This window comes from Manacus vitellinus, unplaced genomic scaffold (genome assembly GCF_001715985.3).
Source record: "Manacus vitellinus isolate BGI_N305 unplaced genomic scaffold, ASM171598v3 scaffold_14_pilon, whole genome shotgun sequence".
Lineage (NCBI taxonomy): Eukaryota > Metazoa > Chordata > Aves > Passeriformes > Pipridae > Manacus > Manacus vitellinus.
This window is the reverse complement of record NW_021939063.1, coordinates 9,875,676-10,164,033: the sequence shown is the minus strand read 5'-3', so window position 1 is coordinate 10,164,033 and position 288,358 is coordinate 9,875,676. Positions and strand designations below refer to the sequence as shown.

The 288,358-nt window shown below is 44.0% G+C and overlaps 3 protein-coding genes and 1 long non-coding RNA gene across 10 annotated transcripts; 1 reads left to right on the top strand and 3 right to left on the bottom strand.

The window, feature by feature from the left end:
• Positions 1 to 13,554: 13,554 nt before the first annotated feature.
• LOC108638885 lies at positions 13,555 to 16,076 on the bottom strand. The gene is made up of 3 exons (XR_001920123.2): positions 15,932 to 16,076; positions 14,483 to 14,582; positions 13,555 to 13,646 (listed from the first exon to the last, which is right to left on the bottom strand). It is a non-coding gene; the product is annotated as an uncharacterized LOC108638885 (long non-coding RNA).
• A 45,731-nt stretch (positions 16,077 to 61,807) lies between these two features.
• Positions 61,808 to 64,883, bottom strand: LOC115307205. Its single transcript, XM_029958212.1, has 3 exons — positions 64,444 to 64,883; positions 63,003 to 63,308; positions 61,808 to 62,161 (listed from the first exon to the last, which is right to left on the bottom strand). The coding sequence occupies exons 1-3, from the start codon at positions 64,667 to 64,669 to the stop codon at positions 62,064 to 62,066; spliced, it is 630 nt and encodes a 209-aa protein (XP_029814072.1). The 5' UTR covers positions 64,670 to 64,883; the 3' UTR covers positions 61,808 to 62,063.
• SLC6A6 (solute carrier family 6 member 6) lies at positions 64,301 to 121,317 on the top strand. Of its 3 annotated transcripts, XM_018068446.2 has the most exons (18): positions 64,301 to 64,446; positions 68,218 to 68,253; positions 70,796 to 70,861; positions 75,224 to 75,280; positions 87,596 to 87,835; positions 88,419 to 88,553; positions 90,419 to 90,653; positions 96,483 to 96,615; positions 99,985 to 100,119; positions 102,042 to 102,145; positions 102,260 to 102,384; positions 106,848 to 106,960; positions 109,580 to 109,717; positions 110,780 to 110,882; positions 111,780 to 111,880; positions 112,561 to 112,731; positions 114,190 to 114,326; positions 118,039 to 121,317. In XM_018068446.2, the coding sequence occupies exons 1-18, from the start codon at positions 64,416 to 64,418 to the stop codon at positions 118,061 to 118,063; spliced, it is 2,085 nt and encodes a 694-aa protein (XP_017923935.1). In that variant the 5' UTR covers positions 64,301 to 64,415; the 3' UTR covers positions 118,064 to 121,317. The 3 variants fall into 3 exon arrangements, with proteins under 3 accessions (XP_017923935.1, XP_017923936.1, XP_017923937.1); XM_018068447.2 differs by lacking the exon at positions 75,224 to 75,280; XM_018068448.2 differs by lacking the exons at positions 64,301 to 64,446; positions 70,796 to 70,861; positions 75,224 to 75,280 and adding an exon at positions 65,973 to 65,987.
• Positions 121,318 to 123,472: 2,155 nt separating this feature from the next.
• GRIP2 (glutamate receptor interacting protein 2) lies at positions 123,473 to 247,470 on the bottom strand. 5 transcript variants are annotated; one of them, XM_018068443.3, is made up of 24 exons: positions 247,371 to 247,470; positions 183,162 to 183,242; positions 179,896 to 180,031; positions 178,968 to 179,113; positions 176,086 to 176,172; positions 175,723 to 175,798; positions 175,071 to 175,216; positions 169,107 to 169,254; positions 167,792 to 167,961; positions 163,757 to 163,882; positions 162,967 to 163,119; positions 162,560 to 162,746; positions 156,726 to 156,871; positions 155,980 to 156,060; positions 147,966 to 148,032; positions 147,007 to 147,152; positions 146,573 to 146,717; positions 142,123 to 142,262; positions 139,796 to 139,972; positions 136,598 to 136,751; positions 133,550 to 133,670; positions 129,931 to 130,167; positions 128,059 to 128,205; positions 123,473 to 125,612 (listed from the first exon to the last, which is right to left on the bottom strand). In XM_018068443.3, the coding sequence occupies exons 1-24, from the start codon at positions 247,423 to 247,425 to the stop codon at positions 125,415 to 125,417; spliced, it is 3,270 nt and encodes a 1,089-aa protein (XP_017923932.1). In that variant the 5' UTR covers positions 247,426 to 247,470; the 3' UTR covers positions 123,473 to 125,414. The 5 variants fall into 5 exon arrangements, 4 of the variants coding, with proteins under 4 accessions (XP_017923932.1, XP_017923931.1, XP_008923526.2 ...); XM_018068442.3 differs by lacking the exon at positions 247,371 to 247,470 and adding an exon at positions 230,712 to 230,797; XM_008925278.4 differs by lacking the exon at positions 247,371 to 247,470 and adding an exon at positions 206,002 to 206,093.
• Between the last annotated feature and the right edge of the window lie 40,888 nt (positions 247,471 to 288,358).

Genomic DNA, 288,358 nt, shown 5'->3' with positions numbered 1-288,358 from the left:
GGTTTCCCTTTCACTCGAGATTTATCTTTTGTGTTTTCCCAAGGCAGGTATGAAGGCTGGCTGCTCCCAGGTGCTGCTGCTACTGCTAAGCTTCCACTTTACATTCCCCAAATTCCAGCCCGGTGTGTCTAGGCAGATATCTCTTGGCTATTTAAATTGAAAAACAGTAACAGGGAAATGCACTGAGGTCAAAGAGAAAGTCAAACAACTCTAAGCTTTAGGCCTAGAGTAAATTGTACCAGGTGAGAGAGATTCTGTGGGCAGGAAAGCTACAGGAACTGGTCTTTTGATGCCAGAGACACATGATGCCAGGCTGAGTAGGGATATAGGGTGAAAACAGGAGAAACAGGTAGTTGAAAAATTTTCAATTTTAATTCTAGGGAAATTCCAAAGCAGGACTAGCTGTAGCACATTCAAACTGCAAATGTTCTGACAGTTTTAGCATTTCAGTGGTGTTTTCATGATCTCTTCAAACCACTTCACTGTTGCTTTTTTACCCTCCCACTGCCCTTTTACCAGTAAGCAAAGTCAACAAAGTAGAGTTAGAAATCTGAATATTAAAATGTTCACTAACCAGAGTCTCAATGGCCACTATGAGAAAGACAAACTGACGTGCAGAAAAACAGCTGTGAGAGTTCAGCCAACTGCAGGCGTGTGTGCAGCAATGAGGATGCACAATGTGGGGCACGAAATCATGTCACTGCATAAGGAGTGATCTGGGCATGGTAACTGTAATATGTGAATGACTGTGACATGCACGCAGAGGAAACAATGATTTTCCAGACTCTGCAGAGAAGCAAAACCCTCCCTTCTACCAGGCACAGCTGAACTTGGCAACCAAGTGCTTGATGCCATACCAGGTCAGTTGGAATATAATTGTCTCTAACCAGAACAGTCAAAAGTTAGAGTTTGCTATCTGCTGGCTGAGTGACACCCAGAAATTCTTTCCAGACTTACAAACAAGCAAAGAGACAAGTTTGAACCTGAACTGCAGGGTAATCACACCACTCAGGAGTCTAAACAAGCATGGCACCGGCTGGAAAATTATTCTTGAGGCGTCACTTTTGACTGATCCAGACGAGAAGTTTCCAAAGTCAGGGTTGCAACCCCGAGGAGCATTGATGGAAGAGAGGTCACGAGCCTGGAAATGAGGCTGTGAGCCGACAAGCTTGGGAACTGCTGGCGTGGGCAGATGAATGGTCATGTCAAGGGGGTCCCCTTGGAATACCCTTTTTCCCTTCTCCTGCCTCGGAAACTGTAACTAGTGAGTTTTAAAGCTGACAAGACGAGCCTGTTTATAGCACACTGCTGTATTTTTAAAAGTAGATCTCTGGAAATGGGCCCAAGAAGATTAGGGAGATGGGAGCAAGGAAAGCTCTGGAGAGAAGGATGTGGGACAAGGAGAAGGGGAGGAGAGGCAGGTCTGTGGGAAACAGGATCTGCCAAGCAAAAATAAGATTCATCAGGTTCAGTGGGAAGAGAATGGAGGCTTTCTAAAGTTGTAGTGAAGTTTTATAGTCTAGCTTGGAAGGTCAAATTCTCATCCCTGAAGATTTTTGAGGGACATGCTCGTGCTCCTCGACTGTGAGAGGACCCTGGTGCTGAACTGGATACCTTGGTGTGGAAGCTAAACCAGGTTTTGGCAGAATTAATGTGTGGCTAGAGTAAGGTCTGTATAGCTAACATATACACACAGAATAAGGTAATTTTCTTGAGGTAATTGAGTCTCCAAATGTCCTCCTTTAGTCTCCTTGTATTTCAAAAGCTACCAAAGCTAGACCCTGAATTTACGTGTGTTAAGAGTCAATCACTGTTATTTGGAACTTGGGTGGTTTACTTTATAATACTCATACTATGGAAGGAAGTGGAACAGACCAGCAAATTCACATTGCTTACATTACTAATTTTGTGTCTTGTCATTATTAAGAAAAACGTTTTAAGTGTTAGTAATGTCATTTTTTGTAAGATCAAACTAGCTTCAATATAAGAGGAGCATCAGCACCATGAAATGGATACCTTGAACAATCCCAGGGCACAGAGGAGACAAGAATAGATTTTTGGCAAGTAGGAGGGAGTATAGGAATAGCACAAGTTCAATTCAGGGATGGGAAAGGGGCCTGAAGTGGATAAGCCAGCACAGACCATCGTTGAAAAGCAAACATTAGGTCTGTGTGGTGCAATACTTAGCTGTGGCTACGTGCTAGGTACAACGTAGAGGTAAAGTCAATACCACTGTGTGATGTTTATTTAATAGTGTTGTGTGGAGAGGTATTCACTGACAGGGAGGTTTTTGGAACCAGCTGCAGCTTCTGGGTTTCCTGGGTGCTGTCTCTTAGGCTCAAAGATGGAAGGGCTGGTCCTGTTCAGGGCTGAACAAGGTGCTGTGAGCCCATGCTGGCCACAAGGCAGAACCAAGTTGCCTGTCTACCCCAACTATTATTGCATGGAGTGAAATATTGACCCTGAGCCGTATATGCTGGGGAGGGAGGAGGTCAGGAGATGGTGTGAGTGAGACCCTGAGAGCAAGGTCTGCCACTGGCGAGGCAGACCCAGGGACTTCTGCACAAGAGAACTCTCTGCTGACAATTGTTTCTAGCAAGATAAAGACTTTGTGAACGTTTTTATGACTAAATGAATTTATGCTGAACATGTACAATATCAAATAGCAGCTAATTGTTCAAGCAAGTGATGCCTCATCTTAAGGTCTCTGTCTCAAGGGCCCTGGGAGCTTTGCTCTTGAAGGTACCTAATTTAGCAGGATGGTCCAGACTGAATTTGTAGGTAAGACTCAGTTAAGGCTTTTACATTGCATATCTCTTAAGTGCCAGCCACAGAGGTTGTTCTCAGACATGCTTCAGATGTGACCAGATTGGTGTGGAACAAGTCCATATATCCCGTTCTGGCGATCCAGCATTGCCCATTCTCCACAAGTTTCTTTTCAGAGTTTAAATCAAACCTTTGGTTTGTTTGAGAAATTTGGGGGTTTATTTTCATAATTACCTTTAGTTTTGGAGCTGCCCTTAAGGCAGTTTGGAATCTATTGAAACATGCTGAGCTCTAAATCAAAGGTTTTTGTATTTCATGTCAAATGCACAGAAATCAAGTGTGAGGTTTCTACTCCAGTCATGTGGAAGTTTGTTTAATTTCCAAAGCATACTGTGTTTTCTTTTAAGAAACTGTAGGTTATGTTTAATGCTGAGCTCAGAATCTATAATTCCAGGCAGGCTGTTTTTTCAAGTCAAAGCATGTGACTTCAGTTTCCAAAACATTTGCCCCCAAATATTTTTTTCCAGTCTGCAAAATAACCCATGGGAAAAAAAAAATTTAAATCCCATCATGATGCTCAGAATTGTCATGGTTTTCACATGTGACTAGTGACCATGCAAGGCAAAGAAAGGGTCTAGGGGCATGTTACAGGATCTTCATGGCCAGTTTGTGTTATGGCTCAAGGGATTGGTGCCTTTAGTACAGTGATATTATAGCCCTGTGGCTGACCCAGTCCATCTCCAACATACTTCTGTTAGGTTTGTTTGGGTCTCTTTCCTTGATAATACCTGTAACCATCTTTTTGCAAGGAAGTTTTTCTCGAGGACTGGCAGGAATTTTTGATTCTCACTTGCAGTCTGACTATTCCCATTCTTAATTCTTCCTGTTACTGCTGATCATAGAGCTCATCTCTGTGATGGCACCCTTAAAATAGACTGTTACCAGGTTCATAAGTCAGTTGTTGGTACATAATGTAAGGGCTCATTACTGCCTCCTAATAGAGCTCCTAGATACCAAGGAGAACTCTTCCTGGACCAAATAAAACCCCAAACATAACTGTTTTCGGCATATTAGAAATCTGTAGGTCTTCAGAATAAGTACTTTATCCAAATTGTAATGCTCTATGTTGAAAGCCAGGCATGATAAAAATGCCAGATTAAAAAAAAAAACCAACCCACACGAAAACAAATAAACAAATAATAGGCTCTTCTTGCCACAGGCTATTACAGAGCAGAGCTGTAGAAACAGATCAATTCACTTAATGAAGTGCCTTTGGATTATAAGTTTTCTGTTTGTAGACAGCGGAGTCTCTTTGTATTTCAGTATTAACAGGGTTTCTCCTAAGGAGCTATGGCCTTTAATCTCATTATGTATGGATTTGTGTATGTGAGTGTGACACACAAATTTGTTACCAAGATACTATGTGAAGCAAACATCCTTGGGCCTTTCAAGTTGGCAAGTTGATGCTGATTTCTGAGTCATCCCAGCCTAAAGTATTATTTTGTATTTTTGCAACATTTTAGACTTTGGAGGGAACATCAGCTATCTTATCTGGCTGATGCTATCAGGTACTTTCAATTAGTTTCCTAATATCTATCCTAGTGACAGCCAGACATGCACATAAGCCTGGGTACAAATGGCACTGAAAATAAACGGGATTCAGTTTATCAGAAAGATGGATCAGCTCAGTTAACTACAGCAACTTATCTAGAGCAGGATAAGGACTTGACAAGTTCTTTCAAGCTTGATGTAGTTTGCGTCATCTCATTTGTTGCTTTCCTCATCTCCCTTCTCCTTTCTTCTTCCTTGGATATTGCCATCTTTCCTTGGTTTATGCAAACACATACTGCTACTTAAAGAGTTTTCTGCTGTGGCTGGTTCAGTGAACTGGGCAGATTTGTGGCAGATCTGGGCATGGGCAGTGTTCTCTACACAGAGACCATTTGTGAAATGGTCTGGCTGGGCTCTAATGTGTGCTGGGGTTTCTAGTGCATTGTTATTCCCTTGATTCTAATTTATATAATAGTGACTACTAATTAACAACCTGTTAGCTAGTTCTGAGAGCAGCCTTTAGTAATAGGGGATTGATAAATGACAGGGGAGTCACTTCCAGACCTCCATTCCTTCTAAGAATCCTTTAACAATGCACAATATCTCTAGGTGCTGCATAATATCTATTTCTGAATTCCAGCTGCAGCTGAGGCTTTCTTTTTTTGTCCTTCTGGAATTGCTGAGATGGTTTTCATTTTTTAGGGGGAGTATGTTCAAAGAAGAAATACCAAAATTTGTTGAATAAAATTATATTTAAAGTATTTCTACCCATTCTGAAATACGATTTCTCAAGCTCTTGCAGAATGTCTGTAGCTTAGCCAGCTGCAATATTAATGGCACTTTACTGAAAAAGTGCCAGAGCCCTATAACTTCCATATAATAAATGAATTCTAGATACCACTCTCAGCACAAATAATTAGCAGGATTTATACTGTGTTCTCCTCACAAAGAATGAGTCACTTCTCCCACACTCAAAACATCCAGAAATTCTTAGAGAAAATGCAGCTGAGTGCACTTAATTATTATCATTTCATTTAGCTATTTTTTGGTTTTGACAACAATGTCATAATAAATAATGAAATTTAGGACATTTCATACCTTCATGCCAGAAAGGTGTCCTAGTAAAGGAAGGACATGGCTGAATATTGCAGTTGTAAATTAGCATAAGTTAAGAAAATTGTTTCCGTGGACACAAATTTTTTGTAGAGCCAAATTTTGCTGAGAAGTACCTTGTTTTTAGTTTCCAGCAATCAGAAAGTGAAACTCTTGCACATGTTTACAAGCAGAGGAGCTGACCTTCAGGAACTCACATGATTTCCAGTAACATCCCATATATAGATATTGAGATAATGAAAGCAATGAAAAAACTTGCCATTGCAAGTCTCCTGAAGCTGACATGTATTATCTCTGTGTAGCCATGCTCTCATATGTATGGCATAAGGCTCCCTTCACCTTGTTCCAAGAATTTATATCACTAGATATTTCAGAGAAGTCACAGTCCCAAACTGAATGTGTGGTGGCTGATACAGGGAGTATTTGGAAGCTCACAGTGACTGGATCCAGTAGAATGACAAGTACAACCTCTTGTATATCTGACTGTTAATAATGAAGTTAATAGGCAAATATGGGGTAAATAACAGTGTAACAGAGGGAACAACTTTACTAGAATCAGAAAAGTAGAATCTAGGAAAGGAAGGGTCTGCTGTAAGCTAAGAATTCTTAGATGTACATTTTCTACCAACTCTTCACCTCATGTTATTCCCAAATGCCTACAAACCTTGCTTCTTCCATATAGAGGAGACAGTATAGCTAAGAAGAGATATCCTGAAATAATGTGATACGTGTTTATGTTGTTGGATAAATAATGCAAAAATGTGCTGGCTCTTGTTGTTAATCTAGCCTACATGGGCTGAGATCCTTGAGATCCTTGTTCAGTTCCAGTGAAATAGTCCAGTTCTTCTGGTCTGAGATGTTCCTGATGCCTCATACTTTTTCTAGTTATCTCTGAGTTGGATTCTGTGTCCTGAGCTGTGTGTGCTCATTCTCTCTGGGTACCTATGAATGCTCTGTGGAGGAGTTCGTGCAGCTCAGTTTGATTTATCTCTTTTGCTGACACCCTTGACTATGGATAAAGGAGAGTTTGGAAACTATGAATAGAATCATTATTTCAAATGTGGTCCAAAAGTTTGTGTTTTCACAACCATGTATTTTCAGAGGAGAGAGCTGAGCTAAGTCGCAATAAAAGCAATTGTGGGATTTTTGGAAGGAGTAGATGGCACAGGAAAAGCAATGTGTTGCAAGTGGGTAGATCCAGCCCATGGGTACCATATGTTTTGAAATCCTTGCGGTCTGGATAGTGACCAGACAGATTTTTCAGCCTGAGGCTCCCAGCTCCACCCCACTGAGCAAGGAGTTCTTGCTGCTATGGAGGCCAAAAAGTGTCAGAGCGCCCTGGAGCCTCTCTGTTGCTTATCAATATAAATACAAATAGAACACCTTTGCAACAGAATGCCTTTGCAAAGAGAATTGGAGGTCACTGCTACCCATACCCTGCTTTTCTGCAGGCTGCTGCTTTGATACACTTTTGTATCATCAAACTTCACCAAAACCCATATTTGATGTGCAGATTTTCTCCAGACAAACCGTGGGCTGATGAGCTCTTCAGAGCAGGGAGTCTGGCCTGTGCAGATGTGTTAGCATTGACTACTGGATGCAAAATGAGATCTGAAATACAGGGGTCTGGAAGGCAGACACTTTGTGTTATGTGGCCTTTCTGTTCTTAAGATATTAGTATGGTTGAATTCCTTCTTTCATAATACACCCCTGCGATGACTACCAAATCCACTCCTACAGAGACGGTCTGCAGCCAGTTATCCAGATAATGAAGAAGGTCAGGGGGAGGGAGGGGGAAGATTACCCACAGCTAATGGAAAACATGTGCCAGTGAGACAGTGACTAGTCAGTGTGTTCATCCCCTAACATGCAGGAAGTGCATCTCCTTATAGCCAGGAGTAACCTTAGGCACCAGGAAACTGAAGGCAAGTGAGAGTCTGTCCTGGCTGTGACACAGCCAAAGCTGTAGAGGAAAGACAGAATGGGTCACTCCATGCCCCAGGTAGTTTATCTATGGATAATTGAACACTATGTCTGGGGTGTGATTTGACTGTTTTCCTTGTTAAAGTATCCATTGCCAGTCTGATATAATCAAAAATCTTGCCACTTACACTGATGCCCTTCCCTATTCTAATTAATAACTAGACTTGGAAGGGACCTTAAAATAGGCCGAACTGTATAATGTAATATAAAATGTAGAGGTTTTACATAAAATACAAGGGTAATATTGCCAAGGAGGTGGAGAGACTATACAAAACTCTGCAGAGTGCATGGCAGTGCAGCTCATAGTCATCTTTTGAAGATTACTTGACATCAATAGAAAAGGCTTATCATCCTATGAGTAGAGACATTCCTCTGCTGTGACATAATCTCACTTTTTATCTTCCGTCTCCTTTATTGTTTCTGGAGAAAAGAGAGAGAAAGATAAAATACCTTCTGGTGACCCCTACATCTCCAGACTCTTTAATGCCTTGCATCTTTCATGACAGGTAACTTTCTAATGAGTGTTGCTGGAGGAGTTTCACAGATCTCTTTAAAATGATTTGTTGGCTTTAGGACTTAAATCTGCAAGAGGGAATCCCTCACCACAGGGAAGATACGGACTTTTCAACTGGCACTTAGCATTGCCCTTAGGATCAGCCCCTTCCTGCTTCATCTGGCACTGGTGGTGTCACTGGAAGTTTTACCCTTGATTTCAAACCTCATTAGGCCTGAGGACCGTGGTCCTTTCCTTCATCCCTTTGGGCTGTTAAGATGACTATGACCTTAAGTAAGAGTGTGCAGAGACTGTGATGGAGGGTGGGCTTCATGCCACACTTTGCCCTGAAGTGCTGACAGTCTAAGTTTAGATTTGGTGCAACGAGCGGAAATAATAAGCAAAATTTGGGAATAGGCACAGTGAAGGTCACGGCAGAGAAATCAAGGGTTGCTCTGATTTGGTAGGTGAATGTCCTGATGGCTGCACTGATTAAATAGTGAGTCACCAGCTGGAGGCTGGAAGGAAGAAGCGAGGCATTAGAAGGATGTGGCTGTGGGGAGAGCTGGAGAGCAAAGATTAGGACAGTTCATTCACAGAGAATAGCTAGTCCACTCGTTTAATTGTTTTAGACATTTAAAACACCCTGCATTAATCACTGACAAGGATGCCCAAGACAACAATGTTGTAACAATTATCTTCTTGAGCATTTTATTGGTTTGATTTTATTTATTCTAGACAAAATAGCTTATTTGTGGTGTTTCATCTTTAGTCTGAATGTCTCTAATTTGGACAACCATTTAATTTGGAAATTTTCCAGGAAATGCCAGTGAGACTCTCAGATTGAAGTCATGACTTATAACCAAACGTCTCTCTCGCTCCATGTTGCTGACCGCAGCTTTGGTTATGAATTGTGAAAGAATGTTAAAATCCAGTGTATTTTGTTCTGTGGGCTCTGTTTATTTTTATTTTTAACATTTTGATTGGACAATGAAAAATGTCAGTGATGCCAGTTGCAAGTCTTTAGGTACAAGTTTGCCTTTCAGCCATTGCGTGGGAGTGATTATTTGCTTTTAAAAACTGACAGCCGTGGATTTTAGTTCCTTTTTCTTCATAATCTCTGGGAAAGTATGGCTTTACATAAAAGCCTGCTGTATGAAAGGTAAAACCAGGGCCAAGTTGGGATGACGACATCTTTTTCATGTGTTGCTAACTTCTTCAGAGAGCAGTAGCAACAAAAGCTGAGCAGAGATTGGAAGCAGAAGTTTTGCTTCTGTTTCCCTTGAATTCCTTTCATCAGTCCAGTGACTACATGTGTCCTGATGACACATTTCTGGGTCACATGTGCCAGAAAGATGGGCTATATGGAGACACACGGCATGGAAACTATTCTAGCTTGAGACTAGTTAACGTGTACAGGTTTCACACGTGGTGTAAATTTGTGTATTCCTCACATGGACTTTATTAATAGCATAAGACTGAGACAGGGAGAGACAGTTACATTGCTCCTTATGTAAGTAAAGCAACAGAAATATAATCTTTCTTGTTCCTTATTGTATTAAAACTGTAAATAGCGTAATAGAATCATAGGATCCAATCCCTGGATTGGAAGGAACTTTAAAGATCATCCAGTTCCACGCTCCTGCCATGGGCAGGAATATCTTCCACTAGACCAGGTTGCTTTAAGCCCCATCCAACCTGGCCTTGAACACTTCCAGGGATGGGGCAGCCACAGCTTCTCTGGGCAGCCTGTGCCAGGGCCTCACCACCTTCACAGTAAAGAATTTCTTCCTAATACCTGATCTAAATCTACTCTCTTTCAGTTTATCACCCTATAAGGCAGCTTAGACAGGCATGTGAGCCCTTTAGGAAATGCAGAGCAGCACGACTCAGAGCACAGATTCTCCAAGCCCAGCTGTGTGGCCACAGGAGGGGAGTGAAGGCACGAGGGCACAGCACTCAGAACTGGAGAAAGAACAGGAGGCCCAGATGAGTATTTAAAAAGCCAGTCTCATGTGTGACCAAACGATGCTTGTTTTGTTTTTGGTCCAGTGGCAACTTTGTAACAGAACAGTTAGATAGTTTTCTTCCTTGGCTCTGCCATCAAAGGAATTCAGCTGCCTTTCCCAGTCAACTTTCTCCCATTCAATGGGATCTAGACTTCTCTCTGCAGGATATTACTCTGGTTAGGAGGTCAGAGGGAAAAAGCTGGAACTGTAGGTTGTCTATATTTGGATTCTTCTCAGGTTCATCAGTCACTTCCACTGCAACTCCCTCAGTTAGTACTAGTAGCAAGCTGTTGTCCTAGAACATGGCTCCAAACCATCTTAGGAAGAAGAGTTGTCTTCCATTCAACACCTTTTATTTGAGTGGGACATCCAGATAATCTGTTCCTAAACACAGGCAAGGAAAGGAATACCAGTGAACTGGTAGAGCAGACAACTAGGACTCTGGATCAGGATTTCTCCCCCCAACTCTGTACCTGACATGCATTTTGACCTTGGTAACTTTCTTTTTTTCAAGCCTTAGTTTAGACAGCTTTAAAACAGATACACCAAAATGTTTCCTGTGAGGATACTTTAAAAATTATAGGGTTTGGAGGTGAAAGATGCTAAGTGCATTATTAATTGGGCTGCATTTTTACAGGTTCGCTCTCAGAAGAAAATACATATCTTATGTAAAATTCAAAACATTCCTCTGTGTCCTTAGGTTCAAAAGATGGAAATAAATTAGAAAAATGGTATTTAAGTGCTAAGCAGGATACAGCAATAGGACTATTGCATTTCCATTTGCACTGCAAGCAAAGAATTCATCATAAATGTGCTAGGCCAGTGTGGTTTTCTATCATGTTTATGAGGATGATCTACCCCTGTACAATCAAAGTTAACCACATTAGTGGCTAAGGATGTTTACTGAGCTGTAAGGAAAAAATCAGTTTTAAATTCTAATGATTTCTTTTCATCTGTGTCTCAATTGAACACTCCACATTAAATTCTTGAAATTTTTATGCTGATACTTGTAATGGGTCAGAAATGTCAGGGTATCCTTGAAGTGGAGCACTCTTCTCCAAGGCACTTTGCATAGCTTAATTAGCACAGTTATTTCTCTCCCTGTGCCTTCTCTAAGGGCTTTCATTATGTCAGATGCTTCTAGTTATTAGAAATCAGAGCCAGAATTCAGCTGATGAGCTACTGATCACTCAAGCTAAATGTAATTTAATGCAACAGTTATATGAGCAGTTTGCAAAGCCCCTCTGGGGACTGTATGTGCAGGGATGCTCCAGGATGCACATAACTATAGGTTCTGTGGAGAGCAGCACAAGACACATGTTAAAGGACCTGGTGTGGCTGAAGGCCATTACTATGGCACTTTCTTTTATTCTACTGTAGCAAGAAATCAAGCAGAGAAACTTTAAAACTGTCAAAAATTAGATATTTCTTTTGTTGGTGTGTAGTGGTTTTGGGGGTTTTTTCCCAACAGGCAGTGAGGGACATCTTCAAGTAGCTTTCTTGTCTCGAACCCCCAGCCTCAGCTGTGTAATTGCTATTGTTGGGCAGTGTGGCAAATGGTTCTCATTTCAAGACCTGGAGCCAGATCATGTCTGAGAGTCACTGACTGAATGTATTTCTGTCCATAGTAACTGATTAAGCAGAACTAGTTCTGATTCTGGCTAGTGAGGTGTCATTGATAAATAAGTCCTCTATGAAAAGTGAGACTTTGACCCTGAGATATCAGAAATCATTCCAATTAGACTGAACACACATAATTCACATAGTTCAGTGTGTGGTGAGGTCTCTTGCCAACCCTTTTCTATCATAGCCGTTATGTGAATGACAGCCACAGGAGTGCATGTCCTACCGGGACTTTCCACCTGGCCTTTATTCAGTGTCAGTCTGATAACGGGATGAAAAGTGGACTTGAGGAATGCAGTTCAAAGGACTTGCACTATTGAACCTGTGTACTAAGCCCGGCTATATAGTCCATAGTAATGACTTGTGAAGATATTGTAAAGTGCGGAGAGCTCACGCAGGGCCATGAAACATAAGATAAATGGCTCACAGGTGGAAGTGTGGGGAGGAGGAGCCAGGCAAGGGGCACTTAGGGAGTGGAAGGCAGCCAAAGGATGCCGTAGGAAACAACAGTCATGGCAATACTGTTCTGACAACAGCTTTCCTCCTCCGTCTCCTTGTAGTGGTCTTGCTAAGTTACAGTTCTTAATTTGGTTATCTCTGCTCCTGAAAAGACTGGATACATTTTTAGAGACATGATGCCAAAATTACCCCCAAATTCTGAAGCACTAAAAGAGTAAGGAATAATTCACGTAAAAAATCTATCCAGATTGCTGGATTTTATCCTATGAGAAAAGATAGAAACTATAGATAGTACGAGAGTGCTGATGCAATGTAACATACACTGAAATTTGTCCAGGTTTATTGCCATATTTAATGCAGACACTGAAATACAGAGGCTCTCTGTAGAACAGTCTCATGTATTAAGTGCTGTTAGTCAGTATATGTTACCCTGCATGGTAACAATGCAGTAAAACACGGTTGCTGGCAGACATCCTATTCAAAAAAATGCCTACCTTCTTCAAAAAAACTTGTTTCTTATCTGTGGTGCTGTAGACTAACCCTTTTTGTTACGGCAAACTAACAGCCACATTTATTAATTCAGACTCAAAGACACTTGACCACCTCTGTGCCTGTATTGTCTGCTCATAGCAGCTTTCACTTTATCAGATCCCACTATAGATGCTGCAGGACCCCCAGAGGTTACAGTGGTTTTAAATGCTCAGCTTTTGATTGAGAAGATCAGTGCAGGTAAATGAACAGTGTGTGCAGAGTGGCAGCCAACAAGGCTGGGGAGTACTGCAGTATCTCAGGAAGGAGCAGCCAGCTCTGGGATTCAGCACAGTGGGTGGAAGAGTCTCTTTGTTCCTATAATGCTTCTTCGGACTTCAGATATTGTGATTTGTAAGGATATTCCTACTGTAGCAGGAAGGCTGATCAAGGAAAAACAATTACAGATTATGTACTTTTTTTCTTTTCCTTTTAGGGACAAAAAGCTGCCCAAAAAGCTGCTGAGCACATCTTTCTTAATCCATCCAGTTGTCCATATTTCACACATGCTCCTCTTTAACTGCTTATAGCAATATGCAACAGTTCATGGCTTGTCTGAATTTGGGGATTTCAGAGGTTTTCTGGCTCTAATGAAGGAGAGGGGCATTGTACGGACTTTTCATAAGGTTGAAGTCCATGCAGAAAAAGCAGGGAACAACTTGTCCCATCGCCTTTATTTTATATATTGACAAACTGAGGTTTAGGCAAGGCAAGTGTTTTGACCTAGTTTACCCAGAGAGCAATAAGGAAGTAACCTAGAAAATACCCAGAAAATTACCCAGGGAGTTCTCCAATAAGGCAGTAAAATCCAAACATGAGCTTTATCCTATGAGCTGTCAGCAGTGCCCTCCACCTCTGCTGGCTTTGCACAGAGCTGGCTTTGTCACTTACTGCTTTTCAGAAAGAACAGTTTCAAAATGTCCCTCTTGGTGAGTCTAAGCAGAGGAAAGGTAATTGGTCATGTCCTGTGTGTGCTTCAGATGGGCTCTGGGTGCTGTCTCACGCAGCACATGACGTGACATGCTGAGTGGGTGAAGGGCGGGTGTGGCTGCTGCCAGGGGTGCCTGGGCTTGTTGGGAGGATTGTTGCCATTCCTACCCACTTGTCTCTCTGTGGTCCTTCTGAAAAAAACACAAACTGTTAGTAATGGTTGTGTGATGTAATTCATTTAGGGGGAAAACTCCCTAGTAAAGTTTATGGTCCTATTTTCTCTGAGACAAGGCTAAGGGAGGAGATGAGCAGCTGAGCTGAGAATGCACTGGGACAGCATCATCCATTCTGCAGTTGAAGCTTCAACCAAATCCTCCACTGCAGGGTCCTGGGACTAATCTATCTGCAAGAACATAGACCCTGTAGCAGCCTGCAGTGCCCTGGGCTGCCTGTGCACAGGCTGCAGGTTGGCATGGCAACACCAGCTTCCAGCGGGTGTAGGAGCATCCCTGAATCACAGCTCTACCTGCCATCCCATTGCACCTCCCAAGTGCTGGAGGGGAGTGTTATGGGAGTCAGTGAAAGGCTTTCCCTCCCAAAAATAAATACTGAGAATAGGGAATACTTATCTGCCAGGGCCTGCTATTGAAAAACGGATCTTGGTTCACATAAGCAGGAAAAAGACATTGAGGCTTATTTGTATTTCTGCCCCTGAGCACAAAGGGGCTGGAAAGCAGGCGGATCCCACCGATTGTGTGCTCCTCCTGTTTGAAGATGTAATCGGCATCCACATACAGTGCCACAGCCTTTCCTCATCTCTGGAGGTTGGGTTGGGGCTGGGAATGATGTGTAGGGATAGACCACCTCCAGTGGAAAGGTGAAGACCTTCAGCACTGGGGCAGGGGAGGGCTGATCCTTGACGCAGTCTCTCCCCATCTTCTGACGTGTAGCACATGCTGCAAGGAGCAGCTTTCATGGGGGATGGAAGAAAATGCAGGGTCATGCTGTTCACTCAATCCTGACTTACCAACCAGAAAAAAAGCCTCTGCATAAACAGTACAAATGAAACGGATGTTTCACTCTGCTGCTGATAAGTTTATCAGCAAAGCCAATGTGCACTGTGGACCCTGAGGAAAATACAAATAAAATGTGTTAAAGAAAGAGAAGTGGAGGGTCCTCAGCTAACCTCCAGCTTGTTGGATAAGGTTACCCCTGGGTGTCAGTGTTCTTGCTTTGGCACATGTTAGTCATTGCTCAGCCAACGTGACACCAAGTTGGGGCACTGTCATTTGTAACCACAAGGTCCAACCTCTCCTGGGCTCCAGCTGTTGTAAGTGCTATCGAGTTGAATGAAACAGGCCTTATGCAGAAGTGCTACAGAAGATGGAAGCATAGCAAGGGCAGGCAAGGAACATGGTTGATGCTGGAAGGCCCTGCCGGACCTTGGGTGGGAGGTGCGGCAGTGGCCTTTCCAGCTGGTGTTGCCTGTGAATAGACCATTGTCCTCTGCAAGGAAGCAGAGAAAACTATCTTTTCTGCTTCCTTGCCTGTGGCACTGAGCCAGTATTGCCTCACTGAGGGCTCAGCAACAGCTCGGAGGTCTCACAGCTCCAAAATGCCTCGCCTGCATTGCCTCAAATGCCTGCTCTGGTGTCCTGTTACACATGGACCATTTTGGCTGACTGGATTTTGTTCCCTGCAGTTGAGTGGCTGGCAAGGAGATGTGTTTCACAGAGCTTATAATAGAAATCTTGCTTTGACCTCCACGACCGAGAGATTAACACCATTCCGGAGTGATATAGTGCGTGTTTTTTAAGGGTCCAAAGGCAATTCCTGTTTACAGAGAAGGTCTGGAAGAGCCTCATAGCATTCAGGCTAGGGTAGCTGCTGGGCAATTCCTTCCCCATCACTACTTTTTCAGGTGGATTTATGCCCTGCTGAGGGAGAACTGAAACACCCTGTGCATGGCTGAGCCAGCTGTGCAAAATCTCTCTGCCTGTCTCTGAGAGAAGAGAATGAGGAGATTCTTGCACCTACCCCCTATCCTTTGTCATTAAAGGAAACCACATTGGAGCTTCGGTGTGGTGATTCTTTCTGCTTTAGGATTTTCAAAGTTTTTTTAGAAATTATTTTGATGAGGTCCAGAAGAAGCTTGCCAGTCCTTATGAAAACTTTGACAGTAAAGATCCATTTGCAATAGCCTTGGACTTCAGTTACTGAGCTCTCAGATACAATCCTAAATGCTTTGATCCATAGAGGTCCAAATTGCTAATCCTAATCATAGGCTCATCCCCAGCAACTTAACCTCTAATGGGCACTGAGAGCTGGACCTGTGGTTCTGCTCCCATCGTGCCCACTTTTCCAGTAAATATGAAAGGCTGAAAGCACTCTGAACAGGAAAAGTATCCATCTGCTAATAGCATCAGCCCTTGTGTTTTTAGTTACAATACCAGAAACCAGAGTGTACAAGACCTACTTTCTGGGTAAATGTATTCCCATGTCTGTGAGGAGCTTGATGCAAGTCAACCATCTGAGCCTTGGTGGGCCAGTGGGGAGTCAGAAGTGGCATGAGCCTGGAGTTCTCTGTCCCATGTATTCCCTGGCACTGTCCTAAAGAGAAAACACAGAAAGGTCATACACCTAATGGAGTATATTCTTCATTTCACTGATGGTTGGATTTGCCTGATTCTGCTGTATTGTTACTTAACTTCTTAAATTGCAAAACATATCTTCTGAAGTTTGTCAGTTTTTGCATGAGACTGAGCTCAAAACATTTGAGTTTCTCCAAATTGAGGCACCTAATCTGAGTTACAGGTCTTTAGTCAAAAAGGAGTTATGCACTGGTGCATTGTCAGGGTCCAGAATTTAAGGTCCTTTTTGGAAAAAGTAGCCTTTAATAAGCTTTCACGTTTTCTTATATGATTGTAGACTGACACTATGACCTATGGATGCTCCTCTAGGTGGGACATATTTAGCTTGTTATTAACTCTGACCTCATGGAAGGACAGTCATGTTCGTACACTGGCAGGGAACAGCTAAGACTAGAGTCAGAGGCAAGGATTTTAGTTGGTTTTGGAAACTTTAAATTCAGATTTCTAGGTACCACCAGCACTGAAATGAAAAGATATATATGAACGTAGAAATCCACTATCTAGGATATTAGCAGCCTCCTTGAAGGGAAGTGCAAGGCACACTCAGTACATACAAAACTGTATTATTTATTCCAAAAAGATCATGCTGCGAGGTGATGACGTGCCTTCCTCCCCCTGTCTACTTCTCATTTTCTGTCTGTATCAAGGCTCTTTGACTTGGAAATTATTTTACTTCTCCTCTGCAAACCATGACTCCCTTCTCTCCTATGCTCTCCTTTTGCTCAAAGCTTCTGGTGTATTTTAGCCAGTTGACTTCAACCCTCCCATGGAATGATGGATAGGGTTAAAAATTAGGAGACTAAGAATTACAGGGTAAAATGCAGCTGCTGCTCCCCTCTCTGAGGGTCAGGCAAACCTCCCCCCTTTCTCATGACACCTCTCCAACCAACACACACAACCAGTGACTGTGCAAATCCCTGCTGCCTTTTTTGGCACCAGCCATAGCCCGGTACAGCTGGTGTCTGCTGGGCTGGGATTTTCCGAGGGCTCCTGCGGCGGAGCAGGTTGCAGACTGATTGAGACATGTTTGGTGGCTCAGCCAGGTTTGCCACAAGGGGGGGCGAAGAACAGAAACCGACTGTGGAAATTTACTGAAGACCTCATGACTTCTTACTAAATCTGAAATTTCCCAGTACAACAAGAATAGTTGTTTCTAAACTGCCTGTGAGGCCTTTCATCATTTACCTGACTATTACATGGTCAGTGGTATTTTTTTTGTCAGTGATAGCAGTCCTTCATTTTCCAAGGGGGTGAAAGATAAGGAATTCATTAGCCAAGACACCAGTATCTAGTGCAAAGAACTTCCCTAGAGATGGTGAGTTTAAAATATATATAAATATATATATATATACATATTCAACAAACTAACACATAGTGTGCCAGCTCTTGTAAAATATGTGTACATTAGGAGTATGAGTGGGAGCAAATAAGGTTGTGAGGAATCTTTCTGCAGCTTCTGTTTTCAAACAGTGATTTGCAAAGAAGTCGTTTTCTTGTCTTTTTTATTTTAAAGGTTAATATGTGTGAAGCTCTTTAAATCATTTGAAGTGGATCAGGGTTATGACTAAGAGATAAGGAGGGATTTGTCTGTCTGACAAACTTCCCCTCTGTTTATAGGGAAGGTTGGTATGTTCAGAAGTGGTAAAATACTGCTGAGTGCAAAATGCAGGGCGTAGTGTAAACTGGAGTTCTGCCAGTTCATGGGCTGAGCAAAACCTGTTTAAATGCAAGATTTTTCAAGGCCCAGTGCTGTGTCCCACACAAGAAAAGCCTCCAGTGATGTCTCTAAGTAAAGCATTCAGTTTCCAACCCACAAGAGATCAATGTAATGTCTACTATAAAGCCAATAGGAATTTTGCTGTTAAGACAATTAATGTTCTTAGTCATCTTTATACTGGACCATATCTTCTACCCATCAGAATTAATGCAGTCTATTTAAAAAGTTGAGGGAGGGAAAGAGGAATAAGACATGAGAAGCCAGAGAAAAATGCCCTGAGTCCGTGTTTGTGCCTCTAGGTAGGGCACAAAGTGAATCTGTAATAATGTAACTTCTGAGCAAGCCATGGCTAGAAGTAAAAACTGCAATGATGATCAGAGATGACCAGTGCAGTCAACTTAAACACCATCAGGCAATGGCCTTAGAGCCTGCAAGGCTCATTTAGTACACAGTGAAAAACCCTGATAGTGCCAGCAGTGCTGTGCAGGCTGGTTTTGCCTCAATATTTTAGATAAGGCTCTGTAAAGACAAGGGACTGGCTTAAGTGCAGCTGAAGTCATGTGGATGGAGATCTGTCTACTTAGCATGGCTGGTAGGGCTGGGGATGAAGGGGCAAGGTAAGAAGCTGCATATGTTCCATACGTTGTTCCCTATAGTGGGGTCCAGTTTCTACATTTTTGCTGGGACTCCAGTGTGTTGAAATACTAATTCAAATACTAACAGAACTGTAGCAATTTAGGGCAGGAATAAGATATTTGCAGGTGGATAATTAGCTAACTAGATAATGATGATCTCCTGTTATACACAGCCAAAACCTTGGTTTGCTACAACATTTAATGCAAGACACAATGTTCTCAGATTAGACATATTGAAAATTCTCGGCATCTGTCCAGGGAGGAGGTAAGGAAGATAATCCCAAAGACTCCAAGAAAATTTATAAAACACTTGAGATCAGAAAATGAAGCCCACGGAATAAAGCAGATGCATTAAAGGCAGCAGGATTGCAGACTGCACGTGACGTAAAATGAATGCAGTTCATCTCGCCGAATTGTTCATGCTCAGACCATATATGTTCAGTTCTTGACAAAGTAATCTCTTCACAAAGCTACATAATGCAGCGGAGTCAGCTGAGAACGAGTTATAAACAAAGAAGCTATTCAGCCGTCAAAGCAATTTTCAGCTATATTAAAATGGAATAGGATGGAGAGGGGTTCTGCCGAGCCCTGTGCTGTCCCGGGAAGCGGGTGGCACCACATGTGTGTCAATCGTGTGGCGGGATGGAGCGCACACGGCGGCCGCCCCCACGAGCACGTGCACGCACACGTGCGCGGGATCATCGCCCGTCGCCGTCCCCAGCTCACCCTGCAAACTGCAAAGTGCTCACCTAAACTGCATTTTCTGTCTGCGCTCGGGGATGTCACCAAGTTCTGTCCATTCCGATGACGTGTTTTGTTTCTGTGGAAACCGATGTACTTTGGAGAGGGGAAAAGCGGGAGAAACAGAAACATGAGGTGGAACAAGAGAAGTGTGCGGTGTGAACAGATCATTTGGGTGGTTGGGCTGTTAGGAAAGTGACTTAAGCCTGAAGGCAGTGAGCTGCCTTATTTGATTGTGGGTATGTCACTCCAGAATAGTTCCAATCCATTCAAATGCATGTCAATTAAATAAATGTACTGTTCTATTTCTTCATATACACTCCCCCCCATCAGATAGGTTGTGTCTGGATTGGAGAGGCCAGGCTTCCAGTGTGCCTTCTGCTGACATGTGACTTTTGCTGTTTGCTGGGTCTCTGGTGTCATTAGCAGGTGTTTCCTATCTTCATCTCCAAACTTGGGAAGGAGGCAGGGCCTGGGAAACTACCAATTTCAACTAAGGTTCAATGAAATACCTGCCAGGTCTCCCATAAAAAAAAGCCGTGTATGATCTGTACCTCCCAAGGGGTAGGCAGGGCAGGGAGAGGCATGCTGGAGCTATTCTATGATTTTTTTGTGCCTTGAACCAGCCAACTTGCCATTGAATCATTTAATAACTAATTAAAAGTCCGGGATAAAACATGCTGTCTACAGCTTTCTGGCAAACATCCCACTGACTTCAGCAGAGCCAAGATTTTACCCTTTCCTTGACTGCAGAGCTTGTTTGTTGTCACATCTTTTACTTTAGCTGTTCTGCGTGGGTTATGCTAGATTTTTTTCTCTTAGATATGTGTTTTCTTTTCCTTTTGTCAAATATTCTCACTTCAGCTCCAGGACATAGGGTCAACATGATGGACCCCAAGTGGTAGTTCATGACCAGGCTAGCTGTGTTTTGCCCTTGTCCTTTCCTGCTGTGATCTAGGAGACGACAAGGAGTAGATGAGAGGGTAGTAGGATTTTCAGCAGGTAAAGGTCACCTCAAGCATCACTGTTCAGGCATGAACTGGACTTGCATGTCTTTGTTGCCAGAGCTGAGTGGTGCTTACAGAGGTCCCTCTGACCAGCTGGAAAAAGGACAGACAACTGCAGCCTAGAGCATCAGCTCTTTCACCACCCAGGGCTGAATGCCAGGAGGAGAAACAGAATCCTATATGTGTATATCCTATATGTGTAAATGCTGCTGGTAACAGAAAGATGTTCCCATTCTGTCTGTGCATATTCTTTGGTATGTATTTCTCTGTCTTCCCCTTTTGTACTTACCAGTTGTACCCTCTGTAATTTTGTTTTCACAGTCCATCTTAGAAGAGACTTTTGCCATTTTTGTCTGGAACTGAATAACTCCAAGATGCACTCCCACTGCCTGCTTGAAGGTAGGAATGTGCCAACAGATCCTGCTTCCCAGGGACTTTTGGCAGAACATGCTCAAATTTCTGCTGTGTTCTTCATGAGAAGCTACTCTTGGTCACATATGGCCCATGTATGAGGGACCTGAGCCAACAAAAATTGCTAGGACCTACTGCATTCTTCAAAGCTTAGGGCACCAGAGTATGACTTGACAGCAAATATCCTAATCCCTTACCAACACATTGGGTGGCAAAACCCACAGCAGTTGCCTGTGGTGTTGGTATGATTCAGGCCCATTCTGTTTAATTTATTTGTTCACCTAAAGCCACGATACCTAACAGTACTACTATTTAAGAGTTGGTTTATTGAAAAATTATAAGAATAAAAAGATAATATGTGAAGGGAGATATGATTTTGTTGAATGGCTCTAATCGTGATTGTTTTCCTAGGCTTTAAACTTTGAATTTTACGAGTTATATGTTAAATGCTTCATTTCTTTGTGTCCAGTCAGAGAGAAACGATCTATAAAAAATGTGCTTTGTGGGTGATGTAGAATTCTTCTCCTCTGGGGAATCCATCAGTGAGAATTTTTGCTATATATTTATGAGATCCCTTGCAGATCTTCAGCCTAGGCTCTCTCAGATGTTCATTCTCTTGGCCTTTTTATTGCTAACATTTATTCTTCTTTTAATGGTGAGCTCTCAAAACAATGTGGAGGGCTCAGTTCAAACTCCAGGCAAATCTTACATCACTCTTGGCTTGCAACTGGGCTCCACACAGAACCCAGCAAGATTTCATTCAGACTTCTCTATAGTGTTGGTTACAGTTCTTTAGATGGGTACAGGGAAAATTACTTTTAGCTTTAATGTTCTGTATTAGTCTGTGTTTTGTTTGTTCCAGAGTTGTTCACTGATACTGTGTCATTCTGTAAGGCAACAGTGAAGTACATGAGAGAATGACAGGGAATCTCTCGTGCTACTGCTGATTCATTGCATGTACTTCTGAGGAGTGATGAAATAATTTGATCACATCAAAACTGCTCATTTCTAGATAGCAGCTTATATCTAAATACTGCATGTTATGTGACAAGTTTGAAGGTCAGAAAGTAATGTTAAGGGTGATGTCTGTGCTCAAAAAAAGTAATCTTCTGCAAACCAATTAGCTTCATGTGTGAGTGTGGACAATATGCATGACTGTAAACTCAGGAATAGGCTGTTATTCAGTACAAGAATGAATGAGAAAGGTTAAAAAAACTTTTTTTTTTTTAAGAAACATCAGTGAAATCCAAGTGTATTGTTTATCATCTCGTTGTACCAAAACAAAATTTGTGATGTACTTTGACTTGGAATTTTCCAGTCATTGATGTGGTGCTGGTTTTCATCTTTTCTTGTCTTGCTGTTTCCTGACTTCCCTTTCCAGGCTTTGAAATTTTTATCCTAATTTTCCTCTTTTGCTTTTAATGAAATAACAGCATTAGTGTTTTGTTCTCAGAGTCTTCTCCCACACTAGAGAATTTAAAATTCCCAGGTGAGAGTCAGCAGGACATTATGATAGTCAGTTTAATTTCCTTAGAAATGTTATAGCTGAAGTATTTATAATAATAAGACTTTGTCTCTGAAACCACTGAATGCCAAGACTCTGAAAGAGGTAACCAAACTAGCAAGTTCTGGAAATACTTCCTAGATAGAAATGCAGGAGGAAGAAGAGGAGCAGGAGAGCACAGCAATGTAATCATATAACCGAGCGTGTAACTTTCAGTAAAAGAATTTCCCTGTCAAGTTTAGTGTTTTTTCCTTTTGACAAGTTGCTTGTGTAGAAACTGAAGTTTTTCAGTCCCTGCGCTGTTCCACATTTTAAGCTTTTGGTTTTCTTGATGTGGTTATTTTTTTGACATCACTTAGTGGTGATGAGTCGGTGTTCACGTGGCACGATTGGTCATCTCAGTCGTGCTTAATGACTTTAAGCCTTGCAAACTGCATTCGACTCAGAAAAATATCATTTGGTTGTTGGAAGGAGTGGCTACCACATTGCTCAGGGAAATATACTCCTAATCAAGAGGTTTTGCCATGGTAGGAGTCAACAAGACTCAAACGGTGCATGATAGTCCTGCTCGTTTGCTTTCTAGGCTGAACCTTGCACATAGAATGTAGTGAGAGTGACAGCCATAAAAAGTAACTGAAATTGGATGCAAGGGAAGATCCATCTGATAATAATCTAACATGTTCACAATATTTTCTCACTATTTCTCTACCACTTCTCAGCTCTCCCTTCTTTTTTTCCATTCCCTTCTACATTTTCTTAGGTTTGTGTTTTGATGAAACCTGTTTTGTTCCCAGAACTCATCTTTGAATTTATAGTAGATGGTTTTGAACGTTGGTGAATCTACATATACAAATGTAGATATATAAAGTGGTTGCTTTTTTATGGAGGTTGATTTCTTTTACAAAGCCAGAGAACAGAGCTGGATACAGAAGCTGCAGGCAACCTGATAATACAACTCATGCTGTGATACACTGCTTGAGTTTTGGCCCAAATTCTTACTGGGTGATAGTTGCCTTACATTACACTGGTGAGATGTTTCCCTTCTCCTAAGAGAATTTGGGGTATATTCATTGATTGGTTTTGTTAAATAGTTCTGGTCTTCCTTAAGATCTTTATAACTGAGTTGCCCTATCTTCAAAAACCTGGTGCTATTTCCCAATATGTTAGCTCTGTAGTATCTGGCAGTTAGATTAAAAGGTTACAGTACAGCTTGTTCTGTGTGAACACTGTAAATCAGCTGTTGAGAGAAGTTTCCCTGAACAGACAAAACCTGTGAGTTACACCTTGCATTTCATAAGGAGGTGTTTTTGTTAAAGAATTACCAGAGACAATCCAAAAATTAATCTTGGTCATAATGTAATCCTGATACAAAATGCATCATTTCTTCTTGGCAACTGAAGTGTTTGGCATCAGCAAGTATTTACATTTGAATTGTTTTCAAACTTCATTGTGTCCTGGAAGGTAGGGTGAAGTATTTCCTAGATGGCTAGACTATTCTGAAGAAAAGATACATCAAGGACCAGAATTTCAGGAACATTCTGATTTAAATGATGCTACATGATCAGTAAAATTACACCGGAGTTTTACTGGATATCCAGAGCACATATTTCATTAGCTTTACAGAGGTTACACCTCAATTTTGTTTATTTTATTTCAGAACTTTCCCGTTTTCTATTGTATCAGTAGTTGCATGAGCTACCTTTCCTTGTGCTCCTGCTTTAGCATATTCCTATCCATCCATGTTCCTAGGAGATTTTTTTTTTCTCTGTGCACAAGGTGCCAGAAGTCCTGTTGGTTAACTCATTATACTGTGATTACATATCTATATTAGCTCAAATGACTAAGTAAATATAAATGATATTTGTGTCACACTTCTTCGTAACCGTATACGCTTGTTACTTACACTTTTCCTGGTATTTGAGCAAGGAGAAATCACAAAACACTGAGAGAATATTGCTCTATGTGAAGTAAATTGCATGGACCTTGATTCCAGGAAGAACATACACGTGTGCTGATAAACAGTTCCTTATCTAAGAAATACTGAAGAGAGTGTTTCTTAGATGAGAGTGCTTCTCTGAAACTGAGCATTTGGTTGCTGAGTTGTTGGTTTGTTTTTTTGGTTTGTTTTTTTTTTTAATATTTCAACACCCTGCTGATAGTGTTGTGAAATCCTTGTTGGGCCTTAGCCAATTAACTGAATAAACTTCTACTTGCTTAATGATTTTATAACTCTCTATGTGAGATAAACTTGCCATTTGTTCATTTAACTTCTCTCCTGCATTTTTGTGTGCAAATACTTTCTAATCTCACAGAGATTCCAAGTCTTTGAGACTTAAGTTCTTGCAAAATTATCAAATACAGCAATCAGAACATGTTTGGACCCTTAACAAAGGTCTCTTAATGTTTTTCACTTATATTTTTAGTATTATTTAAGATAATTACTGTTGTATTATTAACTACATTGAGCTCTCTATTCTGTGATTTGCCACTTTAATATTTACATTTATTAGTACACATTCCATTTAAAGTCATCTTTCATTGCTCAGGGTGTGACATACTTCATAGAAGAACTGAGATCTTCCAAATCTGCATCCCATAACCTGTCTGTAAAATAGTCCTTCTTTCTAATGACCAACCAGCCCCTAAACTTCAACTGGAAGGTTAAGATCAGAAATATGATAATGTCAGTGAAGACATCAAATTACTAAGTAGGATTACTTTAATTACAAAAGGATTGAAAATGAAAAAAATATTCCCTATACACTGCAGACTTTCTTGCTCTGTGACTGTTATTATATTTTAAAGGACAAGAAATTGGAAGCAGGAGGAAAGGTATAGACATTGTTACCTGGAGGCAGTGAGAGAATGGGAGATTTCTCATCCAGTATTGGTGAAATAAATTCAAGTCCATGGGGCATAGGCATTGAGAGGAAAATAACTTATATGAAACCAAGGGCTGTAACAGCCTAATTTTGTTCTCTGGACCCAGGTAAATCTCATCCTAACACTATAAATAAATGCATAATATGAAGTGCAGTGCTATTTCCTGATTGATGATCTTGTTAGACTCCAAATAAACATATATCGTGCTGGAATTGTAATAACACAGGCTTAGTACATATAGAGAGGATTGCATCCAGCTACTAAATATGAAGAAAATGGACCAAAAGGCAATGATTTAGAGGAGAATGAAATTTTCCTTTAGACTCAGGGATGATTTTGCTGAGCTTTCCCCTGGAAGATGGTCCTTGTCATGTACAGACATTTTTATATACTTTTTCTCAAGCCAATTAGAAAAAAAAAAAAAGGAAAAACTCTTACTAGTATATAAAAAATTTTCAGACATTTAGCTATATATTGTCATTATGCTGTAAGTTAAAAAGCAACTTTAAAAACTAGAAATTTCAGCAAAATAATTTAATATAAAATCACTGTATACTAATATGTAACAATATCAGCTATATTTGTGTTTGTAACAATATAAAACTGTTTTCTGTTTTCTTTGCACTCTGAGTCACCTGAAAATATTTTTTCAGTCCAAGGAAATCTTTGGAGAGCCCATAGTTGTCAAATATTGTAGGAATAGGAGAAAGAATAATAACAGCAACAAATTATTTAATCACTACAATTAATATTGCTGTTCTTATTATGAATATCATTTGCTGTAACACCTGTGATGTAGCTGGTAATCTTCAGACACTTCAGTGCTTTAACTTGGTTCTGCAGAATTCATAATCCAAGGACCAAAGTCAGGGAAGAAAACATCAATAAGCAATTTATGGATAACACTTCCATAAATCAGCAAGCTGTCTTATAGCAACAGAATCACACTCTTAGGGGGGTTTATATGGAAGGGACTAAATAGATGAGCCCTGGATGGCTGGACAGGGCTTAGGGTTTGGACCATGATGCAATGGCCTGGAGCACAGATGGAGTGTGGTGCCGCAGAGCACAGGGCTCAGAGCAGGCGTCTGGAAGCCTCTCATGGTGTGGGACCATGACAGCAAGTGCTTGGAGGGGGCACCAGAGTTTTGAAAGCTAAAATGTGCTCCATGCAGAATGGGAGACTGGTTAAGGAGTTCAAATCCTCAGTAAGGAAAGTTCATGAGCCTTTTTCAGTGAACCTGACATGAGCCTGGCTGTGTGAATTTCAGCACCACCCGGCTGAGAATTTGATTACCTTCCCATGCCGGAGTTCCAAACAACTGCTCTTTCAGACTCTTGTGTAATTGTGAGTCATTAGCCTCTCCTTGAGGATCATCCAGCTACCTTGTCAAGGGATTGCCAAAAAATTGTGAACCTCAGGTGACTTGGTTATACAACACAGAAAACAAATTCCCTCTGCCCTTCAATCTCCCTAGGGTAATGTTTGGTGCTACGGCCTAAGTTTCTCCCCATAGAAAGGCCAGATCTATAAAGTTGCTTCTCACCCCATCTTAAATCCCATTCAAGACCTCAGAATAGGTTCAGGAGGATTGTGCTGAAAGGGTGATTTTCACCCTTCATGGCTGAATCACTGCAACATTTCTGTTGAGCTGAGACACAGCTCGAACACTGAGGGGCAAGGATGAAAATAAGAAATAAGTGGCCAATACCTCTTTAAGAATCCACGAGAGTGAAGTAATAAAAAAGAAATACAATAACTCAGATAATAAAAACATTACCTTACAGATTTCGTAGAAACTTTGCCTTAGGGAGGCCACCTGGATGTGTTTTACTGACACAGCTGTTCAGACATTTTTTCATTTTACTACATAAAAAATAGAGGCATGTGAACAGCTGTTTGGGTTAATTTTTTAATGCCTTCAGTAAGTAAAAGTAAAGGCAAGTGATATCAATGAGCAATTTGAAATTGCATCCAAAGATGATTTAAAAACTTTCGAGAATAATTCCTGGACCTCACTCATAGCAAATAAAGATCTGTTGTCCATGGAAGGAGCTCAGTCAGAAGGGCAAGTGGTGCACTACCACTTGTTGACCAGTTGTAGCATTTAGCTGTCCAGCATCTCTTCTCTTTACAAAGGAAAGACTCCTTCTGATCAGGACAAAATGGCAAACTTGGTTATTATATTGGAATCAGTCCACAGTCACCCCTTTGACTTCAATGAAGTCACTAAACATGTCAATAAACTAAAAAAATAATTTTACTTAAAACCATCAACCTATCCATTCTGGAACTGTCCATTGCTCGCCAGGGAACTACTCCCTAAGAAGGTAGTTGAAGGGAGAAAGGGAACAGAGCTTATAAATGTGTCTGGATAGGCATCATTTCCCAATGAAAAATGTCAATTTTTGTTATTTTCAGAATCACAGCGCTGGGGGGAAGGGGGAGGCAGAGGAGTCCATGCTGATTTGTGCTGCCCCTTCTGACACACAGCACTCTGATAGCATCCCAGCAGGCTGAAAAAGAGTCTGGTTTAACAGGGTGATGGAATGAAACAAGTGGGAGTTGTGATGTTTTTTGTTGCCCAGTGTTTCACACACCTCTAGCGGCAAACCCTCTTCGTTGCCAAGACAACCCCGAAGAAATACGAAATCCAGAACAATACCCTGTGTACGAGGAGCCTCGTATTCTCTGGTGCACGCGTTCGTTTTGAATGTCAAGAGAAACGCTGCCCTACCCTCCACATCGACCCAGGTAAGCCCAGGTAAAGTTATAGGTGATGTCTGTGAGATTGTAGTGACTTAATTTAGAGACTGTCTTTTGTCCTGGCAGCTGCCAAAGCTTGAGGGCCGGCTCTGAGAGCCTGAGCACTGTATTCCTGCAGTGCAGCATTACCTAAGGCTGGACAGGCAGCACCAGGAGGATTCCTGAGGGCTGTCATGCAAGTAAGTCAGGGTTGGGGCTCTGACTGCTCTCCCCAGCCAGTGCTGCATGTAAAGTTGTCTGCAGTGAGCAGGGAATGCCACGTTGTGATGATCTGCCTTTGCAGTGGTTTCTAAAGATTTCTCAGGCAGCTGAATGCAAGGTTGTGCAGCCATAAAGGTCTTTTCGCTCCATAACTGGGATTTACTGAGCTGTGCTCTGTCTTTAGGTCAAAGGAAATATAAATGTGACTTAAGCCTCTTTGCTTAAGGTCTTGGCTCAATGCAGGACAGTGGAAGGTCTGGAGCTTTGGGTTTGTTAATGCTTATTTATTTAACCCCAGTGAATGAACCTTGGACAAAGGTCCGGGAGGTCAGAATAAATATCTTCAGAGACTCTTAGGACATCCTCTTGCAGGCAGTAGCCTCAGGAACTTTCCTGTTTCTCAGAGAAATGTTATGTGTAGTTTGAAAAGTATAAGTTTTGCTTTTCCAAATTGTCTCCAGGTCATCTTTAAGCTTCCCATTATATTCCTAGTGGCAGGTAATAAGTGATAATTTTCTGAAGAATGCTGGGAATACTCTTTTTACCACACTTGAAGTTGGTGTTGACCTCCTCTTTGGGAATGGCTGCAACCTTAGGAAGTAATGTCAGATCTCCACTTGGTTAAAGCTCTTTGATAAATAGGGGAGTAGCACTTGGAACAGGGAACACTAGATTCTGCATAGCAATGCATCCATTTTCCTGTGTATCCAGTGTGGAGACAAATCCATTCTAGTCTGCATTGAATCATAGCAGCATCCCAAAATTAAGCAGGAGAAATGCCGTCATCATCTACATCCTTTCATTCTTTGGCTCTCTCCCTTGGTTCTGTCCCTTTGTATCAGCTGCCTGTCAGGATGTTCCCAGCAGGAAACTTGGCAGCATTACGGGTGTATCCTGATGAACATGGTCTTTACATGGGCAGGGAACCCTGGGGGACTGCAGCTTCCTCTCTTCTGCTGCACCTCTAGAACCACATCATGTTCTTCCTTTTGCAGTTGTGTGCTGAGATCTGACAACTCCAGGACTTTGGGCTCTCAAAGGCAGGTAGCAAGCAGTGGTATCAGGTAGTTTGGTGTGACAGGAGCACTGAGCCAGCAGAACAGGCCAGTTGGTGCTGAGGACTCTGTTTCTATACTGTTGACACTTGGGGATTTTAACCTGAGACTAGCATGAGCTTAGTCCTGTAGACTGAGCTCTGAAACTGTGCCACAGTATGAACTGAAACACAGTCAGTCAGGGATTCACTTCTGAAGCACTTACCTGTTCCAGACTATGACACAGATGTAGATTAGCATTTGGGGAGCAGAGGATCAAACCTAGCCAGTGCTGAGAAGCAAGTGTTGCATATTTGAGCATCACAGCAAGACACTCTGAAGCAGAGCTGGTTCTTCTTTGATGGCTCCATCAGCAGGTCCAGAGCTTCACCTTCCATGAAGAGACATGACAGTCTCTCCCTGGCTGTAGGAAAAGAAGCCTTGTGAATGAGACAGAGAGCTGTACTTCAAGCAGAAGCCCCAAAATCAACAGGTCTGCTCTGTGCCTCCTTTGTCTTTCTGGAGAGCAGACTCTACAGCACACTGAGAACCATCACACCTCCATCCTGTTAAAAGATACATCCTGTTAGAGCTTTGGGTGAGGCATCCCGAGCTCAGGCCACTCTGCTCCTCTTTTAGCACCTTAGAAACGAACTGAAAACTCCTCACTGCTCAGGAACAAAGGAGGTATGTGAAAGAACTGCAATTTCATCAACTGTCGAGTGGGAGTTGGAGCTATTATAGAACATCCCGTTCCAAAAGGAAACAAATGACAGCCTGACGCTGCCGGGTAGTAGTGACGCTCACGGCCGCAGCGTGAGTCAGTCTGTGTGAGATTCAGATATGGACCTAGAGGGAAAACATTTGTGGCAGCAGGACTGATCACATGCTCATAGATGGAATTACCTCAGCTCATTTTTCATGCGGGTGTTAATGTATTTGCTGTGCTTCTCCAGCAAAAGCCAAATAGCAACACAGAGGAAAAAGTAGCGTGTAGGAGCTATTCTATCTGTCTCTTCTTGCAGCCTCCTGCTTCCCACCCACACCCCTGCACAGCCTGTGATAAAGTAGAATGAGCTGTATTTTGGTATATCACTGTTTTGTTCAGTATGATGGACTGTGCTGTTGTTATTTTTGTTACTATTTCTGTCACTTGGAATCTCAAAGCATGTCCAATTCTGAAGGCATAGGTCCATGAATGGGACAATTAAGTGAATTATTTTGAAATTATTTAGTTTATCACTGAAGTGATGTCTTGCTTTAACAGCTTACAGCTCGGTTAAATGCTTGTATTCATTTAAAAATGAAAACTGAAGCTTAAGGATCCTTTTAAGGCCTGAAAGGAGTCTGTAGAGCTAATTCTCTGTAGAGCTAATTCTCTGGTATGTGGAGGATACGTAATGATGTATAAATTGTGAAATGAATTGGCTGTTTACTGGAAAGTTATGGTGATCTCATGGTTGTGGTCCAAGATAAGAAACCTTGGCCATGGTTTGAGGACAAGGAAGCTTTAGTAGTAATTCTACCTTGAGATGTTCCCATCTCAGCCTTTTTTTCCTACCATTTTACTCCAGCTCAGCCCCCTCCCAGCTGTATCTAAATAACTCTTCATGTGACTCTGCAGCAAGCCACATCAGGAACTGATGGGGGTTAAGACCGTAAACAAAATGCTCTGTAAAATAGGAAGGATTTTGTTTTCTCCCTTTTTTGTGTGTGTGGTTTGCTTTGCTTTTTGTTTTTGCAATTTGCTTCAACTAGATCAGTGCCTGATCACCATGGCCCAGGAACAACTGCACCAGCCTAGCTGAAAGGCCCAAGTGTTGTGTGGTGGGAAGGGGATGCTGGCAGGGGCTGATGGTGGGAACTCTGTGACAGCGTTGCCACCAAAATCTGCAAATCAGTAACCGTAGCCAGTAAAACATTGCCTCATTCAGCAGCAAAACAGAACAGCTGCTGTGTCTCCAGAAGGAAAAAAAAAAAAAGCAGGGGGATGTTATTTGGCTACAGCATGTGTAGCCAGGGTTGGAGGACAAACTGGGGGAAGGATTTAGGTTCAGGGTACTGAAGTCTCATGGACAAAAAAGGCCTCAGAAAGAAATATCAGCCATCAGGTGTTTCCCATCTCTTGTGCTGGAATCTCATAACTGTAGCTGACATTTCATGGAGGTTCAGCCAAATCTAAAGCAGAAGTGCAGGTGGGAGTTGTAGTCTAAGCCTCAAACAGCACCAAAGTAGTGAGCTCAGAGCAAAAGCAGAACTCTCCTTGCACTGGAACTGAAAAGTTTCATTTGTTTCTCTCTGTGTGTAAGCGCCTTATTGATGTTTCAAAAGCAATTGGAGGAGCTCACCTGGCACCCTTTCCCACTAGACATGGAGAGGGCTTTGCTGGTGTAGCTGAAGTCAATGGGTGAGCAAGCCACTCTGGGATGGTTCTAATTTCCAACAGCACTAGCAGAAGCAAATGGGTAGAAAAATACTTCATTACACATTTTTTTAATAGCAAAGCCTTGGCAAACTGCACTGGCTGCTCCTGCCACAGAGAGAAGGGTACTGGCTTGAAGTAGGTGGGGTGCCTATCTCCCCAAAACAGCAAGCTCAGAGTTGGCATCGTCTCCCTGAGTCACTGTTATCTGCTGCATCCTTACATGTCCCCCCCCCCTGCCCTGGTATGGGCACTCTCCCCTGTTATCAATGAGGTGGCAGCATTTCGTTTGCACAGCTGATCACTCTTGAACTGACTCTTTGCATCCATCAAGGTCATGAAGTCATTCAATCCCTTGACGTAGTGGCCTCTGGTCAGAGCGACAGGACTGCACTGCTGCTGGTGCAGCTGACAACACCGGAGGGATAACTTTCCTGCGGTACAGCTTTCCTGGAAGAGAGAATGGTTTGCCAGAGTTGCAGAATGGTAATTTTAAGCCCATAAAGAGCTCTTATTGTAGTCTCAAAGCAGTCTTGAAAACCGGCCGCACCCTCTCTGTCCCGGTCTCAGATGAAACGCCAACGCCGTCAAAGAAAAAGGTGTTTGCAGCATGTGCCGTGTCCCGGGGTGGCTGGCACAGGTAGTGACAGCCGGCAGGGCTTTAGCACCACGCCGGGGATGCCAGGAGAGGGTTTGCCTGCTGGCAGGCGTGAAAAACAGGGCTGCTGCAGCTGCTCCTCCTGCGGCTCACGGGATGGCATCCCCCACAGCAGATCGCTCGATGCGGCCATCGCCTGTGCTGCGCTCTCAGCTCCTCGCCCTCCCCACGAGCATTCCCCGCCGTTATCCTCGGCACAAAGCCCTGCTCCGAGCGAATGCCAAGGGCAGCCGGCGTGCTCGGCCCCGGTGAGGGCTGCGGAGGGGCTGATGTCACTGCCCGCGGGCTGCGGGCGTGACTCATGCGGGAACAGAGAACTCTTCATGGGCCGCGGAAAACACGAGCCGCGTGGGAGGCGGCGGCGCGGGAGGGCGTCGCTCCAGGAGGGAATGAGACAAAGGTGCTGGAATGACCCAGGGAGCTTGAGAGGGGCCACACCTCGGCCCCGAGCACTGAGGGTTGGAAGGAGGTCACCTCCTATTTTGAATGTCTTCCCTTGGGTTGTTTTGAACAATTCTGCCCTTGCCTTCAGAAAGGATCAGGGCGGGGAAGGATGGTTTTACTGCAGAGGAATTCCCTGTGACTTGAGCTGCCTGAATTAGTCAGGAGCAGGGAAGATGGAGCAGAGGAGGACGGTACATGTCCTGAAACGCGCGTAGGCAGGGAGCTCAGGCTCCCCCGACAGCATGAGCAGTCGCGGCTGAGGCACGTCCATCATTAAGGTGCCTCTGTAGGGCTGTCTCGCTGCCCCTAATCCGCAGTTGGCGATTCTGTGTCAGCAAACAGAGCTGCAGCACTGACAGCAGTGCACAGCTCCAGGGCAGTGTTCTTAGCAAGGCCAAGGTGAAGCAAATTCCACGAATAAGCACAGGTACAACCAAACCTCTGCCACCAGAGAAGGTAGGCATTTCCCGGTGCCTGCCAGAGATGTTATGATGGAGGGGAAAGGGAGTCTGCTGCCTCTCAGGGAGGGGGCTCACGCCACCGCTTCTCCATCTGTAAAGTCAAATTCCTAAAAGTGACAGCACTTGTGATCGTGCTGACGTGAGCAGTGGCTTCTGAGCATTTCCGAAAGTCTTCAATATTGCCTAAAGAAAAGCTTCAAGTGCTGATGATGATAGAATGTGTTATATCTAATTACATGAAATCAACTATTTCCGCTTTCTTCCATCATTCTGATATAATTGGAAGCAGGAAGACATTCACAAAAGAAATACTGTTTCTGTGAGCCATCCAGTGCAACCCATTTTTGCAGATTTTCATTGAGGGTTCAGAACAAGCGAGTTGAAATAATCCTACAAACTTACATAGAGTCTAAACTGGCCACTGTGTCTGATTCTTCCAAGTGGTTCCTTTATGTCTGCAAGGAACCAAATGAAATCTTCAGATTTAAATACCACTGAATTGTAGGACTTTGGAAATCCAGATTCTGCTGTACATCAGCTTCTGAGCCTGAAGTTAAGATTTGTTATTGTGAGTGCACATGCTGGGAATCAGGATGAATAGCAAACATGCAAATTCAGTCTTTAATTACGAGTCACATGGAATCAAAAATAGACAGCCAGTTCCATTAATGGAGAGGCAGGCAGAAGCACTGAGCGTGATTTTCTATGGACGTGAGGTCACACTCGAATAAGTTGATATGGTTGTCAGGATTTTATAAAAATGCTCACAAACTGCAAGGTTTCATGAATTTTCTCGTGAACGGAGATTCTCTCCGTGTTTACTGTTTGCTATTCACTGCTATCACTTTTCACTAATAGAGTCAGGAAAACAATGTCAGGTGACTGGTACGATCGATCAACATATCTATGAATAGCCAGGACTGAATAGTCGGGGCAAAGGGATGGTGAATGCATTAAAGGGAGAAAGAGATGGCCCATGATTTTTTGTGGGTAACAAATTTTGAAGAATATCAGCTCTAGTTTTCGACTGATTTGCTAAGTAAGGGTCATATGCTAAATTTGCAATTAATATTATTTTAAAGAATAGATCAAACAGCTCAAGCAGATTTCCTCTAACTGACAAGTTCCATTAAACAAGAAAGCTCATTCTTAGTAGGAGATTTTAATATAACACTGAGAACAGAGAACAAAACAATGAATGGAAACATATCAGCAGTCAATTTCCTGAGTATTCAAGCCTGCATTATACTTTGTTCTTTGCTACAGCCACGGCTCTGTAATTATCAAGCGTATTCATGAGACTTTTTCCTATTGACACTCAGCGTGAGTGTGGCTGGAAAGAGATTAAGCTTTTGTGGCAGCCATTTGAATTTGTCGAACTAAAAACAACCTGGCAGGCTGTGGGGAGCTGTATGTCTCAGGGGATTTGTGATGGTCTGCAGAACCTGTGGGTCACAGGTTCAGACCCATGTGTTGGTGGCGTGCAGGACCTGTCACTCTGTACCGCCGGCTGGGCTGCAGTCACTGCTCAGCACAGTCACAAAGCAGTGACTGGTGATGGGGCAGATGCTTGAAGTTGTTCCTCTGTTGTATGACTAAGACATGCTTGTTGGACCATGAATGAGGATCGTTGGGTAAGCCATTGCCTATTGGGCTTTTCCTTGGAAAAGCAGCTTTGTTCCTCCAGGGCTTCATCCAGTCTTTCCTGTAGACACTATTGCTGCTTCTCAACTGATACTTCCAAATGACTCCTAGGTTACACCAGGCCAGTTTATCCCCCACCCATGCTACCAGTGGAGCCTCATTTTGCTATTAGCTGTTGTCTTCATGCTTCTTGTGCAGCTCCTGCTTGGGAATCCACTGCAGTGTGGGATTTCTGGGAACTGGTCTCTGGACAGCTTTCTGTGTGGGTTTGCCTCTGCAGGCAACATGTAGAGGATGTGGTGGAGAGTGAGGAGCAAGGCCCAGGGGCTGCTGGTGACGCCTACAAGGAAGGAATAGGGGTCAGCATGTGGCAGGTGGACTGCAGGGAGAGGGAACTGTGAGCTGGTAGCATCTCCAGCCTCAGGAAATCCAGAACATTCATGTTAACACTCCTGGAAACTGAGCCTTTATTTCATTTGCAGTAACCTGGTGTTTCCTTTCCACAGCTGATCAAAGTTGTGCCCAGCCACTATCCAGGCAGGAAACCCAGGGAGCACCACATCTCTTTGTTGTTTGGTGCAAGTGTGGGTAGAAATTCAGCTCCTCAGCTTGTGGCCCCTCTTCAATCCTCAGACTTGAGCAGGCACCATGTCATTTTACACAGTTCTCTGTTTCTGTGTAAACAACCATTTTAGCCAAAGATGGAAAACCAAAATCCTGTTTACTTAGGCTCCTTCACAGTCCCATAGAGCAGGAGCAGAAGTGCTGGTGTTGTGGCTCACCTCCAAATCAGGTAATTGCTGTGCATTCTGCCCTACTTACACACCCCCCGTAGTTTCAATTAGAACAATTGTTTTCATTTTTCTTTCCTGCCCTGTCAAGTATTAATACAGTTGTTGTTAAGCTGCTCATGTGGTCCCTCACCTAGGTGTTGTGTTTCCATGGTAAAGACAGACATCCTTGTGTGCATACTTGGACCGAATCCCCATTGGCACAGGCTGATGTAATTCCATAATGGAACTGTGTTGATCTGCACCACGTAAAGATATGGCTTTCCTATGCAGAGAGCCATGTTATTCTCTCTAATTAAAGGCTCTATTTGTTTTTCTGCTCATTCTTCAGCTATATTTGCAAATACCCTGAAGTTTGGGTAGTCATTCACACTATGGTCACAGTGATGGTCTCTAGAGAATACAACATACCTCCTTGTCGTGTGCTTCCCCCCAGCTATTCAAGAGTGGTTCTATAGGGATATATGAGCTCTTTCACTCTTGGCTGTAGTGGGGTAGATAGATTTCATAATGTGTGATGGTTTATGTTATGAATTGCTGGAAAGTGTGTTCTTTGGAAACAAATTTATCAGGAGAATTGAGAATGTGGAAGGATGCCTGAAAGCTACACAGCAACAGGAGATTACATGCTTGCAGTTTAAGCCACCTGGCACCTTGAGCATTCATGTTCACAGCTGAGGGCTGCAACACTTACTATGCTGTTCATCTGATCAGGAGGGCCTTCCTTTCATCTGGTAAAGAACTTGGCTTGAAATGGCATGTGTTTGGGCTAGTGGACTGTGTGACACACAGTGGGGTGAGGTTTGCTGTCTGATTTTCTAGTCTGTCATGTGGTCCCTCAGATGGTTATCACTGTCATGTGCATGTGCTGAATGGATTGATATTTGGGTGCATGAAGACTTGAGCAGATCATGCCTCTGCTCAGCTGCTTAAGGCCATGGTAGCTGGTGTCATGGAGACCTTTCTAGTGACTTTCTGCTAAAATAAGGCCCATCTGCAGGGATACAAGTAAGCTGGTTTTTTGTACATAAAATAAGCAAGCATTGCCTTTCCCAGCATTCCATTGGGACAGTTTTCTGAAATGCACAGGATGCATTCATGGCTCAGTTCTCAACACTGAGTGGTTTCCTGTTTTGGAGAAACCTGGAAATGGAATGAATGGGTACCTGCAACTGGCTGGTGTCTGTCAGACTCTCTCATAGGCAGCATCATGCTCAAGGCAGTACTGAGGCAGGGCTGTATCAAAGTGTTGGGTTTAGATTGTGGTAACTCCTGCCCTTGAAGCTGCTCTCAGGGTGGTGCAGGCTGCAGTAATCCCAAAGCTATTCCTATGAGTTCCCTTGTGGTAAAACGGCCAGACATCTGGTCCAGCAGGACACAGTTTATAAAAGTGGTACAAAAACTTAGTTTATACTTCCCAGTCCCATGGCAAGTGCAGATCAGCTAAGCTCAAAGCGCAGAGACCAACCTCTATCTCCTTTTTTCTCAACTCCTAATTCTCATGATTTCAGGTGAACCATCCTGACTTGGCCTGTTCTCTCACATGCTGTTTTTTTCTTTAAAAACATATTGTTATCCATGTGGGGAAATATTTTTTTGTCTTCAACAGCTTCCTGAGGCTTCTGAATTTCTAAAATGACAGTGGCACCATAGGTCTAAAATGACAGTCATTATGCACCAAAGCTGACTGTCACTAGCTCTTCCTTATGCAGCAGCTGTTTGCAGACTCAGGGCAATTCTATATATACAGGTTCTTTTACCCCCTTCATGCAAAACAAAAGGGTTTGGTTGTTTTCCCAAAGCAAACAGTCTGTGTCAGCTGTCTTGCACTAACAGAAAAAACAACCAACCAAAACAGCTTTTATATCCACGTCCATGAGTGGCAGGTCACAGGTTCCCTGTAGAAGGGACGGGGAAGGTAAACAGCTCAGGGCACGCCGTGTTTGCCATGCCATTCCACTGCACAGCAAAAGCTGTCCCCAGCCTTTCTCGCTCTTATGCAGCAAATCACATCCTGCTATGTCAATAGCAGTTAATAAAAAGAAGCCAAATGATCATTCTTTACTAGATTCTAATTACAGCCTGCCTAAGACTCTTCCCTTGCATGAAAGGCCTGTAGGAGTTTAGCCACTGTCAGCTAAATCAGGGAAGGTTTTAACTCTCGGACTCAATACAAAAACAAATGAAATATGAAGGAATACACCTTTCATATCATGCTCTTCTAGAAAGGGAAAGTTCTGAGAAGACAAAAGCCCAAAACACCGGAAGGTTTTATTTGTGCTGGTCTGTATGAAGCCAGTTATTATCCTATCAATTGTTTTTGTAGCCCCTGTTTACACAAAGTGAAAGATGGCACATAGGAACACGTACCAGCAGTCTATGCTTTCTGCTGAGGCCCTGCAGTCCTAGAGCAGGAGCAGGATGCCCAGCTGCTGTCCAGGTGTCCCCTTGGCAGCTAACACTGAGGTTAGAAGGGATGAGATTACCCACCTGCAGTTCAGAAGAACTTTAAGGATGTGCTGCATTTAGGTGGCTGCCTCTGTGGGATAAGGTTGGCATTGCCATTTGTCCCCAGCTGTGCCAGAGGAGAGCTATGATTTGCTGCCTTATGCCTGGAGGCAGTTGCCCAGAAGGGGGCAGGGGGTGGTCTTTAGGCTGAAGTTTTGGTGAAGTAAGAGCAGGAGAGCCCACTGCTCCCTGACACTGCCTAATGTTTGCAAAGGGTGTAAGTGCAGTATCCCACCCAGCTTTTGCACAGGCTTTAGAGCAGAATGAGCAGATGGAAATCAGGTTTATACTACCCTCACCTTCTTGAAATCACTCCTCAGAGAATTATTTACCAGATAGTGTGAACCTGGGTAACATACTCCAGACTGTAACAAATCATAATATTGCTCACAGAGACCTGACTTCAGCTGGGCACAGAGGGAAAAAAGGACAAGTTTGAAATCAGCTTGCTGTCTAACCAGTTGCCAAGGTAGAGTTTTTAACAGAATGGATGATACTGTCCCTTCTTAACTCAGATCCTGCCGGCCACATTTCACACCATCTGCAGTTTGTGCAGAGCCCCCCTTGGGAAGGTGGCCAATAAAGAATTACAATAATCTAATCTTGCCACGATAAAAGTGTGAATAACCATTTCAGAGTCTGGCTGGAAAACTACCCCAACCTGTCAGTGTGCCTTAGATGGTGGCCAAGAGGGCACCCGATGACATGCTGGAAAGTGTGGCTCAGGAGATAAACAGGAGTTGGCTTGTACCAGACACTGAGCTGAAAACAGTCGGGTTTTCATCAACTGAAACAAAAGACAGAAGGAGAATGTAATTGCTGGACTTGGGAGAGGTGACACCCCCTTATCCATGCTGATCTCCATGGACACCAAGGCACTCAGCACTTTTTGGGACGGCTGGGGCTATGTTTTCCAGCAGTTGCTCCAGAGCTACTCTTTTAAGCCTCTGCAGCAGTCTCTGCTGGAAAACTTTGGTTTCACGCTTTTAATTTTTTCTCAGATGGAATGAGAGTTGGTCCAGTCTTTGGTTTCCCTTGTTGTGGAGTTCCTACTAGTGACTTTTTTCCTTCCACCCTGAAAAAGAATTTCCACATAGCTTTTCCCTCATTGTTTGCAATGGATGATTTCTCTGTAAAAATTTTAGATGGCAGCTTATGGGACTCACTGGTGCCTGGGAGACAAAGCATGTGCTTTAATGTTCATGGCTTGACACAAGTTTGCTTCTTAGCAGCACCTTAGAAAGAATCCCAGGATTCACCAACACGAGCATGCTCTTTGCCACCATTTAATTCTCTTTGCACTGCACTTTATCTTTGCTTAGTCTGGTGCATTACAGATGCTTCTGATTTCCATCATGTCTCCTCTTTCAGGCTGGCTGCTACCAGCAGTAAGGATAACTACAGAAAACTGTGTCAAACTGTCTGAATAAAACCTGAACGCCACACTGCTCACAGAAAAATTCTGCTTCTTTTTTCAAGGGATGTTCCCAGAATACACACAATTTGAGGCAAAACAGAATGACTCTCCTTAGCAAACAGATGCCTTTATGCTGCTCCACAGCACTGAAGAACGATGTTCTGTGGCTGTTTTGCACATATTTACAGGTAAAACATTGGAAGTAACTTGCCCAAAAATCCCACAAGCAAAAGCTGTCCAAGCCTGGCTCTATCTTTAAGCAACTGTTTAATTTTCTTTAAAATTCTCCAGCAGCCCATATAGCAGGTGTTGCTGCTGGAAAACATGTTGTGAAAGGGTCCCAAGGCAGGGCTTGCTGTTCCTCTCTGTTTAGGTGAAGGGTTTTTGCCTGTTGTTACTGGCATTGAGCTGTGTGGTCCCTTCCAAGGCAGGCTGCTTGGTACACAAGAAGTGATGCAAGTTGTGGAATCGTGTGAGAGGCTTGTTGTCACTCCATAAGTGCAGGAAAGGGACTGTTGTTGGGGGCAAATCCCTCAGTTTCAGCCCACCTAGCCAGCAGCCTGGTTTCTGTGCCTGGAATTGGTGTTTTGGCTACCTGGAAACTGCTCTGGGGTGAGGTACAAGACCATTGATAGGATTAAATAACTGACTTCAGTGATGTCAGCATTATTTTACACCTCTCCCATTTTTATTTCTAGCCCCACGGCCTATTGGAGCCACCTTTTAGGCGGCAAGTTTACTAGAGCAGGGATCTCACTTTTAGAAATCTCCTAATTTGTTTCAAACCAGAACTAACTTCACTTTTGCAAGTTCGGGTCAGTGGAGTTATATCCCTAAATCACAGGGAATTAGGACAAGAATAGCCCCTGTAGCACGTTCTCTCTGCAGTACCTTGCACAAAGACAAGAGTTATAAAATAATTCAGGTGAAGTTTCTGGAGTGGTTATCATCAAGTACTTATGGGCTAATAGTTTAAATTCATTGCAAAGCATGGGCTTTAGAGCAAACAGCCCCAGCATCACTGGCTGGGGCTTTTAAAGGATACTCAAGGATTGGGCTTTTTGCTTGATACCCAAAAGCCCAATGCCAAACTCTTCAATCCCTTTAGTCAAGAGTGTGCAGGGCAACCACCATCATTTAAATCACCGTCTTGGGTTGCTTAGTGCTTCAGAAAAGGGCAGTTTGCATGCATTGCCAAGGAAAAGAAGATGAGCCCTGATGTGCCATTCAAACCCACGTGCCTGTCCTTTATGGATCCAGCTGTAGGCAAGGGCTGGGGTGAAGCATGTCGTGGGAAGGCAGATAACACAAACATGAAAGCAGCACAAAACATGAGAGCCTATAAATAGCAGGAAATAAAGAACAATACTGTGATAAAATCCATAAGACAATAAAGACCAATGTGGGAGAGACCATTTCCCCCCCACCCTTCTCCAGAGTTTCTCCTATTTCCCAAAGCTGCAGAGATCATCTGACTGCTGTGTGGTACACACCAGTCAAATAAGTACCAACTCAAGTGCTTGAAGCCTTACACAAAATATTTCAAAACTCTGTTCCTTTTTCTTTCTTGATGTGCTGCCATGACTATTGTGGTATTTAAACCCATTCCCAACTCACCAGCTCGTCAGAGCAAGGAGAAAAGAGGGAAGAAGAAGGGGGGGAAAAGCCCTATGGAGATTTAGAGTCATTAACAGCCTTTATAGGGTTTCAGACATTTTTGTGGTAATTCTTTGGAAAGGACATATCCATGATGAGCTGGGGTTTATTTTGCCACTGGCATAAGAAATTAGACTGATTCCAAGAAAATATTTGCTGTTTACCAAGAAGAGGGCAAATGTAACTAGAAAATGGCAGTGGATGTGACCTAGGAACCTTCCTTAAATTTTGGGTCCTTAACAACTCCTGACCTGGCCCCTTTGAACTGGATCCTGCACCAAGCAAGTCTCTGGCAGCTTCTCCACAGAGTAAATCTATGGCTGTGCAGTGGGCACTGCGAGGCTCCCTCCCTTCATTGGCAGCAGCAACTGAAGATGGTTAATTATCCCAAGAGATATCCATCACTCGTAAACCTGCATCTCACAGGAACGTGTCCTGTCAGGAGGTAGCTGCTCCGTGGGCCTAAAATGTCACGAGGACAGCTCACAAGTACAAATATTTCTGTTTTGGCATGTAAACTTGTCTGGGGACCAGATTTTCTTGGATATTTCTGCACCATCCTGTCTCGTGGTGCCCTAATTTCTGAACCAAATCTTCAAATGGAGTAACACTAACTTAGGTGAATGGTGTTAGGCTGGTTTATAGCAGGGGAGGATTGAGGCCTTATTGTAAGGAACAAGAGGATTATATTGGCTTCAGAGTTCATGTCAGAACTGGGACTGGAACTCTGGAATTACTGGGCAATTTTCTCAATTGCTTCTGTTAGCTTTAAAGAGGCAGTTGTGCTGAGGAAAACCTCCAGGAATATCCGATTTAATGTCAAATCCACTCTCTTTTTCCACGACTGGTTCTAAGATGCCTGCCTACTAATGAACGTGGCCTTTTGTGCTTAAACAATGGAGTTGCTCCCTCCTGGCCTATTTGATCCTCTTACAGGATCCCACCAGGGAGATCCAAGGACAAGTTTGGAGGTGACGCAAAGAGAGGTGCATTATGCTTTGATTCAGAGGTTCAGAGGGGACAGCGAGGTCTGAGGAGGTCTAACTAAAAGGTTGACTGGCTACCACTAGTGCTACGTCACACTCCATCGTGAGCCATGGCTACCACATGAGGGATTTATATCCCTCCTCAGCCAGGGGCTGGATTTCTGTGTACATGAAGCATTGTCCCATGTTATGCTCTTCAGCTTTAGGTCCCTTCATGCTGTGTTCTGGAGTTTTCTACTCTGTTCTGTGGAGGCAGAAAGCCTCAGATGATGTCCCTTCAACCCCATGGGCTGCTTCTTCCTTCTGAGGCCATGTTTTGATCTTAACTAATGTTCACAGTTTTCTCCCGTAGGGTAGTGGGGCAAATGTTTCCGTTCCACCTTCTTTTCTTTTCTTTTTTTTTTTTTTTTGACAGGTATGAACATTTTGAACAGGGAGATGAAGCAAATCAGCCAATTCATAACTTCTGACTTCTCAGTGATTTAGCCCCTGCTCACCATCATTTCTGGAGTAGTGCAGTGTTTATAAGGGGTCCTGGTGGCTTGACATTTGACTTCACATGGTTTATGAAATTCTGCTTGTTCTGCCTTTCTTGTTCTTAGTCCACGAGGCAGCTTGCATGCTTTTCTGTATCCAACACTTCTTTCTGCCTTTTTTTTTTTCATTTCCAGAAGGACTTGTTCCTTAGAACAGATGAACCACATACTGAGAAATGAACAGACCAGATTGTATAGTGCTCAGCACCCACCGTTGAGGACAGATTTTCCGGAGAACTCAGTTTCCAAGGAGGCATCTAAATAAGTGACAGATACTCAAAGATGGAAATGTGCCCACTTATTTTGGTGCTCAATTAGTGCTAGAGCTGCTCTGAAAAACTTGCTCTGATATGGCTGTTCTCCTTCACTTATGCCACAAGACTTCCAAATCTCCCTCTTTTGTACCCTATTTATGTCTCTCTGCCATGTTTACCCTCGTGCTGTGCTTCATCCCACAGGTCTCAGCTGACCTCTCCCTGCTTGTTGCCATGTTCTTCTGTATCATTAAAAGGTCAGCATGTACATACACTCACATTTCTGTCAAGGGGCCCATCAGGGCTAATGCCCCCAAATGCAGAACATATGTGCAACATAAATTAATTGTTAAGGCTAATGCTGATTGAAGTTTGGTAATTCAGCCTGCAGGATATACCATATGTTTGAAGTGTATTGTCCAAGTTTAGATTTTAAACTCCCAAGGGCAGGGACCACTCCTTCCTCTGTGTTTACATAGCATCAATGAGACCAACAGTGCTTGGGTCTGAAATACATTAACCTTAGCCAATGCATTGTTAAGTTTAATAATGACTAGTTAGCATTAAAGCACAATGGATAAAATATATAGACAAAGACATATTTTGGCAGAGATTTTTGTCATATTTTTGATGCCAAATTCCTACCCAAGTAAATGGTCACTGGTCATCTGAATCATTGAAGTTTTCTTGGAAAACTTACCCTTCATATTGCACTGTCCTGGTTTTCCCTTGTTCAGCAATTGACATTAGGCCATGAATCACTATTTATGGTAACTTACTTAGAGCCCTCCAAAGTGAAAAGTCTGGAACAGGAAGGCACCTAAATGAGATGTCAGACAGTGAACTCTGGGAATCACAGAGCCAGGGTGTAAATGGGCAAAGGAAAATAAAGGTTTTAAATGCAAGAACTTAATGTCATTTTTTGTTATTTATCTCATTAATTTGTAGTCTTCAGAAACCACACTCAAAGGTTACTGTACACAGGCCCTCCAGCGGGAGGATAAGAGAACTATAGGAATGAATCCAAACCCCATCTGAACTGACAGGCTGTTTTTCAGTGCGAGTTATGCAACATGTTAGTACCTCTAGGTATAGGACCAGTGGGATTTAAACTTGTACAGCAGATGGTCCGTGCATCATTGCTGGAATGCGCCTGCTGACCCTAGGGCAGAGCCTGAATGGACTTCAAAAGAGGGACTGAGCATGCTTCAAAGTGTTATTGTTTAAATGTTCCACTAAATGGGGACTCCGGAACAAAATATCTAGCTGAGGTCAGTCTGAAAAATGTCAACACACATAATGAGAAAACAGTATGTTGTGTGAGAAAGAATATTTCATAGGGGTATTCTGGCTATTTTGAGTTGAAAAAAAAACCACTTTTATCATGTGTGTCAGCAGGTTGTCATAATCTAAGTGTCTTTCTTCATGAACTGGGAGCTTCATTTGCTTTTGTTGGAAAGAACAAGCTCTGTATGTGAAGGTCATAAATACCTTGTGTGTGGTTTGTCCACAGACAGGTACGCTGGGAGAACCATCAACCAAGTTATGGCAAAGGTGTGTTACAATACAGCATTGACTTAGCCTTGAAAGCCTCCCTCCCACTCATTTCAGAGGAAAGCTTGTAAGGACATGCATTTGGTTTGGGAGCATGACCCTGTGATTTCTAATCATGTACTCTGTCCTGTTCTGTTCCTCCCAAAGCCCATAATGCCTGCTCATGGCGTATTCTTTCACTGGTGTAATCCACAAGTTTTGGCTTCTCTTACCTCTATTCAGGGGGAATTTCAGTAGGAAGAGGATTGGTTTCATGTTCAAATCAATAGGTTTAATATCACAAAGGAAGATTTCTTAGGCAAGTCAATCTTAACAAGATCAAGCCTTCAGAAGAAAATTCAGGATTCAGCCTTTGACTTGCTGGTCCCTGAGCTGCATCTTAGGTGTTGTAAATATCTGTGGTCTGGTAGCTTTTGGTCTGCAAAAGGTTTCCATGTTGGCCACTGGCAATTCAACATGGGTGGCTGAAAAATAATTTCCTTTGCTGGAAGCAACAGCAGCAACCTGAACTTTCACAGCACCTTGTCCTGCTGGGGCATGCCTCTATCTTGATGGAGACACGTTGCAATAACACACAGATTAAAAGCTAACCCTCCCTGCAGACGTAATAAAGATCCAATGCCAGGAAGAGCAAACAAGCCCCATGTTAAATAAAGGGAAGGCTTGTTCCTTTCACATATCAATATTCAGTAGAATCAGCCAACTTGGCATGCTGGAGTGAAAACAAAGTCACCAGGCAGGGTAAAAAACTGAAGGGCTCTGGAGAGCTATAAAAAAGTGGTGTCATTAAACCAAGCAGGTAACTTGGGTTTGTTTGTAGATTCTCTGTATCTTTGTAACATGTTGTAAGTGACACAAAACTTGAATAGCAATCAATTTAGGAGGGTCAAAAATAGCATCCACACCCTCCCCAGAGTCCTGGTTGTTACACTCAGTATCACTACTCAGCTGTTAGCTGTGGCCCAGATTAAGCAAAAACTGTATAACCTTACCTAACTGAGTATGAATTCAGCAAAGCTTTCAGGCTTTTGCTTATCTTCAGTGTATGCTTAACTTTAGTAAGTATAGAAACTCTTTGTTAAATAAGACTTTTAGACCTGCAGAGAGCTGATAAAAAATCAGTTTCACCTATTTTATCCTGTTTGCCAAGTGCTACAAATAGCTGATACTCTATGTGTATGTAGACTGTTGCAATTATGCAGTAGTCACAACTCAAAGTGTGTCATTAAGTTAAAGGTGATCTGTTATCTCAGTGTTCCCAAAGCAGAGGAGTTACAACACATTTCTGATTAACATAATCAGTTTTAGGAATCCTGGTTCCCTGGAAATATTGTCACTCCAAAAGAGACACATTCTGCAAATTCTCCAAACTTCAGCTTGTTAAACCCTTCATGGAGAACAAAAAGCATGAGTCAGGACAAAGTGAATTTGTCTAAAAAATCTGGACAAAACTTTGCACAACAGGGTAATAAACTCCAGTAAACTGAAGGAAAAGATATTACATCCATTACTCAGTTTGCATTTTTACTGGAGTATAATAGGACTGTAAACATTTTCTGTCAACAGCTTACAAAGAAATTTGTTCTGAAAGCAATGCATGGTGAGAACTTGCATCTAAATTGGGTATGTCTAAATTAGACTGAATGCAGAACACTCCCAAAGGTGGCTTTTGGTTATAGCTAGTCAAGTAATACAGAAAAAAGTTCACAAATATTGAAAGAAACATCACCCCCAAACCTCACAGGGTCCTCCCTCCGTATGTTCACTGTACAGAGTATTTTGGGGGGTAGTGTGTTTATTTGGGTTTGTACTTTGCAGGTAAGCAGTCCCCAGTCCGTGCTATTTGGTATTCTCCTGTTAGAGTGCAAAATGTGGCCAAGTGTTTTGCTGAACAAGGAAGGACTTATAAATGCACTGGGTGAGGCCTACAACACTGCAGCTCTGGCTTCAGTAGGTGGCAGAGATTCTTTAAGTTTTCTTGCTCATTTACATTAAGCAAATAAACAGAATTCCCAAACCATGAAGCCCACAAATTATGTATGTAGCTACTCTGTGTAATCACAAGTTCCCTATATCATTACTTTTATCTTCCCTCTCCCTCAAGATTTCCTCTGCCTGTATTGCTGCTGATCTTTATTAAGCCCCACATTCTACAGACATTCATGCACATGATTTACTTCATGCTTCTAGGCAGTTGCAGAGGGTTCAATAGGTGTTAAATAGATAATGAACTAGAACACAGTAGAACTGCATATCTGCACAGATCAGACTGAACACAGGGAAGTTACAGCTGTACAGAAAGTTTAGCACATGGATAAGAGTTTGCAAGGTCTTAGCTTGTAGGATCTACCAGAACTGGCACTTGTGTTTGTGCAGCACCTGGCACAAAGGATCTCTGAATCTGACCAGGATCCCTAGATCCCAATATGCTGTAAGTAATGACCTGCTACAGGGACTATAATTAGGCACCAAAGAGCAAGTACTCAAAGTTCACAAAGACTCTAGGACGGGGTGTTGCCAGTATGTCTGCTGACGTTCACATCTGCAGATTGTTCATTCAAACACTGCCTGTTTTGGAATACTAAAAGATTCCCACCACCCATCAGCTGCTACCTGACCTCTTTAAAATAAACTTGTCTTAATGGGCATGTGCCTGGATCACCGAAGAGACTATCAAATTTGGCACTATGCTGCAGTGGGAAAGCCAAGCCTGGGTGGTAGCAGTGGCTCTGCATTCTTACTGTCAGATATTCTGTCATGAGGTCAAGGTTGTGGCACAGTGATGTGGGGCATGAGCCCCCTGCCTGCAGGCTGCCTGACCATTACTTGGATAACCATTATTCCAGGCTTTTGTCACACATCATTATACAGGGATACACTTAATATCAACTAAATGAAAGGCGAATGACTGTAAGCACTTTGTCACAGCTTCAGTGGATTTTCAGCAGCGACAGCAGCGTGCCAGGCTGAGGGGCCCAGCCTACAGCTGGCAAAGCATGTTTTATGTAGCTTTGTGAACACAGATTATGCAAATGTATTCAAAGGATGTTCTCCAGGCAAATTGGTTGGAGCTAAATTTGCCCAGATGCTCTTGAATCTGCTTATTAGAGTCCTTGGCTTAAAAATTAGCTGGAACTGATGAGTTGAACCAGAGCTGACTTTAGGATCCTTGCATATTAAGAAAACCACAACCAGATTAAATGTGTGCATATCTACGTAGCATGGAAATTCAGCTCTCAATGCCTGCTCCCACTCCTCCCAAGATGAGGGCTTTACAACACTTAACATGTGGAGATCCAGAGAGGGTTGGGCAACTATTTTACCTTGAGTTTTTAAGTTAAGATAAAATGAAAAAACAAACAGTTTTTTATTTCATCATGGCTTTTGATTTTTGTAACTCCATTTCATTTTGCCTGTGGAGGCACTCCCTGGCAGTGAACTCATGCCTTCCCACTCCAGTTATACATTCCATTACCAAAGGTGAATAATCAAGACAATCATGAAGAATGAGAGAAGTATGTACTTGCTTATGCAGATAATGACCATGAAGGATGAAATCACTTCAATCCTGAATTAAAAACAACTACTTCAGGATCCTGTTACAGTGGCAAAAGATACTGAAAGAAGGTGGAATTGTGTTCTCTCAATGACAGCGGTACTTTTGATTCCTTGGACTTCTTTCTCTTGTAAGGGGACTATTAAGGGAAACTATTGAAACCTTTCTTTCACCTGAGTATTGACTTTAAGAAAGAAAACTGTGTCCTGAACAGTGGTTTAACCCAGTTTCTACAAGAAAACTGATAGAATGTATCTGCTCAGCCATGGGGCATTTTCACAGACTGACCATACGTTGGCCCCATTTGTGGCCACCTCTGCAATCACTTGCAGAGCCCCAGGGCAGCAGCTCTGCCATCCCCCTGCCTCAGTCACCCTATGCCAGACACTGACTCGGATCAGCCTTGCCCTTGTGGCAGCTACACTGTGTCTGACCCCTGCCTGGGTGTACAAAGGTGGGAAAAGGGTGGGCCATTTCCTGCGCTTAAACAACTGAGCACTGTTAGCTCAGGGACAATTGAGTCTCTGGTGTTTATACTGTCTTTGTCTGGATAAACTGTATGGATGCAGTTCCAATGCAGTCACCAGGAGATTTTCTTGCTGATATTCATGGTGCCAGCATTTCACCCTTAAACTGTATTTTGGGCATCCACATCTTGAATCAGTATCTCAAACCTCTTAAAACTGCATGGTGCTTACGTTTGGATTTATCCTTTAGTATTTTCTTTTGCTGAGGAAACCAAAACTGAACATGGTTTTATAACATACGGTCTTCTTCATGCCCTATAGAAGGTAAATGTCACCTCCCTGTGATGCACTAAGTGATCCCTTTGCGTAGCCTACTCAAGTATCCTCAAAGAATTTGACACCAAGGATGTCCCAAGGGATTGGCTTCCCAATGCCACCTTCTGGGATTTGAGCACTCAGCTTAATGTAAAGCTCCAAATATTGCTGAGGTAGACAGAGATATTCAGTATCTCACACTTCACAGAACCCAGATGCATTTTGCACACACCAGCTGTAATGTAAGGAACTCAGGTTAAATCAGAGAATTTCTCTTCTTTCAGCCTCCAGCTTTTCTAACTGTGTTGCAATGACTGGTCTCCAGCTGTGAGGAAATACAGAAAGCTTCTTGTTTAGTAAGTTTTCAGTAATCCTGAAGAACCCAATTCCTCCTTCCCCAAAATGACACAGTCTGTGTTCCTTCAGAAACATCTTCCTAAATTACACCAGACACCAAAAATACCTCTCCAGTCCCATAGGCTGTGATAGGACTTATAGTATAGTTGCACTGACATTCAGTCCCTAAATACTTACCATTTCCTTCTGAATTCTTCCCTGCCTTATTCTTGATGATGTGTTAGATCTGATAACAAGTGAGAAGAGGTCTGTAGACCTCTCACCTGTAGAGGTGAGACCATCTTGTACTCAAGAGATATCAGGAGTTAGACCTATCTGGATTTTTTGCTTGCCTTTGTATTCAATTTGTACATCATCCTGGGACTGCATGCAATTTTTCAGCATAAAAAACATCTGAAAAAAATTCTTAGGAAAAACTGCATATTTAAAATAAAAACAAAAATAAGCCCTACCAAACAAAACAATCTTTTTATTTGTCCATGGGACTTAGTGATTAAAAGATGATGGTATAGAAGGTTTCTGGATTTATGGATCCTCAAAAATCCTTTTCTTCCTCAATGGCAATTATACTCCTGAGAAAACGTCAGATGCCAGATCTAGCCCTGGCATCTTTCAGTGGATTATTCCTAAAATAAAGAGGCTTTTCCAAGCCTGGTGGTTTCAGATGTTATGATCGATGTTTATTCATTTGTCCTCTCTTTCCATGGAACTGGCAATGGCTGTTATTTCTGTATCCAATAGCACTGTTATGTCTGTTGCTCTAATCTAGCTACTTATATGGTCTCCACCATTGCGAAGTTTGAGCATATCCCAAGAATTAATAAAAAACACCTAAATAAAACCCCTAGAACAATAACAAACTCTCTCCTTCTTCCTTCCCAGCCTGATCTTAGCAAGAGTTGGGTTTTTGTGCTTGTATGTGTGTGAGGAACTTACTGAGGCAAAGCTGAATTGAAGAAATGTGTCCCACCTTCAGCTGTGAAAACAGAGCGTGAAATTCTGACATGGGAGAGACCACAATGGTGACCTGGGATGCTACAAGAGTTTGTGTCAACTAGATGTGCTTCCCCTAGTTTTTCTGCTCCTTGGTCCTGGCTCAGTTGTATTTTCTATGATTCCTTGAATCTGAAAAGTTATAACAGTTATGAGGGGCAGAGGGTAGAGGGGCAGAGGTTAGATGTGAATTTTTATTTTGATAAGGAGAACTATTATTTCTGCTTGGAGTTGAGCTGCCCTAATCAGCTGTTACTGGAGGTGTTGCTTCTATTTATTCTGACCACATTTGGATCAAAATCAGCATTTCTGTGTGTCTCTTCTCCATCTTTGGGGACTGTTGTCTACTACTCCTGCAGACATTGTAGTCCCACAAGACAAAATTTACCCTGCAAATTCAGTCTCTGTTTTAGATAGCTGTCTCTCCAGAAGGCTGTGACTAGTTTTTAAAGGCTTGTTGGCAGTCTGGTCTTACCTTCTCACCTTTTACCCGGTTTCTTCTTGGTACCTGCAGCCTAGGGGAAGTCTGTGGGTCTACCAGATTTGTGGGTCCACCAGCTTTGGCAAAGAAACCAAATCCTGTGTGCTTGAGATTGGCAAGATGTTGGTGAAGATTTAAGTGCATTAAATCCTACCTATATAAGAACAAGCTGAAGCTCTTGTCATGTGCTCTGAATCCAAGAGCAGCAAATGGAAGAACTACCAGTGTATGAAAATATAAATAAACACATGCCAACATTAATTGGAGGAACGTGTCCTTCTCACTGACCTCAGCCCATGTGACTGTACCTCTGCTGAAAGGGACATGAGCCCTTGATTTCTCTGTAACCAGTAGACAGAAACCTCATTTCCAGCTGACGGATTAAACTGCATGTGAGGAAATGATTCAGTGCTGGATTGCACACACCTTTTTTTAGACCTGGATCAATGAAAAGAAGTATCACTATGTCTCATATTTGGGCTAGAAATTAAGCAATTTGCGTACTTGCAGGAATGAGATACAGTTGTCTCAGAAGTTTTTGTTGGCAATAGAACAGGCAGCTGTCAACGCTTCAACCTAGAAGTAGATACAGCTCATTAGGACAGTTGGATATCATCAGATTAGCTGGGCTCGGAGATAGGGTGAGACAGGAAAACATATGACAAGAACTGGCATCGCAAACCCTCCCCCTTCAGAAATGCTACCTCAAAACCAAGGAATGTTGTGGTTGATCATAGCCAATATCAATACAATATATCCTAATTTGAGGGCAGACTTGCCAAGTATTTCAGCATGGGTTTCAGTGCCCCTGGTACACATAAAAGTTATGGCATCAGTTCTGGATTAGTTACTGGGACTCTGGTAATGATGTTCCTGGCATAGCACTCCTTGCAAACACGTACTTTGGAGGAGTTCCCGTACATTTTTTTTATTGTCCTCTAGAGCTGTGGTGGCAAGCTGTGTGAAATCTATCCAGAAAACTGGAAGAAATCAAAACTAAAGGGAAAAAAACAACTAAACCTGATTAAAGATGGCAAAAGCTTTCTTGTGTAGACCTAAAAGTAGGTCTGAAATCAAAAGGATACGGGTCGACTATGTACAAGTCATGGGAGAGGGAGTTTTAGACTTTCTTTCAGTTCTGTTCTAAGGCTGTCTGAAATATTTTGCTCAGTTCTGGGACCAGAAAGATGCTTGCAGACTAGAAACAATTCAAAGATAAATGGCAAACAAAAGCAGCAGCAAAAAATACCTGAGTGGCAGCAGGGACCAATTTTGAAGAAAGCGTAAACAGACTTGGGTCAGTGACAGACTAAGGTAAGCAAGGCCCTCGACAGTACTCCATGTGTACTTAAAAAATGTAAATGCAGCAGGCAGATAAAATGTTTGTCAGCATGCATTGCCATGATTTGTTTTTGTGTTCAAAACCTCTTTGTTCTAAGCACACTTCCCTTTTCAGAGCACGAGCCTTAGCTTTGCAACCCAAGCAGCAGGGATGCCTTGTGTTTCTTTAGGACTTTTCATCAGATGATCCCCAAAAGCTTTAAAAGGGTGAATTAAAGGGGCTTCACATTAAGGGGAAAAAAAAAAGGATTAATTTCTTTCTTCCAAAATGCAGTCAGCTGTGGTGTAAAGTAAAAGAGGATCTGGATTCTCCAGAGGGTGAGATCCTTCTCCCTTTACATAACTGCAGAGTTACAAAGGATTCGTTATCCAGCCTTAGTTCCTATCTGGGGACACTGTGAGCAAAGGAAAGAACAGCTCCCCAGTTATCAAGTGTGAACTGCAGCAAGCAGCACCAGGAATAGAAATTGTATCAATTAAAACGTTGGGGATGAATAAAAGAGAAAATTGCAATTTCCTTGAAGGGGATGAGGCTTGATCATTGTAACTGCTGCCTCCCTTTTTAATAATGGTGAGGATGTGCAGACATTTGTGTAATTTCTCTGCTGAGCAGCACCTCTGCTTACTCAGTAGATTACTTACTGATTTAGGCTTGCTATAGCAACACCAAAACCACTTCCTGTAGAGCGTGGATGTGCTCTGCAGGCCTCCCAGGCCTACACAGTTAGCAGAAGTTATGAAACTTCATGGAGAAAACACAACACAAAGTACTAAGACGTGTGGAAGCCTTAAACAGGGGTGTAACTTCAACCACTATTTAGTCAATGCTAAGGGAAAATAGTATTGTGATGGCCTTAGAACCTCATTATTTTTGAGATAGCTTTTAGTTTGTTAATAATCAAGAGGAGATTGCTTTATAAAGAAAATAAACAATTTTGATTTAATTTGAACAATTCCCTTAAAATACTATTTCTGTGCACACTGAGCCCACATGATATAATTTTAAGCCTTATACTTGTATTCAGCATTCATTTAGCTTTCATTACTGACAAAATTTCAAATGCCAGAGGATGTACAAAACCTGCTGGGTGATTTGCAAAATCTTCCGGTGCTGGAAAATTTTCTAATGATGAAATACTTTATTAATTGCTTCTATTTTATCTGATTTCTGGCTATTGCCACAGGAATCCTGAGGGCTTTGCAACAAGGAAGATCTGCACTCCTTAAATCATAATTTCTGGGATTATGCTAAAGCACCATGTAAAAACAAGTATTCATTATTATTCAGATAATTCTCCATTTCAAACATATCTAAGTGAGAAAAAACAAGGAATTCACCTCTAGGCTGTTTACTAATAAAATCCCCAAATATTTATGTAGAATTTGATTAGCTACTCAGTTGGTGTGATCCTGGGAAAGAAAGTTCAAGGTCTGCTTAACCTGGAGCTTTTCCTCCAATACACTTCCAACTGAATTGGGAATGGCTTTAGTAGTGTTTCTGCTAAAAGTATTCCCAATGCTTTTGATGTTGAGCTTTTGCTCACTGGCTGTTGGGTGTCCTTGGCTGTAGCAATAATGCAGCAACTTTTGCTCATTTCCCTCATATTCTCAGAACAATTCAGATTTTGGTCCATGCCCAGAGAATCATAAAACCATGGACCATAACTTTGGGGACATGTTTCTACAAGCACTGGTGATGAAATTACTCCTGGAATATTGCAGTTAGTTAAAATATCACCTTGCTGGAAAGTATTGGTTGACTGAAAGGAAGAGAAAACATCAGAAGACTTGAGAGGCTCACACATAACAAAAGATTAGAAGAATAGCTTTCGAACCAAAAGACAAGTGGTGATTTTTATGAGCACAAACAAGAAGGTCAGTGTGGATGTTTATACAGAAACATGAGAAAAATCTCATTTACCTTACAGCTGAGTCAAGGGGTGTAGTTCCCATATATTTATTCTCTGATTGCAAAGAAAATGCCCAGCCTGGACTTAAGGATACCCCTGCTGTAAGCACTGGGTCTGTTGTGGGTACCTGCCTCACAGCCAGTCACACTGCTGGAATCAGTTTTCTGATATTCAAAGGGCAAAATATTAGAGACTGTGCAGTCTGCAGGGGCCCAGCACAGGCAGGGAGACAGCTGTCTTGTGGGATGCTGGAGGTCTGCAGAGATCTCCATGGGCTTCTCTTCCATCTCTGATTTCTGCCCTGCCAGCCTTGGAGTGCATCACTGTTTATTACCCAGAGGGGACAGCTGAATTCCTTCTGCAGCAACAGTATTTTTTTCTGATGCCAATGCCATGACCTTTATTCATGAAAAACAAAGTACAAATGGGGAAAGCAGGGTGGAACACTGTCAGAAATGTGATGTAAACAGCTACGAAGACATGGCTGTGCTCCTCCAAAGCCATTTCCCATCAGGTAAGAATCAGAGCAACAGGCATTGCAAACACAGCAGAGATCCTATCTGATATTTTGTTAAGCTAATTGCCTATACCTAACAGCAAGGTCCAATAAAATTTGCCAAATCGAACTTTTGTCAGATTAGACAACAACATCACCAATAATAGCTTCCAAAGGATTTATGGGAACAAATTCCCATTCCAGGTACCTGCTGACATTTTAAAAAAGTCAACCTTTTTTTCTAGCATTCATGAAAGTAACATGAACAATTCACAAGAGAAGAGCTCCCATTTTGTTATGGAAACAGTCTCCGCAGTGCCCTTGAAAATTTATCCCGAGGCAAGTTTGAAATAATTCATGCTTTTGCTCTTACAAAAATATCTTCATGTTTGGAGCAAACAGCTGTTTTGCTGGTGGAGGACAGTAGAAATATGACCTGGATTTAAATCTGTATCTTACTGGGAGAACTGGGAGCTTAGCCTCCCAGTAGGGAAGTGAAAGTCAGGCAGCGACAATTGCAAAGTGCGGAGAGCTCTGGAGTGGCATGAATTCAGCTTGAGGGGAAACCTGAGTTAAAGCCAGGTGGAGTGGACATGTGGCAGTGTCTGCTGCTCCAGCTAGAGATGGTGCCTATGCCCTGAGCTCCAGCAGGCCAGTGGATGTGCCTGCATAGATGCCATACCCCTCTCCACATGGCTTCACGGGACCTCTGGAGGATATGGATGGAAAAGCTCTCAGGAGTCCACCGCACCCTGCACTGTGTGCCTCTGCTCTAGGATTTATTTGACTCTGCCATCAAGCAATCCCAGGCCCTTTTTCTGGCTGTTGCTACAGCCCAGCCTGGCCATGCAGCTCCTCTGACAGCTCCCCCAGCCACGATGGCCCCCTGCCACACTCCCTATGGGGCAACACGGACCAAGACTCTTTGTCAGTGCCGTGGGCATCCCAAATCCACTTTGGCTGCACCACAGGTTGGTGGGATGTGCTTCCCAAGGAAATGTGGTAGTCTGTGAGCAACTTTTCACACTTCTCTCCATGAACTTAATGAGCCTGACAGGCAAACTTGCAGGAGTAAAAATAAGGAAACTTGAGGACTTTGGCTGACACAGACAGTAAGAGAAAATGGCTTAGTGCTACAGGCAGCCTGTGGCCAACCATTCACAAAATATTAACCATTTGTGGCCCATTTAATAATCACCAGGTGTTAAGATTGGGCTTTGAGACAAATCAGAGCTGACTAGCATTCAGCAAACAGATTTAGAGGCACAAATCTGGATTTCTTGTGCTTTGTGCTGAGCCTGTTCTATAGGGAATTGGGGAATGCCACCTGCCCACATGTGGTTCACTGTCTTAACTCATGGGACCAGTAGTGGGTACCTGGCAGGGAAAACACGCCCATTACAGGGGCAGTCCCAGCTGAATGTGTAGCTGCCAGGCTGGAAGGATCCTGGTGTGATCCACTGTGTTGGTGGAGCTCAGCAAGGCAAACACCCCCATCATTACTGCTTTGTGTTTTGTTTGACATAATAACTGCAGGGCTACTGTGCACCCCACAGCACTGAGCCCGAGGTAGCTGAGAGAGCTCCAGGTAGCTTGGGGAAGACCTTACAAGCTCACACTGTGTATTGCTTTATATTAATGCAACTTAGTGTTTACATGCTATTTTTCTTAGGTGGGCATTTTAAATTAACTGTTAGCAGATTTTATTAATTGCATGTGAAGGGAAGATCAGACATCATTTTTTTTTAAGGAACAGTAAATAGCTCACAACTTTCAGAAGGCAAGATACTTCTAAAACCAGTTGGGACCCAAACACGAAGTGGTGGCTACTCCTGAGTCCTGGGCTGTGTTCATCAGTCCTGTCAACTCTCCTTAATTCTGGTTGCACTTATACAGAGGAGAGACTCTACGGAGGGATGCTGGGCCTTCCAGGTGAAAGTGGGGGATGCAATGTGTACGTGTGTGCATTGGCCAGGCAGAGAGAGGTTGCCAGTGCGTGGGGTTTGGGGTATTTCTGTCTCCTTAGTATTTCTGTTTGCTTGCTCCAGAGCCATGTAGCTCTGGAGGGGCACCGCCTTGCAGCTCTGTCCCTCACTGCCATCCCCTGCAGCCACAGGCACCACACCAAAGGCTTGGAAAAGGTCAGAGAAGAAATTCTCCTCCCTCCAGCTTCTCTTCTTCCTCAATGGGTTCGTCTTTCAGGAGGTGGGAGGAAACACCTTGTAAAAATACCATTGCCAAGGATGCCTCTAAACAACACATCAGATTTGCACACTGTTAGCACATAGAGACAGGCAAGAAAACCCCCTAAAATTCTGTCTTTCCTCATAACACCACCAAGTGAGTCACCCTGGCCTCAGGCCAGGCCAGGAGCTCCTTGCCCAGGAAGCAGCCGGGTAAACTTTCCCAAACCTGCGTCTGCCTAGGTTGGGAGATGAGCGTCAGGTATCCCGAAAGAGAAGCGCAGGGATGCCATAGTGAATATTGCTGAATTTATTTTAGGCGGTGGAGATTCCGGCTGAAATATCACTTGAGAGCATGCCAAAGGCCCAGAAAAGGTAACTGCTCAGGAGGCTCAAGGTCATCCAAGCCTGGCCTCTCCTCGGTGGCACTGCTGCCTTAGGGAACAACGGTGCTGCCGCTGAGGTGGAAGCCAAGGCATCTCCTCGGGGCACGCGGGCAATGCTTTGGTGTTTGTGCCCAGGCTGTGCCGGAGGACGGCGGGCTCGGACGTGCCGGGAGAGGTCGGAGCCGCCACACGTGGGTAGCACAGCAGATGCTGCTGCGTCACTCGGCAGGGTGAAAGTGCTGCTCCCGGTGCCGGCTCTGCCTCCCCACCACCAGATGCAAGCGATTTGTTTTGCATTTGGACTGGCAGTCTGGAAAACCGAAGCGCTGTGTTTTTAAGTTTATATTATATGTTTGCTTTTCAGTTCTGTTAATTAAAGTCAGATAACTGGATGAGCAGTTACTGGATAGCTTGCAGGGTTCTTTTGAAATTTCTTTTTTTTTCTATGCGCTCATTTGAAGCCCTTTCTCTGCTTGCAGTGCATTAATTCACCTAGCTAGAAATTCTATCTGTCTGAACTCGTACAAACATGCATTTGGGAGTGGTTTTGTTTCTTACAATATTTTCTCTTACTTTTTGCCTACACCTACCGATGTAATTTGTCAGAATAAACCAGGTAATTTAAAATCATTTTTTATACACTCTTCATAACTGTTTCACCATCACTTTGAGAAGGAAGGCAGCAGAGGGACCCATAAGCAAATAGAAAGAAATATGAGCATGTATGAATTCACTCAAGTGATCACTCTTCTTCCTCTCTGGCGAGTTTAATCCATCGGCTTTTCTGGATCCATCACGTAAGTCGAGAGGGTTCGCCTGCCTCAGTAAACTCACCACCATATATTTTTGGACTATTTTCCACTGTGATGCCCACTGTCACCTGGGATGTGGTCAGGCGAAGCCTGCCCAGGTCGATGACTAGCTCCAAATGGAAATAGAAGTGGTTCTACATGGCAGCCTCAGACTCTGAGGACCCTTTACTGCTTTCAGAGTGAGTCTGACACAACTTCTTCCCCATCTCCCAGCCTACATCTCCTATGGCTTCCCAGCTTTCATGCAGGACCTGTGTAACCATTTTTACTTTGCAGGAGATGTTCTGCTCATGAGGCCAAAGAAATCTCTGCAGCATGGTGGGTATGTAATTAGCAGGGAAAGAGGCATATTCAACATGTGCATCATCTCCAAGCACACTTTATGATACTGGAATAGTGCTAACAGAGGACTTGGTCCACTGAGGGAACATCACTTAAACTGCCCAGACCTGAAGCTTTGCTTTCAGGACTGAAAACATCACGTGTGGACATGTGCAAGGATGTGCCAACATAAAGCAGCATTTCCTCTGGTCCACAGACAAAGCTCTGAGTAGCTCAGCAAAGCACATACCTGCTTCTTTCATGCACGAGTGAACATCACCTGAACTCAGCAGTGCCTTTCTAAATAAATCCCAACTCTTATGCATTGTGTAAATAATGACTCCATAATTGGATACAAGAGGACTTTTTCTTTTTTTTTTTTTTTTTTTGCAGCAAGTACATTTAGAGTCTTAGCCTTTTAGGGGCTTATATCTTGGTTATTAAAACTATCATTTGCCTTTTTTTGGAAAATTGAACTCGTGATAAAGAGGAACTTTATGTGTCAAATTCTGATGCAGAAGTTCTGGTATGCTTTTGTAAAATACAGAAGTGGAAAAATGCAGGTTCTATGGTAGAAAATTGTTTTCTTCTGTGTTTTTTTAACATATTTTGTATGACTGGGCCAGCAAAGAACAATGCCAACATAAAAAAAAATCCATTACCTGTTGATCTTGTCACATTTTGGCAAATTTAGACAGGCACTGCAAGATTTTATAAGACATGTTATGTAATAGTTCAGGCAAAAAATGATTTAAAAAGATGAGGTAGCATACATCTAGTCCTAGATACTTAGATTAAAAATAAAAAAACAATTGAGAAGTGCAATAACTGGATTTGCTAATGCCACATGAAATAAAAAGATGAGCACACATTTGGATTTCTGCACAGCGCAAGTGCCGCAGAATTTTCCTTAGGGAACAACCCTCTATTGGCAAAGTGTGGTCAAACAGAACAAACAAATCTTTTCTGCCTTTAATTGTTGTGATTCTGTTTAAAAGTTAGAAGACGTCAATTTTAGTGTGTGGAATGCAATTGTGAAAGAAAATGGGTTTCCTGAATTTTCAGTGATTGACTAAAATCCACACACATACTGGTTATTTTAATTTAAGGGAAAAGGATTTGGTTTCTTTATCCTGTTACATAACACTGGATCTATTCTCCCTTGAACACACAAGTATGTTTATCATTAATCTTAAAGAGAAACAGTTGTCCTTCAAAATCCTTTCTGAATTTTTGTCTATTTTTTTTAAAGTTAGATCCCAAATGACTGGATATGAATTGATGATGAAAGCACATTGTTTATTTTTTTAATTAGATTACTTTAACCTCATTTATGCATAGTTCTTTTACTGTTCTTCCCAATAGCAACAGTGAAGAAAAAACATTGCTTTAGAACGACTTCCAAAATGCAAAACATACGGTTCATACAGTATCCAGCAGGAGACAGAGTACCTGTTATTGCTTTTTTAGCTCACTTTTATGAAACTGGCTGGCTTTCAGTTTGGAGACATTCTTTAATAATACATACATTTTTCATTCTATAGTGCATTCCTTCCAAGAATTTTAAATTGCTCAAGAGCTCTTGAAAATCGCGGTGAAAACCTTTGGATATATGAGAGGTTTTTATTTCCAGGTAGCTGACTGTCAATTAACTTGAGACACTCGCTTTTTTCAAAAGCCAGCAGGACCACTTTGGTTCCAGGCTGTTTGGTTCCTCTGTGTTTGCCTCTCACTTTGGGAATCCACCCCTGTAAAACATCAGGCATTTCCAAACTCAACTGGTGTTCAGAAAGGACCATCTCCAGCCTCTCAGACTTGCTGAGTGCCTCAAGTTAATATGTAATTAGCTTGATGTAAGGGAAGGACCAGTGCAGGCAATCCCATAATGGCTAGGCAGTCTCAAATATAAGCAAAATAGGCCACCCAGAGCATTAAAATGAGAGAATTTAATGCCAGTTGGCTACTTTTCAAGAAGACCTGTGGGTTTTAGTTGTCTTTGTGTTTGACTTGTAAACTGGGTGCATCACTGGGCTCCATCACTGGCAGGTTCACATGATGGGGAGTGTACCAAAAACACAGGTCATGTTTTGATTTCTCTTTGATATTTTATTTATATATGATTTATATGGATAAATTAAGAAAAATTAACTGTCCAGGCCATAATTTCATGTAAAATAAACACAGACTAAAACTACAATTTAGTGGATTGGGTGGATTAGTGAGATATCCTGGTATGTAACAACAACAGCAACAATTTATTCCCCAATTTAGTAATGCTTAAAATCTGCAATCCACAGTCACTCCATGATATGCAAATCCCTTACAAAATCTGCCTTCCTTTTTCGAGTTCAGGATCCTCTGCTAAAAAGGTTGACTCCATAGAGCTTTATATAGGAAATTCATGTCTAGAGAATCATTAATGCAAGGGACTTATTCGGACCATCTTTTCGCCATTTTTGCTTACACAGTCCTTTGCAGACAATGCTGTCCATTTGTCTCCTAGCTTTCTGCTGGACTTCATGCCTGGATGAATTTTGCCTTTTTAACTTGAATGTTTATATGTAAAATCTCCCCAGTCCCTGCAAAACCTCCTCCTTGTCCTTGCCCTGTCTTGGTCCTGACTCCATGAAACATCATGTTCGCTTTAGCAGCCGCACAGTGAAAACAAGCTGTTCTCCTGAAAAGTGACGAAATATTAAATCTGTTTCAATTTAAAAATGAATGAGAATTTGCTGACGAGCATATTTTAGATCCTGGTGTGATATCCCTCCCTCTGCCTTACCTGATAGAAACCTGACCTGGCTCTGCCATACTCCTGTGCTAATAGGCATCCATCTGCGAAATCTGGCACTCACATCCCTGCCTCTCCAGACCTCTTTAACCGGGTGCAAATACAGCGAATCTCTCCTGACTTTCGTGCCATCTCAGTAGATTTCCACACGTTGTAGCCAAGCTGGGGATTTGGCCCAGTGTCTTTTTTAAACCCTGTGACCCAGACGTGGAGATTAAAAAAGAGTTATGTTATCGGATTAAACAGATACAAGAGGCACTCGCTGTATCAGCACCCGACACCTTAAAACTCTAGAAAGTAGATCAGCATGGTAATGGCAAAAATAGTCTCTGAGAAAGAGGGAAAATGCAAAGGAAGGTGATGACTAACTTGTGCCTTGGGCTGGGGTGCAAAAAACCTGCCGCTCTGGCTGGTCACCAAAGCAGCCACATGGATAGGGTATTCTGCTTCTTAATACTGGATACACTTGAGGTCTGGTACACAGGTCATTTGAAGTACACCTACCTGTAACCAGAGTGATTTTGGACTGTCTTAGTTTAGGTTTGGGTTAATGTCTTCAGAGTGGGCTTTTTAAGGGGTTAGGCTTGATTGCACTATGAATGGCATCAGCACACGCCGAAGTCAATAGATACGCAGAAGCAAAAATTCTAACAGATTAAAGCCAGACCTACATGAAAAGGACAGTAATTTCAGGCACTATTTGTACGCTTAATATTATACACATGCTTATGCTTTGTAATTCGGGCTCCAACTTGTGATTTCAGTTACATAAGAGAGTGGAGGAGCCAAAGGCATTAGTGCTGCCATACACTGCTGCAGCTGAAGGCAGAGTTCCCCCAAATATTCATCAGGCACATTCTCAGAAGTTGTGCTGTCTCATAATGAAATAGCAAACAGCCATGTGCATATCTATGACACAAAAGGACTAATTATTATTATTATTATTCCACTTAGTTCCAGGTACTGTGTACACGCCTCTGACTTCAAAACAGCTTTGGCTGCTGGTTTTTTACCCCGAACATAATTTTTTTTAAACACAGAGAGCAACCATGTGCTTTGTGTGTCTGACTTTTAATGAGTGAGGAGCAACAGAACAGAGAAAGCCAGAGACAAAATACAGGCTTTGATTCCCCTAGAGAACTTGAGCAAAATATTCCACTGCTGTCACTGGTACAGCTGTGCTGGCAGGATCCTTCATACAGACGAGGCTCCAGCCGCTACTTACATTTCACTGATGTGACTGCTTGTTCCTAATCTGCATCAAGGCATCCTCACTGCAACCAAACAAGTGGCTGCACCAGTGAGAAACGTTTTGCTTCATTCCCTAGTGTAGCCAGAGCTCGCCTGTGTTTGTAGTCCCTCGTGGAGTCTCACAAAATGTGAGCTGCCTTCTGAAGGATGCCTACGAATCGAAGCTGCAGTACACAAGAAAGCTGAATCAGAAGACGTAGGTGGCAGCATGGACTACATCGTTACAAGTTTAAACCAGGCTGTTCAGTGGAGATATGACATCAATTAGCTGCATATATCTCTTTTTCAGCTAAAAACCTACTCACTTTGGAAATCTGCTCAGATACTGGAAAATCACATGGGCACTGCAGTCAGGGCAAATTGGATGTGTGACTGTGGCACAGTGTGTTTGGCATCCTGTACTGCCAGCAAGGAGTGTGCAGAAGGGGTGCAGCTTTTGCAAGAACCAACTAAGGAAATCAGCCTTTTCTAGAGACCTCCCTGGAGGCTGCTGTGGTGGAATTTGTTCCCCCAGAAGCCTGTGCATAGGCAACGGGCTCCAGAGGTGGGCTCCCAATGACTGCTGTCCTAGTTTGTGGTGTAGGAAGGTAGCATCATGTATCCAGGAAAGCCTGGAGAGCAGAGCTGTGGGGACTGTTCACTCTTCTTTGGTGCATCTCTGCTGTTCCCAGTGTCTTTAGCGCCACGGGACTTCTGCGAAACACAGATGGCCCAAAATATCCTCTCACCACTACTCTGCTCCCACAATGCAAACGGTATTTTGCAGTACAGAGGATCTTACTAAGTCTTCAGCAGGGGTTATATGAAAATTCCTCACGACTCTGTGTGCTGCTGTACCCTTTCATTAAGAGAACCAGAGGGGATGCAGGTAGGAGGGCGAGGACATATTTGAGTCATATACCCGTTCGCCTGCAGGGGAAAAGCACCAGCTTTCGGTTCTGTGAAACCCAGCGCAAGACAAAACGTTGCCCTGCTCATTTTCCCTGCCGATCGCCCCGGCCGTACTTTGTTCTCCAGCTGCGACTGGGACTGCCCGGTGTCGGGGACTGCGCTTTTGGGAAGCGGCAGAGCAGAGCAAGGAGATCCCGGCCGCCCAGGCACCTGCCAGGCCACGCTCCCGTGCTGCCTTCTCCAGCAGCACACGGCTGCCGAGACCAAACGCCTCCAAAGCCTGGCAGGGCGGCACCGGGTCCAGAGTACAGTTTCCCGGGAAGAAAAGTGGCCGCGGAAGATCAGAGCCAGAGCCCGGGCGCAGCGACGGGCAGAGCTGGTGACAGCGCCGTGGGATGCTTTGACTGCGAGAAGGGCGCTCTTTGTGTGAAGATAAAAAAATAACGATTAAAAAGAACGCACGAAAATAAAAAAATAGCGAGAGGAGAGCGACGGCTGGGAGCCTCGTTCCGCTCCTTCCCCGCCGCGGACGCGGGCCGGCCCCGGCTCAGCCCCGCTCCCCTGGCCGCGGCAGGCCGCGGGGGAGGCGGGCGGCCCGGGGCGGCCCCCCGGGTGGCGGCGGCCGCTGCCCGCACCCGCCCACCCCTCCCCGCCGCCCGCGGCCGCCTGCCAAAGCCCGGGCTCCGGCCGCCCGTGTCTGCGGCATGGCCCCTGCCTCCCCCCACACCCCTTCCTTAGCTCCCCCCTCCCCAGCAAAGAAGAGGCCGTGCCGGTGTTTTTCCCACTCAGCAGGATGGTGATGCTCAAAGCTCCCTCATTAGACAACAGACACGAAGGTCAGGAAGAAAGCGCTTATAAATTACCGTTTCTCCAGCTCGGCGCTGCTTAGTCGCGCCGCACCGCTCCGCCGGACGCGCCGCCACCGCCGCAGGGCGCAGCGGCGCGCAGGCACCGCGGCCAGCGACGCAGGTTACCGGCGCCTCCCGGCAGGGAGGGGGGCGGGCGGCGCGGGGCTGCGCTGCTGCCGCTGCCGCTGCTGCCGCTGCGGTGGTGGCGCGCGGGCCGGCGCGGATCGCCCCGGATCCCCCCTCTCTGCGAACAAAGGGGCGGCCGCTCCGCGCCCAGCGGAGCGAACCGAGCCGGGCCGGTGGCGGCGGCATCGTCGTCCCTTTGTCCGCCCCGGCTCGGGGTGCCCCGCGGGCGCGCTTTCCCTTCCCCCTCTTACGTTTATTTGTTAATTCATCCTTCTCCTTCCAGCCCCCTCCTCCCCAGCTTTCCCATTACCCCGGCGGGGTTTTTGCTTCCCGGCGATTATTTACCCCACACCTCCCCCCACCTTGCGTTAACTTTTTTTGGCGATAACAGTTCTCGGCAATTCCCCGTTGCTGGCGGCCCTCCAGCACATCTAGGGCGCACGCTTCTCTCCCCGGCTATTTTTGTCCATTTTCTCTCTCCTTCCCACCCCTCCCCGCCGTGTTTTCTCTGGCTGCCGTGCGCTAACCTCGAGTGGAGAGGCTGGTACGGGCAATGCTACATCTGATGCTAATGGGCCTACCTGGTGGGTAATAACGCTGCTGCTGCTTTCTTACTGTTTCCCTCGTTTTCCTTTTTATTCCCTTCGTTTTCCATTTATTTCGTTGGTTTGATGCTGAAATCAAAGTTGTGATTGGGGCTTGGAAATAAAATGCAGGGACTGCACAGAGCAGGTTACTGAGCTCAGCGTGGTGTGAAGGGTTGATCATTTTGGGTTCGTCTGGGGGTAACTTGTATCCGAAATTCATCCGCTGGCTTTAAGATAATGAATGCCCATCGCTGCCTGAATATTGTACCAGGCGCTACGTGGGAGGACTCACAAGGTTTCCATATAAGAACATGGGAGAATTTATTTCACCCAGGCGAAGAAATGTGCAGAGTATGTGTTATTTATGAAGCTGAAGGCAAGCTGTGTTATCCTTAGGCAGCTCCGAGAGTGACAAAATTTGGTATTTAGAAATTGTGAAAGCTGATTTCTGCTGTTTAGTAAGAGCTGCGTTTAAAGGGAAGCATAGATGAAGCAAAAAAAAAAAAAAAGGAAAAAAGTAGTGGGAGAGAATCCAGATAAGCACAACTAAATACAACCCCACACGTATTTCAGCACAGTTTGTGCCAAGGTGTAAAGATGGATTTTTTTTTTGTTAGTTCCCATTTTTTTAACCGTATTGGGAAAGGCATTAAGAAAATGTGCCGAGAGGAGCTGGTTACGTTGATAGTGCTATTTTGGTAACTGCATTTTTTTTTTATTGCTTGCATGTGAAAATGTTTTCAGTTTTGGACTAGGAAAACAGTGAGGCAGCCCTGACAGGGGCATATGTCATCAGCTGTGTAATTTGGGGCTCAGATGACAGTTGCTACCAGTTTAGATTTTATGAGTTTAGGTTTGAGGGTAAATCAACCCGTTAAAACCTGCTGCGGTGGAATTTGGAGGGGAGAGGCTTTGGTGAAAACTCTGATGGTTGTTGACAGCGGGCTCTTTACCTCTGGGTCCACATTCAGGAGAGCTGACTGCTGTGTTACGGAAAGGTTTTCCCGAAGGTTATTGGGGGTTTTTTTTTAAAGCAAAATGTGTGAGCAGCTGAGGCAGCCAGCAGCATGACAGTGTCCCTTGCCTGGACTAAGTCAAGGCTGAAGCACGAGTGTGAAGAGAGAATGGCTGTGTTGCCTGGTTAAACTGACACTGGAAACTTTATTTTTGGCACTATCAGAGACAGTATCTTCGTGCTGCTTCTTAAACTGACTCTTATCTGCTTTGCATGTTCTTTTTTTTTTTTTCTTCCCCCCTGTATTTGCCTTTCACCTCTGTCCCTCCCTGTTCCCACCTCTCACGCTTTGGGCTGTGCTAAGGAAGCTCCCACTGGAGGGCGACAGACACCTTCACCGCTCCCTAGGTGCTGCCCGGGTGGGGAGGGACCCCGACCCCGGGCCGGGAGAGGAAAGGCCGCTTCTTGCTGTCATTTATTAACCTGCTTCTTTCACCGTGCGCTGCGAGGGTTATTTTCTGTCATACTTCGCAAAAGACAGGAGATTACAGGTGGCACCGTGATACCTGGAGGCCCCAAGAAGGTGGTTGCGTGCTCGGGGATGCTAAATCAAAATCCTAGGGCATTTGGCTTGTTTGCTTAGGAATCTTGTTCTGGAGTCCAGTAGAAACTGGGAATCTTTCAAATGCTACTGACTTTTGTTTTATTTTGCTGTAACCAGGAGCTAAATTTGGCGTTCAGCTCTTTGTTGGTAGTCCCTAATGTGTAGGTTTTGGGTTCCCTGGTGCTTTCATGTCAGAGGTGAAATGTTGGGGCTGTAGCAGGAGGCTTCAGTCAGTGTGAAATGCTGTCAGAGAAGAGGTGTTATATTGCCTGGGAAAACTAGGAAGACACTTTAGATTGGCTTGCTCTTGCTACAGAGTGCTTGGGAAACCTCCTGTGCCTGAGCAGAATCCTGTTTGTAAAGCCTCAGTGAGGATCTTGTCTTACAGCTAATCATTGCTAGTATTTCAGTGAGGGTTTTTTTAATCAATACTCTTAGTGTATCTTAGTGGCTTCCAGCCAGGTCTTATGGGCTGAATGTTTCCAAAAAGACTCTCAGGCACTTTCAACAGGCTGCCATGTTTCCCAGGCAGTGATACTCCCAGGATTTTCATCAGTGCACCTCAAGACTTAGTGGCAACCCTCTATTATTTTAATTTTGCCCTTTCTAGGTTTTCCAGTGCCCCATAGTTTTGCCTCAGTGGGTAACAGGGCAACATTGCCCCGATGCCCCAATGGCAGTGTTGCCAGTTCCACCAGTAAGGGGAGTCAGCAGTGGTGCCCTGCCTGGGGTTTTAACCATGCTGGCAAACAACTCTGAAAAGATAGTGCTGATTAGTTTCTTTTAAATTTAACCGTATTGCAACACGTAAAAATGGATGGGAAAGCACTGGTAGTTAAAGCCTTTTGTAAGTAATGCTTATTTGATTGTCATATGAATAAATTGTAGATCATTTAAGAAGTGAAGCTTTGAATAGATTACTCAGTAGGATTAGTGCCTTCGACTTCTTTCATCACTAACTTAATTTACATGACCAGAATGGATCAGGGTTATGTTTTTTAAAGTAATCCTGAGTCTACTTCAGTAAGAGCTCTATACACAGAACTCAAGTTTATTCTAGTGCTACTCTGAGCATGCAGCTTGCAGGATTGGGTCCTTGGTATTTGGAAGAAAAAGATGAGAATGCAGTGAATTAATATTTGTTGAATTTGTTCCATACATGCGTATTTACTTGAATCCTCAGCTGTTGCAGTGCCATGGATTTAATTGATTTGTGCAAGCTGAGTATCATCCCAAGGCACTACCCTTTAAGTTGGTTACATAGTAGCTAATATTGATATAAGGTAATGAAGTAGAAATTAAGTGAAACTGCTGCTCTTCATTATCCTTTTTCCCCAAAAACCTAGTGTTGGAAGGGCTGCTGTGCTGCCAGTCTGTGACACCATGTGAAACCATGGCTGGTGTCCTGCAGCGTCTTCTGTATTTCTATCAGTCTCTTCAGTGTGTCTGGATTTACAGCAGCCCTAAACCCTGCTCCAGGAGCATCCACCAAACCCACGAGCTATGCTGGTGGAAGGGGAACATGAATCAAATGCCACCAAGCTTTGGGTGGGAGGCAGCGGGGTGGGAAGCCCGTGGCTGTTAAGGGCCATCAGCTGTTGGGAAGGTTTGTGCATTTCAGCAGTTACTGGGTTTCCTGTTGTGGTTCTCTGTCGCTCGGCATTGTCGCAGCCTCGAAGGATGCCTTCGCTGCTGTGGTTGCCCAACCTGAGCTTGAATACAGCCAGTGCATGGAAAAACCACGGTGCCATGCCGTGCCCTAACACAGCAGGAGTGCCCTGCTCCAGGGTGTTGGTGCAGGTCAGCTGTCCACGGGTAGGAGAGCAACCCGTACGCTGAGCCATGGGCTTATCAGTGAGCTGGAATGTAGTTAAAAGTTCATTTTTTTGTTTCATTTTTTTTCTTCAGATCACGTGGCATTTGCATTTTATTTCACTGCTCTACTGTAATTTTCCTGCTTTTTAGATAGTGTAGGCAAATCTTCTGCAATGTTTTACATGGGATGAAGCACATGAGAAATGATATCCTGTTTTGGCATTGGTACTATGTTCAGTGTCTTGATGTTCTTCAAGTGTAAGATCATACTGATGAAATTAAGAAACATGATGCATGATAACGTTGAAACATGTCTGACTTATCTTGCTAGACCTATTTTTTTCCTTTAAAATATTTTTCCCTTTTGTTTTTCTCTTTTTTTTTCCCCAAACAGGAAGAGAAAATACATTCAGGAGAGACTCTACTTCATGTAAGTGTTATTTATACTTGTTTATGAAATTACAAAAGGCTTATAAAGCTCATTAAAACGTTCAAATACTGAACACTTACCATCTGTTTATAGAAACCAAGTATAGAGCATGTAAAAATAGACTGTAGTTATACAGCAATAATGCTCAGCAACTGTTATCTTAAACCTATCTGTGCAGTTCTTCTGTGCATATCACTGCAGAATTTAGAAACCATTGCAAAGCACTTTGCAGACATTTAAGCAGCATGTCCATAAAGCTGGTGTGTAAATCCCAGAGGGATAATGTTAAATTGGTTTGCCTGAAGCAGAGGAGACCCAGAAGTGAGAACTTGATTTTAGCACCCCAGAGCCCTTGATTCCCAAACCCTGTGACAAAAATCAGCTTTTCTGCCTTGGATCCTACAGAATCCAAGTTCTGCCCATAGAGCCATTTGTTTGCGTGCACGTGTACTAGTGTGTGCCTGTATACGTGTGGGTAAGAGAGAGTGTGTATACGTGTATTTGGCCTCAAATAGCCTACAGTTATTTCAGGTCTTTTCTACAACCTATGGTGATACCCATTAAAGTAAGAGTAGATGCCAGCAGCCATTGGTGAATACTCTTGCAAATGTTTTGTGAAAGCATTTGGTTCCAGCCTGGCTGCTCTGTCAGGGGGAGCCTGGTAAAGTGTTCATCATGGGACCGAGAAAGCTGTTATGTCTTAAAAATACAACAGGCTTTTTTTTGCCACACCATCTAGTGACCTGGTTTTTTTGCAGATCTCAGATTTGAAAGCTGTTGAGTAGTATAGGAAGCTCTGCTCTGGTATTTCTTCCTAGTAAATAAATCTGATTAAATGTTTTAAGGGGCTGCATAGATGAAGACTCTCGTTGCCTTTATGCAAAATTAGGTTAGCAAGGAAAAAGACTGCATTGTTCCCAATGCAGGGCCCGCTTTGCATAACTTCCAAGCATGTACTGTGTCCAGTGGCATGGCAAGCCCACGAGCACTCCCCTCAGGCTGATTTTCCATAAGTCAACATTTATTTTTTTTATTATTATTTTATAAATAACATGTATCTCGGAACTGCAGCACTCCATTATGCTTGCGTAGCAACTGCTGGTTAATATGTAGCAAAACGCCGTGTGGTAACAAATGTTTTTTTGCTATTGTTGAGCTGGAATGTTAGTTCAGCTTCTAGATAAACGTGGCTTGCGCAAGGCGTCCCGGTAGACCATGACTTCTGTGGCTTGTACAGTAGTTCTGTAGGCAACCGTGTTCTGCTCTTCCTCTCCCCTGTGCTTCCCTTCATCTTCCACGTGAGCGAGGGGTGGGCTTAGGTAAAGGCAGGGAACTGGCAGCCCTTTGCATCCCACAAAGCACCAGCGTGGGGTTTATATTACACCCATTGCTAGTCAAGCATCTGTTAAAAAAAATCTTTATTCTGGTTGTGTTGCTAGCAGAAACACTGTAAGATGCTTTATTTAATAGCTTTAAACCATAAGTGTTCTTTGGCTGGTTTTATGGATATGATAAGATACTCTTTCAAAAAAAAACCCCCTAAAAACCCAGTAGTAAGTGAAGAATACCCTACAAAGGATTAAAGAATCCTCCTTCCCTGCTCCTGGGAATCCTAGCTGAGACTAGGTTAAGCATTTGTATCTTTGAGAAGGTACATCATCATTTTTAAAAGGTAACAGAGAAGGAAAAAATCCAAAAGCTTTTTGTGTGTGACCATTTTCAACATTTGTAGCTCATTATTATTTCATTCTAGTGTAGGAAGTTCAAATCTCTTGAAAATCCTGTGAAGCATAGCTTCCCAGAGATTATAAATGGGAAACAGTGCAACAAAAACACCTTTAAGAGAAGAAGCTCGCAAATAGAGAAGAACCCAAACAGACAAACCCTGCAGCAGTGACTGTGTGGTGTCTGGAAACTGCAGAATAAGCCTGCAGTGCAGATCTGAAGAGTTTTGCCTGGAGACTGCAGTATCACAAAGAAGGAATCGAGAATTCTTAACTCCAATAGATACACTCCAAAATGAGTGATGAACAGTCAGTGGTCCAGAGGCCATTTGCGGTGCAGCCTTCCATCACCTGCTGTGGCTTTTCAACAGCTAACGGCAAGCTTTGAGCATCAGAGCCTCTCTCTTCTGGTTCTGTGCATGAAATATTATGACTTTGACTCGATAACTCTATTTGTGCCTGTCTGTGCATTGGCTCCCCTTGGCTTCTTCAACTGTGTGAGTTTCCAAAGGAGAGTTAAACTCCAGGGAAAGGAGTAGTGAGGCTATAACGAAATGGCAGGATGGTGAAGCATCCAGGGCAGGGATCTCTCCCAGGCCCTATTCAGAGGGGGTTGACTCCTGCGGCAGTGAATGCTCGGTGGGGCTTAACCCCTCAGACTCTGACTTGGACCGATCACTGTGACAGGAGGTGACCACTTTGAGAAGGGGTTCTTTGTGATAGTAACCAGCCATATGTAGTTGTAATGATAAGAAAGGGACCATCTTATTGTAGTCACTTTGCGACAAATACTACCACAATTCATTACTTTCCATCAGTGCCTCATCCTATGGAGGAATCACCACTGCCCATCTACATTGAGGAGGGGACAGAAGTCCCGATTGGTGAGTGCAGTTGGGATGGGATTTGTTTAAGGGAGGGTATAACGGTACTCGGGGTTTATATTCCTCACGTTTGTGTGTACCCATTTGTCATTGAAAACTGTAAGGTCTGTTGCAAATGTGTGGGGGTTTTTATTTTATTTTCTTCTTTATTTTCTATTAAGAGCTCCTGAGGGTTATTAAAATACTGCTGGAGTTGGTTTTCAGCTAATCATAAATCAAAGTACATAATTTATGCAGTGACACTGAAAGCTTCTGTGCAGGATGTCTTAATACAAGGCTGAGGAAGACCACGAGTATCACAAGAGGTAGTTCCCACTTTGGCCTTTGATCTCGATGTTCAGATACTTGGAATAATCTGAGCTCTGGGTCAGCATTTTTTTTCTTGCTGACACTCTCATGCCCAGCACCCAACAGACTCAAATTGCACACACCACTGAATAGCCAGAAGAGAGTCAGAGAGGTTTGCCATTACCTGACATACACATTGGAGCGCTGCACACCCCCATTTTCTGGGCTCTGGTGTAGATGTATTGTCACTACATGGATATATAGGTTGAGTGTTTTCTTGGGGTTTTTTAAATAGAAAAGCAGTCTTTAAGATAACTCATAAAGAACAAGACAAAAAGATAAGTAGGTTGGACTGTGGTGATCTCCTTGGAGAGTAGAAAGCTATGATGGCAAAATTTCCCAGAGCTCCTTCCTCATACAACCTGTTCTGGATTGCATACAGTAAGTGTGCCTTAGCTATCACCTTGGGAGTCTACCTTGTTGAGCAGATGTGTCTCTTCAAACAACTTTTTCTTATTATATATCCTGAATTTTTCCATTCCTAAATTCAAGCAGTTGCTTCTTGTCCTACTATCTTTTGAGCTAGATTAATTACCTTCCTCTACACACAGTACCTTGAAGGTATTTATAGCTGGATCTCAGCCCAGGAGTCTTCTCATTTATAGAACATATTAATTTTAGCACTGCTACTCTTTCCTTAGATCACTTTTATTGTCCTTATTTGTATTTCCTTTAATTTCTCTATCTCCTTTCTAATCTGTGGAGACTTGAACAGGTCATAATTTGTTCACTGTGGTTGTTTTGATGCAGCATTATGCTTTAGATTTCCATGTCATCCCTTCCCATGTACACATACAGAAATAGCTTGGCCTTTGACCCTTCTGCATCAATCAGTAGCACCACACAGAGAAACTCTATTACTTGGCTAATCTTACCTGCAATCACCTTTAGGTCTTTCTTGGATTCACAGCTTTGCTAGCCGCTCCTCAGGCAATGTCACTGCTCTCCTGAGATGTAGGGCTTTATCCTTCCTAGCACTAAATCCCCATCCCATAAAATAAGTGATAAAATAATCACTTATTTTATCCATTAATTACTTAAGACAGCATGCCTTTGTTTATTTTAATGCCCTGGGGTTTTATCGTTAACATAGAAGTTGTTACTGTTTTAGCATATATAGAGCAAATAAGTACTTATGATTTTATATTTTGATACCTATTACTGCTGTCTTCTGCATGTTAGTATGGACTCCTTTCTCAGCTTCATCATTCTTGTTTATATACCTTCCCTAACCTTTCCTTCCTCTAGTTAAAAAAGTTCATTATGTAAAAACTGACAGGTTTAGCCTTCTCCTTGTCTTCATTTGTACCTTTCCTCATTATAGAATTAGTATCTTGCTTCTATATGTCTTACATGCATGGCATGATGTGGTCTTTCCCACAGCAGATCATCTTTTCCTCATCTCCTCTGGGGTTGTAGTGCTCGACATCAGTCCCTTCTTGTAGAACTGTTAAGGCCAAGTTCTGTCGTGGCCCCTGGTATTTCATCTTGTCTTTCCCACTGCACTGAGGAAACCTGGACTGCCAAGATCGTGGCACCTGCACCAAGAAAAACACTGTAAGGCTGATGAGTCACAGAACTATCGACCAACCAACCAAAAAAAACCTCAACTATGAGTGGAAAGCTTTTTAGAGGTTGTTTGTTTGGTGCTGTCTTGAAGCAGGTTTGTTGGATTAGGCTCTGAAATGCAGCACTGGCTGTGAAATGGCCAAATTGGGTTGGAGAGGGCAAAATGTTTACTTATTCTAAATAAGTATCTGGACTGTCAATACAGCAAGCTGTGGTTGAGGGGCAATGAGTGGAAAAAGTAAATGATGCAGAGATGAGGGCAAACCACAAGCTCCGAGTTTGGTATTTGAATGTCTGGCGTGGGTCAGAGCTTTAGATGCAGTATAAATAATCAGTATAAACCATCAAGCTAGGAAGTCAGCTGCAAAATTCTGATCTGGGTCTGGGTCTCAGTATTGGCCCTGCTTTCCATTGAGCTTATCAACATGGTCCAGGTCCAGCATGCCCGTTTGCACCTGTACAGACACTAATAGGAATGAAACAAAGTCCTGTCTGCATTTAGACTTGAGAAGAATAACACAAAGTGCAACTGTTAAAACATTTAATTCAGCACAGCCATCATTTACTTTTAAAAGGTTGTTTAGAGAACTTAGATTATTTCATAATAACATTTTGGTTGTTATATGGTGTGCGTACTTTTCTGGCCCAGGCCTGATTGGTGGTGATAGATTGCTTTGTAGCTTCTGTATTGAAAAAATAGAGAAATCAGTAGGCTTTTCAGAGTCTAAATTTAACAGTGCTAATTATTTCAAGCAATTTAAAAAAAGAACATAAATCTCACTTGTTTATTACAGCTCCTTCATGAAAACAGCAGCTACAAATAATACTCAATAATGAAAATCTAGCTAACACTGTCATGAATTAGCCAACAAGAGAATGAATATTTGGGATCTGGACAAGGGCAGCATTTCCTTCTCTTTGCATTGAGGAAAAGGTGTTATTATCTAAACACTGGTTTTATCTCCTTGGGTGAAATGAAGACTTTGGCATTTCTGCATAGATGAATATGACTTTTGATTGGAAAAAGGCCTGGACTCTACTTAGTTTTTATGTACTTTTGCCCTTTTTATGTCCTTCTCCCCAGAGGAATGTAGGTGAGGGAGATGCAACCAATGTTTGAATAAACCAAAGAAATTTCTGAGGAGACAGAGAATATCTTGTGACCACTAGTAAAGAACCTACAGAGTAGCAGTGAAAGAAAGGTCATATGCTGGCAGTCTGGGTTCAGGCACAGTTTCAGCTGTCTCCCATACAAGTAAACGGTTCGGGAGATTCCAAGTGAGGAAATAAGCAGAGCAGATCCTTGTTCACCATCACTCTTCATGCTAAGGGTCCTGTTGTGTTAAACACCGAAGAGAACACCTGAGGCCACCCAGTCCAAATTCACATTTTGTAAAGCATAAACACAGGAACAAAATATTTGTATTGGCAGTCATTGCATTTGGGCTATACAGGACACCACCGAGGGAATAATTGCCTCCTCAGGGATCAGGGAGCAATAGAGCTGTAGGCTGAGATGTTTGTTTATATTCTCCTTCCAAGTCACATTTTGAGATGTTAATGTTGTTTGATACCTGTGAAATTAGCTCAAAGACATACAAATTCAGGATCTAATTCTGAACTGATTTATTCCAGCGTAGCTTTGTTGATTCCAGTAGCATTGCTATTGCTTTATCGTTGTGTAAATAATGTCAGAAGTGAGATCTCCTTGTTCAGGAATCAGTCCTGCTGACTTTGAAACCCGTGGCATTTCTGCTGTAGCTCTGAGTCCCTATGTGGGTGAAATCCCAATGGTCCACTTCCATCTTACTGATCCACTTTTGCTAATGAATAGCACTGCTTTCAGTGGACTTGTGTCATATGTGTACAAGTGTTACATACACCTTGCCTATAAAGGGTTTTTACCCCCATTAAATCATCTCAATATGGTAGAAAGCTCCATTAGCCCTCTGGAGTCATGTTCTCTTGGTCATATTCACAAGTCATGGTGCAACCTGGGCTCATTTGAGTAATCTTGATTACAAGAGAAGAATTTTCTTGTAATCGCACCCAGTTTCTTTTGCTACTACTCAGTCCCTGATTTTAAGTATCTCTGGTGCCTTCTCCGTGATAAAAACTGGATTTTTTTTGCTCTTGGGCAAACTCACCGAAAGACAGATGCTCTGTTACTTATGTCTCTTTCAATAAGAGAGTTAAAGCTCTTTTTTAAGCCGTGTGACCATAGAAAGTGCCCCTTTTCCAGACAGGAAGAGTATTTGTCACCCTACAGAGAGCTGGCTCTGTGTCTCTCTTGGAGGTTGCCTTCCCTTGCAAGAGAAGAAAACCAATTCTGTTGCACATGCTAAGGTTTGCTCTTTCATGGGGTGCTGGCACACAGAAAGCTTGATTTTTGCCAGGTACTGAGTGCCTTCTGCAAGGTGTTGAGTGCCCTCCTATCCTTTGCAGCCAAAAAGGATTTGATTGCTCTTGGCATCAGGCAAATCTGGACCCAGAAGACCACAGGTAGTATTTACCAATTATTTATGTGCTTTCGCATGCCAGAGTTTGTCTGAATTAATTTTCATAGCATACAAGAAATTTCAGGCGTTAATGACACTTGCCTACCACTAAAAACATTTTTTTTTAAATAATAATAATACAATTATAAGCATGACATTTATTGCATGGCCGTGGGGAAATTAAAAACCCCCAAAATTAACTACAGTCCAAGTAACTATTAGCTCTTCAGAGCTAATGTGTGAGTTATATACCCTGAATGAGCACCATATGCCAATTCATTGTGGCACAGTGAGTCACAGGACACATTGTGGAAAACAATAATTGCTTGGCATGCATTGGAGCACTCAGTAGGGTTTTTTGGTTGGTTTTTTAAAGGAATATGTTTTAATCTGACAATAAAATGAGTATTGTCTGATATGCTGCCACCAGAGACTGTTGATTATTTTGTACTTACCTGGAGCTTAACCATTTGTCACTTACCTCACACCCCCTCAGTACCTTTTGCATTCCAACTGCTTGTATTGTATGTGTGCAGCACCAGAATATGAAGATTGAGCCTTCCATTTGGTACTGTCTTGCTGTTTTGTGTTAATCCTCTTCTCCCTTTTCCTCGTCATCTTCTTTCTATGTCAGATAGAGCAATTGAGATTGTTTATGTGAAAAAAAAGTTCTCCCTGAGAGGAGTGAAGCAATGGGATGGGTTTGCACAGAGGCTGTATGGTCTCCACACTGAGATTTTCAGAGGTTGACCAGATAAGGCCGTCAGCAAACCAGTCTGATTTTGATGTTGGCCCTTCTTTGAGCAAGAAGCTGGGCTTACATGACCTCCAGAAGTCCCTTCTGACCTGAATTACTTTATGGTTCTGTTTATTATGCAGTTCCTGTTCCGGTTCAGCCATGATGCTGTGAATGTCATTAACTCCTCACTCCTTATCACTGTCAGTCATTCATACCAGCATAGAACAGGAGTGAACTCCTGAAGGTCAGTGAGGTGACAGTGGTTTTACTCACATGGGTACAAAATCAAGATTTGAAAAAAGGTGAAAATAGTAGGTGAAATTTGGGTATCTCTGAAATTATTTGAAATTTTTACCAGGATTTCACTCCACTTCTCTTCCAATCCTCAGTAAGTGCCAATTGAAGTTATCAGTTGAAGAGTCTGATGCATAATTATGTCAGGACAATAGATATTTAAAGAGTAAAAATCATCTTTTCCCCCTTTCAATTACAAATCCCATTCTCTAGCAGCCTTGGAGAGAGCTTTGGGGTGTTTAGGATTTAGTGAGTCACCAACTGCCCTCGCTGTGCCATTACGTGCTGGTTTCCTCATGTGGCTGTAACCACGTGAGGGAGTTAATGCTGCACAGAGCATCTGCTCCTCAGCTAAACACCTTCCCAGCCCTGCAGCTGTCTGCCAGAGAGCTCTGGACGTGCAGAGGGGCATCTGTGAGCTTGATTGGGTAGCAAATTTTCATGGGTTGCCCCATAAGCTGGCCAAAAAACACCCTTTGTCAGAATAGTGTTATTTTAATTGTGATGAAAGCAAGCAAAATTGCACTCAGATTCACCATGTGAGCTTAGGGAATTTTCAATAATTATCTAGCTATTCTGGGGCGACAAAAAACCCCCAAAACTCCCTTGCTAGGAAAGAGAAATATGAGAATAATTTCATAGGGTTGCTCTTCCAAGTCTGACAAGATAAGGTGTTTTTTCTTGGTATTTCTCCTTTATCAGCAAGAAGTATATTGCTTATGCAAACACCTTATTTCCCATCAGGCTCTATCAAAAGTAAAGTTTACAAATGGGGCTACCATAGTGGATTGTGGAAAGACTTAAACATGACCAACCAAAAGCCTTTGTTATCCCTTTTTATACAAGGCAGGATTCTAAAACTGAGATTTAACAGGACAGACTTGCTTTCATTGCTGCCCTCCCCTTTCTGTAACCAAATCAATACTCTCTCCTCATACAGATCCTCCTTAGGTGATGTGGAGGACTGCTCTTTCAAATGTGAAAAAGGTGTTGTGCCATGTAGAGGAAATGTAGAATGGAAGATGCTATTGCTTAATAGGGTTGAAGGTCCCCTCTTCTCCACTCTGTGCAGTATACAAGCTATAGATTACAAGTCAAATTTAATAGGAAGATAGTAATCACATGAGAATTGAAAGCGATACATTGGACTTTGAATCCCCGAGGTTTCTCCTGCAAAACTACCACAAGTTCATGTAGCCTTTGTAGTCACTTAGAAAAATTCAGCCAAGTAAACGAAAGGAAGTCTCTCACTTTCTACCTTTAGTTTACATATGAATTGTTTTTGTTGCTATCTCAGCTGTTTGTCAGGTGCCCATCGGTTACAGTGGAACTGCAAACAGTTAACCACCTGTCCCTAATTAGCAAATAATGAAAGACAATTGTATTCATGATGAAAACAGCTTTAGATATTAAAGGTTAATGTGCCACGTTGGTATCTAATGTAAGCATGTTCACTGATGTGAAATTGCACTAAGAGAAATCCTCAACTGTTCAGCTTTGAGCTGGTAACAGAGTAAGGTGAGTTTACAGTAATCAAGCTAGGGCTATAAAAGCAACCTGCAGTGAAACCATCAGCTGGCATTTGTTTTAAAAGATAAGAGATGGAGAAAAGTACTCAGGCTGTTCCTATATTGTCATGCTGTATTTGGGGAAGCTTACCTGCAAAAGCCAACAGAGAAAACAAGTGCCTGTAGCCAGTGGGATTGACCTTGGTATAAAGGTGGGACTGAAATACTTGTTTCTTGTATTGGAGTCAGCCTTTGCTCTTACAGAATTCCCTTTGGAGGCAGCAATTCCAGGGTGAATTCTGTGGGGCTTTTGTCCAAGTAGAGTGTGGGCTCAGGGCTTTGTTCATGCTTGGTGTGTGCTCTGCACTTTGCAGACTGTGGTATGCAGAAGTGGTTTGTATGTTAGTTTCCTTGGAAAAGTGAAGTATTTGTTCTGGCACTCTTTGGTTTTCATATCTCTTGACATAAAAACGAGCACAGCTCTTGGTCTGTGAAAGCTGATGTTGGAGGCCCTGGCAAAAGTGAACTGAAAATACACCTCTGGTTGGGAACCAGTGTGAGTCACATGATGTTTAAAAGCATATTGGTTTAGCGGTCAATGCCAGAGGTTTTACTTCCAACTCAGAACTTCAAAGCAGATGGGTAGTGATCAAAAATCTGTGATTTTGATCAAATAATGCCCATTGAGAGGCCTGTAGATCATAGCAGTATTCCTTCTCAAATGCCCTCCAGGAGCATGGTGAGTGGCTCTGGAAGGCCATGGAAGCTGAGAGGACAGAACTGCAGCTGGAGACTGAGCCAAGGCTGTTCTGGGATTAAACAAAACATGCCATTGTCCAGCCGTGCAAGCCAGCACCTGGCACCAGCTGCATGAAAGCAAATAAATATCATAGTGTCTACAGAGCTTCGCTTTTTTTGTGTGTGTGAAAGTCTACAGTTCACCAACCTGTTTTGCAAAGTTGGGCTCTCAGTGAGCTTGTTCACCAGCGTTGCCACTTCTTCTTTTAGCATATCCTCTGCAGAACCCCCCCCTGCGCTGTTCTGCGCTGCTGTATCAGTGGTTTTGATTTCATTTCCTGTGTGAAACTTCATATGCTGAAAGTTTCTGTTCCTTTTTTTTTTTTTTTTTTTTACTTGAAGGAAAGAAAACAACAACAGTAAATTAAACCTCAGGGTGCTTAGGAAATCTCTGATGACTGAAGGCCTCTGAGCATCGGTGCCCTGGCCAAGCACCCCAGTCACCTGAGTACCCCTGGTTCAGCAGCAAGGGTTGTGTCTCCACATCTTAAAAGATTACAGCTCATTTCCGTCACTGAATCATATTTTTGCTGGTATTTACTGCCAGAGTGGAGGAGAAGTCAAGGCTAAAATGAAAAGTAGCTCACTCTTGCCATTAAGTTTTAGTGCTCCTGATCCAGCCCTCGGGGCTTTGTAACCGGCTCAGGTTTTATAACCCTGTAATGGGACTAACGCTGTGGATCGCGTGCGTGTAATAGCTGTTTTCCTGGTACAGGTTGGCTGGCTGTTTTCCACCCACGGTGCCGTGTTGCACAACTCTTCCTTCCATTACTCTATTCTAGAAAAAAATAAAAATCAGGTGTTCTGCACATGGGGCATGGGAACAAAGAAGAAGAAAGGATTGTTCTCTTGCACCGATGGTGCGGGGATCTAGATTTGTAGGAATAAGTTACTGGGTGACATGTTTAAACAGCTGCCACAGGTGGGATAGAAGTCTATCCTCAGTTATTAAGTTAAGATGAATGGATAGAGGCAATAAAAACACAACTCCAGCTTTGTGTGGACATGGTCTAGGCAGATACAGCAACAGCTGATCAAAGCCCTTACTAGCTATGGAAGACTCTACTTGTTTTTCCAAAAACATATTATCCTATACATATATCTGTTTTTTACTTAGAAAACATACTGAAAAAGTACAGTAATCTTCAATTACGAGAAAGCCCTGAACATTAACATTGGTAAACTCAGTAAATTTAAGGCTGAATTTGGAATTAGCTGAAAAAAAAAACCCCATGCGAGGGTGAAATCATTTATTCCCCCAGAAAAAATTACTATGAAATAGTGAATTCATACATCTTATTGCACATTTGCTTTACTAAATGGCTACTTTATTGTTTCTCTTTCCTGCACTGAGGCACAGCTCGGTTATCGTAGCTTGCAGAGGTTGCTGTCTGACATTATCGTGTGTTGTAAATGCCTTGCAGAAGTGTCACACAGGATCAATACACCATTAATCACATGCAAAAAATTCAATAGGCGCAGTGCACACCACTGACTGGTCAAGTTCATAAGCTTTGTGAGCTTTAAGGTTTTTGCCTTTTTTATAGCAGGATGAAGGACGTCCCTTATTGATTTTGGTGTGGTTTATTTGTGGCAATAGAACTAATTTAATTGACACCAAGACTTGCTGGAGAATTGCAATCCACTCAAGAGCAGACCTTCAGAATTGAAAACAAAATATGACAGTGCTTGTTCCTTTGGTCAAAAGGTGTAACTTCAGGGTATAAGGTGGTTGAAGAATCAAGGATATGCACAGCTCGTTGAATCTTCTTCGACAATGCCCATCTTGCTTGGAAAGCCACACCACGTGGATATACTCTTGCATTTTGTTAAGGGCCCTGTCATAAGGACAAAGGCCTCAAGAGGTGGTGTCACCCAGTAAATTAATGTTTTTCCACTTCCACACCATGAGAGCTGGTGGAGCAGAGGGAGCAGGCAGGGACGGCAGTGGGGGGCTGGTGTTTCTTTCCAGCCTATTGACAGTCAGGAGGCTGTGAGCTGGCACACCCAGAGGCATTAAATTAGGTCAGCAGTTGGCTTCACGTGAATAAAACCAAGTTTTAACTGGTTGTTCTCCTCCACATAATTACCAATACAGTGTACAAAGGACGAGCAGTTTCCCTTCATTCTCTCTGCCTCTGCCAACCCTTGCTTTTATGCTCTCCTTCCCCGTGGTTGTCTTGCAAGAGTCGCCCCTGGGCATTCTTCTTTGAGGAGGGGACAGAGCAGGAGGATCATGACTCTCCAGGGCAGGTCACTTGGTTTCTCACTAGGATACAGGAGATGCTGTGCCCACAAAGATTTCAGGAGGACAGTTGCAACCGGTGTGACTCAGTGTGCCAGTCCCCTACTTCACTGCCTCTCATGCTCTTCCTCACTGACCACTGTGGGGGCCAGGGCTGCCCTGAACCATCTCCCTGGGAATCAGGCTCAATCCCTAAGGCTGGGAAGCATTATTTTTGCTCCAGCCTCTGTTTAGGGACAGGGTCATGTTCCCTCTGAAATGCATTGGAGTTTGTGGGTATTAATTTTCCTCCTTTCCACTCCACACAACAGGAAAGGAGTTTTTAATTTCCTCCTGTTCTGGGTTTAGTTCTAACTGCTTTGTTCTTTGACATAAATAAGTAGAACAAAATGAGCATCTAGAGTATTACGTGACTGCAGATTTTCTGCTGCTGAAATCTGAGCAAAGATGCAGGATTTTATAACAGCTCAGTGCTGTGACATGGTGCCTGTTTGAAGAGAATGGAAACACCAGCAAGAAAAAAGCATGTAGGGAAAAAAGATATCTTTTGTCCAGACCACAACTGATGAAAAAGAAATTGCATTAAGCCCTGGGCTTTCCTTTCAGAGTAGACTCCAGCGTTATAAAGAAGTGCATTTTGCTCTTAGAAAATTTTCAATAGCAGATTTTCCAGTCAATCTTAGAAGACTAAAAAAAGCGTCATAGTGAAAGAAAAGGGAATGATGAAGGAGTGAGAAGGAGAGATGAAGAAAGTTGAAGGGAAAACTGAGAAAGAAGAAAGCAAAAATGGATAGGTGTTTAAATAACCACCTATACCCAGGGAAACGTAATCAGAAAAAGAGGAGTCCATTAAAAACAGAACAGTGAGCTGTAATTCAGGGAAATTTTAGAGGCACTTTCAAGAAGAAGAGAGGCAGTGTGTGCAGTAAAGGGAGCCGTATTATTTTCAGAAAATGTAGGTATCTTGTTCAATGAAGCAGAACGAACTTGGATATGAGTTAAGGACAATAAGTGAAGTCAGGTGCTCTTTGGGTATTGGTGTGGCCTTGAGGGCGGCCAAACATAAAGGCTTTTTCTCCTGCAGAGCAGAAAGACTTGCACTAAAGCCGTAAGTTTGATCAAGGGGCTGTTTATTTTAATCATGTATCGATTGGCTTAACCACACTGCTCCGGGAGGGAGGGAGAGCTGTCAGCATCAAGAATTACAGCTTTCAAAGTTCCAAGTAATCCCAGGAAATGAGCCAAACATAATAAATGCAGTTTTATTTGGGACCTGATCCTACTACTGTTGAAATCAATAGCAGCTTTTCCATTGCTCTCAATGAGAGTGAAAGCTGTTTATTTGAAGAGCAGCTCTGATCCAGCAATCAGGGCAGCTAATTTTGAAATATTCATGAATATGAATGTAAAATAATAATAATTTGAAAAAGAACCAATCCATGGGTAGATTGGCAGATCTAGGAAAGTTCAGTTTTTAAAGGGAGGTTGACTTCACTTTGCAAGATACAAAACAAAAAATGACAGAAAAATAAGAGAGATGATAATATCTAAAGAGGCAGTGAACTTGAGCAGGGTTAGCAAAATTAATTATAATGTGGTAAACTGATGTCTCTCAAAAGTCATTGAGGCAGAAGAGTAGGAAAGAGCACTGAGAAGTTCAAGACATACAGTCTGCACAGGCTGAACTCTAGTAGAGAAGGTTCCTTGCAAGCAAAAGTAGTGGTGGTACGTATCACACTGCAAAAATAGTCCATACAGGACAGCCATAGGGACATTCCTCAGGCAGCATTCCCATCAAGGTCAGAGGTACTCTGGATATGTATTGTGCTTTTAGTTTTCTAACAGAAGAAGCTAGAAAAAAAAAATGTTCAGTTAGCATGCTAGTCACCACTTCAGTATGTTGAATCTTTGGACAAAGTTTATATGAACTGACCAAAAGAGAAGTGTCTGCTTTGCTGTGGTTTCTGATGTTCAGATGCAAGATAGGGCATGCATTTTAGCATGCCTAAATATTTACACACGTATATCTGTGTGTACAGGCACACTTTGACTTTCCCATTTCCATCAACATTTGGAAAACCACTGTTTGGAAGACTCAGTTTTTAAAGAGTATTAAATGAGGTAGTATCCATGATGGATTTATCCTCAAGGCTCTTCCTGGAAGGTTTTGACGTGCGTTGGTCGCTTGTCTCCGGCTGTAAGAAGCTTGGAGCTGATCATTACTGTAATCCCAAAGCAGAAACTGATCACAGTGTATTTTCAGATGTGTAATCTGTGAGTTGTCTCTCAAAAAAAATCAGTGGTTCAGTAGTAATGTGAGTTGTGTCTGTTCTGACAACCAGCAGGTCCTGGCCATGCTGGTGCCTTTCCCCACCTGCATCACTCACCGTCTGACCCCTCTGTCCAGTGCCTCCCCCTTCCCCTACCCCTCATTTTTTTGCATGTTATGAAGGATTACATTTCAATGCCAATATTTTTCTAAAGGGTATGGGTTATTTGAGATGTAGGCTGTACGTGTGAAGATCTGATTTCTGCAGCCCAGGGGATGCCCCAAGCCGACTTGGCCGTGAAAGCTCTCCACTTATGGCTGGTCTTTTGGTATTTTCAGCTGTGCACCAAGGACTGGTCAGTCATAGGGGGTGGCAGAAGGGCTTGGGTTAGTGCAGGGTATTTCATCTAAGGAAATTTGAGCAAGGGGCACTCGCAGATTCTGCTGTGGAAGGAGAGGCACCCCTGAGGTGCTCCTGGCAGCACAGGTGAGCAGATGCTTGAGAAGCACAGTGCACCCATGCAGACTCCCTTGTTGTGTTTTTTCCATATTTTACCAGCATCAGTTTGACAATCGGTAACTCCATCCTCTGCTAGCGTGGGTTTGTACCAGTGTACGTGAGAGCAGATTCTGGGCCTGGCCCAGTCTGTATCCTTTCTCCCCTTGCTTTCAGATCAGGCTCTTGCAGTGTGATTGTGCTCAGCCTGGCACACTGTAAATAGCAGGCTTGACTGCTGCTTTCTGTTTATCCATATTAAGTTCATCAGATGAAGCCAGAGCTTCCTGGGGCCGTCTGAAGCTTCCTGGAGGGGGTACTCTCACAGGCAGATGTGGCTCCTGGAAGGCAGACGTGTGTCTCTGGGAGGCAAACATATGCCTCAGACTTGCATCACTCCTTTTGGACTCTCTGGTTGTAAGAGCATTTTTTTACAATATATTTCCTTGGGGTAATCTGATGGACTTAGATCTCGGATACCATCCACACTAAGTGATACAGTAAAAATAACCTATTATTCTCTGGTTCTGACCTGGGCGGTGACAACATATTGTTTCAGCATCTCTGTCAGACTATTTCCTTCAAGAGCCATTTTAACCTCACCCAGTGGGACATAACTAAAGGAAATGAAACTCCAACCCCATTAAGGAAAAAGACAATGCCTTTCACTAAACAAACTTGATTTTCTTGGCTTTTCTTCACCAAGGAGAATCGCCTGTACCCCCCACCCTTGCAGCCTTTGTAGACAGTTCCTGTAATTGGGAATGGCTGGGTGGACACCAATGGTTGGCAGCAAAGGGGGATAAATCCGACATCCCTTGAACGTGACATGGGCTGGGACCACAGTCCCAGGTGGCCGCTTAGCGACGGTCCCTGTGGTACTGGTGGACGGTACGTGCCTGCCAGCCACAGCTGCCGGCCCTCGAAACACAATTGGGATTTTAGCAAGTCTAAACACAGTAAACTGGGCTGTTACTAATTTTGTGCAGGCATTGGATATTGTGCTGTGCCCCGCTATTGAGAGCTGGTGACTTCCACCATAGTTGTGGTGGTCCATCTCCTGGCACCCGTAAGGTGAAACAGCCACCCCAGAAAGCAACTGTAACCGTGAGGGTTTGTGCTCTTGGGCTAAGGGAAAGATCATGATCCATCTTCACACTCCAGCTAAGGTAAACTAATTGCTCACTAATGAGGTTTTTCAAGCACAGCCATTAATTTGGGGTATCTTGAGACAAATTACAAATCCCTTTTTTAAAATGCAGTTCCACTCGGTTACTAAGAAGGAGTCTGGAAAGGCAGCATTTCACTCTGTGTGTGCAAGTAATTGGGACAAACCACAGGGCAATCACCTTGTCCCAGGGAGAGTCAGGGTTTACAGAATGCAATCGACTGGTCAGCCTTGCAGACTCTGGGTAGAACTAACACCTGGGTCAAAGTAAATCCGCAGGCAAGAGGATTAGAGCTGGCAGAAAAATAAAGAACTCTGTCACAAGATAAAAGTAGATTGCAAAAAATTGCAATCCTGAAGAGTTTTTAATCTTTGAGGTGGCTAATGCTGTAGGTCCCCTTAGGTTTTTTTGACATAAGGGGAGCCTGTGTTCCCAGTGTTCTCTTTCGGAGTATTTCCAGTATCAGTCCCCATGGGGAGCAGTTAAGCTCTTATTTCAAACCTAATCCCACAGAGATCTATGAATCTATATGTCTCTGTGCCCTGTTAAGCAGGTTTAGGGCTGTCCCAGCAGTTCACCAAGAAGTTGTGTGTAAAACAAGAGTATACACTAAACACTAGGTGAGACACTCTCTCTTTTACACACTTTCTTCTCCTGTTGATGAGTGTTTCAACAACCCCCATGAAGAACAGCTTCCATGAGATGGTCCGAATGCCCTCCATTCTTCAGCTCAGAATAGCCTGTTGCCTGATGGTTATGACATCCAAGATGAAAGATAGGGATTCAAATAGCAAAAGGAAGTGGAATTGTGCTTTCTCCATGCCTGGTAGCTGTTGCAGTGAGAGCAGGACATCAGCCACCTTGTAGGTACCTCTTTGAAGAAAAGCAGTTGCATACGCTTTTTTTTTCCTCCCTCAAGAGATGACTCCAGGGGATTATGCAGGGTAGTGCCTGTGTGGGGCTTGGAGTGAGATGCAGATGTCTTGGGGAGGTTAAGGCTGCTGTGAATTCCTCTCAGAGCCACCTTCATTACTCTCCATTCGTGATACTACAACTCAAGTTAGCTATTGTGAATTAAGTCCCAACTAAAGGCTGTTATAGAGCTGGCCCTACCATTTTTATTCAGTTACTGCACTACTTTATCTCATACCATGTCTCTAACAGTGACCAACAGGAGATATTTTAGAGGAATATGTGTCCTGCCCTCATCCCCCTGCAGTGGGTGGCGATGGTCCATCTCCCTGGGATTCACTTTCTCCTCCTGTGAGCTCTCTCTGCTGTTGACCACGAGGTATTGCAATGCTCGTGTCACCTCTGTGCACTCACCAGTGGCCTTGTTTAAAAACCAGTAGAAAGTCATAATGATTAACACTGTGGAGATTAAAGTCCCTTTATAGATCATGGCCTGATAGGCAATTTGCCTGCTTTGCAGAGGCCACCAATATGCCAGTGGGGCGAGTATCGAGCTGCCGTGGGATGTGACAGTGTAGCCTTCTGAAACTTTCCGTGGTGGATGGAAAGATTTACGAGCACCATGATGCATATCTATCTCAGAATCATGTCTGGATTAAAAACTTCCTGCAGAGCTAATGTCAACTCAAGCTTCAGGTCACTGCCACAAGATAAATCAGGTTAGAGATCAAAACCAGCACGCAGGTACGAGGGACCTTGCAGCTATCAAACAGGATAATCTGTAGCACAATTTTTTTATGACTGTACACTCCTAATGACATGTACAAGCAGGGAATGGTTGTGGTCTGGAATAAACTTGCTGGTTTGCCTGGTTCAGGTGAAAATTTCAGTATAAAACACTATGCAAAAGTAACTGGTCAGATCCAGATAATGTCACTTGAGTTATGTGGGGAATGAATTGGCCTCGTATGTCTGAGATCTGAGTTAACATAAAAGCTACAAGTTATTCCTAAATTGTTTTCATTAGAAAATCCTGCATAAAAAGGCACTTGTTAGAATAATTCTTTCTGTTATTTTGATCATAAATTACATATATAAATTATAAATCCAGCTATGATTTGGTATGACTCATGCCACTGACTTTTCAATTAACTAAGGAGTCATCATCCTTGGCAAACTATTCAGTTGCATAGGTGTGTGTAACACAATAATTGAATATAAAGGCTTGTTTTTGTCCCTTTATTGATGTCAAGGGAAAACAGTGCAGTTATGAAAGTGGAATAAACTGCAAAGATTCCTTCAGTTCCTGCAGGATTATTGGAACAAATGGCTTTCCATTCCAGTTTTTATGAATGTATAGTTTTCTGAAAGCTTTATAGTACTTCAGGGAATGGAAATGGCAGGCAGTAAATGATACAGGACCGCTTGGGTTATTGGGAAATAGAAGAATGGGTTTTATCTGGAAAGGTGAGATTTACTGTTCTGCTTTATTTCATGTAAATGTTTGAGAAGGAATCAGATGCAGTGATTTGTACCTTACTTTGGTCATGGAAGTAGCATGAGACACTTGCTCAGTAATTCTTTGTACTGATGCTTCTGCAGTGGGCAGTGTTGGAACACCTTTTCCCTGCAGCAGCAAGTGGTGTCAAAGCTTTGCTGTCCTCTGCACTTCATTGGCAGCAAAGAGGTGACCCCAGAATTCAGGGGTGGTTTGTCTCTCCTGGTCAGTGAAGGCATCAGATGTATTTTCCTACATCAGCTTGATAAACAACACTGTTTTTTTTTGAATGAGTTTGTCTAAACAGTTCTCACAGTGTTAAGAGAGCTCTGCTGGAAAAGACTGTTTAATAAACACACCCCTCCTTTTTTTTTCTTCTTTTTCTGTGTAGAAAGCAGAAATATGGCAACAAAGGAAAAGCTTCAGTGCTTGAAAGATTTCCACAAGGACATCCTCAAACCTTCCCCCGGCAAGAGCCCGGGAACACGGCCTGAGGATGAGGCAGAAGGGAAACCGCCCCAGCGGGAGAAGTGGGCGAGCAAGATTGACTTTCTGCTGTCCGTGGCAGGTGGATTTATTGGTTTAGGCAATGTCTGGCGGTTTCCGTATCTCTGCTACAAAAATGGCGGAGGTGAGTATTTATTTTGGTCTCAGGAATCAATCTGTCTGCCTTGTGCTTGCTGTTTTTCTGTGCCTTCATCCAGTTTTTAGTAAGAATACTTGTACACCTGGTTTCTGCCTTCCTTACCGGTCTTCAGGAGAGATTGTTTTATTACTTGATAGTTTTTATTAAAACTTCATAAGGGAAAAACAACAGCAATTTAAAATATTGTACTAATGAACCTTTTCTGCTGCAACTGAGTCTGAGTTTTAACCAAAAGATAGGCTATCAATATAGACCAGTAGGATTTCAGACCAGGGGATTTCAGAGTAAGAACATTCTGAGCCACGTGAAACCGTTTGGTGCCTAACAATCTGCCATTGTTATTGCAGATTTTCACTTTAAAGAGGTAAGAAAATGCCCTTTCCAACAAATACCCATTCTTTTTGCAGAGAATATGAGCAAAAATACCCCAGAATAAAATTATTGTATAATGGTAATAAAGTATCAAGTATGTTTCTTTGTTTATATATGCCTGTTCCCACTTTTTAGATGACCTTCTGTAAGTTCACTCACTTCATCTCAACTTTGTGCTATTGTATTTTCTCAACAGGTGCATTTCTTATACCTTATTTCATTTTCCTGTTTGGGGGAGGTCTTCCTGTGTTTTTCCTGGAGGTGGTGCTAGGACAGTATACCTCTGAAGGTGGAATTACATGCTGGGAAAAGATCTGCCCTATTTTCACTGGTTAGTACATCTTATCGTGCTTTGCTGCTTAAAGAACCTATGTAGACCATATGTAACTACACCATTCCCCTCATGTCCATTAATTCAGTTATTTGCTCTTGTAATTTAGGGTATGATATTGGTTCCTGGAAAGGTAGAAGTCAGAGAGTCTGAAGGACAAAGTGAGATATTGATTTTGATGCTATCATGTTGTTAACTGGCAGAACTGCCGGTAAGCAAGAAAGAAATTGCATATTATGCCTTTTAAAGGCAATTGCACATTTTGTTTACAGGTGTCAGAGAAAGTGTTGCCTTGGAAAGCTGGATGGCATTAATGAAACCGTCTTTGAAATGTTATTTTGGTCTGGAAATCAAAATCCCCCTGCCATATGAAAGCTGATCATTGACATCATCCCTCTGCTACTGATGCAGCCAAAACCTGGACTGCATTTTTGGAAAAGGACTTTAGTCATAACTGAGCAGCTCCTGGCAAACAGGAGTGTTGTTACCAAAGGACCTTTGCCTGACTCACCACTCACGGGAGCAATACAGAGGCTACTCTGGAAGTAAACTAGAATGAAAAATGAAAGACAGATTAGAAGAATGAGCAAGGATGCCTATCTTATGTGTAGATTGCCCTTTGCAGTCGGACAGCACAGGCAGAATCCTTTGGAGTGACTACACTAAACATGTGGCACCGTTCAAATCCCGTTTGGAAAGAGTGGGCACTGGTGTATCTTTAGTTCTGCCACTGTTGCTGTTCCAGGCATCTCTCTCCCCTTATTTCACCCCAGGCAGAAGTGGAGGTTTTCTCTGGGGCTCACACTCCCACCTAGTAGTCAGAACACTGCTGAAGCTGATGTAATTGTGCTTCTTTAGCTTAATTTTATTCCTCCTCCTCCCACTGTTATGAAGCCTTTTTTTTTTTTTAAGAGGAGGGAATGTTCCTTATTTAAATAGCAATCTCCCAGGCATCCATAAAGAGAAAGTGTAGCTAATGTGACTAGCTGTATATCCTGAAGGAAATGCAAATGTGCAGAATAAATAGCACTTGCTTTGCTTGTTTCCACCTGGCATAAAAATAATCTCTGGTGGTAAAGACTCCTGCTACCACAAGGTTTTAAACTGTAAACTAGGAGGCAGGTATCCCAAGTGCTGGAATAGCTGTCAGAGTGATGTGAAAAGGAACCTCATAGGTTCTTGTAAGAGACTGCTCTAAGTTTTTTAAGGAAATCCTTTTTTTTTTGCCTGTAAGTGGCGAACTTTGTAAGCAGAGATTGATCCAGTTAAGAGCCACAAATACAATGCTTCCCTTTACACAAGTGAAATTGGGGCAGAAACAATGGCTTTCCCATTGATTCCTTCAAAATTTTCCTTGTTAACTCATTCAAGGACTGTCTTTGTTTTTGGGGGGTTTTTTTGCACACAGACTGAGCCCAGCCAGTACATAACTGAGTAGTGCAGGGGCTGCCCAGCTGAGCTGCTGCCAAGGAAGCTGTTTGGGGGACAGTGTGACAAGAATAAGGTTGCCCACGTAGGCACCTAAGTGAGATGGCGTAAATCCCAGATGAGCAAAGCATGATGCCTTGAATTCCTTCTACTAGAACTTGAAATAGCTGGTTTAGTGTTACATTGGGTAGACATCCTGCAGACCTCCCTTCAATGTCAGCAAAACATGGCCAGAAACTCATCCTTGAGTAACAGAGATGGTGCTGGGTCAGTGCTTACGTGTGATTGAGTTGAGTTTCCATCAGGAGTATGGTAGAGCAGGATACAAGTCCATGATGCAGTGGGAATAGCAGCAGCTCCACGAGATCACAAGGTGCCCTAGGAAGAAGCAGCTGTCCACGTCTGCATGTTTTTCTTTTCTCTCTCCTTCTCGCCAGGAATTGGTTATGCTTCCATAGTGATTGTGTCCCTTCTGAATGTGTACTACATTGTGATCCTGGCCTGGGGACTCTACTACCTGTTCCAGTCGTTCCAGAGCGTCCTGCCATGGGCCCACTGCCACCAGAAGTGGAACACGCCAACCTGCGTGGAAGACACTCTCAGGAAGAACAAAACACTTTGGATATCACTGAATGCCACTAACTTCACCTCTCCTGTCACAGAGTTCTGGGAGTAAGTACCCCCCTCTTTGTGGTGTCTTTGGCGAGCTTTGGTGGCATGCCAGGGCCTGAGATTTTATGGAAGCCTAGCGGGGAGTGTTAGATAGGAAAATTGCTCTGGATTTAAGTCTGGGAGTGGTGGAGGGAGGTGTTAGATGTGTAACTGTCTTCATCCTAGAGCATACAGGGAGCCCTAAAAGCTCAGTGCAGCTTCTGGTTTGGAAGAAAACTTGTTTCCTTCTTGGCTGGGATTCTCTGAGTGCAGCAGAAGAACAGAAATAAGTCACTGCAGATGCCCTGATAGCAGAAGTTACTATGGAAACAGTGACAAATCATCACCTTTGTGGTTGCCTCTTCCCCAACTGTTAACATTTGCAGTACACTTTGTGAAACTATAACACTTCTCAGTCTGATAATACAGCAAGGCTTTGAGCTCAGTAATAAATCTGACAGAGGTGGTGAACCTTGTTTGTCCTGTACTGTAGGTTTCTCAAGTCATCTTCATTACATCATTTTTCTCTGCAGTCTCTGAGGAGACTGGTTTGCCAGATGCCTGAATTTCATCAGTCCTAAGCTTCTTATTCTCATTTCTCTTTTATTTTTCAAGTTTTAAATCATATTGCATAACGTGATCTCTGAACAGGCATGACCTCAAATGTCTATGTGTTTACATAAGTGTCAAAACATAGCAGCAGAGGAAGACACCTGTAGGGAAACTTAAATCCAAATGATCTACAAATACCTTAGCAATAATTTATTTTTTTTTGGGGGGGGGGCTTGCTCATATAGTTACTTAAGAGTAGAATTAGTTTCTGGCCCAGCTTGGCTTTTTCAGCATGTTTAAAGTCCAGTTTTGTCCCTGATCAACTTGTACCTACTTCTCTATTTTTAAAAATAAGCATTAGCCAAAGCCCCAGCAGGAATGGTGTTCATGCTGAAGATATTTGGCATGCGTTAGGTTTAGAAAAAATAGTCTTATGAACTGTGCTAAAATTTGTAACACAAGAGTCAAAATACAAAGGGCAGATTGGATCTTGGATCAGCAGTTTGTCAAAAGGCACTGGTGGCTGGTATGAGGGATGGGGTTCAGGCTGTAAGAGCAGTCATTTTTATTGTGAGAACTGTGTTTCCATGTTAAGGGACAGGTTTTTTCCCGGGTGACTTCCTCCCTTGTAAATATGGAGAAAGTCAGAAAATGTTTAGTAAATGGTACCTGTGGGTATTTTAGGGGAACTTGAGGCAAATTGCAGTAGAAGAGGAAGCAACTCTTACTCTGTTGGACACTCCCACAATGTCTTTGGGGGACTGAAGACCTTGAATCCAAATGACTGGATGGCTTGGTAGGATGTTCAAAGGTCTCCTCAAGGCCTCCAGGGGAAGCAGAGGTCCACAGCATTGCTCCTGAAATAATTACTTCCCCAGGATGTCCAGAGCACTGCGTTCATCATCAGTTTTGTGCAGTAATTTTACCAACAGGTTCTCTTGCACCTGGGGGCAGCCACGAGCTTGGCAGCCTCCTGAAGTGGCCACAGGATTGTCCTGCTACTCTGAAAAGTTTCTTTTCATGGAATGCACAGATTTGCAGGCTGAGTTGTCTCCCTGGGGCCCCATGTTCACTTCTGGAGACTGAAGATACCATAGCAGAAAGGAATAGGGCTGGGAGTGGGGAAGGGGATTGTAAAAGAAAGAGTGAGGGCTCCAGAGGAACACCAGAACTCTCCATGGGTAACAACATGGCAGGTATGCAATGAAGGGTGTTATGGCAAGGCAGCCTCTCCATGGGCTGGGGAAACAATGTCCCCACAGGGGAGCATGTAAGAGGTGGAGCTTTTAGTTAACTTTCCTCTAAGAGAAAGTCTCATTAGAAAGGTTGTTTTTGGAAAACTCCTCTGCAAACTGAACAAAATCCTCCTGTACCCACAACCTGATATAGTCAGGTGCCTGACTTTGATTTGGATGATGAATCCTTGATCCTCACAGCACTTCCCTTTCCTCCATCATGCCCTCACTGTGTCTGTAGCACAGTTGGAGCAAAGGTTGCTCAGTGATTCGTGCTCTCTTTGCACTTTGCAGCCACTTTAACTTGTGTCCTCAAATAACAATTTTAAACATTGTGAGCTGAACTCTTCCCTGGAGTCACACTAGGGAGGAGTTTGACTCCATAATCCTACTAGTACAGACATACTGCCCATAACTCACTGTTTCATCATGGGCAAAACTGTCCTTAACAGAGTGAGCTGCCTTCAGCAGTCATGGCACTTGGAGAAGTATTAAAAATAGCTGTTCTCTCTTCATAAATAACTATTGGTGTCTTAAAGTAAGGCCAGAGATCACACAGCACTGTTGTAATCGAAGTAGCATAACTTTTACATGGTGTAAGCATTTAATATCCCCATTTTTTTTCCAGCCATGCTACTATTCTTTATAGTTCTGAAATTAAAAATAATTTTAAGAACTTTCAGGTCGCTTGCCATCATAGACAATGCTGGCTGCCAGCCAGCTACCCACATCGAAAGGACAGGTAAATAATTAGTCTTTAACTGAAGATATCCATCTGCTTTGTGGCACGATTAATTTCAGTTTAATTCAGGGGTTTGTGAGTATTTGGTTTCTGAAACCCAATGCCATTTTTATTGTGGGACATTTATATAGTGTCCTCATCAGTATTGCTTTGTAAAACTAATGCTGCCAGGATATAATTGACCACATTGATGCATTAACCTCTTCATGTTGAACTTCTCAGCCTGGCTGGATGTATAGTACAGCCTGACATTTCAGTTCGTTTAAATTAATGTTCTGTGCAAATCACATGCTTACTTGAGCAGCAATAAAAGGGGGTTAAGCAAATCAGGCTTTATATTAGGAGACTTACCTCTTGGTATCACATGCTTCAGGTTTATTTCTGAAGATTTTATTTTAAAGTCCAGAACCTTAAGGGCTTACACACATATTAATACATAAGGGATAAGTGTAATGGGGTAATTATAGTTGAACAAAACCTCTGATTGTCTGGTGCTGGCCAAGTGTTTATAAATATTTGGTAATCAGCAGACTTTATTCGTCCAAATCCCAAGAAAGCCCATCACATGCTAACAGCATGTAATCTTAAAAGGAGCAACACAAAAAACTAAACAAAATCTAGAGCAGCTGTCTCTGCCTTTGAGGGCAAACTTGAGAGTTTTAAAAATTGTTTCATATTCTCCTTTTAATAGTCTTCTCTACAACTACTTCAGGGTTAATTATTCTTGTCCATCCAATGTGAAAGAGTGCTTCACCTTTCCTGGTTCGAAAGGTCCTGTCTGCATTCACTTGATTAATGAGCCGGAATATCCTTCAAGGGTTGCATAACTCTCTTCATTTTGTTTTTGTTTATATTCTAGAGACAGTTACAGCTCCTATTACGTTTCCATATTGCACACCAGTAGAGCATATTAGTGTATGTACAAGGGTCAAGAGCTCATGTTTACAACAAACTCAGCCCCAGCCTGTTGTCCCATTGATTATATATGAGTGACAGTTAATGACAGCATCAGGACTATAAATTAGAATTAATAACAACTCTATGCGTAAATGGTGTGAAGGTAGTTGAGTGGGCTTGGCTGAATCTCAGCAGCAGTGGGTTATATAACAAAACTAAAGAGGTATCAGCACAGCCCAGCTCGTGCTCCTTCCTGAGCTTGAATTTACAGGGTGTCACAAAACCGGGTTGAGTTCTCCTTCTGTGAAAATATGTTGGTTTAGAACTCATGGAACAGATTTAATGCTGAGGCTCCCCTGGTAATTTTGAGCGGATTCCTTGGGGTATTTGGTCTTTGTGAGATAGGATTACCCTGGACAGAGAAAGCCAGCACATCACTTAGGGTGCTTGCTGCCTCACCATAGAAAAGTAAGATATCTGGCTCTCAGTAACCCACTGGGGTGCCCTCCAAAAAATCTTGAAAGAATTCCTGGAGCAAACTCTAGGAGAGAATGACCACTTGCTTTTAGTTCCCTAATAAAAAGCAAAGAAGTCTTAACTGAATGCATTAGTAGGGCTCCCTATTCCAAAAGGCATTTGCAGTTAATTATTCGCAGTTTCCTGAGACCCAGCTCTATAGGTTGCCTTTTTAATATGAACTGCCACTTCGATTGGAAAATTGCCATTTATTTTTAAAAAAGCCACAGAAGATTGCAGCTGAACTTTGTCATCTTATAAATGTATTTTCTTCTTTTGTATTCGCACAGCAGGTTTTTACTTTGTTTCTTTAGGTTCAGGTGAAGCAGGACTGCAACTTTATGCCAAATATTCATTACCAAGGGGTTTCTCATAACTGTTGAATAGCTGTGCTGATTAGGGCAGACTTACCCTGTCTGGTGCCATTAGTCCTTTTCCATAACAAAATACACATACGTTCAGAGAGAATAATGCATTTGGTGTGAGAACACAGTCACAGGTAATCCAAGTGAATTTGGCAAACAGAGATGCAAAAACAGATGGGTGAGGGTTTGAGTCCCATTAAACTGGTCGATCCAGGGCTTTTCCAAAAACTAATTGCAAATTTTCCATTGGTGACTTCATTTACTATTATTTCCATGGTAATAGCAAAAAAAAAAAAATAAAATTTAATTCAGAGGAAAACCAAACCACAGTGGTTTGTCTTGTACTGGATCCACACGCAAAGCTGTGCACACCACACGTGGGCCTGACCCTGGTGCAGCAGCTGGACTGTTCTGGGCTCTACTCTCCATGACTATGGTGAAGGAAAGTGCCTGATTTTTTTAGCTACCTGAAAATAAAACTACATTAACAATTTCTTAGGTAGCAAATTCACTTCTGTAGTCTTGGGGCAAAGCATTTTTCTTGTAATTGAGGTCAAACTACTCCTTGACTGAAAAACACCTTGCAGAAATTCTTCAGAGTTTAGAAGGTTCATTTGCAAAGGAGTTTTGCTCAATGAACAGTAAGAAACAGTTTGTTCTTTCTTATGTATTTGACAAATGAAGCAAGTGTTAGTACAACAATGTCTGTCCAGTGTGTGAGAACAAGTTTAAAAAAACAGTTTTAAATCACTATTTAATGAAAAGCCATGGCAATTTCCAGAAGAGAGAAGCCTAACTGGGTATTCCCCCTCAGGACCAGAGTATTTTGATGGTCGGATGTTGTTCCCTTAAGACACAACTTAGGAATTTCTTTTTATTTATTAAGCTAAGTGACAGAATAAAGTTTCCCAAATATTTAGTGGTAGCTAAACAAGACCCCGTGTCGGGGGTGCTGCGGGCAGGTGGTGGCACCCAGGCAGTGTTTGTGTGGGGGGCCCCCAAGGGGAGAATAGATAATAGCTCCAGCCTTCACCCTGCAAAGCTGCGGGGCGTGAGTGTTCCCTGCGCTGCTTCTTCCTGTCCTCCTTGTGGCAGCCTTGCTAATGAACTGAAAAGGAGGAGAAACATGAGGCTACAGGCCAGCTGCAAGTGTGCATGATGGAGACATGGTGTGCTCTGCTGCTGGGTGGCTTCAGGGCCGGGGTGAGTTGCGACACTGGGCTGAGGTGGTCTTGGACCGTCAAGGAAGCAAATACTTTCTTATCTCATGTTGAGGTGGTCAAAGGCTGCTAAAAAGAGCTTAAATTTTAAAACGTTGTGGAATATATTGAACAAAGGAGTCCCACAGGCATAGGGGAGATGTAGGGTTGCAAAGCACAGCTTTTCTCACATAAGCCACACTGACTTAGCAAGCAGTGTTCCAAGGTCAGAGATCTGCCTGTGCATCAGCTACCCTGCACACCCTCCTGTGCTCTCAGCCAGCACAACCAGAGTCTGCATAAGCTGAGCCCCTGCATCTCTCTCTTGTTTTGTTTCCTTTCAGGCGCAATGTACTGAGCTTGTCCTCGGGAATTGAAGATATTGGTATTATCAAGTGGGATCTAGCACTGTGTCTCCTCCTAGTCTGGGTGATATGTTTCTTCTGCATTTGGAAAGGAGTCAAATCCACTGGGAAAGTAAGTCCTCTTTTACCCTTTCTATAATCATTGCAGTTAGCAGATGTTAGGAATACTAAGTAATGCTGTTCTTGAAGATATTCACCATTTCCTGGAAAAATATGTATTTTTGTACTGAATAAGAGGGAAATTCAGATTCAACTTTCAATCTGAAAGTCGTCACTAGTGCCCAAAATGCCTGTGAGTCAAGTAGCCATTACTGGAATGGCATCAAGAGGCAGATACAAATGTGATTTGAGTACCACTTTGCCTCTCACAGGACAAGTGTCCCACTGATGCATGCCATGAACCTGGAAGGTCTTAGGCTTGTGGTGGAGGCTGCTTGGCCTGTCTGTGTCCTCACACCAGTCAAGTTCATTCTCAGTGCAGCGGGAGGGATGTTAACATAGCTGTGGTAGGGGTGTTCTAAGTCAGTGGAAGCTGTTGGATGCATGGCATTTTTGAAATGCTGCTCGCTTATGGAAGAGCTGTGTGTAGACGCAGAAGACTAAACTTAGGTACTGCTTTAGAAGCACCGTCATTAACAGAGATCCTCGATAGCCTGTGGCTTTAGTCCCATCGCGTGCTCTTCAGAATCATGTTTTCCTTAAAGGATAACAGTTACATCATTCCTGAACCTCATCCCGCTCCAGTTGAAGAAACAAATTGCAGACCTTGGCCAGTCACTTAGCATGAAGCATGATGTTATTGCCCTTGCATGATGTTATTGCCCCTTGGTTTTATACCTATTTTCGTGAGAAAAGGCTTTTGAAGCCATTGTGTTTGTGTGATTCATAGCTTTCAAACCTGTTGCTTGAGGCAGTGTTAGATAAGTCTGACAGAGGGAGAGGGATCTCAAGATACCAAGTTCCCCCATGTTTCTTCTTAGCTAGGTGGAAGGGAGTTGACCCCATTAGTGCCCTTCCTGAGAAAAAGGACACAGTGTGAATTTATCTTTTACTGGTCCCTAGAGAAGTCAGGAGGATAAATTGCAAGTGCCCCAACTGCAAAAAGAGCCTCATTTAAGAGTTTTAGCTTGTTGCATACTGCAAAATCAACCAGGAGACAAAACTCCATCGGAAACCAGATCTTATCAGTTCCACTGTTAATTAAACTTCTTGCTTTACTGTAGTATGTCTTGCTTTCTGTGATTTTTATCCTGAAGCCTTCTTAAAAGGCTAGTGCCTTACCCTGGATTCCTGCCACCTTTGCCCCAAAAAACAGCTTCCACGCCTCTAAAGCACACGTTGGAAAAAATGTTTGCTTCTCTGTTCCCTCTGATTGATGTGACCCCATGAGGTGATTGTGTAAGTTTTATAGTAAAGGTGAATGCAGTAAACGTCCCACAGCAGCCAAGTGGAAGCACACATTTCTTTAGCACCTTTGGCAAGCCTGGTGTCTGCTCAGTAAAGGTTATGGTAGCACAGAGAGACATCCCACGCTCCCTATGGTACACTACTTCCAGTCCCTGTGAGGATAACAGGTTGAAAAAAGGTCTGTTAAAATCAGTTATATAAAAATCTGTGTTCTCTGGAAATCCTGCAAAATGGTCTCTTTTCTAAAACAAGGCAGTTGGTAGGAATTCACTCCCCGCTCTCTGTGGCGTCTGAGCTCGTGCGAGTGTGGAGCCAAAGCCCAACAAAACCATTGGAAAGTCTCTGGTTGACTCCATTAACTTTGGGGTCAAACAAAAGTAAACTGTAAATTCTAATGGAGGACTTGAATTATTTGAGAAGTCAAGTTTACTTTAGTAGATGGTTGTTTATAGCACTTCCCTGCTTTCCAGTGTGTTAATGGCTCTTTGGAGAGCAGGGCAGGGGGAAAGATGTAGATTTTAAATCTTGTAGTAGAGGATTGGACAAGTAAACATGAAATCATGGTGAAAAATAATAGTTGTGCTTATGCTTTGGATAAAATGCTTGATCTTAAAAATTCCTGCGGCATTGCAAGAGAATCTCTACCCACAATGCAAAGGCCTCTCTGTGAGTGTTGTTTACTCCATTCCTGAAAATATGTCAAGGCATATATTTTTGGAAGAAAACTTTGACTTTTCATAGGCCTGATTTATGTTAGAAAAAATCAGAAAGTGCAGAAATCCCCCTTTTTATCTTCTGGTTTCGGTGAAACTAGGCTAATGTGTAATGCATATTCTTTGTCAGTGGAAAATATACAGAAAATTCAGGGATAGAATTAAAAAGGACATGTATGAAAAGATTTCCTTTCATTCTATGAAATCAGTCCAGCTCTGTGAATTATTATGGCAATGCAGGCTTTGAGTTCTCCTTGTTATTCTCAGAGGACACACTTAAGAAGAAAAATGGAGCATCTCGGGAGCTTTGCAGTAGTTAAGCAAATTCTGGAAAACAAAAATGCATTCTAACTCGTGGCAGCAAACTGTAATTACCTGGGGGAATCATCTTGACTCCAAGAAAAATGTCCTTTCTTGGACAGTAGTGATTCTTGACTGTAACACAGTGGTTATATAAAAAATGAGAGAAAGCACTGATGAGCAAAGAAAGCAAAATGTTAGAGGTCAAAAAGTGTGGGTCTAAAGATAGAACTGTCCAAATGCAAGCTCAATTAACCCTCGTGCTGGAGATGAAAGCAAAGGACTCTTTCATCAAATGAATGAGGAGATAACAAGAAGAGAAGAAGTAGGCTGTTATTCAAAGAGAGTGGGAATAGAGGTTAAAGATAATGAAGACATATTCTCAAACTGGATGAATAGAGCCTTAGTTTCCAATAATGATGTTGCTGAATAGGCAGCAAGGGCAAGATGAAGTTATGGGACTGGAAATTACTGCTGTTGAGGCTGATGCCAACCTGAAGGGCCTCTTGTGTTCAAGATGATGGGAAGGGAGACATGGGAGCATGGACTAAATTGCCTTAATCTCTGGTGAAGTTGCCTGTAGGAGCAGTAGTGGGGCCACACAGCAAGGTCAGAGGTAGCAGCAGAGCTTGCGAAACAGGTTGCGGTTTGTAAGTTTTAAAGTTCCAATAAAGAATGAGGTAATGTTTCAGGCACCCTCAGTGAGGAAACCTCTTCACTTCCCTGGCAGAGGTGCACTTGTCATGTGAGGAGGACAAACAGGGCAAAGGCAGAATGTGAACAAAAGTCATGAGTTGTATAAAATTGTGCTTGTCCTCTACCTGAGTGACATGACCACTGACTGGGGGGCTCTGGAGGTGTTCGTGTGTTGCCTTTAGGCCTAAGGCAGTAAAGTGGTAAAAAACATTAAAAGTACATGCAGAAACTCAGGTTGGGTCCTTTTTAGATATGAGGGGGCTTTGAATTTTCCTCATTAGAGCTCTCTTGGTTTTGGAGGTGTAGCTTTGGCTGCCCCAGGCTAACCATACTTTCGGGGTTTTTTTCTTTTTCTTTATTTCCAGGTAGTGTACATCACTGCCACCTTCCCATTCATCATGCTCCTTGTTCTACTCATCCGTGGCGTGACCCTGCCTGGAGCTGCAGAAGGCATCAAGTTTTATCTTTACCCTGATATCTCACGGTTAGCTGACCCACAGGTACAGAACCAGGAGCAGGGAGCGGGACAATTTCCTACGCAAAGGGGGATGGTGGAGGGTGACGGTGGTGATGTAATGGCAGTAGACTTTTTTCCATGGTCTTTAGAGGTCCAAATATAGCATGAACACTAATGCTGGGTTATATTTTCCAGAGATCTGCTTGAGAAGGTCACTGTTAAATGTGTTAATGCATCTTTCCATGTGTATGTATGTGTGTGTATGCGTGTGTATTTTTTTTGTGTCAAAGGACTCTGAGGCTGTAGACTCTGTCCCGTTATACAATCTCAGCTTTCTTGTTGGTAAGGTAAGGGAGATGCATTTTTTTAATGAGGATAGTCTTTAGTTTCAAAGGAGAGACACATGAACTTCACAGATGGAACAACAAGCGACAACTGTGAGTACCAGTGTCACTTACCTCCCACTGCTCAATAGGAGGAGATTGGGAGAGAGGTGGATGGAATTATAGAAGAATGAAAACCCATGGAAAGGTGAAGAAAATGCTTTCTGAGGCACAGGAACTACCATTTGCTTACCCCTTGCTAGTGGGAGCCAGGCTTACTCTTACTGTATAGATAGAAATTCCTGTCTGTGCTGACTGAGTGCAAGTGTGGGACACTCGAGCAGACCAGCATCATTTCAGCCAATAGTGTTCACATGAGAAATGAAAAAAAAAAGCAATACCCTCCTCCAAAAAACCAAAAACAAGGGATCTTTGAAAATAACAAAATGTTGGTCGCAGTGATAGGAAATAACATCTGTCTTTGCTATTTCTTTCTATTGAGTAATTGGTAAAAATAGAACTCCAGTGATAGTTAAATAACCGAAATAGAAAAAGGGTAATGAAAAGAAACACTGTGAAGATTAGGTGCATTCTCTAGTCTTGCCCTCTTTTACAAGACACCTTTTTCACAGGAGATGTTGTATTTTACGAATTAATCTTCTTTTATGGGACTCTCTCACTTTTATGATCTACTGTTAGCCCTAACCAGAGTATCAGCTGATAATGGAGAAGAGATTGATGTGAGCTGACAGGCCCCCTCCCACAGTCTAGCAAAAACATCACTCCAAGGAGACACTAGTCAGCAAGGTCCTGGAAAGCAGAGGTGGGAGGGAGAAGGTAATGGTCCTCAGTCTTCACTCTCACTTACTCAGACTCCTGGGTGGTTTTTACTGGTGTTTGCAGATTTGCATTAACAGAAAGAGGAGAACAGATGGGATTCAGAGGATACATTTTGATAGTTCTCTAAGTATTTACTAGCCAAGAAGTTCATAGTGTATGGTTATTTCACTCTGTATATGTTTTTTTTTTAATGTAATCGGGACAAAGAATCATGAGACCAAGATCAGATATGTATCTTATAAAGTGCATTGTGTTTTGCTTGTTTTCCCCCCACCCCTATGGCTTTTTATCTTGCATTTGAACAGGTACAAAAACAACCAGAAAGCTAGAAAAATAAACAAACCAAATACACAAACCTGTTTCTCAAGCTTTTCACATCCTCAGTTTAAGGAATCTGCCAGCCTACTCTTAACTGAAATGAGTTACAACAGAAATGAGCAATGTTATAAATACTTCTGCATTTCCTATTGCACTGAAACACGTTTATTGTTGCGCCAACAGGAAGGATCAGCTGAATGACTAAGAAACTAGAAATACTGAGCATCTCTGGGGAGGGGAAACAGGAACTGTTGTAGAGATTGATTATGTTCCTTTGGGCTCTGATGCTAACAATTTTCTTTTCCCTGTGAAAGCCAAACTTGCAAATGTGATGTTCTCTTTCCCTGTCTCCCCGATCCTGTAGCTTTCACCCTCAATGGAAGCAATTATTTTGTTGATATTGCTTAGTTTGAACTGTGTATTTGCATGGAGTGTTGCAGTGCAATGATGCTGGTAATAACAGTATTTCCATCTTTCCCTTTAGGTCTGGATAGATGCAGGGACACAAATCTTCTTCTCATATGCAATCTGCTTAGGAGCAATGACTTCCCTGGGGAGCTACAACAAGTACAAATACAACTGCTATAGGCAAGTTTCCATCTAAGGGGGTTTAGTGTTTTAGCTAAATGATGTAAATAAAGTAGGGACAATGGGTTAATTTTTTTTTTAATTAACTTGCTCCATGACATATGTGTGACTTAGGGACTGTTTGCTGCTGGGATGCCTGAACAGTGGTACCAGTTTTGTGTCTGGCTTCGCAATTTTTTCCGTCCTGGGCTTCATGGCACAAGAGCAAGGGGTGAACATTGCTGATGTGGCAGAGTCAGGTACGATGGTGTTGGTGGCAGTGGTGGTGGGCACTGCCGCCTAGCGTGTGAGCAAAGTTCTGCAGACTCAATCAGCTAACATCTAAGCAATAAAATAGAACAAGATTTCCCATAATCTCCAGAAAAAATAAGCACGTTGTTGATTTGGGCTTCCATCTAGAGCAGTGAGGGTTAGCCGGGGTTATACTGTTTACTCTGTCTTGATTAACAGGGCAGCGAACACATTTCCTAGAGTGTGCTAACCCATGGGAGTTGAGATCAGAGTTAACTACACCATTATCTAGGGTCCAGAATGTCACTGACTCGAGAGTTTGTTCCATCCTTCTTTTCAGACTACCTTTATTTTCATTCCAATGCAAATTGCCAGTGCTTATATATTTTTCATAGCTTAGTTTTGCTTACTTGCAGCACTAGAGTAGAATTAGTACCTTGGCCTTTTGAAGGGTCATACAGGCATGTATTCCCAAGTCTCACTGAAAGGCAAGAGAAATTGGAGAACTCCATCTCTAGGGTTTTGTGGACCATTTCATCCACAGGAACTTCAGCTGTTGCAATCCTGCATTTGTCCTCTGTAGTTTCAGGGTGAGGTTGACAGAACTGTCAGAAGTCCATTTTGAAACTGGATGTACACTTAGGTTCCTCCCTTATTTCAGAAGGGTTCTTCCCATTAACATTCAGCCATGCACTGCAGATGAAGAAGGCCAAATCCTCATAGCATGTGACTGTATTTCAAACAAAACAGATGATATTTTTTCCTCTGTGCATTTCTTGTCCATGAAGGCAGGTGTAACCATGTGTCTTCATGTAGAACAGACAGATTAGATGGGAATTACCATGGAAAAATAATGAATCAGGCCTTGGCAGCCGTGAGGCTTAAACCTAATCAGATTCAAGTAATAACAATGTCACCTGAGTGCACTTTTGACATTTCTTTCTGATTTTTTTTTGAGCACTTTTAATTCACATGCATAGTATTTGAAAGCTTTCCTCTGCAAACATGCTATTAAAATGAAAAAGTCAATATATCTTCTAATCACATGGCTCTGGGAGTTAAGTCTTTTAGAAAAATACTTCACAAGGGCTAATGAAAAACTAATGACATTGATGGCACCGCTGGATTCTTGGGTGGCTGCAATTGGCAGACCTCTTGCAAGTGCAATTAGTTAACAGTCTTGGCCTTAATGCTTATTTTGATCGGAGGTTGATTGCTTTGTTTGGAAACAGGAAGCAAGGGAATAATCCTATTGAATGAATCATAAATAGCCCCATTATTTTTTTTTTTGTATGTAGGTGGATCAATTCCAAGAGTAGTATTTTAAGTATTTGCACATTAGGTTTTTATCTGGTCAATATTTATTCTAGTTTTTATTATTAAATCTCTGATAGTGGCAGCACTTGACATTTTTAAAATTAAATAATTCTATAGTAACACTGGATTGCTAAAAAAACATTTAAACACAAATTAACTAACAAAATGTTTACATAGCATTTTTTCAACAGCTCAAAAAGCATTTTTTTAAAGGAGGAATTTTATACAACAGGGGCACTGATTAGCTTCCAGATTTGGCTTCTGATTTCTTGCAGAGCTACTGAAGACACTTGGTCCCCCTGGGATGAGTGTCCCTGGACCCACATGGGGCTGTGAGGGAAGCTCTTGTTGCTGCTGCTACCTCAGTGCTGCTTCTTAGCTCAGAAGCATCCAGCAGGCACTTGAGCCTGTCTTTTCTGGCCTTGCCTTTTTTTGGTTTCTTATGATGCAAGGTCAGAACTGCTCCCCTGGGTCAGGAAAAAGGCGAGCAGAGGCACTGCCACTTGGCTGTAGCACTCGGGGGAGGATGGTGTCCACAGACCTCCTTCTCCCCCCAGGGAGTTAAATCCCTCCTGCCCTATCCATGGCACCACTTGTTTCCTTGTTTGCCCTCCTGCAAGCCACGGGAACATCAACAAATTTGCTGACAGCAGAATCTCATGGCCACATTTTTTACTGCTGCCAAGTTCAGCCTTGGTGCCGTGTCCCAGGGACACACTTGTCAGCCAGGTCTGGCTCCTGCTGAAAGCACTGGTCACTGCTGGCCTTCACTGCCTTTAGTGGGTTTACACAACAGTTAACTTAGACTCCTCTGGCTTCTCCGTGAAAAAAGATTTTTAATGAATAGCTTTTTTCTTTTTTTTTCTGAAATTATTTTAAGGTGAGAAAGGAAAGCAGTGGAGGCTCAACAAAATCATAGTGAGTCCTGTCTAATCTGTGCAGCCTCTCTTTGGCTGGAAGAAATACTCTACCACCCATGCTATTTGTAGCAGGGTTAAACCAGCAAAAAAATTTGCTTTTTTTTTTCTTTTTTTAAATTCCATTTGCAAACAAATTCAGATTAAACAGGTCTGACTATAGTGCCTTGGCTTTCCTGATGCCTGCCTGGTCTCTGCCTCTGCAGCTCTCCAGCCATGCCACAGCACTCCATGGCAAAGGGCCAGGGTGTGGGCTGGGATCGTGGCAGTCCTCACCAGCTTTTAATAGCAGCCACAAGTGCTTCACTTTTGCAAAACACCCTTCCAAAGAACAGAGTTTCAAATTAAATACAATTTTTAGATTATTTATGTTTCAGTTGAAGGGTTGCCAGGAACATTTTCTTTCACATGGACTTTTCTTTTTATACTTCAACACTTAGTTTCAAAGGAAAATCAAAACTAGACAGGGCTTAGGGCACTTTGTATTAGTTGGTATCACAGTGCAAGAACAGTTTCACTGGCCAAAGCATACAGAATTGAGCAAGTTTTGAGGAGAGCAGTTTTACATCTGTCTCATCAATTGCACAGATCAGCTGCAAATGCCATCTGGTAGCAGTTCTCCCTCAGGGAAGATCTGCTGTATCCACTGAGTTAAGGGGGAAAAAAGCAAAGCCCCCCAAAATTTGAGACATTCACCAATTTTTTGGTATCTTCTGTCGTATAAAATCTTAGTTGCGTTTCATTTTAAATAAAATTAGTTGCTTGATTGTTGGCTAATTTGTATTTATTTCTGTTCAAATATTTTCAGTGACTTAAAGTTTTCTTTAGTTTGAAAAAAAAGTCATCTTTTTTTACCTCTTTCTCTTGCTTCTTTTTCTGTCTTTCTTGTTGGAAAGGAAAAGTGGGAGTTAGGAAGAGCAGCGTTAGCAATTTTTTTTTTTTTTTTACAGATCAGAGATAAGATTTTTTTGGCCCTGCAATGCAGCAGTTCAAAAAAAAAAAATCCCTTTTCCATTGAAAATGACATGAGTACACTTGATAACTGGCATTTTCCAGGATTTTGAAGGCTCCTTAAAGTAAACAAGCAGACAAGCCAGGCATTCCTGGGTTTAATCTGAATTTAAATCTGCCCTCAGAATTTTTTGTCAGCCTCACCAAATTTCTCCGTCCCCTCTGAGAGCCTGCTGTAAATGCCAGGCTGCCAGTGTTCCTGTCTCCCACTTGTGGAGGGCCTTCTCCCTCTTCACAAAAGCTCCCATAAGCAACAGCACCTGGCTCCAGGTGGGAGTGCCTCTGGAGATGAGCGTGCGAGAGCTCCGTGTGTGGGTGTGAGTGAGATCCCGTCTGGTGCAGAGCACAGACCAGACCCAGCCTAGAGAGGAGCCCTGGCACACAATGCTTTGTTTTCCAGAGCAGAGAAGCCCAGCACTTAGTCCCAGCCCCACTGGTGCTCCAAGACTGCTAGAATCCATCCTGCAGCTGGGGCTGGTGTTGGTCATACTCAGTGTCACCGTGGCAGGACCGTGTAGGCTGGCTGGATAGGGGCAGATGATGTGACAACATGGGGAAGCAATTTTATACAGAGTGATTTTACACCCCAGCAGTTCCCAACAGCAGGAAGCATTTTTTCAGGAGCCCCAGTTGATATAATTAGGAGTAGCCTAATCAGTGCAGCAGTGAGGGTTTGCAGAAGCAAAGGAGCAAACTCCTGGAGTGCAAACCCTGCTTTAGAAAACCATGCTGGGTTTGGAGGTTGCATACAGAGAGTAGGCAGCGGTTGCATTAGTGAAGATCCCGGGGAATGTTTGCAGCAGAGTCCCCTTCCCTGCATGCAAAAGAGTTTCATCACCATCATCTTCATCATGACCATGTGGGCTAGCAGTGGGATTCTGCCATTCCCTTGGGTCACCCCTTCTCTCCCCTGCCCCCAACACTGTCCTGTGCAGGGCAGATGTAGACCACCTCCATTATTGGCATGTTTGAGACAGATGTTAAAACTGGTGATCTGTTAGCAATGGCCTCGGGGGTTTGCCTGTGGTTTCTGCTGTAGTCATGCGTGCTTCGATTTCAGATAAAACAGCCAAACTGTTTCACTTCTGGTATTTCCAGCTGCGTTTGGATTTATCTGAACGGAACCAGGCATTCCTGAATGTGAGGGTGGCTACCTTTGCCAAAGAGCTGGTACTTACTATTTCTCTTCCCTTCCCTTTCCCCTTCCCTATTTTCTCTTTCTCTAGGTCCAGGCCTGGCCTTCATTGCCTATCCAAAAGCTGTGTCCATGATGCCACTGCCCACCTTTTGGGCAATCCTTTTTTTTATTATGCTTCTGTTGCTTGGACTGGATAGCCAGGTTAGTATGATGGGTAAGGGATATGTGGCTTATTGTATTGTCACTGCTGACTGAGAAAAGCTGAGTTAAGGCATTAATTAAGAGGAATTTGTCTGTACTGGTTTTTAGTGAGGGGCTGCACTTGATGAATCTGTGGATGTTGATTCATAAGATGGTGTTGCTCAGTAAGTCTTTCTCATCAGGAGTTAGCGGAGTCCACAAGACTAGGCCAGTACTCCCTAAACCTAAATTTCAGTCCCCATCTGGCCACAAAATACCACTATTTTAGTTGCAGTGCAGTATTTTCTTCTTTTGAAGAAAAGCTTAATCATTTTAAAACGTGCAAGTCTACAGCAGTCAGTTCCACAGAGTACTTTGTGCTGTTGTGATTACCTGCAGTGTGTATACACCATCAGTAAAGCACCTTAAGAATTAATAACCACTAGAAAGACAGGATTTGATAGTTGCCAAGTGCCAAAAAAGTGAAGCTGTCATGAGATACAGAAAGCACAAAATGTTTTGTACAGGGTGACTTCATGAGCAGTCAGAGAAAAAGCCACAGCCTTTTTCGGTGGCCTTGGGCTTGGAGGTGCTGAGGAATGTGGGATCCTGCTGACTTTCACGTCACCAGTGTGTATTTAGTACCTCCAAACAGGCCAGAAAGCATCTCATATTCCATTTGTACTAATTTGAAAGCACACACTGCTATTAATCAGTGAGCATGAAAAAATCAAAATGTTCAGTCCAAGAAGTTAGGTTATTTTTCCCAGTGGTTGCTTGTAGGAATGTTGGACTAAGTGCTGCCAAGGAACCTGTAAATCATCTCTAGATAGTCCACTTACAAGGAAACATGGGTGACCAGGGATTATGCAGTAACTGCATATTGAAAATTCAAACTTTTCTGCACTGAAATGGAAAGTCATTAACATTTTTTTAAAAAAAGGGATTTGTAAGGATGAAATGTTTATGTAGCCTAAATGCTCTCTCATATGAGGAGAGCTCTGTAAATGGATTTTTACCGGTTGTCGTGTACTTAATCTCTTACATTTTTTTTATATTTCATTTGCCCTAAATTGCTCTTTATGGCTTAATCTTTGAACTCTGTCGCTCCAAAGTAAATGTGAAAGTGCCCAATGCCGTGGTTCAGCAACCCTATGCTTATGCAAATTGGAAGCTGTCTAGTAATTTTAAAAAGCTCCTCACTGCGTGGAATGATTAAAACTAATTGGAGCGCTTAATTTCTCTCCTCCACCCCTCTGGTTTTTTGGAGTGCAGTCAAGCAGGTTTCTGGAATGCCAGAGCAGTTTTAGATCAAATCAGCCCAAAGGAAAGGGTTACATTAGAAAAGAAAACTAGTTTTACAAAAGTCAAAGTAACAAGACAGGAGGCAACAAAATCTGGTGTAGGACAAAATCTGTTTGCAGGACAGTCTGTATTTCCAAAATAGAGCTTCAGTTTGTGATCAAAGAGGGTAGAGTTGTTAAAGGGCTCTTTTGGGCACTGTAAGAGTGATAGAGGTACCAGGCAGGAAAAGGCAGCTTTTCCTGAAATAATCTATGTCATAGATTAATCTATTAATAATAATGTGATAAGTTATTAGTTATAAGAAGATATATCTACTTAAAGTGAAGATCATTTCTACAGAGGCAGAGGTGTCTTCAGTGAGCTTTGTGTTTCTTCAGCCTTCCCAGATTGAAAGTATGGATCAGTTTAAAGATCCCGTCTTTGGTTTTATTTGGGGGAAATTCAGTAGTTGCTTTCTGCCATGGGCAAAATGCATCTGCTTTTTGATTAATTTAAACTTTTATTTAAATCCAGTTTGGGTTATTTGGCTAACTGAAGTTACACATCTTAAATGTATAGTTTTCCAAAGGCAAACAAGTACAAATACAGATATTGTGAAGCTAGATAAAGATTTTTAGTTCATCTACTCAGAACTTCATTTTTGGTTTACATGTGCAAATACTTTGCCAAATCATTTTATGGGGACTGTATGAACAGCTCCATTATTTTTGCAAAAGTGACCAGAGCCTCACTCAGAGATACTCTGCTCACAGATCCAGAAAAGACACGTTCAGCCAAGAAGAGCTGCTATTTCACGTCAAAGTCTGCCTTTCCTTGGCTGGATTTTCACTAACAAACCCAAGAGTAGAATTATATCAAATTGTGGAATTAACCTAACTAGTGTCTGTGAGGTTTTCTGGCGCATCAAAAAAAGGCTGGGAGGTACTCTTCTAGCTTGGACTTTCTTAAGTGTTTTCTCTCTGCATCTTTTCTAGCATACATCTTATATTCATCTGGAACAGTGACAACATGAAAGCCACATAAGTGCCTTCCTGTCATCAAATTAACCTCCTTTATCCTTGTGGCTCGCATTTACAAAGCCCCTTTGGTAGCTTATAAGGCTGCTGGGAAATAAACAGCAATTCTGAAAGCTTGTTCCAGCCTGAAAACTACCCCCACGCTTCAGTCTCTGGGTTACAAAGGAATGGCTTCTGATTTATTTATCCAGAGCAGCATTTTGCCACAGAGTGCAGTTGGGGTGTTGCTGAGGAGGGTTTGTTCAAGTAGGAGCCTGGATGAAATGTACAGTGGGTATTCTTCAAGTCACATTTCTCTGTTGCTGTTTTCCCCCTTCAGTTTGTTGAAGTTGAAGGACAGATCACGTCATTAGTTGATCTGCACCCATCCTTCCTAAGGAAGGGTTACCGACGGGAAATCTTCATCGCTATAGTGTGTTTCCTTAGCTATCTTCTGGGACTAACTATGGTGACTGAGGTAAGTACCACCAGTGCTGGAAATTGCCTTCTTTGCTAGCCATTTTTCAGGCCAGTTTTAGCTATTTAACCACTCAGAGGAGCAGTGCTTTTTAGATCTACAGAGCATCTTTCATCCCTAGATCTGAAAGCATTTTGAAAGGGAGCTGTATATACACCTGCTTTTTAGTCAGAGGAACAGAGACATGAAATCTCATTAAATTCAATCTGATCTCAGGTACCAATCAACATGAGCACGAATATTAACATCTAGCTCTAAATGATGAAACATGTTGGAAACCTTCAGCAGAGTAGATTAAGAATCTATCCAATGTATGCAGGGAAAGAGATTTTTGTCTTTGTTACACAGATTTGAATTAATTAAATACCACTGTGTTTATTCTAGTATAAACTAGACAGGAATATGTTCCAGTGCCTGCACTGTTGTGATATTTATCTCCAAAATAAAATCCAAGCCAGATTTTAAAAACAACTGGAAGAGCACAAATGTGAGAGGTAAAATAGCACCTGTAACAGAGGTGCCTAACAAACATGGGTTTTGATGTGGAAGTGCAGGTATATATAGTTCAGTGTAGTGAGAGCAAAGAGTCTAGCAGCACAGTATAAATAAAGAGAGAGTTAGAAAGCAGAAAATGAATTATTCTCATGAAAAAAGTCCTTTCACTCAATTAGTAAATGAAAGCCCTCCTGATGAACTGGCTTCCATTTTCAGTCTTTTGGAGGTGTTAGTATTAGGAGACGACCTATTATTTCTTTGTATCTTTGGTTTCTTTAAATGCCCATCCTAAAATGCTTTTGAGAAGGAAAGATTTAAGTGTGTCAGTAGATTATACTAAGTGGTTTAATTTTGTTTATCGTTGTCTTGTTTGGAATTCTTCCTGTAGTAAACATGCATATTCCCTGGGGAAGGCAATGCCAAATATTTACCTTACATACTTGCTTGATACTGCTTCTTGTTAGACAGCAGTCATTGAGATAGGTTGATAGATGTTGCTGGGAGCTGGGTCTGAAATATGTGGGTTTTTCCTGTTGCATCCCAATCAGTTGTGTCTCTCTTTTACAGGGTGGCATGTATGTTTTTCAACTCTTTGACTACTATGCAGCTAGTGGTGTATGCCTTTTGTGGGTTGCATTCTTTGAATGTATTGCTGTAGCCTGGGTTTATGGTAAGTGAGACTCCTTTCTTCTGATACCTTTTGATGAGTCAGTGACAATTTTGCTTGCCAAATATTTAATCATCAGCCACCCCAGAATCTTCTTCCCAGCAACAGACACTTGCCATTAAAATAAATTTGCCCTGACCTCTTGGAGACAAATTTGCATCTGGGATGAAGCCAACCTCCAGTGTTTTTCCACAAAAAAATTAGTATTTTTCCATTGCTAATTAATAAAGGCACAATTAAGCATTTACGTGTTAAGTTTAGAGGTGAGAGTTGAAAGTTTGGCCAGCCATGAAAATTCCTCTTTGTCTCTCAGAGAATTTCCTTTCAGGGCTGCAGCGTCCACAGGGCCAAGCCAACTTAACAGAAAGTACAAAAAGGGAGCTGACAGAAGAGTGTATTCTGCCCCATTATTTTTAGGCAGTGCCAAGTACCAAGGTCTGACAGTAGCCTCTGTAGCTGCCTGAGCTGGGGAGGGATCAGATGTTTGCTGGTCAGGACTAGTCATTTCTCTGATTCTTTATGTGCTCCATCTCCTTAGAAAAGCAAAACAAACAAAGCCATAATTTCACACCAGTCAGACTCCTGTGGAAGCAGGGTGTGCTGTTTGCTGTCATCTCCTTCCCAGGTGATCTGTCTGGCAAGTCCAGTGAGAGTCTGGAGAGAGGAGAGGGTGTGTGAAGGGGGCACTCCTGCATCCGAGTAGTGACAGGAGGGGTGGGATGAGAGAGTCCCTCAACCCTTGGCTTCTCTAGAAAATCATGTAGGACTTCACAGCTGTGGGAAGCATTTGAAGAATACATCTGACACCCTCATCTTCCCTTTAAATGCCCCTTTGAGGCCTAGGAAAGCAGCTTTAATCCTACAGTTCTTAGAGGGCTTTTATATGTTCGATTCTTACAGGCGCTGATAATATTTATGATGCCATTGAGGATATGATTGGATACAGACCTGGTCCCTGGATGAAATGGAGCTGGATTGTGATCACACCAGTTCTTTGCGTGGTGAGTACTGACCTGTGCTCTTTCAAGTTTTACACATGGCAGTGCTGAGCTGCCTCTTACTGCTACTCTTCAAGAGAAAGCTGTTGCATTCAGAGGCCAATTTGCGAAGAGAATCTGGAGGCTTGAACATTCCCCTCTAAGTCATTATGTTCTCAGACGTCAGCAGCTAACGTGACAGCTCTCTGCTGTGCCTGTGCAGATTGCAGTTGGTTACATTTCAGTGTATTTTTGCACTAGGATTGGCAAAATGCTACGATCATGAAGAGAAAACTCACTTTCCAAAGAGCAGACACAGAACTGCTGAGCTGTTGTAACAGAAAGACTTGAGCAGTCTGAGGCAGATCTCAGCATGAAGTATTTCACTGGGTGGGAAGAACATCCTGGTAATCTCCTTGCAATGTACAGCAAATAGTTGAGCCCTGAATAAAAACAGGCAGCCTACTGCAGCTGTTCAGCACCATCTCTTAACACTGTTTCAAGCAGCAGATGCTATAAGCAGATGCAGATGCTCTTTTAATTATTTAAATGGAAGAATAATTCCCACATTGGTTTAAAATACATAGGATATCCATCAGCTCTGCCTTTCACTGTCTGTCTTCCTCAGGGCCAGTGGTAGCACCAGAGCCCCACTACTTTTGTTATTATTTGAGCCTCACTTTGTTTTCCCTTCTCATCCACAGGGGTGCTTTATCTTTTCTTTGGCCAAGTACAAACCACTGACCTACAACAAGGTCTACACATACCCAGACTGGGCAATTGGCCTGGGCTGGGTTCTTGCCCTTTCCTCCATGATCTGCATCCCTATGGTGATGGTCATCCGCATCATTCAGTCAGATGGGTCGCTCATTGAGGTAAGAGCAACCAGTTGTTTGTGTAGAGGAGAAAGGGAGCTTTAACTTGCTGTGTTTTATACAAAATAATGTTTGGAAAACTGCCACCTTGTCCAGGTAGGACTGTTAAAGATCACCTGTCCTTTCAGCAAACAGTAAAAACAGAACAGACACAAAGCCTTCTGTCCTCAGACAAACATCAAGTGATTTTACTCGTGTCCCACTTGTGCAGTTGCCAGCTTGGCAAATTATTACCTCCATGTGCAGACAAACACTCAAGGACTGGGGTGTTTCTGAGTATCAGGTCTCTCTTCTCCAGCCCACAGGGACGTGGAAGCACCATGCTGAAAATCACAGAGAAAGCAAGAGAAAGAGAGAGAGAGACCTGGGTCAAACCTGGTTGTGTAAAAGCTCAGTGAATTTCAGGGAAATTTGGGTACACCTGGGGATAGCGTGGCTCTCAGGCGTGGCCTTCCCTGTGGGGGACTAAATAGAAGTCAAAGCCTCCTGCCAGTGGACTTCACTTTTTAGCTTTTTTAATTTGTCGTTGTTTTATTTCAAATTGAAACACTGGATCCAGATTGCCCTGATCTTTGGAAAACTGAGTCTGATTCAGACTTAACAGTGCAGATTCCCTTGGGTTTGGATTTGCAGGTGGCCTCTTGCCCTTTGCAGTTCAGTGCAGGTTCCCCTAATTTGCTTTTATTCCAGTTTAAAGTTTTTAGAGACTGTGCAACTTAGCAATTCTCTTCTAAATTTTGAGATTAGTTTTGTTTTTGCCTAATGAGATGATCTTAAATGCAGCCCAGGGTATTCTTGGAGGAGAAAGTGGAACACTTTGGGTTATTTAAAAAGAGATAATAGAATAAAAAAAAATGCCAAAACCAAACATTTCCCAGAGCACAAACACTTGCATTTGTTTTCATCCTAGTGTTAATGGTCTTTTTCAGCTGTGGCCAGGGCATAAGTGTTAATTTTCTTGCCTACATTGTCACCATTGTCACCGTGAGAGACAAGTGTAAAAGTAGCCAAAACACTGCTCAAAGACTATGTTAGGAAAGGAAAGAAGAGTAAACATTGGTCAGATGCCATTTAGTTCTTCCTTTGTGAACTGAGATGTAGGAGAGAAGTTGCCACTTGGCAGTGAAGGCTGGGCTGAGGGGCAGAGCTGTTTCTAAATGAGGAAGGAGATCACACGTCATTTGAGCAGCAGCAGCGGCACTGAAAGCCCAGTGTGCAGGATGCTGGATAACATATCCATAGGAATATCCTCTCCTGTCTGTCTTCCCTGTGTCAAGTCAGGCTCTGCAGCTGAGCAGAAGTTGAAGGCAGGGCTCCACAGATCCCCGTGTCCTTGCAGAGCCGTGGGGTGCACGCACGGCTCCAGCAGTGCCCTTGGGTCGCCGCATCCTCCGTCCTGCACGTGGAGACTCAGAGGCCTGCTGGTCGTCTCACCTCTGCTTTCCTTCTTTCTTTCAGAGGATAAAGGCGGTGGCTGCCCCCAAGGAAGTGAATCGGTGGTCCAAAGAAACGGAGAGTGGCACCCCCTTCTGCCCCAATGGAACTTCGAATGGCGGATTGATCAAGCCAACTCATATCATTGTGGAAACCATGATGTGAGCTCTCTCTGTGAGAGGATAAACCTGCTTTAACTGCCGTTTACTAACCATAGATTCTCATAGGACCAGGTTTACAGAGCTTTATATTTGCACTAGGATTTATTTTTATTTCTCACAGAGAAAGTTATTTTTTGTGTGTGTTTTTTTTTTTTTTTTTAATATTTTGTAAGGTAATCACAGCAGACGTCTCTCTGTAGAGGGAGAGCTTTCATATCAGACTAGACATATTACAGGAATTTACTATTATTGGGTTTTTTTAAATATATATATCTTTATCTCTGAATATTATACACCTTACCACTTGAATTGATTGTCTTACCAGCAATACATTCAAGTCTCAGAAAGCAATTTTAGGTGCTGGTATGGTTGGGAGCAGGGTAACCTACAGAACACACAAAAGGAGCTCTGTTGAGAGATACAATTTGTAAAAAAAATGCTGTTTCAAGAGAATTTTCAAAGGTGTAGTATTTCCACCCTCTGGTTCAATTGTGGTAAATGACAGGCATCAGGGTCACTTTAGGGAGCGGGTTTTGTTTAGCACAGTCCCTGAATAAGGGTATGGCCAAACAGCTGGAGCAGAGAGTTTGCAAGAGAATCTGGGTGTGAAAAGCCTTGTGGCCATCCCTCCCAAGGATGGCATTGGGAGCCTGTCACGCTGATGGAGGAGGACTTGAGGAAGGCATTTGCAGGATTTGGCATGGTTTTCAGGGGTTTTTTTATTATTTTTTAGAATTATTTTTTTTTTTATCTGAGTGAAATGCCTGCTGTTTGTGCATGGGCAGGGAGGTTGAGTACTTGCTCCTGAGTTTTCCAGAAAAGCATATTTTGATGCAGTGACACTGGTGTAAACTTGAATTCTGCAAACTGGGATGGCAGCCTGCCCCCATGGCAGTGGGATGAGCACTAAGGAACCGAGAGAGGAAAAGCAGCACCTGCCCTCTGGGTGCTTCAGGTGTTCACTTCCTCGTTTGGATTTTGGTTTGGGGCAGAAAAATAAAAGAATAATTTCTGGACTCTGACCATTCAGGAGTGAACACAAACCAGGTCATCTATGACAGGAGAAACAAAACCACTCACCTGGTGAACCGGTATTGATAACAGACACATTATACATAATATACACAATAATAATAGTAATGATGATAATAATATCACACAGGAAACAGGTGCTTTTCATCCGTGTATCTCAAAAATGCTTTTCCAAGTTTGGTAACCAGGATTTGCTTTACCTATGTATTTTTGGGGGGACAGGGGGGTGTCAGTCATTGCTGTTGGAGGAACAGACAAGAGGACTCTGTCCCTTGTCCCATGTTACTTAATAGCAGTAGTGGACCTAGAGCCCCTGGTCTCCTTGCTCATCATTGGGTTAAACCGTGGTTTGATTTGATTTGAGTTGAGTTTTAGGGGGGAAGGAGGATGGAAGACATATTTATGGATCTTCTATGCTGAAGAAACAGGGCTTTTTGGAATTTAAATTAAAGGGAACATGTAACACTGAAATATTTTATATTGATAGTAGGAATTGGGTACCATTCCAGGTGAGACAGGGGAGTGAAGAGAAACCACTACAAAGAGTGTAGGAATGGGGAGTCTACTTCGTGTGGTCCAGGTGAATGTTTCCATGGGGAATTGGATCCCTGAAGACTGTCCAAAACATGGACAAAAGCCTTTTCTTTTTTTTTAAAACTTGAGCAGGTTGTGCTGGGAACAAGTTCTCTGGCGAAACTTGGCCTTTTCTTGTGGGCATTGTATTAGAGGAAGAGAGTTTTTTCTTATGTACCACAGTTAGGCTATCCAAAGGTATTTAGAAGAAATGCTTGATAAAAGCAGAGTTTGTATCTGCTTATTCTGCTGTCAGCTTAGTCTGTCAGGGCAGAGTTCGTAATTTATCTAAACAGGAACATAACCAGTTCTTAACATTCCTACACAGTAGTTTTATTTTATTTTTTCTTGTCCCATGGGCTAACTGGCCACAGCAGCACAAACACTTGTTAACTTGTTGGTTTTCCTGTAAGAGAAAAGGGGTGATTTAAAACTAAGAGATGGACCAAAATAATTATTAAAGAAAGAAAAAAGTGACTGCATCTATAACTTTCAAAATCTTTCTAGTTGGAATTTGTATATATTTTTACATCAGATAGCTGAGTGGCAGCAACAAAAACAGCCACCGCAGAGTTACTTTTGTTTTCTTTTTCTGGTTGCTGTATTATGAGAGCTCTAAATGAAACTTTTCCACAGCTGGAGATGGCAAACATCTAATGACACTTCCTGAGCAAGTGGCAACAGCCATCGAAGGTCACAGGAGGAATTCTCAGAGCCACAGGGTGTCATCAAATGTGCCCAAAATAAAGAAACATGCATACAGCTTTTTTTTTTTTTTTTAATAGCCTTTAACAATCAAAGGCAAGGAAGTGTAATCAAAGATAATTGTCTTAGTGGGCTTCAGCTTGGACTCTCATTTTTGAGTTACAATTAGTGTCTGCAGCAAACAGGCACGGGTGAAGAGGGAGTAGCAGGTTAGGGGGATCTAAATTAATGGTTTTTGTGAGCGCAGACGAAACACTGATGTTTATTTCTTTTTATATATATATATATATATATATATATATATATATATAATTATATATATATATATATACATTGTCATGCAACTGTGTTTGAGATTATATAGTTTGCACATCACTGTTGTGCTGTAGAGGTGAGACAAGCTTTAGTTAGGGGGAAAAATGGTTTGGCTACATCAAAGATATCTCCAGCAAGTCAGCTGGGTATTTAAACATCTCCCATGTTGGGAAGAGTGTGTTTGTGTGAAGAACCAGAGGGCTAATACTACACCTTTAAATATACAACTACTAGAGAACTAGAACCCAGCCCCATTTCGATACAAACTGTGCCATTCAAATCAGTCGCTTCCATGTTCCAAGTGAAAATGTCTCGCACATATGCAACAACCTCATTGAAGTGTTCTCTGTGTCAGCTTCTCTGGCCCTGCTGTGCTCCTCAGCACAACTGCAAGGGAGGTCTGGGACTCACCAAGAGCCAAGAAATTATTGTTTCTGGAAAACAGTTTTTCTTTCCTCTCTCTCTTCCCTGAAAAAAAAAAATATATATATACTTAATTCCTCTTGTTTTATCTGAGGTTTGAGTTCCAGTGAGAACATTTGCATTTTTATAGTTTGGGGGTTTTTCCTAACAATTTTATCAGGTTTCTAAACTTTTCTTGGTGATAAATTTGCATTTCAACATGATCCTCTGCCAAATTTATTAAAAAATAATTTTTTTAAAAAAGTTTGTGTTTTCTACCTATTTTGACTGCAAAGACAACTGATTTTTTTCATATATTTACTTGTTTAAACTCCTGTGACCTATTTTACCTGTTTTGTGTAAATGAGGAACTCTATATTATAAAGTATCATGACTAGTCATAGATGAACTGGTTTGGATCCAGGGAAAACTTAGTGTAGTTTTGGCGTGAGATCTTTAGAACCAGCTCCCTGAGATTAAAGCCAGAATAAACCAAGACAAAACGCACACCTTTTCATATTTCATGTACCTTTGTATTCATGGGTTCTTCTGGGCTTGAAAACAGCAGAATTTCAGCAGTATTTATTTCGAGCTGAACTGTAATCAAGAAATAGTAGAAATGTAAAGGGGAACATTTTCCCCATGAGATTTTCTGATCTGTTTCTTATTTTTTCCAATTTTCCAGACCTTTTCAGTTCACCTGTCACTAGTGATGATCTCACTGAATGAGCATCTATTGTAAGGGACTTTACCAGTAGTCTGTATCTCAGTATTTAAACAGTATGATTTCATAAATAGAACTGGGTTTTATTGTTGTTGTTGTTGTTATTATTCTAATTTTCCTTCTCATCCATAGCTTTCCTTTTCATCTGGTCCAAACAGATCCGCACACTTAGAAAAGTCCTCTTTTAAAGTTTGAGACAGTAGGTCCACAATGGATTTTTTCCTGTGTTGTAAATGAAAATACAAAAGTCTGTCAGCTGTATTTGCCATCTAGAACAGCGCTGGTGGTCACCCTACAGCAGCACCACAGCTCCTGGAATTAGGGGCTGGAGGGGAGTTAGGAATAGTCTGCTGGAACAGCTCAGCAAAACTGATTTTCGCTGCTATTCTTGGGGAGAGGAGGAAATGAGGAAAATAAAAAAAAAGTGCAGCCTTACAGTTGTTGTAACACCAAAAAAACCCCAAAAAACCAACCCAGCAACCATCAGCAGAGCCTTTAATGTCACCGTCAGGACCGCACCTTCTGCAGCTGTTTTCAGTCCTGTGTGCATCCTCCTTCCTCAGCTGCAGATGCTCCTGGTTCCTCTTCTTTGTCTCAGCGTTAGATAAGTCAAGTACATCTGAAGACACATGGACATCTCCATTCGATAGATCTTTTCCAAGTCTCCTCCTGGTCTGTTTTTATTTGCTAAGGAGACTTACAGTTTCGTTGAGGTTGTGCTTGTCACACTTGGGTTCAAAGCTCCCACTTTTTGCATCAATGGCAAACTTCCATCCATGGGAGAAGGATTTGAACATTTTTGAATAACTGATTATTAGCTTCCACGTCTTGTGGTCACTGCAAGATCACTCGTGGAGGCATAATGTATATAAAATGTTAAATAAGCTGTGCATTGAATGGAGTGGAAAAGTTAGTTCAGCAGCTCAAGTACACTTGGAAGAAAGATGACCCTGACATCATTTCCAAGGAAGTTCAATGGAAGTTGCTCACTTTCAGTAAAAAGAATAAAAATAAATCTGTGTTTAAGTAGACTAGTAGATGAAATCTTCCACCCTCATATGCACGCACACAGTGGGGACATTGCTTCTATTCCTAGGCTGCAAATCATGTGTGTAAGTCTTGCCAAGCTGTTCAGGATGAGGATTGAGGAGGTTTAGGCACCACTTGCCTGTAACGAGCCAACCTACCAGCATGTCCAAATGGTCTCTCCTAAACGAGGGTGGTGGAAGAAGGAAAGTAATGACAAAATCCTGGACCATGGCCCCTCCAAGGAAGCCTTAAGGTTGGACTTGAAAGCTCTTCTGGCTCCTTGTAGGCATTACATGGCTCCTGGCATAGTAGGTTGGGTGTGGTGTGGGTTCAAGCAGCTGCCTTGGACTTGTTTTCTCCAAAATCAGCATCCAAAGCCTTGTGGTTAGGATTGACATGTAGTTGTGTATTTGTATATTTGCATGAGCAAAGGTCAGGAACTGTCAGACCCTGGTAGCTTGTTTTATTTCTTATAATCAAAGGTAAGCTTAAGAAACAAAGTATTCAGTCGATTCAGTGACACTTGACACTTAAGAAACCCATGAACTAATGCAAAAGAGGCTCCCTGAGCTCCCTATTTTGGTCACAAAAATTTTAGTATGGTATTAATGGTCAATTTGAGTCTATGGGAAAGATTGCTCAAGAAAGACTTGAGTATAACCAGCACCAGCCACTGCTGGAAAACTGCCCTCTCCAGCCCTGCACCCTCCACTGGATTGTGGCTTTTTTCTGCCAGCAAAAAATAAATGTTTATATGGACAATGCTTCTTTGTTAAAAAAAGAAAAATCTCAATTTGTTTGTTTCTATTAAAAAAATAAATAGAAAAAGTCACATTTTTGTGTGGGTTTTTTTTTCCAATTGTCAGTGGGAATTGGTGATTTCAATTTACCCATGTCCTAAAACAGGAGCAGAAGTAGCTTCAGACACCATTTCACCAAAAAAAAGAGGCAGGCTCAAAATTTTGCTGTTTGAAACCATTAAGAAAACAAAGCACCCCACTCATCCCCATCAAAGGTGGAAAACTTTAGTGACAGGGTTTGTGACTGGAAAAGAGCCTGACCCCGCTGGTATTGCTGGACTGTTGAATGTCAGAGCAGACACAGCTGTTGTGTCTTAATTTGAAATAATCAGTAAAAGTGTCAGAATTTAATTACCTCAAGCTTTAGGAGTAAAGTAAATTAAAGAGCATGTGGAAAGGGGCAAGTTTTTGCAGGCTTGTTCCCCGTGGCGCTGCAGTGCACAGCGGGATGGTGCTGCTCACTTTCCCATTGGCAGCACAGGGAAAATGTGGCCTGACTTGAGAAATCAGAAGAAATAATGGGGAAAAATCTAAAAAAAAAAAAAAAAAGTGAAACTTGATTTCTGCTAAGGAGCTGTGCAGGTGCTCTGTGTGTGTGCATATGTGGGGGGAGGCTTCAGCCCTGTATCAGAGTCCCTGTGAGCACGATACACGCTGTTTCTAACTCTGCCTGCTTCTGCAGTTGAGATGTTAAAAAGATTTGAAATTTTTTTTCAATATATAAAGGAAAAAATAAAAAAACAGTGGCAAAATTATGTTGAGAGGCTGATAAAAAAAAAATCCTGAGGGGGCAAGTTGAGTTAGTTTGTCACCTGCTCCTGTCCTGGAAGCCAGCACCAGTCTCTCAGCATCACAGCATCCCAGTACTGTTCTGAAGTGCTTGTTGTTCAATAGGATGTTGTTTTTCTCCAGTGTAATGTTGTGATTGTTACCTGATAATGTTGCCAGGGACTTCACATTGTAAGAGGTGGTCCATCTTGTTTGATGTATTTGGCTAAAAAAAAGTGGTGTTTTTTTTTTTGTTATTTAAACTCCTAGCAACTGTGACTACAGTAATGTGATGAGTAGCACATACAGCAAGGAGGTAAGGACAACAATAGCCTCCTTAAAAATGTCATCTGAACTTTTTTTAAAAAAAAAAACGTTAAAAATATTTTTAAAACATTTTACAACATTTTTTGTGTGTTCCAAAATGGAATATTTGTATTTGAAAAAAAAAAAAATCCTGGAGTGTAATTTAATCCTAAAACCCTCTAACCTTTGTGTATATGGTAAATGTTTGTATTTTGCAGTTTCTGTTTTGCTTTTTAGATAAATAAAATGTATATGGATATTTTTAAGTCATCTTTGCTTTTTTAGATGAGTTTGTAATCACCTTATAACTGAAAATAAAATTTTCCTTTATAAACCAGCCATGCTCTTGGATGGTTTTTTTGGTGTTTGAGTAGCTCAGTTCTTCATTTAAACTTATTACTTGTTTTGGGGTGGTTGGTTTGTTTTTGGCAGCTCAGCCCCACGCAGCCACTCATTCCCTCAGCCAGTGGGGATGGGGAGAGAATCAGAAGGGTAAAAGTGCAAAAATTCGTGGGTTGGGATACGGACAGGTTAATAATTTAAAAAAAAAGGGTTATAAGAACCCACAACAAAGAACATCAAAGAGGTAAAAAACAAAGCCAAGAAAAACAAGTGATGCAAAAGCCATTTCTCACCTCTAACCAACCAGTGCCCAGCCCATGCATGACACCACTACCACAAGGGTTCAAATACATCAGGAAAGCACAATAGGAAGAAAAAAAAAACCTAACATTTACTTTCCTGGTGTATGGGACTGCTGATTTCAAGCTCGCTGATGACCTCTTCAGTCAAACAGATGGAGGTTAAACCGGACAGGCCATTCCTTAAGTCCTGATTTGAGGTAGGGAAAGAAAAAAACCCCAACATGTAGGTGGTTACTATTTGTGAAAAGCAAAGCATTTGAATATCCCTGCTGAGCCTCCAGCACCCCATGCCCATGATCAGCCCCACACCTGTCTTTAGTTAGTGATTTTTGGCTTGGTTGGTTATTTTGCTGGGTGTGATTGAAGACTTTGTCAGGGATTTCTCCTCTCATTGGCACCACCTGCAATGCCTGGGCTGAGCAGCCTGATAGCAGCACAGACAGCAACTGCAATGTGCCTCAGGTTAAAATAAATAAACAAGGAACTAAAAAAAGCCACTGAGTGCCACGAGGTGCTCCTGAAGGGTTTCAACTACCTGCCATGGGCAGCCGTCACCTGCCCAAGGCTGCAGCTGCTTCCATCAGCTGAGGTCCACGGGATAAAAGGTGACATCAGCAGGAGGAGATGTTGCCCACCAAGGCACATAGCAGGGGAGCAGCACCGTGTTAACCTTTTACCGGGTACACACCAAAACCCTGTGGGTCACGTTGCACGGGCACTGGTTCAACCTGACATCGCTCCAGTGCCTTGGTTGGCCAGGCCCTGGTGCCAAATGTGTGAAGGGCCTTGTTCTGAAGTCTTTGCCCCAGGAGGGCAGCCAGAGATGGCAGATAATCTGTCAGATAAGGCTTGTTTACGTGGCAATGATTCCCCAGGTCTAACCAGGAGCATTTCCGTACCCTGCTCAGTCTCCGAAAATTCCTGCATTACCCACTTGGCCATGAAGGGTTGCCAAACCCAGCTCACCCTTTCCTTGCCAGTGAGCAGAGATTCCCTATGGCCTTATCCAGGGAGTATTCCAGCCTGTACTGCCCACACTGGGAGCACAGGGGCACCCCAAACCCCTTTGCAATAGCATAGGAAAGAAATTCTCAACATAGGGACACAAGTAACTATGTTCTGGATTCATGGCAGTCACAAAATCACAGAATATTCTGAGTTGGAAGGGACCCACAAGGATCATAGAGTCCAGTTCTTAAATGAATGGCCCATGCAGGGATCAAACCCATGACTTTGGTGTTATTAGCACCATGCCCTAGTCATCTCTTTGGATGTCTAGTTTCAGGGGTGGCGTAATTTGACTACCACAGTACAGCTCCCCAAGGCACCCCACTGGAGCTGCAGGGTGCTGAGCATCAGATGGGACATCTCCTGCCAGCACATTGTCCTCTAGCAGTTTTCTAACCCATCCCCAAAGATTACCACAGCTTTGCAAACACCACCACATCACAGCAACCATGTGCTTTGCTGCATCAGTGTTTTGTCATGAAGTAGCTCAGCTTCAACCCAACAATATTTCCAGTGTGGAAAAGCTGCAAAGCAGTGCTGTAAGCACGTGCATGTGCATCTCCAGCTCTTACTGCTACCAGCTACAGCAAAATTGCCTCCATGTGCACAGGGAGGGAAGCAACCCAAGTCCCATAGCTGTGTGGTGACATGGGACAACCCCAGCCCTACGCTGATAGCCCTACAAACAGTGGCCTCCCAGAAAAACCCTCTGCATGTCCTCCCCTTGTCCTTCAAGGTCTCTCATAAGTGGGGGTCCTCTGGCAAGTTAAAATGCTGTTGGGAAGCAGAGTGTTGCCTCACTATTGTCCTACAGCAGAAAGAGACACGAACCAAAACAAATGCATTTCATTTGCTTTTATTTAATTAAAAAAAAAAAAAGTCAAAGTCATTGCAATCCCATTTAAATACAGAGATTTACAAATAGGTCCAAAACAGGACTAAAATATTCTTTGAAATGCTGTACTTTTAAATATTGTGCTTTCATAGATACATAAGAAAATTAGCATATAAAAATACTTTACAAGGAATACACTCTAATATATGGATAAAAATACACATTTAAGTAATGCATTTCATCTTCATATCATTCAAAATGCATAGGAAGGGATACAAGGACCAAGTTTTTCTTCCTCCTTTTTTTTTTTTTTTAAAGCCTTTAATAAAAGTCTTCATTAAAAACCTATGAGAAGCCCCTGTGAGCTTCCACTGCTCAGAATATTGCATATAAAAACACTTTCGGCTGCACTGTCAATGCTCCACAGTATCAATTATGGCACATTATCTAGGTGTGGCAGCAATGGTATGGGATATTGCATACTCAAAGAGAAAATGGCTACGACGACAAATAGCTGGATGGGGCCGGGCACGTGTCTGGAAGAAACACCCTGATACGTTGTGCTATCACAGAGGGATGTCAGGGACAGACAGTGGGGGGAGAAGTCCTGGCTCAGCAAAGCGACACACATGTGCTGTACACCCACCCAACAACCTATGGGCACCCCTTGAGGTGGGGATGGAGGAGCCAAAAGGGTGATCAGGGAACGGGCGCAGTGGGCTCGGGGCTGCAGTGTCCGACTGACAGGCTCCTCCACTCCACTGTGCCCCAGCCTTCCCGGGGAAAGCGATGCCAGGATCACGCCACCACCAGGACACAAACATCATCATAAAGTGCTAATAGGTGGAACATGGCAGGCAGATGAGGGCACCAATGCAAACATCACAGCCCCTCTTCCAGGCGGGGCTCTGGGGAGGGAGGGGAGCATCACACTTGCAAAGCTACATGAGGCCAGCAACAGGCAAACACACACTGCCCAGCTCCCATGGGACACAGGGACACAACCTCCACCTAACAAAGGGCTTGTCATGCCACTGCCTGATGGGAGACAACAAGGTTTCATTAATTCAAAACATCAGGGGCAGCTCTGGGAATTTCGCTATTCTGCTATTTACTTGCAGGCACAGGCCAGGTTTGCAAGCAAGAGATCTCCATAAAGCTCAGACAAACAATGTGGCTGGGGATTTGAGCAGGTACTCAAGGCTTTTACCCTTGGGTACAGCCTCTAGTCTGTATTAAGTACTGCAGTACAGGTGACCGCATTGTTCATGGGAATCCATGCCAAGACAAAGTGCCTCATCCCACAGTGGGGCGAGCCAGGCCTGGGGGAGTGTGGACAGGGCTGTCAGGAGGCAGCTGCAAATACCAATTTTTGAACAAGAATTGAATCTAGCCACTCTCCAGCACATTTTGAAATGTCTTTTAGCCAGCGCTCTCCACTGCCCTGCACCGGGAGTGCAAGGGGCTGCAGGACTTGGTTTGTCAGGAGTGTTGGAAGGATGGAGATGGGCACAACATAAAAGGAAAGGCATTTCAGTCCTGCTGTATGCAATTAAGTGAGCAAACAAGGAACATAATAGCACCATGTGTGTTTATAGGATGGCCAAGGCCTTCAGGGCGAGGAGGATGTCAGAGGCAGGACCCTGCACACGCAATGGCCGGGGCACAGGGGGATGATCTGCCATGGGAGATGGCTGTGGATGCTCCTTCCTCCCGTCGGCAGCTCGTCCCATTGCCATCGCTGCCACAGCCCCCAGATGCACATCCAGCTCTGACCTTCCCAGCAATATTTGGCGGTCCACAGGCTCACTGAAGACCCACCTCCCCACTTGCAGGTTATGGTACACACAGCATTTACAAATACCAGTGCAAAAAACAGGAGAAACACCCCAAATACCACAATGGCTCAGCAGAGGCCCTGGGCATCGTCTGCTCTGCTCCCACTGCTCAGAGCGTCTGGACACTCGCCTTGACCTCGGCTCCGAGGGACACCTGCACCGGCAGCTCTCTGTTCCCCTCCGAGGGAGCGTTGGCAGCCAGTGCCAAGGGGTTTCGGCTAATCACCAGGTCCAGCTTATCTCCAGCCTCCGAAATCAAGGGAACGGCCAGACAGCAGTCAAAGTCTCTTGTTCGGATGCGATTTACCTGCGGGGATTTAGGATGTGCCATGGGGAGGAACAAGAGAAAGATCACGTTTGTTAGTCAGAAAATGTAAAGATTAGTGCTAAACCCACACCCGGGAAAACACACAGCGCTTGGGGGTCCCCGATTCCAGGTTCAGAATGGAGCAGAGCGGAGGTACCCCTTCAGACTGAGCATCCTTGCTTAGCTGAGGAATGATGCAGAGGAAGGGGGATAAAAAGTCTGGATCAGACACGACCCCTGAACCCCAGTGCCTGGGGCAGTAGTACAAGTATTAAACACTGTAGGGCTCAAAACCAGTTCTCCAGTTCAAGCCTGTAGAAAAAAGGTTGCCATTTTCCATGCTTATTTTTGCCATCATGGCTTTTACTGGCCCTAAATTTGTGGTGCTGAGTATTCAGCACCTAGAAAACAAATAAAGCCATGAGGCTTCTGGCAACCATTTGCTAGCTCAACCAGCAATAAACTGAGACTATACCGAAGAGTTTCTGCTTTTCCTCTCCCCATTTACATTCTTCATTTCACAGGAATCTGGATGCGTTTCATGTGGGCTCAAGAGGCAGCTGCAAATTCTCCCCATAGGATTCAACGGTGAAAGCAGGTACTGCTGGCTCTTGCAGGCCTTCAAGTACAGTTCTGGGCTGGGTCATCTGCAGAAACCACCCCTGCTCTCTTGCCTACAGCTCACAGAACACCTGGGCTTGGTGGTACGAGAGCTCTGGGATGGAGCAGGCTGGCAAACAGCAGGGGAAGGGAAGCAGAGAAGGGGGAAAGGGATTTCCCACCCACCTTTGGAGTGAACATAACCCCTTGGGCCAGGTGTTGCTTCCTTCTCTGGATAAGGGCTTGATGAGTCCATACAACCCTTCCATTCCAAACCCTTTCCCAGAATTAATGCATGCCCACATAGCTGGGCTCTCTGATGGTAGTGGTGTCCTTCTGTGTCCACACATTTGACCCCAATACTACCCCTTACAGTGTAGTAACAAGGGACAATTTCTAGCCAACTCATGGACAAGGAGAGATAAACGATGAGCTTGCTCTGCCCTTGCTCTATGCCAGCCAGGCAGTCCCAGTGCAGAAGTGCCGTTACTACAATGCCACGCTCCGGTTAATCCATCCAGCCGAGCGGCAGAGGGTGTGTGACAGCAGTGACAAGGTGTCCCGCTGGCCTTCAGGCACATCACCGTGCCCACGATCAGCAGCACTGTGAAGCATCCTCAGCAATGCACCTCTGTACTTCTGGAGGGGAGCCGCCTGTACCGGGTCTGCAATCCCTCACTCACAGCTCCACACGTCAGCGCCACGGCAATCACCTCATCTGCTCGTAGGTGTGAGCTGTGCGGCACAGCATGTGCGAGAAGGGTGTCGAAAGTTTCCATGCCGTTCTGTTTAGGATTTTGGGCACACCTCCCAGAGCCCTTGGCACTCGCAAAAAAGCATCACATCCAACATGGAACAGAAAGGCAGCCCAGAGCCTAATTAGCTTCTTGTTCATTCTTGCACCATGTTTTATTTGAAGCTGAGAAGGAGTAATTGTATAGCAGCCAACTGGCTAGAGACCATAACAAGCTTAAACAAGGTTCCCCACAGTGCTGCCAGTCCTCCAGTTACCTGATGTACATAATATACTGGCTCTACTCCGACTGCTAAGAACCCCCGCCTAGAAATCAGTAAAACTAAACATCTTTCTGAGTGTTTCCAAATATGGTCACAATATCTACATTTCCAAATGGTGGCAATTTTTCCATTGAGGTTGCACTTCCTTCAGTTGCTGAGTTGCCCCAAAGCTAAAATAGTTGGTTTTCATCCATATAAAGCTCCTCTCCAATCTCCAAAACTCACCACGCTCTTTCTGTCCCTCTGGTAGTCTGATATGTCCAGGACACACATCACAGACTGTGCTTTTGGCCAGTGTTTATTCTGTTTCTGCATCACCTACTTCAGATCAAGTCTCTTTCAAAGAAAAATATCCATATAAAACACTTTGCTTGAAGGATATGTTTCCTAGAAAACTCTTTAGTTGTCAAAGGCATGCACAGAACTTCATGAATATTACCTAACTCTGCAAGGGGCTTCACAGGAACATGTATCAGTCAACATGATCTGGTTCATCTAAAAACCAGGAAAAGGATTCCGGGTGAGGAGAGGAAGCAACACAGTTTTTTGCTTGTTTTGAGCAGTCCAAGCTCAAAAAGGGCAGTGCTGGGACAGACTGTGTCCTGGATAGGAGTACTGCCTGGGGTACCACCTGAAGGTACTACCTAGTGATTTCTTATTATAAAACACAGGTCTCATTGAGTGCTTGGTGGCTAAGAGCTCACCTAGTTGGCTAACTATTACCTTTCATTAAAGTTAGTGCTGTCATGGATGGGTCTCACTTCTCTCTTCCTCTCAGCCACTCATTCACTCCGTCCCAGTCTCCAGAACTGCATTTTGCATTTATTACCTGAAGCACTCTGTCATATGGCTTGAGGCCACACTGATCTGCTGGCCCATCCGGACGGACCATATTTACATAGACACCTTTTTCTAGCAGGCCATCTGACAAACTGAATCCGAAATCTTCCCTCTCCGGGTCTTTGTGGAGTGTCATCTGGAGAGGCAGAAACAGACAAAGCATGTTTTAATGCAGCAGAGTAAGGAGGTGATGTGCAGGGTTGGCAGGTTGGCAGTAGAACAGGTAATGCATGCAGACCTACAGAAATTCTGCTCTGTGTCTCCTGGGCAGATTTTTCTTAGCCTGTGCAGTTAACACAGATTGAGCCTTATTTGCCTGACACCATCACCTCGGGTAGATCACATGGCAAATTGCTTTGGTGACTGGCATAAAACCAACCCCACGACAGTCCCTCACCCTTGGTTGTGGAAGGAAACACAAGCAGGGTAATACAGACATCTGCTGTTTCACCCAAAGAGCAACAAACAAGTGTTATTAATGGAGCATCTCCTTCCCTGGCCAGGTTACACCATGTACCCTCTGTGTGTGCCAGACCACCACATGAAAAATTAACATGTTCTCAGGGAAATTTCAATGTAGTGAGTGAAATGTGAAAGCAGCTCATTTTTAATACATCACTCAGCAGGAGCATCTAAAATTCTGCATATTATTCACAAGTTCTTTTCAGAAAACTCATATCAATAAGTGCTGACGTACTGAGGACAAGAAATGCGTAATCTCATCACCCTTCCCTTGAGCACATCACACTTTGGTCTTGTCTAGAGGAGGAGAGCACTGCTTGAACTGTGCCTTGCCATGAGGTAACACTGGGAACCAGGGACAACTGATTCTCCAACACTACCAAAATCTCCCTTTGTCTCTCATTAACTGGGAGTGCATCTCTACTGTGGCTCTAACTCCATAACTGTGCTCTTGGTTGGGTAAGCCTCATGGATGTGCAGTCCTTGGGAAGGACAATGCTCAGGATGACACACAGGAGCAGCCCACCTGGCCTCAACCTCGTTTCCGAACAGCCAACACCAGATGCTCCAGCAGAATGAAGAGTCACCCTATAACATGCCTAGTTACACAGCTCTCCTCCTTCAGGTACGAAGGAATTTTATTTAAATAGACATTTGCCATGCCCTGAAGGGCAAAAGCAGATCAAACATGAAAAGGTTGTTTTTTCCATCTACCATAACTGCAGGTTTTATTCTAAAGTCACACTAGGAAAGAAAAAGACAATCAAATTCTTGAAAACTCTCCAGCTCCCTTCCCTGCTTGCATTCTGCATCAGCAGGTTCAACAGTTAATTACCTCTTCTAATTACTGCTGCCTTACACCATGCTTAAATTGGCTACATTCATCCGGATGCTGAATTCAAACCAGTATCCATTGAAGTCCTACCACTGTCACCCCTACAGGAAACACTGGAGGTGGAGTGGAAGGGGAGGGAAAATAAGTTATTTTTTATATGGGAAGTGGCCCACTGAATGGAGTGTGCCTCAGGAAAAGGGCTGATGTATCTCCACAGGGACACACTTTGAGCTCTTTCATTTTTATCTGTAGTACCAATTAATGAATTCCAGAACACAAGGATCTGGAAATCTTATATATTAAGAGAAACAGCAAAGCACAGGTTTGAACCCTGTTGAATGATGGCAGCTAAATCCTGTTACTCTTCTGAAGAGTCCCTTTCATCTTAATCTGACCCTCTGAAAACCTTTGCTCTGACCTTGGTGAGGGCCAGCTTTAACAAGGAACATTTTCTGGGGATCCCTCTGAACAGAGAAGATTTTTTACAGGGTTGTAAAGCTTCTACAGCCTTAACCATCAAGGTACTGCAGTGCTAGAGCTAGACTGACCCCTGGCAACACAAACCTTGTGAAACTCAAGGGGAGTCGGGGACATGATTTCCTGCATCTCCTTCTCGATCTTCTTCATGTCCAGGTTCCTCTCGTTCTTCTTGGCAGGGGAGCTGCTGCCCTCAGTCTGTCCGTCGCTACAGCTGGAGTTCGCCTTCCTCAATGGGCTCATTACCGATGGGTTGACAGAGTCCAGGAGCAGCTTGCTGCCCTCCAAGCCCAGGTTGTGCACACTCCCTGTCATGATGGATGCCTGTAGGGAGAGGGCATCATGCCACTCTGCTGAGCCAGCAGCAGGAGGGACCACGCGGCAACTAAAGCGGCACAGACAACAACAGCGCGGTACCATTGCTCTCATTAATCAGAAAATAACTACCAAAAATCTCTTCCTATTAGCTGTAAGAGCCATTCCCAGACCTCACGAGCCTGCTTCCAGGTCTATGGCTGACCCACTCTGTGCTCTCCATCCCCACCCCAACAGGGAGCTTTGTCTCAGAAGGAAGCACTTGTGAAGCATCTCATTATTTTTTAATGAACAGGACCAGACGGGCCTCATATTGTGCAGGAACCATCTCGACAGTCAAGAAGGATGAATATCCCAGTCTCAGGGAGTTCCCAGAGGAACCACAGTCTGCCTGGCTCTCCAGTCTACCCCTGCAGGCTGTAGGTCCCCACCAGTATCACACAGTGCTGGCAATGGCCCAGGGAAGTCAATACCTCGGACTCCACTGAGGCCAATTCAGCAGAGAAATGAGGATTTTATCTGTCAGTAAATGGGAGCTGTCACTGAGCAAAACTGAGTTAAAAATATGAAATTAAGTAGTATTTAAGCTTGGTCATCCTTGATAGAATCCATTAAAAGATGCCCCTAAGTAGCTTCGATTCCATTTGGCAATGCTTTTCACTAATGAGATTACATTGATCAAAGCTAACGAAGGAGTCAAGAATCCAGTCTGTGGAACCTCAGCTGGCTCCAGGTCACAGAGTCCATTTAAACAGCGTAATGAAAACTGTAATTTCAAAGTTCAGTCTTCAAGGGTCTGCAGTCCCATTAAATGTCAAAAGGTAGAAGAAAGGAAATGAAAGGTAGGGAGCAGATAGCAAAATTCTCCAACACTGACCATGGCAAGTCAAAGAGCAATTTCTCCTGTGCACAGGGGAAATATCACACAACTGAGTCTCTAATCAAGACCCTCCAGCTCTTTGCTTCAAGCTGGAGCAAAAGCGAATAAAGTGACTTATGGTGGCAGTAGGAAAATGCCAGCACTACCCACGTTATCCCAAAATGGGATGGATAAAACACAGAAAATCTTTCAGCTTTGCACTTTTCAGGTTTGGGCAAAACTCAAACACCTGTTATGTGCTGGAAGGACACTGACTTACCACACACTTGAAAGGCAGATTAACAAACAGCAGTACAGCCAACTGTACGTTGGGTACGTTTGTTCACTGACCTCAGGCAGCCTCAACACTCCCAGGGTGTTGTGCTGTGCTGTACCAGCACCAGCATTGCAGAGCCAGGGAGAGCAGAAAGGTCTGTGCATGCTGTGTTGCTGCCCTCCCTCATCGCTGCAAATACCGTAACCAACCAGCACCCAACAGCGTTTGACTCCTTCTCTATCTTCGAGGTACTTAAATCCTTTCTGCAGCATCATAAGCAATGTCCCAGGTGCTTTAGGTTTAATGCAAGCAGCAGAAAGGGCAATTTCAAATTTCTCCAGGCTTGGCTGCCCCACATTGTTTTTCCCATGTCTTGGCTGCCCTCAAAGCAAAGCAGGGACACACGCTCCACTAGACATACCAGAAAAAGCCTGTTTCTACCCATACCCATACTCTGGAAGTGGATTGCTACTATGTGTGAACCTGTTTCCAGGCTACCTTGGGTCACCTTGCAGGACTCTTTTTTTCTTTTCAAATGTGAAGCATGAAGGGTCAAAATAAAATAAAATTTAAAAAAAAGAATGAAATAAAATCAAATCTGTGACTGTCTAAAATCACAGGAGGGTGAGAGCTGGGGCTGAGAAACCTGCAATACAGTAAAAACCCCAATGAGCACTGCACATCCCACAGCATGCCTTGGGAAGGTTGGGCACATGGAAAGGGAGAAATGGATCAGTGGCAATTTGGATTTGATAAAAGGGGAGTAGAACCCATCAGACTTCCACTAAAAACACAGCACTTCCCTTCTGTCCCCAGAACTTTCAAAATACTCTAGAAATGTGCTAAATACACCAAAACCCTGGAGGTGCTCAGCTTTCAGTAAAATTCCTTTATATGTTTAAAAGCATTGCTATAACTGTCAAAGCTCCAAAGCCTTAAAACAGCTAACTGCATCACAGATGCCTGGAAAAGGAAAGGGAGTCCACAAAATCCCTTCTTTTGCATCACAGAAAGGAGTACTTCCTCTTAAGCAGTCAATAACTGTTCAGAAAATTTGTTAGTGGTTGCCTAAACTCATTTCTAAATACATTCAGGTCCAGGAAATAAGTGATCAAGGGGAAAAGTTATAGTTTGGGGAGGCTGGGGATTTGGGATTTTGTGTGATTTGCTTTCTTTTTAAGTCAGCATTTTCTTAAGTGTCTACGATAATAAAAACAGCATTTCATGCTTCAGCACAATAAATTTAATTGAGATTTCCTCATCCACTTACAGTTGCTAAGGATCAAGGAGGAAAGGACAATTAGTAAGTCCCTTGTCACCATACAGGCCAAAACAGGACTTTCCTTTTCGACCTTCAATTAGTCAGAAATTGCCTTTTTTTCACTGAAGTCTCAGCAATATGCAACTGTGCATAAAACCAGTCCCACTGGGAATGATGGAGAGCATGACCCACGGAGCTCTTCTGAGTCCTCTGCACCCGGAAGACAGGGGGAGGAATGGGCTCGTGGGGTCCTGCTCCTCCTGAGGAGGGGAGCAGCACGGGCTCCATCCTGCTGGGCAGGTCTCACAGTCTCAAGGGAGGCCTTTATTTGCATCCCATGACTTAGAAATCCAGGCTCCTCATCCTATAACCGGACACAATAACATGACCTCCAAAGCATTTTGGATAAAGAAAAGAGAAAGTGGTTTGTGAAGAGAGGAAACACCTTTATTTCTGCAGGAAGCAATTACTTTCTCAGATTTTTCCATGGGGAAAGCTGGCTGAAAAGCTTCCAATTACCTATTTCACTAAAACAGTTTCCGGCAGAGTGACAGCTGAATGCAAGATATATGTTGTGCCTGTCTGTACTTGAAGCAAGCCAAGGCTTCAGTCCCAATGGGGGCTTGGGGGACTCCTTTCGCTTGGCCTTCAAGTGCTTTGGACAGGCAGTATCCTTCCAAGCAGAGAGTTTACTGTTGGATAGGAAAGACTTGCCAACAGTCATGTGAATATTATTGGCCAGCAACAGTTCGTGAAAAGAGCATGGAATTCCTGGTGGGTAAGACATCGGCTCAGGGGAAGAGTGCACGCAAGCAACTGTCTAATGAGACACAGTTATCCATTAGCATACTGACATGAATTAAACCCAAACCCCTCTTCACACCACTGGCAGCACAGGGATGCTACAGGCAATTAACAGATCTGGGGAAACGGTCTAACATTCATGGAAAGAGCAACACAGTCAGATCAGCAGCAAATTCAGAAAGTGATTTACCTCAATCTCCCTCAAAAGTTCAGACTGGCCGCATGTTTCCAAATCCTCCAAAGCTTCTCCAAAAACACGCCAAAAATTATCCTCGTGAGTGGTCTCAAGGCCATTTTGGCGGTTGGGGTATCTGTTGTAACGTAGGAACCAAACATTGTCAGCACTCTTCTGCAGCGGGATGAAAGCCGCAAGGCTACAGCAAGTGTCTCACCAGTAAAAGCAGACTTGAAGAGTCTTCATATACAAAAGCAAACAATATGAACTTTTCAAACAAGAGTCCGCATACGAGACCTTCATGCATTTACTAACGGGGCAAGTGTCCTTCAAAGGAAGAATTAAGTTGGTGTAGTAATGTCAGAGTTCAAAGGGTAAATTAAAAAGTGCCTGTAGGAAGATTGTAGGTTTAGGAAGACGTTTTGGTGAAATAGAGAAGTGAAAGAAAAAAGGATGCATTATGGGTAAACCAGGAGCCTCAGAGACTGTTAGTACAAAGGCTGATGGGATAGAGCTCAGATCTGAGACACAGAACACCTGAGAAGAGAGAGAAAAACACAGAGGGTAACAGACATGGTGAGAAAATGATAAATACATTAGGTCTCTATGAGAGTAAATAATGCAAAGATGTATATAAAAATGACTGCCCTGGGCTGAACAAGCGAACGCACACTACAGCCAGCAGTATCAACAGTGTCATGTATAACCCATACAAACCCAGTTTCATTTGCTTTGGGATGGCCAGGGAACTGAGCTGGTACTTTCAGGAGGTCTGTTTTTTTTTGCTGTATAGCAGTCTTGGCACTTAAAGCTCTGTAAAGTTTGCCACCAGTTCTGTCTACAACAGAGAGTAAGGTTAGAGAGAACCTCTCTCAGGCTGGTACAAACACACATTAATGTGAACACCGTGTGCTGGGTGTTCTGCAATTTTCCCCTTTGGCAGTTTCAGCATCTCTTATCTCTGACCACAGGCCAGGGTCAATTCTCAGACCTCTAAATCAAACAGCAATTAAACATGCTGAAGTCCTCTGAACAAGCTAGAATAGTAGGTGATGCTGGACACTGCTTACTGAACACCAGACTGCAAAATTCACCCCAGCAGTGCTCAGTTTAACAGAAGCCTCTTGAAGGAAACTGTGGTGTTAAATCCAGGTCATGATAAACCCACTAATGTGTCATGGGGAGAGGTCCCAAAGGTACAGTGACATCAGAGCAGCCCTAATGCATCTTCCTACAAGGAGCTGCATGGACTAGGCTACACCTCTGCAACATCTGGCAGCATCTTGCATGGCTTATTCAGCTCTGCAGATGGGAAGGGATGCTCATCCACCACAGCCACTTAGCAAAATCAAAACATTTTACTTGGGTACAAGTCACAGAGAGGTTGTCCTTCATTAAATATATAATGACCCCTTGGGCTATTAATAGAGCTTTTTCCAGATCTCCAAAAACTGGAAAGTCTTTAGCACATGCTTTGCCTTTTCATCCACTGGTTTAAATGGGAATCTGTAGCAGGCAGAAACTCACACACACACACTTTTGGTCCTTGTGGGTGGTCTTCCTGGAGATAGCAGTATCTGACATGGCTTATTGCATTTTAAATTCACCCCCTACCTTTCATCAGCTTTTAAAGGACAGTAGCCTTTACACTAGGCAGAAAGGTCAAATAAACACCCAGCAAGACTTTATAAAAACAAACTGAAATTTCCCCCCAAAAGGAATTTTTGATTCTTTCCCCTTACTCATTTCCTTCCTCTGCTCTCAGGTTCCCAAAGAGTCAAACGTCTCTTCTAATTACCCATTTCTTGCCTCTCAGAGCAGCAACATACAAACACATCCAGGACGCGGATGAATCAGAACCGGCTCCCACACCACTGGGTCAGCAGGTTTTTCCCGGCTAGAGGCAGTCAGGGTTAGAGACATTTTGTTTTTCTCCCTAATAAAACGGGCTCAGTGGCATGAACCATTTCACTTGCACTTTGACATCAGGGCTCAGAGTCCTCATTAGGGACACGGGGGCTCCGAGCGCTCAGATTTGCAAACTTCAGCTGTCGGCGGCCTCGCTGGGGGGGCCACGAGGGATCAATGACCTGTGCGAGCTGGCTCTTGCTGAGAGGCAAAACAAGAACAAAGTCTCTGCCGCTGCCAGCCTTCCTGCCAGTTTGATCATCTTTAAATAGGTGGAAATGGCCATGAGATGTTCTAAGGGTTTCGTTTGGACAAACAAAAGTCAAGGAAAAAAATAAGAAAGAAAAAAAGAACCGACAGTAACAACACAACACACACAACTATGGGGACTCTGGAGGATGTCAAGGGGAGGGGTAGTTTTGAAGCAGTGGGGCTTTTCCACTGTGTATGGCTCAGCAAGGGACAGCCTCTGGCCAAGGCAGATCCATCACGATTTTCACCTAAAGTAAGGGGCAGCTGCAGCCTCCTCACTGGCCTCAGGAGATGTTACAGGATTTTCCCCACCTGGTTCAGCTGGGAGATTAACTCGACCATGTTCATTCAGCATAGCTTTGTTTGTGGTGTTGGAAGGGCCAAAGTGTGATGGAGAGAGACTCCAGCCACTGCTTTGGTAGATTTTAACTTGGACATGCAACCTCACACTGGTCCTCTGAGTACTTTGGTTGGCCTTTTTTGCTTCATAGCATTGAGCTGTTGCAAAGCTACATCCTCACTCAAAAAAGTGTGGCCAACACATGCAGGGACAGCCCTGACCATATCTATTTATTACACCTAAACTATGAAAGTACCGCAGCCTTGACACAGTAGGAGTAAGAGACATGGTAGGAACCTGTGGTCCATGCAGCTGAGACCACCTAACTCCAGACACAAATGTACACCTGGACATGGCAGAGGTGCCACAGAGCTACACTCCAGGTAACTTGAGGTGGCTCAATAGAGCAGGTTCACCACCCCACCATCCTTCCCCATGGTTGCCCAGTGCCAACACTGGGACACCCCTGGCTGCTCCCATCACATTCCCATGCCCTTTTTTCCCTGTGCAGTGACACCCACATTTCCAAACACACCTCCCTACCTCCTCCCACCCCTCCGTACCTGCTGGGCTTGTCCCAGTCATCTTCATTGAAGCTTCCATCCATGTAGGGGTAGTTTTTTCTGGGGTCCCCTGGAGGGGTGCTGCTCTTTTGCCTGCTGTGTCTCCATTCATGTGGATGGAGGGCTATGCCCGCAGCCTGAGGTATGTAGGTACCTAGGGAAGGCAAGAGGGAGTGGAGAAAGAGAAAGGGTAACACCTGATAAGAAACCCCAGATGGAGTAAGTCACACTGAGCCAGGAGAGGCTCCTTCCCTAGGTCCCAAACCTGAGGCCACATGGATTGCATACTGCTTTCATCTCAGTCATCAAAAAGTGGTTCTTCTTCCCATCTCTTCTGGCTTTAACCAAAGCAGATTCTCAGGATCTTGACATGGGGTGCCCCATTTCTCCTTTGCTCCCTTGCTTCTCAATAGTTTTATGGTGTGAGTTTGGGATCCACAGACCTGGGAGTACACATGCCCACAGATGCAGTGGATCTTACCCAGTAAGATCCAGCCTTGGCTAACGACTCTTTTTTCTACATTGAACCCAGCAGAAATTATGATGTTGAATCAGTCACTTTTAAATACAACAAATCCTTCAAGGGTCAGAGAAGATCCTGCCAAGTTTCCTTCAGCAGGTCCAATCCCATTCTTTTTGAAGGATTTGGAGGCCTGAATTCTATTAGGAAAAAAAAGTCTTCATTTATATTCTCAACTATGTTTGGGACCTAATGGACAGCATGAGAAAGGTAACAGAATGGAAAAGGGCAGCAGCAAAGAAACTCCATCCAGAGCAGCCAGAAACAAGAGTCTCCCTTAACAAGTGTAATGGTGCTGAGGGTACCTGGTGGTGGTCACGGGTCCAGTGTGCTCAGCAGTGGTAATGGGGAACAGTCAGCTCTGATCCTGAGAGCTGCCAGTCAGTTCCCTCAGCCCTTCCATGCCTTTGGGATCAGCTGGTGTAGGTACAGGAAGCTGCTTTGGGGACACGTGTGTGAAAGGCAAGGAATAGGGTGAAAATCTCTGCTGGTTCATGTGTATCACATTTGATAGGAGATCAATATGGACCATTAGGATGAAACCAGGCAAGTTTTGCTACGTCTGCCCCCATGGACTTTTCCATACTGCAGTGGTTTACTCCAGAGATGTAAATCCATCACTACCAAGTCACAAGATCCCCAGGTCTTGTGAGGAGCTTCCTGAACAGAAAACTTTCAAAACAGACCATTCCTCAGCAGTGTCAGTGCCATTTGCAGTGGAAATAAATCTCCCAAGTCTCCTGCTCACCTCCTGCTGCCCATTCAGTGTTTCAGAGAAATCCTCACAGCCTTTCCAAGAAACACCGTACGCTCCCATCACACGCTGTGCCAAGTGAACAGGAAGAAGTAACGGAGAAACACATAATTAAGGGAGATTTGACCTCCTAAACAGCTAAGAACCCTGGAAATACCCAAAGACAATGCCAACACTTTCTTTGAAAATGCCAAGGTCTGTTATTTCACGTAGCTGAGTGTTTCCTCTGTGTGTTTTTAAAGGTTAGACTGCTCTGGAAAGAGCCCCAGGAAAATTGCTTTCCAACATCTCACAGCAGTCAGGAGCACTCACTGCCTGCCAGAGCAGGACAAGGGCCCTGGATGCAGGTCCTTGCAGCGAGTGGGTAGCAGGTTTGGGCTGGGTGCAGGGGTTGGGTGCAGAATGGTCACTTAGTGCCATTGTAGATTCACCTCCTCCTTCTAGGGAGAAGAGCTGGATCCTTGGGATTCAGAGCCACCTGGTGGCATGTTCCCACCAGGCCCAGCACAACTCCCCCACCCAAATCCTTCCTTGAGCTGTTTCCTAATGCTATGGATGAACCTAAAACCTACAGGGCTGCAGAGCCTGATCTGTAATTCTCCATTTGGGGCTTGAACCCTAATCTCCAGGCTCTGCACATCCCAGGTTTCTCTGCATCGTGCCTTCCCTGCCCATCCCATGGACAACCCTGTATGCCCTTCTCCCTGTCTTCCAGCATCCCTCTTCCCAGCCAGCACCAGCACAGCACCATGCAGCCCAATGCAGTTACCAGGGAAGACAAGAGAGCCCCTGAAGCAAAGCTGCAGTGTGTGGATGTTGGGCAACTTGGCATCAGCCCCACACCCCAGGGCTCTGTGCTCAATTATCTGTTCTGAATTTACCAGAAAAGTAATCACTTTCCAGTGTCCAACTTGTGTTAACATTCAATTAGATGGAGAAGGATTGCAGCATTATGAAGGCCAGGGGATTCCTCCTTAATGAAGCCTCCAGTCCCAAATTAAGACTTCAGACCAATGGAGGCTGAAGGAAGACACAGGAATGGGGAGACACCTGGGCAGTGCCGTCCTTTGAACTTCTCTAAGCCAGAGTGCAGCGAGCACAGCACACACCTCACTCAGCACAGGGAAGGTGCTTTGCAGCAGCATCCTGCAGCATCCCTCCCTGTTTTCACATTCTGTTCTGGACAGGAGTCTTTCCACAATTTCCTCTTGCAGTGTCAATTCAGAATTTTGGTTTGTTTCAATATGGGCTAATACTAGCTTATGTCACTAAATCTGAACTGGAATAACTATTTTCCAGTGCTTTTCTCCATGTAAAAATCTATCCCCATGACTAGAGCATCATCCATCCCAATTCCATATGTTTGCCAGAAGCTACAGCTGAATAAACCTGGCCTCGAAGCCATGTGTCCAACTGATCACTCACTTGAGAGTTAGAGATACTTTCTTGTAGTATTACCTTAATTATTTTGTTAAGTGAGTGCTTCTCACTTGTGGATTTTAAAACATCCTGAAGAGGATTAATATGTCCTACAAGGCCTCTCTGGAGAGTTAAAAGTGAGCTATGGACCAAATACTCTGTAAAACATATCATCAGTGAATATTGCCTCTGATTATGCGGATTATGCAAATTATAAAGTGCTGTAATGGTTTTGAAAATTATGAAAACAGTATGATGCCATATAAGCCAGAAGAAATGTGCCAATAAAAGCCTAAACCAGACACATCAACTCAGAGCACCACAGGAATGCATTTTAAAATACATTTTGTTCCTTGCTGGAAGCGAGAGACCATGAAAATGTGGTCAGGCCACAGGCTTCGGCTCACGTTCAGAGACAAGAGTCAGACAGACCACACAGGTTTGGAGGCTCTGTCTGTCTTCACCTTGGCCCAGAGATCCCTAAGAAAAGATGACTCTGGCTTACCTTGGCTTCCATACCCAGCATCAATGGCAGAGCCATCCCAGGACTCCATAGTATTGTCCACACTAGGAATTGTGGTGGAGTATATCTCAGACAGCTTGCTAGTTTTCTGGGAGTCTGTCAGTTCATCTTCTGGGTCACTCACTTCGTTTATACTCCCCGATTTCTTGGGATAGGATTCTGAAAGCAGAACATCCTGCTTTAGCAGGCACGAAGAGCAAGCCTCAGGGAAAAGCTCATGCTGACACGGGAGCAATCCCAGGTACTGTAAGTCTTTAAAGTACCTCTTTAGCTCTTCAAAAGTAGCTGAGAAAGGCATGTGCAATGAAGCTAAAAGGATTTAATGCATTACTCTTATCTCAAGCTGAATCAAGAAAAAAATGCCTTTCTGGGTTTTTAGCACACGGAATACAAGGAGCAGCCATGGGCATTTGAGGATTACCACATATGAGAGAGCTGGGACCTGATCTCAATTCACAAGCACATCTTCTTGTGCCTTCAGAAGCTTCCTCCAAAACAGCCCTGCCCAGAGAAGTGTTGGCCCTTGCAACCACCACCACTGAAGCCCCCTCCCAAGATTGTACAACCTCGTAACAATTCAAGGCTAATCACCTCTCCAGTCTCCCATGCAGTCTCACGACAATAGCGGAATTCCTGGGCCTGGTATTTTGAGGCTAAATTTCCCCTGATCAGTGATTGGAAAATGGAAGCTGAATGTGAATGATGAAGCTCAGACCTTCCCTTTCATTATTTTAGTACTAACAGGCCCTTATTATCATTGTATCAAATTCCCTTTCAGGCAAAAGCTATGCTAGGAATGGTTTCTCAGAACAAGCATTTCTCTGCACTGAATATTTTAAAGTCCTTGTTGATTAGATATCCTGTTAGCCATCCACATCCTATACCTCAGACTGGAGGGATAAAAAGCCCTATGAAAGTCTGCATTTGTCAATGAGAACAGATTATTTTACAAAACAAAGCCCGGTGTCCTGAAAGTCCCTGTTTTCCAAGCATTCAGAAGATTGCTCACCACGATTTACTCAAGATTACCTTGAAATTTCAATTACACCTGCTTCATTCTCAGAATGATTAACGAGTCTCCAACTGGCACTTGCATGTCAATTATTTCACTAAGTGGCTGTGACAATGTCAAGTGTCAGCAGGGGGAAAAAAAGAGCATTTCAGACTAAGGATCAAGAACACTTAGCTAGGAGGGAAGAGAGTGAGGTTTCTTGAAGATCAGTTCTCCAATTCTACCTCTGTTTGCCAAGTCCCCACTCCCTGCCTGGACTTCCACCATTTGTAAAATAGGTCCATTGCCACACATTTCCAAACTGCTTTGAGGTCTACAAAAGTTCTATGTTTAAGAGTGATGTCACTTTTTCAGATGCAGGACAGGCATCCCATGGGACACTCTTGCTTGGAAGAGCTTTATCATTTGATTTCTTGTAATTCCCACAGCACTCTGGGCCACTGGCTGGGTAGGTCCAACCAAATCTACAAACTGCAGAAGCATGGTACCCCAAAAAAAAAAAAAAAGAAAACACTTGGTGTGAGGGAGACAGGAATGAAGCCAGAATGCACCCATTGCTTTCTGAACTTGATGAAGAAGACTCTGTTTGGTCATGATTACGCAGTTGGGGAGAAAAGTTTTTTCATGATCCCTGGTTTTGCCAATCACCCCTCCATCCCCAAAAAACAGCAGCCTGCCAGTAAGTATGCTTCTGCTCTTTGATACCATGCTAAGAACAGTTTCAAACCCACAGGGAGATTGGCAAGGGAATGAGAAGGGGATCTCTAAGTGAAGTTTGGTTTGAAAGATGACCTTGGGACTCCAAGCCAGGAAAGAGACGTACAGGATTTATTGCCAATTGTTTTCAAAAAGCTGAATTAAAGGTGGGGGTTTTTTTTCATGGATTCCACCAGCTCAGAGTCCCTTTGCTAATTCTGGAGGGTTATATTTTTTTAAAATCCCATATTCTTCTACTTTTAAAAGCAAATTCTGCTTCACTTCTGTGTGAAGCACCCACACAGACAGGGAATGGCAACAACAGTACAAGCTGTCAATCAGAAATAAAAATTAATATCATCAATAAACCTGCTGTTTCACCTCTTCCCAGCATCACAGAGAGCCCCTGGGTATCCTTTTCTTTCATCTGTGAGTCAGAAGGTCAAGAAACACACACCCTTTCCCTCTGTGCCTGGCCACGCCCATGACCACGTTGCCTCATGTCACCTCTCACAGCACATGCACTGCTTACTCCACTGCCTGGGGTCCCTGCTGGGGTGTGCCTTTGCCCTCCCACCCCAAACCAGGCTCCCCAGCTCACTCTCTGTCTGCTTCTTGATCTTCAGGGTGACTGTCTCTCCCGCCATCTGCAGCAGGTGAATGGCCTCGCTCAGTGGTTTGCCCTTGAGGCTCACGTTATTGATCGCTAATATCCGGTCGCCGATGTGGATGGCTCCAGTCCTGGAGAGAAAAGGCACTGTCAGAAACTCCAGAGAAGTAATTTGCCTCTGCAAGACAGGACATTCGAGGCATGTTAACTCTCAGCACTTTCAAATATGTCTTTGTTTTCTCTTGGTACACTGTTTACACCTACAGATGTACACATCACCACCAGGAATCTGGGTCCTCCCCATCTTCCATGTGTATATACACATACAAATACACATGGGAACATAAGAATTCCACAAAATCCCAGGCCCCTCAGAGACTGGAACTGCAGACCAGTTTACACTCAAATCTCTTCAAAACCATGTGGTTAAAAGCACAAGCATTTCCAGTGTGTGGTGTGGTGTCCACCCATCATCACACGTGGAACTGAAGGACGTGTTCACACTGACAGAAAGAAACTATGAGACAAACCTAGAAACCTATTGAAAAAAAACCCAATACCAAAATGGCTCGACACACACATTACAGGTGCAAGCTTAAGCTGAACCAGTTGCAGTTTGTGACACATGTAGAGTTCACCCTTACACAGTTACACTCCTGTGACTTTCTCTATCAGCTCTGGAAGAGGTTGTTGTGCTTCATTGCACAACCACACTCTAGCATTGGCTATTGCTCTCAGATAGGTAAATCCTTGGGTTTCAGCAACAGCCAGGAGCAAGCTAACAAGTCACAGCAACTCTCTCCCTTCTCCTCCATCCTTCCCCTTTGTGTCTGCTCGCAGACAGGGACTCAATTTACCTCTCGTGGTGTTGCTGCAGCTCCAGGAAGAGCAGGTAGGGCAGGATGTGTTCATCACTAGAGCAGGTTGCCAAGGCAGGAGCTCAGGCTCACCACTGGCTGGACCAAGCTCACCACACTCACACTGCAGCTCCCCAACACCAGCACATGAGAGCAGCAACTACCTCCTACAGCAGAGTGTGAGGTTCTGCTATCAGGAACCTGTGTGATGGAGCCAGGAGGAGATGCAAATCTGGACTGCAATATCTTTTTGTCCATGGCAATGTGCCTCCCTCGGGTTACATCTCCAAACTGGACTGCTTCTCCTGCAGAACTGGAATTTGATACGTTGTCACAGGCAAAACAGCTGCTTGGCTTTCCCCAAAATAGCAAACTTTTGTAGACATACTGCTGTGGAACATCCACTGTGAGTACATCAACTCAGCAAATGCAGCCAAACAGCGGGCAGGACTGCTCAGGCTCTGCTGCTGCTCCTGGGGTATTCGAGCAGTGCCATTACGGTCCTATCAGCCACTAGATGTCCGTCTTGTCCCACCCAAATAAGCCTGGAAGAGCCATCAGGGAAAACTTGTGCATTCAAATAAATTACAGATCAAACTGTATATCTCTTAAAAGTTTCATCTACATAATCAAAAAACATCAAGCTAAACTGTTGGCAGTTTATCCAGCAGTCGATCCTTCGCTCACTGAAGTGCTTCAGCATTTGAGGAACTCCTGCTGTATTCCTGAACCCGGCACGGGGACACACCTCCTACCCAAGACATCAGCCCAATCACCCGCCTCCGAACAACATGACTGCTCTGCAGTAACTGTGAAAGTCCCTCAGCAGGGAAAAATACAGAAACAATTAAAGAGAAAGGTCATGTTCTGATCTTGTTTTTCTTCAAGGGGGAGAAAGCAAATCAAAGTCCAGTTCCCTCAGCTCCCCAAGCAAGGACAAGCAGACAGAAGCTGAGCAGGAGTGACAGAGAAAGCAGTTTCTAGCTTATGACCCTCGTGCTTCTCCATCACTACCAACAGTCCTTATTTCACCTCAAACACAAAGCAGCCCAAGGAGGTGTGTGCTATACATTCCTTTTTGCTCAGAGGGCACATGCAAGAGTAGGATCAAGCAACAGGTAAGTGGAAAGGTGTAAAAGGGGTTGCAAGCACTTCCCAGCAAGCACTGGAGAAGAGGTAGCTGCATGCATGTGCTAGGAATTTACTTGGCACATGGGCACACAGGCAGGGCCACCATCCCTTTTCCTCCCTGCCAACATGAGTTAGTGCTGGATACTCCTGGACCAAACTCTCCTGCAGCCACCCCCACCTACTTGAGTAGGAGGCACTTAAGGAGGCTGGTCAGGCACTTTAAAGTGTCAGTGATAGCCCAAAATTGCTCTTAGACAACCATTACACCTCGACCAGAGTCGAACAACATTGTTCAGGCACCCTCCTTTCCTCAAGAAGGTACACAAGTCTCATAGCACAGGCTTAAGGCACCTGCAGGCACTGAAGGAGGGGAAACAGAGAACAATACAGGAGAGAGCCACAGCTCAACACCAATCCAACAGCCTGAGCTGCCTTTGTAGGTTTCTATAAGATCAGACACTTATAAGGAGAAAAATGTCCAAGGTCAAGATAAAACCTAAGTCATCTGAATCTGAAGGCTTGGGCAGCCTGTCACCCACTGTGACATGCATGTGACAGATCCTAGAGGACACCTTGCCTTCCCCATTGCCAGCAGCCTGAGCCACAGCACCGACGTTCACTTGTGCCTCTACAAGAATGATCAGTGCATTCCTGCTATCAGATGCTGGGATCTGGCCCACCCTGTGTCAGTGCTGCCGAAACATGTCCTGCACTCCAGCTCTCTGTCCTTCAGAAACCTCTCCCACATTCAGAGCCTGGCTAAGGGCGCCTGTGACACAGAGGAAGGTAGTGATGTCAGGAAAGGGACAATTTAGGGTAAAACGAGGAGCACCCCTCTTCCCTTGACGAGGTCAAGTCACTCCCTTCTGTTACTCGCAGGAGAAAACAATGCACCTTTCCCGCAGTCAGCCTTCATCCCAGCGCTCCTCGCCCTCCCTGCAGGGAGCCAAGGTTACCCAGAGACATCCCTGTGCTGCTCCCAGCCCAGGCTGCTCCTGTGCACAGGCACTGCTGTTTGCTAGTCAGTCACGGTGAACATGCTGAACAGCTCCATCGCTCTTCTCACAAGGCTTTTCCTTCCCCACTGCCTGCCCACTCCTGATCAAAATTCAGTAGTACTGCAGCACCTGCCTGCACTACGTTTCTCCACGGAGCAGTCATCGATGTGTATCTGAGTCTGAAGGAGGAACAGCCACGGCATTGCAAAGGGAAACGAGATCAGCAAGGGTAAGAGACTGTCTTCTGACATCTGACAGTGTTTGAGCTGGCTGTCCTTAACCTCTCCCACGCTGGGCTGCAGGTACAGTGCAGAACTGCTTTGCAGAAAAGCCTCGGATACTCTGTGGCTATTATTTCATAGGGAAAAAGACTGAGTCCTACAGTGCTGGCAGTAATATAAAATCCTCAAAGAAAAGAATCCCTAATGACTAAGTCCATCCCTCTTCTTTCCCAGGAGACACAGACATTCCGCATTCTGCACCAAAGGGAAGCAACGCAAAGGCACAGCAGTGTGTTGAGAGCTCTGAGAACCCAACACAGAAAGAGGCACTGAGCTGTTTCACAGCTAAGAGAGAGTGAGGGCTTGAAACAGCAAGAACCAAAAGGCCAGATCTGCAGTCAAACCTCCCCAAGGTCTTGCACTTTACACCTGTTTGTTCTGGGATTTTTTGCTGCTGTTCTGCCTGTCAGGCAGTAAAGAGACCCTTAGAGAAGCGTGAGTCAGGACTGCTGAAATGATCCATTTACAAGTCACAGCTACCATACAGACAGATTAATTAAGATACAGTGTATGACTCAGTTCCACCTTATACTCTCAGGAATGTCCTGATCCTTTAAATCCCACGCATGCACATATATTCAGACACAGGCACACACACAGTCCTCCCCAGTGGCTGAAGGTAAATCTGCTCCTACGTTCATGCAGTATAAATGCCTGATGCTTGGGCACACCAACCCTGCACTGAGATACCTCACATGTAACAGACTAAGCAACCAGCAAGGACAGGTCAGAAGACACCCAAGATCTCTGGTTTCAGCAGGACACACCACTGCAATGGCCATAAACCACAGTTTAGCAACAGGGGAGTCCTGGACAGAGTCTATGGTGATTTCATGGGCAGGCTGGGCACGCTCCTGACATAAGGTGTGCATGGAAAATCCCAGACCAGGAAGCAACTCTGTGAAATAGGGGCAGATAAATATGTATTCCTGGCTGCAGAATTCAACTGACTCACTGGATCTGACTTTTCCTGAAGTGCCTTGTTTTGAGCCTCTCCCATTGCCCCAACAGCACAGTCCCAACCACCCTGCTTCATATCACATGGTACCTTCAGAGCATCTTTCGTTCTCAGCAGGCTAAAACACCAAAGAGAAGTTTATGACAGCATGGGAAATTTGGCACGGTTCAAGACCCGTTCTCAAACCAATTCAACCACTCTGCCCCCAAACCTCACCTCTCTGCCAGACCTCGTTTAGTCAAGCCCGAAATGACAATGGGATCAAAAGGTTCCTCCGTCCCAGAGATGGTTATTCCCAAGGGGCCACCGTACCGCTTCAGCTCCACTGTGTAGATAATGGCACCAGTTGTCTCCTGCTCATCTGAAAGAGAAAACAGGAATGCTGAACTTTTTTAGTCTCCCATATGAAAGCAGTCATAGCAAAGACTTGCAGCATCTAGAAGCAAAAGCTGGAAGTCTTCAGCCATGCTCATACCAAATAGGATTTTAACCTTCCAGACACCATTTAAGGGCAGAATAACAAAAATAGACTATAATCAATTGGAAAGCGGTGACCGGGCAGCAGCAGTCCTTATCTTTGTTAGTTTGCGCTACCTATTGGGAATGTCATTACAGTGGACTGGCACCATTTTGCATCAGGATTTCTGTACCAGAGTTATCTTCATCCTTCCTAATCTTCAATTTGACCAGGTCTTCACACTGCCTTAAAATCTGCACAGCATCCTCCATTGAGCAATTGTCGAGTCGGATGTTATCAATGGCTAACAGCTTGTCTCCCGGCTCCAAGGTGCCAGTTCTACATGGAGAGGAAAAGAAAACTAAAAGTACATTTGTATTTGCCTTTCAGATCCCACAACACATTCAGTTCTGCAGTGGAAATTACAATATTAACTTTTTACTGTCCTTGATCTTTTCTGGGAAACAACCATGAACTGAGTCTGGGACAACTGTAATTTAAAGAGAGGAAGTTTGTGTAAACCATGTATCAACACAGAACCAGGCAGGAAGATTAGACATACATTTTGGGTAACCTACAGCACTGAAAATGCCTGTTGTTTAACTGACAGATATTCTACCTCTTATGGAAACTCCTGTGTGAGCACTCAGAAATGAGCCCTGCACTGCACTAAATCCCCCTGAAAGCCTTGCTATGAGGTGTTGGGATCAGAGGTGAAGTCAATAAATGCTGAGTTATTTGCACAGTTCTCCACCAGTGCCCATAATTCACTCACTCTGTTCACCCGAGCAGGAGCTGAGACATGGCAAACTACCTGATGAGCCATAGCACCTCATGGGATATATGAAGCCCTTTACCACATGCTCTTAAATGCTAAAAATCCATCTCCTAGAGAATCAGCAGACATCTGAACCAGTGCCCTGGCCACCTTCTCTATTAGCTCAACTCCACTTGCTTCAGTACAGACAGTTTTACTGCAAACCCTATTGTGGTCTAAAACAAACCTCTAGGGTTGAGATTTCCTTGGATGCTGGCAAAATCCAGACCCAAATGCTACTGCTTGGGCTTCATTCTACTTCTCTGGTAGACATTCTACCTATCATGGATGGACATTTTGCAGTGGGTTTGACAGACGGGAAATTCTGCACTCACCTGTGTGCGACGCTCCCCTTCTTGATGTCAGAGATGATCAGAGGATCCCCAGGCTTTCTGCTTGCAGCTGCAAGAGAGAAACATGGCCACAAAGCTTGGCATAGAGTCTGCTGTCCAAGACGAGGATGGTTAAGGGGGACAAAGAGACGTAAGGAGAGGGGATTTATATCCCCTTCACAAAACAATGCTTCACACTTAAACTCTGGAAATCACACACACAAAAAAAAAGTATTAAATCCCTGCAAAAGTTGTTTGGTTGCCCTTTGCCCATGTTATTTTTCTTTGCACTCCTCCTGAAGGGAGGACATGGGGTGTCCAGCAGCAAGAGGTGGCACTGCCCAATTCCAGCACTGTCAAACAGTTAGTCACCTACACCTCGGACACAAGGCAAGTGAGCCAGTGGCTGTGGCAGCAGTCAGACATTAGCACTGCTGCCTAGAGAGCATCCAGTACAGCCTTGTGCTTAATTACAAGCATTTCTGTGTTCTTGAAGTGGGCTGGGACATTCCAGGTTGAAAATAAACCAGGAAAAATTAGACAAAGCACTGTTTTCCAGCTGGTTCAGCTCCCCAAGCCACTTTATCATACAACCGGATGAATCAGGGCTGGTCTGTGCTGGAGCTGGAGGGGGTGGTTTCCAACTCTTCTCTCCTACCCGACCCTGATAACTTTTTCAGCCCACGAGAGATGTGAGTATGCATCTCTGGGAGCATTTGCATTTTCAAATTTGCCTGCAAGACCTGCTGCTCTCCCGAGAAACCCAAGAGAGATTTATGACTCGAACCCCTCCTGACCTCTGTCATCCACACACCAAACATATGCCAAGAGCATCCTTTCCACCCCGCATCACTCCCTCCTGCCTTGCTATGGGAATTGCATTGCCTCATTTAAAGCTGACAGAGCTTCTCAGCTTCTCACAAAAACTGTGTGGGAAGGAAGAAACTCACAGCATCTGAACATATCAGGTGCAGGTCAGAGATTAAAATATCTGTGAGGCACGTGGCACCAACTACACGGAGATCCACCTGCCTGAACAGCAGTTAGAGAGCACCCAGAAAGTCAGACATAATACGTACTTACCATCCTCTCTGCTCTAGATTTTTCTGTTGTTTACATTCACTTATGAGATTTAAAAACACGTGCGCTAACCCAACACCTTTAAGGATACCCTGTCCCAGAAATAGCTAAACCTTCTGTACTGAACAGAGCAAAAAGACAGCCAGTCTTAGATGTGGCAGGGCTGAGTATCAAAGTGAGGTCAGACAGCAAAGAGCAGACCGTGACTGATTTTATAATAGTCCCAGCAATGCGACTGCTGAATGGTACAGAGCCTGGAGGAATTGTCTTCCTCATGTCTTACTGGATGTGGTGCCAGACAATTTTGGACAGGACACTCACGTTCAGCTTCCGGATGTGGATCAAAAAGAAGGGAATGAGTTGTGGAGATTCACTGAGGGCTTGTGCCTGTATTCAACCTGTCCACAGCATGGACCAGACTGCAGATAGAACCACACACGCTGGGCAGAGCTGAACAGTGGGAAGGAAGGACAGGGTGCAGAAATCCACTGGGAATGCTGACTGGGAAGACCACACACCATGGACTAACAGCACAGGAGATAGAGATGTGGCACCCTGATAATTACTGTTGCAATAACTACTGCTGTTCTCTTTTTCAGTATAGGAAATGTATTTGCTGCTGACAGAGGCGTACAGTGTGGTGGTCTGAGCAATGGTGAGGGGAGGCCCTGTGAGTACACCTTGAGACCTGGGTCAGGATGGCATTGCTGCATGTTTAATCACTCCCTAGCCTGGTTCTGTCAAAACCATCCAGGTTAGTAAAAATACTTTTCCCTGCAAGGTTTGTTTACTCATTTCAAAGCAGAGGCAGTGTGACAGAAAGGGGTTAGGGAGGATCTCCACAGTTCTGGTGGTAGACTGGGGATGGTCATCTCTAACCTGGCACAGCCACAGCTGGAACAACATGTCCAGACCATGAACACTCAAAAAGAGGGAGAAAAAGAATTAAAAAAAAAAAAAGACAGCAAGCAAGTATAGACAACAACATGACTCAAGCTCTGCAGAAACTGGAAGGCAGGAACACCTTCCACTAGACCAGGTTACTCAGAGCCCCATCAAAACTGTCCTTGAACACTTCCAGGCATGGGGCATCATCACATTGCATAATCTCCTACTGTAAAACGCAAAGACCATCAAAAGTGAAGGGTAAGTTAAAGAGACTTAATGAATAACCATTCTCTCAAAAGGTGTAAGATACAAAATTAAGATAATGAAATCTCACAGCACAAAACAGTCATTTCCTGTTCATTCTAAAAATTAGTAGCCATTAACTCCATTAATTCACCTTTAGCACTCCCAAGCCCTTCCTGGCACTCCAGCAGAGAACCCAGATGGGCTCTCTGTCCATCTGCTGGGATCAGGTTGCCCTGACCACTCCTGGGACCCACATTTTTAACCATCCTGGGCCACTCACACAGGTGACAATGTCCCTCTGTCTAAAGGTGAGAAAGCTGCAATTTCACTGAAGTGGTGGCTCAGTCCAGGCCAGAGCCATTACATACACATATCCTTGGTGAGATTTTGGATAAACCATTTTCAATTTGCCTGCAATTAAAAAAACACCACTTAATCTACATTACAATTTTATTAGGGCTATGGTCTTTGGCATTAAGACACTTGCACAGAAGAGTAAAGCCTCTTTATCCATTCATTTCTGCTGTTAATGTGGTTATTTCCCTTCAAAGGACATTGCCTTGGTAACTCTGCTGCAGGAAGACATGGTTTGGACACCCAACCTTGCCTCTGGGTCTTGCTTTCCAGTATGTGAAATGGACACGGCAGCAAAGAAAGTCAAGGGAAGAGATGGATCGAGGCACAAATGCAGGAGCTGATGTGCAGAAACCCATGCATGCTCTCAGCAGGCATTTTGGTTGTGGCCTCCACTCGCCAGGGCAAACCACTTCAGGTGGAAACAGCCTCTTTTTCAGATACATTTGTATTTTTGGTGGGTTTACCAGTACAAAAGATAAGTTTAAAACTGCTCTGGTGGCCCAGAGAAAGCTCCATAAATCAACAGCTGTTGAAGGTAGAAGCATGCATTGGGGGAGAAACTCAAAACGAAAACACTGCTTGGCAGTGGTGACAGGACAGTGATAAAAAGGTGAACTGATCAATACTGTTATTTACTTTTTATAAATTGCTTTCAGTCTCTCGCCACCTCTGCTGGGATTCTGGCTCGCTCGGTGTTTACGCTGTGATGGATGATGAGGCCAGGAACACATGTCCGGTTTGTGTTTTTAATAGAATGCATAATGACTTGTATTGGTAAATTATTCCCTACAAGGAGCTTGAGCACATATTTCACAGGCATCAACCCGTTATAAATGCCCTTCGTTATTGACTAAGCCAAAGCAACACTCTGCCAGTGTGTAATTAAAGAAATTGCAATACTGCTGTAAGAAGCTTTCAAATGAGAAAGTGTTCTTAAATTGGAAATAACAAACAAAATCAGAAACCAAATAATCTCAGGATAGCTAAGGAACGAAAAGAGGAAAAAAAACAAATCAGAATTGATTACAAAAAGCAGCAGTGAAAATCAAATTCTCAGTACCAAACTTTTTCCTCTACCATTCATTAAGTTTAGCAGCAGGTGTATAAATTATCAGTGCCTCCAGCAGGATATCTGCACCATCACAGATCTACTTCCTTTCCCAATCTCCAGGTGGCAAAACCAGATCAGAATACCCCACTTGGATAAAAGCACCAGAGTGAATCACCTGCAAATCTCAGCTGAAGCTGCTGTGTGAGCGAGGGGTAGGACAGGAGGTGCCAGGCTCACTGCCTCTTGCAGACACGCTCTGCCAGGTTGGTGGCAGGGCACAGGCTAATCCAGCACCAGCAAAACTAGATTTGCTCAGCTCACAAATCCATCTTCTCACTAGGACAGTGATTACACTGCTTAAGCGACTTAATCGAAGTTATCTATCTACCCAAATTCCAGTTTTATCACCTGCAAGCGGATATACTGCCTCCTCCTTATCTGCAGTACTTCACACCAAGGGCACAGGAATTGATTTGTTAAGATATAGAAAGGCAATTTGATAAACATGCTATATAAAGCATTAATGCATATCTAAAACGAATAGTAATTTCAGTATCTCTTTAAACAGCAACATCAACACACCTGTACCCTATGGTGAATGTCACAACTAGCCCTTGGAGAAGATATTTGAGACAGGAAAAAAAAAATACCCTCTCAACACAAAAAGCAATCAACTATCATTTTCCAGCAGCTAATAACAAATCCATATCTTATTTTAAGAGGTTAGGTATTGAACGAAAAAGAATACATGACTATTAGCTTCTCGCTGTTGGAGATTTTAATTTGTAAGAGATTTACAGAAAACCTACAAAGGCATAACAGCATCATTAGAACTAAATTCAGCCAGCAAGATGAGAGCATTTGAAGCATGCATTCTGCAAATGGAGATGGTAGTTCAGGCTAACAGGAGTCAAATCTTCACATCCCTGTGTCAAACTCTCAGTTTGCACATCTTTGCAACCTCACCATTCCGAGCCTCAGAGGTCCCTGCAAACAAGTGAGTTTCAGAGTCTGCACAGCTCCCAAAGCAAAAAGGAGCACACTTTGCTCTTCAGTCAGAGCAGCTGTTTTATAGAAAATTGCCCTTCTCCCTGGGACAGAGGCCGAGACACTGGAGTTTGGAGAAAACGAGAGCAGTTTAGCTGAACTCGTGTCCCTTCACCCCTGGACGAAGCACTTGGAGCAGTGCACACGGAGCAATTTCAGTGTTTTCATTTAGCACATGTAGGAGACTGAAATGAGGCTTGAGGGCACTGAGGTCCCACAGAAATACAGAGCAGAGTCAGTGAGAGACTCACCCTTTGGATTTTCTATTCATCCTTTGGGGAATGGAAGGGGAAACAGTGCTATTTGTATGTATTTCCATCACACACCTTGACTTGCTGCATTCCTTTGCCACACTGTGAGCAGGAGGAAGAAAACCATTTGTGCTCACAGACCACAACTGGGGACTCACCCAGCCTGAGCCTTCTCTTTCTGGAAAACCCTGAGACCTCTGAGAAGATTAAATGCCCTCAGCAAACATCTGCCCCTACCAGGAGCAAGAGCAGCCCCTCTTTGTATATTCATCCCAGAACCAGCAGTCTGCCCTCCTCATACACAAACCTCCTGGGTTTTCAGCCCTTTTATGAGCATTTCCAGCAGATTTATGGTTTCTCCTGCAGTCAGCTCCATTACATGAATTCTTCCAACACATCCATCACGAATCCTGCTCTCTCCCCCTTTACTTAGTCCATCTCTGAATTAGCTCTGAGAGCCACAGCACAGCAAGAATTTGATCACATTTATTTCTGTAGTGCTCCTCTGATGAGGTCGTAACACTTTCTGCCCGTGTAAGAAGGCAGAGGCAAACCTTCCCAGGCAGAGGAATTAACTACAGATGAGCCAGCCGAAGCCCAGAGGTAAAACTCAAGGAAAGCAACTCATCTTACAGCTGCAGCACAGCCAGACCACAAAGGTTATGAATAAACCCAATTCCGTGGCCACAACAGTGCAGAAGGTCTTTTACTGACCCCTCCACCTTGTCATCTACCTCAGCTGCCCCAGTTTTATCGAGTAGGGAACAGGAATCCAATGTAAGAGGCCAGTAAACCAAGTCCCCTACTTTAAAGCAGTTGTAATATACTTTTCCATACCAGAAGGAAAGATGTAAAAACTGTTTCTAGATCTATACAAGCATTCAAATCAGCAGAACCGGGAGGAAAGGAACTGAGCAAAACAGAGAAGAGTTATTTTTACCTCTTTTCTTTTGCTGCTTGCATCACACTCCTGTATGCACCCCATGTCTCTGCAGGAGGTACTTAGCATAAGGCTGCTTGCTTTGGTTCTAATATTTGAAATCAGTATATTTATCTGCCTGGTCAGAGGCAGAGTGACAAAATGATGATCTGATTTGCTAAGAGTCATGTGGACATAGGTTTATACAGACTAATGTATGAAAACAGAATTAGGATTCAGCTAGCATTTCATCCTTGCCACTGCATTTTCTGGGTGCCTGTCTTTTGCTCCATTTGTAAATATAATTTTGGCTTTGACTCAGCAAAGGACTGAAATGTATTTTAAGTTTCTGTGTATGCATTACTTGAACAATGTCCTGCAAACATGTTCAAAAATCAGAAAGATCAAATCTTTTATAGTGTCAAAAAACTGCTTTGTAGTTGGATAATGAGCATCTATTTAAAACCCAGGGGTCAGTTTCTTGTTATTACTGGTGATTTCAAAAAAATATGTGAAATCAATTTTTTAAACAAATTTCAAATGAAAACCTTTCCAACATAAAAATATGTTTGAAGTGTAAATGCACATCTGAAGCAGATCCCATTAAAGTGAGACTTCACAAATAAAATCTAATTCTTCCGAGCAACTCCCAGATGAATTTAGTTCTCCAGCCCCAGACACAAACTAAATTTTGACACTTGAAAGGAGTAAAATCCTGGCCTTGCACAAGCCAGAAGTTTTTTGCTACCAGACCCATTGTCCTAGGTTGCTACCCAAGATCAGAATGCCAAGGCAGTGGGCAGGGCAGCAGGTTGGAACCCAGCACAGGCTGCACTGTTCCCTGCTCCCCTGCCAGTGAAATGCCACTATGGACACCCTACTGCCTTCAGAAAGCACTTTGATGTCTTCAGACAGTAATTGCTACCAAGCCAAATGTTAAATACTGTGCTGTTATTTCTCAGGACTGTCCTCACGGTACAAATAGGGGAAGCAGAGAAGAGGGAGAAGAAATATTACAGGCTGCAAAGCCATCATCTTGTTGATGTTCAAGTCACTCCTGAGAATCGTCCCACTTAGACCAGAACACCTCCAATTAACTTGGTAACTAATACTGTAAATGTCAAGAGGTAATTACAAATAGCTTATCTATTTTAATGAAATCTAGTTTTAAAGTGTCCCTTGTAACTCCATTCTCCAGACACAGCTGGGTCCATGCTCCTGAGGGTTTAGACACAAGATCCCATTACTGCAGTCTCACAAGCTGCTCTGTTTCAGATGGGAGGTGGTGGCAGTCCTGGTCATGGCAAATTTGAGATTATTCAACTTTGTTTACCCTGAACAGTGAAAGAGGGATGAAAGACTTGAGACCTGCTTGGATTTGCCATGAAGCAAAAATTCACTGATGCCAGGCATAATAAGACCCTAAGATGGCTAGAAATTTGGGATGGATATGCCTATATCATCCCCCTACAGCATCCTCTCCAAAGAGGCCAAAATGTCTTTAAATGAAAAACTCAGAGGAGAAACAAAGATAATTAATCAAGAGTGAGAAGAGAGAAAAGAAAGAAAAATGTTTGTCACGTTCTCTCAGTGCACACCAAATCCTGGCACACGGATCCCCTCCTCTGTGGCTGGAGTTACTCAGTGCAACAATTCCTGGCAAACTCTGCCCAGCTCCCTCCTGTCCTTAAAGTGCCTTCCTCCCCCCTGTAAGGCACATCATCCTCTTCATGCTCCTTTTCCCCCTCCTCTTGGTAGTTTCCCCTCTCCACCCTTCAAGCTGTGGGTTCACCTCTCACTTGCTCTCCTCCTCCACCTCTCCCTGTAAAGGTCCCACCATATCTAGGCAATTCTTTTTTTAAAAGAATGTAATACAACTGTGAGCAAGGAAATAAAAATAATATTACTAATAATATAGTATTAGTCTGCAACACAGATCAGTTGATCCATTGAAAAACATCCTTTGCCCCAACCCTTCAGGCAGCTACTTTTCTGTGCAGCCACCAGCTCATGGAGGCAGGAACCACACATCTGATTCAGTTTGGGATAAACCACGAGCACTGAGAGGGCTATGGAAACCCCACATAATCTTCTCTCTCTCCATTGGGGCCCTCTGATGTACCAGGGTGGAAAGCAGCAGCTCTTGCAGCTGCTAGTGCAAGACTGAGCAATACTTACAGCTGATTGTAATTCCAAGCTCTACACCTCTTTTCTTGGGCAATTTAACATGGAAAGTACCGCTGCTGGGTATGACAGACTCTATAAAACCAAAAACAGACAAGAAAAGAAAAAAGGAGAAAAAAGAGAGTTTTCAGTTGCATGGATGGCTTCTTCAGAACCAAGAAAACACACCCACAAAGCTCTGCTCTGTTGGTTCAAATAAGGTTATCTGAGGCCCTGTGGACTTAAGGTTGAAATTTGGATTCTCATGAAAAATACATGCTCTGAACATCAAGTGAAGTGCTCACATCATGATGTATTTCGAGATTGAAGCATCTCTGTCAACATAAAAGGAAAAAAATTTATAACTTTTTTTTTTTAAATACAAAGCTGCACTTTGCCCCCAGCCATTAGCTTTGGCTCCCCTCTGGCTTCAAGGCCATAAATTAATATAAATATTACTCATATTAATGGGCTAATATTTGAAGTGCAGGTGTCCTCTTCATTTGCTCCTTAGGTTTATCTCAGCCAAGTGGTGAGGACAAAACATTTATGAAAGGATCAGAAAAAAAAACCCTCCATCCTGGTGCACATCAGAGAACAAGAAGAAATGGAAAAGGTCATCACAGGGCTTCTCACTCTTCCCTCTGAGCTCTAGCAGAAACCTCACATATTTGTGTGAATACAGTCCCTCCTACAGGTCAGCAAAGGCACTGGAAGAGTCCTGCTGGTAGTGATGAGCAGCAATTCCTTTGGCAACACACCTGCAACGTCGAACTCGATCTCGAGCACCACTTTGTTCGTGAGCGCGGCGTCGCGCAGGAGCTGGTTGGCCTCCTCCATGGTCCCGTCCTCAGTCGCGATGCCGTTGATAGAAAGGACTCTGTCTCCTACCTGTAGCAGCCCACACCTGCAGTTCACAGCAGGAAAAGAGGGAATGGGAACAAGGAGGCAAGGAAAAAGAGGAAAGGAGGAGAAAAACAACCCCACAACCAGCCATGAGTTACTTTTGCCAGGCCAATCTGTTATGAGACACACAAAGTAGTGACAAATCCTGCAGAAGTGGTCCCAAAGAGAAAATAACTCATTTTGCAAAGCCCATCCCAGCATCCCTGGAAGGGCACAAGGAAGCAAACCCTTGTGGTTTTCTAAAGTTCAGACACACTTTGGTCCTAAATAACCATTTCTGGTCACATTTCCTGCAACATCCAGGGGGGAAAAAGAAGTAACCCTCGTCTTCCTAAAAGTCAACACCACGGCTGAGAGATGAGAGTGATAAATGTAAAGGCATGTGCTCTCCTTCCCCATCCAATCGTACATGACTCTTCCCATGCCCCTGCACCCTCTGGAACACAAACAGCACTGAAAATTGTACAGATTCCTCTGCCTAATACATGGTGAATACTGAAGCTACAATCCAATAAACTCACCAAAATGTCTCAGCGAATTGGATAAGCATTTATCCCTTCTAATTGCATTTCTGGAAGCCAAATGTACATTGATACTGTTTAACTGCCTCCAAAGGCCAATATTATTCCAATGTGACGGCCTGACAATATAAGCACAACCAATCCTTTGAGGCTTTTGGTTTAGACCCACTTTCTCCAGAAACAGAGATCAGCAGGTTTTTTGCTTTGGAAGAAGAACGTGATGGCAAGGCTATGTTAGAGATGTACTGCTACAGCACGGTTTATCTCTCGGGACCCATCTTTATAAGCAATGGTTTTTTCACACATGAACCACTACATTCCTACGTTCACTATCCATACACACTCCTCTTTTTTTTTTTTAAATATACTGCAACACCAGCACAACAATCCTCGAGGTTATCTCCCACAGCTCACCTGAGCTGGCCTGTGGCTCTGCAAAATCAAGACTGCCATGTTCCCTGTGACTGGCCATGGGAAATTGCTCATCTTCTCATCTTCCTTCTCCTCTATCAGTTGTTTGCTACAACCACATCTTTTCAGACTTTCCAATCATCACCTATCTATAAGGCTGTTCACTCGAGCAGAGCTTGGGAAACCAAATCCACCATTAATGGAAACTACAGAGTGGTCTCCAAAATAGGTTGAGGTTTATGGCACCAAGTCTAAGGTTCACCTCAACATCTGGAGTTATTTTACCACAAAGGTTTTCCAGAAGATATCAATCGTCTTGTTTTGAGCCTTCTCCAGAGAACCTTTATTCCCCTCCTGTATAGTGATCAAACACATTCTTTGCCTTCCCCTTCCCTCCACCGATACCTCACAGAAGACAGCTTGTTTTTCACCAAACCTTCCAGTCACTCTTCGTCACTCACACCCAATTCAATTGTAAGAAAACACAGTACCACAGCTCCCAGGCACACAAAGAGAACATCAAAGGCAACGGACACTGACTGTATTATTCACCTCCAAACAACAGGATGTGTATGAAAGGCTGGGTTATCAAGAAAAAGTACGTACATCTGAATTCAAGAAAAATGAACAAGCACAACAGTTTGTGCCGGTGGCTCATCAAAAGTTGAGATATGAACAAGTTTGGAGAGAGCCTAGGGAGGTTATTTTACTGGTAGGAAGGTATTAAACTTGCAGTATATTTACGCTGCTGCCTGAGTTCATGGCATCCATGTAAAAATGACAGCTATTTTATGAGATGTAAATTCAGAATTGTTTGTTGAAGGAGACTCGGATTAGAACAGACAACTCAACGATGTATAAATGAATCCACCCTTGTGAATAAATTACATCAAGTTTAATTACAGTCCTTTACTGGACCTGTGGCTATGCAGCCATATAGATGCACTTAGAAATATCAGCTTATAAATATAAAGATGGCACAGAGTATAACAGAGATGACTCCTCTGCCACCCAGAGCTCTCTCACTATGGTCCAAATGTACCTTTTGCAAAGGAGGGATCAACAGCTGCATCACTCGGACATCACTGTCATCTCAAGGTCACACAAGGACACAATCCATTTTGGCACCACTGTTTCAGCCACAAGGGCTGGGAGCTCACAGGATACTTTTATACTGCATAAAAGCAAACCTTTGCCACTTTTCCCACCAGAGCTGCCTTCTCACAAAACAACCGTTTCTTGTGTTTCTTCACTCAAGGTAGATTTGCCTGGGTGTTTTACAGCCAACAGCTCTGTTAGGTCAGAAGCATTTTATTTCTTTTACTATTAGTCTCAGTCAATCACAGTTGATTAAGCCCTGGTCTTGCAGGTTTATAAAAGTTTGTGGAGTGAAGCCACAACCTTCTGGCTTCTTCTACAAGTGCAAGGAGTCCTGGCGTGCCTTATTAACCCTTCAGAATCATACTGGAGACACAGGTTTCCAGCTGTCATGTGCCCTTGCACTGGGAGCAGAGCCTGGGGAACCAAGGGTCGTGCAGAGCTCTCCTTAGCTCTACAAGAATCTTCGGACAATTTTCCCAAAGAGAAGGCATCTGTCTCAGAGGTGCTCAGTCTGACATCAGAGCTTACAAAGCGCTTTGAGATTATGGGAGCAGAAGTGTTTTAAAATCAGAAAGAACAAGACTACAGGCATCTCCTGAAGTGAAAGGCAGCCCTATGGACGTGTTGGAGTCCATGATGGGAACGTCCCCCTGGAGTTGCAGAGATTTGCATTTGCCATGACTCATTTCTTGGGCTTAAAGACAGCAACAGAGCAGCGGAGGTGTCTCACTAGATACAGAGCAGCACATATTCAAGCCTTGGGCAGGATATGCACTGAAGAGCTCACTCAGCATCATCAGATTCTGCGTGATCACTCCAGCTGTGGGGGAGCAGCTGTGACCGTGGCCACAGTGCCGGCTGCAGAAACCGATCCATCGTGCCCTTACAATGCCCCGAGTTGGCCTGCACAGGTCAGATGTGCACATCTGTGTGTGTATCCACATCTGTGTCTGCACACTGGTGAGTGGATCTCCACCCCCACTGGATCAAAGCTTTGCTGACAGCTTCAGCCAGCTGCTAAACTTTGCTTTTGCAAACTACTCATACTCAAAAGCCAGAAACACAATGATCAAACAACTGTGTCTGAGCAGAGCTAGAAAACATGTAACTCAGCAGGAAGCATTGATTTTGGATACTAGGATGGAGAAGTCGGATACTCTCCCTCTGTTGCCAATGACAGCTGGGGGAGGAAGGACACAAAAGCTGTGTGCTTCAAGGCAGCCAAGAGGGATTGTCAGGCTTCTTCCCCTTCTACCTTCCTTGCTGATAACAGGGGCTGAATCACTGTCTCACTTGGAATCCAAAGGCTTCATCTTGCACCCAGAAAACAAAACAACAGGTGGGGAGGAAGGTCCATTAGAAGCTATTTGCAGGAAAACAAATCACAAGTCAGGCGGGTGAGAGCTTTTGCTTCAAATCGCCTGCCACAAGCTAACACAAAGCAGACAACAAACGAGGGCAGCCCAACCTCCCTGAAAAGAGGATGATGCCATGATCCTCTCTGGTAGTACTCACACTTGCTGGACACCCCAGAGGCAGCTCCTCCACGGCAAGCCAGATGGACAAAGTGAGTGTGGGTCACGTGTTTGTACAACAGCACATTCAGATCCACAGGTTTTGCAGACTGTTTGTGAACAGCTAGGTCAGACCCAGGCTGCTAAGCCTGATCCCTGTATCCCCACAGCTCACCTTTTTGGCAAAGAGCAACAACTGCAGCACAAGAAAGAGCACAGCCCAGCCTCAGCCAGGAGCCATGCTTGGCAAAAGGGAGGAAAATAGCTCTAATGTCTTGTGCTGCAGCTGCGGCAGAACCTCTCAGGAACAGGTATCCTGAATGATGGAGCAAAGAGCTCTGTGGAATACCAAGACACAAAAAGTGAAATGAAAACATAAAACTGCCTTTTTCTCTTCAATGCAAATCCAGTGCACTCATCACTTCAAGATGGGGAGGAAAGACAGTGTTTTCCTGCCAATGAGAAGGAGCAGTATGGTTTAGGAAAGAACAAAATATACAGCAGAGATTTAATCCCCAAATCAAATCCAGGCTGCAAATGCAGAGAGGATTGCTCCCGGTCACCAGAAAGCGGCAGACAGGAGAGCATGAATGCTGCTGGGTGGGCAGCCTGTGTGACACACTGGAGCCAAGCAGGACTGCACCACCAGTCTGTGCTTTCACTCCAGGCTTGGCAAGAGGATAAAGCAAAGCCAGGAGTATTTCAGCAAAACTCCTTCATCCCCCAGGACAGCAGGTTTTGTTCCTGTCTGACTTATAAAAGGAGTTTGGTACTCTGCAATGTGAGCCAAACTCTCCCTGGCAATCAAGGATTAAAAAAAAAAACCAGGCAAACCACCATCACCTTTATTTTTGAACCGTCTGGAAACAAACAAATAAGCAAAAGCTATATCAGGCTTAGAAATCTCTCTTAACCTGCATCAGGACAGCTCCTTTTGCTGAGCCAGATGCTTGTCCCTGTCCTCCCGTAGACACAAGCACCAGGCACCCATGCTCCACCTTGCCTCTGCATTGGCCACCTGGAGAAGCTACAACACAGAGACTGGTCTGCACAGCAAGGACTTGCATTTCCTTTTGCAAACACTTTCCTTACCACAGAACTCTACAACTCCCCCATATGCTGTTTTTCTGGGCAGGTCTGGGGACATTGAACCATCAGTACATGCTGATAGGGCCATCAGAGAATTCTTCTTCCAAGGAGGGGTCTGCAGCAGGTGCTGAGCACTGCCACATCACTGCACCTCCAGCATTCCTAGGCAGGACAGACCACAGTGGAAATCACAGGTGGGAAGAGAAACCAGCACCAGGGCATTAAGTGCCAGCTCACTCAGCTCTCACTATTTCATCTGCCTAATGAAACCAGCTCTCCTTTCCATCCCACAAGAGCTTAAGCCCTCTTGATCTGCTTAGTAACAAAAGCCTTGCTAGAAAACACCTACATTGTAGTGCACAGGCACTCAAGCAGGCCCTAAATCCAGCCAGCAAGGAAGAACTTTAGCCAAAGCAGCTGGAACTCTGGGGCTGAGGCTCTGCAACTGGAAGAGTCACTGCTCCCCAATATCCTCATGGGTGACACACAGCAGCTAATGCTGCTCCTCTCTTCTGCTCTTTTCCCAGCATTAGAGAGCCAAAAGCAAGAGTGCTTACTGCAGCACCTACCTGCAGAGCAGTTAGAGCACCCTCTCTACAGTTCAAAGCCTTGGCTTTAAGGCCAATTTATATAGCTGGGCTCTACTACAATGAAACCAGTCAGAGACAGAAAACGTTTCGCAGGGGACTCTTATTCAGACCTTTCCTCTTTCTGCACCAATCTAAAAGATTTATCTTTCAAAGAGAAATTAAAAAAAAAACAACAAAGAAAAAGTAATGGGAATGGCACTCTCACACAGACACACACTCCCTTCCTCCTCCTCCCAGACCAGCCGCAGCCTGGTGCCAAGACGTTCACCTGGGATGCGAGGGAGGCCACGGTCAGCCGACGAGTGCAGAAATGGCAGTGACAGTAAACCATGCCCAGTGAAGAATGGGAGATATTACAAGGATGATAGTAAATATCTAAATGAGCCTCTGAGGAGAGAAAACAAACCAAACCATGAAATGTTCAGCAGCAGCACCATCAGCATCCAAGGGCAAGGTCTCTAACCTCTCTGCCGGGCTGTCAGGCTCAATAAAGCGGACGAGAGGTGGGGAAGACAGAGTTTCAGTAGCAAAGATGCCTCCCTGGAGTTGAAGTCCGAAGCCATTCAAAGGGTCTCCCCTGAGCACCACCTCTGTTGTCTCTGTGTGGACTATCTGCCCGCCAGGACCCACTGTGCTGGAGGCCAGCGACACTAAGAGGAGGAGAGAGACAGAAGATCAGGGCAGCCACAGTCAACATAAGAGACTGGGTCGCAAACCTTGGTCCGGCGGTGGTGGGGACAGTGACCAAGGATGAGGGAGGCACTGACAGTGCTGAGACAAGCAGTTCTATCCCAGCTAACAGTTGACAAGGACAGCAAGGACAGCATGCACACCCCATCCAACCCAGCCCCAGCCCAATGCCACTCTTACACGAGCTCTTGTGCTCCTTCTTCTTTTGCCTCCTCCTCAGCATGGTGGTGCGGGGGCTCATGGGATGGGAGCTGCGAGGTAGCGTGTTCGAGTTCTGGCAAGGGAAGCCCTGCGCATTCATGGTGGGAGACGAGAAGTTGGCAGCCACCAGAGCTGGGGAAAAACAGAGCATGTTAGGGATGTGCACAGGGAAGTGCAGCAGTGGGTTCACCTAACAGTGTCATCAAACACCTAATGGGTTCAGACTAGCTCCTTCTTTCCAGCTTCAGGACTCAAGACCAGGTGTTTGCTTCACAGTTTGGACACAATGCAATGTCTCCTCTTTCCCATCTTACTTTCTTAAGACAAAAAATCTGGGGCTGCACAGAGTCTGCTTCCTGCTAGAGATGGGTTTGCAGATTTTGAGGTAGCCACAATCCTGCTGCCAACAAGTGTGTGGTACCAGGGCTGAGCTGGTTGCCATATCATAATCCTACACACCACCGGAGATGCCCTCCCTGCCTCACAGAGACTCATGTTTGCCATATGAAACCAGGCACTTGAGCATGGGGTTAAAGGATGGGCACATGAGTCTGCCAAACACACTGTTCTTGTTCCAGTTACCAGATCAGTGTGTGCTGGGCTGCAGATACTGATTCTGTACTCAGCACTGGACCCACGGAAATGGACCCAGTGACCGAGGAGGGAACAAGTGACAAGTCAGGCTACAGAGCTGGGTATTGCAGCAATGGAGGGGCACAACATGAATGTACACATGCAGGACTGGGACAACACCATGTGGGGAGGTTACATTTGCAGTAGTCCTGTCCAGATGTCTGGTTCCAAGTGGGTGTCTTGCAGTGTCCAGGGTGGTGAGTGTGACAGTAGTTGACACAGGGGTCCCAGCAGTGGTGGTGGTCACTCTTCTGCACCTTGACTGATGACATCCAGGGGAGCAGAAATCACCACAGGCAGGAAGGAGAAGTGAGAGAAAGAAAAGGTAAGAAGCATAAGCCAGGAGATGGTAGAAAAGAGCCTCGTCCTGGCTCTGAACAAGTCAGGACCCAACCACAGTATGTCAAACACCAGAAGCAAAAATGCAAGCCCACTAACCTCATGACACTTGATGCAAAGGGGCACAAATATACCCCTTTCCCATAAAAAACTCCGCATCCTGTGCCAACGGCCTGACTAAGCCACACTGGCAGTGCACACATGTCATTACCATTTGCAGTCTGTTGTGAGACGTGCAGAAGCTCCATCCAGAAACAAGTTTCCCACAGAGGCCGTCAGCATTATCCAACAGCACCGGGGAAGCTCCTTGTGCTGATTCCCACCTTGTTGCTGGAGCTGCCCCCTCTGTGACAAGGCTCAACACCTTCTACATGTGCCAAGGGCTGCTTTGAGCACTTGACTTCAGCATTTGGTTGTTTAGCAGCTGCTCTTGGCTGAGCATGCACAAAGAGATGAAAGAGAGGAGTAGCAGAGGGCTGCCTCCAGCTCACCAGAACAAAAGGGGTTTTATAAACCACTGCTTAAAGGCACTAAGGAGGGACACCAGCACAGGAAAAGATGCCAATGCTGTGGCAAACAGTAAATGAAAGCATGGCACCAACATGGCAGACTCTGTTCAAGGACACACAACTTTGTTGCTTTAACTTCAACCCTAACCCCAGCACATGCTGGCAGAAATCTATTGCAGTGTGACATCCAGTATCTGGAAATCCCTTGCCCCCGAACTGTGACTTTGTGACACCAAGTCACGATGCCACAAATCTCTTCTGAAGTGACTCCAACACTTCCCAGGCACAGGTCTCTTGTCTGTTCTCACTGATGCCCCTGGGAAGCACAGGGTCAGTTTGGTTTTCCTTGCCCAACAGCACCAGGTGTTCTCTCCCGAATCTCTGCACCACACTGTCTGGATCTATTTTCTTCTGAGAGGAATTTCTGGCTAACGAGCAAGATTTCAAGCATCTGTTTTATTCAGCTAAGCATGAAGAGCATCCCACAGCGGAGCATCACTGCAGCCACAGTTCATCCCAGAATTCTTAACCTCACAACCACTTGCACTGACTGGCAAGCACTTTCCCAGGATGAGATCTCCTCCAGGCTCTGGGTTCTCTGAGCAGCCTTGGCACTATCAGAACCTTCTGAGGTTGCAAACCTGGGACAGGAACTTAGTTTATTTAATGAGTCCACACAGAGATCTCCTCTAAAGGTCATCTCTTAGTGCCTTGAACAGTGGAAATCCATTTTCTTTGTGTGCATCACAGGCATTAAATCATTTAGGTCAGGTTTTCCTGCCAATTACAGTGATTATATTTAGACTTTGCTAAACACTTACTGAGTTTAGCACTTAGTCTATCAAGCTTTTAAAAAATACACTTCCAGCTCTCGGGTTTCTATTTTGTGGATTCAAAAGTAAATTCAGAGACAGCTTTAAAAACAAAAATAAAATTAATAAATGCAGCTATATCTAGACAAAAAGCAAAGTTCTTAATAAAATTAAACATTTGGAACACGAGGGTCAGAGCTTATGGGCATATATACAAAATAATTTAATCCACTTAGAGTAACTAAAACTCTTCCATTTGTCTATAAATTCTTAGCTTACATCTGACAAAAGAAAGCTCAGCTGCCAGTGCATTGGAGAAGAGATTTTGGACAATTCTGTGATAAAAACCTACAACAGCTTTCCCCAATCTTTCACACATCATCCCTGCCTGAGGATACCCATCCATCCCAGTACTGCTCCTGGGCACCATCTGCTCCCATTGATCTTGTGAGCAGGGCATAATCCTCCCACAAACTCTCCAAATGCCCCCAGAGCCACAGAGAAAGCAAACTCAGTTTGACAAATCTCATGCTTCAGCATTAGGTCACATTTTTGCATGGCCACTGCAGTTTCAGATCCTTCTCCACCTCCTCAAGAAACAGATGTTGATTGCACAAGAAGCCGCTCTTAAAAAAATATGATGACAAACCCCATGCAGGCACAGGCTGGAAGGACTCAGTAATGCAAGTGCTGAACAGGAATATATCTGCATGATCTCCTCTCTCAGCTTCTTTCCCTGGGTTTGCTTGCTACCCACAACATTTTGCTCTTGCATGGCCCATTTTGCCTTACTGCCCCTATTTGTTTCCCTAAACTCAGAAAAAGCAGCCTGTGGAGCTGGTACTCAGTGCCTGGAGCAGAAGGCAGGATCTCTCCCAGGTCCAGGCATAGTTTCTCAACTGGGTCCTCAGCTACTCACCATGAGCTGCATGGTGCCATAGCTGGTTACACCACTGAGGAACAGGGGCTTCCTGAGCTGCTTCTCCTGCCCAAAGTGCTCTCCTTTCTGTCCCCACCACCCCCCATCAGCACTGGAGAAGGTTCTAGCCCAAGCACTGGTCTCCAGTCACACACCTCTGCCTCCTAACAGGCACATGGAAGAACAGAATCCTCACATGTTAAAGAGTTTAATCAAAAAAGTGGGAACAATTGTTATATCTCTTCTTTTTCATATCTGTGTGTTGCAATTATTCTCCCAAATTTTCGTTCTGTATTTCTGCCACACTGATCTGATCTATGGGGGGTTGGGTAAAAAGGCTCTGATCACACTGAGCTGTCCTTCCACAGAGCCTCCTTCTCCTGAGCTGCTGCTGAATGCATATATTTTGCAAGAAGATTAGGACCAGGGCACTAATGGAAGGAGGAGAATAGTTCATTTTAACAGCCATTGAAAAAGGATTATAGCTTTCCATTTTTTCTTGGGCACAAAGGTCAAGTCATCCATTCCCTTTGTTAAACTGCTTTAATTCTGCACAAATTGGACTGGACATGTACAAGATTTATTTCTAGACATGGAGATGGTATTGGGTTTTATGTTTTACTGTATCAGTTTAAAGAAGACAACACAGATATTTTCCTCCTTTCCCCAAACCACCCTAGAAGAGAATGGAAAGAGCAGCTGTGCCCAGGGCTACTGTGCACCAATATTATTAAAATGCATGTCCCTGAGAGATGGGTGATTGAAAATGGTTGAAAAAAGGACTGGTACTGAACAGTCACACCCAAAACACCTGAATTTTAAGACCACAAGTATGGACTGTAATGAAAGTGCAGGCAAGAGTTGCAACAAATACACTAGTACCAAGAATATGGTCACAATGAAATTTTTATAAGAGCCCAAGACAGCTTCTCATGTGGAAGGAGAAACTAAAGGTGGGAAACAAGAATGCTCACATGGGTGAATTCTTAATCACATTTACAGGCATTTTGGGCTTGATCTCACTAGAGCCAGAATTACTTTCTCAGTGTTTCTTTGGTAGAGGTAGTAGAAACCAGCAGCTACAGACAAATTCACTCTACCCCTGGCTACTCAGACACAGCTGCCACTCAATCAGGCTGGTCTGGAAGATGAACACTTACATTACAGCTTTGGAAGTCCACTGACCCAGTCCAGCTACTGACATGTCTTTTTCAAAGCCTTACCAGGCATCAGCAAATAAAAACTGAGCTTGGAAATAGATTTGCCAGCACCAAGGTTGTTTTCCTCCCTCTCCATTAGAGTCTCTTATCTGAGGTACTAAGGAAGTGGCTTGCACAGCACTGAGCACTGCAAAACCCTGGGATTCCCATCTCTGATTTCCCCATTCAAGCACAGATGTTACCTCTTTTCCCTATTCATATCTTTGAAGAACGTCATCTAATCACATGCATTTCATCAAAACATCAGTTTTTTTCCCCTCCACAGATGTCTCTCTTTGGAATCTGCTGCCAGCACTCAAAAGTAGCAAGACCCAAGTAGGGACCTAAAGTGAGTTTTGAGGGTGACCAACAGTGTTTTCACAGAGGACAGACCTGTTTCTGGAGGCTTCAAAGGCAGCCTGCTTTGGTGAACAGGTAATATCTCCAGCTTGACATTTTCTGAAGTGGCAGCTAAAAGCTGAGTTGCCTCTAACAAGGAGCAGTGCTCTGTGCTCGTGCCGTCGATGGAAAGAATGTGGTCACCAACGTGCAATGCACCACATCTGCAAAGGAAACAGCAAGAGAGGTAATCGTACACGTGGCCAAAACCCACGTCCTTACAGCTGGGAGTACACATACAAAATCCAACTGCAAATAACTGTGTGAATTCTTGCGAGATTTTTTTTCATATATAATTTTTAACTTCCAATTTGAACCTTAGGTTCAAGCATTGCCCAAAATACCAACTAAGATGGTTCATGTTTCAGTCAGTGCTGCTGGTAGCTTGGGAAAAATCTTTCAGGTTTGTAATAGTGCCCCCTCATAGGTAGTTTGGATGGCTGAGGGCTCACCCAGAATCATAGTTAATCACAGAATCACAGAATATGCTGAGTTCTCAGGGACCCACAAAGATCATCAAGTTCAACCCTTAGTCCTGCAGAGGACCATCCCCAAGAGTCACACCATGTGCCTGAGTGTATCATGCAAATGTTTCTTGAGCTCTGTCAGCCTTGGTGCTGTGCCCACTGCCCCACGGAGCCTGTTCAGTGCCCAACCACCCTCTAGGTGAAGAACCTTTTTCTAATATCCAACCTAAACCTCCCCTGACACAACTTCAGGCCATTCCCTCAGGTCTTGTCACTGGTTACCACAGAGAAGAGATCAGTGTCTGCCCCTCCTCTTACCCCCACAAGGAACTGCAATGAGGTCTCCTCTCAGTCTCCTCCAGGCTGAACAGACCAAATGACCTCATCCACTCCTCATAAGGCTTCCCCCCAAGGGCCCTTCACCTTTAAGTCCTAAGAGCCAGCAGTTCAGCTCAGCAACATGACTGACCAAATGCAGTGCTGCACAGCAGTCTGTCTGTCTGCATCCCCAGGTAAGGGTGACTAGCTGACTTGTCCATCAGGAAAAGGCTCCAGTCAGAAGTTTCCATAATGAGCTTTAGCCATTTCACAGCTCCAGGGCAGTCTCATCTGAGGTTTCTAAAGCAGAGCTCAGCTTTCACATGCACTGAGTTACATTCATTCCTGGTGAGGAGTGTCCACTGCTCTTGGGTCAGGTATTTTTAGCATATGTAGTGCTAAGAACGTGTGGACATGAACGTTCCAAGGCAAGACAGCGAAGAATGGTGTATAACTAACGAGAGGACGAAAAAGCAGTGGAGAAAGGAAGAGCAGAGGTAGGAGCAGCCTGTTCAGATCTGTACCTGTCCACCACGCTGGCCGGCTTGATCTTGTCGATGACAATCACCTGCTTGTTCCGGTGCATGGCTGTCGTCAGTGTGATTCCCAGTGTAGACCCTGGAGTCTTTGCTATCTCAACTAGTAAAGGACCAGAAGCATTTGCTACAGTATCTGCAAAACAAGAGAGCACCTGAAGACACTTCTCATACAGACTTTTCCATTTCTAAATGCAGGGGTTGTCCAACAGTGCTGACTTGTCATGTGCATCAGCAAACCTGTAGTTTGGGCATCCTACAGTCCGTGTCACGTGGTACCTTAACAAAGAAGTACATTCGAGAAGCAAAATTGCTTTTGCACAAAATCTACATTATAATGACATGAAGAAATATTACAACTCGCTCATGGAAACAACCCCCCCTCCCTCTTTTCTTTGGGTTAAATAGCAAGATCGAGGAAGAGATTGCTCAAAGGCTCTGCAGCAGTCACATCAACAGCATTAAAAGCACAAAAAAGGAAGATCACAAGGACAAAGTTGTTACAGGCTTTTTCCCAAACAAGCAAAAAAGAAAAGACACAAAGACACAGGATCCAACTTTCTGAAGTACTCAGAAGCCTCATGGCTAAGACCAGTACACAAACCAGTCAACTCTTCTGTGTTTCAGTACCGGCTTCAAAATACCAGCTCAACTGCTCGTTTGAGCTCCTCCAGTGTCAGTGGGAGCAGACACAGCACTGTCTTACCTGTGCACTTACAACAGCCTCCTCTCTCCCATCAGACAATACAGGGGTAACTCATGTTTAAAAGATGCATTTCTGCAATAAGCTTAATAGGTGCTGTAAGCGAGACTACAAAACTCCAACAAAATTGCACCTGGTAGTATAAGCCTGCACCAAACCTATCCATCTCTTCTGAGGAAGGGGGAGGAAAAAGAAAACCTGAGTTTCTGGCTGATTAGACAGAAATTCCCTCCACCTCTGTTATACACATTTGCTTCCAGATTACCTAAAGCCATCCTAAAGAGGTAGGATTAACAAATTTGTTATCACCATCAGACATCCAACAACCAACAGCCCATGTGTAGTTGACAAAAGCACTTGTGAAGGACCAGCCATCCACTTTGAAGGAAAGGCCAGCAGAGCCCTCTGAACACCTGATGCCTCCTCAGCCCTTAATTATTCATAGTAAGGCTTTTCCCTTCCAAAGCTATGCTCCACTAAAAATGCTGATGTTACTTGGCTCCAAAGCTTGATGCATGGCTCATTCTTGTTCTCTGATAAATGGGAGCACTAATGCAGATCCGGGGAGCTAAGCTGCAGCAAGGTCTTTCCTGAGATTTGTTGAAGGTGCTGAGTCTCTGGAGACAGAAATTTACCTTGGAAATTCCCCTTAGGGATCATCCAAGGGATGTTCAGGCTCTGGTCTACTCACCATGGCCTTTTTCACAGGGGAGGAAGGAGGAGGAATGAGCCACATTAAAGGTTATGCAGGCTTCAAATAAAACAGTGTTTATTCTCTGATGTAAAGGACCACTGGGGAGATCTGCAGGCCCTGATAAAAAGCACAGTCCCAGTTTAATCAAAAGATGCACAAAGCACCCAGCTAAAGCCTGAGGAAGGTGCACTTAAGCCTTTGTTGGCAAAGGAAGCACCAAGAGACTGAGGATCTATTCCGACAGCAAACACCAGCTATATGTTAGCTTTGCTGCCTGTGTATGTCCAGCACATATCCTCTGAAGAGGGACACAGATTTATATCCTTCCAGCTGAAGGGAAGAAGATAGGGAAAATAAAATCATGAAAAGAGTTTGCTGGAGTGTTACACCTTTCTTTGCAGGGAAAATACCAACTGCTCTCTCAGTGTCCAAGCTTCTCAGCTTTACTAAGTGTTTCCCAGGGAGGTCTCAGCATGATGGTGAGAAGAAAAAGCCTCAGGGCCTCAGGACTGAGGTTATCAATAAGACTGTAAGAAACCACAGTCCTGCCTCCAGCCCATGGTCACTTCTCCCACCACACACAGAACGGTCCACCTCACCATCCCTTTTAATTCTCATCTCCAGTGGCACAGATGAGAATTGCTCCAAATCCATTTTATAGAGGCATTTGTTGAGGAAATAACAGCCAAGACTCTATTAATTATTCCAGGGAAAGATTTGGCTCGAATCAAAGGTCAGGAGTCTGCAATCCAGCAATATTTGTGAGGTGTGATTAACATGGGGCTATTACACTCAAGTTAATTTAAAAAGAAACATGGAAGGGACAGAGCAGGCCATGCAATAACTTTACTGTAGGGAGTCAGTGGGCATTGCTGCACTGGCACCACGAGGTGTTTCTGCACCATCACATAAAGCTGCAACCTCCCAGGGGGACACGAAGGGCCGTGCAACACCTGCTCACACCCAGAAGCTTGAGGGGCACTCACCAGTATTGTGGGTGGATACAAGGGAAACAGAATCTGCTCCAGGCTCTCAGACACCCCAGTGCCAAAGACACAGGAGAGCTGATCACCTCACCACTCAAAGCTGGGGGTTGGTAGGTGTTTTCGAGGAGATCTTTCGGCAGCTTGTTTTGGAGGAAATACTGGGGGCAGGTTTCCTTCTTGCACTAGGTTTCTTTGAGACCTACTTGGCTTTGCTCACCTCCCTAAGGAGGGATGGCTCTTGTAACCAGCCTGGAAAGTGCAATTGCCTGGGGAATAAGTGAGGTGTGATGGTCGGGATGATTTTTCCCTGCTGTAATGCACTTTGGGAGTGCAGAGAAAATGAAAGGGGAAAAGGGAAAGGGGAAAAGGGAAAGGGGAAAAGGGAAAGGGGAAAAGGGAAAGGGGAAAAGGGAAAGGGGAAAAGGGAAAGGGGAAAAGGGAAAGGGGAAAAGGGAAAAGGAAAAAGGGAAAGGGGAAAGGGGAAGGGGAAGGGGAAGGGGAAGGGGAAGGGGGGAAGGGGAAAAGGGAAAGGGGAAAAGGGAAAGGGGAAAAGGGAAAGGGGAAAAGGGAAAGGGGAAAAGGAAAAGGAAAAGGGAAAGGGGAAAGGGGAAGGGAAGGGGAAGGGGAAGGGAAAGGGAAAGGGAAAGGGAAAGGGAAAGGGAAAGGGAAAGGGAAAGGGAAAGGGAAAGGGAAAGGGACCTCCATTGCAAATGCAAACAGAATAAACCAAAAACTCCTAGAAGAACCAACCCAGGGAGCTGCCCCCTTCCTGAAACAGCTCTTGTTCCCTCCAGCTTCACAGGCACATGGAGGTATCTGACTCCCTGGGTTCCTCTTCAGGCCCTACCCTCAGCAGACACTGAATTTGTGGTGTTTTGTTTTCTTCTTACCCTCCCTTTTTAAAAGGCCCATAAGATAGAGTGCCACCACATGAAAGCATCTGTTCATTGCAAGGTTTATCTGGCATCAGCAAAGGGCAAAGATTTTCCCAATGCCCAAGGGAAGTGCATGCCCAGTTGGCACTCCTTTTAAATGGAAATGGCAGATTAATTTAATTCCTTTAGTAGTCTTGAGAAATCTCAGCCTATTTGATTAAAAGCCTGCTGTGGCCCCATCCTACTCTGGCCTCTCTGGTGAAATCCCAAAAGCTGGGGGATGCTCGGTGGCGATGGCAAGCAACTGCCATGTCCCTCACACCAAGAGCAGGGCTGGCCCCATGCAGCTCTCAATTTTGGCTGGAAAACCACACAGCCATCTGGGGAACACTGTGATTCAATGCTCCCCTGCAGCAACCTTGGTCTCTCACCAAGGACAGATGCAAAAAAACAACTTTCCCTCCTCGAGGGTCAGCCCACACCACCCAAGCATGTACAGCTGCAACAGAGAGTGTGATGTAAAAACCTCTATTCTCCCTGGGGATGAACAGGTCAAGCACCACTTTGTGGTACCCAGCCCCTTCACCAAGTTTTCAAAATGGGAATTAAGAGTGCTTCCTTCGTGCTAAAAACATGCCCACACCACTTTCAGCACCTGCTCTTCTCTTCCCTCATCATCTCCCTGGGCTGGTAAAGCGAATGGCTATGAACTGGGAATGATATACTCATCTCCCATTGCACTTATTAGCTGTTGCCTGGCAAAACTCTCTGCAGAGACTGTTTTAAGCTACATGTTCTGCATCATCTTGCCTTAAAAGAAAGCAGGACAGGTATATCCCTTTACAGGGTTGGGGAGAGCGCTCTCCAGGCAGAAATTATCCAAGAAAGGGGCTGTTTTTACATCTTGGGAAATATCTAGTTCTGGTCCACAATATAGCAACACAAGATGGAGAATCACTGCATAAAACCCTGCCATGCCTCCATGTTCACACAACCCTAACAGTTTCAGCTGGGAGAGTTACACAAGAAGAAACACCAAGATACCTTCATGGTTATTTTTGCTTCAAGTCAGGTTTTAAAACATTTAGCTTTCTGCAACACAGACTCCAGGGGACCACACAAACAATAACCCCCCCAAAAGGCCCATTTCCCACACACTTAATTGTTTGCTATTGTTCAGACTTGAAAGCTCTGTGCAAAATCCCACCTTACTTCCACCTGCCCCCTCCCTGGAGCAGCCTGTGAGGAGAGAAATGGACATCCTTTCCTGACCACTGCAGAGTTACCCCAAAACAACCACAGAAAGGTAGAAAATAGCGGTTTCCATCATTTAAATGTTTCCTCTTTATCATGAACACCAGCCAGTTTCTAAAGATAAGCTGCTCCTGTAACATGGCAGAATCCAGGTAGAGTGCAAGCAACTGCCGAGGCATCAGCGTTTGCTTCCAGCTCTCTCGTGGAGAAGGTGTCTGTGTGGCACATGGCTGCCCAGCTCCTGGCAGCCACCTCCCCCAGGGGAGAGCTGGTATGTCCATGCTTGTGGAGCTTCTGCCAAAAGGAAGGGGAGAGTTTGAGGGAAAGAGACTCAACAGGAAGCAGAAAGCCCTCAGGGCTGCCACAGGGAGCTCCCTTATCCTGGTGCAACCCTCTTGCACATGGCATGGAGCGAATTCTGGTGTTCTCAGCTCTCTTTCCCTGGGGGTGACACGGTATCCAACCCTCTCAGCTTCAGATCCTTTTCATTTTCCTCCACACTGACAAATTAGAAAACAACCTGATGGACTCCTATTCCTCACTTGGATTCCAGTCTCAGACATGCTGTACCGGTTTACAAGATTTGTGGAAAAGACCCCAGCCTAGTCCAGCTCATGGCTCCAGTGGAGGCAGAAACCCCTCTGGAGACATATGCAATATCAAAAACTAACACACAGCTCAATGAGCTTCCAGAACCAACACAGCTTCGAACTCTGTGGTAACCTTAAACTCATTAACAACACTCCCTGCAGTAACAGCTCTGTGCCACAAAGCCAGTTCAAAATGCCTTTACAGTAGCTAATAATAAACCCTTTTCCAGGGCTTGAAACTGAAAATCAAATGAAAAAAAACCTCAACCACCAACCCACTAAACCCTCAAACTTAATATCTACTGCGTAAAATGCTTTTTAGAAATGCCCATCCTCTGCCCTCCAGTAAATTCTCTCTTACTTGGGGTCAATCTGCTGATCACCCCTCATTTATTTCAGAAGCAGATCTGAAGTAACATTTCTAAGAAAAATAGCTCCAGAATTAAGTAGGGTCAAAATTTAGAACCAAAGCCAGAGCAAGTCTCTGCCTGCATGCAGCTCACTCCCCTGCACACATTTAATAGCCCTATTTGCAGTGTTGGCAGAGTGCTCCAGCCTCCTTTAACTCTGACTTCTCCTATGCCCTCTTTGCCTACATTACAAAATCCCCTTTTCCCCCACTCCTCTAAAACCACTCATCATTCCTATCGAGACACATCACTGGATAAGAGCATTTCAAATGCATTTAACTAATCCAGCTTTGAACTCTACACCCCCTACACCCATGCTGGCAGCACATTGCTCAGCGATTTTTCCACTGGAACTGAGTACCCCAATTACTGTCTCCAGTCTCACATACTTTCCAGGCAGTCAGTAAAAAAAGATGCCATCACAACCATCTTGTCCTTACCCATGATGGTCACATCATACTCGATCTGGAAGAGTGCCTCCTGGCTGCACTGCCGCAGGATGTTGAGGGCGTCAGCGTGGGTCATGCTGTGCAGAGGGATCCCATCAACGCTCAGCAGCCTGTCCCCAATTTTCAGGGACCCTTCCCTGTAAGAAGCCACAGGCAAAATTTTTTTTTTGTTTATATGTATTTATTTATATTTAGATATATAATCTATGTCTGTTTATATATTTATCTATATTTCTACAGATAAATTAGCTATATATATACTCAGTGGGACAATAGTCTGGGTTATTTATAGTACAAGGCCCATCATACTAAATTATGAGCATGAGTGTAGATAGACTGACTCCTGCTTTCCAAAATAGCATCAGCGATTCATCTGCACGGGGCTAATGAAGTGGCTGCCTCTGGAAGAGGAGTTTCTGCTTATAGCTATAACATCTACACATGAGTCAGCCTGTGAGCACCGGGTCCTTCCTCCCCACATTCCACAGGCCCCACACCACCTCTGTCATTCCACACCACCAGCACGAGAAGCCTTGGGGAGGCACCAGCAAGGAGGCCAAGAATGACACACATCCGAGAGCAGGGTGAGAGCTGCAGGTCTGTCTTGTGAGAGCAGGTGCCAGAGGTGTGACACGAGCAGTACCTGTCTGCTGGGCCACCCGGCCTCACGTAGGTGAGCACCAGCGGTCTGGACTTGTGCCAGTCTTCATGAGCTCCCCCTGGAATCAAACCAGGAAAGCCGAAAGTCACGGGAGGTTTAAAAGTCTGAATGAGAGTGCTGAGAAAGAAGGGACATTTATCACACAACAGCTGACACAGCCTGAAAGCAAAACGACTGCCCTGGATCAGACAGCTGGCAGTTCTTGAAGGCTGCAATGGATTCTCTCCAGGATACGCTTTTATTGCTCAGCTGAAGTTTATGACATTCACTGTCTTATTTTCCCACTTCCCAAATCACCTCTGCCAGTGTTTGTCCCCTCTGCTTTTCTTTGGAGAATCTACTAACCTCTCAGCACAAAGCCAAAGCTGTTGCCTTCCTTGTAGAGGGAAACTTCTATGGTCTTGGGAATAATGCCAGCACTGCTTTCTGGCACTAGAGGAAGAGAGAAAGACCCAGTTACCCCCAGATAAACCTTTTCCAACCATCCTGCAAAATGTATCAAAACTCCTCCAAACATCATTGAAATGAAAGTCCAGCACAAAGCCCATATTGTATCTTGCCTATTTGGAGCCAAAGAGTCCAACCCAGACACACGAACCTTCATCAGAGCCAACCATCATGTTTTAGGGTGATTTCACCAGTTCAGTGCAGTGCATCTCTCCTCAAATTTGTCTTGGTAAATACTCTGACATTCAAGTAAAACCATCTCGTTTATCAACTGGCTTTAATGTGTTCAGCTTTTCTCAAAAGCTTCTGCCACAGATAGAAACTTATTAAAAAAAAACCCAGCAGCATAAGGAATCAAGTCACTGGCTGACCTTAAAGAAAATGAAAATCCCAAATCCTCAGTGGAAAAGGTTGGGGTTTTTTCCCTTACCTCTCATATTTTGGATTTAAAAAAGATTAAGTGAATCTTTAAACTGATCCCAGGGGCAATTCAGTAATTTTATGTTAAATACACAGTACTATTTGTACAAAATACAAAATGTACAAAAGTAAAGAGAAAAAGAAAGAAACTGTTTCTAACCCTTGTCATCCTTTGCTATTTCATGATTTATTGCACTACTGCAGGGAATACGGGACAATTTCCCAGTCTTCTCCATCCAGAACTGCATATGGCATTTCAGCCTGGTCCACTCTGAAAATTCCATGAATGGCCACAAGGATAATCAGGAAAAAAAAAAAAAGACTAAGAAACTTGACTTCAACCTGGCAAACTGGAGCTGAATGCTGCCCTAGGCACATCCACACTGGCATTTCCCTTGGCTCAGGAGGGGCTTTTTGAAGTGAATCTCCCTTCCATCCTCACTGCCAAGGACCCTGAGGGCTTGCAACCTGCACTCAAATTAGGGTTAAACCAGCCCTTAAGCTAACCCAAAAGACATGGAGTGGAGGCATGGTACCACCCTACAGGCAGACAGCCCTGGGGATCAGGCTACAGCAAGGCCAAATAAACCTCCAAAACACTGTCCCCACTTTGCTCCTGCTGCAGTGCAGACAGCTAACAGGGACACAGCCCAGAAATACTCCAGAAGGGAAAAACTCAGGGCACGGGAAGGTTCACAGATAAGGGGTGATACTCAAATACCAAGAACAGGGTATAAAGCATCCACAAATGAGTTCAGAAACCATCCAATTTCTGTCCTAAGCATCCACACGTGAAGTGCTGCAACAGCCTTTCCTAAGATCAGCAGGAGCAGGGAAATCTAAGCTAGCGTTAATCCGGGACTCAGTTTATTTATGAAAGAGAATGATATGACACAGTGGCCTGAAAACTGGACTTGGACTTGCAAGATCTCTTCCACAGAAGGAGATTACAAAGTGGGGAGAAAAATTCAAACCAACAAGCATGAGCTATTGAATTGCACTGTATTTCTGCTCTTTGCCCAGGGAAAGAGAGGGAGAGAGAGGCGAGTACACACAGCAATAACAAACCCTCACAGCAGATAAAAGCCCACAATGAATTGGAACCAGGCAATAATTGACAATTCCCTGTATTTTGCGGTGCTTCTTTGTTTGGATCGTTCATAAACAGCCCCAATAATGTCACTGGAGAGAAGTCAGTATCTCAGTGTGCTCTTCCTGCTCATTCAGAGAGGAGGACATTTCGCATCGCTGCTATTGATTGAGCCATGCGGCACTGGCACCGCTCCTCAGCTGGGAAGTACAGCTTATCAGATCCCTGACAGCCAGGCTCACAGACACAGAAAAAGGTTAAGAGTGGTCATGCCTGGGGAGCATGAGAACATGGAAAACTTGAGCCACAGTTGGCTTTAGTAGGGTTGTATGCAAAAGCTCACTAACATTTACAGCAGAACAGAGGGGAATGATGGATAGAGATTCAACTAATCCAGATTGGATTTTTCTCTTTTTTGGGCTTTACATATTCATTTATATCTTGAATACTTTTCATATAAAGGCAGCAGCTAGAGCAAAGCTATGAAGCGTAAGATAGCTTCCTATCTGGGGCAAAATGTTTAGATTTCATTAGTTTTGTTTTTCCTGTCATCTTATTTTTAGTTGTTCTATTTCTTCTGCCCAATCATCCTCTGATTGATTTGGGTAATGGAATGACTAATAACTGGGGAGATTGTTTTCACAGTGGAAAGACTGTGATGAGAAATTGTATCGAGGAATTTGTTTTAATCAGAAATCTCAATCATCAAAACGAATGAGGGCAAGAGCACACAGTCTCCCACATCAGGACACAAGTCCACTGAGTTGGGCTTGGCAGCTCCTGCCAGGGCCCCTTAGCTGGAGAGCAGATTGCTTCAGCTTCCCTTCTGAAAACACATAACACTTCAAAGCATCCTGAGGACTAACAGCACTTGCCACAGTTCTGAAAAGAGCATCTGGCAATACATGTTTAAGACTGAATAAAACCTCCCGTAGCCACACTCCAAAAGGGAAAAAGAAAAACAAGCTGAAGCAGCATCAGGAGGCAGATTGGCCTGCGCTACCAAGTCACTCCGAGGCAAGACAGACCTAATCAGCCATCCCCTGCCGGTGTGCATGAACAGGCACCCACTGTGCTGGAAAAAGCGCTCTGCTCCGACTGCACACAGCTCCGCAGCACCCGCCGCCGTGCTGAGAGCAGATGAAGGCAACGTCAAAATGCCCCTGGACACTGCCTTGGCCATGGCAGCCAATGCACGAGCAAGTCCATCTGCACCCCAGGACAAAAAGCAGCCAGGGAGGGAGAGCAGCGTTATGAGGGAGGCACCCACCGGCTGGCGGAAGCTCATACTCTACTTCCAGCACTACCCTTTCGCCCACGTTTTTCAGCAGGCTTATGATCTCATCATGCCGCAGCTTGGTCAGGTTAATGCCATTCACTGACTTGATGTAATCCCCGACGTTCAGCTGGTCGCTTCTGCAAAGAAATAAAAAGCAAAAAAAAGCAGTGGTAGCACAAAGTCTCTGCTACATCCAGCCTGGGCACGGCTGGCTGGTAACTGGAGGAGTTTTTGAACAAGCCACCAATGCTGGGTTGATCTCAGCTGTCTGCTATCACAGGGAAGTGCTAAAATTGAAGCCATCTATCTTTCCTGGTGGCAAGTGTTCAGATCTGTACATATAGCAACAGCCGCAGCGTACGCGTTCACAACCTCTCTTTTGTTGCTCAGTTCCCATTCATGTAGAGCAATTAGTCAAAGAAAAGCACACCAAGAGCTGTCTGAAGAAAAAAATCCAGCAGGGAAAAAGAAAACTTCTTTCCTTTTGCCTGTTTTCTGCAAAACTGTTCAAATACTCCTTCCCTTTCTCTGCTTCTTGGAACCTCTCTTTGCCCATTCCTTTTCTGAGCCAATAACGTTACTTACAGACTCAGTATTCAGAGCAGATACAATATTAAACCACTTAGCTTGATCAAGATGTATTGTACCATGCAGCTCTCCTGACAAGGCTGCCTAATTTCACAGAATCCCTAATATCCCTACACAAAATTTCAGAGCATAATTGCACAGAGCATAGGAAATAACTCAAAATAGAAGACGTTCTACTTACTGAAGCAACAACTTTGCATTCTGGGGCACTTGAAAAAAGGGAGTTGGGTGCCAACAACCTTAATTATAACTCTATTCATTCAGTAGCTGGAACATGCGACTATTACTCTCCAGTTCTGCTGTGCTCTCTGCACCCATTTCCATTTCTCACCTTGCAGCCAGTCCTCCTGGCCTCAGATTGGAGACTCTTGGCTTTCCATCTTTGTCTGTACCACCTGAAATGGTTAACCCAAGGGTGCTTCCTTCCTTCTTAATCAGCTCCACGATGGTGACCCCTCTGAACTCCTCTGAAAGATCAGGAATAAAGACAAACATCTCAGTGGAAGGCACATTCCTCCCAATCTTAAGGACATCCTTTTCCTAGAGGTAGTGGGAAAGAAGACCGGGGATGATTTGTACAAGCATGAAGAGAAAGCATCAGTCTATTTAAAATTAAGTTGTGAAACAGAAGTGTGCCCTGGTAGATCCACAGAAGTGTTTGCATGCAGGGCTGGCAGGCAGGACCAAGGAAGATAAGGCAGAGGAATGACGGCTTGTGAGAGAATAAAAACCTTGTGTTTCAAGGTGCTGAAGGCAGTGAAAGAAATCAGAACCAGGATTATGGGATCTCAGCAATGGTCTAGGGAGATCACCTCAGGGATCTCCCTTAATATGGAGAGGGGAGGGTGCTAACAGGGCTACATGTCAGGCAGTCACATGCTAGGAAGATGCTGTGGACCTGCAGTAGCTGCCAGGATGGACAGAACAGGGTGGATCTTAAAATACTGCGATTAAAAAAATATCTTGAGACATCAATACAGTTGGGAGATAAAGAACATAATGTGAAGAGGAGTAGGATCCTGCAATCATTAGGGGAAGGAGAAGGAGACATGACCTGCATTCATTCACAGCAGTTTACCCATCCATCTGCACCTGGTCCAAGTCAAACTCCCTATTACTCACCTCATCTACAGCTGGAATTGAAGACAAGTCACTTTTATGTGACTGGTTCCACATGCACTGCCTGCCATAATACATATGTCAAAGTTTAGGGGGTGAACACTCCCCACCTGCTGCAGCAGTACTGCTCTCTGTGTGCTGCAGGCAGTGTATATTTTACCTTGCTCTAGTCCAAGACAACATTCCTGTCTGTCCAGCACCTACATATAAGCCCAATCTGGTATCAGTTTTGATCCCATAACAGCTCATGTCTGGATTTTACAAAAACAGGGTCCCTAAACTATTCCATCTTCTGGATTTGGCACAGACAAGGGCAGTAAGTTAGCAGGAGAGCCAGCTCTGGCCCAAGGAAAGACCAAGAGCTCTGTAGACTTGGCAAAAGGCAGCTCTGTACTACTCCATATGACAGACCCTACACTCTTTGCTCAAAGGGTGACTAGCCCTGGGGCAAATAGGACAACTTCCACATCTTGCCACCTTCCACATCTTAGAGCCTCCTCTAAGAAGCTTTTACACAATTCGTCTACAATGTGATCCATCCATCTCTACTGTCTCCCACAATTTTACAGGAGGAAACCAGTCACCTTCACACAGGGCACCTTTCTCCAAGGCTGTGCAGGAGAAGGTGATGATGGGCATTGGCAGCACATGACAAACAGTTGTCCCACAGATCTGGACTGAAATCCACGCTGCAAATGGCCCAGGAGCTTGTTTGCACAGCAAACCTCACCAGGCTTGGATGAGATGCTGTTTGGTGAGGGAACTTTTGAAACCTCTCGCACACTGTGATTTCCAGAGCAAGGCAGGGCCCCTTAAATAGCATATTGACAAAGAAGATCCATGCTGGTGCAGGGCTCTCTCCCTCCATCCAAAACACAGCCTCGTTTGGCACTGTGGTGCCTCATCACTAGCACTTTGCTCCTCTGTAAAGTCACCATGACACCAGAAATTGCACCTCACTTAGCATCCTGTCATGTACTACCTGTTTCGTAAAGCACTTCCAAGAATAATTTGTGCACTTGATGAGTAGGGAACCTCTTTGCAATCTAGCACGTCTGGCAGGCGCTTAGGCCCTGCTGGGCACCCATTTAACGTGGCACTGGCAGCTCGTTGTAAAAATGTCAGGTCCATAATACTTCTGCTCTTTAAAGTCAGGTTTTGATCCCCTGCCAACCGCAGTAACTTAGTTTTTAATTCACCAAGCCAGGATCCCAGGGTCTGCCAGAAACTTTGGTGGGACTCCCCACCGTGCTGGAAGGAACACCATCCGGCACTATCCTGCAAATTTCCTCTCAACTACAGACACGACTGATCAACACAGATGGTGCTGCAAGGGGAGATTATTAGCTCTTCAATGGGGTTTAATTTCGATCCTTGATAAGTGTTTAAAATGAGAACTCCCAGAGTGCAATTACCCATTGTGACGGGTTCAAGGAGAAATCACTGCTTCAAAAAAAGGGAAGTCCCTGAGATCAGTGGATCGAAGTAGAGCAATAAGGGATTTTGACTAATGCCTCTATAAATCTACTGCCACTGTCACAGACATACATAGTGAGCTGGTTATGGAGGATCTGGGCCTTCAAGACACAGTCTTTGAGTGCCATATAAGAGTAGTCTTGGATTTCTTCTGTTGCTTGGATTTTGCTGCTCAAAGGATCCCAGGGCAGAAAGAGCACATCTGAATTTTGCCCTCCCCATTGAGATGCCTCAATGAGGAGGTTGGACATACTGGCTCTTGTGAGCCTCTCCCCATCAGAGTTGTGGTACAGCAGTATTATGTTGCAGAAGCCCCAGAAGACACAGAATATCCCCTAGAACAACTGCTGAATGATGAAGCAATAGCAGAAGGGCCTCATCCTCTACAACACACTGAACTAAACTCTGACTGGATCATTAACAGTCAAAAGTCAAAATCAAGACCTTGGCTTTCCTAAGGAAGGAAATGAGCAGCCCATCCAGACCTGCTGGCAGACGAAGTTCAGCACCACCAGAGGCAACATATTATCACTTCTTCACTTCGTTTTCAGCCCCCAGAGGTGTTTCTGCATGGGAAGATTTAGCTCACACAAAAATTTGCTGTGACTGACTAAATATCCAAACAAACTTAGTCCCACATGGCAAATACAAAGCTTGGCAGATACTCCAAGTCACCCAACAGGCTCAGCTATGGCAGCGCTTCTTCCCTCTCTCCTTTACTGCTGTTTTCTTCTCTGTGGGTGCCAGTCCAGCGCAGGAATCAGTCCTTTCTTGTCTCCCTGTAGCCACTATCAAGGGTTTTACACGAGACAGGGGTTGCACCAGTAACATACCACTCACTGAGACCAGTTACTACCATCCATTTTTGCCCTCCAGGAAAAAGCCTTTCTGATAGATGCACCAAAACTAGTGTTTGGAGGGGTTTACCCATTCTAGGGGTATCCAGGTAAAGTGTAACAGATGCCACAAAGTTTTAGGGCAGAAGCTGATCCCCTCCTTTACCTGGGATGCTTTGCCTCCTGGAGACCAGGGCTGCGTCCATCCCACCAGAGTCCTTGCTCCCCTTCGAGTAAGGGCCATCGTCTGCGAGCAGAGCAAACACAGAAGCTGAAATTAGTACCAAAAGCCACAAACAACTGAACCAGAGCACTTTAAAAAGTTGTCCTGGTGACACTGGGATTGGGATCACATCTGTATCACAGACTTCAGGCAAGGAAAAACAACACCCAGCCCCAGCTTTGCACTGCACCACATGGGCTATCCCATCTTATAGAGAGGGAGGGAAGGAAACAAGAAGGCAATAACATTATCTGATTTATTCTTCTTGGAACTAATCTGTTAGGAGAGAACAAAATTCCCTTACTCCTGCAATTATGTGGAAGAGCTGAGGACAGAGAAAGCTGTGGCATTAGTCTCAAGTTTTAAGCCTGTCATTATGCTTGTGAAGAAACTTATAGTCTTTGGAAATGGAGTTATACATCAGGACACTAACAGGGCACTAAATCACTATACTTGAATGAAATTGCCTATTCTTATAGATCCCATTATTTCAAAGTCACATTTTCCTGCTGCTGTTCCAGCCTTTGTACAACATAGAGAGCACCTTCTCTTAAGTGATTAAAAAAAAAAAAAGCCAAAGAGAGAATAGTATTATGCACTGTAAATGCAGCACCCAGCATAAGCTGAAATTTAAAGTATCTAAATATCTTTGTATTCTCCTACTGGAACACTCCTACAGAGTTATCACAGAGCTTATTTGCAGAGATCTACAGATGTCATTGCCATCCACCTAAAAATGTCTATTTTTATAGTATTTCCTAAAAAGCTGGTGCTTTTTCAATCAAGAATTTCCAGTAACCATGTAGTATCAAATAACTCCCATTCTCAGTGACCACATTCCTGGATTGCCATTCCAAATTTTTCAATAGCTGTGAAGGTTTAGAAGCTGTACGTGACAGTATAAATATGGGTTACTGAAAGCCTTATCCATTTATTCGTGTCCACAGCCCTTAAGTTATATTTAAGTTACAGAGAAGATTTTTGTCTGGCTCTATACAAAGTGAATGACTTTTGTTCAGCCCCATTCCAGGGGTGTGTACAGAGAGGAGCCAAACCACATGTTCAGTTGCTGGCAGCCCATTTCCCCCACAAACAGAAAATGATATTGTAAACTGAATCACATGCTCAAGCCCAAGGGCTTGAACACTTTTTAAAAGTAAAATGAAATAAGCTTCCACCTAAAGTAATTAAGAAAAAAAAATAACAGAAAAAATTACCCAGTGTTAATTCTTGTTGCCCCAGCTGAAGTAACTTCACAAGTTGATAAAACTCAGTGAAAAGTTTTGGCTTTCAAGCATAAAAAGCTGAAAAATAAACAGTACTTAGTTTTTCAGCCCAAATTTTGCAGCCCACAGAAGGACAATGTAGATATCCAGGCCCTGGACTCTCCTCGTGTGTCACTTTGAATGTTTTTTTCATCACCACTAAACTGAAGCTTTCTAATGAAGTAAGAAGTAGCACTTGGCCTGGAGCATCACCAAACTATGCCAAACCACTACTGCCAAATCACTTTAACTTTGGTACCCAGACATTCAGACCTCTGTGAAACAGGGGAACAAAGCTGTGCTTTTCAAAAAAAAAAAAAAAAAAGAGGAAGAACAGGTAGGGTAAAACAGCACTGTCCTGACCATGGAGATCTTGCAGCATTACTCAAAGCTGACAGTGAAAGCAGCAGGTGAGTTACAACAAGCACCAAGGTGGGCCACTCATTTCAGACAGGTGCTGGTACAGCCTGGAATCACTCAGAGAGCAGAAGGCTTGAACATGAAATTTGCATTTTTAATAGTAATGGCTCCTTGGGTGATGGGGAGGCCAGGGTCAGGGTTAATCTGGGCTTAATGACTCTGGAAAGAAGTTTAATTTAGTTGGGACAGTTTAGCTCCAGCATCCAATTAAAAAAAAAAAACTACACCAGCTTTTCTTCAGTAGCTGTTTGATAGTGTTACAAATTCAGAGCTTTCAATTTCTGCCACCATTGGCTGTGTTCACCTTATTTTCTCTGCCCAGAAGATTTTTCCTAATGTCTTGCCTTACCTTCCCTCTGTCATCCCACCCCTTGCAGAACTGCAGAGTCAGATTAACACAGATAGCTTGGGAGTATAAAGCAAGGTGGCATTTCCCAGGGGAGGAGAAGGACAATGTTGATCTAACTGCTCCCTGCCCACATCATTCAGCCCAACAGCTACAACCTCCCTTTATTTCTTTCCCAAATGCAACAGCACATTGGAAGAGGAACCCCAAACTCAAGATGCCCAGCACGAAGCCGCTTTTTCAGCCCTGGAGGTAATTCTGCAAATGGCACCTGCAATACACTCTGAGACATCCTGGGCTGGAGCCTCTCAATGGCTCTGGAGCATCAGTGTGCCTTCGGTCCCACTGGACACTGTATTGGTGAGGGCACCCCCGAGTGCAGCTGCCTTCCCCCTGAGAGCACTGCTGACAGCTCTGACCCCAGCTAACACGCTCAAGGCAGCAACGTTCTGCTGCGGATGGGATCCCTGCATTCCTGGGAAACCACGCAAGATGGTTCAAAGCCAGCTCCATAATCTGCTGGCAAACTAAAGCAGTGAACCATCTGTTTCACATAAACACACCGCCCTGGACCAGACAGCCACCAGCACCCTTCTGTGCTTCATTTCCCCATCACAACCCCAATCAATGTTGATACGAAACCCCAGTTCGCTACTGGTTTCCCTCCCTACCCCAACAGCTGTTGGCAAACATGCCTCGGCTTCCCGTTCAGCAAGCAACCGGGTTGCCTGTGCGCTAACAACAACTTTCACCACCAGCCAAGTGGTCAAGAGCAGTGACCCGAGCTACAGCCGCTGCCGGCAATTAGCAGCTCCCCGCCCTGCCCCGTCCCACGCTGACAGCTCCGTCAGCCGGCAAGTAATTAGCACCACAGCTCCCCTTCCTCTATTGCTTCTCCCTTCCAAACTCAGTTGATTATGTGAAAAATGTTTGGGTTTTTTCACTCATTATCTGGCTAAAGCGTTTGAACAGGAAAGGGAGCTGCCACACGCCGCCTGCCGAAATGGGAATTGGCATTTGCTTGCATGAGCATCCCCTGCCGCGCGGCGCTTTGTTCATTTGCAGCCGATTTCCTGCTCTGCCACTCAAGCTGGTATTAATGGAGTCACTGTTTTATGAGCTTTTTTTTTTTTTTTTTTTTTTTGTGGTAGGGGTTACTTTGTTGGGTTTTTTTCTTTTTCAAGGAACTCCTTCTCTTTGTGCTCTCAGTTATTTCTCCTGCCTAGCACAGCATCAGTTGGGAGGTGAGGCTGGTAACCAGCCTGATTGCTCAGTCGGCCCAAATCGCAGCACCAGCCCAAGCACTGAAAATTCATGAATCTATTTACTCCCTAAAATTGGGAAAATAACTCTTTTTTTTAATCCTGCACAGGTTCTTTTTGCAAGCAATCAGTGCTGGAGCTATTAGAGTTGTATTTTTCAAGCTTTTTCTCTCACACCAAGGGAGTTGGAAATTTTCCAAAGAAAAGATTATGTAATTGATGGTTTTGAAGTAGCAATGTTAATGCTGGCTCTAGGTCTTTCAGAAAAGCTCACCAAGGACATAAGACCCTCAATAAAACCCCTTTCCATATATTGATCCCATGGGAATCCGTGACAACACAGAAAAGTTCCTGTAAGTCTTTGACAACAGTTTTTGCTATTTCAGTGGCTTAGTAACACCAGGGAGAGAAGAGCTCCCAAGTCCCTACACCTTCACACAGGGTTCTGAGCTCTCCTCCCCTGCAACAGCAGTGCCATGCAGTAGTACATATGCTGCACAGTGATAATAAAGAAGAGATAATCCCTATCTCGTTCCCCAAAAACAACCTGGAAAGATGAAGGAGTAGGAAAAATCTCCTTGCTTTAACTGAAGTATCAGGGCCAGGAAGAAAGGAAGGTCAGGACAAACTCCACTATCTCTGTGAGCACAGGAACCAGTATCTCCTGACATCAGTTAGGTGTCAAGCCAAACTCTGTTAAAATGGGGAAAAAAAAGCTTCTTCTGAAAGAGCACTGATTTAGGAGTTAATTATCCCTGCCTGTAGGGGGAAATTGGAAGGTTTTTTTTTTTCATTTAGAAGAGTTATAAGTCTATGTTATTAGCAGAGATCACCTCTTAATGAAAATCAGCATTGTCTAAATAAGATTCTGTAGCAATTAGGCTTGAAGTCTGCAAGTTGTTCAGATTCCTGGATTGCTTTAAGACAGTTCCCGCAGAGAAAGTGCATTAATCTTATGGGAAGACCAAGAGGTAAAACCTCCCATTTGTTTAATGGAAAAAAGACAGTTGGAGACAGTTATTTTGCTATAGGGTAATTGCACTCCTTGTTTAGAGAAATGAATACTAAACCAGCATTAAGAACCAAAAGCTGTTCGTGCTAAGGCAAGACAGTATTTTTTGCTAGAATAAAAGCATGAGGCTGGAAGTAGAAATTCAAATGACTAAAACTAAGTGTGATTTGGTCCATTTTCAGGAGAATTATTTTCGAAAGTCAAGGGAGGCATTTATCTGTAGTCAGGCAAAGAGCAGTCAGGGGTACATGAGCGTGGGTCAGGCAGCTAGTGATGATTCAAACTGTGGCCCTGGGAGCTAGTCTCCAAAGCCTGGGGTTTTAAAGATCTCTGAGTGCCTGAAGATGCAGACATGTACTTCAAAAACAACTATAATCATCTACTGTATCTTTAGGCACCTAATCACCTTTAAAAAGTTAGATATTACTAGAAGGAGGGGAAGGGAAAAGTGATATATCCACTCATATCTGTTCTGAATCTCAGATTGGTGTTTAGCTCCCAAATGACATGGCCTGGCCAGGGGCTGGACCATCATCAGGGGACAGTGACACAACCCTTTCACCCCTCCCCGGGCTGGCACTGCACATGGCATCACACACGGAGGCATCTTATGCACCAGAAATGGATTTGGGTTTGATTGCAAGGCTGTACACAACCGACCCTCCAGCACACTCCCCCCAGGCAGTTTGGGTTATTTCAGCAGGTCAGAGACGGCTCTGCAGGAGAGTGGCACAGTGGTGGCCTCCCATCCTCAAAGCATTAGCCTTTAACACCAGACAAGTAGGTCCAGAGAGGCGAGGACAGGAAAACAAAAAGCCCATTGAATGTTGTTACAAACAGATTGCATGATTTCCCGAAGCTGCTTAATTATGCAGCAAGAGCTCCTCCCATGTCTCTGCTTCAGGCAAGAGACTGTTTGCACAAAGGATCCCACCTTCCCCAAGCCTTCCTCAGCAGGTGGCTTGAATTTCCTTCTGCTCAACTAAATCCACAGCTCCTTAGGCCCTCGGAAATTTGTACATGAGTTCACTAAGGCCAGTACAGATGCTCAGTTCTTTTTCCCATCTCTAGAAATGCACTGCTTTGGTTCTGTATCATTAAAGAGAATAAATAAATAGAACCCAAACAAATGGATGAAACACATCCGTCAGTGATCTCCAGACTGCTTTTCCTGGAATACTACAAAAGTTGAGCTAAAGCATGATCCTGCCCTATATAAAACTAGCCCAAGCATAGAGCAACAACTACACTAAATCCTTAGGCAAGACAGGCCATGCTTCTGTGAAGTGCTTAGAATAAGAAAAAAAAAAAAAGTCCCTGTTGCTTTAGGATTCTGCAGCACAATTTCATTGTCATCACACTGATTTTTGCTGGTTGCATCCAAAAGGAAAAAAAAAACAACCCAACCTTCAAAGGGCTCAGTGTTTCCTGGGTTTTTATTCTCCAGGAGTTGGGGTGGGGCTCTTGGAAGTATGCCAGTGAAAAACTCAGTACTCATCACAGATCTTCTCCCTCCATCAGCACAGGAAAGCCCCCATGTGATCCTGTCACAGCACTAACTCAGACTCAAGCAGGGCTTTGAAATTTTTTCCCTTCCTTTGCACCAGAAAGATTAAAAAATTTCCCTTTTACCAGCAAGCTCAGACTGGAACAAACCAAGTTATTTTAGGAGCAGCTTCTCCCTAATTTCATAAATACATGTATCAACAAATCTAGTACAAATGGCAGAGGCTGCCTGTTGTAAAGAAGAGCCTCATATTTGTCCCTTTACTGGCAACAAATCCCCTCCCAGCACATACACAGGAGGTACTCAGAGACAAATGAGAACTTGGGGAAATGTTTCCTCTTAATTTTTCATATCACAAAGTTCTGAGTGAACACCCAGAGAAAACAGGCAAAACATACAACAACCACACTTGCTGGAAATTAAGTCCTCACCCCAAAGATGGCGACTGAGCTTTCTCCCATTTTCCCAGATAATTCTGGTGGAAAAAGCATTATCAACCTGCTGCCAGTCCCTGTGCCAGCCCTACTGCAACGATGCTGCACCCCCAACCCCAGGCTAGGAACGTGCTCCACTGACTGCAGCTTCTTGTGCTCTCAGAGGTTCTTGTGGCAGCTCCTCCATCCATTTGTGCAGCTGTTGTTCCTGGTATCCGAGCCAGGAAGAACTAGTCCAAACTTTGAGGTCTTTCCAAGAGGAAGTTGTGCTTCTTAATTTCTTCGCCTTGATAGACACAGCATGAAATTCATCTCCCCACACCCGCCACGTCTCTCCTTTTCTTCTAAAGACTATATTCATTCACCTACCAACCCTTCTCAGGCATGTATAATTTCATAACCACCTGCTGCTTTATTCACAGGAATCAGATCTATGAAAGATATAATAGCCTATTGTTCAACAGAAAATCCGTGCTTTGTTCTTCTGTTTTTTTTCTTTTTAATAAGAAACCAAAATTACTTTTAGAGGAATAATTTGTTTCAAGCAATCATTTTCAACTGAAATGCTGTAGATAGTTATTTGCATAGCAGTAGCCTTTATGGGAGCAAGATATGAGCCAGAACATGTACCTGTTGCCAAGCAGGTTGGCTTCCAAGGGATACCAGAGCTTATTTCTTACCCCCTGCAAGCTCTAAGCAGGTACAATACACTTATGAAAGAAGATTCCTGCTTCTCATGAAGATGTGAGAAGAGTTTCTGCATTTAGTAAACAAGCAGATGATCTACTTCAGTGTGTATGTGCACAAAGCCCATTTAAGTTGTCTCTGCAGAGAAGCCAGGCTTTGGAGAGATTTAACCCACATCGACTTTCAAAGGATATTAAACACCTCCTAAGGACTGATCCAAGTCCCATCTGATAAGAATAAATGCTCGACCCAGCTTGCAGTGCCAACATCTGGTACTCCTCATGCTTTCACTGAATACATGGCATTCCATAAAAAAGCATAAAAGGGAATAAAAGAAAAAAACACGATTTAAGAATCTGCAGTCAACCTGCCATTACAGTCACGTCTTTTATACACCAGAGCCATCACTACAATGTATTTTTTGTCCCCTTTATTGCTTTGGAAGCCAGTACAGAGTAACTTTATTTATCTAAGCACATCTGAGGGAGTGTGTGATAGAGGACCTGGAAGCAGTTCAAAATTTCCACTCGAGCTGTACTAAGAGGTGGAAGAATAAATACTTGAAAAAGTAAGTAGAATTTTTTATTAAACCTAGTTTCTCTTTTTTTTCCCTGGTTTCCTGCAAAAATTGACTTCACCTGCTGTGTGTATATCCATCCACCTACTGTCCTGTTGCACCTCTGGAACTCAGTGGCCAATATCCATCAACCTTGGGGGGAGAGATAGCAGCTTAAAAAAAGATTATAGTCTTATAACTTTCAGTAAAAATGTGTCTTGAGTAGAAAAAACTCAGATTATTTCTCTCAGCAAAGCAAAGAGCTGTTGTGTAAACCAGCTCCAGACCAGCTTTACCACTCCTTTTCCTCTGCATGGTAGGGAGGAGTCCAAGGGATACTGGATACAAAACTGTTGAAAATAAGTGCTCTTTTTGTCTTTTGCTCACAGAGGAGCTTATGTTGTTTTTCTGAAGTAGCCTGTGATTTCATTTCTTTAATTTAAAAGTATCAAGGATGACTCTTTCCCCATTCTGGTGAGGATATGCTTTTGTGCATGAAGTCAGGTTTATTAAGAGCTTCTTGAAGCATTGCATAGGCTGGGTCTTCAGCACAAACAGCTTTTCCCAAAGAAAACCCAAGCAACTTCACTTTTATCCATCTCTTCCAAAGAATCCTCTAAAAACATCCACACCAAGAACATCCCTTTTCACTCAGTGAGCCCTCTCCAGTTCACTTTTCTTAAGTGCTCCCCAGCAATTTCAATTTCTAGTGTTAAAGGATAAAAAGAAAGAGAGAAAGGGATAGAGACTTCCAGCAATCCCTCTCACCCATCCAGGCATTTCAGGCAGCTTCGTCAGTTTATATTTATGAATGACCTGGTGGCAGGGGAATCCACACAGTGCCTCATCCCCTTGCAGGTCATTTGCAGGCACAGACACACACAGAGCACTCACAGTAATTTTGTGCATGAGAGACAAGAACAGTGCAGAAACCAACTCAATGAAATTATTATTTCTCAATGATTCTAGTGCCTGAAATGATGTTATTAAAGTTACATTTTCCAGTCAATCTGGCAATTTCTCTTATTAAGCAGCGTAGACTGTAGTGGGGAGAGTCCAACACTAAGCTGGAAAGATGAAATATTGCTGATATACTGATTGCGTTATCTGAAGAAACCACCTTTCAAGGGTAAAATTAAAGAGGAATAAGGCACATTTGCAGACTGATCTTTCATGAAAGTTATCCAAGTTAGCAATTGTAATACGGTGAGAAGTAACTGATAAAGTCTAACATCACTCCCAGGAAAGAATGCCTCACTAGATACAACTGGGTTTATCAATCTGTGCAGCAGACAGCAGTAAATCCTAGCTGGCAAGGGAATACAATTCTCCCTATTAACTCCACATAAGCTTCCAAACTTTTTCTTGAATATGAAGGTGCATAAGAAATGCAGCCTGCTGAATCCAAACCCTGAAGACTTCCCTTCTTTCAAGCACCAAATGCCATGCTAAGTGACTGTGGAGTGAAATAAAATAAAAAAGACTGCTCTATTGTGGGTTTTCAATCAAATGAAATTAAATACTGTCAGTTTATTAAACTTTAGCACTCAAATAACTGGTGCCACTTAAGCCTATCAGCCACTATTACTTATGTGTCTAAAAACCCTGCAGTTAGTCAAAAAGGGAAAACAAGCTTTGTTTTAATGAAAACCATCATAATTGCTTTCACTGCACAGTGTTTGTCTCTAAGCTGCCTCCCAACTACGAAGACTTGTCAGAAGTCTATGCCCAAGCAGGCAAAAGCTTTTATTTTTGACATATCAATAGTTAAAGCCAAAAAAAGTTATCAATGGCCAAACTACAAAATATCTGGGTGTCTTGGGTTTTTTACCTACCCTGTCTTACCTAATTCTGGGCTTGGATTCAAAGAGGTCCAGGGAGGTGATGGGAACACAGGACTCAGGAGCCATAGGCAGAGCCAAGAACTGAGCACCCTCATGCACAGCCTGGGCAGGAACATGCAGCACAAATCAACAGCTTGGACACAACAGAACAGGGAGAAGTCAGGACTTCCATCTTTTGAAATGGAAATCAATTTCCTGCAGTGATAGTTTTAGTAAATTCTTTGACCTATTTTGCCTTTAACAAACTCCCTTTTGGTCCCTACAATGATTGCCTTAAAAATGGTACCCCTTGTCTTTCATCCTCCAAGACCTTACAAAAGAACTGTTAAATCAAGAGGTTGTTAACTTCCCAGGGAGGGAAGGAGTTTAAGAAGTACAAGGTAGTGCTGTAGTGAAGAGAAGGGGAAAAGGCAATCTGATCTGGTTCAGGAGCATGGCAGGGGAGCACATAACTCTTCATTGGAGACATAGAGAGCCAGAATTTGCGAATGAAAGCTCTAGAGATGCATCTTAGATATTGGAACATGTGCATGTCCTCTTTTTCCACTGAATGTGAAGAATTAACCATCTGGACACTGTGTCCAGAGTGTCTTGTCATGATGGATGGTCATCTTTCTAAAAATTATTTGTCACTCCTCAGGCAATTCAGAGGATGGTTCATGGGCACTAAACTCTGACCTGTATTATGCAGGGGTTGAGACTGGATTTTGAATGCCTCATTCACAACCCAGTCTTAAAAAATGCCCAAAAAACAAAACAGGTGAAGGTGCCATTTGGGATGAAATTGGCTGAAAAGAAAAATCCCAGTTCAGTGAACAGGTAATCTTTGTCCATTATAAGTCTTTTCTGCAATCTTGAATAGCTCAAAGCTTGAGATTCCACCTCAAATGAAGCAGAAGGATACATCAATATTTCTGCAGCAGAGACCAAAAGCAATGATTGACAAGGTTTCCCTGAGCTACCTTTTTCTGGTTAAAAGATGCTTAATTTCAAACAGAGGAAAACTGGAATACCCACTTCCCAACATATACATGGCTATGAAGTAGAAAGTTAGAGCATGATTCTGAAATAAAAGTGGAGTAATAAAAACTGTCATCAGACATCCCTGAGTTTTGTAAAAACTGAAACAACAGTTTTTAATTCTGGGCTTTGCTACAGCCAGATAACTTCTCCCAGTTCAGCAGGTAAATAGTCAAGAGCAAATTTCTTGTGTCAGTCAGTAGATAGAACAACAGAAAACCTACTGGATTCACCACAGAGGGAAGGTGGCAAAAAGACATTGTGCCAAGATTCAGCCTGGCAATCATTTATGAAGAGGGACTTACCACAGGTGTAATACCTTTCTTTGTTTTACTCCTATAGCACTTCCAAGAGAGTCTTTGTTACACAAGCAAATTACATGCTTCCAAGAGCACGTGCAAAGTTTTAGCATCTATGCTAAACTTACAGCATACAATGTGGAAAGCAACTAAAGAATAGTAAACCAATCTTAAGGAAACCTGCTAGAAAATATAACTCCTCAGATCAGGAGTTTGGAAAAGTCCCATCTTACAGTGACTCACATCCTGCTTCCCTGCTGATCTCCAGCAGCAGCATCAGTTTGACATGGGCAACCCCTGCACCACCAGGATTTAAAAACAAATGGGCAAGGGCCACCCAGGAGGGCTTTTGCAAGGAAGGTCACCCCACCACGTGTCCAGCTTAGCACCCTCTCTCTGCTCCCAATTACAAGTCTGCTCTGATTCAGGGAAAAGGCCAAGAAAATGAAATGACGCATCAAATCTGGAAGATTTGCTGTGCCAGTTCAAGAGGTGGCTGAGATTGATGCAGGTCCATACGTGGTGTGAATCAACCTCAGTGCTGACAGCAATAAGGAAATCTGTGCAAACCACAAGAAAATAAAAAACCAGCAAATCAAAAAAACCCAGGCAAATCATGCAAAAGGAGAGATGCATTTCACTGCAGTAACATTTAATAGAAGCATGAGCCAGGGATCAAGGAGTGAAGCAAGAAAACAGATTTAGATAAAACCTAAAGGACGCCGCCAGCACTAGCATAAAAAAGTAAAATAAACTATGAGGAGCAGATATCAAAAGTGTCCACGACCTTGTTTGCTACTTCACTGATCCTATCATCTCAACTAGGCTATGGCTTCAGAAGGAGCTATGAAAAATCAGAGCAGTCTGGTGAACCAGGACCCCCCTGGCCAAGTGTAGCCCCCAGCCAGACACATGCTCAGCCCCAGGGGCAGCGAGGGCAGGGCCAGCACTGCACACACACTGAGCTGGGAGAACAAACCAGCCTGACCCAGCAGAGAGCAGAGGCAGAGTGTCCCCACCTTTCTCTGAAGCAAGGGGGCCCATATCTCCAACAGCTTTTTCCATCATCCCATGAGCCAGTGCACCAAGTTGTCCCAAAACCAGGTTTGCCAGCGATGGGGTGATCCCCCAGTTGGAGCCCCCAACTCGCAGTGCAGCCCCCCAGGTTTGGGAGTCCCTTCTAGGAGCACTGCAAAGACAGCTGGTACTGCTGGAAGGTGACATCATGCAAGAAGACATTCAATGCAGTAGGTGGCAAATCAGGTGCTTTATCCCAGATTTGCACTGCATTCTGATGCAAAGTGCTTAAAAGCCAGTGGGAGTCAAGAAATAAGGAAGAAGTTCCAGACAGCATTAACTATTTTAAAAGAAAGATTTCCGGCACCCCATTTAGACTTGTTTTCAGCTTATCCACGAAGCTCTGCTAAACCTTACTAAGACTTAATTCCCATAAATGTGATTCTCTCTCAACGTTCAGACAAGTAGCAATGTTTCAAAAAAAGTATATACCAAATCGTGGGAGTTGGATTATTCATTCATGTGGTAAAAGCCATTATATATGAATATATACAGATGTTCCCACTTCATGACAGATCTAAACATATGTAGATTTTAGACTCTGACACACAAACCATCTATTATGCAATGGTCCATGTATGCGCCTGGGCTGCTTTTATCCTCAGCTGTGTCAGGAGGATTCATGGGAGCTGTGTGAGAGATGGAATGAGCTTATAGTTAAAAGACGAAAGAAAGTTAAAGCAAGAGCCTCTCTTAAAATGAAAGGAGGGAGGGAGAAGGAGAGAAATCAAAGAGCCAGGGAATATCAGATTCAGCAGGACAACAAGATGAAATATGAAAGTTTCAAAGTTATTTGATGTTGGAACTGGTGCAGCCTGACCTCATCAAATCAGCTGTTAAAAATTTGCCTCAATTGCCCATTAAATCTTGCTTCCAACAAGTCCTGCTCCTGTTTTTGCCCCACTTCTTGCTTCCCATCAAGCCTTGACTTGGCTTCAGGCTCTGCTGACACCCCATCCTCCAAACAGGCTGATGTCCAAAGATCAGCAGAGCACCACTGTGATGAAAGCAAACATCTGTTTAGTATGAACGATGGATGAGACTCCACTCCAGTCGAGGTATTAATGCACTCCAGCTGTTTCACATAGCTGCCTTCATGCAAACTGTTGTGCTGGTTTCCAGTTGCTTTACATTGCACAGGTGACGCAAAGCAGGCGGAGAACCCAGTCTCAACTACAGACAGCACAAGAATTCCCAAAAGGCATGGAAACTCCTGGTGAAATTCAGAACAAATTGCTGCAAGCTGTACTCTGCAACCCTCTGAAAGTCTCACAAGAGATGCTCATTCTGGTGAGCAAACAGGAGCAGCTTGGGATTAGCCAGGAGCAGGGTGCCAGCCACAAGGAGCCACAGGTTGGGGAACAGAGACACTGATTAAAACACCACTCACGGTTTGGTGAGCGCCCAAGCTCTCCCAGCCAGCACAAAATCCGGAGGGACTGGCTCATGGCAGACTCATGCCAAGGACTGAGGAAAAACCATTTTTGCATTGCCCTAGGCAGATACTTGCTCCCCTTTGAACAAGGGAGGGGGTCAAGTCAAGCCTGGGTGAGACAGGGTGAGGAGAAGCTCTCCCTGGGCTGGGTTGAGCAGCTCCAGCAGCACAGCTCCACCTGTCCCCCAAACCTGCCTTCTCCCCACGCACCACAACCCGAGGCCAGGCACGTTTATACCAGAACAAGGGCATATCTCTGAAAAGATGCAGCACACACCTGAAAGGTCGCAGCTGGAGTTTTACAGCTTACAGAGGATGGGAAGTAGCGATAAACTCGGGGAAAATTCAGGTGCAGCTAAAGACCGCAGAGTCTTGGGAAGAGAGGAGACGTATGTGACAGCCCTTCTCCACACAGGAACACAGACCATTAAATGTAATGCTTCACATTATGCTTCCCAAATACCCACTTAATTTTGATTCAACAAGGCTTGTGCTAATAAAAATTAAAGCCAGCAGGTTCCGTCGAGTGTGTAATAGATGCGTGGAAGAGCAGCATGCGCAGGTATATCTAAAATTAACTATGAATACTAAAACTGACTACTTTTCAAACCTCTAGATGTCTGGGGAATGTTGGATACAAGCACTCAGCAGGGTGCTGTGCAAGTGCCTGCCCAGCCCCCCACCTCTTCAGGATTGTAGGGAGACATCCTCGCACCAAGTATCTCCTGTTCCCATCATGCTAACCTTCAGATGGAGTCTGGATGTTTCTGAGAGCAGATATTGCCAAGCGCTTACCTCTTGCCAGTGCATGCCAGAACCAAAGGCAGCTGCCAATGATACATTTCCATCACTTTTGCAAAAGTATGGATGTCTATGGGGCCATACTGGTGCAAGAGAGATGAGTGTGTGCTCAGGGAGACCAGAAGGAAGAGATTGTCTCTGTGAACATTAGATACAGGAGATCCATTTAATGACTAAACACACATGATTGTTTGCTTATAAAACACGGTGTCACATAAATCTGCCAGGAGCTAATTGCCTATTATAGCTCATGGTGCTGCTCGAGCCGGCTGCTGAATGATAAAGGGACCTTTAGAAAGCAGGGAAAGCCAGAGGAGCTCCACTTGCCCGCCTCCACCACAGCTTCCAAACGCTTTGTTCTCCAATTCCTGCAAGGTGAATGCTTATTCCACCTCTAAGTGATGGGGTGCCTCTGCCAAGCTCGCTTGAGTGGGAAGGCTGGGGGCAAACTGAAACACAAGGGGGAAGAGGAGTTGCTTTGATTCTTTTTTTAAGTTATTATTACTAAGAATAACAAAATTTTCTCTGTTGCCTCATGCCTCTTGCCCAGCCTCACAAATCACAGCAGGTATCCCAACTGCCTCCGCAGCCAGCTGGGAGCTGAGTAATATTTGCCACCACCCTGATGGCAGCAGTCACCTCACATAGCCCAGCTACAGCAGCAAGGAGCAGGGAATTGCAGGGACAGGCAAGGGAGCCATGGACCACAGGGTAACACCTGATTTTGGTGCAAAATAGGAAGAAATGAGCCATGTACCCTCTGTTTCAGTGCTCTTCTAACTTCACCCTGATTTTAACTCCACAGGTCACCTGGGAGTTTACAAGTCACCTGGGCTTTCTGATCCAGATCTATACATACCTGAGCATCTTCCCACTGATTTCCTGATATTTCAGGACCCCACCTAGTCCCTTCCTACCTCACACTCACACACACACATGGCTTCATTACGTGCTGCAGAGGGGTCAGCTGAGGGTGAACCTGCCGAGAATGTGCCCCAAGATGCCCCCCTGCTCCCAAAGCTGCAGGTTCAAGGCACTCTGGCAGCACGAGCAACAGAGCACAGCAGCTCATGGCAGGAAGGAACATGATCTGTTTACACAGTAGGTTATATGGGAAATGCATCACATTACTGAAAAAAAGACCTTTAGCAAAACACATACCTTCATCTTATGCCAAGAGTTTAATCCTACCCAAACGGCACCACATTCCACAATGACATTATCCTCTATAAATCACCGGGGCAGGAGCAGGCCACGTCTCTCACATTTCAGGCTGAACTGTTCACTGCAGTAAGGACCCTGTACAGATCAGCCATCATGCCCAGAGTGGGCAAAGAGGGTATCTCCACTGAGATCTCATGGAGAAGCAGATCCACTGCTGGGACAACTCCACCAAGGCTGGTGGAACGACAGTGGGGACTGTTAGAGGTTTGGCTCAGACTTTCATCATTTGTACAGTCATGCATATGGTTTCTCAAAGACACGAGAGCAGATCCACGACTTAGCTCAGCTATTTGGCTGGGAAAAGGTGCTGATTGGAGCAGTGCCATCCCACCCTCTCAGCTGGGGTAAGAGCTCCCGCAGGGCAGAGGATGGGTGTGCTGGACCTCTGGGCTCCCCAGGCACAGAGAGCTCTGAGAACAGACAGAAACTGAGAGGGAAGAATTATTTGGGATATCAAGCAAGTCAATTTGCTCAATATCTGCAAACAACTTGGCATAAACCTCCAAAACAGAAGCACACACCAGATCAGAGACCTACATCACTCCTTTGGGGAAAATGAGGATGCAACGAAGCAGAAGAATGCAGCAAATCCTGTTTTTATCCACACACCTGGGCAGCAGGGAGCCAGATCTTACTCTTACCAACAGAAGTTCTTGCCTCCTAGGACAAAAGCACGTTGATGCTCTTTGTAACTGCTCCACAGCCCTTCTCACCAACTGTTCTCCCAAAACCTGAGCCAGTTCCTAACTTCAAGCTTCATTACAATAAACCACATGAGTGTTAGTTATATATTGAGGTTAAAAGTTAGAGTACTGCTGGGAAGAAAACCACAACTCTTTCCACCTTGCTAACGTGATTTCACAAACCTGCACAATAAGAAAACAGATCAGTTATGAGGCGTGATTAAGTGGATCATCTCTTCATCTCCCAGCTACACTAAGTAATTTACAGGGCCATTTTGGGACTGACATGCAAAGCAGTTTAACAATGATTAAACAAAAAAAGTATGAGATTCCATCTTTTCATGGTTTCCAGGTGTTGAGATCAATTTACTTCACAGTAATTTTCATTTCTGGGCCTTTCTTTTCCCTCCTCCCCACAAAACCTGCAGCTGCCAACTATGCTGGCATCTACAGCAGCTAGGAAACAAATTTTCCTGTGAAGCAAATTCTTCCAGGATGAATTGAATGAAGGCAGAGCTCATAATTACACATTACTGAAAACATTTCTGTTAAAAAATTGGGGAGATATTTTTATCCACATCTCCAGTTGAAAATCGCTGGGAAAGATGCTTTTGAAAAGCCGTCATCCCCAAGCATGTAATTATCAGATCCTTGAACAAAAACACACGGTCAAAGGAAAAAAAAAATACTTTCATTGAAATAAAAAAATCGGGGGTGGCAATTGTTAGGAATAGAGGGAGAGAAATTCTTCATCCTGTGTGATTTTGCACATTTCAAGTTACCAGACTGATCTGTAAATCCACAGATTAATAAACCTGGCAGCTAAGAACATCAAGCTCAGTTAGTAATTTTTTTTTGTTACGAACAGAATAATAATAATATTATAAGAAAAAAAAATCAGAGGCAGACTGGCAGCCAGACTGTCACAGAAGCAGAATTTCCCAACACCCACACAGGCACGCTTGTCTTGAAACCGTATTCTGCCACCTTGAATAGACAGCCATACAATGACCTGGGGGCCCTATCCTATCAAGGCTTAAGACCATGCCTACCCTGATGGGATTACTCACATGCTAAATATTATGCAGTAGCTGAACCGACAGCTGAAAAGAGCCTTAAATGTTCTTATGCCTGGTAGCATTCAATTGTCAATTGATGAATGTTGCTAAATATTTATTTTTGCTCTACTTTCTCTCCTCCAGCTCTGCATCAACACTTCTTTCTGATTATTATTACTTGTTAGCTTTAATTGTTTCTTTTATTTGCAACACCTACATATGCCTACACAGAAAAGCAGAGGCACCCTTCCCTCCAAGTTGCCCAATAACTCTTTCTGACCTTCTGAGTAAAATTGCATAGGATTTCCATCCTTGAGTTATCACAAGCAATAAACATTGGCACCCACACACAATCCATTTTAACAGTCCATTTTCAAAATAAATGAAATCCTATATGCCCTAACATTTGCAAACACTTTGGCAGTGCAGTTACTCTTGGCTTCTATGGATTAACAAAACAGAATAAACATTATAAAGAATAATGAACCTGAACACAAAGCCAAGAGCAAGGCTTAAAACACCACATGAAATTCAGTCCCCTTCTATGAGTCTCTCAAAGCCAGAGTGCAACTCTTCCAGCAGTAATGAGATTTTCTTAAGCAGGTTGGCAAGGAGGTTCATGTCTGTGCTGGACACTGGACTCCAATAGTTAGTGCTGGAGAGAAAACCTCAATAGCATTTGTTCAACTGACTCTATGAACAGACATCTGTATGAAATCTGTCTGGCCTTTGCACTGAAAAACACCCTTCTCCTAACAAATCTGTACTAATATGATGTCATGAGCACAACCTTTTAAGATGAAGACCTCTGTAACCTCCATACAGGAGAAATAAAACAATAATTCATTGTAGGATATTACTTTAGTCTTTTTTCTTCTATAAAAAGCAATTTTGGTAGAATGGGTCATCTCTAGAAAAGAGCAATAATTCATTTTGACTGCATAGATCAGCTCATTTATACTTAAGAATTTAGTCAACAAAACTTTAAAGACCTGGTCATCAAAATCCTAAAGCATCAGCAGGTATCCTTAAGACCTTATGAAGGATGGGTAAGACATCATGAGGCTGAGGAACAAAATGTAATGTTCAATTTGAAAAATAGAAAAGAAAACATATGCTATCAGAGTAGGAGCAAGACAATGACAAATCCGTCGCCTTTCCTTTCAGATCCTGGAACTAACCATCTGTATGTGAGCTGCTAACACCACATGAGGAGGACTAACTGGAAACTTGGAGCTACCACGAGTAAGTCGTGTCCACTCAGTTTCTTGCCATGAGAGAGTAACATTTCTGGATAGACAGAAAATGCAAGTTGTTATATCTCAATTTTAGAAACGCTTCTGACACTGTTTCATGTGCTATTTTTATAAGTATGTTTGGGAAACAGGATACAGATGATTATGAAGTGTATGCAAAACTGACTGGAAAACCACACACTGAGAAAATTCATCGGTTGTTCACAATCAGAAGGGACAGATGTATTAAACAAAGTTCTCTGTGGGCCCTTCCCCAGTCTGGTACAGCTCCAGGTTTTCACTAAATGACCTGGATGGTTGCAGAGAGATTGATCTTATAAAGTTTACTGACAGTCCATTAAGTTTACTCTAGGTATGAGGGACTGGAAGGAGGCTGGGAAGAAAATTTTAGATACAGAATGATTCATACATGTTTGAAAAAACAGATGTACAATTCAGTAGAGGTGCACACAAGCTACCAGACCTGGGCAAGAACAATCTCATGAATGAAGAATGGGGAAAAACTATCCAAGTGACAGCTAGCAAAGACTTTTCAGATACTGTGGACTGCAAACCAAACGTAATTCCACAGTGCTACATTATATGCAAGAAAAGCTAATACCCTGGTACAAGTAAGGTGGATATAGTCTGCAGGATCTGTGAAACCATCATTTCATTTTACTCAGCACTGACAGAAGCCTAATCTTGAATGCAATGCCCAGATTTGGGTACCACAGCTCAGTAAAGATGTGATCCAGCTGGACTTCATTCAGATTGAATCAGCGTAGGCTGGTCAGACATCTAGAAGGCCACAGCTTCTGAAACTGGGGTGAGGGATGAGTTTTCTATGCTAAAGAGAAGAGAGGGAGGAGAAAGAAAGTGTTATTACTGAGACATCCAGAATTGTGGTGCACAGAGGGAAGGAGTAATCTGTCATCTGTGTTAGGATGGCCATATCGATCAACATGACTGGTCTACTCTGGCCTCCAATCGGGAGGCCTGGAGACACACCATCTATAACGCTGCTGCTTCCTTTGAGAACGTACACAGGATCACCCTCGAGGAGAAAAGACAATGCAGAAAGAATCATGCCTTGCAGAATATACCACCTAAGGAATCCCTCTGCTGTGCCTTTTGCAATCAGACATGTCTATCTCGTATTGGCCTCATCAGCATGTAACAAATGTGGATAGAGCCTTTCCCAAATCTTCGTTCGCAAAGCCTGGCCATGATGTTAGGAGAGGAAGCAACAGCACCAAAATCACAGATGCACAAAGCTTTTCCTTAATATTTCAGTCTATTGAATTATTTGAGCTGATGTGGTGTTCCCAGATGGTAACACAGGTATGGCCTATACTGGCTCAGGCGAGAGGAATAGCCCAGACAAACTCTCTCTGCCCAGTTTTGGCTCAAGGAAATTAAGATCACTGATTCAGACCCAGAGATGTTTGTCTTGGTACACACACCCCAGATAGTGTTTTTCTTAATCTTTCATTTTGCTGCAACTGAGGCAAAGCTGACAAGTGACGTAAGCAGCTCGATGAGCAGGAGTTATATTAAATAGCAGTATTGTGATAAATTCTTCAATAAGAAAGATAAAATCTTTCTCCCTAGGAGATTTATCTATGACGATTTCCTCCTGTCTTATTCTAGCTCCTCACATTAGTTTTCTATCCCTTTCAGGCGTGTTTTTCTCTATTTCTCCCCCTGCCTATTCAGAAAGCAGAGAGAGAACACAGGAGCTAATCCCCTGAAAAACAATAATCAGGAAGGGACAAAGATCTATTAACAAGTCTCTATTCCTGGACATTCCCACCCTGCAAATAAAGGGTGCAGTCTGCTGGTCTGGAAGAAGGGACAGGAAATTCACACTGTTTTCCTTGGTCTGCAGAGAGTCCATCTCACCCTAAAAGCATGGATTCTAATGGCAACAAAAAAACCCACAACTAAAACCAATCAACAAACCCAAACAGAAAAGCACTGAACATCGTTATCTACTACCTTTATTTTTCCTTTGCCTTCCATACAAAACATACTTTAAAAAATAAAAAACAATTAAGTTACCCAAATGCATACACCTGAAAGACAAAGGGTTTTCTGAAGTTACCTGTGCTGTCTTCAATAAACCACTTAACTTGGGCTGATTTGCAGCAGGATCCTCAGCTGGTCACTTGGAGCAGCACAAAGGAGATTCAATAAGCTCTGTCATTCTGCCCACTCCTGCAGTGATCCTGCAGTAAGGACTAACTGAGGTTTGCTAGAGCAAAACATAGATGGTGGTCCTGGACTTCAGAAAGGCCATGAAGCATTTCAGGGAAGTCCTTCAAGGGCAAAATTAGAAGGGTTCTTGTGGAAACACACTATCACCTCCATCAGCAGAGCCACACAGAGTCTTGGTCTAACCAGATGAAAAACACTTTCCCCACCTTCCATAAAACATCACAGCTAGTTTGCATTTTCTGACCCTTCCATTCTGAAGGACAGACAAAAGTTCTGTATTATTAAATTGTCCCATCAAAAAACTTTTGAGAGTGGCTGAAGGAGAGAAAAGAAATCACCAAGGCCCTAATGATGGTGGGCCAAGAAAGCACTTCTGAAATGTCTGGATGCTTCTTTAAACAATCCATCTGGTTTTGCCTATCGCACTTAAATGCTAAAACGAGTGATAAGATAGCAATTCACTTCATTGCTTCCATTCCAGATGATTTCCAGATGAAGAGATGGGTCTCATGAACAAGCCAGGTATCAGGAGAAAAAACACATTACCAAATCAGCTGAGTGGCCAAAAGAGAGCTCCCTTAATGTGTCAGCAAAGCCAAACCCAATGTGTTGTAATCAATCCCCCTCAAAGCTCTTTTCTGTGCACTAAAATAACAAAGAAGAACAGGGATGGCAGACATGGAACTAGATGGTTGCCCATCCCTCTCTGTCTTTGCTCTGTGGCTGGTGCAATGGATGGCCTCACCTGTGGGGTGCTGAAGAAGACAGTACCTCCTGGGTGATGAAATCATGGGCTTGGTCCTCAGGAGCACCACCAGCACAAGCTGTGAGGGTCTGACACCAGGGTGAAGAAGGCTTCCTTACCCACTCAGTGACTGCACCATTCCCTTGTACATGACACAGTACTGACCCAAGGGTCTCAAGAAAGGTTTGGGGCTGACATCAGGAATATTTCTCATTTGATCACCCAACACCCAGACAACATCACTGTTTGCAGCAGCACAGTGATCTGGAAGCACCAGATGTCTCTGGTGACATGTTGGAGGAGCTGCATGAATGACCCTGTCTGTGGCTGGTGACATGCAGGAGACCAGTCCAGTACAGTCAGTGTAAGCCACCTCCAAGCCAGGGGCCCAGCTTATGGCTCAGCCCCAAGAGCAATGGGGAGCTCCTGCCAAATTGTCTTTTGATCTTTCATGGAACGGCTGCATTCCTGCCCTGTTAAATCACGCACCCAGGCTCCCTCTGCCTACCAGGACTCATCGCCGTGTCTCAGGCAGCTTCAAAATAAGCCCCAGCCTCCAAAATGCTCCTTGCTGTGCTGGAACAGCATCTAGTCACCATCCATGGGATTAGGCAACACAGCCAGGCCAAGCTGCTTTACACCTGGTTCCTTTTATCCCTCAGATTTAGAGAGGGAAAACAATTTTCTAAAGTTAGGTTCATGCTTTAGGGCATCTTGAGGCCAAGGAGTCTCACTACATCACTTCAAACAGTGTAAAGTGATTCAGAAACCATGTTTCCTCTGTATTTCCAACTCCAATGTCTTTGCTTTCAGAAAGGAAATACTTGCATCAGAGCAGAAGAGCAAGCTCCATGCAGTACATGCAGCTGCAACAAGCAGAGCTGTAACATGCAACAAAGTACCTGAATATTGCACCTTGTCAGAAATATCAGAGCCTGTTCCTCCTGGAAAGACTGGGGCCAGGATTTGATGTCTGTGCCCTTTGTAAAGGGTACCCTTCTACACTCCTTTACTCTCTCTTTTCCAGAAATTAAATAGATTTTTTTATACTCCACGGTAATAGTGAACTGCTCACTCAAGGTATCTAAACAGGGATTAGCAGCTCATTGAAATGGCAGATTTCTAGCAGGAGCTGAAATATTTATTAGACAAGGTAATAGTGGATTACACTGGAGGTGGGGCAATGGCAGCGATCCCACCATGTTCAGCAGAGTCCTTTACCCACGTCTTTCCCCCCAGGCCCCCATTCACCACTGCTGAATGCCCAGCCCATTCACACACTGATCTTGGAAAACAGAAAAGCTACATTTAGATTTTGCTTTTTAAAAAGCCAAAGCGACTGTAAAGGCTCTGCAATATCTGAGGTACCTTAAGAACAGCCCCTGTGTCTGCCAATCTTCCAGCTGGAGAACGGGAAGCCAGCCTGAAGGGTACTCTCCAGTGGTCACAGAGAGAAATTCTTTACAGAGAAGCAGAGATATATTTTGCAAATCAAAGCAATTAAGTTTGTATGCGACGGTTTGGATTTGCAAAACAGTTTCAAAGTAGCACATAAAACTGCTAATGATATTAAAGGTAGTTAAAGGAAATCAGATTAAACAAAAGTAAACTACTGGAGAAGGGGAGGAGGAAAATACGGACAGGCTCACTCACCAAAGTCTGACTGCAAATCCTTTTTCAGTCCACAAAGCATGTCTGCTGTTATCTATCAAATCATTCAACTAATTGTAACAGCCGCTCCGTTCTCTCTCCCTGCCTGCGCTGGAATCCTTTCCCAGCCAGCCCGGGCTCACTCGGGCTGCCTCCCGCTGCCGAGTGCGGCTGCAGCGCACACGCTGCTCCCTCACTCCACGGCAGCAAGACCAGGCAGAAATCGTCCTGGGCACTCCAGTTTGCGAGGACTCAAAAATGTGGCAATCCTTTAGACAGAAACGTCTTTACACGGATATTTAACGTGTGACTCGCCAGTCCTGTGCAGAAATAGGAAAATGAATGGTATGGGGTTTGGGGGTTTTTTTATAGGGTCCTAAAAATGCCGTGCTAGTTCTCTCGACTCCGCTGGCCATCAGGCATTGCAAAGCAAAAGTTGGAAGCGCAGTGATTAACCGGAACAGCTGGTTGAAGGGGAGGCAGCCACCGAACCCTGACGCTCCGGCAGATGCAGCAAATGTCGAGCGTGCACTTCATTCCCGGCGGTATTCCACCGGTGGAGAGCGGGCATCATCCCATGGAGATGTGCTGGCCCCTTCCTGCCAGAACCCTTCGGTGGCTTTCACGGGGATTTCAGGCGACGGGATGGGGGGGTGGGGGAATAAAAAAAAAGGCATAAACCGGAGGAAGGCGGTGCTGCGGCGGAGGCACCGCTGCCCCCGCGCTCCGCTCCAGCGGCACAACTTGGGCGGCAGCGGAGCCGCGCTCCGGCCCCGAGTTGCAGCAGCAGCAGCAGCAACGGGGCTGAGCGCAAGAAGAGGCTGCGACTGCAGTATTGCCTGACACACTTTCCTCTCCCCCACCCCCTCTTGGCAAGTGCTTGCAGAGCCTCCAGCACCTTTCAAGGCAATGTCAAGCTGCTGTCAAAGCATTACCCTGCCTCCCAAACACACACACAGTGCTCGTAAGGGAGTATGAGGCTGCAGTCCTGTGTCCTGCCTACAGCATTTGCTGAAAACTCGGTTTAACCCTTTCTTAGGAAGGGTTTCTCAGCAGAGGAACCAGCACGGGCAAAATGCATGCAAGTCCTGTGCTACGATTTGGGTGAGGGGAGACTTTGGGGGCAATGATGGGAACCAGCTGGTCATGGGGAGTCTGGCCCTCCAGGAGAGGATGCTGAATGGCTCCCTCCAAAACTGCTGGTCCTGCACTGTGGGTGGAGATAGGGCATTAGCCTAGTAAGAAATGGTTGTAATGAACCAGTGTCTGCTTCTTTTACTATTAAAATAAAAGACAAAGCAGGCTGATTCATGTTGAAGATACAGAGCATGCAAGGGGATGCCACTGCCCCGGCTGTGGGTCAGTAAGTCTGTCTGCAGGGTACACAGGGCTGGATCCTGCCTCCAGCACCATGCAGGTCCCCTTCTCAGGCAAGCTGTGAGATGCAAACTGACTGTACCAACCACCCCATGGCAGTGTTCTCCACAGTCACTCTATTCCCCTGGGAACTGGTGTCATCTATAACAGCAAGATTATACCCATAAACAGTAAAGAGAGTGCAAGACAATCATGGTCCAAAGTACAAAAGCCATCTACACTTTTGTATGAGGATCCAGTCATGTTTGGGACTGCTACTAGATTTGTGTGAAAGTGGCCAAGAGGTTACAAATTTAGAAGGAAGCTCATAGAGAGGCAGCAAGGTTAAGTCTTGCTTCCTTAGGAAACAAAACAGGATAAATCGAAAGGGCATCTGAACTCATCTGAACGTGCCAGCAGAAAATTTTTACAGACCTGGGAACTCTAACTCTGTGTGGAGGAGGAGAACTGGGTTTCAGCCTAATGCCAGGGTTCTTGCTCAGACTGAAATGAAGCAGCATCTCTATTGTGGTTCAAACTCAGCTGTTTCATGCACAGACGACTTATACAAAAGCAGTAAAATTACTAACTAATAAAAAACTACTTACAAAAGAGATATTTTGGTCCATAATTTGTTTTTAAAAAGCTGTTCAGTCTGACAATAGACTTAATTAGTAATTGAGGCAAAATTTATAATTAGAAATCTTTTCATACAGCTCTTAATGCTTTTGCTGCAGAGAAATTCCATCTTAAAGGAAAAAAAAAATCACCAGTTGCACCACAATTAGAAGAAGATGCTAATTTGAGAATAGCCCATTACTTTGGTTGCCATGAAATGGATGTATCCAATATGATGTTTTAAAGAAAAGCTAAAACCAATTGTTTGTGTTTATACCACCATAAAATTCTTCCCAGAATATCTGCTACATTAAGAAAGTGCATGAGAGGATGGGGCTACTATGTAGTTGAAGCTGCTTGTTTTTGTGGATGAGAACTGAATGGAGCTGCCCCATTCCTCTGATGGGGAAATGAAGAAGCATTTGGGCATTTCAAGCCCAGAACTGCTGGTGGCATTTGTTGAGCTGGCTGGCAAGACACCAGCACGCCAGGAGCCTGGACAGGATAAAGATGTTTACTCTATGGTTTCTGGCCAAAATCCACAAATGCAACACTTTCTTCATGTTTCAGGTGGTGCTGTATTAAAACCAGTTGAAGTGAACAGCTTGAGCTTTTAATGCAAAAGGGAAAGGATACAACACACACCCCAGCAAAATAAGGCAGACCAGAAGCATATGTTTTGGCACCAAAATATGTAGGTGTCATAAAAAAGCATGAGACATCAACCTAAACTATGGTGAAGAACTCAAGGAACACTGTGTAGAGCTTTGATTTTTCAGGAACAGTCTGTGCATTGTCTGTACCTTCCCGACATAAACTTTAAGCTTGTGTGCTCAGAATTAGCAGCTATCCAAAAATTCTCTGGCAATATCAACTACCTACAAGTCTCACCTAAGAATGTCTAGGTTTTACCCACAGACTGTGCCCATTGCAAGAAGAAGTTAATTTTGGGGAGGTGGGATGTTAAAAAAGTCTTTTCACAGGAAAAAAAAAAAAAAGGAAAACAAAAACATCTCAGTTCTGCTTTCTTGGCATATTCTGATATCCTATTACTATCCCAGTAGGAGAGTGAGTGTAGGGAATGCTTTCTTGGATCCCCCCTTCAGTATAAAATGCTGAGTGGAAAGACAGGACAGGCTGAGGGCAGTCCATGGTTAAAGAGTTTCTGGGTGGTCCCTGCTGGAAACATCTGTCCATGCAGGTTCTTGGTTCTTGTCCATACAACTGAAGTGGTAATACCAGTCAACAGGTCACCAGTCTAGAGAAATGGCCATTTACTTTTCTCAGGAACAGGCTGACTTTTGAGTAAAATTCATTTGCTGTAAGTAAGGAGTATCTGCCCTTACATGCACTGGTAAGTACTAGCACTTAGTTTAGCATTTCTTGTACCCAACACACTGTCCTGCTCTTGAACCTATACATCTTTCCCCAGAGCTAACTTACAAATCCCCCAGAACCTCAGTGGGAGTGATGCTGCAAACCTTACATGGCCTAAATTGGTTGGAATTACATTTACAAAATACACTTTTATGCAAACAAGACAGGGAGGACAGGAGAGGGAAGATCACAGGCTGTTCCGAATATCCATCATTTAGTCCAATGCTTGACAGGTATTTGTTTCTGCCATTTAAACCATTACTTATTTAACCACATCCAAAAACCACAAACTTCCTCGTCAGAAGTCACAGCGCTGTGGAACACTCGAGCAAGATCCTGAAATGGACCATTTAGCGCTGAACATGCTCTGAGTTCCGGAGAACATGGAGAGAATCTTACATCACTCCACATTAGGGAGTCTCAGGAGACTCTCTGAAGACAGCTGAATGAACGTAATGAACAGTCAGCCACAGGAAAACGATGAGGAAAAACACCCAACCACGCACTCTCGCAGTGCGCAGAGAAACGCCGAAGTTCTAACCACATACCAAATGATATTATTAGCAACAGAAATTGCTTTGGGTTAGGGAAGATTGAGAAGAGACTGACACAGATTCTTCCTACTTCTTTTAAATTCAGATGTTAAATTAAGATTTTACGTTGCCATCTCTTTCTTCCCATCCTGCTTCTCTCATTTAATAACACACGCCTGCACATCAGGGGTCTGCCTGGGGCTGGGGCTTTTCCTGTTCATACTCTTTGTCAAGGCTTGTTTCTGGCACAGCAGACCCAGTGCTCCCAGATGGCTTATTGGGAAAGACAGTTTTTACTGGGAACTCCAAACACCTCTGCACAAAATCAAGACGTTTGGAGAGTCTACACCCTTCCTTGATTAATTTTTGGTTGCAGCAGACAGGGAGGAGGAGGGACAAGAGGAAGACCCATCACTTTTTTGGTGGAAGAGGCTTCACAGCTGATTACCCAGCTCTCCACTGGCTACACATTTGCTCCATTTCATCTGCTCCAATTTTACATAGTTGTGCTTATTTAGAAACCCTAGACAACTGCATGTCAGCCTCAGGCCTGCAGCAAAGCTCATCTCTGGTCTAAGCAGATACCCTGTTTTTCACATAGAAACCTAAAATGCAATGCACTGTTTTATCAACATATTTTTAAGGGGAATGGAGAATGGGTTTTAAAAAAAAAACCTTTAAGGAAAAGGGTATTTAAACAGTTTAATAATGGAGCCAGAGGAAGAAGTCTGTGATTGTTCTTTCCTTTACATGCAAATTCCACCAGCCAGTCCCAAACGTTAATTTATTACGGGTAATGAACACTGAAGACAAATTGACCCATCCACCAGGCAATTAGAGCCCTTGCTGCACGCACACATGCAGAGCACGGAGACAGAGAGTGCTGCCAGAGGTATTTCCAAGACCCCCATCCATTCCTTCTACCACCAGAGCACAATAAAATGGTTCCTGCACATTTTTCTGGGTAATCAGAGTAGGACATACCAGGGTTGGGGACTTCAGCGCTGATAAGAGAAACAGTGGAAGACAAATAGGCGGCAGTAAAGTACAAGATCCTTTATTCCCCAGCCAGCTGTAATGATACAAAAGAGTTCGTTCAGGGACCTTGTTAGCAGAGGTCACCCCAACAAAAGTGAATCTCAGCTTTCTGATGATTTTTTAAGCCAAATGGAGATGAGCTTGACAAGACACAGCAATAAGCAATGCACCAGGAGGTTAATGATCCACCAACAAACACCAGCCCTGTCAGAGCAAGGTGGGAGTTTATGACCTGGTCCAAAAGGAGCAGAGCTCTGCAAGTTGCCTGCACAGCATCTGAAAGCATGTTCAACACTTTCAGCTAGACAGAGCATATTTCTCCCATTTCTCTCTACTTCTGTGGCTGTATTTTACAGAATAAACACTTTTCCTGGGCAAAATACACATCCTCTTTTGGGGATGCTCCTAACTGGTTTTACTTTTTACCCCCCTCAAATCTTACATAGCAATTTAGCTAGCTGGTATCACACAGCCTTGGGACACCAGTAAAATCCTCAAGCATGTGTATGATTGGAGGAACCATGCAGAAACAGAAACCAAGAGCAATACCAGGACACTGGGGGAAACAAAATGCCTAATAGCTCCCATCTTCCCAGCTTTTACTGATCAATGCACTGGAATGACAGGAAGTGGTTAACAGCTAAAAAACTGTAGGGAAAGTAAGTGTCCAAGTTCTTCAGTGATGGGAGTGGTTTCCAGTTTGAAGGTCATTAAACCACTCCAATTTACAGTGAGTCCACGGTGGCTGCAGTTGGCACTTCAATATCTGTACCAGTGGCTGCCCGGAAGGGCCTGTTTGTGCTCTCTCTTTAGCAGAAATGCTGTTTCTTCTTTATATTTTATTAATATCACCAAGAATGAAAATAGTGATGGGTCTGTGTTAGCAGCTGGCCAGTATCCACCCCCTTCCCCACTGTGGGTAGGCAATTTTGGTAAAGGAAGCTCCATCACATAGACCACATTAATCAAAATACAGACGAGAGAAAACATACCCTGTTATGGACTTTTGGACATAGAGAGAAAATAGGAAACTGGCACCACAGCCCTTCAGGAACAGGACACAACCCCGTAGCGCAGTCAGCCCAAAGGACAGCAGGGAGCTGCCCCATGGGAGCAGAGGTGTGAGCCTGTGGATGGGGCTGCAGAGTACATCAACATCCCTGAATCCCTTACATGCCTGTTACATGCCACAGGAGCTCAGGTCTTTGCAATAGCGGGGACTGGAGGCTTCTTCCTCTTGATTCAAAAGGACACGGAGCTTGAGCCCAAACAAAAGGCCCTTCTAGTAACAGGGACGTGGCCATGCCATATCTTGTCCCAAAAGAGAGAGAGGCAATGCTACAGCCTACTGTAGCCTGAAGGACAGGTCTTAGTCAGCATCCAACTCCACTCCTGTCTGCAAGAAGAAAAACCTCTGCATCTTCCCCTTAAAGGATTTATCTTGGCACCGGTCTCTTCAGAGGCAAAGCTGCCAACGCAGATGGAAAAATAAGCAAGTGGGTCATCAGTCTTACCAGTTGTCACACAGTTTCTTTTCAATGAGTAGCAGTGTAACAATGCTTTAACAATAAATGAAATGCCATGTTAACACTAATTTGCATAGCACAGAGCCACAGTGCTCTGCTTCCTCTATTCTCTTTCACAAACTCTCCTGACCTGCATATGAAACAAGATGAAATTTAATTGCTGGGGCATTCAGTAGAATCACTGAATTCCTGCTTAATGAGGCTTCATTTGTACTCTGTTGCATCAGACACCTTCTCTCCAAGGTGCTGTATTAACTAGTTCAGATGTAAAATATTTTCCAAGGCATATTTTCATATGCACTTCAACAAAGAAATAGCAAGAAAAGCACTGACTGCAAAAGATGGTGTATCAGTAGCATGATAAGGCCAGCAAAATCCCAAAAGCATCAAGCCATATTTCTTAAAAAAAGCTTTAATGGCTTTAATATACGCTCTATATTGCAGTATCTACACTGTGCAAGTCTTCTATAAGAGACAAGGCAAAGCTAGGTGGGACCTGGCCAAGGTCTGTGTGGGAGACAGCCAAGAACTAGGAGCAATACTAATAATTTTTGGTGACTCAGAAAAAGTGCAGGCCATGTTGCACCCAGGAGTCAGAGCTCTGGACGGTTTTGCATTCAGATATCTCATTGAGCTTACCTCATTCAGAAGTCCTTGGCCGTGGAGGTACCTTACATTACATTTCCATGAGAGGTACCTCGGCCGGCATAGCCAAGCAGTTCCCTGAAAGGTCAGCGTTTCTTCTCTTTCTTTGCTTTGCTGTAGCACAGCCACGAACTGCAGCACAGGCACTGCTGTGTTGTCTCAGAGTCACAGGTAGTGACCAAAGCCACAACTGCCCCGAAACCCGGCAGGTGACATTAACTCGTGGTAGCATGGGACACAAGGCAGCGCAGCCAGGGATACCCGGCTGAGTGGGGACACGGAGCTGAATGGGGACACGAGTTGGCTGCTGGCTCCAGCCCCAGCCTCTCCCCCACACTGGGTGGGCAGCACAGGCCACGCTGAGCCCTGCCAGTGTCACACTCTGCGGCGGCAGCAGGAGCGCGGGGGGAGCGGATCACAGAAAGCAGACAGAGATGACCCAAAAGGCACTGCAACGCCACAGAGTGCAGCTTTCCAGCGCAGGGTGAAACCAGGTCAGGCTCCCTGGCTGCCTTAGGAAGGCTCCTGGCTCTCCCCAGACGCCCCGAGGAGGATGATGCGCCGTTCAGAAGTGCTCGAACACGCCTTCGGACAGAGCTGGTCAGCCGCATGTTCTGGGGAGAGGTGTTTCCATCTGCCGGTTTGGCTCCCGCTCCAGCTTGTCAAAATTTTACCTCCCAAGCTGGGACAAAGCAGAGCCACACACACAGCTCCAGGTAACTCCCAAGTGCTGGGGCCAGTGATTTATGAAGTATTTTGGCTTTAGAATATGCGGAGCTCCCCAAGGGACTGCAAATTGCTTGTTACTGCAGGTTTGCAAGATGGGATCAGCCTCCCTGCTCCCATCCGGTCTCCCCGGGAACAGTCACAGCACGTTCATAGCAGCGTGTAAAGGTTTATCCTTTCACTTGTGCATTACAGTAACCTACGAAATACTGCTTAGGGTTCATCCCCAGCGTGGGTCCGGACAGCAGCAGTGGATCCCTGCTAGTTGCAACAGGCCGGGAGATGGACCACAAAGTCAGTTTGCCATTTGCATTCCAAGGGGAGAGAGTGGGGAACAGGGTATGGCACGAGGCAGTCCTAATTATCCCAGGGTAGCTAATTATAAAGGATGTAAATTGACAGAAATAAAACCACATGGTCAATAATAGTATTTTTTAAAAGCTGGAAATTTTAGCCCATTATCTTTCCAGCTGAAAAGCTTTAATTGAAAATGGCTAATCTTCCAGTGAGTTCAGGAAGGGTTTACAAGCTAATTGCTCTCTTTTCTTTAGGATTAACACTTTGTTCTGTGAATAGGGATGGAGGGCAGCAGATGTGCAGCCTTTACTCTCCTTAATCCAAATGCCCCACTGCCACAGATGCTCCCAACGCTGTGCAGTGGCATAATGGAATCACTTTCTCGCACATAAAGTGGTTGTTCTGAAATGAAATTACAGCTATCTATTAGGAAGGGAACAATAAATTTTCTCCACCACACATTCCCATCATGAAAGACACAACATTGGCCTATAAAAATCCCTGATGGAAGTAAATCTTGCAGGAGAGAGAGCAGCTAACAGATGAATTTACCATTTTCATTTTGTAACTGGTAGTCAGTGTCATTTGGACACAGGTAGAAAAGTCATTAACTCACAGAAGTCAGAGCATGATCCCAGAAACCTCAGGATGGCTGGGACCTGGGTGCTAAGCTCTAGGGTGGGGGAAGACTTAAAGGAGCCATTTGAGGGAACAACTCCTTTTAAACATCTCCTTGCCTTCCATTTAAATAGAATTTTGCTAATCACATGGCAACTACAACCTATTGCTCTCAGAGCTCGCAAGTAAAGCTGGTTGATAATCCTGACTATCTGGAGTAGATGGGATTTGCATTACATGAGGAAAACAGGTTGACTTGATAGCGTGATCTGTCTAGGCATGATGCACTTAAGGAGGGAGAGAAGTATTCCTAATAACAAAGGTAGAGTGAACTCTATTTCTCAGAGAGAGGGGAGGAAGAGAAAAAGCACATTTAAAGACATCTGAAATGGACAAAGTGAGATTGTGGCCATTCAGCTCTTGCTCCTACAGGGCAAGAAGGACTGAGTCCTTCTCCATGTGAAATCTGCATCCCCCCTGCTCAGAAAACCAGGCATCTGGCACCTCCTTGCAAGATCCTGACGACCAGTCCAAAAGGGGTATCACACCTGTTAGCCAACCAATTTTTTGTATTGCCATTATCAGATCAGGGAAGGCCACAACTTTAGGAGTAACACTGTGCCAACGCACCCTGCCCAGGCTGTAGCTCAGAAAAGCAACAGAGCACCTGGGCCCAAAAGGTGTGGGGAGAAGGATGAAGTATTTAGTGTCTGACTCAACAGGAAAGTCAAGCTAATGTTCTGGGTTCTACAGTCTCAGCAGTGCTGTTCAGAACAAGATCAGCACCTTTCAGGAAGGCGCTAGGGAATAGATCCATCCCCACCTGTAAGAGCTGTCTAACAGCATCACCAGGGCTTGCTTTAGGATGGCCAAGGAGAAAGACATTTGCCTAGAGAACAGTTCATCTCAAGTCCCTTGAACTAAGTTCCTAACTTTAGCCATCTAAACTAGAGAGAAGATTCATCTCTTTTGACAAAACAGCAAATACAGTTCAGCAAGTGCTTTCCCTATTCCTCCCTGCCCTAAACCCTAGAATTTTCTGCTCAATCACTGTCAAAGAAACATACTCAAACCCAGGAAGAAAGCAGTGCAAACACTCCCCATACCAGAGTGTCTCAGTCAAACCCATTACAGCAGGTAACAAGAGTCCAGGGGATGGTTACCAGACTCAGAAACTTCAAAAGATCAACTAGTTTTTAAAAACTAAATTTCTGTAAATTTCAGCTGAATATTGCCTTTTCAAACCCTTCCTGGAAGAGTCACTAAGCTGCTATCCTAAATCAAGCCTTTCATCAGCTAGAGAAATGGAATATTTAGAGTTCAAATGAAGATGAATTGTTGCCAGTCAGAGCATCATCCTGCATTCAGCAGCAATCTCAACCTTGCACAGTATTTCCTCGACTAAAGGAGAAAACCCTCAATGCAAGCAGATGACAGACACACATATCATGGGCATGTGACGGTATTAAAATCTAGATGGATGCTGAGATATTAATGTTATGGGTTAGGAGGGGATATTTTCAAAACTCTATTAACCCAGTGACCCGGTTTATGAAAAAGATAACTTCTCATTTGTACCTTTTGATTACACATGAGAAGAGGCAGCAAGTGCTCACTCTCTGCTACCTCAGCAGCCATTCACATGCTGAAACTCAGTAGCTGCTGTGCAATAAGGCATTAAAAGTTAGAGATTTGTTCATTATTGCCATAAAGTTTAGAGCAATACTTAGAGTAGAGCCTAAATATTATTTCCCTGTGCTTTTCTGGTTGTTGTTTCAGTTACTCAAAGGCATAGAAACTCCTGCGTAAGTTCACTCTCCAGAGCTACGTCTCCTCCTCCAAGACTGTATTTCTGTGCAAGGGCCACCAGGAACAATATTGAAAGGCTCACAACTGCAAACTTTGTTACTCCACAAAGATGAACACCCGGAATCCAGGCCAGAATCAACACTGGTTAAATTATGGCCAAGAAAACCAAGTTTTGAAGCTGTAACACTTAGCAAAAAGATACTTCGACTGTCTTCTTCTTTTCAAAGAAAAAAAAAAGAAGCACAGAGAGAAAATTATTTTCTGAAAGCACTACAAAAACCTAGTTTTGTGATCTCCTATCTTCATATTAGCTGACATCCCTGACACACAGTAACAGACCTACTGCAGAACAGGAACTAGCATTATAGGTTTAAAAAAGCTCCCTAGAAAAAGTATTTCGGAACAGAAATGTTCTATCCAATTAGTTACAGAACGATCATTTAAGAGCTTTTATTCTCCAAAATATGTTGTACTATAAGCCCCTTTCACTCAACTATTAATTTGTTGCTAAGAAGCAGCACAAGGCTTAATAGGACAGGGAGACTGGAGTAGAAGTTATGGGTTTGCTTTCTCCATAGCTGAGAATTGATGCATGTATGTTGGGGGGCAGACAACAAGAAAACAGATCTTGATCAAAATGATCAGCCAGAGCAGTGAAGCCTGCGGGGGCTCTGAACCAGCAAGCAACACCTGAGGGATGGGTCACAACTGGGGCATTAAAGATTCCTTGCAAGATTTCAGGTGTACCCCTGCAGTAACCGCACACTCCTGGAGAGCACTGCATGCAGATGGAGGCCCAGGCATGACTGACTAACAATTACCTACATTTTATGTGGTGCTCTAAAGTAATTAAAAACTGGATTCCTTTAGAAAGAGCATTTGCCTCAAGCTTGTCAGGATGGTTTTTAGGCAGTAGTTGCACCATTGCAAAGGATGTTTGTGATCTGAATTGCAGCCGCATTAAGTACATTATTAAATATACAAAACATCATGCAGGCTGTTATCCCCAGAATGACTCACTCCTGGTGTACAGCAATTTAGCCAGAGGAGAAGGGTAATGGAGGAGGAGAGTGCAAATGCTCTTCACAGGTCATTCCTCTAGCTGCCACATCAGTCCTTTTCCAAAGCCACTCTCTCCTCTCCCTTCTTCATAGAATCGCTTGGGTTAGAAGGGACCTTCTCCAGTGAAAGCCTCCATCCAGTCTCCTCTGGAAGTGTTACCATGAAGGAACCCCATGGTCAAACAGAAATACTCCCCTAACATAAGCATTTACATTGGGACCACATGGGTGAGGGAACATTGGTGCCCATGGCTGTGCCTCCTCTCCACTGTGAAAAGGGAAACGGGCACATCCACCCCAGCAGCACCCACACCTACTCATCCTGCCCAGAGCTGGGCAGCTTGGCCTTGTGGCCGGGATTCTCCTCTCTGCAGAGACAACCCAAGTGCACCAGCCTCCCTCCCTGTAAGAAGGTATTTGGCAGGATTTGACGGTTGAGCATAATTCCAGATGAAACATGCCAGAGTGAAGGATTTCTGCATAATTAGGAATATAATACTGTATTTAAGAATCTCCTAAATATCCGCAGTTTACAGAGGGCAGAATCCTCAGTGGAAGCCCATCTCTTGTCACAAGGGGCTAAAGCTGGCACTAAGTGGATGCAGATCTTCATTTTTTTTAATACCTCAGCAGCCCAAATACAGCAGCCAACAGAAGTCCTTTCCAGAATGGGCCCAAGCCCACAGCAGATCTCTTTGATTGGATGCCCCATCTTGGAGGCATCCAGTGTTCCCAGAGCAGCAAAGCAGCTGTGCAGGTACCCAGGCTTCAGGGAAGTTTCTATAGCAACAGGATGCAAAGAGAATTTAGGGGTTTACATGGCACAGCTGATTTACACTATCACAGCTGTGTTTAAGTCATTGAGGCCGAGGGAAAAGCCTGAAAAAATAGATGCAATTCCCTGCTAGAGCAGTTTTGCTGCTCTTCACTTCATCAGCACAACAGTTTTTAAGCCTCACATTTCAGGTTGATAGATCGCTTTCCTGTTGTCTCTGCCAAGGCCCAACTTTGTGTGGATTCTTTCTTTATACTCCAGCTGTTAAAGTCCCCACAATCCCAAATTTCCAAGCTTTTAGAAAGACCTAATCTGGACAGTACTGAGAGGTACACTCTTCCCCAGGAAGCAGGTAAAAATAGAGTAGTTACTGGGCAGTATCACTTCTTATTAGAGAAGAACAGACAGTCTTATATTTCTCTAAGTATACATCCAGATTTTCTGCCAGGCAGCAGTGGGCAGCACCATCATCAGCTCTTTCTCCATGGGGCACTGTCATGCATGGGGAGCTGCAGGGGTGGCAAACTTGTACCCTGAGACCAGGAACACACTGAGCAGCAGCTGTTTGCCAAGAGGTCACAGATTTAAAGCTGGTGGGGACCTTCCCGTGTGTTCTCTCACCAGCCAGCAAACACGCCCCTGCATTAGCTCATCCTCACACCGCTGCAGAGGACACAATTTCCTTGCCTAGTGGAAACGCCAGGACAGAGGTGCCAGCCCCGCCACCTCAATAGGCCAGTCTCAATGCTCAGATTAAAAACAAAGCCTTCCTGTCACCCCAGTCCCACCCTGCAGCAGCCACTCCTCTGGATGCTATCGCTGCCCTCTGCCCCCCGGCAGCCTCCGCTTTTCCAGGAGGGATGAGTGTGCAGTGCCCACACACAGCACACTCCCACCGTGGAGGCACCGGTACTGTCACTGCAGTTTGCAGCCTTGCAGGGTCCCACCCCAGCACTTTGCCTGTTCCATGTCCCTGAGCTCTGGGGTGACAGAGCATATTTATGGGCTAAGAAATGAGATGCTTGCCTATGTCACAGGATGGAGGAAACAGCAGCTGCAAAGTTCAACCTGCCATCACGACAGCTATGGCTCTTCCCAAGATAATATTGCTGCCCATTTGCTGTCACAGCTTCCCTTCCTATCCCTTCATCTTCCTGCAAAAAGGGGCTTCCTTGGACTTTTGCAAATTAGGACTTTCACATTCTTCAGTTTTGAAGCAGCAAAAGTTTCAAAGCAAGTGAGAGGTGACCACTGGAGGCTTTCTCTCACTTGCCTTACAGACAAAACGCTCTTAAAGGACAGTGTCACAAAACTTTCCTCCCCCTGCAAGTACCACTGCACACCCCCTCCCTGGAAACACTTGCTGGAAGGCAGTTAAAACTTAAAAAAAAAAAAAAATCAAATGGTGAAAAGGACAGGCAAGGAAGGCGAAGCATGGGGATTGAGCAGACAGCAGATTAATAGCCTGGCATCTATGGCAGTTTAATAATAGAGCTGTCACAATAGGACAGATTTACTAATTGCAGAGTCATTTGCTATGGATTCCCATCAAGCTGCCATTTAAATCTCTGTGCAGTTTTCAAGATGGCTTTTGAAACTGGGGGGGGGAGAAGGGACAACGCCCACAGTACTTATGAAGCTAAATTTAGGAAAGCATTGTATTTTCTTACAGATGACAGGGTTGACAAGGAAGTAAGGAAGGAACTACCAGCACTGTGAGCCCAAAGGAGCTGGAAGGAAGGAGGGGACAGGTATTTGTGTCTGGGCACCCCCATGCAACAAGCAGGTCTTACATCTGGGGACAAGGCTCTGACCTCGAACTAAGCCCCAGAGAGTTTTACATAGCATTAACCAGTGACCTACTAATACCTCCAACATCTCCCCAGGCACTGAGCTACAGCTCTGACATGTCTTTTTGCAGAATTAGTCAGCACCAATTTTAGGGGCCAAACGTCATGTTAAACCACAGATAGACGAGTTGTGATCTCTTGAGTCTGTCAGCTTGGAGGATTAAGTTGGCCCTTTCTCTACAGACTTCAAAGTGAGGTGTAAGCTCCTAATTCATGCGTTCTTATGACACAGACCTGCATTATCCAGCTCAGCCCAAGGCATGCACAGCTGTTTTTGTTGGGGGAGCCTGCTGACAACATGCTGCAGTGAAGGAGTGCCCTGCATTCCACCTCCACAACTTGGCTCTTCTCCATCACATTCCTGAGGCCACCAGTGTCAGCCCAGGAGTGATTCACAGCGCTGTGACTGCTTGGGTCCTCCTAGACTCATGACACCAGGGTTGCAAGAAAATTGAACAGGTTGAGAAATATTTTCAACAAAATCCTTGAGCAACAGATGTTACCTGGGGAAAATACCTCATTCAAATCAAGCCTGATGTTCCTCAGCCTTGACCTGAAAGTTTTCCAACACAGCCTGGAGAGAATTAAAACCAACCCAAGTGCAAGCAAGAGACCTGGTGAATAAGGGAATCCCAGAATGGAAGAATATTCTCTATCAGGAAATTGAGCCTGAAGCTTTACATCCTAGAAGGGCACCCTTACCTTTTGGGAAGGAAAAGGGGCTCTCAACACTAGAAGGAGCAATTCTGTATCCAGCAGTCCTTTGCCCCACAACCCCACACTCTCCAGCATCACTTTCTGGGACTCATTTCCCCCAAGAATAAAAGGTGGACAGCTATCCTCTGCATCCTTGTTCTTGCATCTGCAGAGGCACCATGAACCACCACCACCACCAGGATGGCAAGAGACCCTCAGGCCACTCAGGTGCCCACATGCCAGGCTTTGCTTGGTACCACAGGAGAGGTGGTGGGAGATGCTTTTGGGGGCCCCAAGGCAGCAATGCCATCCCACCTCAACCAGCAGCCCAAGGGGAGGCTGTGCCTTTTGTGTCATACACGCTTTCAGAGCTCAACTGAGAGGCTGGTGAAAAGGCCATTTTATTTCACTTTTCCTTTAGGGAAAGAGGGCACTTTCAGAAGTTCAGCCAGGACTTTGCAGATCATCAACAATTAGCAGCCTACATGGGTGCACAGTTGGGGCTTTCAAGGCATTTCAATTCTGCTGTCACTTAATAACCACCCATGACTCAGAGGCCGCTTTCCTCCCACACGCTGTGGCCCAGCACTCCAGATCTTTTTCATCCCTTTGAATCCACTGGTACAGAAGATAAAAATCTGTTAAACAAGACTGCTTTGCCATTGCATCTGCAACTATTCTGTCACACCAAGAGCATGATTTGATCAGGTATCACATTTTGTCCTGGTCTCCAGACTGTTGTTTAAGTGCATTTGCAAAAAGGATGCTGTATTAAAGCAATATAGGACTCTTCCTACACCATCTCTGAGGACAGGACAAGACAGTGCCAGCTCCCATCCAGGCCCAGCATCCTACTCTTGCTGTAGCTGTTTCTAAATGATTTTGGTCTACCAGGAACACATTTAAACATAGATGAGAACTGTTACATGGCATTTTCTTCTCAGAGGCACAATCAATCCCCATTTTATACTTAGTAGAGATAAGATGGTTGAAGCGTAATTGATTTTATTTTATGGGATGCACTACCATGAGCATCCTTAAACAGAATTCAGTTATAATGAACATACAGTACAAGATGAGTCTTCACTGAGACAAATATCATTGCCTAAGGACAAGTTCAGATCTAAGTAAAATCAGATTCATTTGTTACTCTACATCTTAGACGAGGCTCTTCAGTTGTGTTGAACTAATTCAAGTGTGCCAGCACATGCATTCCCTCTGCATTTCCATCAAGATGAGGGCAATGTTTACCACCAGCTCCCTTGCTAACTGAATGCCTCCCACTGTGCCTATTTCACTTTGGAAAGTCCTTTTTCCTCTGTATCTCCCTATCAACTCATCTGCAGTACTTGGGAAATATCTCCTCAGGCTTTGCAATGAAATTTGGATCAATGGAAGGTAGGACCACTTCTTGCTGAGCACAGCATCCTGAAGACCTACCCCAGTGTTCAGGGTTTGGGATGCCTCTCATTGCTGCTCCAGTTTGGAGTCCACAGCTGGCAGTCCTACCCCCAGTCCCTCCTACATCATCACAGACACCCATCTGCTCTGGAGGGGAGTGCTCGCTTGTTTAGGCAAGCACACCCCATCACCCTTGGCCCTGGCTGGTGCTGCTGAGAGCTGGCTCTGCTCCAGCAGCTATTGAGACACATCTGCATGCCTGCACTAGCACAGCCCACCCTAAGCACCACTTTGTGTGAGACCAGACATCACCTCTCTATGGGTTACAAGCCCAAGGAGTTAGTCACCCAGTCAGCAAAACAGAGAGCAAACACAACTAACCAGTGAAAGCAGATTTGGGGTTTTTTTCCTGTGAAAATGCTGGGCTCAGGTAGGGTCAGAAGAGAATTAAAGCAGTGCTTGAACTAAATTAGGGGTGGGTGTGTAAATTTGGGAAGTCCCATTTAAAACAACTTCCAGGACTGAGAAGATAAAAATTAGGGGGGAAATAAAAAGACTAAGAAGAAACATATAGAAAATTACTAAGTGCAAACACACACAAAACCTGAGAGGTTTTTGCAGTTTGCTTTTGCATTATTGGTAATTTTTGGCCCATATTCCTTCCCCCAACCCTTCCTCCAAGTCTGTGCTTCAGTCTTATATTTCTCATGCCGTGCATGGAGCAGGGGAATGGGGGAAGTGAAGGAAGGAGTCAGCTCTGAAGTCTGCAGAGCCTATGATGCTCCAGCAACACTCTACTGAGTTCAGCCATCACATACTAATACAAGCATGATCAGAAACTGAGTAATTAGAACAGCCTGGAAGGTTAATGGCATGCACCACCTACTATCACCTCATTAGAGCAGGATCCATAATACAGACACCATACTGCACCTGATTAGTGCAGACTCACACAAGAGATGCTCGACAGATTGACAGACAGCAGAGCTAACTATGAACCCTAATGATGCTGCATAGGGGAGCTACTCTTCAATCACAGAAGAGATTGCCAGCATGACTTGGATGATGGCATGGCTCTGCCTTCAGTTTTACAACCCCACTAAGCTCCCAGGGACAAGATGTTTCTGCTGTGCTTCAGTCGGCTTTAGAACTTTGATCTAATTGGACTCGTGGTGTGGGAAACAGGAACTATCTTCCACCACAGCCCTGCAGAGCCCTTGGACCACTGGCCAGTTGTACCTTTCCCTGTGACAGGTTTCCATGAGCAAGGTGAAAACCAGTTCAAGTGAGCAACTATTTCCTTTGTCCTGGGGACAGTCTACAAATTCCCTCATCTTGAGTTTGATGCCAGCAGGCAGCTTATATGGCATCTCTTACCTTCACAGACCACTCTTGGGAAACACTTGGGAGCCTGGGATGCCACTCCATGTGACAGACATCTGTACTCATGGACTTAGAGTGATGGCAGTGCAGGTGGGGAGGATGACCTGGTGGTTTTCTTCAGTCGGACAACATGCTCAGGGACATGACACAGCCTTGGTCTATTTCAAATTTTCAGTTTCAAGTTATTTCACATCTCTGATGAACTGGCTTCAGCATCCAGGTTGTGTGTGCAGCCCAGATCCTCAGCGCAGGTTTTGGCTCCAGTCAAGGATCCAAGTGGCTACGACTAGGGGACTTCAGTGTCTCATGTGTGGGCACTTGTATGTTAGCAGATCTGCTCTTGATCTGATGAAGTTAAAACACAAGTCTCCCCTATCCCAGGATACTCTACACGGAGACAGAGCACATCAGAGGGAGACAAGAAGCTCAGTAAGGAGGATTTCATGAAAGTACCTGCACTGGCAGGATCCCAGAAGCATTGGCTGAACTAATCCAAGTCATTGTTTTCCACTGTCTCCTCCTAACATTCTAAATCTAGAATTTGTTTAGAAGCCTCAAACTCTGAATTTCTGCATTACCTGAAAGTGCCAAGAGCAATGACCAACGGGTGACCAGGAGGCAGTCTCCCATCATAACCATTCCAGCTCTTTCCAGGCAATGTCACAAAATATAAGCTCAGAATATGCCAGTAGTAGTAGCCTGCTGAGTATCTGCTCGGAAGATGTGTTCATTGGCAATGACACCTCTGCTATTTTAAATGCAAACAGGACCTGTGATCTGCATTTATGCCATTTGTGCAGTTCAGAGCAGACACTGCTTGGGAAGCCGCCTCTATGCATCATTACCAGCACTGCTCGAGATACAATGCAGCTGCTAATTAACAATCGATTTATGTTTTCAATTCTAACATCAATATTAACGTGAAGCTTTTATTAATGCCATAGAGACACGCCCACAAGTGTAGCACGGGTACCACTGACCTTTCAAAGCAACTAGAAAGGGGTCACAAGAGATATTCTTGTCTTATTTATATATTTCCCCCAGGTAACAATGGTGCTGAAGAGCACAGTCAGAGGGATGGAGTCACATTTATGCCGCCAGCCCAGCAACTGCCGCCGCTCCGGCTGCCACCAGTGCCACGGGCAAGGCCAGTTCCGCTGCCCCGTGGTGGGTCCATGAGCTGGAGGAGCTCAGGAGCTATGAGCCAACTCTGCCCTCTTGCGATTACAGCCGGGCTTCAAACCTCTCCCCCTTCCCCGTGCATCTGGGCTCTTCTCCAAAAAGGTACCTCACTCCAGCAGACGTGTTAAAGACCATTTATTTATTGAACTCTCTCAGGTAATTCCTCCCCCTCTCTGGTAACAGCCCAGACCTCAGGTTTGCTCCCCTCTTTGTAAGAGAGATTTAGCCCCACGTTTGGCAGCGCTCAGCACTTTGCCTTTGCCTAAGGCTGCAGCACTGCAGACACAGGGCTGCCTGTAGGGAGCACGCTGGACATGCAGGCAAGCGTCTAACATCCTGGGCATATCAGGTCAACTAACCTCTAAATAAGGCTAGAGAAACCTCTCCCCAGAACCACATCCTTACCCTTCCTTACCCACCCTCCAAAGCCAAGCCATCTTCACGATCTATTCCCACATGTTCCATCCCAAGGCAGGGGCTGGCTGGAAATTAAGGACAGGAAAAACCCTCATTTCATCACCTGTGAAACCTCATTTTCCCTTCCTAAAAGGAGCATCAGTCGTTTCAGAGGCTGCTACACCAGGGCTGTACCTAAGGCTGCAAGGCAAAGCAGCGCCGTGATCTGGTCTCGCCTGCAATGCGTGGAGCTCCACGAGGGAGCAGCACGTCCCTTCAGTTGGGAGTGTTGGACTCCACAACTCCTTTTAAAATGGCTAACGGAGAGCTGGAGGAGGAGAACGGGGACAGAAGGAGATGCAGGTTAATATTTTTCTTCTCACACATACATATACAGGGTCACAACATCACCCTGCAAGAAAGAAGGTGCTGCTGTGATGCAGTTGATTATTTCTTGCTTTGATGTCCAGTTATTTACCAGAACAAATAACTGCTAGATAGTTTAAAAAAATAAAATAAAATAAAAAATAATTAAAAAAAAAAGTAAAACAATAACAACAAAAATCACCACTCTAAAACCAAACAAAAACCCTAGCTGTCAGGGAGAATCAGGTTCCAGATTTCAACCCAGCTGCATCAGGCTTTTCAGGGTTCACAAATCTGGTATTAAAGCCAGGAGGGCCTGACGTGGCCATCATAATAATTTGCTGATAATCCAAACAATCCATTAGACGAACAGGATACCCCTTATCTTCTTCCTTCCCAATCTTTGATAGGAAGTGAGCCTGTTTTGACATTTGTTTTTGCTGCTCCCCTCACATAAACTCAGCAAGCCACAAAATTTGTGTGCTAACTTGAATTAAGTCTCACAAAGAGTAGAGAAAGGAAAAACATACATCAGCCTCTGAAGTCAGGCCTTCTTGAAGGCACAGAGCAGCCAACTAGAAGGTGATGGGGAGTGATGTTAAGTTCACACGAGAGCTTCCTGCACCAAGGTATTGATTATGTCAGGAGTAAGATTACACAACGTTACTTCCACTGAGCCTCACACTCAGGACTGCTCAACCAGATCTCTGGTAGATCAGCATTTGTTTTCTGATGATGGAGATACATGAGGCCCTCACACAGTGACAGCAGCAAAGCTTTAGAGCTGCTGAGGACTTCAGCAGGAAACAGTGTAGTGGGCACTGCATAGTGCCAAGGGGGTAAGAGAATAATACAGTGTAAAACAGGAGCAGCACAGGTTATTTGTTGTCAAGATAATACTACTGAGAATATTTAGTTCGTATATGTTGGAAAATGAAAAGTGACCACTGCTTTGTAAAGGATGTTCTAACTCTGGCTGAGCATGGGAAGTGGAATAAAGCAGGAAGTTGCAAGGCACCCACCTGATAGCTTGGGGATAACCCACAAAATCCCCACCATCAGTTGCTGCACCAGCAAAGGAATGAGGGAGAAACTGCCAATACATTTAAGAGCTAGCAAAATATATACACACATAACTATGTATGTCTCTCCACAGAAGCTCATTACGTGTGTCTCTGGCACATTATGTCACCACCATATGTCACTGTTTAGACAAAATGACAAGGAAAGTAAGGGTTTAAAAGTTCTGCCAGGGATCAGAATAATGAAGGATGCCCTCATCAGTGTTGTGAGGGCAAAGAAAAGAAATAGCAATATCTCGGGGGTGAAAAAAAATAATAAAAATCAGCACTTGTTCCTCACAATGTTGTTTCAGAAAGTGTCTCAAAAAGTCAACCCCAAGGAACACCACCTGCTGCAGGAGTTACACTTTAGAGCAGACAATTATTTGTATCTGGAACGTTTCCCGGGGCTAATCTGTAGAAAAACCACTCTAAGGCTGCACAGCCCCACTGTTGGGGCCTGGCACAGAATCCTGTTCAGGGTGGCCATGGAGAAGTGTAGGTACTCTCTGGGAAGTGCAGTTTGGTCAGCTCTGCTGTTCAGATAGCTAATGCACAGATGTCTGAGTTGGTTGGGTTTTTTTCTCTGATATTCACTAATCTTGCCCAGTTGTGTAAAGCCTCCCTCCTGCATTTCCCCCACCCAGATATACCAGGAGTAGATGGAGCAAGAACTCAAAGGCACAGATGATTTGCTGGCTGCCCAAGCCCCTAAAGACATGTACACCCCAGGTAGAGCTGCTCCATGAATTAGCATTGAGTCTCAGATCTGTCAAACTCAATGAGTGCTGACTGATGTAACCTTTCAATTAATGGATTCTGTCAAAATTATAACAGCCCAAACTACTGCAATAGTTGATGTGGACTGGAGCACCAGCTTCCCCAGTCCCCCTGCTCCCAAAGCCAGCTTCTTACAAAGCCTTTCATCTGCATTTTCTGATTTCAACCACAGGAGTTTAAAAAATCCAGTAAACCCAACTGTGCCATCTCACTCCATAAAACCTCTCTCCCACAGCAATCAATTGAAAGGACAGCTGATGCTTACAGGAGAGTCTTTCAGATCAAAGCACACCAAGCCTGCTTAGACATGCCTGCTTTCCAAAAGGCTTGTCTGTACATCTCCCAATTAGCTCCAACTCCAGCGCAGGTCAACTGCAGATGAAAGGCAGGCATTTAGTGAGCACACCAAACTGCTACAAGACTTCACTTCCCAGCCTCTTACCCAGTCCTGTACTTGCAGCTGCCTTGCTCCAAGACTCTTTACCTGCATTCCCAAAATATGGATGTCAGCAGGTCAAGGGCAATGATGTTGTCTTTGGTTGGGACTCCCCAACATTAGACATCCTACATCTTTCTTCCTATGGCACATAAGGTCAGCTAGTTGCACAAGGCATTCCAGGACACTTAGAGAAGCTATGTTTTTTTAATTTTATTTATTACTATTATTACTGCTAAAACAGTAGTTAACATTCCCAGGATGCATGTTGGTCACCCTGCAGCCACTGAACACACACACACAACAGCACTGGTTCCCAACAATGAGCAGACAAGTTGCTCTCACCAGCCCTGTCACTTCCCTTCCTGGGGGACAGGAATGAACACCATGGCAGTGTGATAGCTTAGCCCCAGTTTGTCCAGAGCAAGCATTAACCCAACAGAGACATTCTGAGCACAGCACCTGATAGGCTTTTTTTCTCTCCTAGCAATGGCTTAATGGAAAAATCCAATAATAGTTAAGGGTTCTCCCTGCCTACACACTCTAACTCTGATATCCACATAGAAATAAGGGACACAAACATTCCATGGAGGAATCCCTTTTTGACTTGAAAAAGACATGAAGTCTAGAGATTTTCTACTCCTGCAGAGCCCCATAGTCAGGGGACCTCAATAAGAGCCATGTATTGTGTGTCGGGCAGTTCCTCCATGAAGGGATGTGTTTCCCTCATTAGTGAGATCTCAGTCTCCTGTGGGCTTTGGTAACTTCCAGAGTATATTCTTCTGGAGCATCACTCTCCTTGATGGCAGCAGCACACCATATTTTAACCCCTGTAAAGCAAAGATCAGGTCTGAAAGCCTGAAGATTTCTCACCTCCCCAGGCAATTTGCACATGGAGTTGAACTAGAGTGACATGGGTGCAAGAAGGTCAACAGTCACTCATAGCCCTGCAACCCCACCATGAAGAATAAACCACAGACACAGAGGCAGCAAGTGCTGCTGGCAGAGCACAGGAAGTTTGCTATTAAAAACACACAAAGGTGTATTAATGTTCTACAACAGCATTATTTAGGAGGTGTTTGAGAGATCTAAGGTCCATAGGAAAGCAGTAAGCAGCAATTAGCTGAGTCACTTGCACATAGCTTGGGAACAGAACAGCAAAGGAGGAAGTGGTAATTGTCAGAAAATATGGGGTGAAGAAAGAATTAAAGAAAAAAATACCTGCAGTTTAACCAGAGACTCCAGGAAGTAAGACTCTTCATTCCTATAGATTTAAAGGGAAGTAAAAAATTTCCTGTCTTTAGGGGATCCAAATTTGGATGGATTGGGTTACTTATCACATTTCTATTGTATCACTGCTGTAAATTTGTATTCTGTGGCTTCTTGAAGGTGTCCAGCATTCTCAATAATCAGCATGCAAAAGGCTTAGAAAACTACAAATAAATCTTCAGCTAAGGCTCAGCAACACAATACCTGTTAACAGAACAGTGGCCCGAGCCTCTGATCTCTTTGTAAATCCAAACTTCTCTGATATTCACAGGGAAACCCCCCCTCCCTGCCTCCCACCCCAGAGGATAGGGATGGCTGCAGTCCCTGCAACCAGCAGTGCTCTGTCCCCAGACAATTTCTCTGTCAGGGAGAGGATATGAACCTGGAAAGCCTGTGTAACTTTAGTGAGTAGTAAAACATCCAGATGCAAAGATTATTCAGTATGTTAAAACATAATTACGGTCGATTAGGAAGTTAAAGCACAAGGATAATAATTTTAGATCTCCAGAAGACAGAGCAGTGGGTTTGGCTTCCAGCACAGTACATGGCTGCTGTCCATAAGGACGGCAGCACAGACACCTTTATAAATGGACAGAGGAACATCCTAAGCTATTTGGAGGCAATTCCTTCCAGTTATTTTATTAAAACCTGCATAGTTCATGTCACCTAGATGTGCAATTCTTAAGGTTGTTTTCCTCTGCCTTAAGAACAGCAGGAATCAAAGGCTTAAGAGAAAACAGAAAGATCAACAGAAAACAGCCCACGCCACAGTGGACCACTCACCACCGCACTGACTCATGCAAGGATTAGATACCAGGAGCAGTTTGCAACCCTAGTCAAGCAGAACACAAAGTCCTGCTATTGCAGGAAAAAATAAAATAAAATAAAATAATTACTTCTTAGGGATGACTCAAGTTCTCCAAACAAGCTCCCACCTCACCAACAATTCGGTCTCTTCAGAAGAAGCCAGAGTGTGCCATCACACGGCACTCCACCACCCCCAGACTGCTCCAGGTATGCCCAAGGAGACAGCTTCCCACTGCGTTTTCACACAAAATACCAGTTTCCACGGCTGCTATATTTTACCATGCTGCTTCCTTCAAAGCGTCTAATCAGGACCATCACACTTCAGATACCCCTAGCCACCAACAAATAAAGCTTAAATCCATTGCTTTTAACAGGCAATCCCCATCTCTGGTTATAGGAATAAGCTTCCAAAGGAAATCAGCCTTATTATTAAAAGCCTATAACTAGGGAAGAAGACAGACATGCCACCTCCTTTTCCCCTTCCCAATTCAAACCCACCAACACCAAGGCAGTCAGGGGATGGCAGAAGTTTTTTTCAGTTAATGAAATATCAGCGACAAGATCTGCAGGGGAGCTTAAACACAAACCTCAGACATGCATCTCGCAACCCACCCTGCTCCCTCCTAGGAAGATTTGAAACAAAATAAATGATGAAAGGTAAATTAAGCCACAAAACAAATGAAGACTCCAATCAGCAGTACAATTACCTCGGAGTGCCCTCCACCGGAGGAAGGTCTGCAAGAAGTGCATGCTCCTTTTCCTCAGTCCCGGAGGAGGTGGCAGCATTAGCAGGACCAGCTCTGCTCCACGGCTCGCTCACAAGCACTCCAGCATCCCCAACCTCCTTCCAGCCCCAGCACCACCTCCGTCCAGCCTGCGCAAAGTGCACCTGGTCTGCTCTGCTAACCACTGATGGGGAGTCTGGGGCTTCTCTCTCGTGCTTTCTCCCTCTCCAAATAAGCAATTAGCATGAATAATTACAGTTCTGATAATAATACCCAGCCACCTTTGAGCAAGAGGGAGAAGACTGTAATTAACTCTTTCCAAGGGATCAGAGGAAGTTGAAATAGCACAAGCCTAATTATCCTCTTCTGGGACACCTCCTGGCTACCCAGAAGCTTCGGAAAGAGTGGGAGGCAGAGGTCAAGTAGCATCCTTTTGGAAATCTCTCCATCCAACGCAATTTTATGGGTCTGCTACCCAAGTGATCATTAGATGTGCAAATTTACACAAAGGGGAAAAGAACCCACAGTTTCTGTGTGCCTAATGGGCTGTCCATTCAGAGACTGCCTGCAGCGTTATCCTATGACGAATCTTTGGCCACTGAGACTTTGGAGCTGTTCCCCTGCCAGGGAATATGTTGTGGTGATGTTCAGATCCTCCTGTACACGGTGCAGAGCCTCACCAGCTGGAGGGTTGGTACCACCAACCCTGCCCAGGGCTCAGGAAACCTGACCCCAGGCTGGAGAGAGCACCAATGCCCACCCTGCAACAGGCTCTCACCATAAGCCAAGCACTAAGGCGCTCCCACCCCAGAGCTTTCTACCTGCCTCATCCCCCAGGTTGCAAAGCCAGGGCAAGAACACCTAAATAACACAGGTAAGGACTTGAGATCAGCTCAGGAGAGAAGCTGGGGTGAGCACATTGAATATGCCTCTGCATCAAACTGGCTTTGCCCTCTGCCCGAAGCCTCTCCCGGCAGGTACGTGGGACAGACACACAGGCGTGTCCTGCTCCCAGTTCCTTCCAAGAAGCAAAACACACTACATGCACCACCCCACCCCCCAGAGGAGTTCAAGTGAGTCAGAGACTAAAACAATGGATGGTGGCCCTCTGCAATAACTGCCCCAAGTTGACACAGGCTCTGAAAGGGGGCACAGGTTAGATGGTTGCTGTATGCTCTCCTCATATTACCAAAAAAAGTGATAAAGAGAGTTATTATACAATCCTGTCATGCTTTATTGCTATTGCAGTGTCTGGAGATGTTATTAGAGTGCTGAAGTAGAACAGCTGGGTACACTGCCCTCCAAACACTCCAGTCTCTTATTAAAAGAGCACAGGTTTTGTTAACATCTCTTTTACTCCATTCACCTGAAATCTTTAAGAGTGGAAAAATTAACATGTTTATGAACCCTTATCACTAGCCTTAGAAAATCTGCTGAAATTTTTATGTCTCTAAGCATTTAAGCATTAATTTTCATATTACAAAGACTCTACATAATTCTTTTATTTATGAAGTCAAGGTGCTCAGGGCACCACAGAATATAATAAAGCATTTTAAAATACAATATAATATAAATAAAATAATTTCAGATATTTAATGATTTTAAAGGTAAGACTTTACCAAGATGTATATAATGAGTATTTCAAATTTCCTTAGGTCACCTATTTTATTACAGAACCATCTTTTTTTTTTTGCTAATTTCTTGAAAAATGAGAAGGTAAACATATTCTTATAGACAGCCTGAATCCCACAAGTTATTACATGTATTAGTTTCCCTGCAACATGAAGTTCCATGATCATTAGGTAGACTAAGCAGTGGTATAAATTGAAGCTTATATATTAAGACCCAATCCTTGAAATGGTAACTCTTAATAAACAACATGACCAATATGGCTCAGTGGTTACGATACTGGGGTCTTAAAATGCTGTTGTGTTGTGAAAAACTATACCTGGTGTACCCACACATATGATGCAGCCAAATGTAATTTCAAGAGTTGGTTGAGTTTGAAAAAGAAATGGGTGTTTGGGGCATGATTTTATTTTTACTATGACCTAATTGCCGGGGCAGCTGGTCCAGCCTCCGCTCTGGATTCTTTCCAGCTTACCTGTTACCCTCGGCATCCCTGACCCAGCGGGCTACTTATGAGCTACTAATGGACACTGGAGGTGGAGGCACACACTACAATTCCCTGACTGGAAATGAGAAGTCTTTCCCACAAGCTGGATGTGGCCCCAGGGACAAGGAGGGCCTCAGTGGCACTCAGCACCACAATGGTGACAGTCCCCATCACGCTGTGGTGGGCAGACAGGGCTCACAGGGCCCCACACCTGCCCATCTGGGAGGTGTCTGAGGTCTTGGATCTGCGTGTTATGGTGAGGGCATGTGGACACAGAGGGTATGAACCCCCATGGTTCTGCACTTCACATCTGCATACACAGCCCCAAAGATGGTGTTGCACAGATTTACACCAAAGTACAGCCTTGGGAGGTCAACCAAAATATCCCCAGTGGATCGGACAGGGATGAGACATTCCAAAATTATAACCTTTTATGGGGAAATTTAAAGATGGTCTTCAATTAACCACTTTGGTTACTACTGATCTTCCTCAACAGGAGTGAGTGCTGCAGCCCATTGTAGTCTGCTCTAGACACTCAGTACTGGCTGCCTTCGGGTGCTACTTTGCTAAAACTTTCAGTGCTTTCAATTAACATGTAGCAAAACCATTAGTCATGTTGTCTTTCCGACAAATAATTGCTCTTCCTGGCTCCCTTCCAGATCATTGTGAGTTTCCATTTAATTTATGGACTGCTATAAAACATAAAGAAACACAGACTAATGCTTCATCAGCTTCCTAAGCATAAAGTAATTGGCTTTTCCAACACCTTTGGTGGGAAGGGGAGCTGACATTTCATTGTTTTATGGATCTGAAGGAAGGGTGGCTCGTCCAGCAGCAGAGCAGGGCAAAGGACAGACTCTCACCTTACGAGTCACATCTGGCACATCCACAAGCACCAGCTCCAGACCCTGCTGCACTGGGATGTGCCTGCCTGCCCCTTGGCTGAGCCTCCCACGCATCCCATGGCTGTGCAAGGCACTTGCCACAGAGGCATGAGATGAAAGGAGAAGGATGCAAACATCAGAGGAAGCAGGGAGACTGTCATGAAGAAAACACAGCTAATTCCTTGCTAATTATTCAGACCCCAGGCCTTGCCTTATCCAGCAGCTTCACACAGGAAGCATAGCAAAGGATATTTGGGGAAGGAGGAAGTTGCTTTCCAGTACTGGGAGAACCTGCCAGCCCTCCCTGGGCCACCAGTTGCACATGGCCCATGGCCCTGAGGCCTCCAGAGAACAGGTGATAGTTTGGGTGTTGCAAGCTCTCAGCTCACTTGTTTTGAAACACGACCCCAGTACCAACCACAGCACCCACTGGGCAGATTCACCCTATGCCTGTCCACACACATTCTGTGTGTGAACACACACCAGCGCACTCAGGAAACACCTCACACCTGCCCCACCATGGGCATAAGTCCCTGCTCTGTGCAGAGAACTGACAAACTTCTCTGTACAAATGGCTACAGACGGCAAATCAAGGCAACAAGCAACACCTCCAAAAACAAAAGGCTGAAGAAGTAACGCTTGGGTGATTACAAAAACTTGAACTGAAAGCTGTTCAAAATGCATCCAAAAGAGAAATGGAAGAGGGCTGCTGAGCCTGACTCCCCAAATAAAGTCTCTTTACTGACAAGTTCATCTCCAATTTGCAAGTCTTGTGTCTGACTGCACCCAGAGTAGATGCCAGCCCTTACACAAGTACCCGCTGGTGAGAGGCCGTATCTGGAGGGACAAAGCACTCAGGGACAGCACTCCCACTGCTCCTCACTGACTTTGGTACGTGCAAGAGCTGGGACTGTTGGCCACCCACAGGCAGAGTCCTGGTCCTTGCCCGGCAGCTGTGGCAGTGCCACAGGGCGAGCAGCAGCTCGGGGGCTGACGGGGCTCTTTAAGTGCTGCAGCCTGGACTGCCTTGCTCTGCGCTTCGAGGTGGTGTGAAAGGCTTGCAGGGAAAAGCAAAGAACTGTGAATCTCAGCAGAAATGGGGGTTGTGCTATTATACCCCAGTACCAAGGGAGAAGACTAAATAATTAATCACAAAAGCAACTGAGTGTTAACGAGCTGAGCAGGATCAAACCGCATGGAAGATGCAAAGCCCCCCCAGCCCTCTTCTGTGTGCTGACAAGCCTCATTTTAATAACTTGACTACCAAAGCCAAGAGGATACACCACAAATAAATGTATCCCAGCCCTTGATGTCTTGGGCTCGTGCTGAGGATCAGCTTAACACCCCGTTTGCCACCAAGCACGGAAACAGTTCAGACCTGTGTTTTGCACGGGGAAGAACTGGGGGAGCAAGGTGTCCCATGCTTTGGGTGGTCAATGCAGGGGTCTTCTGCATGTGTCACCCCACTTTCTCTGTGGCTTTAAGGGAGGGGAGGATGTGTATATGGAACAGGAAAAACAAACAAATAATGCTGCTTCGGTGCCATCCCTAAATAGCAGAGTCTGACTATGCAGAACTGAGCAGCAGTGTCCAGGAGCCGGCGGGGATGACAGCCTGTGCACGAGACAGGAAGGGAAATACATGAGCATGCCTCTCTTGGATGCTCTGTCTAGTCAGCCATGCTGAGGACAGATCACAGAACCATTCTGATTTACCCTGCACACAGTGTATCCATGTGCAGGCTACAAGGCTATAATCTACTAATACTAAGACACAACTAGTAAAACACAATCTATACAGCACAGCATTAGATCACCTCTGTCCCCAGCACACCACATATCAGACCCAGTACAGATCTCTGTCACTCCAGCTTGTGATGGAGATCTTAAGTACTAACATTTGCATCATAGTCCCTTGAGCTATTGTCATCAGGCTTTCTCCATACTACAGTGAGAAAGGATTGTGCCAACTAGGGTGAAAAAGAACATCTGGGCTCCATTGTGCCAACAGCTACAGGAAAACAAACTCTAAATAATTATATATTCTGCTTATACAGCACCATGGCTTCCAAAAGGGCTTTGAGAAGTTAAACTGATAGGCAGGCAATAGGCAGAGTTCTGCCATCCATCACTCAGATGCTACAATCTGAAGGGAAATAAGGATCTTGCTCAATGGTCCCGAAGGAATATATAGACTTGAGGAGTATTTGCACACTCAGTGCAGGATGTATGCACCTACCACCTTCAGGGATCCTCTCCAGGAGTTTGTTTTGGCTCTGGTATCTTTTTCCTGTAAGGTCTGAATAGGCTGATTCCTATGCAACTGAGGGAAGATGATTCAAACGAGACAGTGAGATTGGCTTTGCTACAGTATCTGTGTGATTGCAGGGCACCAACCTCATGAAAAGACCCACGTGCTGAAGTCAGAATGATGCTTCTGAAAATTCCCTGTAATAAAACACAAAGCTCTCTCTCGTCCACCATGATATCAACATCACAACTCTGGTCAAACTAAGGAAAGTCATAATCTAAAACAGTACTCACGCTTAATGCATTCCCAATATCCAAGTGTAATCCCTATGGGCACCCAAAGATCTTTAATCCTGTGTATTTTATCAGAAAAAACACAACAGACTATGAAATTACTTCCTTTGCCTGCATCTCTTACTAAGACTGGAAGAGGACAGACTGAATTTTGCAGGTTTGTCCATCAAGGTACGAAAGCCACAAGATAAACAACAGGGTGAAGATTCACTTGGGACAAGAACCCCGGGAACAATGGGATGCTGCAGGACACATTCGCCATTGCAAAAGCCGATCTCATGGTGCAGGTTGGGGCAGAGAGCTGAGACTTGGTCAGCAATGCAGAATTTACTCAGGCGCTCACTGTCTTGGAGAGGCTTTGCTGCAACACTTTAATGATACATGGGCTGAATATTTTGCATTTCTGTGCACAAAACCTCACTCAGCTGGAATGAGGTTGTGCCCCTGGTGGGACATCGCTTACATCAAAATCTCCCTCGCTTCTCAGGATGACTTTCATGTCCCCCCACCATTTCGAAGGCAGAGACATATCTGTGTGTGAGGATAGACATATCATTTTTAAACATTCATTGAGCTGGAAGTGTGGAAGATGCCAGCATGCAAAGGGTTCAACTGATGTGTAAATGCAGTTCTTTGAAAAGAAGAAGTTGAACACCAAAACTGGTTCAGTGCAGCTAAATTGGTCCCCTAAGGGCCAGTGGTAACAGAAACCTTCAGCCCAAATAAGAGCGAGTGAAATATTCAGCAAACAGCATTTGATGCTTATGTGCAGGAGAAAAAAGTGGTGCAACTGTTGGAAAAAGAAAATATCATGTTACCCCAAGTTACAGTAAAAGTAGCAGATAAAGAGGTTTTTTGGAAAATACTCTGGGTGTGACAGGGTTCTGGCAACCAGGACCATGGCTAAAGCCAGCACTGGTCCCACCACCCCAACCCATTGCTCGGACTGGGCACCCTCCAGGCATTATGGTTCTAAATCACATTCCCTGGGGCAGTGGTGGGGACACTCAGCATGGACCTGAAATGGGCCCCCAAGGAGCAAACAGAGAGGATCGAGGCTCTGACCCATACCTGAGGGGGACACACATGAAAAAACTTCCTTCTGTGACCCAAAGTCACCTCTGGAGACCCTTAGCTGTGACAGGATTTAAGGGTTGATGATATTCTGTCCTTGGGTTGAAGTTTACCTGATGGCTACAACCTGATGGAGTGGGAACAGGACCAACCTCTTGGTCTCTCCTTGGCTATATCCCTATGGAGTACCAGGAGCATGAGCTCAAGACTGCGGCTAATCCACTTGCATTAACAAGCAGTAAAATGGTTATGCGGCAGGGTCAGGGGTTGTGTGAGGTTTACTTCACCCTGTGAAGTTCCCAAAATCAGGATACACCTGGCCATGGAGGATTTGACCATCAGCACGTCTCCTGTGCTGCTGGCAACCTGAAACCAGACTGCTCCACTGTGCCAAATGATACCACCTTTGCCAGACAGACCCACAGACAAAGTCTGAACCTGCTCCACAAGAGCTCAGTTCTTAACTGTCTTCCAATAAAAATATATCAGAAACAGCACCATCATTTTAATTTCCCTGTGAGGGATGCCAGAATTGCTTTTTGTTGTTCAAATCAGTCTGGTTTATCCCCTCTATTTCTCCGTGTTTTCTTCCCAGAAAGGAATGTATAAATACGGGCGCTCTGGTACCTGATTTTCTTGAGTCATTTTAATATCTATTATATGTTCATTGCTCGAAGACAAAACTGTAAGCAATAGCTCCTTCCTGGGCAGCAAGGGAGTTCATCAAAAACACAACAATAGATTCAAAGAAAGAAAATGCATTAGAAATGAACTGCTCAGGGAAGCAACATTTGCTTTACAGGAGGAACACAGACAGTGTATTATTACTATTTAAATTTCTTGCTTTCTGAAAGGCCTCATCTTTATGACTGTTCAGCTACATATCATAGAAATAAAAAGGAGTTATTTCTTCCTGTTTAATCAATTGGGGATGATTTTGTTGAAGAAAGACCTTGCCAGTATCTCTGGGATGTAAGACCACGGCTATTGCTAATACATGGGAATAGCAGTTGGTAGGTAAACTAACTGGACACTATTTTATTTTCCAGCTGGGATCACTGAACAGTTATTGGATAATCCAATGCTCAGCTTGGAGCCCTCACTCACAGGCAGAGGAAAAATTATTTCAGGAAGAGAAACCTGTGTTATTGGATTCATATCTCTGGGTTTTTCCTGTTGCACTGGCAGTGGATCTGAGTGGGGAAATAGTTTTTTTCTTGCAGAAACGTAACTCTTTTTTGTTGTTTCTGTGATGATACAGGAGCTCTACATGTCATAGTTGATAACCTAAAATAACCTCAGGTGCCAATTCCAACTGCAGATCTAAATCAGGCACATCAGGGATCTAAGCTGGGATCTCTCTGCTCACACAAATGTCCTGACCACCCAGTCATTGTCTATTTCTCAGGAAAATGTCTCTTTCTTTTTAGTCTGACTGTGGTTAGAGAGATCATCCTGGACCCTGGAAGGAGCTTCTAATGGCAAGTACATCAAAATTCTACAGATCCTGTGGATCCCTGGGTTCTGACTCTCCCAACTACCTTAATTTCTTAGACCACTCACATGGTTGCAATAGACTGGGCAATAAATTAGATGGAGAGAAAGACTCTGCCTTTCTCACTGCCAGAGGTATCAGCTACATTCCTAATTTCCCAAAACTTCTAGAGATATGCAAATGCATTTTAAGCAAAACAAGATACATACAAGCAGAGAGGAGGGAAAAAACACAAGAGTAACATGCAAAGCCTTTGACTGAAAAAGGCTGATATTTCCTTTCAATTACGTGCCAGCCAGCAGAGAAAATCTACATCTTCTCATAGAGAGAGCTGAGCCTCTGGTAACTTCATGTTTAGGTTGAGGTACCTTGGTGAAAATTATGCTCACAGAAAGACACCTCAGCAGGTGTTGGTTTATAATCACTCCTTTAATTGGTGGTTGGCCCCAGTGCAATGGATGCTGATCTATCCAAGCAGCACAGACACAGCAACATATGATTCAAACCACTGCAGGATTCTGGACAAATGCCCAAAGCATTCATTTTCTGCTCACGCATGTTTTCTCAGTGGACAAAAAGAGTGTGTATGAGGACAAAACATTATCTCATGACTGTTCCACTACACTCCAATGCACTCAGATGAGACAGGGCATTTAGGTTGCGAAGACAGACCATTTATTTGAAAAGGCACTTAATTTCCTTTTGGGGTTGTGTTTCTTGAAATAGATTGTTAAAAAAAGGAAATGCAGACATATGTCTTGGGGATTGATATATCATGTGGTGATTTTGTAAGGAGCACAACCATTCCCCTGTGCCCCTCCCTGCTCAGTTACCAAGCCCTGAATTACACACTGCTGTTGATTTCCATGGCTTTGTATGATTAATCTGGCTATACTCTGCAAAGCAAAAAGAGCAATTGGAAGAGAGAGGAAAGGAAATCGCTCACAAAAAAAAGTAGGTTACAATAACCCTCAGGAGCTGAGTGAAACCAAGAAGAGGAGAAGAGTTCAGCACTAGGCTGCCAGCCCGGGCAAGGATACAACCCCGACTCCAGCATGTCGGACCCAGTGAGCCTCAAATGCACAACACAGCACATTGAGAGAAAAGTTTTTATAAAGCCATATTAAAAGAAAACAATGGAATTTTTTTCAAGGACTTAGACCCGAGGATGAGGCACACAGCGCTATTTTCCTTCCCATGACTAGAGTGGGATGTAACTAGTTCATGCAACAGAGTTCAAAGTGAAGAGAGAGATCCTTTACAGATCACTCCCAACACACTGTGCAAGGAGATAGATCACTCCTTTTAGCCAAGCTAAAGGAGCCAGCATAACATATCCAGGAGGGAGTGGAAAGCTAGAAAAGCACTTGCTAACACTTGCATTAAGAGAGCAGCTGGTGGTCACCAGATCTGTTGAAAGTAATTGAAAAATTACTGTAATTTCAGCCTACAGCAAGAGCCAATGTTGTTTAGCTTTCTGATTGTATCTGTATCTCATGGAAACATCTTTTTTTGGCCAGACTACAAAAACACAAAAATAAAATACAGACCTTTATACCTTGCCAATATGTAGCCTTGTTATCATTTCCAGACTCCTCCAGAGCCAGAATGCTGAAATCTCACTTCACGTTATTTTTGCCCTCTTACTCTTCTGCAATGCATTGTTAAAATATTTTGCCAGTTAATAAAGCCACTTCATTTTAGCCATTACTATTCAAAGTAATTCCGTGAAAGTATGAAATGAAAACCTATTTCCTTACCAGGTATTTACACTGAGACAGGATAGAAAACCTAGATCTGCCAGCAAGGATATAAAACATCCCATACTAGTAATATCAGTCTGTAGGTAACTTGAGTTCCTATCTTGCTAGCACTTGTAAAAAGTATATTTTTGTAGGTGAATACAGAAGAAAGAAGTTAAGGAAAAAGATTCATTTTTACTGATGTGGGATTATAATTTTGCCTTGTTGCTCCAGACGTCACACTGGAGGCACAGGGCAGCCTGGTGGGAGCCTGAATTTTAAGATTTTAACAAGGACGGGAAAACAGCATTACACAAAATTTACTGGGGGTGCCTGTGGGGTGATTTTGGCCTTTCAATTCTGTCAAATTTAGGTGGACCTTTGCAATTAAAACAAAAGTACTACTGCCACACAGAGAGCAGAGCAACTGAGAAGCTAATACAATTTCCTTCACATGGCCCTGGGGCACAGGAGCAGATTGGCCTCCAGACAGACCCACTGCAGATTCCCTGTCAGTTCCAAAGTAAATGAAGAATTGTGATTTGGCACATCCCCATGAGTACACAAAGTCAGACGCCTGTACATGAGGGAAGAGGTACTACATATAAAAAGCTGTACAGGCACAAGGGATAAGGAGATCAAGGTATTTCCTCACCTGCTTTAAATGCTGCCTTCCAAGCCACTTTGTGTTATTCACTGACTTAGAAGACGGACAAAAATCTCCCATAGCTGTATGTAGGGAATGGAGTCAGGAGGAAAGTAGCTCAATGACAAACAGGGAAAACAACTTTCTTTAGATCCACAGTTTTAATACCCAAACCCTCTATGTATCACCCTCTATGGTGATACATATACAATGGCAACAGAGAAACTTCAGACACACCTTATAAGCAGTAAGATGCTAATTCTGAAATAATATTTAAAAATATTGCTTCTATAGGCCTGAGTTCATTGCATCTTACAATTTTGGCAAACTGGGTTTTATTTTAAAAATGGCAACTGTCAAATGACAGTGCCATGTGAATTTGCATTTCTTTCTCTCACACACTCTGCAGATTGTCCAGTGCTGACCTCATGGACCTTCTACAACTTTCCAAATTCAAGGCCCAATTTTCTTCTTTATGATAAAGCAGATTAAATGACATCTGAGTCAAGGAAATTTTTATCCATTCTCCAAAAATGCCTGTCTGAGCTTGCAAGCCAGAGATGCAAATCAGCAGCACTTCCCAGCCTCAGGGATTGCCTCTGTGTGACTGTGATGTGCCCTTGTGCCAGGGGACACATGGGGCAGAGGGTGACATTCAAGGCCCTGCATTCAGTGGGCAAACCCATGCACATAAAACAAGCCTTGGTCAATAACAGGCACCTGCTCCCATCATCCTGGGCTTTTCTCAGCTGAGGCAGCTGGAATAGTTGTCACAGAGAAAAGAGATGCCCAGTCAAACTGCCTGCACAAATTGTTAATCGAAGAAATATAAATGAAAGGTATGGGACAGAGCCCCAGCCCCTGGTTTTAGCTTTAATAACACAGAAACCCCCGCATGGTTTTATATGCAAAACAGAAAGGATGAATGGGCATGCACAAGGAGCCCAAGGATATCACTCTGGTTTTGCAGAGTTTTACAGATAGGGACAGCAAAGCCCAGATTTTCCAAACCACTCCAGAAACAGCCTGTGACCCTCTGTGTATCACAACAAAGAGCCATCTCACCTCTTCACGTGGTCTAGCGCAACTGCACTTGTTTAATGCATCCACAGCAAGGCTGGGTGGCCTTTCATTCCTCCTGCAACAAAGTACACCTGGGATCTGGGCAGGACTTGCCCCAGGATACCAACACATGCTGTACCTTTCCAGCAGGAAGGGTTAACACCACCTCTGACACACTGTCTTGCACACTGGCTCCCCCACAAGAATTTTTCACCTGCCCCTGGGCTGCAAAGGGCCTTTTTCCTTCACTTACCCCCCCTAAGGGATCTGCTGCTGGAGCCTGGAGGAAGGAGGAGCCACACAGCACTCAGAGTAGGTGACAGTCACCTGGGATGCTACAACATCAGGCTGAAAAATGAGCTTCATTTGGAGACATAAATAAAATATGTTCAATCATGAGTTATTAATGAGATATGGAAAGGGCTGAAGCATTGCCACACTGACAGAAGAGGAATCACAGCCACTGCCAGCTCAGTCGTTTGGGCTCGAGGAGTTTCCTGTGTTCACCACTGCCTGGTTTTCATTGCTGCAGCAGGAACAGCCCCATAAATATTCACTGCAGCAGCCTCCAAGATGTCTTCTGCTATGAAACTCACAGGTGAGGATAAATCCTAGAAGGCAGCAATCATCCTAAAGAAAAGGTGGCCAAGCAAGGGCTATAACATTGCGCTCAGCCTTAGGTTTCTGAAACCATGGGCTCAACATCTGCACCACAGCTGCATTTTGGAGAGAAGTCTGGCTTCTCTGTGTGCTGGTTTGCCCATCTCCTAAATAAAAACTGCTTTGTTTTACTGGTTACTCCGGGCCTGGAGGATAAATGCAGTAATAACAATGGCTGTCTCCTCCAGGAGTAGAAGCTCCACAGGACTTTTCACTCCAACACGTTGCTGTGCAATGCTCTGGACTTGGCAACACACCACAGGATGGAAGCAGCTTACCTGCTTGCCCTTTTTTTGCCTTTTTTTTTTTTCCCTTGTCAACTAGAGGTCCAAAACATTTCTTGTTTTTCTGCAGTGAGCAAATCTTTTTGTGACAGAAACCCAATTGCAGCAACACTCCCTGCTATGAAACACAGCCAGGACGCTTCACAGCGCAATGCTGCCGCACAGCAAACAAGGGATGTGGCACAAGAGCATGTTCCCAATTCCTGGGATTGATTTCAATGACACCGTTCTCAACAACAACATGGAAATAAAACCAAGCATCTTTCTACACTGAATGGGATGCAGTAACTTCTGTTTAAGGGACAAGTCAGGATGCCTACATGCCCAAACATGGTATCGTTGAAAATCTGGGTCTCATTATAAAAGCTGCTGTTCTAAAACCATTAATTTTATTGCAAGTCTCACTCTATCTGACAGTTTTTCTGAACATATTCCTCTAGTTTATTCCTGGGGGTTTCAGGGTGGTTTTTCTTTGCTTACTTATTTTCTTAGTTCCCAGTCAAACACTAGAGAGGAAGAACAAAATGCAAGAGAAAGCATCTACTCGAAAAAAGAAGGTAGTAGACATGACTCAGTGAAGCTTAAAAGGCTGAAAAACACAGAGGTATGTAAAAGGAAAGCAGAACATGTATTTTCTTTTACAAATTGTGATGTTTGGCATGTTCCAGATGACAGTTTTTGACAAAGGAACAGCAAAATTACTTCTATTACATAATTCACACCACACACTAGGAGGAACTAGAGTGGACAAAAATAAGCATGTTTTAAGCTTGAGTGTCTCAAACCAAGTAACCAAGCATTTCCTCTGCAACAGCAGTGGGGTCCAGGCCCCTTAGTGTGTGCTGCTGGTTGCTCAGGCAGCTCCTGGTCTCACCAGCTCTTGTAGAGCATCTCTTCCCTTGGGCTGTGGGCTTTGCAAAGCATAGGAAGCAGTGAGGACACCTTTAAATTGCCTCATTTGCTACTTTTGAATCCAACATATGTATCTGGTTAATTATTTAGCGTCTCCACCACTTGTGTTTACTTATTTATAAAATACTGATGATTAAGTGCCATAATTGGGAGCTAGCAGGAAAGGCAACCACCAACCACCCCTCTCCAAAAAGTCCAGTTTGAGCTCAGCTGAATGACAGGCATGGCCAGACTGAAATTGTTTAGCTTTTCTAATGGAAAAATACTCTAATACTGAGAGAAGCTTAATTATTGTACTGGACAAGTGACTGTTTGTTCCTTGGGGTCTTCAGTGGCACCTTCTGCAGAGGATCAAGGGTCCCTGAAGCGGAGTGAGTAGCCCTACAGCTCAAGGGGTTGATGTTGGCCAAAGACAGCCCAGAACTGAGACAGGGAAGTGCTGCCTGCCCCCAGCCAACTGGATGAACGCCTGAGGGATTAACTGTGAATGTTCCTCGTGCCAGGAAAAGCTCAAGGGCTCAGGGAGAGAAGGAAAGCAGGAATCCAAGAGGACTGACAGCAAGAATTTCTTGTCGAAGTGAGGGGATTAGCTGGGCAGGAACAGCACAAGTTTGAGGGAGGGAAAAGATAACAGCACAGAAGGCAGAGAGTTGGGGGAAAGCTTGCCTAGGAAGTGCCAGCCTGTGGGAAGGGGTCTGTTTCGAAGCAGAGAGTAGCAATAAGTACAGGGTGATCAATCCTTATTTCCATGAGGGTGTTTAAAGTTGCACAAACATAACAGCATCCACCATAACTGAGATTTAAACATATAACCTTACAATGAAATTCCAGTTAACTTTAGCAGAAGGAGAATACACCCAGCAAGCCTCCAGCTGCAGATCCAGGCAGAGCACATGTTTTTGGGACACTGGGTCACATAAATACCTGGACCAGGGGACAGAGAGGTATCTAGGCTGGGGTATCTGCCATTCTTTCACACAGCCCTCTATAGATCTCTTCGTCCCTTTGTCTTCCTGTCTCTCTTCAAAACAAAGGTGGTGGGAAATTTTTAGTGCCAAATAACAAGTGTTTTTACCAGGCCTGATCATCTCCTATGATGCAACAGACAGATAGTGAGCTTTTGAGCATTTACAAAAGAGAAATGCAGCAGAGTTCATTACTCACTAGCATAAATTCATACCAGCCTCCATCCTTGGTTGCTGCCCAGTCATAATGGGCTCATTCTGGTACCTAAGTGCCTAGGCATCATTTATTTTTGCTCAATCTTTTGAGGACGTACTTTAAACATCTGCTGTCCCAAAATACTGAAGACAAGTAACAACATCTCTCTGGTTGTTCATTTCAAAGCTCTAGTCCCAGAAGCCAATTCCAGCTCAGTTTAATCCTTGATCAAAGCAGTACAATTTAGCATTGGATTAGCGATTCGCTCATTTAAATCTGTCACTAAGAAATGCAGGTGATTTAAGTCAATTCTAAATATTTCAACCAAAGCCACTAAAACTTTATCAGGTAGTACAGGGATAACATTTTTTTACCTTTATTACAATCTCAGGCTGCATTTCCACAGTGTTTTGCAGGCACAAATGCTCTTATTCTCCCTCTGTCAGAACAGTCATTCCTAACTTTCCTGGAAAACTGCAGAAGGAAAACTCATTATGTTACAACACTATTGCCAGTTCCTTGAGGATGTTTAGCAAAAAAGTATGCCAGGGAAAAAGAACTGGAAAAACTAATAGGGCACCAAGACTTCTCCTGGCATCTGCCAATCAAAAAGGGACTCCAGGACTGTGCTTATTCCAAGCCCTTCCAGGTATCACTCTAAGAGGTAGAAATTTTGCCTGTGCCACTCTGTTTGACTGAGAACAGGAAGCTCCTTCCAGTGCAGAGAGAAGCTCATGAAGCCTCCAAACCACAGAGGAGAAGAAACAAAGAAGCATCACGAAAAACTCTCAAAAGTAAGTGATGCCAAATAACCTGTGTCAGTGGGTGTAGCAGCCCTCAGGCTCCTGCTCTCTACTCAGGTCTGCCACCTAGAATTGCATCCTTGACCTGACAAATACTACTTTACTTACTAGGCAAGTCACACACAGGATTTGCACCCCAGGCTTAAGGTCTAGTCCGCCTCAGGAACTTCACTGTGTTCAGGTCCTTCCCTTTGCTACCAAAGTTTTGTACCTGCCGGCCCCGACAGAGTTCCCGTGTGTCAGCACACAGATCCCTGCATCAGCAAGTAAGTCTCTCTCCCCTTAAGTGAGGCTAACAGCTGCATTTATGCATTCAGTGAAGCCTGGAATCAATAGTATCCGAGTTACATTGAGCCCCTAAAAGCTGGTTTGCTTTAGAGGTCCCTATAAAAATGCAGGTCATCTTCCTTTACAGCAAAGGACTTTGATCTGCTGCAGGAGTGCCGCCGGCTGGAGGGGCTTGCGCGGGAGAGTTGAGCTCCCAGCGGTGAGATACGCTCCAGGCTCCATTAAAATGCAAACCTTCCAGAAATCAAAGGCAACAGCGTCGGGACCGAGCACCGGCTGCAGCGCGCCCTGAGAGCCGGGAGTGCAGAGACCATCGAACACTCGCACAACTCATCTGGGGGCGAGGGACCCGCGGATCACACTCCAGCACAGCACAAAAAACTTCTTATCACACGCAGTCCTGAAGGATGGTGAGTACAGAAACTGTTCTGTCCCAGATTAATTTACTTTGAAATAAAATATTACTGCTGCTCAAATCTTCTCAAAGTTGATTTTCTCCCCATTATCCTGCCAGGTTTCTCATCCTTTCAACCCACTCACCTCCTGAAAGGAGTGCATGGAGGGACATGCACCAGGACTCCCTAACAGTCTAGTGAAGTCCAACAAACACCCAAGTGCTTCTCCCTGCAAAGTAACAGCTCCCACACGGGAGGAGGGAAACCTTGTGAGACTGAGGCACACCTAAATCTACTTTACTGCAGTAATAACCATGGCAGATGAATAGAGTAAAAATCCAGAGAGTCAACGGGCAAAAAAAAAAAAAAAAAAAAAAAATCCAACATCTGAAAAATATAGGACATGCAAAAAATTAAAATAATCCTACTCCCGCCTGCCAGTGCACGGGGGTGAAAATCAATCACAGACCACGTAGCTTTTTTCCTCCTGCTCAGCTAAGGAAAAGTAAATACTCAAGTGAGTCCCCTCCAAGCCCCTCTCACAGGCAGGAGGGAGCTGCTCCGCTCTGACCGTACCTTTGCTCCTCCGTCTCACCACCCCGAGCCGGCACTTGAGCGACACAGCAAACATCTCCCCGACCGCAGCCTCCAGCGCTCCGCTCACATGGCTCTGTGCCGCTGCTCCCTCCGCACCTCTGCCTGCTCTGCGAGGGGCTGCTGGCTCGAAATTAACGTATGATTACTGTGAAATGAGTCGTGCTTTCGGCAGTGGCAGAGGGAGTGAGAGGGAAGGGTTTTTGGGGGGAGGATGGCAAAGGCTGAGCTAAAGGGGGCACAGACCCTTTTCGGTACTTTCAGTGTGGGGCTGTTTTGTTATCTTGTCCAAATGAATAAAATCACACATTGATGTTTTTAAACGTATCGCCAGTCTCCTGCTGTTAAGGGCTGGGAATCTGCTACTACATTAACATATTAATTTGCAAAGTAAGATTATTCCTTAGCGCACATGGGTGCATGCTTGCACTTCACCAGAAAGCTAATCCAGAGATTACCGGAGCAAAGGAGATAAAAGTCCTCGATTTTATGGAAGCAGTTCACCAGAAACACAGCATTGGCACAAATGCTGTGGGACTATGTGCTGGTAAGGGCCCCGCAGGGCCAGTCCTGCTAAAGAAACTTCTCTGCAAAAGAACTGTTCATGTCTGCAGAAACCACTGACAACGTCCCACAGACCTAAGAGCAAAACCACTACCCCAGGGAGGCACAAACCACCTGTTGAACATCAACTTTCCAAACATGATGTATCCTGAGTCCTGCTTGGAAAAGTGGGATGATGGATCATCCTGGAGATTTTTGCTGGTGATGGAGCAACCTTGGAGCAGTTCAGGGCTGTGCCTTCAAACCTGCTGGAGAGGTTTTGTTTCTGTAAGCTGTTACATACAGCAGAGGACAGTGGGCAACTCTGGGCAGCACCCCAGGATACAGCATGGGAAAACTCCAGATCTGTAGAAGAAAGCTTCATTACTAAGCCAATACCTGAGGGCTAAAGGCTGCTCTCAATAGATGGACATCTGGGAGTTTACCAATACAAAGTCTCTGAGCACCTTCCCTAGCCAACATTTCTGCTGATCCCACAGATGACTTTGGAGATTGCAATTAGCTACCTGCAGCCATTGGTCTGTGGCAACAATATGCTGTGGGTTTCCAGAAGTCTCCTTAGAGACATAACACAGAGTAATTCACCTCTGATGCCTTATCTCAGCCACTGAGTTTTTGGATTTAGTCACCAGGGTCACCCTCACAGTTTTTCGGCTAGAAGGTCACATGCACAGTTTGGCAAATTCAAACTCAGTGATGCAAGTCTGGAACCAAAGGAGAATGTAACACAGACTGACCCCAAGAGGTTTCCAGCAAGGAAGGGGCTATAAGAGATCTGCTCTGAATGCATAGCAGCGTTAGTGACACACACAAATGGCAATCCCAAAGGAGCTAACATCAAATTCCAAATTCAGGAATTCCAGTTACAGACCCTCAAAAGTCAATAAACCCTCAGTGCCTTAGAGGTCAATCTTGGTATAACAACGAGAGATTTTCTTCTTGATTCCAGTTTGTTTTCTTTAAAATTATTTAGAGTTGAAAGCATTGGCAGGTGTGTGTACGTGTATATGAACTCCAGATAAATTTAGATGTAATGTGGGTATTTAAAGCCTTGTACAGAAGACAAGAAGCCTGAGTGTGTTTGCATTGCATGAGAAACATGCACCTGGGGCTGATGCTGGGTTGAGGGATGGGGGCAGGCAATGGGGCTTCTGCTCCTGCTACGGCTGTGAGAGCCCAAGGGGGCTGACAGAGCCCAAATCTTCAATTTCTGAGACAGCCTGAGATCTGACTCCCAGTCCCCATTCCTTCCTCTGTTCAGACTGCTTTTTCTTTCTCCCCTCTACTGAGCACAGGCATCTCCAGTTAATTTCACTAGAGCTGCAGCAGAGGATCTTAGACAGTTTTGCCAATCAAAATATCATTTTGCACCAGATTTTGCCTGCTTCCATGATGCTGAAGTACCAGTCTACCAATAAAACTAAAGGAACCATGCCATTTCATCCTCCTGGGTTCATCACTGGGATTTAAGTGTATTCAGACATAAACCTGAATATTAAGATCCAATTTACCCTCCTCTGAGAGGCTCAGAGAACTTCTTTAGTCAGGGGAATTGCCTGGATGTCCCAAGACAATTGGTTTTCCCTCAGAGGAAATTCCAGTTGCAAACAAAACACAGCTGTTTCCCTTTGATACTGAAACAAATGTGTTTTCTGCTCTCCTGCATATAAATCTAATCCTCATTTCAGCTCAGGAAATGACTGTGGGGACACTGGTCATCAACAGTGCACAATAGAAGGAGTGAGAAATGCAGCAATTAAACTAAGAGGATAAAAAAGCATTTGTATAATGGGAAATCTATTACCATTTATCATGTCTGGTATTTGAAGTGGCTCTGCCAAGTCATAGAATCCATTGAAAATAATGCAAGAGATTAATGAAAATAGATATGCACCAAGTTTCAGAAAAATAAAGCAAAACACCATGTGACTAATGAATATACAGAATTCAGAATATATGTACATACTGCTGCATTTGTCTGTCTGGTAGTGATTACACCTTTTCTATAACAGCAAATTGTGGAGAAATTATAAGAAAAAATCCTGTCTTCTATTCATGCAAACATTTAAAAATATGTATTAGGACAAAATTAAAGGAGCAGAAATTATTCAAAGTAGAGTTCGCATTAAATTAGTTCATTCTTTTCTTGAAGTTCCCATAAAGTTTGTTTCCTTCCTCAGGAATAATAATGTAAAATCTCGTGTGTCTAATACGTATCCTGAAAATTACACACTGTACTAAAGCGTATTTTAGAAGGCAGTATTTCCTTACTAACAGGTGCAGTTATAGCTGAATGTATTAATGTTACAAATAATACTGCCTTTGTGAATTTGTTCAGATCGTTTTCATCTCCTCTTCACTAGTTTAAAGGATGTTCCTGCATTAGTTTTTATGTGCTTCAATTCTGTTTATGACTATCAGCACAGTCAGCAGGCAGACCCGTAAAACGGATTCCGGGGAGAAAAATGCAGATTTATATGGAAAAGCAGCCTTTTCTTCTCTTCTTTTGGTATTTGCACACTGTCTGCAAAAAATAAAATCAGATATTGTCAGCTATTGGCCTAACAGTGTTTTTATCACCACCGTAGATCAGACCATGTTAAACTGGCTAACCAGAGTACACCTTCCATTTAAAAAGAAAGCAAAATAAACAAGGATCACTACAGATTGTTTTGCTCTATAAATAGCATATGTGGAACTTCTTATTGGAATAATTTCAGTTATCATACAAAAAGTATGAAATAATCTGCCTTCTTACTACAGCACTTTGTAAAAATCTTGCCTTTAATAGACAGATTTAGATGGATAACTCTGTCCAGCAAAAAATACATCAAACAGGCTGGCCAACAACAGACTGAAGGTATCTCTCAGAAACACTCATGCCATAGTGAATGTTAAGACAAGCTATGCAATTAACAGACAACAGATCCCTCCCTAAGAGTTTGGGAGCTCTTTGAGAGCCACAGAAGCAAATAACAGTGGCCAAACATGGCATTAAAGCATTTGGAGACAAAAAGTCTGCCTTAGATAAGCAAGTTGGATCAATGGTGAAACAACAAATCCAGTACAGTAATGCCTTGAATCAAACTCAGGATGAGTTGATCTATCAAAATCAGGTATTGCACAGACTCATGGGCTGCTGTGTGTCGGCAAGGAAGCTCTCCTTCCTGACGGGTGAATTCCCACAGGAACACCCGTATCTGCTGTGTAAAGCAGAGCAGCACCACGGTAGCGACAAGGGGCTCAACCCCTCCCCAGAGCAACTGAACAGACCCCAGGCTCCAAGTTTATTGCCTGTTAAATCAAATCTGCTGCTAACATAGTTGGGGGAAGCGGGTCAAACTGGCAGCTCGGCAAAGCCAAGCTAAACTTGTTTCTCCTCATGTATTGACATTGTCAACAACAAGGGTTTGGGAGAAGATGTTCTGCCCACACTGACACCTTTAACTGATTACCCTTAATAAATGATCTCTGTGACAGCATGAACAATGAACAGTTTCACTGGAACCATGTTCAATTAGTAGGCAATTCCCAAAAGGAAACAGCCTAAATTAGGCTTTACAAGTACCTTGCCTGATCCTAATTAGCATGGGTACAGCTTTCCCTGTGCGATGCCACATTCTCCAACAGAGTAACACCTGGGGGAAGTTTGATGTGGCACTATTAGGTTTAATTACCCGGACAATAACTTACACAGGTGAAAGTCTGTCATGAAGCTGTGTTCAGCAAAAAAGACAAACAGACTTCAGTCACTAACCCTCACCTTCGATATTTTGAAAGTTCTTATTTTCTGCATCCACAGGCACCTTCTCTGACACACACACTGAACATCCTGTGCAACTTTTTACAAACTCACCAGAAGGACACCTCATGAGAAAGGCCATATTTAATTTTCAGCTACATGCAATTATTTCCCTGAATTAGACCTTCTCTAGACCCTCAACCCTCTGTAGCATCAGCTGCAAGAAACCAGCAAGAGGTTCTTAGGAGAAATTCCTAGTTCTCACCGTTGCATTTGCTGAGACTGGGAATGCAGCCATTTGTAAGTACCACAGTCCCATAGTTTCAAAAGTAGCACTCATGGGGACTGCACCTCCAGCCCAAGCTGTGGAAATGCTAATGGTTTCTATCTAGATTATACTGAGATTAGAATTCAAGGAAGATGATTTAAAGATGAGTGAAGGCTGAGGGTGAAAGCTGAGTGCTGAGGATATCTTTCCAGTTGTCCTCTCCATAATTCAACACTCCAGATTGGCAGGAAGACTGAATGCTTAGAATTTTATGGGCACTTTCTGCAATTCAAGTGGGTGAATGGCATTTGAATTGTGTCCCAAAGTTAAGAAGGCAACTAATTTAAACATTTACATCTATGTCCCTTTCTAGAGCTTCCAACTGAGGCCTATCAGTATTACTTGTAGACATCTCCTCCTACTATAATTAATTTATCAGTTGACAAGAACATCTCAACAATTGTGTAAAAGTATCTTAGAGACTTCCCTGGTAGTATATTTGTGGGGGTGCTTCAATCTAATCAGCATCCACAGCAACCCAAAAGGTCAGGCGATTGATGCTCAGCCCATCTTTTTGTCCTGCTTCTGCACAATATAGAGCATAAGAGGAGCCAGGTCCCTACTTGGAAATGCTGCTGCAAAAGCCATAAATAACAGCAGCTACCCAATGGCAAGAAAATATTGTATACATTTGGAAATGGGGTTAGGAGAGCTGTATTATCCAAAGAGTGGTGACCAGTGTGGTACTGCCTATTGCCCACAGTAAGAAGCATGGTCTTGCAGGTGGAACACTGTTGCCAGGATTCAGTCTAAGACCATAGTTTATTTTGCCAGGAAATACTGAAGCCACCCTTTAATAATTAAATGATACAGAATGTTTGTTCAACCTGTGAATCCATGGACAAGGCATCAGTCTTTCCAAGGAGGCAGCTGAGTCTCCTGAAGCAAGAAATTAAAATAGTCTTATCTCCATGTGCTGTACTGCAACTCACTCCGACTGCCAATTTACTTGGGAGAATGAAAGGCTCTTGCAAATGCTGACTGCAGATGCCAGCCTAGACAGGGGTCACGCTACGACTTCATGTGTGTACTCCCAACAGTCTCCTCATTATATTTTACACTGTTGTTGTGCTAATGAAGCAATTAGCTCGTAACAGCCCAGACGAGTTAGTAAGCCAAAGGCCAAAAGGCATTTCCCTTTTAAGCAGGTTCCCGTGTCCCAGTTTAAGTGCCAGCTGCAGTCCTTTACTGTGAACACAGTTAAAGGTAACACACAAATTTGCTACTGAAAGAGCACCGTCAGTCCCAAAATGATGGTAGGAAAGCTGCGATCACTGCAACCAGCAGCTTAGCTTTGAAATTAAAACAGCCTACTTTAGACATTTTATAAAGGCAAAAATATCCACGCAGAATCAGTACTGTTTATGCTAGGAAATATATGTACCTTTTAAAGTAGTATGTTTGTGCTGATAGACTTGCCATTACTAATATTTAGCACCCAGCAAAAAACTACTTTGTTTTTTAAGCAAAAGACTGGAAGATCCAGGTTACACAATTATTAATCAGTAACAGAACGTTCAAGAGGTCTTAAGAACCCATAAAATTGAATTTTATTATTATCATTCAACACATTGCACCAATATTACGTTTCCTTGTGGAAACCTCATCTGGGGGCTTATTTTGCCTACATTTTACAGATGTTTACATATCACACTGGGTGAGGTTTGAGTGGAAGAGATAAAGGAAGAATGAGCCAAGAGAAGTACAATTATCTCAATTTGAAACTGTTTTTCACAGATCCCTTTTCTAAAATAATACCAATAAAGATGTTTTACTCACAAGAACAAATTAATTAGAGAAAGAGCACATTATCTTTATTCTGGTCTCCTTAAATCCAAACCAGATGTCTGCCCAACAGAAAACCAACCAGATTTGCCTTGGTCTTGTCCAAGTTGCTAGGGATACATGGATGAAGGTTTTGGCCTGTTTTTTTACAGGATTATTATCCTTGTCCACCATCAAATCTAATGACCAAATCTATGACTGCTGCATGTAACTGGCATTGTTTTTTCATCTGCAAAACAGCCGTACCAGTTTACTCTGGCAGAGAACTTGCCCATCAGTGGCTTGCCCAGTACTACACTGGGAGCCAACAGCAGAGTAGGGAACTGAGCCCAGCCCTGAGTAAATCCATACATCCATCTGAAGAGTCATCAACAATTTTTCCCTACTTTAAGCATTTTTCCATTCACACAAGGCTTGAAATTTTTATCCCATTTTATAGTAGATGGAAATTTGCCAGGCCCTGTGGTTAGCAGACCCAGAGTTGCACCATCACAGAGGTAGCCAAATGGTTGCTCTTCCAAGAACTCACTGCACTCATCATTAAGTAGAGACTTGTTTGGGAAGTGCCTAAATCGTAGTAATCATCATGATGGCATAATTAATAATGGATTAAATCTGACCAATTTTGAAAAGCACTTACCATCAATGTCATACTTTCCACTAAGGGAGACAGTTATTTTTGTCATCCAAGGGAGACTTCAAGAACTCCAGCTCTCATGTCTACTCTCTTCAGACTTCATTTCTTATCCCTATTTCTGAAGCGTTTTCCTACCCCCTTTCCCTCATCCAAGAATTGCCACATTCATTTCTCTTAGTAATGCCAAACTCAGCCCTTCACAAAGGCTGTGATTCAGTCTTATATTTTATGTTAATATCTAAAAACAATGTCAAAGCTGTGTTTTATCGTCATGGAGCCTGAAACTTTAACTCTCTGTTTGCATTTCCTTATTAGTAGGTTGGTCCCATCATCAGGTGAACAAGCAGGAAAAACACTTGGCTCCAAATGCACCTTACAGGTGGGGCTTCAGATCGATCAGAGGAAAGAAGGTGTTTGGATTTTTCTAAAACTCTTATGCTGCCTGGCTTTGCTTTCTTATTTTTATTTTTTAACTGCAAAAAAGCTATCAAATAAAGTGCTGCAGAGTATTTTGAGAAGCTAATTTAGCACGTGTCTCTGCTTCACTGGGAAATCAAGCTGTCAGCCTCCAGGCTCACCTGTGCTTGTCTCATCCGCAGACTAATTCAAGATCTGGCTGAAGGACTAAACTGCACAGCTTCTGCAACTACTTGATAAGCAAGCAAGGTGTGGATGCCACCTCTAACCATATGAGCATTTATGTACTTGCTCTTAAAGGGAAAAATGGTCTGTTCCGTTAGACATTTTCAGTCGTTTCTTTGGCGTTTATTACAGGTGATCTCAAGATGGAAGGACTGGATTGAATCTGATCAGTCTTCTGAAAGCTGAAACCTGCAGCTTTGATTTACCCACTCTCTAGCACTTGGCATTATATGAAACGCGAGAAAGAGGCACACAGAAATTCAAAGAAAGCTTAACAGTAAGGAAATATATTTATCGGGACAAGATTAAAGAGATTTAAGGAACTCATCTACTTTTCTTTTTCTTTTTCAAATATTAGCCTTTAGCAAAGACATGAAAACATTTGTCTTCATTCTAAAGAGGATATTACCAACTAATTAATTTCTAGCACCAAACAGTCCAAATGAAGAAGGGTTTAATTGCTGAAAACGTTGACACAGAATATTTTTGCAGCAAAATTTACGTTTGGTTACCATGGACTGATTCTGTTTGATCAAAAGATTTCTCGGTACAATTGTTGTTGCTGGAAGTTGGAGATCCCATAACCACTCATGAGCTTTTAGTCACCTCTGAATCTCCAGTGAATCCCCTTTCCACAGCCACTGCAGGACATGCAGGTGGGATGCCCAGGAGGAGCTATAAATAATGCAACTCCACAACCCCATTACCAAAGAGGGAGATCAGAGATACTGGGGCTTCAAAAGGGCACCTGGCTCCACTTCGGAAGCACAGCCTTCTCCTTTTGCTGGTGCCCTCGGGGGAAATCACTTTGAAAGGTTGAAAAAGGGCAACTCTTTCTTGCTCAATAGGCCAGTTTATCTCTTGTGATGTGAGCATAACTGCTAATAACTGCTTCATTTACAGTGCACTCACCACCGTAGGGCACAGGCGGAGAGAGGATTATTAGGGTCTCCAGCTCGTTTGCTTTCTCAGGATCCTTTGGCTTTATCTACAAATATCTCTGCCTCAATGGTATTAACCCTGACTTCTTCAGAGCCACACATTAATTCCTGCACTTTGGTTTTCTCCTTTCCACCAGCAACAATACTGCTCCCACTAGCAGAGCACTTGATGCCAGGTCTCACAGCTGTCCCAAGACCTTCAGAGGTTAAACCTCAGCTGCTTGACTGCTGCTTGTAGTACTCCAGCACCAACCCCCAGACCATGACCATATAGTGCAAGCACATACACCCAGCCTGGTGCAGATGCTCTACCGAAAGGATATTTTGTCCAAATACATTGTTCAAATCACTTCACCTCTTGCATTCCCATATAAAAAAAAGCAAGCATTTATTTAGAGGTTCCTCACACTGTTTCAGTCACCACTGCTTTTACCGAACATCTTCACACCTGAGGGCATACAGAGCTCTATGAACAGCCACATCCGAAGACAAGAGGCACAGGAATACACAAATCTCTTTTTCCAGTGTCTGAATTTATGGCTGGAAACTAAACTATCAGCTTTGCAATGAGTTACTGCTGTACAATGAGACCCATGAGATATAAACAGAGAAGACAACCCGGCAGGACAATAAATTGCCACGAACCAAACTGTCATCACAAAATGCATAAAAGCCATGTGAAAACCACCCCGCTGATGGGACACAGAGGGCTTTATGGCAGCTGCTCTTCTGCTGACAGGAGGTACAGGGGCCTCTTCCAAACCAAGAAAGGGGGAGACACCATCCCTGGCCTCCACCACCACCTGTAGCTCTTCCCATCTCCTCCCCTGCTGAAGGTCTGGGACAACCCCACTGGCTCTCATGAGCTTTGCCCCACTATTTCCAGAGCATCTGGCCCCAAATCCTGATGATGGAACACTTGCGAAAGGCTACCGAGTTTCAGCAGGCCCAAAGGCACCTAAAGCACACAAACCCTTTGGACAGCCCGGTCATGCAGGTTTGGACTCTCTTGTTGGTGCAGGGACCCGCTCTGACAGGTACCTATGTTTGCCTTCACCCCAGAGACCAGGTGGGACACGACCATCTCTGAGCAGCCCATCAGAGATCACTGCAGCTCCTGCTCTCCTCTGCCTGCCAGAGCTGCATCTCTGGGTCCTCACGTCCCTCCAAGTCCAATACTCGTGAATTTCAAGAATCACAAGAAATGCATGAACAATTCTGGCAAGCTCAGCCAGTGGCTTTACAAGGATGGCTTGGTTTTAATTATGTGCCTGGGGGATTTCTTGTGGGAGAATGAAGCAACTAGGTCTGGCATCTGGCAACTTAGGAATGGAAGGGTAGGAGTTTAACACAGATGATCTGAAAGGCTGAGCAACACCCCTTTGAATGTGTTTATTTAACCTAGAAGTTCAGTAGCCCTGAATTTTTAAGGTAGCTGATACTGGGTGGAAAGTCATGGGAATAAATGTATCTTAGCATTCAAAGGGACTAGAGGGGGAAAAAATTTACCATCTCCAGTATAAATTTTAATTCCCCATAGCACTACACATGATTGGGATGTGAGTTTATATTCAGAGCCCTAGACCAGTGGAAAGAGAGCTGTGGTAGACAGCACACATGTTTAGGCCACTGACAATCCCCCCTCCCACAGCAAATTTCTCCCTCTGTTGAGGATCATGTGAGATTTTCCCAAACAGCTCCTTTGCTGAATCTGTCTTTCTGTTTAGACACCACAAAGCCAGGCAAGTCAGCACTGCTTTGAAAAGGAAAAGGGGGAAACACAAAACAAAGAAATCTAGAGAGACTGTCCTCAGGGAAATCCAAGGAGCTACAAGAAGATAAAACGAGAGGCAAAGAGGAATCCTTATGAAAATGCATGAGATATGAAAAACTGACAGGCCAATTAAACATGCCTAAATAGGATCAGAGATTATCCCAATGCCACTGTGGTGTCCTATTGTTCTCCACTGTCCCTTTGTTCCCCCTCCTCAGCCTCCAGAGAAGCAGCTCACTGGCACTGGCATCTCCCAACCCCTCCTGCTCATCCCTCTGACCAGAGGACAGCCGCACACGTTCCAGGCCCATCAATCCCTGCCTTATGTCTTTGCTTTTTTCCCTGGTCCTTGGCCAGCACTGGCATTCCTGCTCTGTGTGCACTGCTCCTGAAGAAGGAACACAAATGCCAAGAGCCTGCAGGGAGTGGGGGCTGGCTGATGCCTCTGTAAACACCATGCTAATCCGTTTAAGATATTAGACTCCCATATATGTGTTTTTAATAATAAAGGCAACATTTAGATGCTGCCAAGGTATCAGAGAGACAGTAGCAGACACAGAAGAGCCATCTCCACCATATAAACAATGGAAAATGCTCACTTATCTTTTCGTGCCACTAGGCCTCCAGGCTGCAAAATAAATGATTGCATTCATTTACATTTTATTGTGGAGATATAACTGGCTGAAATAACTGCCAGCACAGAACCCGACTGTAGGAATGCACTATTTTTCTCCCCATTGGCCTTAATAATTTATTTTCTTTTTTTTTTCTGTCAATCCATCTCTATCACTGCTGTTTGGATGGCAGAAGTGCATTAACCCACTACTCATCTTGCATTTAGGAAAAAAAAAAGCTATTAGTTCATTTTTTAGAAGCCTCAGGTTAACAAACTGTTGCAGAGTCACAGCGACTGTGAAAGAGGGGGCTCTTCACCTAAAGCATATCCAGGCAGCAAAGCCAAAACATTCTTAGAAAGTCAGACATTCATGTCCTAAAAACCACTACAAGCCATATAAAAGTCAGCCCATGAGTGACATCTTCATCTTAGCCTTCAGTTATACTTCCCTTACAATCAACAGAGAGGAACAGACTCTCCAGAGAATTGATCCCACAGGTTTGAGATATTTTGGGTCAAGAAGCACCAATTCCTCTCCTTTTCCTGTTAAGCAGCCTGAACCCATAGCTCATAGCGAGAGCTCCACTGTGTACACCCAATTGAGATGGACTCATCTAACTAGTATTGCCCATACAGGTTGGCATTAACTACAGATTCAAAAGATCTGTGTCATTTTCTTTTTATCAAAAGAATAACCAAATAAATAAAAATTAACCAAAGCACTTCGTATCTCAAGTCAGTACCCAAAAGCTTAGCATATTAAATAGTTAGAAGGAATTGGACTGAATATAAAACTGAACCCCAGTGGGACCATATTCCCAGGCAGCTGAATTTGAGGGTTGGAGGTGGAAGTTCTCAGCTGACAATTTCCCATTAAAAAAGATAAAGTAAAATATGCAGGGCTAACAACAGAAATAACTGTCAATTTAAGGGTAGCTAATGTTCTCCACTGCCTCCTTGTTTTCTGATACTCACATATTTTCAGGTTTTCATTTCCTTTCTTATCTATTGATCAATTTCTAACTAAAGATGAGGTAAGAAATATAAAGAAAAGTTTAAACAAAACTATTTGAGTATATTTCACTGGAAAAAATGGTGGCAAAAACACATCTCAGACACTTGAACTACCTGAGGAGGTGAGAGAGGTAAAAGTCTGGACAACTGGAAGCTGAAGCCGAGAGCAGGACAGTCACCAGTGGTGCTTATCATGGCACTGGTTCAAACCTCAAGCTCATAGGCCAGTGCCCACCCTGCCCCAGTCTGAGTAACCCTGGGCAAGTCCAGTAACATCTCTGTGCCCTGTATCTCCAGCTGTAAACGAAGCCACTCAGATGCCAGGTCTGGGCAAGAATGGAGCCATCAGATGCTCCAGGACAGAGTCAGAAAAGCAGCTCAACAGAATTAGGTGGGTGAGAAAGAAAAAGAGCGAGCCTGTAAAATGTTCAAAAGCTACAACAACACTATTGCAAACAAACTACCAAATGTGACAGTGAAAAGAACAGTGACCTACATTAGACATGAGCGTGGCTTCGTCCTAAGTGTAGTTTCATAAGTGCTTCATGTCCCTTGGATGCTGGCAATGCAGAATGAAGGAAGCTGAGCCTGACGGCCAAGCACACAAACCAACACATTTTCCTCTGGGTCACAGCCACCAGCAGAAAGTTCAGACATGCTGGGGACATGTCAGTGCATGCTGTAAACAAGCCTTTTACATGTTCTCTAGTTTTGCTGTTTTATAGATAGACTAAACCAAGAATTATTTTCAATGACATTGTAGCCACAGTCTGATTTGCTTGGAGGATAAGGATGGATATAATGGACCTGGATCCAGACCAACTTTGGCCATAGCACACTTTTGCAGACAAAAACATCCCTTAGAAAAACAGCAACCTAAATTCATCTATTTCCCATTGCTTTTCTATTGCACAAAAATACAGAATAAACACCCAGGCTTAAATATCTCAAAAATGCAACAATATACATCAAACCAAAATCTCAATGAGCTACACGTTCTCCTTATGCTTTCAGGAACATGATGTCTCCAGAAAGAAGACCCCCTACTCTTCCCACTCCACAAATGTGCAAAATGCCACCCACGTGAGCAAGGGAACGTTTATAAAAGGAGACCCAGGAGTCTCAGTTTCCTGTCCTTACCACTTCTCCCACCAATATTTTTCAGCCCTTGAAAAGCACAACAGCAGCAGCTGGCAGTAGGAAACTCTCCTGTCACATGTAAGCAATGACTATCAAACAGGCATGTTATCCCCAGGTGAGCAGGAACATTCCTGTTTCCTTACCACTGGTACAGAGGTGCAGGTGGCACAAACCACCTGGATCACAGAGTTCCTGGCTCTCCCCTTCCTCCTCCACCCTCAGCTCCTCTCTCCATCTCTTCCTTCTCCTCGATGACTTCTTAAGGATCTTCAGAACCTTGTTCACTTTATTCATTTGGTCTCAGGGCTGCAGAGAGGGGATGGGATCTCCCCAACTGCCGTGTCTCAGCGGCTACAGCTTCCCAGGAAGGAGGGACAGCTAGAAGTAGGCAGGTCACGGGGAGGCACGAAAGCGCTCGTGTATGTGTGCATGTCTCTGTTTCAAAAGCTCCTTTCCACCCAAAGAGAGAGTTTTGAGTGGTGATGGGAGAGGGGGGAGGAGGGAGAGGGATTTCTTTTGCCTCTGTCCATCCACAGCTCTTGCAGACAACGAGAGTAGGCATTTCTTCTCCCTGATGACTCGGGAAAGCTCATAACTCACAGGGGCAGCAGATCCTGCATAGGGTTTTCAATTTCTGGTTTTGACAATACATGCATTCTGGCAGATTTCAAATACTCCTCAGGCAAAAGAGCCAGCATCAGCTCAGAAAAAGCAGTGACTCTTAAAGAATTCTGGCTTCTTTTCAAAGACTAGAAATAGCTAACGCAGACAGCACATAATATCTGCATCTACAAGAAATGCTAAATAACTCTGCAGTCTTGTAGGAAAGAACCTTGACTTTCCTGTACTCACATAATTGTTCACACTTTTCCAACACCTTTCAGCACTCACTTGTTCACCAGCATCTTTGGAAAGAGGCAAATAATTTCTCCAGTTTCCTGCAGACACTGAGGCAATGTGAGGTGAACTAGCTAGTCAAGACATTTTTAGCAGAACTACTGAACACATCTCTGCAAATAACTTCTCTTCCTGTTTCAAAGGTTTAGACTCTCTAAACTTTTCAAATAATTTAGAGCTTTTAAATGTTTTTAAATGACCCTCTGGTATTTTTACACAGACTTTAATGGACAACAACGTGCAGCCTATAATGCCCACCCAGGGCCACAGCTGCTCTCAGACACCAGCCAAACCACTGAGCAGGATGCAAGAACCCTGTGTCAGAAGCTCTGACGTGATCCCCTGTTCATGGCAACCTCCAAAGACAAAGAGTTCAGGGTCCCTTCCACTACTGCCATCCTGGAACTGCAAACTGAGGCATGGGTGAGCAGTAAGAGAAGTATTCTCCTTGAAAGACTCATTTTGTTTGGTAAATGACAGTTTTCAGAATCAGGAGGTTAAGTGGAAAATAGCCCTTCTTGGGAAAGGCTGCCTGGGAGTCAGGTGGATGACAGGATGGGGCCCTGAGCAACCTCATCTAATGGATGGCATCTCTGACCACAGAAGGGGCATCAGAACTAGATGATCTTTAAGGTCCCTTCCGACCCAAACCATTCTATGATTCTGCGACAAATACACACCTTTACTGCTGCCTTCTCAGCTGTAAACCAGACCATGAGACATGACTTTAGGCAGATGCTTATTAACCCACTTATACTCATGGCAATCAATTGCAGAGGCAGATTATCAGTTCATTAATAGTCAGGTTAACCCTGGGCCAACCTACAAAGGTATTTGGATGTTTGGTTCCTATTTATTTGCAGGAAGAGCTTCCCTTGGAAAACTGTGTTAACTGAAATAGCTCCTGGCCCTGGGGATATGGGGCCCATAGGACACCTTTTTCTCTACCCTGCAGAGATAGAGTCAACATCTGCCGAGGAAATACGCATCGTGATCATCTCCTGGTCATTTCAGGGAGGAAAGGTGTTTTTGGGGCAATGACTGCCAGCTTGGGAAGAGCCCTCTCCAACCAGGGCAGTAGGGTTAGTGGAACAGAAAGCACCTTTTCCAAGCAACCATGTGCAGGATGGACACAGCTGTGCCTGGCAGCAGGACTGAGAGCCTGTTAATACACCTAAAATTCCATTTAGAGCAACATAATTAAGAACAAACCCTGCAGTAGATAGTATTAATGGATGTACAAATTAAATTATCATGCACTTCATTTAAGGCATTATAAATAGAGCCATTACTCTCACTGCTGAGCAAGATGCAACCCACGCCCACCACCCCTGTGACAGCCAGCACAGGGCAGGGCATGGCCACTTGCCACAGCCAGCCTTGTTAACCCCCTGAAGACTGAACTATCAGCACCTAGATGTGGCTGCATCAGCAGTGCCACACAGCAGAACCCAATAGCAGTTTTGGGGGATGATTCTCAGCTCGTTAAGGCCCAGATTTTAATGAGTCATGTCTCCAGACAAGCAGCTCTGTGCAAATTGCACCACCTCAGGAAACTGCCATTCCCATGCATCCCTTTGAGGCATAATTCTCCTTCCACCTTCCAGAGCAGCAGTTGATTTGCACTGCCTCCTCTCAGCAGTTTACCTGTCAGAGTTGGCTCAGTACCCAAGAGCAAATGCAACTCTTCTGCTGAGCAAAGATTTCCCTATCTCTTCTCCAGGGCAGTAAAGATGTGCCTGCTTCCCTTTCCTCTGTCCTGTTCATGGGCAGTACCCAAATCAGAGCCTGCTCCTGACAAGTACTTGTCCCCATTTGCATTGGTCTCTGCCTTTTGAGATCTGCCTGCTCTTCCCAGGCGTTTAGGCTCTCACAAATGCCCTGGGAAATGGGCAGGATTCTTGTCCCAGCCTCACGCAACGGGGAAAGCCTTTGCAGTGGTTCCCAGATTAGATATCAAGATGGCAGCAGAGTCCCAAAGGGAAGGGGGAGGTACTAGGCAGGTAGCCAGGCTCAAGGGCAATGGGGTCCATAATTCCTGCTAACATGCAGGAGAACCCAACCTTAGTCACTCAGGCAGGGATAGACTTTAGCCCCAGTCCTGTTCCCCTTTGCTCAGGCTCCTTCTTCGCACAATCTTCAGATACCAGCAGCCTTCCCCAGAAATTCTCCCACCTCCATCTCACACCTACTCCAGACTCATTCTATTTCCTCTCTTTTTCTTTGGAGAATAGATATAATCCTTCATGTACTCCCAATCAGTGAGATTTATGAGTACAATTCCATTTTATTTTGATGGTTAATACTAGCACTAATGCTGCTGTCATGTCTACCTAATTAATAACAAAACTAATAATGCCAAACCAATCTAAGAGTCACTTTATTGGTCTTCAATGTCATTAGTTAGAGCTGACATAACCAGTTCAAGTTGTCATCCATACTGAGCCACAATTTCTACTTCTATAAAAAAAAAACCACAGATTTGGGGCTATACTACAGCCCAGACTCTCAGCCCAGCAAGCAATGCTACAGGGCGTCATCTGAGGGCCATCTCCTTCTCACCTCATTAATATTTTAGAGAGCTGCAGCAATACAGTGAGCAGCAGGAAAGCAAGGCAGCATGGAGCAACACAAAGCATTTTGCTGAGATGACCTCTTGGGGACCAAAAATACAACCTGCATGTTCCCTGTGACTGCAAATGCTGATTGTACTCAGCCCATTCTGCTTTTCCCACCTGCCACTATAAAAGGCAACAAGCCACCAGGCCTTGTAGGCTAGTTTTTCACTATTAAGTAATCATAAGATCTCTTCATAACCTGTTTTGAAAAGATTTCTACTTTATGGCCAGCCTGGCTGTTAATCCTGTAGAATGCACTCACACTGCTTCCAAAATTTATTCCACAGTCAGGGCAGCAAGTTGCTGTAGTCATTTGAAGGCCAAAATCACTGCCTCAAAGCACTAAGGATTTAAGAGGTGAGAAAAAACCTTCAAAGCATCTCACAAACTGCAGTGAGTACTGGGAACACTTTGGTTTCCATTCAAGTAATCACACACTCTTTTTATGTCCTACTCCCACTTAGTTTCACCTTCCACTTCTCACAAATTATCTGAAGCTGTTTGATTTGAGCCAAGATTTGGGTAGATTTCAGGAAAGTTCAATAATAACAGAGTGATATTGCTAAGTTAATGTAAACTATTTACTTCTCCCTCCTTTTCCAATCACAGTCCTGGAGTTAAAGTATAGCTGCCATTAAGTGCATTCCAAAGCAAACCACACATGTTTCAAATCAGTCTCAATTTAGCAGTTTTATGTATGTGTTAAATGACAGGGAACAGCATTAGCACAGGGGTCATTACGTGAGTCAGCAGCACACAGCGACTGCCTCTTGCCCAACAAGACTGAGAAGAGCTGCCTGCTCCACTTCAGCCTGGGCAATCCTCCTCTTCTTCATGCTCCTGCTTAATCTCACCCCTGACAGTAGAGCCCCACGGAAGAGCCTGCTCCCTAACCAGCACTATTATTAGGTATTTCTCAGCACTGGAACATGCCAAGTGATTTCAAACAGGAAAACAGCCAATAGCACTGCCTTGTTTTTTTATAAAGCATAGGTGTGGCACATCTGCTACAAAAGGGAGGGAGGTTTTCAGCAGGAAGACCCCAAGGAGCAAGTGACACAGAAACACAGCCCTAACTGCCCATGCCAGGCCACTCAAGTCACAGCTGACAGATTTAACCATACCCAAACCTCTGGCCTGTGTTTTGGCAGGCAACCCTCAGGCAAAACTGAAGGCATCGCTCTCCAGAGGCAGTGCTTGGAACTAAGTTCTCAAAGCCATCACCGAGTGCTGCAGCACCATTCTGGGAAATCACACACAACACAAGCACTGAGACACCATGTCCTCATTCAACCCTCAGCAAATGTCTCCAAACAAGGAGATGCATCCACCTCCAAATACTATTTCACAGGTAAGCTCCTCCCTGAATCCTTCCCTACCACATTATATTCTGCTTGCTGCATAACTCTGAGTTTCTGTGAGGCTTGGTGAGGCTGGAGATAGCACAACACACCGTCTCACTTGCTGCAGTTATGAATCACACCATGCAGCACTGCTGTTAGACTTCATACCATGAAGTCTTCACCTGTTTTAACCCCAATCTGCAGCACTGACCCCCTCTGCAAGTTTCTGCTGACAACCTGCCTTTTCATTCCCTTCCCTTCACTGTTTTCCAGCTGTTTCAAAGACCATGAGAAGCTTTTGAGAAGACAACAGCTCGGTGTGTTACAACTGCTGCATTTCAAGTGAATTAGTTCAGGCTTTTGGCTTTATTACAAAATAATAAACATGACAATAAATCAAGGCAATAGAGAAAGAGGATAATGTTGGAGGTTTGCCACCTGTGTGCAGCATCTTACCAGCTTGACTGCAGCTACAGAAGTGACAGTTGGGGGATTTCAAAATCTTCAAGTAATGAAAGAGCACAGGCCTGGCAGAGCAATTAAGGATTTACACAGCTACTTCCAACCACTCACGCTAAGCTCATGCTTATTTCAAGGAAATGTGGTCTCTGAATTAAAATTGCCAAAAAAAAAAAAAAGGCTCAGATGATTTTTAAAATATTCCCAATTTTAAAATGATCAGGTGCATACTTGGCTTTCTGTTTGTTTATTTTTCTGGGGCAGAGAAACACTGTCTGCCCAAAAACATCTGTGAAAGAATAAAAAGCTGTAATTGCTTTAGAGACAACAAAACCCACACCAACCACATAAATGAATTTCAGTGCCTGACAGTGGCCATGGTATTTTCACTGCAACAATAACAATGCTGGGACTAGGGAACAGGCAGTAGCCATTTATCATGGGAAATTATTAAACATGGCTGGGTAAAATATGAGCTTATCTGATTCACACATTTTCTTTTCCAGATCCTTTCCTGCAATTACCTTCACTTCTCTCACTTGTTCGATAGGGGTTCACAAGATGTTCCCGCACCTGCGGAGCTCCTCTGGCCTCCAAAGGTTGCTGTGTGATCATAACAGCACCATTAAATAGTCTTTGTCAAGCCTCACTAGGTAAGGTGAAAGCCACAGCCCTGGAAAAGTGGGATGAAATGACATTTGGTGACTGACACATCTCCCAGGTGCCCCTTGGACTTGCAGAGACTGAAATGTATGCTGCAGTGAAGCCCAGGAACATGGAGGTAGACACTTTCCTACTGGAAGAGGAAACCAAGAGACCAGCATAAAATTCTTAAAGCAAATCTCTGGGTCCTGTTTGGTGAAATTTGAATGCTGTGTATCAAGATACAGCTTGTTTAATTTCAGCTCCATAATGCCGTAACTCTGCTTTCAAGTACCATTTCTCAGCACTCCCATGCTGTAGCCCCTCTGAAATTTTATTCTGGTTCGATAAAGAAACCTGGAAAGGTGACAACTGTGATCCTATGCCAAATGCAGGCTGGCAGACAGCTGCCAAAGGAAGCAAGCTTAGAGAAAGATGGAGTTTTTCAGTAGCATAAAATATCACAAGTGGCACAGCAGTATCCAAGTCTAAAGAGACTGATCCTGTAACCATGGTTTCTTAGAGAATGATCTCTACCCCTTCACAGAGGCAAAAAACCACCATGTGGGTCAAAAATTCTGCTTTCATACGAATCCCTGAGACTGGTAAGTGAAGGACTGGAAAGAAGAAACAGTACTGAGATAACTTAGAAAGAGCAAACAGAGTCAAGTTACACACATTTTAAGACAGGATGTCTGGAGAACCCTCAATGGAATGAAACTGGAAGCTGCGCTGCCAATCTGAATTCAGCCCAAGGGTGCCATGCAGAAGAGGCTTTAACCATCAATGAGTTTGACTATGAGATGTGGGACTCAGTCCAAACCCTGGTGAAATACAGCCTGTGTTTGGCGGGCAGTTCAGATGGAGGTGGGGGATTCTGCACCTTGCAAGAACAAGGGAGGTATTTACTCTGCAGCAGACCAAAGATGTACTGACAAAACAATGTATTTCAGTGGGATGAGGTGTGCACAGTTTGCTCTCCCACCTCCCAAAATGTACCTGTTCTGCAGGTAAACAGACCCCACTGCACCTCACACAGGGGTTCTGAGCTCACAGAGGATTTACACTGCCTCACAGGGGATTTACACTGACAAATGTTGTTATTTTGTTGTTATTTTGCAGATCAGAAAGCTGAGGAGGAACAAACCCTATCCCTTCTTCAGCAGTGTCAGGCATGACTGTGAATAATCAGCTTCTCAGAGCATTTCAGTTGAAATAGCTCTGGCTGCCTTGCTGTAATCAAGAAATGGAGGCTTGATGCATCTTCTTGCAAGCAGGGGGTGGTTCAGGCTGTAAGAACCTCTGGACAGATCATGGGGATACCACAGAGCTGCCAACTAGCCCCAAAACACCCTTCCTTTTCTTGGCAGGGGAGTCCATGACTTACCAATAGGAGAAGTGAATGTCATCACTTCAGGACATGTACAAGGTGATGGGCCACACCACATGGTGCCAAGCCAACCCCTTGCAGTCAGCAGGACTTTGGCCTCAGCCAGCCAACTAAAAAACAGGGATAAGAACACATTCCACCATCAAGATGCTCTGAGAACAAAAATACATTCAAGACCTCAAAGTACGCAGAGGACAGACACAGTAATCGGGGCTGTAATACAGGGATCTGAGCTTATTTAGGAGGAAAAATAATTTCATTTGCTCCTTCAAATGAAGGATTCCTGTGGCCAGGGTTCAGTCTTGATGAGAGTTGAAAGAGGAAGGCTGTTACCAAGTTTCTCACTGTTTTCTTCCTCTTCCCTTCGCTTCCACACAGGATCTCAGCTTGTGTGCCAGAGCCTCCCAGCTGGTTCAGTATTAATTACAGGATCTCCTGACCCCTGAAGTTGCCATCCCCAGTGAGGAGCAGCCAGCTCACTGCTCCTCCTAAACCCCACCATCTTCTTAATGTTCTCAAGAGACCCCATTTGGAAATGAAGTCATGGGCTTATTACAGCTGTTCAGAGGCTCAGCTCTCCCACTCCGGTCTGCAGGGAATTAAAACAAATTACTCTGCAAAGATGACACTGCCAAGCAAAGCAATACACAGCAATGCTTCTGGCATAAGAAGCTGAGTTCCCTCACCAGCATCTCGGACAGTTAAGAAACAGAAGGAATGGCATTCCTAGACCAACTTTCTCTCTTCCATTTTTATTCATTTTCCCAATGTCTACCCCAGGTCAAACCCAAACCATAGTGTGATTTCCACTTGCTCTCTGCCACCAATCTGCCTTTGCTTCCATGTCGAAGTAAAGCATCAGCAGGATGGTTAAGGAAGGACATTTCCACACCATGCACTGTCAGTACAGATTATTTCACTCCCCTAAGCTCCTTGGGGGTGTAATTTGCAGGAGGCCCAAATAAAGCAGATGTCTAAACCCCCTGGCTTGCGGAGGCAGGTATTACTAAAGCCTGTCACCAACAGCAGTGAAGTTTAGCATATTCTCTCCAGACATTTAGGTTCAGTCCTGCAATCACCACAGATATAGTCAGGTGAAGTTGAAGGTCTTATTGAAAAATAATCACTGCACAGCAGCTCTAAACAAACAGCAGCTCTTACTAAAGAACTTCATGACAGTAAAAACTTCCTGAATTCTATCAGGACTAGGTTTCAGCTCTGCAGCTTCCCCTGTGCCCCCAGAGAAGCATTCATATTTCCATGCTGCTTGCATTTTCCCAAAATGTGCCATCTCCAGCTGCTTGCAAGGGGCTGCCAGTCCAGTAACAGCACTTGTTACCAGAACTTCAGGATGGAAGGAAGAGGCAAGGAGAAGTGTGGGAATGGGAATGAGGAGAGAGGTGAGAGACAAGGGACAGAAATAAAGGAAGTTTCTGATTAAATAGATGCTTCTCCAAAGGACTGGTAGGCTTTAAGAGAACTTTTGATAGAAACAGCTCCATTTTCACGGGCATCCATGAGAGCCTTGCTACTGGCTGGCTCTGCTGCATTTTTCCAAGTCCACAGTAGCCACAACATAAAAAATTATCAGAAACCAACTAGTTTGGGGGTCTGTCAGGGTCAGTTCAACAGGGAAGAGAGAGAAGAGGAGGGATAGATGGATCAGGTTGTGCAGGGAGTCTGGATCAAATGAACACTGGAGGCCAATCGAGAAGGGCGTGCAGTTGTTTTTTCTCTTTGTATGCTACAAACACACACCATGGTGGCCAAGCAGCCTGCTCAGCCCTGTCTGACACTTGCAAATTCACTCCTGGTTTGGGAGCACAGGGATTCATGGAGATGCAGAGGCTGCAAGCCCCCAAAACTGAAAACTGGACTTGACACAAGTTTTCTCAGTCTCCTACCGCCTCCCATTGAAGAGCTCAAAGCTGGTAAGAACAACTACAGGTTCATCCAAAGTCCCATGGAAATGCCAGGGAGCAATCTACTCTCCTGCAAATACATTTCAGTGTTTTCATGAGGAATACCACGAAACTTCAATTTCTTGGGAAAATTTTTTAAGTTTAGATGCATTCCATTTTAGAATTTGTTTTTGTCCCACAAACCTCAAGAATGATTATGGAAATCAAATTCTCAGTGAGCTTTAATGCAGATAACCTTATCTCCAAACAATTCCTAAATCTCACTTGTTTTCTTCAAAAACATCCAGAGCGGTGACCGCTGAAGGAGAGCAGGAGGCACCACATCCATTTCAAGAGAATTTGAAGAATGCCCTTGTCCTGATGAAGGAGAAAGCTCTAAACTTTTTTGGGAAAAAAATAATAAAAAAAAAAAGAATAAAGCCTGTGGCAGTTGAGACTCATTATCAGCAACAAACAACCCCAAATGACATATTTCAAGGTTCCTGGCTGACTCAGCTGTCAAAAGCTGCCATCCTAATCAATGCTTGTAAGAGCACTTACACACAGTGCGGGTTCATCCGAGTCAACAGTCCAGCTCATGACAAATAAACAGAACCACCCATGATGTAAAAAAACTACCAGTATCATCTTATTTAAAGAAAGATGTGCTGGGTGGGTCAGACCTACACATGAAAATACTGTTTCCAAAAACATTCCTCCACTGGAAATTATTCTGGAAAAGGATGGGGAGGAGAGACAGATAAGTGAAGAGGAACAAAAAAATATTCATAAGTTTGGGATGAATCCAAAACCTAATTTAACAGCTGGGAGATTCCAAGGGAGAAATTGAAAAGGCAAAAGGAATAGTATTCAAAATGGCTTTTTCTTTTATTACAGGATCTAGAACACAAATGCAGCATAATGATTTACCTGAGGGTAGGGTTTTTTCCTTCTCCTTTTTTGGTGGCCAAAAGTCTTATTTACACAGTTTGAAACCTACAAACCTCATCTATCACAGAGAGAGGAGGATGTTCTTGTATCTCTCCATTGCACAAGCCACTAATATATGCCAGGAAATGAGAGAGCTCCTGTTCCCTCGTAGGTGGAATAGCAAAGCCAGCCCCTGCTGCCAAGCCACCTTGCTTTGCCTTGGACACACCACACCTCTGTTTGCTATGCCCCTCTCCAAACAGATGTGCGCCGTGGAGGGGCCTCCTCAAGCCACGTTTATTAAACAGCCCAATAATTTAAAATATCTCAGTTATCCTTAGCTGAAAATAATTCTGTGAGTTGCAGGGGATGGCTGTGCTCTTACCAGCTCCAATCCCTGATAACCCCTGATGGACAGAGCCCTGGAAGGGACTAGGAGACATCTGTGAACCCAACGCCCACCCTGTTGCACCACAGCTTGACAGCCCCATGCCTCTTTCCTGTGCTACCAGCAAGGCATTAATTCCTGGTGGAACAACAAGCTCTTCAAGTAATCATGACAAAAAGCATTAATGACCTTGCCTTTTCTCATTTTTTTAATGCATATTAACCACTGCAAGCGATCAACACGGCTAAAACACATATGCAAGAAAACCCCAGTCAAGTGACTATCACTCTGTTATTCCAGAAGTTCTGACAGCATCCCATTATGTCAGACTGCATTGGGTAAGGTCATACAATCCATCATAACCTGACTTACAAGGCAATTAAAAACAAATCCATTTCATGGGCAAACTGCTTGCTAGTCAGCCCTTCCCTGATTCCACTTGGCTTCACAATTTCTTAGGGGTGAAGTGTCCAAGACAAACTAAAAGGAGTAAAGGAGTTATTTATTTAACTTCCTTTCAAGTACACAAAGCATAAAAGTGATACTCTCCTTCAAATCACAGGTAAATAGGTATGTACCTGAGGTGGGTGATAGCAGAAAGGTTTCCTCGGGGCTGAATAGATCAAACACACAACAAAGGCATTTTGATCCCTTATTTTTTTCTTTCTTTTAAGTAACATAAAAGCAGGATGACAGCTAGGCTTTGCAGAAGGATTGGAATAAAACAACAAATTCCACAAGCATCACCACAGATTGGTACTGCAAACCCACACAGTTCTCAGTCACCACAGGAGGACTACCTCAATCTGAAGCAACGGCACATCTGGAAATAAAGGGCTTTCCTTTTTTATTTTTCAGTAAGAATAGCACAGGAGGTTCCCCAGTTCAAAGGTTCCTCCTGCACCTACCTGTTACAGACGACACAGCTCCAGGCTAGATGCAGTTTGGCTACTTGGATACAGAGAACCTCTCCCCCTCATGTACCACCCCTGTGTTTGGTACATCAGCAGGTAACCTATTTTTCCTGTAAAGAATGGATTATTAGTCAGCTCAAGAGAAAAGGCATTAAGCTATTTGGGTTGACCTCCTGGGATTCATTGTGCTTTTTCCTCTTTTTTTCTTCCTTAAAGAAGAAAAAAAAAAAAAAACACAACAACAAAACCATGTTCAATCCTTACAGTGGACTCAAGCAAAACATCCCTCACTGCCTGGGCCATTTGGAGAAGCACAAGCAGCAGCACAACTGCTCATCTTATTCAACCCACCAGAAGTCATGTTTCAGGCAATTACCAGGATAAGACTCAACTTGCCATTGAGGAAGATGCAGCCCCCCAGGTTTATCTATCACTTTAGTGGGGCACACCGGGGGGGGCACACACACCTCTTGCATCTTCCATTTCCCATTTCTGTGCTGTCCTGTAATCTCTGGTGAGAGTTCTCAGCTGTCTCAGGCTAATTTTCCTGTGTCATTTACTGATATCAAAGATGACACAAATGCACTACTCTTGCTGGTGAAAACTGAGAGCAAAACTCATTGGAGAGATGCCCACCTTCTTCCTCATCCTGAGCAGCTTGAAAGGAGCGAACCTGGCACTTCCAGCAGCCAAAGCAACACAGACACAGACTCCAAAGCGACCCCAGGGCATGCACAGCATTCATAAATGTACAATGTGGGCACCACAAACAGGGTCTCCTCACAGCCACAACTGTGGCACTTCTGTGGCAGAAGTGTATTCCTGTTCCTGAGAAAAGTAGCTACTGCGTTTCTTCTGCTCAAAAAAAAGAAAACTACAGAACTTCAAATGAGCAAGAATCCCTGAGTCCTCAAATATCTTTATAGCTATTGAATTGGGTGACCTGAAAACCACCACTCACTCAATGGAGAAATGAGATTTTTATAAATACATGTATCAGCAAATGAATATTTAATGTTTTTCTGCACATATCAGTGTTCAGGGCCTGCAATATTTAAGCTACAAGACTTGTCAGAAAATCTAGTAGCCATGAGATAATTACATCTCTGGGGTATTTTGATGCACAAAGGGCAGAAAACTGCTTGTATTATCTCAAGTTTGTGATTATGTCATGGTTATTACATTATATAGAAATAGGTTATTGCCAGTAAAAAAAAAATCCCTACATGATGACCAATCCATAGCTTTCTTAGCTCAAAATAATATTATGTTCTTTTATTATCATAAGTAATTACACCACTGTACTAGCATGTTGTGATTGCAACTGACACAATATTTGCATTAGAAGCTGCTTTCTGCAGTGGAATACACAATTTAACATACAAGAAATCCTCAGCCTAAAAGATATTTTCTCCTGTTTGTCCCCAAATTAAGACCCAATTATACTTCTATTCAGAAGGAAGCCATTTCTGAAGCGTTCCTTTTAGTTCTTTCTGATATTTCTGAATAAAAATAAATGTCCCCTGTCAGCAAAATGCTAACATATGAGCTTTAGGAAGAATTCAGCTATACTTAAGTGCTTTGATGAATCAGGACCTAAGACATTTTTTAGATACCATAAGCCTAATTCTGCCCTCTCCTTTTATGCCTGTGTCAATCTGGACTAACCTCATTCCCTTCAACACAGCTAAATCCAGACTGACATCAGCACAGCCAGACCCAGCCCCCTGCTCTTTTTAAGGCTTTCTCACTGCAAAACCCCCAAAAAATTTGTTGCTAGGGCAAATATCTCCCTTGAAACTCCTTGTCCAGCAAAGCCCTACCTTGCAGTTCCAAAGCCTGGCTGGGGTTGCACGTGGGAATACATCAGAAGACATCACCCGTGCACAGGTTTTCCAGTGCCCTGGACTACTGGAAAATAGCCAGCACTGATGTCAAAGCTTTGCCAAGCCTTTTTTCCATGGTGGATCTAGAGGGAAGGGGTCTGTACACAGGCTAGCAATGTACCCCCTGCTCCTCCCTTTACTAGCCCAGGGATTTGCAGGCACACAACGGGCTGTCCCATGTCAGAGAAATACAATCCACACCCTTGCTATGCCACAAGCAGTGGGGACGGCTGTTAAGCCCACAGCTGTGATTTCCAGGAGTGTTTCTCCCAGCCTTTATAAATAAATGACTTATTGGCTGTTAGACCAGCAAATTGGTACTTCCCATCCATTTCAGAGTGATTTTCGCCATCCTCTGACGAGTCATAAGTCACACTCTGAGAAAGGGAGAAAAGATTTACGGGAGCTGTGTAGAAAAAAGCAAACAAACAAACCATTTACAGCTTCCTATAGCAGCAGAACAGATTGCAAGTAGCAAAAAAGAACAGCCAGAGTGTCACACCTGGGATGGTCTGGAGACCGTTTTTCAAAGCCAAGAGACTGGGACAAATCATCCTGGAAAATGAGATTATAATCTCAGTGGGTTTCTACCCAGATAAATAAAGCTAATAAAAGGGACTGGGTAGAATCCAGGAAATTTTGCAGAGGGACGAAACAACTCATTGCTTTGTCCCTCTCAGTTCTGGTCTGTTCCTTTACCTTTGACTCAGGATCCAGTCCAAGAGCATCTTGCGCAGAGAACAATAATTAAAAAAATACTCTGCCAAAACAATGAGCAGGATCTGCAGCAACACATTCTTTGTGTGAGAAAGCATCACAGAAAAAAAATTAATGTTATTGTAAAAAAAATATATCTCAGATGGGGAAGGAAAAAAGAAAGGCAAAACCCTCCTGTTCTCTCTCCATTTGCAGTTTGCTTGATCCTGGAGTTGAGCAAACAAGTTGGGGGCTAATCCTGAAAGACACTTAGCAGTAACACACCAGGTGTGACACACCAGGCATTGCATGTTAAGACCTCACGCCCCTAATTAATGACTAATTAGATCAGTAAAGCATTCTACCCTGTCCAATGAAGTGAAGAGAGTCCAGCCAAGATTCAGCTCAACAACTGATATACGCTCCACTTGCTGGAAAAACATGCCTTGTGTGGAGCGGGCTCAGATCATAATTTAGCAAGGCACCACCATGCCAGGACATGGGGAACCTGATCTGCTGGCAGACAGCCTGGCCCCAGGCAGCTCCAGGGCTGCCAGCTCCTGCTTCTCTGTGCTCAGAGAGCCATGAGCAAACACTGTCACTGCCTGCATCCAGCCCTGACCGCTCCAGACAGACTGCTCATAAAAACCACATAGAAAAACAGAACCGAGTGCAAGAATATTAAAACTATAAACTGCATTATGAAAGCCTTATGAAATGCACATTTAAGTGTTTTTATTACCTCAATTCTCTAAGTACATAAATACGAAGGTGCACGTTTTTAATCATAGGATATGTACTATTTATAGTCTCGTCTCCTTTCTCTTCAGCAGTTTAATGGTGACAACCAAACTGGCAGCCCTTCCACATGCTGATGGAACCACAGGGCAGGGGCCTGTCAGTGCCCAGTTCACCTCACCCCAGTCAAAGGCTGCTCTAAATCCAGGGTCCCGTGTTCCCACGGCTGTGCCTCCTCTATAACACCGACCCCTGCAGCATCCAAGTGCTTCACAACTGCTACGAAGCTGAACATCCTCCTCAGAAGAGAGGGGGTTTCTGCTCTCCAACAAGGTCCTGCTGCACACAGCCACAGATGGCAAAAGGAGATGTTTCTTCTTCAAAAATCCCATTTCAATTTTTAAGGAAAGAAATAAAAGGAAGTTTCATTTTTCTCTTGATTTGGCCAGCACCTTACAAGTCAGCAAAAGGCTGCTGCATGGGAAATGGAGCAGGTTCAGAGACCCTGCTCTTAAGCACCACAGAGACCATAGGGTCTAAGATGGCTTGGTTCTGCACATGCAACTAAACAAGTTTTTTCCTCTGATAAAATATAGGCCAACACATTCCCCTTGCTCTCTTCCCCGAGAGGCACAAAACATTAATTCAGTCATTTCATTAATTCAGATTTCACACATCAAAGTGAATTGCTCTGGGTTTGCTTCTGGATGGGACTGAAGATGCTCCAAACACCACAGCCCGGTGGGAAAGGGCACCTGAGACCCAGTGTGAATCTGAGCACCCCATGGGCAAGGACTGCTTGAAGATGGCCAAGGTTGCTCAGGTGCAACCAAGCACCCTGGGGACCTTGAGCAGAGGAGACATTAGGGAAAACTGCCCTTTTAAAGATAAAAAGTTCATTTCAATCTCTTCTTTTTAAAATTCAGTTTTTTATGACAGGTTGCCTGAGCCCTGCTATACAGCTCTCAGGTCCCACAGATGTCCTGTAGATGCTGTCTAGTTTCCCACCTCTATGAAAATACTACGACAGTAAGTGCACACACAACTATACCTTCCCCTCCCAAATCATGGCTCCCTGTGCGCTGGGAGATACAGCGTGAGAAGAGCTCTACTGCTGCTGGTCTGGCCCGGGGGGACAGGGGAAACTAAACAAATGGAAGTGTTGGGGAAGACACACAGGCAGCTCTGGAAAGCAGTGAAATCCAAGCACAGGAAATTCATTTATCACAGAAAAGATTTCAAGTATGAAAAACATGCAAGACATCTCTTTTCTGTGCTGTCAACAGGCTCCATGTACACGTGATACATCCTGGTCTGTGCTCAGCAGTGACTGCACTGCTCAGTGCTCGGATGGGACAAGAAACAGGAAAGGCTAAAGACTCGGAAACAATGAAGTTTCTTCCAAAGAGAGAAAAACCCGTTTGCCCCTGGAGACCCCTGAACTCATAATCTCCTTGTCTGCAAGAGGGAGAAACCATAGCCACATTGTCTCTGTTGCAGGAAGGTCACTGTTATTGCTGGTGCAAACTCCAGGTTGTGGTTGCACAGAACTGAACCTGCATTGGAGGTACAGCAGCTGCCCCACCTGTAGGGAACAGGACTGTGTGTTCTTTTCACCATTTTTTGTTTCCCAGAGCCCTCTTGGTTTCTGTAACCCTCTTTCCCCTGCTTTCCACCCTTTGGGATATGCAAAGGTTCTGCTAGTGATGCAGCACTCAATCTCCACACACAAAACTCTCCAAAAGCTAAAACACTGCTCCTGGAAGCAGCACCAGCCTAAGATCATGTATTCAAACCAAGGCTGTGTATTCAAATCCTCACTGCTGTCCTACTGAATGGTTACACACCCAACTGCTGTGTCTTCATTTTTAATCCCATAAGAATAACCATGACTTCATAAACCCACATTTGTCCCACCTAGGAACAAAACCCATCTGAATTCATCATTAGACCAACTGCAAAATATAGCAGGGAGAAAAGAGGTCCTCCCAGAATAGCCTTGTGGCACTCACCTTGGCTGTGGGAAGAGTTTTAAGTCTGTGCCCTGACCAGCTTTAGTACAGTGAATTGAACCTGAATTTCACACACATAATACACAGTTCCTGTAACAAGTTTTTGCACATTCCAGATTCTCACCATCTCAGTTTGACCTGTAATTTCACCTAAGAGCAGAGACACTCCCAAGCATTTCTACTTTCAATTTCATCACATCGCCACCACACTCTCTCTGCAGCTCATCCTCATGGAATACAGTGACTGGTAAAATCACAGCCAAAGAGATAAGGTGCAAAAATCCACTGGAAAGAAGAGGTGAGGGACAGAAAGACAAAAGAAAACCCAGAATGCCAAAATTATGCTATAGAAGGGAGCTGACCATGAAACTGAGAATAAAAAGAAGCTGCAAAGACTATGATGAAATGATCACATTCTTCCAAGCTCCCTCCTCTGAGTCTCCCAGCTTGTTACAGGGAACAAGAAGCCCCATTCTGGAGAGCTGAACTGAAGGTTGAGTCAGGGAAGACATTTCACACTGCAAAAGAGGAATTTTCAGAAAACACAGGAGGAGAGGGGGGGAAAAAGTAGATTTGGGAGAAATAATTAAGCATTTTCCATCAAACTTGACATTTGGCATCTGCTCAGGTGTCTGTTGAGACTTGCTTTGTTTCCAGTTAATAAGTACGACATAATGTGATTTAGCCTTTAGCTAAATAACTCTCAAGAGCCTGTATTCGGGGAGGCAGACAGGCAGGCTCAGGGGTGAGAGGGAGGAGATGGACAGCATCTTATTTATTCTGCTTTTAACAACACTGCAGGGTATCTGGTTGCACAGCACCATGTGCCAGACAGACATGCCAGTGCAGCAGTAGAGCCACATCTGAAGTGGATTAGGCCCTGACTAAATAGCATGGTTACAAGTGAGGACAGCACTGACGAGATTATTCTGCATACCAGGCTCAACAGCCTTGCTGTTACGGGGGATGTTTGTGCTTCTACAAGGTGGCTGAAATGAAAGAATTGGTCCAACAACTCATTATATGCATCTTTATATAAGTGCACAGTCCTCTTTGCCATGTAAAGCCCAACTTTTTCTGGATTCTAGCACTGAGCTTTGTGAATCCAAGGAAACACAAACTAAGGCCCCACCTTAGCGGGGAGAGGTGGAAAAGAAGGATGCTGGTCACTTCCAAGGCACCTAGTAAAGCACAAGTGCCATCCCCCACTCCACAGCTCACAATCTTCCCTGTGTTCCTAGTTCAGCAGGTGGATCTGACCCTGCCACATCAGCAGCAAGCACTGCCCGTTTGCCGGAATGGGCCCAAAGCTCCCCCAGCTACAGCCCAGCAGGCACTTGCAGAGGTCTGGCTTCCTGCAGGAAGATGAACTGGTGTTTTTGGGTGCAAAAGCAGTGATACAGTCATGTTATGACCTCATAAGGTACGCAGATGAAGAATAACTACCAGTCAAGAAGATTGCAATTAAGGCTCTTGGCATGAGGAACAGAGCTGAGCCCTTGCAGGTCACCTTCTTCAGCGATTCACTGCAGCAGAGCGGAGCCCAGGGGTCGGCTTATGCTGCTGAGGTGTAAATTGGCTGCCAGTTCCCATGCTCCTAATTTGCACGATGGAGATGCAGGACTATGCAGCCTTTTCTTGCCCAGCTGTATTCACAACCCTGCCTGTACTGACGGCTTTGCAGGCGGCTGTTCCTTATCAGCTACATGCTCACAGCAGGGAGGTAATGAAGTATCCCACATCCCCCTCCTCTGGGCTCCCAATGCGTGGGGTGCATGTCCCCCAACACAGAGACAGCTAATTAAAGCAGTTCTCCTTAATCTTTACCTCCCTCCTTGCTCACGTCAACAAATTGTGCCATCCATATTTATGACTCCGGTTTTTCAAACACAAGGGCTTCTGGAACAGCACAAAAGCATTTTTTTCTGTGGCCCATGACTATGTAAAAAGGGCCAGCCACAGACCCAAGGTAGACATAAGGCACAAGTGCCCAAAACAAACATGCATTTTGGAACAACAGCATTCACCAGTGGCCAAGATGTGAAGGAAAAAGGAATAAATCACAATAAAAGGGAGAAGAGAAGGATTTGCTCTGAGGTGCTGACTGCAGGCTAAACTGACAACATCTGCCCTGAGCCCTCCTGAAAGTGTCTTTCATCTGGGTTTCTGTTAAATGCGTGATTCTATTTACATACATCCAACTAATTCAATCAAAACTGAACTCTAAATTGGTCCTCAAGGGAATCCTCAAAAACACTTTTTATCTTCATGCAGAAATGAAGATTAGAAGGAAAACTGGGTTGAAGAACTGTCGTCCCAGCAGCTCAGAAATACTATAAAAATTGCAAGCAGCAGAACCCACCTTGGCTTCAGGCAGGGACACAGCTCAGCACACGAATCACTGAGCACCAGCAAGGGAAGGACAAGGGCTTTGACTTTACGAAGATCCACTGATGTGATGTGAGGTAATGGCCACCTGCTGCATACTCCTGCTGCAGAGTGGCCCAGGCAAGACACCTCTCCTGCCTTTCAAGATATCTTTGTCTCTCACCTGACAGAGCTTCAAGACAAAGGATTTGAAAACCCATGGAAGTACTGAAAAAAAAGAGATCAACCAGTGAGTTAAATCCCACCTCTTATCCTTCACAAAGATTCGCTTTTCTTATGTAGTGCTAAGCTCCTCCGACCCTTCTCAAAGCCAAAGTGCAGAGCACGGTATTTTCCCTTCATCCACAGCATGCTAAGTTACACAAGAATCACTCTCCCCTGACTGCTCTATTTTCATCCTTTTAACACTGAACTAAACTTCAGGATGCAATAACTCTACTGGGCTGGAGATGTGGAGAGATCAACTTTATCCTGTGGTACATGTGGCAGAGGCAGCAGCAAGACAAACCCTTGGTGCCTCACTTGCATAGCCAAGGCTGGTGTTCAGCACCAAAATCCTGCTTTCCCTCAGTCCTTTGCCTCTCCTATCACTATGTCCAGTTATCACATGTGGATTTGTCCATATGGGAACAGAGAGCACCATGACATTTCATACAAAACAACAGCCACACTAGGGCAAGGACTTATACCTGCAAATAAGCTGGTGACCTAGACTGAAAAGGCAGCAATTCAGCTACAACTCCCTTGAAACAGTGATTATGGTATTCAATTAAATTCACATGTTAGAACATTGCCTATTTTTGATGCAGATCTCTCATCCTTGTATAAATATATCATAAGCAATTTAGTTTGCCTTCACGAAGGACAACCTCTGGGTTGCAGGATAATTTCTGAGCAATTTTGTATAGCAACAGCATTTCCAGTAAAAAGAATACAAGGGTATTAATGCTAGAAAAACCTCAGTTAAAAAGAGGTTGCTATGCTAAGCACTGCTGTATTTGGGCCAGCTGAAAAACAACAGAAAGAAAACTTCATAACAGAAAGGAAAGACAATACTGGATGAAAATAATTCATATGGGGAAAACTACATCTGCTTTTTTTCAGATAGGCTTAGCATAGGTTTTTAAGGTGCTGATGAAAATTGCTAATTACTGACACAAATTCTCCCTTTTCTGCACTTCTTCCTAGGAACAACCACCAACTAAAAAGGACTTGACACCCAAAAAATGGCTTTACACTAAGCTTAATTCTCTCTTGAATAAATAAGCAAATCTCCAGCTCTTTGGGATTAACTGAACTTTGCTGTCTTCAGCAGCGGGCACACGAGGATATCAAGTGAAGACCAGGGCAGGTGTATGTGACACCTGCAAAAAGTCTCCCAAGTTTTAAAGCATCTTCTTGTCTGTGTTCTTCTCAACCTGCTCTTGATCAACACATCTCTCTACCAGGCACTTCTTGTAGGTATTTGGAGAAGAGGTCTGTGACCTCCTGGCATTTCTAGCATTCTTTGGAAAGGAATTCTACAAGCTTACTGTGAAACGCTTCTGTTGGTAGAATTTGGCCCACTACCATCATAAAGCACATATAAGGGTTGAGATGTGATATTCTGTAATAGCCTTAAGCAAGACTGGTTATGAAACAGAAGTCAGAATCAAGTAAAATTTGCAATTCTAAAGGAAAAGACAAATGCATTTAATGAAGTACAACGGTATTACCATTACCATTAAATTTTATTGCATTTCTTTGAAAGTTAGACTGTCACAAAGGAGCTGACTGCTGCGGAAAAAAAGTATCATATGATGAAATTTTGGGACTGAAACCTTATAAGGCTCAATTTCTGGTCATTAGCTAAATGAAAGCATACTGAATTCCTTAATCACTATGAGTAAGTGCAATAAAGACAATGAATTGTGACAGATCTTGTCAGTTGGATCCAAACAAACTACAATAAACCAAACCCATCAAGTCTGCAGTGGCAGCTCCTATGAGGAGCTAAACAAACCCCTGTGTTACCTTAGGATTCAAAGGGAAACAGAAATTAGCAAGATCACAGCAAGAGTAAAAGCACTTCATTGCTCTGTGGCCAAAAACACCAAAATAACAAAAACAAAAAAAATCTCAGTTTCTCAGAATGATAACTTTTCAAATCAATAAAAAGAAATTATGCTGCTCTGTTCCTTTTTCAGAACTGTACCAGCCACTGAAGAGGAATACAAGGCACAGTGACCAAGGTTAAAGAATGTCTTCAGCAGCCGCAGACTGCTGAGCAGCTTCCCCAGATGGGAAGTACCACTGGAGTGCATCAATGCACTTCACTGTTTTCACACTGCAAAACCACAGAGGAACTCTCACCTCTTTAGTACCAGAACCTGTGGAAGACAAGCAACAGCTTTATCCATTTTCTACCTGTGCTCAAGGTAAAGCTGACAAATCCAGATATTGACCCCAGCATTCCCAGTATAATTTCCCCAGCAGTACGGCACCAGGTTGCCTTTGTGCCTCTCCTAGTCTTGGAAGAGCCTTATCTAGGTGCAGGAAGGGAGGCTATGCTCTACACACAGTTCATCATGCTCAACTTGCTTGGACTTGAGGGTGTTGGTTGACGAGAAGCTCAGCATGATCCAGTAATGTGCATTTGCAGCTCGAAAAGCAAACTGTGTCCCGGGCTGCATTAGAAGCAGGGTGGACAGCAGGTTGAGGGAGGGGATTCTCCTCCTTTACTCTGCCCTTGTGAGACCCCACTTGGAGTACTGTGTCCAGCTCTGGGACCCACAACATGAGAAAGGCATGGACTTGTTTGAGGGTCCAGAGGAGGCCATGAAGACACTCAGAGGGCTGGAGCACCTCTCCTGTAAAGAGAGGCTGAGAGAGTTGGGATTATTCAGCCTGGAGAAGGCTCCAGGGAGACCCTCTCACACTTTCTAGTACTTAAAGGGGGCCTACAAGAAAGCCAGAGCAGGACTTCTTACAAGGGCATAGAGTGATGGGACAAAAGGTAATGGCTTTAAACTTTTAAACTGCAAGAAGACAGGTGTAGATTAGATATTAGGAAGAAATTTTTTACTGTGAGGGTGGTGAAGGACTGAAAAAAGGTTGCTCACAGAAGCTGTGGATGCCCTATCTCTGGTAGTGTTCAAGGCCAGGCTGGATGGGGCTTAGAGCAACCCGGTCTAGTGAATGGCATCCCTGCCTGTGGCAGGGGGGTTGGAACTGGGTGATCTTTAAGGTCTCTTCCAACCCAAACTATTTTTTGATTCTGTGGTTAAGATACCCTCATCACTGATTGAGGAAGAGGACCCCTAAATGTCCTCTGTTAGGTCTTGTAACAGACTTGTCCTCAAGTCTGCCTAATTTCTGCAGCTACTGACCTGTTTAGGACTGATTATTACTAGACCCAAGCAGAACGTGCAACCAATACATAAGCACTTCATGCCATTCCAAAATCCTTGGTTTCAACCAACATAAAGAGTGATTATGGGGTCCTGTCAGACATTGCTGTTCATGTCTGATACCATCTGGTAAATCTCTCCAGTGGAGTTGTTAAATTATCTTGGAGATTGCGCAAGTGCTCACCATGGTGATTTTTGAATGAAGCAGAGCAGAACAGAGTCCTGCAGCCAGCCTGAAGGAAACTGGTGAACAATGCAGCTGACATGTCTCCGTGCTCAGCATCACTTCCATTCCCCCTCCCCTTCTTGTTGGTCTTTCCTTCTACTTGTAGGCCTTCTTGCTACCTATACTCAACCCACCAGCACACTGCCCCATTGCTTCCTAGTCACTTCAAATTGGGAAAGGCTCCCAGGTTGAACTTAAATAGAGGGGAACATGTACTGCTTGTGATAAAACCCTCTCAAACAAGTTTTCTTCAGGGAATAGTGCGTGTCCTTACTCCTGTAAGTGGGATCCTTCAAGCAGAAAATCTACCTCTTATCTCATTTGGTCTTTGCACTTTGTGCCTGTATCCCTGTACCCTGTAGAAATTTAATACTGAGCCCAAGGGTTTACTGATCATCTTGCTTGCAGAGTAAAAAACATCCTTGGGACATTAAGGTAAAGCAGCCAAAGGTGAGCTGCTTCAGCTCACCTCTGTAATGGAGATCATTTTCAGGTTTCCAATGAGCCACAAGAGACAATGCTCCCTTGGAAAACCACCTGTCTGTTCCAAGCTTCAATTCCTACAGAGCTGTCTTAGCATTCAGACAGTTGTCACTGCACCAAGGACAAAGGAAAACTACGTTAATAATTATGTATTTATACTATATTTCCAAAGAGATATTAAAGAACCTATTTTGCTCCCTGTTTCTAAAAATCAGAACTGCTCAGAGAAACTTCTCAGAAATAAAGCAGGTGATCTGCCAGCCTCAGAAACACCATGCCCTGGACTTTGTGGTGTACCAGTCCCCTCCCTCAACACACCTCCCCACATAATTCCAGGTTTTGACAGTCAACATCTTTCAAATCACTAATGAAAAAATTAACACAGAAACCCCATTCCAAACCCCAGTTTCTTGACTTAAACAATAACACTGACTAGCACTGTGTGGAAGGTTTAAATTGATTCTATTTTAAAACTAAGTCGTTCACCTTCCACTGTCAAACACATCTTATGAAATATATAAAGCCCATGTGAAGGTCTAGAGGAGACAGCAATCATATTATTTTACTCGATCCAATTTCTATCTGAACACGGCTCAGCGAACACAGCACCAGTCCCAATCTAACGTGGCAGGCAGTGGGAAAGGAGATTGTTTCTGCTGCCTCTTCAGACAGGTTTGTTGCTGAATAGCTGTATACAAATAAAGGGTAATTGGCAATGATTTTTATTTCTCCTTTTATTTTTATCAGACAGGAATAGAAAAATAAAGCCATCTCTATTTAGAAGGTCAATTAGACCAATTTGGAAAAAAGAAAAAAGGTATCAAATTGAGACATTCTTTTAACGGTTTCCCTTTATGTTTGCTGTTTGTCACTGAACAAATTGCTGCTTTTTTGTCTTTATTCTCTTACCCTCTTTTCAGCACAAATTACTAATCCTGTACCCAGTACATGCAATGTGATGCTGCTGCTCTGCATGGGCCCATCACCATTTCTCGTGTTTGGAAACCTTCTCCCTTTGAGAACGCCTGGTTTCAGCCCAAAACTACGTTCTAAAATACATTAAATTGAATTCCCAGGGAAGTGAGAAGAAGCCAAATCCACTTCACTCCTCCATCCATCATCTTCCTGTGCTAAAACACAACTCCACTTCCCCTTCCCAGAGCTCTACTTCCTGGGAACAGACCCCCTGCACAGCTAAGTGCCCATCCTTGAAGTTTCAATTGGAAATGCTGCTCTGGCCACATGTAGATGATCTCCTGTTACAGGGAGTTCTATATCACAGCTGTAACTCTCCAAGTCACCCTCTCCCATCACTGCAGTTAGGTTGCAGTTGTTACTCAAACAGTTATTTTCCTCTCCTCTGAGTAAAGTCACCCAATTGCTATTATATCAATATTGAGACCCTCTGACTTCTGTGTTATACTTACACTGTGGCTATTATTTGTATGTTTATGCTTTCCTATGGGTATAGTTACCTGATACTATTATCTGTATAGTTAGTTATACCTTCCCAAGGGTGCATTTACTTCACCGGCCGTATTTAAATAGTCTTCGCTGGCTGTAGTTAGGTTGTCAGATTTATATAAATAGTGTGGTTACACCACACAGTCAGCAGGCAATGTTTGCAGTGTTGCAATTATTTATATAGCACCATGATCCCACTGGTATAAATACCTCACTCAGAGGCCGACTTACACTGCTCTGTATATAAATAGCAGGTGGGAAGGTGGCTCTCTATCACACAACTCCTACTTCAGAGGTTCCTACTGCTGGAGACAGGAGTCAGCAAGGGATATCCATACATATCCACAAGGGATGTGTTGACTTTAGAACTCAAAATTTCTCAAAATTTTTTTCTCCAGACACAGAGTTTCTTGCTTTATTCAGTATCATAATTTTCCAGGTGAACTGCTGTACCTGCCTAAGGGACTTGTACTATTTCCATCACTGTGATATCTCAATGCCAAGTCTCATAAGACAAAGTCCACTAACACACAGGCTTAACTAGGAGAAATGAAGTATGATATGACAGCCAACACCACACACACAGGGAACAGTAAACTGATTAGTTGCTCCTGAAGGATGAGGAGTTTCATTGCTACTGTGCCACCAATTCATCAACAGAAATGATTATGTTGATGGTCAATACACAGCAGATCAGATCAGAGGTCCACCTAAGCTCATCATCTGTTACTATACAGCAACCACACATTGCAGCATGAGAAAAAGATGACAACTGAACAAATCTATATGGAATCTTCTCCATCTCTGCCTTCAGTCCCAGTCACTCTTCCACAGCATATATTCATATATTCACACCTCAATTAACATCTGCTCTGCAAGGCTGTAAGAGAGAGCTGTACTTGCATAGATGTCTGTAATAGGAGTCCACCAGCCACTGCTGTCTCCTCACTTTCTGCAGGCACCAAGCTCTCCTTGACTTCCATGGGGAAGATTATATTGAGCAACACCTGCTACTCTGTCAGAAGCATTTTCCACTAATACAAGTCACTGTCCTCCCTGACAATGTTCAGATCCACATGTGTCCCAAGAATTGGCAGAAGAGTTTACTACAGCAAGCAAAGCCAGTAGCTCTGCAGAGATTTGATAGTTTGACAGGAGGTCTCCTCAAGGGAGCATCTCAGTGAAAAAAAATACAGGAGTTCAATGTGATGGGTCTCAAGAGAGAGACGCTTAAATGTTCCACTTTAAAATTGGATGTGAAAGAGTTTGGAGGTGGCATCCTTGGAGTAGAAGCGGCAAGAGACTCTCTACCAGCCTACAAAAGGGTTCACCTCCACCCTTATCTCTGTACTTTCAGTCCACACAGAAGTCCTCAAAACACTAAAGAAAATGCATTTCTCACCACCATGTTCCAAATCCTCAGCTGCTTAGTCCATAACAGCTGGGGCCAGGAGGCACCATTTGATTACTGGTGACAACTCTCTGCTAACACAGACCATTACTTTTTGCCCAGTTTTCTTTATACTGAGCTCAGCAGAGCGTAATTTCCTGAAAAATATCTTTCAGAAAGGTGTTCAATCATGATCTGAAGGTATCGAGAGATGGTAACTCCACTCTATTCATTACCTCCTTTATCGCAATGATTATTTAATATTACTTCTTAAAACATTCATCACTCTCCTGCTGTAGATTTATCTGGCTCTATCTTTCAGCCATTAGTTCCTGTTACACATTTCTCTTCTAGATTCAAGAGCTTTTTAATACCCAGTATTTTCCCATAGTAGGAATTTTTATTTATAACCTGTAACCAAGCCAATGCAAAATCATGTTGATAAGCAAACCAAACAGACTCAGATAAATACTCCAAGGTGTACTCGAGCATCTAGAAGATTTTCTGCCTTTGGTAAAACAAAGTTTGAAGCTCAACCATCATTAGGGAATAAAAAGGACTTTTCCTATACATCTGCTGCAGGCTAAGCTACTGGCTAATATAACCCATCTAAAACCTAAATCAGAAGACCTCTCTCAATCTCTCCCTCTCTCTAACATGTTCATGACAAATGGCCTGATGAGAGATTTCTCTCTATATGAAGGGTTAGTCCCGATTCCTTCATACAAAGTGACCTTCACAGAGGGCATATATGACATTCTCTTGTTTTATCAAGAGGATCCATTAGATGTGGATTCCCTTGAATACCCTTGGATTCAAACTGAATGCTGCCCAAAGGTGTTAGATCACACCCATCAGATAAATGCTTTTTATGCCTGTACATCTTGTGATACTCAGACAAACAACTGGATCAACCTTTCTGTACATCTTTTAAAAAAATCAAAAACTTCCTTACAGGAAGTTGAACAGTTAAATGTGCTTATCTGCCAGCAGAGAATTTAACCATTCTGAACACAAGGAAGGGCTGCTCCACAAGCCCAGTGCAGCACAGAGCAATGCTGGACTGACAAGCCTCTCCCAGCAGCCCTGGGGTTGCCTCTTGCAGTGTCAATCACTGTGGTGTCCACGTACTGCTAAAATCAGCAGGACTGCCCTCAGCACAACTAAGCAGCTGATTTTGCACAAATTAAATTTGGCAAAGATGTTAAATGTCATGGAGTGAGACACTGGGCAGATTTAGCAAAACAGGGGAGGAAGATCTCTTTCCATCTCACCAGGAAGCGGGCTTTGAGGAGATTTGGGTGCAATTTGAAGAAGCAGATGATAATACAACCTGATTCTGATTGTAATAGCTTGCTCTAAGTGTTAAATATGTCCCATTAGAAAGAAAAAATTGGCTTGCTACAGGTCTTTTTCCTCTATTTGTAATTATTCTGGGCACTTTTTCTGACAGCCAAGCCTGGCCAGGTGTGCGGCTCTAACATGGGTTGGCCTGCACAGGTTTCTCAGGTTTGCACACACTCTCTCCCAGCTTCAGCCCAAACTCAGGCCTTTCTCTTGCTCAGCATATGCAAGAAACATTAGATGTAGCACACGTTTTAGACATTATGCCTAAGAGAAATACTCTTTGTCT

Excerpts from the sequence above, each read along its gene's own strand:
- SLC6A6 (XM_018068446.2), top strand. The coding sequence starts at position 64,416 with ATGCTACATCTGATGCTAATGGGCCTACCTG. Across the intron at positions 75,281-87,595 it reads CTGGACCCAGAAGACCACAG|AAAGCAGAAATATGGCAACA; the intron begins GTAGTATTTACC and ends TTTTCTGTGTAG. Across the intron at positions 111,881-112,560 it reads TCACACCAGTTCTTTGCGTG|GGGTGCTTTATCTTTTCTTT; the intron begins GTGAGTACTGAC and ends TCTCATCCACAG.
- LOC115307205 (XM_029958212.1), bottom strand. The coding sequence starts at position 64,669 with ATGAATTTCGGATACAAGTTACCCCCAGACGAACCCAAAATGATCAAC. Across the intron at positions 63,309-64,443 it reads GCAGCGTTATTACCCACCAG|AGCGCCCTTCTCGCAGTCAA; the intron begins GTAGGCCCATTA and ends CTTCACACAAAG. Across the intron at positions 62,162-63,002 it reads AGTCGCAGCTGGAGAACAAA|CTTCGATTCGTAGGCATCCT; the intron begins GTACGGCCGGGG and ends TGTGTACTGCAG.
- GRIP2 (XM_018068442.3), bottom strand. The coding sequence starts at position 230,790 with ATGCTGCCACCTCCTCCGGGACTGAGGAAAAGGAGCATGCACTTCTTG. Across the intron at positions 179,114-179,895 it reads CCAGGAGGACTGGCTGCAAG|AAGCGACCAGCTGAACGTCG; the intron begins GTGAGAAATGGA and ends ATTTCTTTGCAG. Across the intron at positions 130,168-133,549 it reads AACTTTTGAGGGAGATTGAG|GCATCCATCATGACAGGGAG; the intron begins GTAAATCACTTT and ends CTCTCCCTACAG.